The sequence below is a fragment of the Prosopis cineraria genome, unplaced genomic scaffold (assembly GCF_029017545.1).
Source record: "Prosopis cineraria cultivar Desert tree isolate PC_DT_omini unplaced genomic scaffold, ASM2901754v1 PC9, whole genome shotgun sequence".
Lineage (NCBI taxonomy): Eukaryota > Viridiplantae > Streptophyta > Magnoliopsida > Fabales > Fabaceae > Prosopis > Prosopis cineraria.
The window spans coordinates 28,200,678-28,486,815 of record NW_026555340.1 but is presented as its reverse complement, the minus strand read 5'-3'; the positions used below and the strand labels follow the sequence as shown (position 1 = coordinate 28,486,815).

The 286,138-nt window shown below is 33.7% G+C and overlaps 25 protein-coding genes, 5 long non-coding RNA genes, 1 other non-coding gene and 5 pseudogenes across 46 annotated transcripts; 21 read left to right on the top strand and 15 right to left on the bottom strand.

Moving 5' to 3' along the window:
- The first annotated feature begins 6,197 nt into the window (after positions 1 to 6,197).
- Positions 6,198 to 12,473, top strand: LOC129320145 (ATPase 11, plasma membrane-type-like). The gene is made up of 21 exons (XM_054965364.1): positions 6,198 to 6,483; positions 6,602 to 6,721; positions 6,829 to 6,927; positions 7,044 to 7,181; positions 7,341 to 7,475; positions 7,594 to 7,773; positions 7,869 to 8,075; positions 8,161 to 8,280; positions 8,350 to 8,469; positions 8,613 to 8,735; positions 8,831 to 8,935; positions 9,029 to 9,173; positions 9,616 to 9,780; positions 9,949 to 10,187; positions 10,398 to 10,430; positions 10,544 to 10,625; positions 10,714 to 10,874; positions 11,013 to 11,198; positions 11,274 to 11,456; positions 11,732 to 11,907; positions 12,073 to 12,473. The coding sequence occupies exons 1-21, from the start codon at positions 6,430 to 6,432 to the stop codon at positions 12,167 to 12,169; spliced, it is 2,868 nt and encodes a 955-aa protein (XP_054821339.1). The 5' UTR covers positions 6,198 to 6,429; the 3' UTR covers positions 12,170 to 12,473.
- Positions 12,474 to 15,475: 3,002 nt separating this feature from the next.
- LOC129319271 (protein NRT1/ PTR FAMILY 2.9-like) lies at positions 15,476 to 18,147 on the bottom strand. The gene is made up of 4 exons (XM_054964277.1): positions 17,957 to 18,147; positions 17,662 to 17,879; positions 16,999 to 17,558; positions 15,476 to 16,918 (listed from the first exon to the last, which is right to left on the bottom strand). The coding sequence occupies exons 1-4, from the start codon at positions 18,072 to 18,074 to the stop codon at positions 16,012 to 16,014; spliced, it is 1,803 nt and encodes a 600-aa protein (XP_054820252.1). The 5' UTR covers positions 18,075 to 18,147; the 3' UTR covers positions 15,476 to 16,011.
- Positions 18,148 to 32,072: 13,925 nt separating this feature from the next.
- On the top strand, positions 32,073 to 32,508 carry LOC129320071 (uncharacterized). The gene is made up of 2 exons (XR_008595616.1): positions 32,073 to 32,192; positions 32,320 to 32,508. It is a non-coding gene; the product is annotated as an uncharacterized LOC129320071 (long non-coding RNA).
- Positions 32,509 to 38,599: 6,091 nt separating this feature from the next.
- LOC129319946 (uncharacterized) lies at positions 38,600 to 39,159 on the top strand. The gene is made up of 3 exons (XR_008595565.1): positions 38,600 to 38,692; positions 38,790 to 38,910; positions 39,002 to 39,159. It is a non-coding gene; the product is annotated as an uncharacterized LOC129319946 (long non-coding RNA).
- Positions 39,160 to 43,641: 4,482 nt separating this feature from the next.
- Positions 43,642 to 47,591, top strand: LOC129320608 (LRR receptor-like serine/threonine-protein kinase FEI 1; annotated as a pseudogene).
- A 2,606-nt stretch (positions 47,592 to 50,197) lies between these two features.
- Positions 50,198 to 51,211, top strand: LOC129320788 ((+)-cis,trans-nepetalactol synthase NEPS1-like; annotated as a pseudogene).
- A 12,950-nt stretch (positions 51,212 to 64,161) lies between these two features.
- LOC129320740 ((+)-cis,trans-nepetalactol synthase NEPS2-like) lies at positions 64,162 to 65,275 on the top strand. Its single transcript, XM_054966318.1, has one exon. The coding sequence runs from the start codon at positions 64,280 to 64,282 to the stop codon at positions 65,078 to 65,080; it is 801 nt and encodes a 266-aa protein (XP_054822293.1). The 5' UTR covers positions 64,162 to 64,279; the 3' UTR covers positions 65,081 to 65,275.
- Positions 65,276 to 77,521: 12,246 nt separating this feature from the next.
- LOC129320749 ((+)-cis,trans-nepetalactol synthase NEPS2-like) lies at positions 77,522 to 78,658 on the top strand (annotated as a pseudogene).
- Positions 78,659 to 81,479: 2,821 nt separating this feature from the next.
- On the top strand, positions 81,480 to 82,670 carry LOC129321072 ((-)-isopiperitenol/(-)-carveol dehydrogenase, mitochondrial-like). Its single transcript, XM_054966800.1, has one exon. The coding sequence runs from the start codon at positions 81,617 to 81,619 to the stop codon at positions 82,430 to 82,432; it is 816 nt and encodes a 271-aa protein (XP_054822775.1). The 5' UTR covers positions 81,480 to 81,616; the 3' UTR covers positions 82,433 to 82,670.
- Positions 82,671 to 88,121: 5,451 nt separating this feature from the next.
- Positions 88,122 to 91,430, top strand: LOC129319964 (protein NRT1/ PTR FAMILY 4.6-like). Its single transcript, XM_054965077.1, has 5 exons — positions 88,122 to 88,265; positions 88,356 to 88,461; positions 88,660 to 88,877; positions 89,571 to 90,011; positions 90,136 to 91,430. The coding sequence occupies exons 1-5, from the start codon at positions 88,263 to 88,265 to the stop codon at positions 91,108 to 91,110; spliced, it is 1,743 nt and encodes a 580-aa protein (XP_054821052.1). The 5' UTR covers positions 88,122 to 88,262; the 3' UTR covers positions 91,111 to 91,430.
- Positions 91,431 to 95,635: 4,205 nt separating this feature from the next.
- On the top strand, positions 95,636 to 99,390 carry LOC129320344 (hypersensitive-induced reaction 1 protein). 4 transcript variants are annotated; one of them, XM_054965762.1, is made up of 6 exons: positions 95,636 to 95,795; positions 97,591 to 97,796; positions 98,026 to 98,146; positions 98,238 to 98,329; positions 98,409 to 98,505; positions 98,761 to 99,390. In XM_054965762.1, the coding sequence occupies exons 2-6, from the start codon at positions 97,608 to 97,610 to the stop codon at positions 99,114 to 99,116; spliced, it is 855 nt and encodes a 284-aa protein (XP_054821737.1). In that variant the 5' UTR covers positions 95,636 to 95,795; positions 97,591 to 97,607; the 3' UTR covers positions 99,117 to 99,390. The 4 variants fall into 4 exon arrangements, with proteins under 4 accessions (XP_054821737.1, XP_054821739.1, XP_054821738.1 ...); XM_054965764.1 differs by having other exon boundaries at positions 95,645 to 95,795; positions 97,597 to 97,796; XM_054965763.1 differs by lacking the exon at positions 95,636 to 95,795 and adding an exon at positions 96,713 to 96,993.
- A 116-nt stretch (positions 99,391 to 99,506) lies between these two features.
- On the bottom strand, positions 99,507 to 102,349 carry LOC129320346 (mitochondrial outer membrane protein porin of 36 kDa-like). The gene is made up of 5 exons (XM_054965765.1): positions 101,361 to 102,349; positions 101,148 to 101,234; positions 100,893 to 100,954; positions 100,150 to 100,376; positions 99,507 to 100,027 (listed from the first exon to the last, which is right to left on the bottom strand). The coding sequence occupies exons 1-5, from the start codon at positions 101,407 to 101,409 to the stop codon at positions 99,721 to 99,723; spliced, it is 732 nt and encodes a 243-aa protein (XP_054821740.1). The 5' UTR covers positions 101,410 to 102,349; the 3' UTR covers positions 99,507 to 99,720.
- Positions 102,350 to 103,341: 992 nt separating this feature from the next.
- Positions 103,342 to 107,527, bottom strand: LOC129320343 (protein QUIRKY-like). 5 transcript variants are annotated; one of them, XR_008595768.1, is made up of 3 exons: positions 104,303 to 107,527; positions 103,703 to 103,780; positions 103,342 to 103,630 (listed from the first exon to the last, which is right to left on the bottom strand). XR_008595768.1 is itself a non-coding variant. In XM_054965759.1 (2 exons), exon 1 carries the CDS (start codon positions 107,397 to 107,399, stop codon positions 104,319 to 104,321), a length of 3,081 nt encoding a protein of 1,026 aa, XP_054821734.1. In that variant the 5' UTR covers positions 107,400 to 107,527; the 3' UTR covers positions 103,342 to 103,630; positions 104,303 to 104,318. The 5 variants fall into 5 exon arrangements, 2 of the variants coding, with proteins under 2 accessions (XP_054821734.1, XP_054821735.1); XR_008595770.1 differs by having other exon boundaries at positions 103,342 to 103,625; XR_008595769.1 differs by having other exon boundaries at positions 103,703 to 103,777.
- A 3,075-nt stretch (positions 107,528 to 110,602) lies between these two features.
- Positions 110,603 to 113,877, top strand: LOC129320348 (uncharacterized). Of its 2 annotated transcripts, XR_008595772.1 has the most exons (4): positions 110,603 to 112,009; positions 112,093 to 112,220; positions 112,355 to 112,795; positions 113,022 to 113,877. It is a non-coding gene; the product is annotated as an uncharacterized LOC129320348 (long non-coding RNA). The 2 variants fall into 2 exon arrangements; XR_008595771.1 differs by having other exon boundaries at positions 110,603 to 112,220.
- On the bottom strand, positions 112,664 to 113,559 carry LOC129320347 (inactive protein RESTRICTED TEV MOVEMENT 2-like). Its single transcript, XM_054965766.1, has 2 exons — positions 113,424 to 113,559; positions 112,664 to 113,213 (listed from the first exon to the last, which is right to left on the bottom strand). The coding sequence occupies exons 1-2, from the start codon at positions 113,557 to 113,559 to the stop codon at positions 112,675 to 112,677; spliced, it is 675 nt and encodes a 224-aa protein (XP_054821741.1). The 3' UTR covers positions 112,664 to 112,674.
- Positions 113,878 to 123,990: 10,113 nt separating the features above from the next.
- LOC129319938 (WRKY transcription factor 72A-like) lies at positions 123,991 to 128,072 on the top strand. The gene is made up of 5 exons (XM_054965051.1): positions 123,991 to 124,321; positions 125,335 to 125,415; positions 125,550 to 126,143; positions 126,332 to 126,445; positions 126,542 to 128,072. Exons 1-5 carry the CDS (start codon positions 124,196 to 124,198, stop codon positions 127,538 to 127,540), a joined length of 1,914 nt encoding a protein of 637 aa, XP_054821026.1. The 5' UTR covers positions 123,991 to 124,195; the 3' UTR covers positions 127,541 to 128,072.
- Positions 128,073 to 129,866: 1,794 nt separating this feature from the next.
- Positions 129,867 to 132,832, bottom strand: LOC129320351 (bifunctional UDP-glucose 4-epimerase and UDP-xylose 4-epimerase 1). Its single transcript, XM_054965770.1, has 9 exons — positions 132,325 to 132,832; positions 132,174 to 132,223; positions 131,828 to 131,963; positions 131,373 to 131,474; positions 131,061 to 131,288; positions 130,803 to 130,884; positions 130,597 to 130,679; positions 130,414 to 130,505; positions 129,867 to 130,300 (listed from the first exon to the last, which is right to left on the bottom strand). The coding sequence occupies exons 1-9, from the start codon at positions 132,517 to 132,519 to the stop codon at positions 130,216 to 130,218; spliced, it is 1,053 nt and encodes a 350-aa protein (XP_054821745.1). The 5' UTR covers positions 132,520 to 132,832; the 3' UTR covers positions 129,867 to 130,215.
- Positions 132,833 to 135,389: 2,557 nt separating this feature from the next.
- Positions 135,390 to 138,334, top strand: LOC129320306 (ubiquitin-conjugating enzyme E2 2). The gene is made up of 6 exons (XM_054965693.1): positions 135,390 to 135,627; positions 136,254 to 136,387; positions 136,520 to 136,545; positions 137,041 to 137,130; positions 137,227 to 137,315; positions 137,927 to 138,334. Exons 2-6 carry the CDS (start codon positions 136,263 to 136,265, stop codon positions 138,053 to 138,055), a joined length of 459 nt encoding a protein of 152 aa, XP_054821668.1. The 5' UTR covers positions 135,390 to 135,627; positions 136,254 to 136,262; the 3' UTR covers positions 138,056 to 138,334.
- Positions 138,335 to 139,060: 726 nt separating this feature from the next.
- LOC129320304 (uncharacterized) lies at positions 139,061 to 141,897 on the bottom strand. Its single transcript, XM_054965692.1, has 6 exons — positions 141,507 to 141,897; positions 141,310 to 141,418; positions 140,367 to 140,733; positions 139,661 to 140,144; positions 139,513 to 139,568; positions 139,061 to 139,415 (listed from the first exon to the last, which is right to left on the bottom strand). Exons 1-6 carry the CDS (start codon positions 141,775 to 141,777, stop codon positions 139,386 to 139,388), a joined length of 1,317 nt encoding a protein of 438 aa, XP_054821667.1. The 5' UTR covers positions 141,778 to 141,897; the 3' UTR covers positions 139,061 to 139,385.
- Positions 141,898 to 143,068: 1,171 nt separating this feature from the next.
- Positions 143,069 to 148,826, top strand: LOC129320303 (protein IQ-DOMAIN 31-like). Its single transcript, XM_054965691.1, has 8 exons — positions 143,069 to 143,258; positions 143,395 to 143,434; positions 144,567 to 144,664; positions 145,092 to 145,349; positions 145,948 to 146,151; positions 146,310 to 146,384; positions 146,849 to 147,953; positions 148,436 to 148,826. The coding sequence occupies exons 3-8, from the start codon at positions 144,581 to 144,583 to the stop codon at positions 148,465 to 148,467; spliced, it is 1,758 nt and encodes a 585-aa protein (XP_054821666.1). The 5' UTR covers positions 143,069 to 143,258; positions 143,395 to 143,434; positions 144,567 to 144,580; the 3' UTR covers positions 148,468 to 148,826.
- Positions 148,827 to 148,958: 132 nt separating this feature from the next.
- On the bottom strand, positions 148,959 to 152,398 carry LOC129320302 (pentatricopeptide repeat-containing protein At4g38010-like). The gene is made up of 2 exons (XM_054965690.1): positions 150,600 to 152,398; positions 148,959 to 149,635 (listed from the first exon to the last, which is right to left on the bottom strand). The coding sequence occupies exons 1-2, from the start codon at positions 152,301 to 152,303 to the stop codon at positions 149,411 to 149,413; spliced, it is 1,929 nt and encodes a 642-aa protein (XP_054821665.1). The 5' UTR covers positions 152,304 to 152,398; the 3' UTR covers positions 148,959 to 149,410.
- A 1,683-nt stretch (positions 152,399 to 154,081) lies between these two features.
- LOC129319732 (probable serine/threonine-protein kinase PBL3) lies at positions 154,082 to 156,534 on the bottom strand (annotated as a pseudogene).
- An 18,760-nt stretch (positions 156,535 to 175,294) lies between these two features.
- Positions 175,295 to 177,948, top strand: LOC129319186 (F-box/kelch-repeat protein At1g74510-like). Of its 3 annotated transcripts, none has more exons than XM_054964179.1 (2): positions 175,295 to 175,451; positions 176,270 to 177,948. In XM_054964179.1, exon 2 carries the CDS (start codon positions 176,289 to 176,291, stop codon positions 177,612 to 177,614), a length of 1,326 nt encoding a protein of 441 aa, XP_054820154.1. In that variant the 5' UTR covers positions 175,295 to 175,451; positions 176,270 to 176,288; the 3' UTR covers positions 177,615 to 177,948. The 3 variants fall into 3 exon arrangements, with proteins under 3 accessions (XP_054820154.1, XP_054820153.1, XP_054820152.1); XM_054964178.1 differs by having other exon boundaries at positions 175,324 to 175,451; positions 176,239 to 177,948; XM_054964177.1 differs by having other exon boundaries at positions 175,326 to 175,451; positions 176,253 to 177,948.
- Positions 177,949 to 178,333: 385 nt separating this feature from the next.
- Positions 178,334 to 188,785, top strand: LOC129319985 (uncharacterized). Its single transcript, XR_008595574.1, has 3 exons — positions 178,334 to 178,351; positions 187,884 to 188,081; positions 188,416 to 188,785. It is a non-coding gene; the product is annotated as an uncharacterized LOC129319985 (long non-coding RNA).
- Positions 188,786 to 190,860: 2,075 nt separating this feature from the next.
- On the bottom strand, positions 190,861 to 192,113 carry LOC129319984 (pectinesterase 3-like). Its single transcript, XM_054965109.1, has 2 exons — positions 191,102 to 192,113; positions 190,861 to 190,985 (listed from the first exon to the last, which is right to left on the bottom strand). The coding sequence occupies exon 1, from the start codon at positions 191,872 to 191,874 to the stop codon at positions 191,137 to 191,139; it is 738 nt and encodes a 245-aa protein (XP_054821084.1). The 5' UTR covers positions 191,875 to 192,113; the 3' UTR covers positions 190,861 to 190,985; positions 191,102 to 191,136.
- A 4,014-nt stretch (positions 192,114 to 196,127) lies between these two features.
- On the bottom strand, positions 196,128 to 197,861 carry LOC129320514 (40S ribosomal protein S9-2-like). Its single transcript, XM_054966006.1, has 3 exons — positions 197,709 to 197,861; positions 197,106 to 197,487; positions 196,128 to 196,494 (listed from the first exon to the last, which is right to left on the bottom strand). The coding sequence occupies exons 1-3, from the start codon at positions 197,734 to 197,736 to the stop codon at positions 196,311 to 196,313; spliced, it is 594 nt and encodes a 197-aa protein (XP_054821981.1). The 5' UTR covers positions 197,737 to 197,861; the 3' UTR covers positions 196,128 to 196,310.
- Positions 197,862 to 200,269: 2,408 nt separating this feature from the next.
- On the top strand, positions 200,270 to 204,060 carry LOC129320911 (microtubule-associated protein RP/EB family member 1B-like). Its single transcript, XM_054966589.1, has 8 exons — positions 200,270 to 200,755; positions 201,165 to 201,233; positions 201,322 to 201,408; positions 201,928 to 202,034; positions 202,222 to 202,364; positions 202,483 to 202,559; positions 202,908 to 203,021; positions 203,678 to 204,060. Exons 1-8 carry the CDS (start codon positions 200,648 to 200,650, stop codon positions 203,831 to 203,833), a joined length of 861 nt encoding a protein of 286 aa, XP_054822564.1. The 5' UTR covers positions 200,270 to 200,647; the 3' UTR covers positions 203,834 to 204,060.
- LOC129320913 (uncharacterized) lies at positions 202,359 to 203,592 on the bottom strand. Its single transcript, XR_008595847.1, has 3 exons — positions 203,521 to 203,592; positions 202,862 to 202,937; positions 202,359 to 202,589 (listed from the first exon to the last, which is right to left on the bottom strand). It is a non-coding gene; the product is annotated as an uncharacterized LOC129320913 (long non-coding RNA).
- A 1,839-nt stretch (positions 204,061 to 205,899) lies between the features above and the next one.
- Positions 205,900 to 207,804, bottom strand: LOC129320912 (HVA22-like protein a). The gene is made up of 5 exons (XM_054966591.1): positions 207,553 to 207,804; positions 207,258 to 207,284; positions 207,030 to 207,152; positions 206,311 to 206,554; positions 205,900 to 206,228 (listed from the first exon to the last, which is right to left on the bottom strand). The coding sequence occupies exons 1-5, from the start codon at positions 207,612 to 207,614 to the stop codon at positions 206,178 to 206,180; spliced, it is 507 nt and encodes a 168-aa protein (XP_054822566.1). The 5' UTR covers positions 207,615 to 207,804; the 3' UTR covers positions 205,900 to 206,177.
- Positions 207,805 to 209,734: 1,930 nt separating this feature from the next.
- On the bottom strand, positions 209,735 to 214,428 carry LOC129319347 (uncharacterized). Of its 3 annotated transcripts, none has more exons than XM_054964389.1 (10): positions 214,272 to 214,428; positions 213,327 to 213,493; positions 213,167 to 213,231; positions 212,566 to 212,606; positions 212,352 to 212,440; positions 212,155 to 212,268; positions 211,633 to 211,710; positions 210,983 to 211,048; positions 210,350 to 210,427; positions 209,735 to 210,020 (listed from the first exon to the last, which is right to left on the bottom strand). In XM_054964389.1, exons 1-10 carry the CDS (start codon positions 214,384 to 214,386, stop codon positions 209,913 to 209,915), a joined length of 921 nt encoding a protein of 306 aa, XP_054820364.1. In that variant the 5' UTR covers positions 214,387 to 214,428; the 3' UTR covers positions 209,735 to 209,912. The 3 variants fall into 3 exon arrangements, with proteins under 3 accessions (XP_054820364.1, XP_054820365.1, XP_054820366.1); XM_054964390.1 differs by having other exon boundaries at positions 210,412 to 210,427; XM_054964391.1 differs by lacking the exon at positions 214,272 to 214,428 and adding an exon at positions 213,734 to 213,918.
- An 8,208-nt stretch (positions 214,429 to 222,636) lies between these two features.
- On the bottom strand, positions 222,637 to 224,326 carry LOC129319801 (transcription factor TCP14-like). The gene has a single exon (XM_054964871.1). It carries the CDS (start codon positions 224,066 to 224,068, stop codon positions 222,836 to 222,838), a length of 1,233 nt encoding a protein of 410 aa, XP_054820846.1. The 5' UTR covers positions 224,069 to 224,326; the 3' UTR covers positions 222,637 to 222,835.
- Positions 224,327 to 234,479: 10,153 nt separating this feature from the next.
- LOC129320933 (probable methyltransferase PMT2) lies at positions 234,480 to 237,411 on the bottom strand. 2 transcript variants are annotated; one of them, XM_054966615.1, is made up of 7 exons: positions 237,281 to 237,411; positions 236,484 to 237,193; positions 236,091 to 236,301; positions 235,704 to 235,986; positions 235,248 to 235,616; positions 235,065 to 235,142; positions 234,480 to 234,973 (listed from the first exon to the last, which is right to left on the bottom strand). In XM_054966615.1, exons 2-7 carry the CDS (start codon positions 237,138 to 237,140, stop codon positions 234,757 to 234,759), a joined length of 1,815 nt encoding a protein of 604 aa, XP_054822590.1. In that variant the 5' UTR covers positions 237,141 to 237,193; positions 237,281 to 237,411; the 3' UTR covers positions 234,480 to 234,756. The 2 variants fall into 2 exon arrangements, with proteins under 2 accessions (XP_054822590.1, XP_054822591.1); XM_054966616.1 differs by lacking the exon at positions 235,065 to 235,142.
- A 1,469-nt stretch (positions 237,412 to 238,880) lies between these two features.
- LOC129319731 (putative pentatricopeptide repeat-containing protein At1g74580) lies at positions 238,881 to 243,304 on the top strand (annotated as a pseudogene).
- A 1,698-nt stretch (positions 243,305 to 245,002) lies between these two features.
- TRNAL-CAG (transfer RNA leucine (anticodon CAG)) lies at positions 245,003 to 245,083 on the top strand. Its single transcript has one exon. It is a non-coding gene; the product is annotated as a tRNA-Leu (tRNA).
- A 20,014-nt stretch (positions 245,084 to 265,097) lies between these two features.
- On the top strand, positions 265,098 to 266,718 carry LOC129320576 (myb-related protein 306-like). Of its 2 annotated transcripts, none has more exons than XM_054966097.1 (3): positions 265,098 to 265,317; positions 265,443 to 265,572; positions 265,668 to 266,718. In XM_054966097.1, the coding sequence occupies exons 1-3, from the start codon at positions 265,206 to 265,208 to the stop codon at positions 266,356 to 266,358; spliced, it is 933 nt and encodes a 310-aa protein (XP_054822072.1). In that variant the 5' UTR covers positions 265,098 to 265,205; the 3' UTR covers positions 266,359 to 266,718. The 2 variants fall into 2 exon arrangements, with proteins under 2 accessions (XP_054822072.1, XP_054822071.1); XM_054966096.1 differs by having other exon boundaries at positions 265,099 to 265,347.
- Positions 266,719 to 276,266: 9,548 nt separating this feature from the next.
- Positions 276,267 to 279,795, top strand: LOC129319329 (mini zinc finger protein 3-like). Of its 2 annotated transcripts, none has more exons than XM_054964361.1 (2): positions 276,267 to 276,852; positions 277,314 to 279,795. In XM_054964361.1, exons 1-2 carry the CDS (start codon positions 276,612 to 276,614, stop codon positions 277,391 to 277,393), a joined length of 321 nt encoding a protein of 106 aa, XP_054820336.1. In that variant the 5' UTR covers positions 276,267 to 276,611; the 3' UTR covers positions 277,394 to 279,795. The 2 variants fall into 2 exon arrangements, with proteins under 2 accessions (XP_054820336.1, XP_054820337.1); XM_054964362.1 differs by having other exon boundaries at positions 276,279 to 276,852; positions 279,254 to 279,795.
- Positions 279,796 to 286,138: the final 6,343 nt, after the last annotated feature.

Sequence of the window (286,138 nt, the reverse complement as noted above, 5' to 3'; positions counted from 1 at the left end):
AAAATTTAGATATTTGGGAGCCATTATCCAAAATGATGGCGAAATCAGTGGAGATATTTCACATAGAATTCAAGCTGGGTGGTTTAATTGGAGAAAAGCTAAAGGAGTTATTTGTGACCGTAAGGTGCCTAATAAACTTAAAGGAAAGTTTTATCGTACTGCTATCAGACCGGCAATGTTATATAGTAGTGAATGCTGGGCTCTAACGGGACAGCAAGAGCATAAAGTTGGAGTAGCAGAGATGAGAATGTTACGATGGATGTGCGGACATACACGTAAAGATAAAATTCGAAATGAGCACATACGTGAAAAAGTGAGGGTGGCACCTATTGAGGAAAAAATGGTAGAAAATCGGTTGAGATGGTTTGGGCATGTACAAAGAAGACCAAGGGAGGCACCAGTGAGAAGAGTGGAACATATAACTTTGAGTCCGATTAAGAGAGGTAGAGGAAGGCCTAAGAGAACACTCTTGGAAGTTGTTGAACGTGATCTCTTAATTAATAATATTTCTAAAAGCTTAATAAATGATAGAGCACAATGGCGTCTTGCAATCCATGTAGCCGACCCCACCTAGTGGGATAAAGGCTTGTTGTTGTTGTTGTTGTTGTTGTAAAATATAACATATTTGTTAAGATGCCACGTAAATTCGTCAATTTAGTAAAACTTTACTAAGTGAATTAAACAATAATGATTTTGTTACTTATTAAAAAGTCAAAAGTTAAGTAAACTTATTTTCCTAGTTTAAAAACAAAAAGTGACTCTTTTCTAATAAAGTATTATTTGGTTGGTAAGAGGAGAGGGGAGAGAAAATTTCCTCCTCTCCCCCTCCCAACTAGAGCTGGCAAAAAAAGTCAGTCCAGCCCGGTAGGGTCGATCCTTAAAGGGCTCAGGCTTAAAAGAGTCAATCTTTTTAAGTTTAAATTTTTTTTAAGACCATGATATTCAAAACTCGGCCCCTGACATAGCGGGCTCAGGGTCAGTCCTACGAGCTTTAGGCCCTTTTAACTATTTTTATTTTTTTAAATTTTTTAATCAAATAAAAAATTACTTCATTCTAATATAATACCCAATCAAGAAAAGTACAAAAAAAAACTAACTAAATAACATCTAAATGAACTAAAAATACAAATAAAATAATAGCAATGCAATAAGTAATGGATCAGCTAAACTGACAAACACCCAATCAAAATTAGACAAGATTGAGCCTTGAAGGACTGAGATATGGGACTAGGAGATCGAGGAAAACAAGGAGCACGAGCACAATATGTGTATCGGATAGAACTTGGCTCATGAGTCACGAATGCACGAGCATAATAAGTGATAGGAGGAGTTGGAAGATTGATGATAAAGAGCGTCAACTAGTCAAGTATTGTTGAGTTTTGGTTCTTGGGAGGGAGCATTATCGAAGTGAGCAATAGGGACAACTAAAGAGTGAGCAAAAACAAGAGCAAGAATGACGTGTGAGTTATGATGACAGGGACGAGGACAGCAATGTGATGACTTGCTGAAGAGCAAGAACAACTTGTAGCAGCAAAAAGAAGAGAAGCATATTGAAGAAAGAAGAATAAATATTGAACTGAATGAATCATTATCATTGATCTAGATGAATTAAGGAATTTAAAGTTGTATTTTTTTTAGAAAATAGCAACCAAGAATTTTTGTATGAAATTTATATCAATTAAGAATTGGTTGTTGTCAAAACCTGAATGAAAAACAAGCTACAATGAACTATTATTAATTTAAAATGAGTTGTTATTAAAATCTAAATGAATACTTATTGATAAAGGCTAATCCAAATCTACAAGTATCCACTCAGATTTTAACAACAAGTGATCCTTGATTGATATAATTTTTTATCAATAATTTTTCATTGCTATTTTTCCTTTTTTTTGCCTTCTATCCTCAGTAGATATGGGCTGATATGTGATGTAAAATAAGATTTAGTTTATTTTTTTTTAAATCTAAAAAGAGTAAAAATTATAAGAATTAATTAAAAAAATATACATATGCAGGTTTAAATGGGTTGGCTCTCGGCCCTGCAGGGTCGACCAGTTTAAGCCCTAAATTAAACGAGCTTAACATGTTTAAGCCTGATTTATTATTTTAAAATCTTATTTATAAATCCAACCCTACCATTATACGGGCTTAAATGAGTTAGGTCCATTTTTTTGGCTCTACTCTCAACTTGGGAGGAGCTCCCTCCTCTTCCTTCCCTTTTCCTTTTCTTGAATTAAATAAAGTCTAAAATAAAAAAGTAAACTTCCTTCCTCGTGTACGTTCAAATTAGCCGACCTTGCAAGGCTTGTCAGAAGAATTATAAAATCGTGTACGGCACAGATTTGCACATACGATCAATTAATAGTAACGCTCACCAAATATTGTGTCCACAAAAAATCCGCCAAATACACTTTACGAGACTCGTTTGCCGTAAATTTAGTGATGCTTAATTGTTTCGTGTCTTCTAATATGAGAATTATATAGACAGATATAAATTAATGTTAAGATTATCTTTTTTAAGGGTTAAATAATAATTTCATTCTTAACTTAAGATTTAAAAGTATTTAAAATTCTAAACTTATTTTTATGCGATGCTCTTATTCAAATTTTAAAAACAGTACAATATTACTCAAGCCTTCAACAAATATTAACTCCCTAAGTTAGTTGATAAAAAAATTATAAAAAATAATATTAAAAATTATAAAAAAATACTTAAAAGTTATAGAAAGTGATCAATAGATTTCAATAATTTTTTGGTAAAGTAACAATCAAAATTAATGTTTAGGAAAAATGATAGTTAGGTTTCAAAATAATGAATTAATACCAATGAAGTTCTTGATAAAAATTTTTAAAAAATAAATTAAAAAATCAATCCAAATTATTATCAATTTAGAAATTTAAATTACATATATGTATTTAAATATTAAATGTAACTTTTAGATTATAATATAATTTTTTATTTATAACTGTTTAATTGATATTTATAATTTTTTTGTAAAAAAATTTGTTGAGAACTTAATTGGTATTAATTCACTGTTTTGGGACCTAAATGTCATTCTCCCTAATTTATTAATGTTAGAGATAATATTACACTATTTTTAAATATTAAAATAAAATATTATATCAAAAATAAATTTAAAAGTTCGGACATCTATGTAATCATAATTCAAGAATAAATTTTCCATTATTGATATATATATATATATATATTTTGGTTTTTACATCACAAGCTTCCCAGATGGACCAGGCGCATTAAAACCACACCTACGTGTTGAGATTTTTTTGCCTATATTTAGAAATAGGAAAAAGACTCATTTAATTCTATTTTTTGGAATGCATTACTGTTTGTCTCGATGAACGAACTTGTTGTTTTTCCCTAGGTTCAAATCAAATTAATTAGAGCTAATAGTCTTATAGCCTAATACTTACTTCGTTTTAAATTATATGATATTTTTAAATGAGTTTTTTTATCTTAAAATATAAGAGTATAGATAGATTAAACTTTCATTAAATACATCAATTTCAGTATTATTTTTTCTCTATAATTAATTTTTATTTTTTCTCTTTTTAATATATGAAATAATGGATATTTTTTGAAAATTTATATTTTTATTTTGAAAAGATAAAGTTTTTAAGTACATTTGATGAGATTTATTGATATGTGAAATTTTATTTAAAAGTATGTTATAATTTAAAATGGAAGGAGCAATATATAAGTTTTTTCAATAAGTGAGAAGCTGCAAGTTCGACCCCACTTGTAATCTTGGGCTCTCAGTACCTATTTCTATAATTAAAAAAATCAAATTAATTAGATCATGGTAAAAAAAATCAAATTAATTCTATTGATAACAATTTTAAAAATTAAAAAAACTTATTCCCTCTGTTAAAAAATATAAAATATATTTTGAGAGATTGAATATTAAAAAATTTAAGACATTTTTAATATTTTAAGATGTAATTATTATGTTTTTTTTAAAAGTGTCCATAATAAATAAATTAGTTTATATTTATTTTAAAGCAAAATATGTCATTAAATATGGATAAACATTAAAAGATAATGTTAGTTTAAAAATAAATAATTACTTTGTTAAAAAATAAAATTTAATTAAAAATATTTTATATTTATTATCAAAAGAGAGTAATTAAAATGCTTTGGGTAAGATAAAGATTCGAACTTGATACTTGCCGGTAGTAGACATCCAACATTTCACCTTACTTAATAAAACAAGCTTTGGTGTGTGTGATGTTACACTGTAGATATATAAATGTAATGTCACATCTATTTTAGTTGAATAGAATAATGAATATACACGTTTTTAATTTTGAGAAGATACGACAAAGCCCATATGAAGAGGCGGAGGTAAAGTCAAAAATAAAAGTTGCGCTTAAAAGTTATGTTTAAATAAGAATTTAAATTTTAAAAATTAAATTTTTTTATAATAACTAAATTTAAGAATCTGATTTTAATAAATTCTTTAAAAAAGAGCTTATATCTAGGTGGCTCTTCAAACCTTATATTATTATTATTATTATTATTATTATTATTATTATTATTGTGAAACATGCATTTAAAGCTAAAGAGTATTTGTTCATGTGAAGCCCTCATTTTACATTCATTATATTATTAATAATTTTATTTTATTTTAAAATTAATTTAATAAATATCAGTGTCCAATATAAAATTTTTGGTATTTTTTATTTTTTTATAATTATTATGTTTGTATATTTATAAAAAATGAATTATTTTTTTAATCAAGATTTGAATTTTCTTACTAAACTTCTAGATATGTGTTATTTAATTTTTATAAAATTATAAAAATTTTTATTTTTTTAATTTTAAAATATTTTAATTAATTTATAATATTTATTTTTTTTAATATTTGTAAAACGAGGCTTACCGGTCCAGTCTTACATCTTTTAAATAAAGATTGAGCCTCATGAATGAGCTCGCCCGGCTCCCCAGCTCCAGGAAGAGGCATCAAAGAAGGTGGATATGGTCGCAGGCTCTTAACGAAAAATTTTCTTTTATTTTCTCTCAATCGACAAAAACATTCCGGTAAATTAAAAACAAAACAAGTCGAGAAAATTTCTTTACGCTAACTAGAAAGATTTTTTTTTTAATCCATGCATTTGTTTAACTTTGCACCATTCCTTTGTTTTGTTGGCTTTTTAAAACTAAGAATACTTCCTAATATATGTTTATTTTTCATTTTAATATAAAATTCATTAAAAAAATATACACGTTATAGCTATGATAAACAGAACTTCCCTACCTTGACTTGTAAATTGTCTGAATTTCCCATATTTTTCCCTTCACTGGTCTGAGTTATAATTTTTTGGGACAATTATATTGAAGTTTTACATAAAAAAATTAACTACTGTAAGGTCCATTGATAATTAAATTAAGCTGTATTAACAACACAATCAGTTATCAATATAGTTTAGTTCAGTTTTTAATGAACTTTATAGTAATTAATTCTTTTATGTGGGACATAATTGTAATTCTGTCTAATTTTTTTTATAAAATTTAAACATAATGTTATTAGTTCTGTCCGTGGATGCTTTGTAGAATCTGTAGAAGAGCTGCAATTATCCTGTTCAAAAGAACAAGAGCAAGTGATAATGATAATATTTAAACAAAATTAAAATTAATTGCAATAATCTCTATTATCAGCAGAGTCTAATTTTTATGTTATAAAAAAATCACTTCACACAAATATATATTAGCTGAAAATTATTCTGTGAATTTATATAATTCAATATTCATTAATTAATTAAAATAAATCTCTTTAAGTGAGGATGCTCAATGACTTACAGTTTTTTTCTGTTAAAAAATTTCTTTATATTTTTATTTCAATATTACTGTAAAAAGTAAACATCATTCTGTCTTATAGCATATGATTTCTAATATACCACAGAACAAAAATGGTCAACAAATTTTGGCCAAAAAAAAAAATCTACAAGAGTCACAATTCCTGCAGTGAATGTTCTTAGGCATGGTATCATGTTATCCCAAGAAAGATTAGCCAGCAGATGTTGTTGAACATTTTCTTTGTCTAGGAATCAACCTGGAGTCTTGTGATGATTCACAGGGATTCAGCAATCAAATAATAATATATTACATAATATAATTATACAATATAAAATATACCTAAATAAGGGAAAACGAGAGAAGCAGAGCTGGGAGGTGGGACTCTTATATGGACTGCCGTTACTGATTACGATTGCAATTCACGGAACACAGTGCCCCTCCTCGGGTTGGTTGCATAGCACCGTAGTTTCTGTTCTGAGCTCTTCAAATTTCTCATTCTCCGTCCTTTTTATATTTTATCCACAGTTCTACCACCTCTCGCTGCTTGCTATTTCTTCTGAGCGCTTTCGTAGTCAGAGAAAGTTGGCTAGGCAGAGTGAGTGGTTCTGGGGGAAGAAGAGATGGACGACAAGTCCCAAGTATTGGATGCTGTGTTGAAGGAAGCTGTGGATTTGGTAACAGATCTGAATCACTTGGAGCTTTTACGGATTGCAATTTGTTTGTTCTCTTCACTGGTCTGTTTGATTCATTGATGGGTGTCTCGGGTTCTGTTCTGTGCGTTTCCGAATGCAGGAAAACATACCCATTGAGGAAGTTTTTGAGAATCTAAGATGTAGCAGAGAAGGTCTCACCTCTGTGGCTGCTGAGGAGAGACTCACCATTTTCGGGCATAACAAGCTTGAAGAGAAAAAGGTTCAGAACTCGTCCTATCCTGTATCTTTCCCTTCTCCCAGCGCTGTTTTTCAATCAAAGCCACGTAAAAGTTAAAAAATACTGTTTTTTCATAAATTGTCTTTCAGGAGAGCAAATTTTTGAAGTTCTTGGGTTTTATGTGGAATCCTCTGTCATGGGTTATGGAGGCTGCAGCTATAATGGCAATTGCGCTTGCCAATGGAGGGGTGAGTATGTTCAGCTTTTAAAGTTCTTGTTGCTAATCTTTCCAGAAAAACTTCTTCGAGCATCTGATGCTTTTGTTATTGAGGATTTTAGTTGTTCCTTGAACTTTTATATACAGGGGAAGCCCCCTGATTGGCAAGACTTTGTGGGTATCATCACTCTGCTTCTCATCAATTCAACAATTAGTTTCATTGAGGAAAACAATGCGGGTAATGCTGCAGCCGCTCTCATGGCTCGTCTTGCTCCAAAAGCAAAGGTGTCATATTTAGCATTTAATTCCTTTCATATTAATGGCTACCAACTCTAATTTAACTTAATTATCCGTGCAGTCTAGTTTTCCCTTTCTATTTTACTTTTCTTTGCCCCATGAAATCATTTTCCTCATAGTTTCATTTCCAATTTCTACGTTGTTAAGGTTCTTCGAGATGGTAGGTGGGATGAGCAAGATGCCTCGATTCTGGTTCCAGGTGATATCATCAGTATTAAACTTGGAGATATAATACCAGCAGATGCTCGTCTTCTTGAGGGGGATCCACTGAAAATCGATCAGGTGGGTTTTTTTGATTGTTTTGTTTTGTATATAATATTCACATCTATTTTACTTACCATGGGCCAAATGGTTCAATGACAACCTGCTTTCTGGCTCTCCTTTGCTTTGGGCTTGTTAGTCTGCACTCACAGGAGAGTCCCTGCCAGTGACGAAGGGTCCTGGTGATGGTGTGTATTCTGGTTCTACCTGCAAACAAGGAGAGATTGAGGCTGTGGTCATTGCCACTGGTGTGCATACCTTCTTTGGAAAAGCTGCTCACCTTGTGGATACCACCAATCAAGTGGGTCACTTCCAAAAGGTAACATTATAGCAATTAGGCATCCTTTTTATGGTCATCCTAATGCTGTTACCTTGATTCAGATTTCATTTGTTATTTCTTGTGCTATCATTTAGGTCTTGACTGCAATTGGGAACTTCTGCATATGTTCAATTGCTGTGGGGATGATTATTGAGATTATTGTAATGTATCCTATCCAAGACCGACAGTACCGTCCTGGAATTGATAACCTTCTTGTACTTCTCATTGGGGGAATTCCAATTGCCATGCCCACAGTTCTTTCAGTGACCATGGCTATTGGTTCTCACAGGTTATCTCAGCAGGTTAGGTTCCTTGGCAAGTCTCACTTAGGATATGTTTTGTGGATATTCATGTAAATAGTGGACTAACGGTTTGTAATGTTTGCAGGGAGCTATCACTAAGAGAATGACAGCCATTGAAGAGATGGCAGGCATGGATGTGCTTTGCAGTGATAAAACTGGGACCCTAACATTAAACAAGCTAACTGTTGACAAAAATCTTATTGAGGTTGGTTTTTGAATGTTGCTACTCATTTGCCATTTGCTTGATCTAATTATCTCTATTTTCACATGCTAGGTCTTTGCAAAAGGAGTGGATCCTGATACTGTTGTTTTGATGGCAGCTCGAGCCTCGAGACTTGAGAATCAAGATGCAATAGACTCTGCCATAGTTGGGATGCTGGCTGATCCAAAAGAGGTTAGTGAAACGGATCAAGTTATTATTTACTGTTATTCTTAATATGAGGTAGTAGCCCTGTAATATAATTTGCACGATCATATTTATTTTTTGTTTTCAAGTCTATGATAATATATATATTTTTGAACTTTCTGGTACAAAAGGCACGAGTGGGAATACGAGAAGTGCATTTTCTTCCTTTCAATCCTACTGATAAGAGGACAGCATTAACTTACATTGATGGTGAAGGTAAAATGCATAGAGTAAGCAAAGGTGCGCCAGAGCAGGTAATTTACACTTAATGTCATTGCTTACTTAATGTTACATCATTTTTGGTCTCATATTCTGAATTCAATATGTGTTTCTGTAACGTGACTGTTAGATTCTCAATCTTGCACACAACAAGTCAGATATTGATCGTAGAGTTCATGCAGTAATAGATAAGTTTGCAGAGCGTGGTCTACGATCTCTTGCTGTAGCATACCAGGTATATAATCTGTTGCATGCTTGCTTGACCACTTGTATTCCTTTAATGTTAGAATCAACAAGTGATTGCCATGTGGTTTTTATTTTTGTGCAGGAAGTTCCAGAAGGAAGGAAGGAGAGTGCTGGAGGTCCATGGCAGTTTATTGGTCTTATGCCTCTCTTTGACCCACCAAGGCATGACAGTGCAGAAACAATACGGAGGGCTCTAAATCTTGGAGTAAATGTCAAAATGATAACAGGTCTATTATATACACAAGCTAAAACCGTTTATTTGCATGTATAATTGTGCTGAAGTTACCGTTCTGTTCTCTATAGTTAATGAATTTCTTGGAAGCCTTGGAGCAAGCTTTTGCATCTAAGCTAGCCGCTAATGTAATCTGAATGTTGTGACATCCAAGTCCTATTCTTGCTAGCTATTCTAGTACTTGCATTCAGCAAATTTACGGGTCAAGTAAACTTGTAGACTATAGTGATCAAGTTATATGGAATTTGACTGAGTTAAAAGCAACCAGATTACCATAAACAATTAAACATCATGTGGTGGGAGAACTTATGTAATGAAATATGGTAACTGGTGCAATTGACTTATAGTGTTGACTTTGAGTACATCTGATTTCCAGCAGAACCATCATAATTCATTGTTCTGACTTGTCAATTTTTATTTATATATCTTCTTGTTAGGGGATCAATTGGCTATTGGGAAGGAAACAGGCCGTCGCTTGGGAATGGGGACCAACATGTATCCCTCATCTGCATTGCTTGGACAGGATAAAGATGAATCCATTTCTGCATTACCCATTGATGAATTGATAGAAAAAGCTGATGGATTTGCTGGTGTTTTCCCTGGTGCGCTCCTATTCTTTGGTGTTGAATATAGCAATTTTGCTATTGATTATTTTGCTTTGAAGTTTCATATGATTGCATGGAAAATTATCTGTCAGCTGTAATAGTTGAGTACTTTGTGCTTCCTCTGGTCATGTTAATTGGGTTATAACTGTACATATATTTGTACAGAGCACAAGTATGAGATCGTGAAACGCTTGCAAGCTAGGAAACATATATGTGGAATGACTGGTGATGGAGTGAATGATGCACCTGCTCTTAAAAAGGCAGACATTGGTATAGCTGTTGCTGATGCAACTGATGCTGCTCGAAGTGCGTCTGATATTGTCTTAACAGAACCTGGCCTTAGTGTTATCATAAGTGCTGTTTTGACAAGCCGGGCTATCTTCCAGAGAATGAAAAATTATACAGTGAGCAATTGAACTGTTGTTGATCATTGACTCAATCTTTTGTTATTACTCAATCATCATTACTTATGCCCTTTTAATACCCCACCATTCTTTGTATATTTTTAATGTTTCTGGGAAATCTTTGCTTTGTCCAGGCCATACGTGGAATTATTAGCAGAATGCTCATTATATCAGCGCCAACTAAACTAATTTGTTTCTTCTTTCATGCAGATTTATGCAGTCTCAATTACAATCCGTATTGTGGTATGTGATTTGTTTTGTGACTCCAATCTATATTCTACATGGAAATAGTATATTGTCGGTACAATTTTGGTGAGACTGTTATATTCTTGACCTATTCTTTGGTATGGTTCCAGCTTGGTTTCATGTTGCTGGCCCTCATATGGAAGTTTGACTTTCCTCCATTTATGGTGCTGATCATTGCCATCCTAAATGATGGTTTGTTATTTCATTTCTCTGTCATTGTTTCACCTTCTGATTGGCTCCAACAACATGCCTTCATAACTATGACATCTATGACATATAGGCACTATCATGACAATCTCAAAAGATAGAGTAAAACCCTCTCCTCTGCCTGATAGCTGGAAGCTTGCAGAGATTTTCACCACTGGCGTCGTACTTGGAAGTTACTTGGCAATGATGACAGTCATATTCTTTTGGGCAGCTTACAAAACAGATTTCTTCCCGGTACGTCTTCTATAGATGATTTTGAATCTTACAATATTATTAGTCCATTGTAACATCCATACCTGTTGCTTCACATGCTAGGCTTTAGATTGGTTAGCATGTGTCATTAATTTAACTTCTTGTCTGCTAACCTTCCAGCGAGTATTTGGGGTCTCAACTCTTGAAAAAACTGCTCATGATGATTTCCGAAAACTTGCCTCAGCAATATATCTTCAAGTGAGCACTATCAGCCAGGCCCTTATATTCGTGACCCGGTCTCGAGGCTGGTCATATGTTGAGCGTCCTGGTATACTGTTAGTGACTGCTTTTGTGGTTGCTCAGCTGGTAAACCAAATCCTCAATCCTGTGCTGATTCTTTTTTCATTTGCATGACTTTGACGCTGAATTTGTTGCGCGCAGATTGCCACTCTGATTGCAGTATATGCAAACTGGAGCTTTGCTGCAATTGAAGGAATAGGCTGGGGTTGGGCTGGAGTCATATGGTTATACAACATCATATTTTACATCCCACTCGATTTCATCAAGTTCTTCATTCGTTATGCATTGAGTGGGAGGGCTTGGGATCTTGTCATTGAGCAAAGGGTTAGTAGAGTTTCTTGACTTATTCTCTTAAATTAGATTTTGCACAGTCGTGCAATCAAACAATCGGAGAGTGCGACATAGGGACCAGGCTATCCACGGGGCTAGGTTTATTTCCCTTCTTTACAGTCCTTTCCTCTCTCTCTATATCTCTCATTGCATTGTGTATAGTCAATTTGGGATTTCTCTCTGCATCTCCAAATTCCTTACTTTTATCTACATACCACTTTATTTGTGGCTCTGTGCTCATGGATTTTAATTTTATTAATAATATGTAGATTGCATTCACAAGGCAAAAGGACTTTGGTAAGGAACAGCGAGAACTTCAATGGGCACATGCTCAGAGAACCTTACATGGATTACAAGTGCCTGACACCAAATTCTCTGACCGCACTCATTTCAATGAACTCAATCAAATGGCTGAAGAAGCTAAAAGGAGAGCTGAAATCGCAAGGTAGGCAGACACTTTAACCCAAAAACTTGTGCGATTAAGTAAAAACCTGTAATAGTTTTATCAAGTGAAGCGTTGTTATAGTCTTTAAATGCATGTATCATGTCTATGGTGCAAAACAACTAAGATATATAAATGGCTCTCATGAGTCACAATTATGGTGTGCAGGTTGAGAGAATTGCATACACTAAAAGGTCATGTAGAATCAGTTGTGAGATTGAAGGGGCTTGACATAGACACAATTCAGCAAGCGTACACAGTCTAGATAGATGCTTGCTTTGTTGGAGACTGATACTGTAAAGGGGCACACTTCAGAGCGCTGAGAGAAGTAGAATGTAACGATGAGTATTACACAGTAAGTTACCCTTAATATTATTTTACTGTGCTTTCTGTTTTGACTTTTGCACACTTCAATGAGTGCCTGTGTTTGTCTACCTGCCCCTGGTTATTTTCTTTCTTCCCTGTTGTTAGATGTGCCTTTCATTCTCCAAAATCTCAGTATGTCCAGAAGCGGATATATGTTAGCCTTTGAAATTTCCATGGGTTCAAGGTTAAATATTCAGTTTTTATTCTTTGTTTTCCATGCCACTAAAAGCTAAACGGCGAAAATTGTATGACTCACCAATAGATGACTGAAAGCTTGTTTGGTTAAAAGAATGAAAAGAATCAGACAAGGTGCGATCCTTTTAATAATGTGGAATGCATGACATTGAGAAGGGATTAAAGTGGTTTACCAAACAAAGTGGGACAACTAAAGTGTGAAAACTAGAAAGCATTATGAAAAAGATGTTTGGTGTATCAGCACCTGTTATTAATTAATTATTGAAAATATTATCGTTCATTAATCTTGAACGCTCTTTGCGGCTTTAGTGTGGTGACCTAGCATCAGTCATTGTCCTCTAAATAAAAATCTGGTAGACTTCGAATGCGTAATTTGTTCAAACCATTCAGATTGAGTGGCCTTAAATGATACTGCGTTTAAATTTATGTGGAGTGATCATCATGACACAAACCTTTCAAAGATATTTCAAATACTCTTCAATTGTTTAACAAAATAAGATAGTCGTTGGCATTGGAGTATAATTTTTTAACGAGTCCTTTACATTTTGAAAATATATTGTCCCAATACCATAATATAAAACATCTTTTAAAAGTTTTATTTAGTCTAAAATATAAAATATTGGGTAATTTTTATCTAGTTTTGTTTTTAGGTTTTGTAATTTTTTTAGTGTTGTTATTTTTTAAAGTTTCAAAAAGATTGGACGATCTTTTTTTTCAAATTCTTATAATTTTTATTTTTCAATGGTTTTACTCTTTATAGGGATTGAAAAAAAAAACATGAACTAAAAGTAAAATTCAATGAAATTATAAAAATTAAATATTATATTTTTTTCAAAAAAATAATGTATTTAGAATTTTGATTATGTTATTTAGGTATTTTTATAAGATATAATTGAAAATTTTTTTATGATATTAAAGTTTTAACTAACTTTTATTAAATATGTAAAGTAGTCACACAAATGCTATATAGTATGGCCCAGAGGGAGTACGATTTAATTTAAAAGGATAATCAAATTTTTTAAGCCTTTTAAATTGGATTATGGATAAAAAATGCTCTTGAAATTCACACAAAGGATCATAAATAATTTTACATTTAATTATGAATCATTTATATCCTTTAACTTCAAAAATTATTATTTCATTACCCTAACGTTAACTTACCTAATAGATTCGTTATGTGATTCTCATATATAAATTTTTTAATATTTTTTATTATAAAATATTGCCTATGGGCCTCGCATTATTTTTTTAAAATTTTTTTTTTCCTCTCTCCCCCCTAACTCAAACCATTCCAACTCAAATTTTTTAAGTTTTTTAAATTGAGTTAAGGGTAAAAAATATTCTTAAAGTATATATAAAGAGTCAAATGATGTTAAATTCAATTATAAATCATTTATATCTTTTAATTTTAAAAAATTGATATTTTATTACCCTAACGTTAACTTATCTAATAGCTCGATTCTCACATATAATTTTTTAAATTTCTCTTTCTCTCAACCCTCTCTCCTCTTTTTGCATCTCAAACCATTCCATTGTCCCCTCCCTCTCGGGCTTCTCATCTCTCTCTCTCCCCCTTCCTCTCTCTCCTTTATTCAATCTCTCTCTCCCCTCTCTCCCTCCTCTCTCTAGTCCTCATCCTCCTAATGCCATGATAGCTTCGGTGAATGCTATGGATGGGCTGGACACGATGAGCATGGATACCTTATTGGTCAAGTTGAACACATGCACGCTCGCTTGCACTGCCATTAGCCCCCTTGATCGGGTTGAACACACACGCATGCACTGTGTTTCTCACACTCTTTGTATCTTTCCCCTTTCTCTCCCTCTCTCCCCCTGGTGGCCTCATCTAAATCCCCCTCTACCCCACCACCTCCCTCACCTCCTCTGATGTCATGTTTGCCTTCCCAAACCTCCTGCACCTCGCCGCTAGCATCTCCATTGCCACCCTATGAGGCATTACGTTATTTACCCCGTGCATAGAGTGTGCGTGAACGAGCAGGAAGTGTGCACTATGAATAGGGAATGTGAACATGAACGTGGGAGAGAGAAAGAGAGAGAGAGAGCTGGTTCAATGAGGAGTGGAGGAGAGAGGAAGTGTGTGCCACCTCCCTCATCCTCGTTGGACCTGATGCAGGATCTTTGATGAGCCTTGATGAGCTACATGGTTTCTCCATTCCTTCTCTCTGCTTCATTTCCTCTCTCTCTTCCATTCGCATACATGCAATTTCCTTGCATAAATAGTAAATAGCTTATGGGTGCAAAAAACTTCCATCCGCGTGCAACATGTGGTGGGCATGGCGGCCATATTTTACACAGATTGACAACCTTCAGTCTTGAAGCAGAACCTTATCATGGTGGAAATGAGAGTGCGAGCAGAGATGACGACACATTTTGGACATGCATGACGATGAAGCTGGGCAGAAGTAAGTGAAGGAAGGAAGGGGAAAGAAATTAGAGAAGGAGAGGGAGGGAGGGAGGGAGGGAGAGGAAGGAGAGAAGAAAAGTGTTAAAAAATTCAATCGTGAGCCCACTAATAGAAAAAATAAACAGACAAAACTGCGAGGTAATTAGAAAAAAAAATGTTGAGGTTTAAATATATAAATAACTCATAGTTGAGTTTAAGATTATTTGTAACTCTTGTATATTTCAAAGACAATTTTGACCCTTAATTTTTTTAAAATTTATTTCAATTATCAATTTGAAATTTGAAGTTTAATCTTTTTCAATAAATTCTTTAAATTTTTATAATTATATACAATTAATCTCTAAGGTGTTGTTTTTCCTCAAACCATCAGAATTAATTATGTAGGATTACTAAAATTTAAAGATTTGATTGATAAAAATTCAAATTCAAAAGACTACATTGATAGTTGAAACAAATTTAAAAAAATTAAAAGGTTAATTATCACTGATTTAAAAAATTCACGTTTTTATTATTTTAAAAAACTATTCACTTAATGGATGTGGGTCCTGCGCATGAAAGAACGAAATTTTATCGAGGGACTTGGACTTTGAAGAACTGATATCAATCAATTTTTAATAAATTTGGGGAACCGACTCTGAACCAAAACATAAGTACTAAACATGTGGGAGAGAAATTAAACATGCTAAGTAACTCCTCAAATAAAACTGACGCAATAAGTCAACTGATAACTGCATGACAACTAAGGGAAGCGGTTCACCCCCACTGAATTCGTTGCCATTGTTGACTAACGATTGATATTTAGAAAGAATCCGAGGTAAACTGTGATCAACATGTCAATCTCAATCCTCCTTTCTTTCGCTTCTAGATAACATTTGATCTTAACATCTAACGTTTGACTCTACTCTTGTCTCTCCTCATTCAAGTCATCGATTGCCGAAAAAGTGCATCATTGCACAATAATTAACTAGCGAGCCAGGCTGATCAGGATACAGACATAAACAGGTGAAGTCTTCTATTCTTTTTCTTTTTCTTTTTTCTTTTCCTGGCTCAAAGGAACAGTACTTCAGATACTCTACGTTGACTGTGACATTATTCTCCTTGGAATTATCAGAATCATGAAATCAAACACCGTTGGTGGATGTTTGTGAGGGTTTTGGTATTTGATTGAGCTGAAGGCTGCTAGTGGTATCAGTTCCTTTGTACTTGTACCATTTTGAAGTCAACAAAAAGTAGCCCAAGTTTAAAACTTGTAGAACTGCGATCATGTAATAGAAGTAGTCCAATCTACCCTTGTTCAGATCCTCAGGCAACCAATTCCCAGTTGCAGATTCTTCAGTGACCTTATGAATAATTGAAATAAGTAACGTGCTCAAATAACTTGATCCTGCCATTCCACAGTAGTAGAGTGAGCCAGCAATACTTCTCATGTTCTCTGGAAATTGTTTGTAGTAGAACTCAACTTGTCCAACTGATGTAAATGTTTCTGCAAGTCCAGCTAGTGTTAGCTGAGGAACGAGCCATAGAGCTGACATTGATGATATTGCTCCTTTTCTGGGTTGTATTCCGATGGGTCTGGTTAGAGCCAGAGACCTCCGGTGCTGTTCCACGACGCCAGACACTAGCATGCTCAATATGGCGAGGAATATTCCGATTCCCATTCTCTGGAGGAGCGTGATGCCGCCCTCTTTTCCGGTGAGCCTCCGGAGAAAAGGGACGATGATTCTGTCATAGACAGGTAGCCACAAGGTCATGCTCAGCATCAGGAACACATAGTAGGTTGCTCCTGGAATCTTGAAGCCAGTATGTCCTAAACGCCTGTCGGATTGGAGGGCTTGGAACACCATGATTGTGTGCTGTTGTACAGTAACAACGTAGTACAAAATGGCTGATACCCATATTGGCATCACTCTTACCAGTAATTTCACCTCTTCCACTTGCTGCAAGCTGCACAGATTCCACGGATCACTCGGAGATCCATCCGGGTTTGTTTTATCTTCTGGGATCATAATCGCTGCTTTATCCAGACACCTGTTTGGTAGCATAATACTTCAGATTATATATGTGGTGCGGCAATATTTGTGTGTTTCCCGGTCTAAAAGGAAATTTACCTAAATTGATAGGTATGAGGAAGCTTGGAATTCAGAGACTTGGGAGGCACATAGTTAAAAAGAGAGAGCATAGAATAGTGAGATGGAAGTTTCAGTCTTCTTTTCCTCATGGCTACCACGATCACCTGAACAATGCTTGTCATAGGGCTTCCATTCGGCTTAACTTTGACATACATTTTAGATCCCATGAAGAAGACGATGCATGATACAAGCATTAAAGCTGCAGGAATGGCCAGACCGATAGCCCAGCTCACGTTGGACTGAACATAAACGATGAGGGTCAAGGACACCATCTGGGCAAAAGTGAAGGTGAAGAAGTACCAATTGACGAAGCTATTGATCCCCTTCTTCCCCGACTGTGTGTTGGGATTGAACTGATCAGCTCCGAAAGCTAAATTACAGGGTCGGATCCCGGCCGCTCCGACCAACAATGACCCGAACCCCACCAGAAGAAACGCCATTTGCCCCACCGTCGGTCCTTTGCATGTACTGCTTTCCTTTGCACAGTGAGGAGGGTGCAGATTCTTGAACGCCGCCGTTAGTTGTATCACCTGCAATCCCTGATGAGCCAAAAAATAAAAAATTACTGGGGTCAGAATCATCACTCAAAAATTCAGTTTTTATTTTTTATTTTTAATTTTGGGTGGTCTGATAAATTGATACCACATAGGATGCGAATGTGCAGAAAAATATGGTCTTGTAGCGACCGAAATATGTGTCGGAGCAAAAAGCTCCGAGCAAGGTAGCGAAGTTGGTGCTGCCATTGAAGATGTTAATGACGTTGGTGGCTGTGATGTTCTTGAGGTTGAAAACTGTGGTAAGATAGACCAAGAGGTTGGACAGCGTACCAATGGCTCCCAGCTTCTCGAACGTTTCATTTCCTTCAATTCGACCACAATAAATTTGTAAGATACTGCGAGACAGAGCAGAAAGAGACAGATAGTATTTGCCTTCCTACCTATGATGAATGGCATGACCTTCCAGCCTCTGTAATTGATCTTAGGATCATCCTCGTCCTCTTCCTCCTTCACAGGTTTCTCATTATTCTGCATATTCTCCCTTTTGCTTTTCTCCATTGTTGCTCTCTGGATTTGTGTCTCACGGGTGGGATATTGAGTATATGTGTATATATATATATAGAGAGAGAGAGAGAGAGAGAGAGAGGAGAGTAAGTGAATGTGAGTGAGTGGTGGCGTCAAAGGCAATAATTCAAGTAAAGAAATTTCAACTACATTTCACTGTAAAATTGCCCGCGGTTTATCATCATGTTCGCATGTGGTGTTTTTGGTCCTCCAGTTCTGGTATTTCCCTCTCTGGGCTGTTGAAGCTAGTGGGTTGTTGGACCCACCCATCGTCACTGATGACCAAAAGTCCATTAGCACACAAACGACAAGTCACAGCCTAAAAGTTTTGAGTGTGTGATTTAGACCTTCACGAAGCTTAATATTTTACCGGACGCCAATGGGTTCCATGATTAACTTGAACATTGCAGGATTCACACTCCTCGACCTCAATTTGAGGATAAGAATCAACGATACATGTGTAAGTCAGGGGTCCGTCCCAATATAGAACTATTCTATAAGGGGAATGCAAATATTAATATTCTGAGGTGAATGAGATCTGAATCTTTTGAAATAAATCAAACTAAAGTGAAACATTGTGGCTTCAGTCCCTTTCTAATGAATCTCCTTAAAAAAACAGAATATTGAGTAAATAAATGAGAAAACATTTTTTTGTAAGTGGCCGGTGGAGACAGTACAGCAAGGAAGGTTAATTTTGAGAGGCATGATGATTGAGAATACGAGTGGGTGTGAAGTCGTTGTAGGGGTTATGAATTGAAAGACACCAAAAGTGTCGTATGTCAATTGTCAAGTGTGATGAATGTGTTGGGGTTAGAGGTGCGAATTAACACCGGCCAATCCTATAAAACCGGCTCGGGCTAAAAATATTTTAGGGTCAAGTTCCCTAAAGACAATAGGATCGATCCGACAGTTCAGCGGTCCCTTTTTATTTTTTTAAAAAAGTAAGCGTTTAAGATATATTTAAAATTAAAAAACAAAATTAGTTCACAACCACACAAATAAGTAACAGCTCTTAATAATACAAATAATAAAATAAAAATTAAATATTTGTAGCGCACTAGCAGCACTATCATTAAGATCATCATAATCTGATCCTTCTCCTTTTGATTTCTCTTTAGCAGTAATGATATTAAGCTTTTCATGTTTTTCTTCATTACATCCTTCATTAGTAATATAATTTAATTAATTTGTATATTTTTTTTACAATTAAAATAAGAAATAATCAACTTTTAGTCCTCAAATTTGTTTTAGATATTAATTTGACATCTCAAGTTTAATTTTTAATCAACATACTCTTTTGAGTTTATTTTAATTATCGACTTGGTTCTTAATGTTGAAAAATAAGGTTAGATTATTAAAATTTGTTGACATGAAAAATATAATGGATGGAAGTCATGTAAATTAATGAAAATAAGTATAATCATTTAGATAGGGAAAAAATGGACTATGAAATTTAAAAAAAAATAAAAGAATAAAATATAATGAAAGAGATTATATTGAACTAATTTGAGGATTAATATCTTCTTATTTAGTTGCATATACATGTCAAGATATTAATAAACTTTACACATTAAATTATTTTGAGAGTCAATTTCTATTTTAGAATTTAAATGATTGACATGATAATTTAAGAATACACAATGAAGCAAATTAATAAAAGTTAAATTTGATGAATCAAATCGATAATCAAAGCAAATTTAATTAGGGGATTAAAAGTTGTATTATCTCTTACAAAAATAATAATATTGGGATCTAAAAGAGCCTGTCCTTAAAAAGAAAGAGCCAGCTATTTTATTTTCAAGCATATTAGAGAGGGCTTTTTAAGCTCAAATATCATTTTTAACTCCTAAATTAGGTGCCCAATCTTATCTAATTTTGGACTTAAACGGGCGAGCATAAGCCATTTTACTGGCTCTAATTGAATTGGGTCTTGTACTTCCTCCCTTTGCTCATCTTGAATTGAATTTTCATTTTCTCAATAAATATTATGGTATGTTAAATTTTAAGATACAATTATTACTTATTAGTTAATTCCAGTTAGACGGAGGACAATGAATGAATGTACTTAATTCTTAGATGGTACCACATAGATTTGATTTGATATTGTCATTTCTCATGAGAAAGAGATTCGCACCCTAAACAATCGTGCACTCGTTTCCACGTTAGGTTCCGGGATTCTTCTAAACGAGATGTCGATGCTCCTAGCACGGCTGGCATTAACATACGTGATTGATAATCTGAAAAGAGGTTGATTACCTGCGAACTAGGGAACCACATTACTTTGATGAATCTAATAAAATCGTAACAAGCGTCGGACTGAGTTCACACACAAGTCAGCGAGGACCTTCTCTGTTGTCTGCTTTCTTAGTTCCTTTTTCCTAGATGCTCCTAATTCAGACCTCAACCACAGCCACTTTTTCAAGCAGATTCAATCATTCAAGTCTCCTTTTCACATTTAAAAAAAAAAAAACGTTTAGTCTTTTATTGCCCTTCAGCAGATATCAACGACCTCAAATCACCGAATTTTGTGGTCAAATGAAGTAAATCCTTGTATATGAACGAAGTGAGAGCAGTTTCTTCCTCCTGCATATTCCATACGTCCACTTCATTTTTATTGCATGTCTGAAGTGTTCGGTCTATATAATGAATTATTTAGATTTGATTTATTTCAAAAAGAAAACAATCCAGACGTAAAGAAATAAAGAACAATCAATCTGATTTTTTCGTTTGGAAGACATGATAGTCCAAGCATGCAGTGAGGGTAGAGAAGAGATGAAATTAAAGTATAATGGAAAGAACATGGATGATGGGAATCGCATTGAACTTTGAATTTTCACCGAGCAACATGAAACTTTTGGAGAAGCTTTTCTTCAACCTTCTATAGTCCAGCCGCTTTTTGTAATTGATTTTTTTTTTTTTACTTCACAAATACAATTTTTAACATTACTGGATTATAATTAGCCACGTAACTATGAAGAACTTCGAGTTGGTTAACTCATAAAATTATCATGGGAGATAATTTTAACTAATTAATTTACATCCTCAATAAATTAGCTAATGACATTCAAAATCATACATTCTTTTTATGTCCACCCTTGTTTAATGTGTTGCCTCAATTAAAAAATTTAATATGTTGCTCATTACAACGGCAATTTTAGAAATATCATATTAATTCTATTTTAAAAAATTTAAAATACCTTATAATTTTTAATATAATATTTAGAAAAAATACATTATAATAATGATGAGGGGAGTAATATTGATAAAAATTAAACTTCAAGTCTAGTAATCATTTAAATGAACTATAGGACTTAATTTTTGGATTGAATGAATGAAAATAATCTCTGAGTTAAGAGATTTGAAATCCATTAATAACTATTTTAAAAGTTTGATAAGATTCAAATCATTTAATGCTATATTTGGATACACATGGATTTGGATTTGAGCCAAATTTATTGTTTGGATAATAAAAAAAATGTATGAATTTAGATTTGACCCAAATTCAAACCCAAGTTCTCCCTTAATCTCTTTATAATTTAAAATCATTTCTAAACCCCTATTATTTCAAATCTCAACTCAAACTCTTTTGTAATTTGACCCGAATGGATAAAGGCTTAATTGACCTGCCAACGGTAGTTACACCGAACCACCAAAGTTAACGGAAATAAGGTACCACCATTGATCGGGACAGGATAGCTGACTTTCATTAGGACCGGACCGATAGCGATGACGAGGATCGGATGGCCGACTTCTACTAGGACCGAACTGACGACGATGATAGAGACCACAAAGTTGAATTCCACCAACTGCGATGACAGGGACTTGATGGCCAACTTCCACCGAGATCGGAACGATGACAATAACCAGGACCGCACGGCTGACTTTCACTGAAACTGAACCAATTGTGACAACGAGGATTGGATGGCTGACTTTCACTAGAACCAGACTGATGACAACGGGGATCGAATGTTTGACTTCTACCAACATCGGACGGCAGACTTCTACCGGCATTAGACAAACAGTGATGAAGGGCACTTGACGGTTGACTTCCACTAAGATCGGACCGATGGCTACCACAAGCACCAGACAACCTTCTTCTACTAGGACCAGACCAACAGCTACAACGAGGATTGGATCGACAGTGATGACGGGGATCAGACGGTTGATTTCCACTGGGATTAGATCGACAGCAATGATGTCGACTGTACGACCGACTTTCAAGGCTCACCATCGCCGTCAGTTTGGCCTCGGTGAAAGTCAATCATCTAGTGCCCACTGTTGCTATCGGTCTGGCCCCGATGGAAATCAACTGTTCGGTGCCCGTTTGTTTGGTCCCAGTGAAAGTCTACCATCCAGTGCCGGTCGTTGCTGTCGATCCGGTCCCAGTGGAAGTCACTCATCTGGTCTCTATTGTTGCTGTCAATTTGATCCCGATATAAGTCTGTCTTTTGGTGCCTGGGGTCGCCGTCAGTCTGGTCTCGGTAAAGTTGGCCATCCAGTCCTTATCATCGCCAATAGTCCGATCTTGGTGGAAATCATAAGTCCCGACTCGATCATCATCGGTGCCACAATCCCAGTTAGTTTTATTTGTTTAATCTCGTTGAAAGTTGGCCATTCAAATCATTGAGTTTGACAAATCTTCCAAGTTTCTTTTGAATTCAAATATAAAATTTGAAATTTGAAATTTTACTTTAAATCCAAATAAAAAAAATTTAATATTATAATTTGAAATTTTTTATATCATCCAAACAAAGAATTTAGAATCTATGAATTTTACATGTGAGATTTCAAATATAAGATTTTAAATTTAAAATTTCAACTTAAATTCACCCATCCAAACACAACCTAAATGAACTATAGGACTTAATTGTCGAATTGAACCAACAAAAATAATCTCAGATCTGAAATTTATTGATAATAATTTAAGAAGTTTTTGGAAGTTAAAAATTAAGAAAAATTATAATATTAAAATAATAATTTGTTGTTCTCAACAATTGTGACTTGTAATATTGATTCTATACCGTCAGTAGTCAATCTATAAAATTGAGGACGAGATCAAACCTTGACAAAAAACAAGTGATATGAATCTATGATACTGCTGTGATCTCAAATGATAAAACATTAAATAATATATAAATATTAACATGAAGGTGGATATTAAACAAGTGATATGAATCTATGATACTGCCTGGCCATCTGATTGTTTGGACGGGTGTAGGTAGGGTAGGGTCCTCGCCTACTTCTAGGAACTTCTTGCTTCGCCTAAGAGCTAATAACCTATGATATTCCACCTATAATTGCACCTGTCTTTCAAGTTTATGATGATCCTTTAAGAATAAGTCTTGGATCAAAATAGTATGCCCAAATATATAGTTTGGCCTGTAGGAAGCTCTTTAGCAAGTTCTCTCCTTTGTTTCTCTTTCCTCTGATGCTTGGTTGCCATCAACAATAAAAATAGCAGCTTTTAGCTCAATTCCAAGACTTGAACCTGCTTTGAAAGTCCAAATAGCCTTGATCCACTATAGAAAAGTACCAGTTTTCCATAGTGATAAGGACTTCACCCGAAAGCATTGATTGGAGTCTCATAGCAACAAAGAAAAAGAAAGAGGAAGTGCTATTATTGGGCGAACCCTACAATAAAAAAAGATAGAACACAAGAAGCTCAGTAGTAAGGCTGTCTTATAGTCACCACTTGTCTATTGTTTCAAGCTTTAAAACATGCAGAAAAACAATATACCGTTGTTAGTTTAACAGCTCAAAGTTCATCTCAATAAAATATCAGGTCAGTCACATGACTTATGTTGTTAGTTGAGCATAGCTAACGCTACCATGACACTACACTGTGCTTGCACTAACGTGACTTACAAACAACGCTGATACTATATAGCCATATACGCAATGCTTAAGACTACCTCCCTTTACTTCACTTCAGAGTCTTAGGCGCAGCTCTTCTAGTCAAAGAAGAGTTTAGTTTCGAGCTTGTGCACTCCTAAATTATGAAAGCTTCTATCACGAATAGGAATTGTGTGATTCTTTCTATCCCCGTACTTTCTCATTCTTATGGAGTTGCATTTCCTAAGTTATGCAGTTATCTTCCTTGGCTTGACAGTAGTAAAGGAAAAATCACTTGACCTTTTTTGCCTTATTTTTTTAAAAAACACAATTCTTTCTGAGATGGCCAAACTTAACCATGATAGATCAACCTTTTGGGATGAGTATCGAGAGCCTCTACTGCATAACGTAATCCTTCACTATGATTGACTGACTGAATATAGTCTTTTAGTCTTAATTGAAAGGCTGCATGAATTACGGGATTAGCTTTATAAACCATCACTCATGCCTTTGTAGTAGCACCAGATAATGAACAAGCACCATCCTAGAGTTCTTAGGTTGTTCGGCAGTGAAGGAACTGGGAGGCAATCTCTATGCTCATGGTATTCTGAAGCCACCCAACAAGTAATTCATCAACAAAAGACCATTATTCGAAAGCTAGATTTGAATTAATCGATGCACCATCAACGATCATAGAAGGAAGTATTTGAGCAAAGCCATTAATATGAGCCTCCAATCGATTGCCCTCAATGAGAGGAAGAATAATTGATTCTCAAAGAAGGAAGTTCCCTCCATCCAACTTGATAGAAGATGAAGACTGAGAGGAAGAAAATAAGGGATTGACCTTAGAACCAGTGTTAACAATGATTGGAGGAGAAGATGAAGAAGACACAAGAGCTCCAGTAGAGGCAGCCATCAAAGACGAGGACAAAAAAGCCCTAAAGGCTTTGATACCAAGAAAGATAATAAGACAAAAGAAATGAATAAGGCCAAAGTAATATGTCCTGGCGTATTCTCTAATGATTTATATATAGTACCAGGTTTGACTAGGCTATTACAATAAAACAAATGAAATAATGCCACGTACAACAGAAGAATATTCTACACATAAATCTGCCTAATTACAAATCATATAATTATGTTCTAACAAAACCTAGGGGCCATTTTCTATAAGGAATTTGAGAAGAGAAGGGTGGTGGAAACCAATGGTTTAATGGACGGACTGATGCACATTAAAGATGATAAAGCAAACAAATTAAGTGATAAAGAAGTTGTGGGACAACATTTTGAGCTTAGTCATTGCTGGATATGCATCCACTTCACTTGTATCCATATGGGCTATTTATTATCTTGTTAAGTTCCCTAATGTTCTTAAAAGGCTTCGGGTATATACATACATACATACATATATATATATATATATTCAAACTTTTTTACATTGATTGAGATTATATATAGAGAGAACTGGAAATACTTGTGAGTATCTACCTAATAATAATATTTCCATTTATATATATTGATATTACAGGAAGAGAACATGGCTATCAGAAAGACCAACACAGGAGATTTCATTACAAGTGAACAAGTTTCAAAATTAGCATACACAAACAAGGTCTCTAATACAGAAACATCTCATGATCTTTGATATATAGGAACATCCCATGCATGTTTATTGGATATATATACCTTAATCAGGATTATTATTTTCATTTGACTTTTGACATATGTATACAGGTCGTGGAAGAAATGATAAGAATGACGAATGTTTCAACCTTTCTCTTGAGAAGAGTTATCAAAGATGCTTAGTATAAAGGCACATGTTTATGCAGCTCTGGTAAAATACATACAGTTTGATGACAAATACATAATCACTTGACCAAATCAAGGATAACATTTATATGCGATTGTCCCAACATCCTAAGAGTTATATGTATGTAAGTGAGTGTAATTAGTCTCAATTTTTGGTAGGATATAAAATTCCCAAAGGGTGGAACATAATTTACTGGATTTAGTACCAAAAAATTTTAAGGGCCCTGCCTTCTTTAACCCCAATAGATGGAACGTATTGTCAAACCCTTTAGCTGGGCATTATATTATCTATGTGCGCATATAAGTTTTGTCATATATGGTTTTATTAAATTAGTATGGATTGTGGATGATCACAGGAGGTAGTGAAGCCAGAGCGTCCCAAGTGTTTGGGGGCGGAGCAAGAATTTATGCAGGGAATATGCTTGCCAGAATCCAACTCGCCCTCTTGCTTCATCATCTCTCCACTGGATACAAATACATAAAGCATCACCCAATTCACGTACCATTATCTGTCTCAAGTGGCTTCTATATATGTGCTATAATATAGATACACCGTGTGTGCTAAATCTTTGTATGGCTTAAATTCTTAATATTTCAAGAGTGAACTATCTTTCTTATCCAATACTTGAAGATGTAGTGGAGTTCGTGTTCACCAAATTGTGGAAGAAAATTCATAGCATGCATGTTACTCTTCTTATTGACTCTGCTTAATTAATATTGGTGTTTGGAATTAGGTTGAAGTGTGGCTCTAAAGCCATGTACATTTTGGAAAAATTAATACTATCTGTTGTTTCTATATATATCAAAATCAAAACTACATTTTAACACCCCAAAATGTGATTCCAAACAACCTAAGCCGATCAAACTTAAGTTCTCCAACACTTGTGTTGTAGGGGATAAATTTCATTCCATTAATTTTATGCATTATAACCTTATATAGGTGGCTATTACTAACTTGGCCTCGGCAGATTTCCTATTTTTCCTTTTAACTTCTATGCAACGCTACAACAAATTCCCTCCTGATTGTATTAACTTGCTAGCATTTGTGGAAGGCACATATATATGAAAAGTTTTTGTTTTTCAGACGTAATGTAGATAAAATGAACCTATTTACTAAACATATAAAACTAAAAGACCTTATCTTTCATGCCAAATTGTTGAGTCCACACAACTATTTACAAATAATCAAAGTACACAAATACTTTATTGAGCATACCAGAAAATCATCACCGCTAAGAAAATTAAGCGACATGCCAGTTGCTTCAGATAGATTTTCGAAAACCACCACATAACTATTTACAAAATTACTGGTTGGATTGGGATGTGAATAACAAACCCAATAGGGGAATTTTCTCTTGATGGCTTTGGACCAAAGTTTTTAGAACATCATGCTAGTTGCTCTAGAAGATGAGGTGTAGACGAGTGTCCTTTGCCAGTAACTCCAAGAATAGATGTGGATGCTTCAACGGACACTCAATAAATGGAGTGTGTGGAGGTATTATCAGGTATTCAAATGGCACATGGATCGATGATAAATGATAATTTTATATATTTTTATCTTTTTAATTTAGACTTTTAAATATTTATTTGAGGCTAATTTAGTTTAATTAGATATTATTTAATTTATTAGCTAATATTTAGTTTTAAGATTTTAACTAACTAAATCTTTGATTTTAAAATATGAATAATATTTTTAATATTTTTGCACAGGTGCTATTTAATTTTATTTTATTTGTCCAGATTTTCTAGATTCAATTTGAAAGATATTGATAGAGAATATTTTGGATAAGAAGAATATGGGCATGTTTGGAGATCAAATTAAGAATTAAATTTTAGAATTTTTGTTTATATTTATCTTGGATATTTTAGTGTAGTTTTCATTTACAGTTATTTAGGATAGTTTTATTTTTTATTAAATTATTAAGTTTTAACTTGGAAGAGGCGTACAACACATACCACTTGACTTCCAATATAAAGGCAAAAGCAACAGATGAATTGGATATATCAGGATGGAGGCATCACATAAAAAAACAGCGTAACAGCGACCGCGGTTCACTTTTTCTTCAATTTTTCCAGCAATGGCTTGTCAATTTCTCATTTCATATTTTTTAATTTTTAGTTCTATGAATAACTAATTTTTTTGGTGTGATCAATCACAACTATGATCTTAAATTTTAATTAGAGTCTAATATTTAAAGAATATTTTATTTTAGCTTTATTTAAATTTACTCTTCTTCTCGCTACTTCTGAATTTTATGCTTTAACTACTATTGCTGATTAGAGTAGCTTTATTGCATAATTTTTGGATTATTAATTTTATCTGAAGTTTTGCTTGTTATAATTGATTGATATAATAACATAAGAGTAATTTGGCCTAACTTGGGTGATTATTCATGCTTTATTTCTGATGTGGCTAACTTAGAATAATTGTTAGGTTGTGGGTTGAGGAAAATTTTAATTAATCTATAACTTAATTTCTTGTTTAATTCTTGAATGATAATTTGAGAAATATATAATAAAATTAAAATAATAAAGTTAAATAAAATTAATTTAATTCATAGACGAGGAAGATTAAATTTAGGTAATTGAATTGTAATTAATTGCGCTGCTTGTTCTTGATAATTTCTTTAGTTGAATTTTCTTTATTTATCTATTTTTTTTAATTAATTTTATTATAAAACCCCCCACTTTTTAGCTTTTCATAATTATAATTTAAATAGTTATTTTATTGATTCTTAGGGGACAATTTAGATTGTGCTTTACTGTAAAATTTAATTTTTATTAATTTTAATATTATTCGATAGTAGTGTCATTCGATTCTGAGTTTCAAACAGAATTGGGCCTCACATTGGGCAATGAAACTGAACTCTTGATTAGCTATCAAGATATGGGCCTTCAAATATCTATCGGTAAAAAATTATATCACAAGGATTGACTTGTTCATGAATTCAGAATTTGCCTGAAGCTGTTAATTAAATTTTCGAAGATGGTACCCATGATCACCCGTCATGGGACAACATTATTTATGATATAATAAGATCCAAACTGACTGAGAATTGGAGCATCAAGTTGCACCATGCATCTAGGCAGTTGATGAAATTAAATGTGCTGATAAGCTATATAGTGAAGAAAGTTATATCACTACGGAGAATCAGTTCCGCTTGTTTACTTTTATTGATCCGGTTTGTGCAGATCAATATGAAGTTGGTTGTTTTGGTATTTAGTTTTTTTTTTTTTCAAGCTCTGCTTGCCATGTCTCCAAGAGAAAAAAAAAAAGAAATCTCATTGAGCTAAAATCTAGATGAATTTTTTTTTTAATGGTAGACGAGAGGAAATTGATCTGCGTTACAAAGAATTTAGATGGCCGATTTATGATAAATTAAAGAAATATCCATTATTTTTGGCCATGAATAAGTGTCCGATAATGGTCAACCAAAAAAAAAACTACATATCTCTTCTATTAATTAGCTATAGACATGTAGTACATCCCGTGAAGTGTACGGAGACATCTAACATTAAAAAAAAAAACATAAAAGTAGAACGGCACCGGATCCACATATCTCAATATAATTGAAATCTGTTACTAGTATGCAAGCTATAATCTCACTTGCAAGCACATAGTAGCCATCATTTTGTCCATTTATATACGCAGGGATGTACAATTAATATTCATATTTTTGGGCCCCATAATTACAACATAAGACTCCAATTTGATAAATTTTAGCAGATTTCGTATTGAGAACTATATGAACCAACCGCATCAATTATAATTATATTGAGATTTCACCACTGCAAATCCAAACCTTCAACAGGCCGAGGTATACCCACCAACCGTTGGAGAATAAAATGGTGAATATGCCTTGCTTCTTTCGTAATCAATAACTAGAAACAAAATAGCTTTTGTAAGTATGGGGATTAAATATTGATAGCTAGAATATTGCCCATATTGGTGGTTAGCAGACTGAAGCATACAGAGTACACAATTCTGATTCAGAAGCTAATAATCACAATGATCAGTTCTGCCCAAAAAGAAAAGGGGAGCTAATCATTATAACTAATTGTCTATTAGTGAAGTGTAATATGAAGAATCATCCATTCAGAAGCTAACTTGATCAGCGCTGTGGCTTTTACATTTATATATATATATACATATATGTATATATATATAACAAGGGAAGATTATGGGAAGTTGCAGTTTCAGGATTTAGAGACGAGAACCTCAAAAATGGAAGTGACGACAGAGTGGTTAGGTGTTATTCTGGGAGGTCTGCCAATGTTAGGGTTGGTGTTATGGTGGTGGAATGAACTTTGGCACCTTGTTATTCGTCACAGAGACACTAAGAGCTCGCCACCTAGACACTTGGGCCTCCCTTTCATCCGCGACACCATCACCTTCCTCTGGTTCCAAGTTCCTCCGACGGCCCGGCGACTACATCAAATCTACGCGACGCAAGTGCGTTCATTTCTGCTTCTTCTCTCACAAGTACTCTTCACACAACAAATACTTTTACTCATAAAAGCAAAAACATCTTGTGATTTGTCAAAGATATGGGAAAGGAGAAGGTCTGTTTAGAACTCGTCTGTTTGGGACACCCTCAATCATGGCATGCGCGACATCAGTGAGCAAATATGTATTCCAATCAGATGACAAGTTCATCTTAAAATGGCCCGCTGCCGCCCTCTTGGGCCCCACATCTCTGGTGGCGGTTCAAGGCGAGGAGTATGCCACTCCTTCGTCATCAACACGATCAATCGCCCCGACGCTCTCCGCCGCATCGCTCTTCTTGTCCAACCTCACATCATCCCCCCTCTCAAGTCCTGGGCTCACAGGGGTCGTATCAATGCCCATCTCGAAACAAGAAAGGTGAATTTACTAGTACTTGAAAAATTTGCCAAACCATGTTAAAGCAATCAGGTTAACAAAGCCCACTAGATTACCCTTACATAACCGGTCCACTAACATATTTGGGCCTCATAGTTATTCTTTATGTAAATTGCTTTGGTTTTCTATTCTTTGTATTCATTATGTACGTGGCAGTATTGTAAGTCTCCTAAGGTTGCGTATTATAGCTATATAAGGAAATACATCCATTTGGCTTATTAATCCACCATTATAATATTCTATTCCCTTTTTTATCAACTAATAAAATGAGGAAGTAATAAATGGTTGAATCATGCAGGTGACACTTGAGAATATAGGGAAGTTTTTTGGGAGCTTTGAGCCCGTGATCTGCTTGACACCAAAGATGGGCTGTTCAAGGGTTTGGTTTAAGGGTGTTCAGTTTGGACTAGTCCCAATTGATTTGGTATCCTCCCAATCATATCGAAACAGGTCTTATCTTGGCTCGAAAATAATTGAAACAAAACTTTATAGGATGGAACAAGAAAAGAGCTTGGGATGGGACAAAACATGAGATTACCATTAGGACGTCCTGTCCCGTCTCGAATATTATATATATTATTTTTTATTTTAAATATATTAATTATATTAATATAATTTATACTTATATTAATTATATCAATTAGAATTTTAATACTTACAATTCTTATTTAAAATTAAATTTTTTATATTGATAATTTTAATGACATGAAGTAAACATAATGATTTCTTTCTTTATAATATATTAATTATATTAATATAATTTATTCTTATATCTATCTATTTAATAACTTTTATTTATAATGTATTTCTTGCTTTATTTTTAGAAGAATAATTAGCTCAATACATCTCCACTAAAGTAGAAGAACAATGATTTGATGTTGTGCTTAACTTGCCTATTGTTGCTACTTTTATAACATAAAAATTACTTATATTTGCTATTATAATGTGTAGTTATGATTAATATAATTCAATAATTGATTTTAAATTATTGTGATTTATGTACTTGTATTGTTTTGATTTTAAACTTAATAAATTATATGATTTAAAATTTTAGTGAACGTTATTATTCAAAACTTTCTTCGATATTATCTCATTTATCGGAACGGCAGGACGTCCCAATTTTGTTCCAATTTCGTCTCGACTCTTAACAGGATAGGACGACTTTCAAGACAGGATGAGATATAAGACCAAAATTCAGTCCTGATTTTTTTCTCAATATGGGACACAGGATGGGAGTATCCTGGTCCCGTCTCGTACTGTAAACACCCCTAATTTGGTCAACGGGGTGAACCTGCTGGACCTTCCCGGAACTGCATATCGCCATGGATTGAAGTGCAGGAAGAAGCTTGAGGAGATGTTTAGGCTGGAATTGGAGGACGGGAAGAAGAGAAATGACGAGGAAACTGTTTGATCTAATGGACGGGCTGATGCAGATCAAGGATGATGAAGAGAACAGCCTAAGTGACACAGAAATTTTGGACAACATTATTGTGAGCTTAGTTGTTGCTGGATATACGTCCACTGCTTTGGTCTTCATGTGGGCTATTTACTTCCTTGCCAAGTTCCCCAGAGTCCTTCACAAGCTAAGGGTATGTATACTTACTGAATAACTAGTGTTCCCTGATTCATTATATATGCGCACACGAGCGTTCACATCAAACAGTTGAGAAATCTTCTGATAAATAATATGTACATGCTCTTTATTTGCAATTGCAGGAAGATAACATGGCTTTAACAACGACCAAAGCTGGGGATTTCATCACAACTGAAGAGATCTCAAAGTTGAAATACATGAACGTGGCATATTACATTTTATTAACACATATATTAATCAATTATGTTCATCGATCAACAATATGAAACATATAATGAAATTAGTGAATTTAGTTATTTACAAGGAGAATATGTGGAATGTGAAAGCGTTAGTGATTATGTCTTTGGAATATTCTGATATACTTTAACAGGTCATAGAAGAAACAGTAAGAGTGGGAAACGTTGCATTATTGGCTTTCAGAAGGATTATCAAGGAAGTTGAATACAAAGGCGCTTGCAATTTACAGGTTTTGACTTTTGAGGAATGCATTAAGTAATAAAGACGCCAAGAGCAATATTCGCGTCCATAGCTACACACACACACTCACACACAAGTGTGCGTGCTGTCACGGCCTTGGAACTCCCTTCCCTTGAACCGTGCCGACCTTAGCTTGATCCCTCTCTTGATCTTTGCTAAGTCAGCCGAATCCCATGAGTAGGCAAAGAGGCTAAGAGAACTAGATGCGCAAGTAGAGAGTAGAGAGCTTGAGTGAAGGAACTTTAAGAGCTTTTACACTAAGCTTGAGTGAGTTACAAATGAAGGATGAGGGGGTATTTATAGGCCTCCCCCTTTCTCCAGAAAATTCTCACCTCCTTAATGGACGGTTGGGATTGATTCGATCTAACGGTGTACATTCTATCTCTAGATAATTCTATAGAAATATCTACAAGAAATATCTTGATAATTACAAGGAGACTACTAGAATGTACAAGAGCAAGATATCTCTAGAATGGTCTGGATGCTTCAAGTGTTTTCTACACTACTCTAGAGATATCTAGGTCTTTCGAGGACATACCGGTGTATCCCAGAAGACTCCGGGGTGTTCTTGATTGTCCTGGATCGTTCCGGAAACTTCTAGAATATCTTAATCTCATGAAAATTCTATCTTCGTCACATTCTCCCCCACCTATTCGAGTGACGTCCTCGTCACGGCATCATCTCTATAAGATCGAAGTAGTTCTTCAAATTGCCAAAGATCTCTTTGAGATTCCCATGTTGCTTCACTCTCTGGCAATCCCTTCCACTTGATCAAGTATTGTGTGTCTGGTGGCACACCTCTTTTCCGCACAACTCGGTGGCTAAGTATTTCTTCAAGTCCTCGATCATATGCTTTAGTGATGGTCGGTGGGGCACGTGATGATGTTCCTCGCGTCGGGTCATCCTGATCTTCATGATAGGGTTTCAACATGCTAACATGAAAGACAGGATGAATCTTTAAATTAGTAGGGAGATCCAATTTATATGAGACTTTCCCTACCTTCTTGATTACCTTATAAGGACCTTTATATTTGCGGATGAGGCCCTTGTGTACTGATCTGAAGGCTTTGAATTGTTGTGGGAGAAGTTTTACCATTACCATGTCTCCCACTTGGAATTCTATTGCACGCCTCTGTTTGTCTGTAAATTTCTTCATCTTCTTGGCAGCCTTCTCGAGGAATGATCTTGTTTCATCTGCCCGTTCCTACCAAGACTTAGCCATGTTAAAAGCTCCAGGGCTCTTACCTTTATAGGAGATTGCGAGGGCATGTGGGGTGATCGGTTGTTGTCCCATCACAATCTCAAATGGACTCTTCCCTGTCGCCTCGCTTCTTTGTAAGTTGTAAGAGAACTGAGCCACATCAAGCAACTTAGCCCAGTCCTTTTGATTGGTGCTAACAAAGTGCCGCAAATAGCACTCAAGCAAAGCATTCACCCTCTCAGTTTGCCCATCTGTTTGAGGATGAAAGCTAGTTGAGAAGTGTAGCTCTGTCCCCAATAATTTGAATAGTTCTGTCCACAGCTTTCCTGTGAACCTTGGATCTCTGTCACTGATAATAGTTCTAGGAAGGCCCCAATACTTTACCACATTTTTGAAAAACATCCGAGCCGCTTCCTCAGCCGTGCAGTCTGTCGGGGTAGCTATGAAAGTTGCATATTTGGAGAATCGATCTACTACCACCATGATGGATCCAAATCCTTCTGACTTAGGTAATGCTGAGATGAAGTCTAAGGAAACACTTTCCCATGGTTGGCTCGGTGTAGGTAAGGGTTCGAGCAGTCCTCCAGGCAATTGGTTGTCTACCTTGTCTTGTTGGCATACAAGACAAGTCTTCACATAATGTTCCACATCCTCCCTCATGTGAGGCCAATAATAGGCTGCTTCTAACAAAGCCAAAGTTCGCCTCTGACCGGGGTGACCTGCCCATTTAGAGTCGTGACACTCTTTGATCAGCTCCTTCCTTAGGTTTGCCCATTTAGGGACATACATGCGCCTTCCCAGAGTGTAAAGGATGTCATCGTCCACCCAGAATCTCTTAGTCTTCCCCTCTTTTGCTAGTTCCATTAGCTGTAGGGCTATGGGATCCTGGGCCATTCCTTCCTTAACCTTTTCGACCAAGTCCCCATTGACTTGGGTTAAGGTTGCCAGTTCTACTTTTCTACTTAGAGCATCAGCAACAACATTAGCTGCTCCTGGCTTATACTCTAACACATAGTCAAACTCAGCCAAGAAGTCTTGCCATCTTGCTTGCTTTGGCGTCAACTTCTTCTGAGTCTGGAAGTAACTAGTAGCCACATTGTCCGTCTTGATGATAAACTTTGCCCCTAGCAAGTAATGCCTCCAAGTACGCAAGCAATGGACTATGGCCGTCATCTCCTTCTCTTGGACCGTGTATCGCTTCTCGGTATCATTTAGCTTGCGACTTTCAAAGGCAATAGGATGCCTCTCTTGCATTAGGACACCTCCTATAGCAAAGTTAGAGGCATCAGTATGTACCTCAAAGGTTTTGGAGAAGTCAGGAAGTGTCAACACCAGTTCTTCCATGACTGCCACCTTCAAGTCCTCAAAGGCTCGTTGGCACTCCTCCGTCCAAGTCCAATATTTGTTCTTCTTCAACAACTCTATGAGAGGGGCGGCTCTTGCCAAGTAGCCTTTGATAAATTGTCGATAATAGTTTACTAATCCCAGGAAGGACCGCAACTCAGCCACACATGTTGGAGGCTCCCATTCCTTTATAGCTTGTACTTTTTTCTCATCCATCTTGAGGCAGCCATGTGAGATGACATGTCCCAAGAAAGAGACTTCCTCCATAGCAAAAGAGCATTTTTCCTTCTTCACATAAAGCTCATTTTCACGAAGGGTCTTGAACACAATCTGGAGGTGTTCAGCATATTCCTCCAATATGTTGCTATAGACAACAATGTCATCTAAGTACACCACCACGAACCGATCGAGATAAGGATGAAAGATCTTATTCATCAAAGTGCAAAATGTGGCTGGTGCATTGGTTAGTCCAAAAGGCATAACTAACCACTCGAAGGACCCATATCGTGTCACACAGGTGGTCTTGGGTTCATCTCCTTCGGCAATTCGAACTTGATGGTACCCAGACCTTAGATCCAATTTGGAGAAGTACTTTGCCTTTCCCAAGCGATCAAACAAGTCAGCTATCAAAGGAATAGGATATTTATTTTTAATAGTTACCTTGTTGAGAGCCCGGTAGTCGATGCATAGGCACAAGGACCCATCCTGCTTCTTTTGGAATAAGACCGTTGCCCCAAAAGGTGCTTTTGATGGTCGGATGAAACCTACGTTGATCAACTCCTTTAGTTGCTTCCTCAATTCTTCCAACTCAGGTGGTGCCATACGATATGGCGCCATGGCTGGTGCCGAGTTCCTGGTTCCAACTCGATCTCATGATCCACTTCTCTACATGGTGGAAGCTTCTTGGGCAACTCAGCAGGCATAATGTCTTGGTTCTCTACTAGAACACGGGCAATTATGGGAGGGACTTCTTCCTTGACCTTGTCCCCAGGGTCAATCTCCTTCAGTGTTGCCAAGTACGTAGCCTCTCCCTTCTTTATTTCCTTTTTGACTTGTAAGGCCGAGAGTTGGTGTCCACCGCTCACCCTTCTTGCAGTCACAAAGCAAGGGTTTTCCTTCTCGAGTATATAAAGTAAATTATAATAGGGCATGGGGTAAGCGTTTACCTGTCTGAAGAACTTAAGTCCCAGCACGACCTTGAAGTCATCCATAGGAGCTATGGAGAATTCTATCTTACCACTCCAGCTCCCCAAACATAGTTCAACTCCTTGTGCTATGCCACATAGTTGCTTAGGAGGTGAGTTAACTGCCTTCAAACTTCCTCCCTCCTGCACCACCTTGAGGCCTATTCTCTTGGCCTCTTCTGGAGTGATAAAATTATGGGTAGCTCCAGTGTCACACATTATGGTGACAGGTGATCCATTCAACTTCACGTCTACGTACATCAGGCCCTCACCTTTAGGATTCTTTGGCAAGGGTTTGACCTTTAAAGCATTGAGGAGTCGTAGAGATCCCATCTCTGCTTCAGGCTCTTCTTCTTCAGCCTTCTCCATTATGGCTGCCAACGTACCTAGCTTCGGACATTCTCTCATTCGATGAGGGCCTTTGCACACAAAGCATCCCGTCTGTTCCTTGAAGGTCTTCTTCTGTCCTTCAGGTTGTTTCTTCTGTAAGAACCTGCTATCACCCCCTTTGGATATCCCCCTACCCTTGTCTCCCCCACCTTTTCCAAAATTAGGTTTGGAAGACTTGGGTTTAGAGGGCTCACCTTTTTCCTTATGGTACTCTGTGAGACTTTCGGCTACTGTAATTGCCTCATCAACGGTCTTCACGTCACGCCTCTGTAGCTCGTGCTTGGCCCAGTTTTGAAGACCATCGATGAAATAGAAGAGAGCTTCTTCACTACTCAGATTAGGAATCTGAAGTGTTAAAGAAGTGAAGTCTCGTACATAGTCAGAGATAGTGGTCTTATGTTTGAGATCCCTCAATTTCTTCCGTGCCTCGTAGACCACATTCTCTGGATAGAATTGCCTCTTCAGCTCTTTCTTAAAGTCCTCCCAAGTATTGATTGTGCAAAGCCCTTTGTCCATGTCTGCATGTTTCCTTCGCCACCATAGCATGGCATTGTTTGTAAGGAAATAGGCTGCGGTACGTACCTTGGTTTGATCATCAATCATCCCTAAGGTGTCAGCATAACGTTCCATTTGCCATAAGAAGTTCTCAACTTCCTTGGCATCTCGTACCCCCTTGAATTCCTTGGGTTTGGGAAGATCCAACTTGACTTCCCTTACTCCACTATTTCCATCCAATAGTGGGCTTCTTCCTCTTTCTTCTAAGGAAGTCTTTAGAGTGTCGAGCTGTTGTTGCATCATGGTGATGGCATCCTTCACCTTTATTTCTAAGGTCTTCACGGTATCCTCCCGTTGATCATCAGAGTTTTGCAAGGTATCCATACTACTCTTTACCTCATTAAGTTCTTTGAGAGTGTGGTTTTCCAACGTACGTATATCATCCTCAACTTTCGCTACTCTACCCACCATTTCCTCCATTGCTTTATCTAGAGCATCAATTTTTATAGAGAGTATAGTAAGGTCTTCTGAACGTACCTTACTAGAGCCTCGTGTCCTCTTGCCACCTTGGTGTGGAGGTTGGGATTCCCTTCCCCTCTCCTCGTCGTGAGCAAGAGTCTCCTCAGTCACACCAGACATTCTTGCCTACCAGTAGCACTATCGAAACCACGGCTCCCTCGAACCTGGCTCTGATACCACGTTGTCACGGCCTTGGAACTCCCTTCCCTTGAATCGTGCCGGCCTTAGCTTGATCCCTCTCTTGATCTTTGCTAAGTCAGCCGAATCCCACGAGTAGGCAAAGAGGCTAAGAGAACTAGATGCGCAAGTAGAAAGTAGAGAGCTTGAGTGAAGGAACTTTAAGAGCTTTTACACTAAGCTTGAGTGAGTTACAAATGAGGGATGAGGGGGTATTTATAGGCCTCCCCCTTTCTCCAGAAAATTCCCACCTCCTTAATGGACGGTTGGGATTGATTCGATCTAACGGTGTACATTCTATCTCTAGATAATTCTATAGAAATATCTACAAGAAATATCTTGATAATTACAAGGAGACTACTAGAATGTACAAGAGCAAGATATCTCTAAAATGGTCTGGATGCTTCAAGTGTTTTCTACACTACTCTAGAGATATCTAGGTCTTTCGAGGACATACCGATGTATTCCAGAAGACTCCGGGGTGTTCTTGATTGTCCTGGATCGTTCCGAAAACTTCTAGAATATCTTAACCTCATGAAAATTCTATCTTCGTCACAGTGCGCTTAATTGAGTTGGTCAACGACTCTTGTTTTATTTGCAGGTTACAAACTTCCCAAGGGTTGGAAAGTAATTCTCTGGCTTCGCTACCTACACACAGACCCACAAAATTTTGAGGATCCTATGTGCTTTAACCCTGACAGATGGAATGTAGGGTCGCATGCAAATCACAACCTTTCTATCGTAATCGTTATGCTTGATTTCATCGTAACTTTAATTAATTATCATTAATTTGTGGTGAATTTAGGAACCAGCGAAACCAGGAACGTACCAAGTATATTTGGTGGTGGAATGAGAATTTGTGCTGGGAACATGCTTGCAAGACTTCAACTAGCAATTATGCTTCATCATCTGTCTACAGGATACAAGTAAATATATAACCCTGACAATAATATAATTGATTAATAATGAATGGCGTGTTTATTATTAATATTGATGACTTGTGAATATTAATTTCAGGTGGGGACTAGTGAATCCAGAAGCGGCCATGGTTTATCTACCACATAAAAAACCTGTAGATGGGGTTGAGGTTTTCTTCAGTAAATTGTAGGAAAAAGCATTCCCAGTTTCAAGGATTCTCTAGTCTGTATTAATGTGAAGTTACCATCACTAGGGCGTTGATTTCTAGCTACTTCATCATTTTCATTCATGGAGATCCATTGTTGATAAAAAAAAAGAATTAAATCCAGCCAAGTACAGTCACTTTGATCATGATTCACGTGCTCTTCGGTGAGTTTTGGGAGCTCTAACTTATTATCTAGGGTGTATCTACATAAAATATAAATGTTGCGTTTGCATAACTTCGCAAGTGAAAACAAAAAAACTAATATTGATGCGTGCATGTGTTTGAATTTTGTTTGTAATTACCTAGCTAATTTAACCCTTGGCATTGATTCAAAAGTTCTTTGTAGATATATAAAAAAAATGAAATCAATCAGTGTCCGAACAAACCTTGTGAATTGAACTGTAAGATATATACGGACAAAATATTGTCTTAAAGAATTTTTTTGACTTCATTTTTTAAAGAAATTTCTACGATCTAATGTTAATCGCAATATTTTCTATATTTATTTCTAATTGAATAGCTAATTACTAATCAGGAAAACATTTTATTAAAAAATTATTTTTAATTCTCTTTCATATGGATCTATTTAAATCCTCTCGTTAATATTTGCTAAAAAAAATCCTCTCGTTAATAATATTAAATAAGGAAAATAACAATTAAGAGCCACTAGAGGAAGTTAATATTAGTCAAGAAATAGTTGTTGTGAAAACTCAAATGAAAAACAAACTTAAATAGATTATTGTTAATTTAAAATTCGTTTGATTTTCAGTTTAATTTACCAAAAAGATTTTTGAAATATATTTTGGATTCAGATGTTGTTTGGTTTTTAATTTTTTTTAAGAAATCCATTTAAAAAATTATTTTCAAATATAATTAAATGTGCTTTTGGCCAACTTAAAATGATAAAAATTTAAAAAATGAATTTAAAAAACGAAATGTTATTTGACCATAGTTTTTTAATTTAATTTTTTTATTCTTTTATTTAAAAATTAGTTAATTTATTAAAAATATAATTATTATTTAAATAATAATAATTACATATCAAGTTGTTAACATTATAAATTGAATAGATGATCATGATAGTTTTTAAAATTAATGTATAATAAAAATTATAAATCTTTATCATATTTTTTAAAATTACAAATTAAAAAATATAAATAATTAAAAATCAAGATTTCTAGTATTACAGATCAAATTTATGTTACTTAAAATATTTATCATTTTTTAAATATTTTAAATATATTATATTTGTGCAATAAAAATTACAAATCATTATAAATTAATATATTATTATTTTAAATATATTATCATTTTTTAATAATTATACATTTAAAAATATATTTTACTATCATAATTCAAATAATTTTTATTTTGTCAAACTGATTTTTAAAAAAATTTATGTAAACAAAAATTTTGTTAACTGATTTTTAAAAGAATGTATCTAAACATTATAAATTGAATAACTGACTTTTACTAAATTAACTTTTATTAAATGAACTTTAAGTAAATAGATTTTTGATAAATTGAAAATCAAAAACATATTTAGAATAGATTGTTATTAAAACTCAAATGGATACTTATTAATAGAAAACTAACCCAAATTAATAAGTATTTATTTGAGTTTTAACAACAGCAAATGATTTTTAATTAATATAAATTTTTAGCTATCCTTAATTGATATTTTTCTCAATTAAATACGATGAACTCAGTTTATTATTGTTAAAAAAAATTGCTTCGTGAATCTAAACTACCACTATCCGACTTGAATAATTTATTTAAACTTTCTTGATGACTATCCGCGGGTTACTGCCAAGCTGTAAAATGTGAGATAAGGCAAGCGTCGAGAATGTAAGGACATGGCAGACATAATTTGGAAGGAAAAAAAAAATTTAAAAAATAATAATAACACCCAGCCCAACGTGATCAACTAAGTTGTAAAAATATCAGAGATTATATTTAGTAAAAGGAATTAACTACAAATTAAATTTTGAATCGCTATTAAAAAGGTGCCAACATTTAATATTAAACTGTGGCTCAAATAAAAATATTTTTAATAAAAAAATAATATAAACAATAAAAAAATGAGTTGTAAATAATGCTAGTGGCAGACTTAATAGACAAAAATTCGCGGGATTCAAATTTAAGTGCAGATGTTGCAAATATGAACTTGATAAAGAAACAACACTATGGTGTAATAGACCAGGGCGGCCGTTGAAGTTATGCGATCAATATTATCAATTATGCCCCGTGTTTGATGTCCCATGTCTGCCTTCTGATTGGACGTACGATGCAGTATTATTGCACGTGTGCGTATTTTTTTGCCAACTATTCCGTGTGTTTTACCGGTGTTTTGGATCAAAAATTAAATGAGGTTTTTTTTTTTTTCCCAAAGAACAAGAAACTGATATCGTTGAACAAACAAGAGAATCCAAACACAATACAAACAAGTTCAAACAAACAAAATAAAAGAGTAAAAGACTCAGGTGTTGTCAAAAGAAAACATCCTATACTCTAGAAAGTCATTGTCCAGGAGATGAGCCGAAGGAGGTGGGGGTTGAGTAACTCAATCTGAAGAGCACACCTCAATACCAACTACATGTGAGATCCAATTAGTAGCACAATTTAAATTTCGTAGGATCCACTTGAAGTTATAAGAACTTAGTGATTGCCTATGATTCAGAATATTATTCACAGCGATCGAGCATTCCCATTCAGGATATAAAGCAGTATCTTTCACAGCTTTAACCAAAGGGAGACAATTAAATAAGAATAGCACCTTAAACAAACCAACAAGAACACACTGAAAAAGAGCTTCAACTTCACTGTAGAAAGCTGAGACAACAGGGAGAGATCTTGCAACTATATGAACATAGCGTCGAGAGGCCTCCCGTACAGTAAGGCTAAGGCTAGCTTTATTATAAGAAATAAAGGCACCATCACAAAAAGCAAAGAATAAGAAATCAAAGGCCACATTACTGGTAGAATTGGCATTAGCTGCTTCTTGAGCTTTATTATCCACATTAGAGGCCCTTAAATCAGTATTGCACTAGTTATTTGCCACCCAGAAAATATCCATATAGCTATTAGCAAGTTGAATAACTCCACTAGGATCAATAAGTTTTTTATCAAACACAAAACAACACCTATCCTTCCATAGTTGCCAAAGAGTAAAGGCAATCAAAGCTTTTGAAGCATTAGACATCTCCTTGCAAGTCAAAGGAGGGAGTAGCCAGTTATCAATCATAGTAATAGCACCTACTTGAATTATCAAACACAAAAGACTCCCAAACCAAACTAGCTTGGCACTATGATGAAGAAGAAGCATATGTTTTATTGTTTTCACTTATTCACAGCAGACTAAACAAAGTGGGTTAGATGCACATTTTCTTTTCCACAGACTCTCTTGAGTAGGGAGAGCCCCTTTGATAACTTCCATAAGAAATTTTTAATTTTAGTTAGGATTTTCATATGCCAAGCCTCCTTCCAAATTGCACAATCTGTATGCCACGAGTGAGAGGGTCCCTTATGAATGGTAGGTTTTTTATTCTTTTTAGCCCATTGATAGCCCTTCTTTACAGTATACAAACCATTTCTGCTTTTAGACCAAACCACTTTATCACTCCTAATAAAGTTAGGCAAAACAATCTTGAGGATCGCTTTTCTTTCTTCTTGAGTAACAGCAGTAATTATTTTACTCAAATCCTATTGTTTACTAGAAATCAAATCAACAACTAACCATTCCTTTGCCTCTGTATACGGTGCATCCCAATTAAGCCTAAAAGAAGGCATTCCTCGAATCCACAGATCTCTTCAAATCAGAGTTAAGAGCCCATCACCAATGTTAAAACACACCAACTTCTCAAGCAAATCCCTTCCAGTTAATAGGCTTGACTATGCCCAAGATGCTCTCGATCCCTTCTTAGTAGCCAAAAAGTTACACTTTGAAAAATAGATACCCTTCAAAATATGCATTCATAACTTATTAGGTTCTTTCAGCATTCTCCAACCTTGTTTAGCTAACAAGACAATATTAAATAAATGGAAATCATGAAAACCTAATTCACCTCCTCTTTTAAGGATTATCAAATCTTGCCATCGGATCTAATAATTCCTACCTTCTTCACCTTTCTGACCCCACCAAAAGGATGACACAATACCATCCAGCTCTTTACAACTAGTAAGTGGAATAAGAAACAAGACACAGGAAAAATGGGCACAGCACTAGCAATTGATAAAATGAAATGAGGTTGAATCAAGACCAATGAGACTTTTTTGCCTGCTGACATGGCAGTCAACATTTTGACCTATTGGTTCAGCACATAGCGAGTATCCTTCTCAGGCTACGCGAGAAAGTGGTAGAAGAAAAGGAAAAAGGTCCCTTTTTGAATTTCCCGCTCTACAACGGCTATTCGCCCTGGCCCCTGCTGCTTTTTTTCCCTGCCCGGCTTTCAATTATGCTCAGCTTTCGATATCTCTGTCTTTTCTCCCTCTCTCTTCAGATTCAAATTGAAACCGAAATAATAATTATTCTCATATTTTAATCACAATAAAAAAAAAGTTACCCTATTTTGCCTTAACAATTCCATCACAATACTCGTCGTCTCCCTGAGAACTACAGCATCAGTTCATCGCTGTCTCACACCCTGTGAGTTCATTTCGAAGACACAAATGAAAAGGGATACCGTTGCCTTGGTTTTCCTGGTGATTTCCGCCATCATTTTCGACCCTTCCTCTTCCGCTCTCACTCAAGATGGTAAGACCTGTAAAGTTTAGTCCTTTCGCGCATGGTTGCTCATCTAACAGCGTCAACTAAGATTCGAGCATGGCGTCTATTTTCCCCATTGTCTTTTATTTTTGTCGAATATTTGGAGTCTGGGTCAGCTACCCCCAATGTGAGTTTAAAGTTCTCAGCTTTAACTATTTCAATGGTTCCTTTTCTTCATCTGATAGGTCTGGCGTTGTTGGAAATCAAAAGCGCTTTGAATGATACTAGGAATTATCTCAGCAACTGGCAAGATTTTGATGAGTCTCCTTGTACATGGACTGGCATCACTTGTTATCCTGGCGAACAACGAGTTCGCTCAATGTATGTAAGCAGCACATTCTCTTCATTTTCTGACCGCCTTTCATACTTTGACACTTCTGTTTGTGTTTGGTTCTTCAGAAATCTGCCTTACATGCAGCTCGGAGGTATTATCTCTCCCAGCATTGGCAAACTCAGTAGACTGCAGAGATTGTAAGTACAACTTGTTTACCCTTGCCCTTCTCCCATTTTTCTTTCTTTCCTTCTGTTTTTTTTTTTAACTTAAATCTTTCACCTTATCCGTCTCATTCTATTCAATGACTGGCAACGATTCAGGGCACTTCATCAGAACAGCTTACATGGAAGTATTCCTCTTGAAATCACCAATTGTACTGAGCTAAGAGCATTGTAAGTTATAACCCCAGTATCTGTTGATTTATTTTCTCTTTTATTTTAGACTACTGGGTTAACTTCGATTAATTCTGATCGAAGGTACCTGAGGGCTAATTATTTACAAGGTGGCGTACCATCAAATATTGGAAATCTTTCCTATTTAACCATATTGTAAGACCCTCTCATCTTTCTATTTTCTTCCCCTTCGCTGTGTCACTTACACGCTTGAGAGCATTATACTTTGAATTGAATTGATTGGCAGCTGTGTTCAGGTTATCATTGAAAAAATGAACATCATTCTTCTTGCTTACCTTAATTTTAGTTCACATTTAGGAATTAGGGTCTAATACAGAATTTGAACGCAGAGATTTATCCAGCAATTCCTGAAGGGTGCCATACCTTCATCTATTGGCCGCCTCACACATTTGCGAGTTCTGTAAGTCCAGTTAGCGAATAGCTCTGTGGCATATTGATAACGTCAGTTTGGTTGATACATATTTTCTTGACATTAATGCTATATGCTGATCCTGCTTTTCATAGGAACTTGTCTACCAATTTTCTTTTCTGGTGAAATCCCAGACGTTGGAGTGCTAAGCACCTTTGGGAATAACTCGTAAGTAATTTCGTCTAATAGTGTATAGTCGATAGTCATGTCTAGGGTCATACATTGTAGCCTATGAGTTGATAAAGCAAGTTTTGGAATTATCCAAACTTCACATGTAGTAAATATTGCTATTGCGATTAAACTCAATCCAATGCATTGAATAGGTTTACAGGAAACTTAGATCTTTGTGGGCGGCAAGTTGATAGACCTTGTCGAACCTCACTTGGCTTCCCTGTGGTGCTTCCACATGCTGAAAGTGATGACGCCACAGGCAAGTCAGATTCTAGGTTTCTTTTTCCTTCCTAAATATTTCTTCGATTCTTTGATCGTTGCCATATTTTATATTTGGTTGTAACAATGACGAATTCTAAATATATATTTTTGCAGACCCTCCTAAGAGATCTTCACATTACATGAAGGTGCTGCTAATAGGTACCATGTCTGCGTTGGCCCTTGCACTTGTGATAATGGTTTCATTCCTCTGGACATGTATGCTGTCAAAGCAAGAAAGAGCTGCTCGGAGATACAAAAACATCAAGAAGCATTTCGATCCAGAATCAAGTAGGAAGTGTGGGGGGTTCAAATTGTTACAGCCTTCTATTTTTCTGTCTTCTGCTTATTTAACTAAAAACCTCGTTCCTAACAGGCACAAAAACTCATGACCTTCCTTGGTGATTTGCCTTACCCATCATCTACCCTCATTGAAAAGCTGGACTCTCTTGCCGAAAAGGATGAAGTAGGGTCCGAGGGTTGGGTACTGTTTACAGAATGGTCATGAGTGATTCTGCAACCTTTGCCGTCAAGAGGATGGACAGAAATCATGGTGGATCTGAGCAAGTTTTTGAAAGGAACTTGGAGATTTTGGGCAGCGTCGCGCACATAAATCTAGTGAATCTGCGTGGTTACTGCAAGCTTCCTTCTTCAAAGTTCCTTATCTACGATTATTTTACTTTGGGCAGCTTAGATTATCTGTTGCATGGTATGATTAATATAAGCTTGAACACTTCAAAGATGTCGAATTCTCGTGATAGTGTCAATGTCATGTATGCCTGTTGGTTATAAAAGGAGTGGTTAATTTAACTGTGGTAGAACAGAATGCAAGAACTCACATTTTATGCGATTCTCTAATCATTTAATTTTGGCTCTTCTTCAGAAAATGGTGAACAACAATTCTTGAATTGGAGTGCTCGTTTGAAAATAGCCCTTGGTGCTGCCAGGGGTTTGGCATACTTGCACTATGAATGCTCTCCAAAAATTGTGCATAGCAACATAAAATCCAGCAATATCCTGCTTGATGAAAACTTGGAGCCTCATGTCTCTGATTTGGCCTCTCAAAGCTCTTGGCTGAAAAAGATACCAATGTTACAACCGTAGTTGCTGGCACCTTCGGCTACTTGGCACCAGGTATTTAACATACACATATTACAATACAATAGTTGAACTTGTACATGAACACTGAAACCTTGTAATGTATATTGTCTGCATCGTTTTATGCGCTGCTGTGTGAAACAGAGTATCTTCAAAATGGTAGAGCTACCATGAAGTCAGATGTATATAGCTTTGGAGTATTATTACTAGAACTTGTGACTGGAAAGAGACCTACAGATTCTTACTTTGCAAAGCAGGGATTAAACGTTGTAGGATGGGTAAGATTTGCACGAACCTCACATTTTTTACCCATAAATACGATTTCAAGGGAATGTGTAGTGAACTTGAGAGGCAAAACATGCAGATGAACATGTTACTGAGAGAGAAGAGGATGGAACAATTGATAGACAGAAGATGCTGTAGGGATGCAGATGCAGCAACTGTGGAAACAATGATCGAGGTGGCAGCAAGATGCACAGATGGTAATCCGGACGAGCGTCCATCGATGAAGCAGGTGTTACAGTTGCTGGAACAAGAAATTGCCATGTCTCCTTCCTCAAGTGACTCCTATGAATCCCATTCTGATCATAGTTAAGGAGGCCTCAGAAGTGAAAAGGCTATCAGACTTGGATGTTGCTAATATATTTTGTGCTCAGCCCCTTTCTGTGGGGTTTGCGTCTTTTTTTTTTTTTTTTCTTTTTTCCGTGGAAAATGATGGATGTACCAACCAGAAAATTGCTTTTGCGTTCATAGATTTTGGCAAGAGCGATGCTTTCACATTGTAATGGATTGAACGTGAAATTGCTGATTTTGAGGCAGTATTATATGTTTGGAGTATTGAAAACCATGTTCGGCGGCAAAATTTGGTTTTCTTAATGTAACCCAAAGGTTTTGGGATGACCGATCATCAATCCAAACACAGGATAAGTTTTCTTCATTCGGACATAAATTTGAGTATGAACAAAATATTTAGGAAAAATTTTAATCTAAATCCCGTAACCAGATATAATGAAAAAGACAACTCTTAAAATTTCATTGTAGGCCAAAGATAGTGAAATGAAATTAGAACGCAAACTAAAATTTCTCCTTTTGGGTAAGAGCTGTGTGAAAATCTCTCCAGCTAAGGCCAGGATTCCTCCTTTTCAAGAACTGTGTTACTCTTGCCGCACCTTTTTTCCATCCATATGCATAATGGCAGCCGAAGCGTCCCTTCAAGAACCACAAACCGCGCGATTCTCAGTTGAGGCGGAGGAATCGAGGTGGAAACTCAACTTCCGCTTCGTCTTGAAATCTGAATTGGATTCTTCTAATTCTGATGTTGATCGTTCGCTTAAAGAATTAAGCATCCGTTAGGAGGTTGATGTCACGCGAGAATTGGACCCAGGGAACAAGGACGGATCGGAGTTGAAAATTAAATAAGAAATGACAGGGAAAATACTCATTTGGATGATTTGAACAAGGGGACAGTAATTTAGAGTAGACTGCATAAGCTAATGAGGGATGCAGGAGAGCCGGAATTGTCAAAGGAACAGCTGAGTATGAATGATCAATTGCAAGGGAACGAAGTGATCTGGAATGGGCATTTTGCATTTCATATTCTGCCTTGTCATTTTCATTCCAGTCAAGCATAGCGGAGGACTAAATTGTGGGATTGAGAATTGAGCTCCATTAAAAAAAAAATGATTGAAATTGCATTGGAAATTAGAATTTTGAATCTTTTGGTTTTCTGGACTTTTTGAAACATTGATTTAGATATAGAAATATCATGGCATTGATGTTGATTGTCTCATTTTCTTGCTGTCTCACCAGATGGCAATGAACGATTCGTTTAGAACTCGTTTGCAACTGTATTTAATGAGGAAAAAAAAATGCAAACTCCAAATATTAACAAATGAAGGTTGGGTTGTGAACAAATCGTATAGATAAATCAACAATTGTTGTAGAAAAATAAATAATTTTAAAATTAAAAATTTAAATCTCTTTTTGTTATAATAACACATTATAAATAAAAATAAGTAAAGTTATGTATAAAAATAATTTTTATGAGAAAATTAACTACTTTAATATGAAAAAATGAATAACTTGCAATTGTAATTGTTTTTATCATAATAACAACATTATAAACGAAAACAAATGAAGCTATCTGTATCAACAGCTCCTACAAAAAAATTTACCGCTAATATGGAAATTTCAACTCTTATTATTATGATAATATCATTGAGAATAAAATTAAATAAAATTATGTGTACAAATAACCCAAAAAGAATTTGGCCAAAAAAACTTAGGTAGAAAAATTGACTACTTCAACGTGAGAAATGATCGACTTCAACACCCTTGCATTTTAATAGGCTTAAATTATTAGAGACAATGAGGTAATTTTAATTTTATTTCACCACCCTTGCCCCTTGGTCTACGATAGGGTGGGAATAGGCCAGATCTTTAACAGAGACTTACAGTCTGGCCTACTTTAAGCCTAACCTAACTTATTTACTAAATAAGTTTAGGCTAGGCTCAGGCCTTTAATTAAGCCTATTTAATTAAATAGATCAGGCCTATTTTTTTTAAAGTCTAGCCTACGACCTCAACAGGGCCGTCCTATATATATATATGTATGTATTATGTACTATATCACAAACACATCAGTTTCATCATATATTTTTAATCAATTTATTCTTTACTACTTCTATTATATTTTAATCATATTTGACTTATATATTAATTTAATATTGTCACTTTATTGTTGTATATTATATTGTAGTTAGTAAATCCTTTCCAATTTTTATATATTGTAATTGATAAATTAGGTTATATATTGTATATTACAAGCTCTAAAATATATTTGAGACGTTTAAAAGTTAAAATGATACCCTATTTAAAAGGTTTTTATTGTTAAGTAGGTTTCTAAATAAGCTTGCAGTCTAGGCCAGGCTTTACGTAGCCTCAGGCTTGAGCCATAAAAAAAATTTTATACAAGTTTCAGGTTAGGCTCAGGTTGTTTAATTTACCATATAAGCTCAAACTCATTTGACCAAACTTAAGTCAGTCTAACTTATTTTCACCCACCAACCTACTATAAGATTTGAAACTTTAAGGAATTTTCTTTTTCATTATGACTAATCAAGGGTTGTTAAATGAAATTTTTCCCAAATATTTATTATAACAAGTTGACTTGTCATCTAAAATTTCTGCTTCTGTTTCATATATTAAGATTATCATTTAATCCCCTTATTTTTTTTTATAAATCACTTCTAAAAATCTTAGTCCTTCATATAAATCATCACTTTTCTTTATTTTTGTAGCTGTTAATATACAATTTCAAAAACTAACCTCTAATAAATTCAAACAAGAAGTGTTGATATTTTAATTTTTAAGAAAATTTTTCTCACACATTAAATGACACTTTTTTTGAAGTAAAATAAAATTAAAAAGTAATTGACTTTTAAAATAACTTTATTATTTTAATTACTTACCTTAATTTTCATAAGTTACTTAGAAATGACTTATGAAAAAAATGAGGGAGTTTTAAATGACTTGTGCGACAATAAAGACAGAAAAATCCAAACCCCCGGTTGTTTTATATAGATATATGTATATAATTAATTAATTAATTAATTTCTCAAAGGTAACAAAAAAAAAAAGAAAAAAGTTGAGAGTTCGGTGGAAGGAATACGGAGATGATAAAGAACCAGTGGGCTACAATTTCAAATACACGCGCCATATCTGACACTGCCTGTTTATGCTAATACCATCTCCTACGATTCCGTCCCAAAACATGGCCGTCTCAGAATCTACCTCAAATCACAGCCTCAATAACCATGGAAAGCTAGCTGGGAAAGTAGCCATCGTCACTGGCGGCGCAAGCGGTATCGGCGAGGCAACTGCGCGGCTCTTTGCCGATCAGGGTGCGCGTATGGTGGTGATCGGCGACATCCAGGACGAGCTGGGCAACGGGTGGCGGCGTCCATCGGAACCGACAGGTGCAGCTACGTCCACTGTGACGTGGCGGACGAAGATCAGGTCAAACACCTCGTGGAATCTACGGTCAGTATCTATGGGCACCTCGACGTCATGTTCAGCAACGCTGGTATACTGAGCCCCTCCGACCAGACCCATCCTTGACCTCAACTTCTCCGAAATGGACAGATTATTTGCGGTCAATGTCCGTGGGATGGCGGCGTGTGTGAAGCACGCGGCTCGGGCGATGGTGGAGAAGAGCGTGAGGGGCAGCATAGTGTGCACGTCCAGCGTGGCCGGCAGCGTCGGTGGTTTTGACGTCGACTGACTACTGCGTGTCGAAACACGGGGTGGTAGGTTTAATGCGGGCGGCGAGTGTGCAAGCTGGCAGCGCGTGGCGTAAGGGTGAACTGCGTGTCACCCAATGGGATGGTGACGCCATTGACGTGCAAGGCACGCGGGAAGAGCGAGGAGAAAATGAGAGAGTGTTATAGAAAATACGCGAGGTTGGAGGGCGTGGACCTCACGCCCAAAAACGTGGCGGATGCCGTGCTGTTTCTAGCTTCTAGCGATTCGGAATTTATCACCGGTCACGATCTCAGCATCGACGGAAGCTTTACCCATCCACGACCGTGAATCCAAGCCAAAGTGCTCTTTTTATATTATATTTTAGTCTCAATTAAAAAAAAAAAATGCATTTCCCTCCCTAACGCAACCTGAAACCTCTGTTTTCTAATAATAAAATAATAATTTTATGTTTAACTGATATCCCCGTAAGAGTAAGAGTTATCCTGTTTTTCGTGTAGTATTTTACTGTTTCCAAATTTCATTAAATGTGGTGAGCAAGAAAATAATGAAAGAGCAAAGTAATGGGGGAAAAAAAGAAATAAGGGTGGGATGAATTTGGAAATTTTACATCCACAGGACAAAACCTTGCAATGTTGGAAGTAATTTTAGTATCGTGAATTAAAATGATCTGAATTTTACTATGAAATTGAAATGAATGTGCTCTCCCTTTTTTGATAAAGTTTTGAAGATCATCGTTTTCTTTCTGCAAGTTAATTTAATTATTCATTTTACCACATATGCGACGTCGCATTAAATATGGTTGAATACTTGATTTGATTGAATCAATAATTAACCGAGTTTTATTTTTGGTGCAACTTCGATCTTCCCAGTTTAGGCCGTGAATTGACGATTTGGCCCAAAAATTGTGAATTGAGGAGATTATTTTATATTAGGATCGAAAGTCAAAACTCAAAGCTTCATATTCTATGGACTCGGTTTTTTGGTAAACATTCTGTGTGGACTTGTTTGCACTAAAGTTTGGGTGTCCCAACTCAGGTTTTGGAAGCCCCAAAAGCAAGTTGGATAAATTTTTTGTTTGGATCGTTTTTTTCCATACTTGTTGGGATTAGTTTTAAAGGGAAATGGCTTTTACTCCCTTAGATTTAAACATAAGTAATTTTTTCAGCTTATAAATTGAGTTGAATTATATCTTCTCATACATGCTTTTAACATTTTATCATCTAAACAAGTTTTAGTTTATCAAATTATTTTCTAAAGAAAGAGTACCGAATTTAAATCAACTTCGATTTGTAAAATTAATTTATAGAAACAGTAGTTTTGCAAACAATAGAAAGCAGAAGTTGGCAATCATTAATGAAGTAACTGTGGCATCTTGGGTTTGGATTTTCAAATAAAAAAGGGATAAAAAAAAGGATTATGGAAGAAGATAAAATGGGAGAAAACCTTTAAAATTACAAAGTAAACATATATATTATATTTTTTCAGTATTCTTTACAATAAAATATATGTTAGAATTCAAAAATAATTTAATTTAATTTTATAATTTATTCAAGTTTTGGTAATTTTGAAATTAGCTTGAATCTAATTAACCTACTTTTGGTTGTTGATGAGTCATAATTGAGTTTTTTTCCCCCTTTAGTATGAGTTAGGTCTTTAAGATCAAAAAGGTCGTGACAAATTTCATGACTCAAAAATACTTATAAAAATATTCATAAAATATTCACTAACAAAATTCTTTATTTTATTGATTAGTCAATTATAACAAGATTTAATTACATATTTTTTTTGAGATACAATCTGTAAACTAATTTCTTATCAACTCAGTGAACTTTTTTTAAGATATAATTGTTGATTCGCTCTAACAATTAAAGGAAAAAATTGATGACAATGAAATATTGAAGAGAATCCCTTGACTAACCTCCTTCGATTTTTTTTTATTTTTTTAAATGTAGGGGCCAATCTTCTTTTCCTACCTATTAAGTGGAAAGAAAATATGCAACTCAAGAGTCAAGTCCATTACTACTTGTATGCCAGACAAAGTCTACCCTGTTGGTGGGGTCGGTGCAGCACTGCTGATATCTTTCTCGGGTTTTTTTACCAATATGTTGCAAACAACAACAAAAATTATTGAAATGTTGTACCATAAAAAATATTTATCTAAATATTATATCAAAAAACATTTATACTAAGAATGAGTTTGTATGTATGAAGAAATTGTTCAAGAATAATTTTATAATTAAAAATTATTTTTTAATTAATGAAAAGTGAACTTGTTTACCTAATTTTTTATTGATGTGACATTTTATTCACTGTTAATTGTAAAAATATTTGCTTTTCCTTCTTACTTTTTTTTCCTGCTTTATCATTTAAACATGAGATACATGGTTACTTACTATTGTTAATGTTCTTCCGGCACTCGAAGAGTTTGATATAACATTTAAGCACATGTAATGATATTGAAGACATATCTAATAATAGATCTAACGTATTAGTAGTGATACTAGGTATGCAGTAAATTTTTCACCTTCTTCTTCTAGTAACATTAAGTAGGAGAGGGTGAGTTAAAAAGTGATGATGATGAGGGTGGTACATAATGAAGTTCAAATTGAATATAATTGATAAAGGTGAAAGAGGGTGATGATAATGATAGGCTAGCATATAATGAGATTGATTAAAATTTGAGGCTCTTGTTTTCCTACATTTTTATTTTCAATCGGTAGTTGGATAGATAAATAGCTACCACATTGCTTGCTTGGTCTATCTCGAAAAATTTATAGATGAGACAACTCAACTCTTGATAGAGCATGTTGAGGGTTCTTATTAAATTATTATTTTCTCATTATAAGATGTTGCATTGGTTGTGAGCAATCTTATCTCAATAATCAATGTAATGAGAGCATTTTGAATGAGAATTAATCATTGGCTAGTATAAATTCACTATCATGCCAGTTTAAAATAAACAATAAGATATTATTACATTATAACAATTTTTTATAAAGAAACAAGAAGGTACTAGTGGAATAAGGTGAAAAACTTATCACTTACCTAGTATTACTACTAATACATTGGATCAATTGTTGGATATATCTTTAATACCATTACATGTACTCAGATGTTTTATCAAACTCTTCGAGTGTCGGAGGAGTATTAATAATAGCAAGTGGCTATCTATCTTATACTTAAGTGAATCATGCAGGAAAAGTAAAACAAGAAGGAAAGCAGAGATTCTCATAGTTATCAGGTGAATAAAATGTCATATCAATAAAAAAGCTGATATTGTTCACCCAATGAACAATTTTACTTTTCATTGAATAAAGAAATAATTTTAAATTATAAAATTATTTTTGGTTTGAACGATTTCTTTATAGCAACAAGCTCATTCTCAATATGAATAATTTTCTATGCAATATTTGGATAAATATTTTTTTTAGTGCAGCATTTCGATAATTTTTTTTATTGTTTGCAGTATGTTAGTAAAAAAGCTTCTTTCTCGTGATCTTCTCTTATCTTTCTATTGGACAAGTAACTTGCACGCCTCTAAAGTCAATATAAAAATTGTTCCCTTTTTTTCGAGAAATATCTCTATAATGAATGTTAAATGTTGAATATATATACTTTTTTTAAAAATATTTTCAGGTATTTTTCAATTTTTAACCCATCAAACTAATGGGAGATAAATGATTTAGCCTATTTAACCCACAATCTACAAACGGATTGACCCCTTCAACTCGCTTGACCTGTTTTGACGGAGCCGGTATTTTATTTTCTGAAGTACCGGAGGTTGAAGCATAACATAGTCTTAGTGATTAGCGCAAATCAACAACCCATCACTGGATTGCACCTAGGAGGATTTTCAAGATCCATAACAATCCAAGTAATATTTATCTGCTCAGCCACAAATCTCAACCAATTACGAAAAAGTTGAGATAATAATTAATAATATCCCTTGTATAATACAAAAGTTTCTTGTGTTTTACTTTTGATATTATGTATTATAAAATTCCGACCAAAAAATGAGTTTCAATGAGTACTAAAGAGTATAAATAATTATTTGTGATTCTCATCACCGAATGAATTTCAATAAGGAAGTTGGGAATCCTTAAGATTACATCTTTTTCTTATATCTTCCTTATTGGTTTGATTTGAACCAACAATGAAATAAGCATGAGCGACATAAAGGAAAATTTATGTTGAATGGCCAGTCTCCTTTTCTTTTTTTTTTCCCGGTTAACCCCAGTAAATTCTAGAAGGACCAACCAAAACTTTTGGTTGGGTTGCAACTAGTACTTCTTCAAAATTCCACTAAACAGGTCCCTCTTGCCAGATACAATGCACATGGAATTATTCTTAAAATGAGATATGAACAAATAAGGAAATAAAACATAAACGAAAGTGAATAGTAGTAAATGGAAAATACAAAGAAGTCCAAGGTTGATTGAATGAGAAATGGGATTACATGAATATCTCTGTATGTTTATTGTCTATACCATCTCTTAATATAATAAAGATTCCCTCCCCCAACATGACTGTCTCAAAATCTACCTCAAATCACAACTGCAACAACCTTAGAAAGCTAGCCGGCAAAATAGCCATCGTCATCGGAGACACAAGCGGCATTGGTGAAGTGAGGGTTTGTCACCTTGCCGATCACAATGCCCATATGATATGGTGCTTATCGTTTGGCAACTAGGTGGCATTGTCCTGTGGAACCAAGAAGTACTCTTGCATCTACTGTGATGTGGTAGACGAGGATCAAGTCAAACACCTTGTGAAATTAATGATAAATGATAACTTTATATATTTTTATCTTTTTAATGTATACTTTTAATATTTATTTAAGGTTAATTGAGTTTAATTAAATATTATTTTATTATCTAATCTTCAACTTTTAAATTTTAACTATCTAAATATTTAATTTTAAAATATAAATAATATTTTTAATATTTTTATACAGTTACTATTTTATTTTATTTATACAGATCTTTTAGATTTAATTTAAAAGATATTGATAAAGATTGTTTTGAATAAAAAAAATAATGACATACTTAGAGATTAAATTAAGAATTAAATTTTATAAATTTTATTTATATTTATGTTGAGACTTTTAGTGTAGTTTTTAATTAAATTATTTAGGATAATTTTGTCAATATATTAAATTAGTTAGGTTTTTTTGGTTTGGCCGTACAAATCACGCATTCATAGCTTATATAAGGCAAACATAGGCAGCATACTAAAAAAAAAAAAGGAAACAAACACAGGCTACAGGAAATGCACGACTTTTATGAGAGGTTAAGATGCGGCACAATTGAAGAAGAGAATCAGAGGCGAGGCGTGCGATAGCTCCTTCATCTTTTCCTCCACTAATTTACTTAAATGATGGTTTCTCAGTTTCTTATGCAGTGCTGTTTCGTTTTTATTTTCATAAAAAGTTAATTTTTTTGGTGTGATCTATCACAAATCATGATTCTAAATTTTAAATAGAATTTTTGGTATTCAAAAAAAATTTATTTTAACTTTATTTTAATTTTCTCTTCTTCTTTCTATCTCTAAATTTTATAATTTTATTGTTATTACTAATTAGAATAGCTTTATTACATAATTTTTGAATTATAAATTTTATCTGAGATTTTACTTACTATAATCGATTGATATTATAATTTAAGAGTAATTTAACTTAGTTTGAATGATTACTCATGTTTTGTTTTTGGTGTAACTAATATAAAACAATTATTAGATTGAGAATTAAAGGAAATTTTAATTAATCTATAACTTAATTTCATATTTAATTCTTGAATGATAATTTGATAAATATATAATAAAACTAGAATAATAAAGTAAAAAAATTAATTTAATTTGTGGATGAGAAAGATTAAGTTTAGATAATTGGGTTATAATTGGTTGCACTGCTTGTTTTTGATAATTTTTTCAGTTAAATTTTCTTTATTTAATTCTAATTTAGTTTTCTAAATTAATTTCATCATAAAAAAATCCCTCAATTATTTACCTTTTCATAATTATAATTCAGATAGTTATCTATTGACTCTATCTACTATCAACATTTATAGATGCCTTGACATCATGTTTAGCAATGCCATGGCGAGCCCTCTAACCAAACTATTCTCAACTTCAAATTCTTAGAAATGGACAATTTATTCATGACCAACATCTATGGGTGGCGATATGTGTGAAGCATGCAACTCGTATGATGGTAGAGAAGCATGTGAAGGGGAGAATAGTGTCAATGTCAAGCAAGAAGGTTAGCCACAACAATCCAATATGGACACATTAATGCAAGTCAAAGCACATTGTGGTAGTGCTAATGCTACACAAGTGTGAAGCTTGCCATGCATGGGATAAGGGTCAACAGCATGTCACCCAATGGAATTATGACACTACTAATGTCAAAGGTGTGTGGGAGAATTTGAGAAAATGTTATAGAAAATATGCGAGGTTAGAAGGCATGGACTTCACTCCAAAACACATTATTAATGTAGTCTTGTTCTTTGTATCCTCAATTTTAAAAAGTATCATGTCTAATATATTGTATCATATCATATCCGATATAATGTGTATATTCATCGGAAGCTAAGAACAACATTGTGTCTGCTATAAGTATGGGAGTGAGGTATATACCCTCTAACCTAGTGTGTTTTCTATTACAATTTCTCAAAGTCTCTTTACTTATCTTACATGCCTTGGACATTAATGGCATTACCATCCCATTAGTTGAAATGCTATTCACCCTTATCCCAAGTGCTACTAGGTGTACATTGTTTGCAATGTATGCCTTGAAATTACTAAAACAACACTTTAGCATACTATTGTAATAATTAGGAATAATAAAAAATTTTAAATAAGGTTATCACAATATAAGGGTTAAAGAAAAATAATATAAAAGATCGAGATCTCAAGAAAACTCTTTTTGAAAAGATGTTTAAGCTTAAACTATAGTTTAAAACAAGTTATAAAAGATAACGAAAGCAATAAAGTCAAATAACCTCTCAAACAAGCACTAAAAGGGATATTTTAGGTTACCCTAAAAGTGCTCCATCTGTCGCGACGTATGTGCTGTCCACTACAGTAGATGGTATAGAGAATCCAAGGCCATTACTATGTAATGGGCCATGGCACATCACTGCTGTCATGACAACACTCTGAATCTAACTTTCATAATGCATTGTTTCGCCATCTAACATTTAATTTAAGCGGTTTAAATGTTCACACATAGCTCTTCAAGCCCTCTAACTATTGGCACTAGTCACACACTTAAATATTCAACCATTTAAAACTTGACACCCAAACTCAAATTGGTCCATTTTTAAATTAAAACATGCATAAGAGTGTCAAAACCTTTAACCTAGCGAATAGCTTTAGAATCACTTGGACCAACTTAAATAGACTATATACCACCTAGTACTGGGCAAACGGGTTGCTGGCCAACCTGCGGGCTAGCAGTTTTACAAGTTAGGGTTGGGCCAACCCGTCAGATAAAACGGGCTGAAAAATCCAACTCAACCCATTTTCTAGCGGGCTAGTCAACCCGTGGGCTGGCTCGCAAAAAATTATCAAATTTTTAATAATTTAAAATTTATACAATATAAATATATATTTATTTCATATTTTAAAGCAAGTTAATAATTAAAAAACGTGTAAATAAATAAAATAAACATAGAATTCAACCAAGCAAATTCATTTTGCTAGATTTTTACTATTAATTATCTTCTCACCTAGGTATACTATCTTTATCACTAAGAAAGAAAATTTGAATATAAACCTATATTATTTTTTTAGTGAATTCATATTTATAATTTTAATTAATAGATCTTATGAGATTAATAAATAATATATGTTCAAAATATTTTTATAAAAACTAATAAATTATCTTCATAAACTATAACAAAAATTTTATTTGCAAATTGTAAAAAGAATTTACACTATATTTTAAATGTGAAGAACATATTTGAAAGTCATAAATTATATATTTAAGAGATATTATCATTATTGTAGATTTATAAAAAGATATAATGTAATTAAAAAATAATTTTTTTAAAAAATATGCTAGCCCGCGAACCGTTTTAGCCCACTATTTTTGCGGGTTGGGTTAACCCAGGCCGTTTTAAAAAATGGGCCAATTTTTTCAACCCAACCTGTTAAATTGTGTGGGTTAAATGGGCTAGCCCGCAGGCTCAACCCGTTTTCCTAACTCTAATACAACTTGATAAACCAATTATATCACATCAACAGCAATCTATACACAATTTGGCCATCAAAACTCCAATTTCACAGTGATAACAAGGGGTAATAATATAATCCCAAATAACACACTTAGCCAACTACCCATGCAAAATATTATAAAATCATCACTTGCACTAATATCTCGATCTCTCACAATTATTTCATCACAGATACAACATTTTAGATCGAGATACACACATTACACAATTTTCCATGCAAGTGACCTAAAATATACATGAATTCTTAAGTTGGCACAAACTTATAAGCTATTCATTACAATACTAAAACATAAAGGGGAGAGCTATACAAACAAAACTCTTCATTCCTCGATAGTCCCTTCCTTTCCTTTATCCCTACTAGAATCCTCACCTATAAAATATAACCACGGATGAGATAAATATCTCAATAATAAAATAATTCACAACTATTAATTAACATGCACAACTATAAATAAGTAAAACTCATATAGGTAAAAAATACCAGTTTAGCATATCCAAACATAACATTCCCATAATCATATGTTATTTTTATTCTAGCATGATTATCCTACTATCCAAGCCTTCATATTACCTCGATTAAAACCAAAGGCTCTATTTGACTAAGCACACATACACAATGGTTCAAGCTTACCTTCAGTGGTTGGATCACTTGGCCAAAGTGTCTTACCTCACTTTTAACCATGGTTTCCCCCTATCATATAAGATTTGAGGTGTCATTACTCTACCATTACATCACACTGATATTAAGGAGCATAAATCTTCAACATCGTACCCTGCATAAGCACTAAAGAGATAATCTCCAACGCGTACCTCAATAGGAACTAAGAAGATAAATGCTATATAAACTTTGACTATCCTTCTTATGGGCAAACTCTCACCCCTTATCATGATCATGCATACTCTTTCATGAAATTTGCATATTTGTACGGAAACCATCAATTACACAAATAACAATACTGTTAAAAATTTATTATTTTTAAAATTATTTTTTATGCATAAAATTCTCATTTTGCAGTATACAACACTCTCAAACATGGGTATGTAAAATTATACATTTACTCACAAACAATTAAGCACTTAATCAAATAAAATAAATTATTTCGTTATCTCAACCCTTTGTCACAAAAAAGTTACCATAGTTTAAATATGTGCTCCACAAGGCCCACATGCATAGCAACAAATAATCTACACTATCTAACGATAATCATCAATTATCACTCTATTAAACCCCAAAATTACTAAATTTTGGATGCCCATTATACTCAAAGATCTCATTTTATCAATATCAACTCTTTTAATACACTCGATCAATCCCATTTATCACTAAACACTCAAACTATACCACTCCTTTATCCATATTACTCCCAAACACTCAAATTTCACTTAGAGTTCATCCAAACTGTAACCATAAACTCTAAATCACATCACAATCCATAAATTTAGGTCTAGAAGCTTGATTTAATACTCCAAGATCTTAATTAAGGTAATGGGTTCGATTACAACCAAAAGAGAGATGAAATCAAACCCTACATTGCTCTAAAGTCATAAAAATTTGAATAATGGGAGAGGGAGAGACACAAGAAACTTACCCAAGGATGAATCTTGCTCCAAATGTGTCTAAATAGATCCTAAGGTCAAGCCCTAACAGCCCCAAGTTGTCCCTCCTTCACTCCTCTCAATTTCTCTCTCTTTTTCCCTCTCCACAATCAGATGCATTTCACATTTGTTTTAAGCTAGAATTTGGCCGTGCGTCGTGACACATGATATGGCATGTGCCATATGCTATTTTGACTTCTCACTCGAGCCCAATTGATTCGTATATCATCTTAGCTCATTTTTAAAGCTGTCCAAAGGTTTAAGAAATTTATTATTATTCTAAAAAACACCATTAATTTATAAATTACATATTTTGACCAATTTACTATTCTTAAACACTCAAGTTTTAACTTAAAAATTTAGGATGTTACACTGTTTGCTCACATTAACCCCAGCACAACATGCTTCAACATGCATTAGTCTGTACTTATCAAAATGTCATGGCTGCTTGTCACGCTTGACATGCACACTATGCTCCCCCCTTATGTGCTTCTCCACAATTATATGAGCCATGTGCTTCACACACGCTACCATCTTGTCGACATTGGTCATGGATAAATTGTCCATTTTTGAGATGTTGAAGTTGAGAATGGTCTAGTTGGAGGGGCTTGCCACACTTGCATTACTAAGCATGATGTTGAGGTGTTTATAAATGTTGATGATCAAGGCTATAGGGTATTTGTCTTGATTTCTATTTCATAGTGGATTTAAGTGTACTTGTTGTTTTCGACGAACAATGCCACTTGGTTGCCAAGCTCATCTTGGATGTCGGCATTCATCACCATACGAGTACTGTGATTGGCAAAGTGACAGGTCATCACTACACCACTGCCTCTTGTGCCTCTAGTGACAATGATTACTTTTCAGCTAGCATGCAAAGGTTGTTGAAGTTGTGATTTAAGGTAGATTTTAAGACAGCCATGATGGGGGAGGGAATCTTAATTGAAAGATGATCAGACACTAAACAAACAAAGATAATTATATAATCCTAGTTCCGATTCCACAAACCTTGAACTTCTTTGTGCTTTCCATTTACTACTACTATTTACGGTCATCTATGTTTTGTTTCCTTAATTGTTACTAGTTACCTTCATTTATGTTTTCTTTCTTATTTTTTTGTCTTTCCTTTTAAAGATAATTCCATATACATTGTATCTCACAAGAGGGACCTTCTTTGTGGACATTTAAGCAGTACAAGTTGCAACCCAACAAAAAAGATTTAGGGTGTATTTGGATAAAAAAAAAATTCCAGACAAAAGTTAGAATCAATTGAGATTAGTAAACTAAGGTTATGACTAAAGGTTGTGACTGTAACATAATGTATATTTGAATATCTTTTTTTTTAAGTCAATTAAACAAATTAAAATTTATCTGAATGATTTGATTCAAAAGCTAGTTGAGATATATAATAACAAAAATATGTATAATTTGATTAAAATATATATATATATATATATTTTGGATATGATGATATTTTATGAAAAAATATTAAACTTGAAATTACAATTTTGATAAAGTAGATTAAAAATATAAATTACAATAATAAATTAAAAATATTAATTTGTAAAAAAGTAAAATTAAATACTTAAATTCAACACAGACCATTCCTATCACAAAGTGTTTTCTATATATAGTGAAGAGCAACATAGACCATTCCTACTAAAAAAGACAAGATATTACCAACAAGAATTGATCTAGTTAATAAAAATTGAGTCCATAACCCAAAAAAAAATTGTGAGATCAAATTTCACTCATGATGTGAGGACCTTATTAATGGGCAATCTATAAGTATTTTTATAAGTGTTTTTTGAGTTTAAAAATATGTCATGGTTTTAGTAAGCTCTCAAAATCTGACCCATTTAAACTTTACATTATTAAGGAAAGGCAGGATATTTATTAGAAGAACAAGAAGGGTCCTTTGAAAACACGCCATAGTGCCGAAAGTTCTTCACCACCGTCACAAACGATAAAAGTTGTGTGTATTAATTAACTTCAATTCTTAGTATCACAACGTCACGTCTCTCCACACTTGCGGAGAAGTGGTTTGTGAAACGATATCCAACGCAATCACCAAAACCAGTCACTGGTGGAGAAGGCCAAGTTCAGAGTGTGACCAACTTCAATTCTTATGCGGAGCATCCGTGCCTTCTGAAGACATAACAAGATATATATATATATATATATATATATAAATGGTTAAATATATGGCCTAGGAGCCAATAGCCTTGTTGCCCAGTGATGTGTAAGATCCCAAATATACCCCACTTATAACCTTAGGCCCTTGATACTTCCCATTTTAATTAAAAAGAATATATGCCGAAAACATGATTGAACCTGCATTCAAAAACTCTACTTTTTTAAAAAAAAAGAAACACAATAGGCAAAAGCCAAAAGAAAAGTCCAGCAAGGATCATATCAAACCCTATTATTAGTGGATTCATTGATAAGATCGTATATCCTAATAGATACAGTGTACAGGAAGTACTATTATAAGAATACATGTATGTTGCCATGATGATGAGAGAAATGCGGATTGCGTGTAAGAAAGTCAGTAGGGCCTGCTTTCTTTTTATCACTGCATATACAATGAAGATGATAAGGACGTGTCTTGGAATGGTCCATCGATGGAAATAGACGTATCTCCACATTCATTTTAATATTTCTCCCTGTGTGCAATTTGGAAAGTTAATTCGATCTAACAATTAAGGAAGGGGGATGACATTTGGTTCACAGAGCTTTGTTTAGCACAAGACTCTGTGTGTTGTAGAACACAACCATTGGGGTGATTAAGAGATGTAGATTATTCTTATTCAGTGGTCATTGTTTAGGAAATGTAGATTATTATTGGCTAATAACGTCACGATCAATAATATTATTTTCAACCGTATTCAATAATTGAATCCTCTAATTAATAGAAGAAGGACAAGTTGGAGAAAAAGGATGGAGCATAATAATTGCGTAAACGCCGGACAAATGCCAAGTTGAAGTTGGAGAAAGAAGGCATCATCATCTGCATCACATGGATGCTTCTGATCCACAATCCACTTGTATGACAACGTTTTTAACAATAAGGATACAGGGATCAGCAGTCGCGGAGCCAATATCCTATTTTACCCCACCCTAGTAAATTCTAGAAGCACAACTAAATACTTTTCTTTTTCTTTCTTTCTTTGTTTTTTTTTGGTTGTTGCAGCTGGCACTGCTTAAAAGTCCCCCAAGCAGCTCATCCCTCCTGAAATTCATTTATAAGGTAAAGAGGAGATTAATTTTGATTATATTTATAAATGAGTAAATATATGAAATTATCCTTAAAAAGGAAATGCAAACAAATAAGAAAACAAAACATTAATTAAAATATACTCCTCCAACCCTATGAGAGGGCACCTTCTAAGATAATTTTTTTAATTCTTAACATAAGATACCTCATAGGATATTAGTTATATTTTTTAAAATTACCCATATTCAAATTTTTTTAATATACTATTAAAAAATATAATGTAAATTTAAAACTCTTTTATTTAAATAAGAATTAAATTTTATTCTTCAGTATAGTTGCTGGACGTCACTTGTAATTGACAGCAGAGAGTATACAAAGAAGTTCACAGTTGGTGGAAGAATGAGAACTGAGATTGTATTGATATATCTCTGTTCAATGTCTCCACCATCTCCCAGTTAAGATTCCCTCCCCAACATGGCTGTCTCACAATCTACCTCGAATCACAACCTCAACAAGCTAGCGGGCAAGATAGCCATCGTCACCGGAGGCGCAAGTGGCATTGGTGAAGCGACGGCCCGTCACTTTGCCGATCACGGTGCCCGTATGGTGGTGATCGCTGACATCCAAGATGAGCTTGGCAACCAGGTGGCACTGTCCATCGGAACCGACAGGTGCACTTACATCCACTGTAACGTTGCAGACGAGGATCAAGTCAAACACCTCGTGGAATCTACCGTCAACATTTATGGACGCCTCGACATCATGTTCAGCAACGCCGGTGTAGCGAGCCCCTCCGACCAGACCATCCTCGACTTCAACTTCTCCGAAATGGACAATTTATTTGCAACCAACATCCGCGGGATGGTGGCGTGCGTGAAGCACGCGGCTCGTGCGATGGTGAAGAAGCGCGTGAGGGGGAGCATAGTGTGCACGTCAAGCGTGACGGGCAGCCACGGCGTTCCGATGGGGACAGACTACTGCATGTCGAAGCATGCTGTGGTGGGGCTAATGCGGGCAGCGAGTGTGCAGCTGGCGGCGAGTGGGATAAGGGTGAACAGCGTGTCACCCAATGGAATTGTGACACCATTGACGACCAGGGCACGTAAAATGAGCGACGAGAATTTGAGAAACTGTTACAGAAAATACGCGAGGTTAGAGGGTGTGGACCTCACTCCCAAACACGTGGCGGATGCGGTGCTGTTTCTAGCTTCCGGCGACTCGGAGTTCATCACCGGTCATGATCTCAGGGTAGATGGAAGTTTTATTGGTTCTTGAAATGCGAAGTGCTAGCTCTTTTTCTTGTTTGAATGCATTTTTTTCAGTTCAGAACTTTCTTATTTTAAGAGTCGTCGTGTGTGTTTTAAAAATTGCCTTTGTTTGCTTCATTATCTCCTGTTCGTGTATTTCATATAATGCGCCAAATTACTGTGTTTTGAGTTATAATAGCTAGGCCTAATCGTGTTCTGGTTTTGTCTGTGTTCTTTTCTTTCCTCTCGTAGTCTCGGCTCTGGAGTGTGTGTGTATATATATATATATTAAGTTTAATAAACCCAATTACTGATACCATACATGCATATAAATTAAAGAAAGAGAGAAAAAGAAATAAAAGAGCTGTGAAAAGGCAGCGACAAGACAAGGGACAGAGGCAAAGAGTTGAATCCCCTCACTGGGCGGCAAATTCGTGCGATGTTCTAGCTTTTCTTTTTTTTCTTTTTTTTTTTTCAAATTGTCTTTTGTCTCTTATCCTCACACCAACTTGAGAGATTTGGAACCTTTTTATCATCGTTATTTGTTCGAAATTTAAGACTAGGGAATGCGTATTAGCACCAATAAATTAAAGCCACTTAATTAAGAACTTTAATAACAAAAAACTAAATGATTCACAAAATGACCTATTTTAATAAGAAAATATATTCTTAATTTATTATCCACTGAATGCCCACCGTGATTGATACTTAATGATTAAATGACATCTGCTTCTTTAAGGAGAGGGTTTATTGGTACGTAATTGTTCTTATCTGCTTTGATCATAGAAATAAAACATTGTGCAATTAAATTAAAAATAAATAAGTGTAGTTGTATAAATTGTTACATATATAACATGTCTCCGACTGCAAATGGTAGACTTCTTTCAACTAAATTATTACATATATGAGTTTTTTTTAGTATTGTATTGTTTTTTTAGGTGTTAATATATTCTACTGTATCTTATTCAATAAAATATGTATATTCATGTAGATGTTAAATAGTGTAAGTACTATGTTTTCTTTTAGATTTTTTGAAAATAAAAAACGCATGTTTGACTCAAAGAATGCTTTAATTTTATCTTATATAATTTCTAATTTAATCTCACAATTAATTTAAGATTTGGGTATTTAGAATTTTGTTTGAATTTAATTATTTGGTTTTGGTAATTGGTGAATCATTGTTTGAGTTGACTATAATGTTGATCGGTTTAAGTTTTTTAAATAACAATATTGATTATTGATAGGTTTAAGTTCACTGACTCTTTTGTTGAGCCCGTAGTGGGCCTTTTGACCCAACTCACTTTGAAACTAAGTAATCGGCATCAACGGTTCAACCCTTCAACGGAACTTCCACGGCCTTAAAAACAACGTACGCATCCAGTTTAAAATATATGACTTTTGTTTTTTTTATCAATATGAGAATGTCTCTGGTAAAATGATGGTTCATACAGTGGGGATTTAAATTAGCTTATACTCATGAGTCATGATACCGAGCACTGGAGTAAAAAAAAAAAATGTGGGTCTAAAATGTAAAGCAACTCACAAAAAAATTGTATCATTTAATTCTTATTTTAACCTAGGCACTTGGATCAATTAGTTGTGGGTTACTCATTTTTTAATCAGAAGTTTTGAGTTTGAGCATTGGCTAATTTTAATTGGAAGATAATATTAACAAGTAGTAATTTTTTTTAATCATTTTGATGATACAAACTACTTCAAATTAATTTTATTAATCCCTTCCAAGTAGTTAAATGTGTAAGTTTTATTATCAATGAACACAATCAGACATTGGGAAGTCTCTTAATTTATGAAGATAGGGGGAAAAAAATATTAGAATGCCTGAAATTTGAGTCATGGATCCTTCGAACGAACAATGTAACAGATTTCAGGCCCAAAACCTTTGGGCCATCAATGACCGAGTCAGACTGCAAAAATGCTACACACGACATCCACATTTTAATTAGAACGCTTCAGTATATAGCACGCTGTCAAACTAGATTTTTATTGGGATTAAACTTCTTTGAAAAGTTCTTTTTATTCAAAATATTCAAACTTAAAACTTTTTTAATATAACTATTTAATACTCCGTTGGGGTGGCTCTCTTAACCAGACACGAAGGCATTTCATATATTTTATTCACTTCTACCTCTCTTGGTTTAACTTTTTAGCACCTGTTTTGATATAAATTGAAATAAATGTGTAATATTTGTGGTAAAAGGGTAAAGGAATAATTTTGAGAAATTTTTGAGATTTATTACATATTTTTTCAAATTTTATTAAATATTATTTTTAATTCTCTAAAATATATTTTCTATTGATTTTATTGTTTTATATGAAGGTGGCTACATAGAAAAAATAAGAGGATAAATTGAAAAATTTTCTTTCTCTTATTTTCAATTTATTATTATTTTATTCCATTTATTTTTAATATTTTCCTAAATCATTCTTGGTTTCCTTAAACTTTTATTCCATCCTCTCCTAATTATTAACCGATTCCAATTCCTACGCTGCCACCTTCTTCTATTTCCACTTGGTATTCCATTTTCCATTTCATCAATTTTGAAATTACCACCCTTTAACTGATTTCCTAGATCTAGAATTATAGTTTGAAAAATATAAAAAGGAATAGCTTGTGATCTCCATTTTAAAATATCGCTTTCTCTATTTTCATTTGATTTTTAAATTCCTTGATGAGAATCAAAGGATGAGTTAGAATTTAATATCTAATACCTTTGATTTGTTACAGGACATTAGAGGATCAATGATTAGATCCAAAGGTATAAAGATAAAAGAAATTCTATTTATTAATTAGAAATATTCTAAATGATCAAAAGGTTTTGAAGGTAAATGAAATTCTAAAATATTAAAGAAAGACTTTTAACATATTGGGCTTAATCTAAGACACATAGGCCCATAAGTCTAATTAGTTTATATTATTTTTATTTTAAATTTAAGTTTAAGAAAATTAGTTTATTTTGTTTTAATTTAAACAAGGATACAATGCATCTATTAAGGATATTATCAATCCATATGAAATCCTAAATTAACTAGGATTGCATCATTTAGGTTTTTAGAACTCTATTTGAATAGTTAAGTCATTTAAATTTTTCATATTTGATTTGAATTTATGAATTAAATTTTTTTAATTGTAAAGCTATTTCGATTAATATTGTTTTCCGTAAGATGAGACACTATAAAATTTCATATTATTGTGAGCCATCGTACAGTTGCTCAATATCATATACTACTCTCTTGGGTTTGGAATTATGCTTTCAAAAATTTAAAAAAGAGTAGCATATGATCTCCATTTCAAAATATCACTTAGCTTTCTCGGTTTTCATTTTTTTTTAAATCCCTAATCACTCCAACTTCGAGTCCAAATTTCATTCTTCTTTTCATCAATTCATTCATTACAATTCCATTGCCTTCTCTTCTCTCATGTCAAGTGCTCTCCACTTATTTGAGGATCATTTATTTACTCTTCCAAAATTTACTTCCACGATTGTGCTCTTCACTTCACATTTTCATCTTTTCACTTCTCTCCTTCTCTCTTTCTATTTCCATCTCCAATTCCTTGATTCTGCCTTATTCCTACCTTTCCAGATTGAAAAATCTATTAATTCACTCGCCGTCCACCCCGCACAAAAACTTGAAATAGCATTTGGTCAAAATTTCTCATCCAAGCACGATCGTGTTCTTCATTCTTCCATTGGTGACCGAGTGTCTTTGTGATCTTGGAGCTGATTTGAAGGGACAAATGATGCTTGGCTAAGAGCATCGCGATTCCTAAGGGATTGATGGAGTGAGGAATGAATTCAAACGCTATCAATGGCTGGGAATTTCTACTCTTTAGTAACTCTTAATTGTTCAACTTATAATTTCTCTTTTCATAATTGAAGTAGTGAAGTTGGAAAGTTGTACTCAAGATGTTTGATTAAATATCTTTGATATTTTGATTGGAGATTTGTTGTCAAGATAATTTATTACTAAAATTGTTACTTAATTTTTAAATCCAATAGTTTAATGCATATTTGTGTTGAATTATTGGAAGTTCATGGCATTAACAATTGCATAGTTTCATATAAGGCCTTGACAAGTTTTAATTAAGATTAATTTGAAATTAATTCTTAGTTAGACATTGTTTTAAGTACTATTCTAAATTAACTAATTAACCAATAATACATTGAGAGCTTAATAATGTTAATCTAGTCCACTACATGACTATCAATGGTCAGGGCTGCATATTTAGCTTTTTTAGTTATGTCTGGGATGATCTTGAACTATATCTGGTTATGAGAGTATTCCCTTAGCAATTTAACTATTGAATTAGGATTTCTACACCATTATGCTCCCAAGGATCGCTTCTATTTATTATTGCAAATACACTTTCATTTGTTTACTCATTTTTTCTTAAGACCAAAATTGCATAAACATTATCTTGAAGACTTGAAAAAATTTTCAATGTAAACAATCTATTTAATATTTACACTTTCTATTATTTATCTATATTATTTGAACTTGATCTTTTAAATTCAACTTAAATATGCATTCAAAAAATGTCTAACATTATCATCTTATCAATATCTTTCTTAATTTTTAAAAGGAAGGCTTCATTCATCATTAATATTAATCATATATTCATTAACAATAGATCATTTTATGAAGCATTTATTAGTATTTTTTTTGAAAAATATAAATATTTACATGCATTTCTTATTTAATTATGATACATAAATTTAAAATATATTAACTTAATATCAACTAATTCGACTAATGAATTGTGAGTCAGTGTCTAATCTGGTTCAATGATAAGTCTGATTTTAAAACCCTTATTATTCTTGGCATGTGATGTTTTGTAACCTCTTTTTTCCTTGTGTTCAAATTTTTTTGTCCTATTTATAAGTTACCTTCTTAGTTTTTTAACACAAATTTTTTCTTTTACCTTTCATTGAATGTTAAAGAGAGAAAATTTATTATATATTTAATAGAAATAAAGTTAATAATTTTATTGAATTTTAAGACAGAATTAATGAGTTTTATTTTTTTAAAAATTTTAATAAAATATATTATAAATTACTTATGAATGAAAATAAATTAGAGTAATATCAATATATATGTATTGACCTTTTTATCACCTGGACTCAACTTGCATCTGATGGAGACGGGGAGGGACAAGCAGAGGCCATGACCCCCCCTAATTTTTTAATTTTTTCTTAATAAAATATAAGGATTTTATATTTTGGCCTCCAAGTGGATAAATTATAGAAACTTTGAGATGTTAGATAAAATTCTTATTTCAATTTTATAGTAAATTTTAATTCATGTATAGTCTAATTGTTGTTGTAGCTTGAAGATATCGTTGTCATAAGTTCTATTGATTTTCAACAAGATAACGTTACAACATCTCTTAAAGCATTGATATGATTTAATTCTGATTTCATTTTATATTTGATGAAATAAATCATAAAAATTATTACTAACAAATTTTCTAAAGCACTGCAACTTTATATTAATTGAAAGAATTAAATAGTAAATTCAATAAACAAGCGATAGAGTTTTTTTAAAATTAAATAAAACTTTAAATCTCAAAGATAAATTTAAATTATTCAATTTTTATGAAAAATTTGAAACATTTTTTAATTTAATGATATTTTATATTGATAAGAAAATTTTTAAAAAATGTATTGTAAACATAATAGTTAATTATTCTTATACCATAAAAAACTAATAAGTAAAACTTAAAAAAATAAAGATATATATATTTATTTTTGTTTTATGTGTGTGTATAATATAAATATATAGGTTAAAATTTTTACATTATTTTAATAATATATAAATTTAACTTTTTTTATTATTATATATGATTTGTCTTCTTAATAAAATTTTTTGGCTTCCTTCCTGTGACGTGACCACGCCTAACATGCACATCTTGAATGGGACCCCGTGGCATCTGATTCAGTGAGAGTTGAGACCCATCCCTTGGATGCACCATGCACCTCGCCACCCAACACGCAAATCCAGAAGATATCCCTGACGATCCACCTGGCATTTCCATGTTATCCACGACCACATATTCACATTATCAAAGATATACATTGGAGGCGGGAAAATTCGTCGAAAGCACGCAATACGATGCACTTTAAAAAATTAAGTTGGGATGACAAATTATAAAAATGTCCTCTGATATTGATTTGACATAAAAAGATACCATGGACCATGGTCCCATTCCCACATTAACTAATAACATATGATTGCTGACATCACGATTACTTTTTAACAGGATCCACGCCTAGGCCTCTTCGCCAACATCCAAGACCAACTGGGCAGCCAGGTGGTGGCGCGCGTCCATCGGAACCAAAAGGAGCATCAACGTCCGGTGTGATGTGGCGGGCGAGGATCGAGTCAAACACCTCTCAACGGTCAATATCTATGGACACCTCGACATGTCATGTCCAGCAGCTCTTGTATTCCGAGTGCCTCCGAACAGACCATGCTTCAGCTTCTCTTAACTCAATAGTCTATTTGCGGTCAACGTCGTGGGATTTCTGCACACGTGAAGCTTGCGGCTCCTTCCATGGTGGAGGAGCGCGTGAAGGGGAGCATAGTGTGCCCGGCCAGCATGGCGAGCAGCAATGAAAGCGGCCAAGGAACCTTTCCACTTCTTTATTTCCATTTTCCTCCACTTCTCACATCTCATTAATTTTATAATTTTAAAAAATTCATTTAATAGAATAATATGTGTGATGGAGATGGAAGAAGTGAAAAAAAATAAAGAAAAAAAAGTAAATAAACCCTTGTAGAAGCACGTAGTGGCTGGGTTAGTACAGGCGGGCATGTGTGATAAGGATGAACAGAAGCGGCACCCAATGGGCTTGAGTGCAACAAGCGAGTTGGGTAATTTAAATACACTTACTCAATCAATAGAGTTTTAGAATTTTAACAATGCTCAAAAATTATTAAAACATACTCTCTTTATTAAAAAATAAAAAATATTTTTTAAAAAGTTGAATGTTAAAAAATATAAGGTATTTTTAATCTTTTCACATATAATTATTATCTTTCTTTAAGAGTAGCTCTGTTGATAATAATTTTTTATTTATTGTAGTGTGTTTAATAAGGATAAATATGAAGAGATACGGTTAATTTTAAAGTAAATAACTACTTTATTAAGGGATGAGATTAGGTAACAAATACTTTATATTTTTAAACAGAGAGGGTATATTTTTAAGAATTCAAATTAAAATTTACATTTAGAACACTTCCTACATACGCTTATCCATTGAAAAAAATTTAAAATTTTGTATTTTTAAATATTATATAACAAAATCTAACAATTGGTGAATTAAATTACATGATTATTATCATGTCAGGTAAAGAATTTGTAATTCGTGCTCATCACCTCGACGAGTGATCCTAACCTTTCATTTTATTTTTAAAATATCTCTGTCATTGATTTTGAATTAATTTTTAAATATTTTAAATAATACACTTGTAAAAATAAAAATTTTAATATTAAATCTGAATTGCTTCAAAGCTCATTAGATGCGGTAAATATCACTCTTGACGGGATGTGGGCAATTCAGTTTTAAGTTTTTATTTTTACTTTATATTTATCAAAATAAATATGTTTAAAAAAGATTTTTAATAAATCAGTTCCTCATCAGTCTTATTAGCACATATTTAATGTAGTTGGTTTAATTTAGTATAAAATTTTTATAAATTGTCTATCCACATATAGACGGAACAGATATAATATGGACAATTTAATTTGATATTAAATTTTTTTTATAATTTTTATAAATTGACTATTTAAATACATGATATTTTGAATTTAATATTAATTTTTCATAATTTTTATTTTTATGAATATAATATTTAAAATATTTAAAAATTAATTTAAAATAACGATCGAGATCATTCCTGGAGTGAAATGAAGAGTCACTGAGAATATGGAAAAGTTGAGTGATTGTAATTGAAAAAACACAAGCGAAGCTTGGAGGGCGTGGAGCTCACGCACGAGCAACTTGGCGTATGCCAAATTTTCATAATTTTAGCCTTGTTCGCGTATTTCATTCGTCCCAAATTTTATGGAAGAAGTAAACCGGCACATGAATTGAGAAAAATTTCATCCACCTCCCAAACCCCGCAAATTCTGACAGAATTTTTTAAACATCTTAAAGTGATCTCAATAATAAACAAAGGATTTGCACATGGCTGTCAAATGAATGCACTCTCAAGCCTCAACCACTATTTTAAAAAAAAAAAAAAAAGCCTATTGATGATTATCCGTGAGATTATCAAAATCTTTAAACTTCAATTTGACTAATTATTACTTCAAAAAAAATATAAGGTATCAGTAATGGCAAGACCTATTTATCATAAATTTTGTGCGTGTAAATTAACGTCAATTCTCAAGGCCTATTTGCTTGCTAGAAAAGAATAAAATGGAATTGGCTGCAAAGATATAAATATAATAATCAAAATGTGAGAAAGCAACAAGTCAATTATGTCCATGAGAAGCATGAGTGATTGTTATGAGTTTCACATTAGGAAATTTCACAAGTGATATATGATTTATAATATATACAGAAACCTGCACAAAATAAATTTTATTGAGATCATTATGTCGGGGCTTTCATTGAGAAGCCGATGTTATAAAAAAGGTTATATGTGGAGGGTTTCGACTGGCAAGAGAATGAGTGAGGTGTTATGGAATGGAGTCGCATGAGTCTCGTATTGATGAATTTCACAAGTAATGTAAGGTTTATAAGTGTGAAGAGCTTTTCCATATAACAAGTTAGTATTTTGGGATGAATTTTTTTTTTTAAATTTGTGCTCTAAACGACTAACATATTGGATGATAAAGGCTCTTACATTTATAAATCTTACATTACTGTAACACTTTTTTATACAGGACTCATGATAGAAATTTAATTTATAAGATTAGAAGTGATAGTTGGAGATTAAGTGATTTAACTTATTTTTATTTTTTTAAATCCATTTCACTCCAATAGTAAACCGTAACCATCATCGTATCAAAACGTGAACCTCTCCACACTAGCGGACAAGTGATTTGTGAAACAATATGCCAAACAAATACTAAAATTAGAATCAGTCATCGGTGGAGAAGGGCAAGTTCAGAGTGTGACGCGCGTACTCATGGAACATGAAGTGTCTTCCGACAACGTAACAGAAGATGTGTGTGGATTGGAAAAGTAAGACTATTAATTACAATTAATTAGAATTTTAAATTATTAAAATTTTAATAATAAATTATAATCCTTATTTGAATTAAAAATATATAAATTTAAAATATATAAAAGATCATATTTATGAGTTGGGACTATTATTAATTATCTTAGTCGAGGAAACTAAGAACCATATTTTAGAATGAATTATTTTTTAGTATGAAATTAAAATTTATTCGTGAAACTTAAAAAAAAAACTTGTGGATATACAATAATTGATTAAAATTTACTCAAGTCACTTTTGAATATGAAACTAATTACTTATAAATTTTTATATTTATTAATAAATAGGCAAGCCACTTAAAAAATAAAAAAAGATATTATCAAAATTACTATCATAAGTTAGGACTATTATTAATTTTAATAAAAATTATCAGAACCCCAATTGTTATGGGTCATAGTTTATGAAATTATTATTATCGGTTGAGACTATTGATATTAGTTTTTCCAACTGAGATTAATAATAATTTTAACCCATAATAGTAAATTCAGTTAGGACTATTATTAATTTTAATAAAAATTATTAGAACCCCAATTGTTATGGGTCATAGTTTCTGAAATTATTATTATCGGTTGAAACTATTGATATTAGTTTTTTCAATTGAGATTAATAATAATCTTAACCCATAATAGTAAATTTAGTAAATTTTTTAATTTTAAACTCATATTTTTAATTTTAAATAAAGACCATAGTTTGATGTTGAAATTTCAATGGTTTAGAATTTCCACTTGTCTTGAAGGGTTCTTAATTATCATTTTCTTTGGAAACATGATTGAAACTGCATTCAGCAAATTAAAACCTCTTCTTTTTTCAAATACAATAGGCAAAATCATAGAGAAAAATACAGCAAGGATCAAGTAATCAACCCATGTATAGCTGATAACAACGAATCTCATGAATAGACTTTTTAAATGAGGTATTATAACTAATGGCAGAGTCAAGATCCAAAGTCAAGGGTGCAAGATAATTTCATTTAAAAATCAATATTTTTTAAAATAAAATTCTAAATAAATATATTGTTCACAATTTTTCTTTTTAGAAAATTATATTGAACATCTTAATTAATATAATCTTCTATAAAAACATCTTTTGGATATCTCATATTGATCATTAAAATATTATATGTTTAATAAAATTTTGAACTCAAATATTTTTTATTTAGTTTATAGATGCAAAATATTACAAGTAGAGGGTCCAAAATTACAAAATGTACACACCATACTAATATTTCGTTTTTCCATAATGAGAGAGTGCGTTTGTCCACCCTCAGAATCAAGTGGTTCTGCCACTAATTGTAAGAATACATGTATGATAATAAGAGAAATGCACGTTGCTTGTAAGCCAACCAGCACGCTTCGCTTCCTTCTTTTTATTGCTAACATACATTTTTTTTTTTATTGGAGATAACTTTGTTCAAAATATGCCAGACGCTATACGTGTGTGGGTATCTCTTTCTTTGCTTCCTTTCATTGCTGCATGTATAATGAAGATGATCAGGATGTGTTTTGGAATCATCCATCGATGGAAATGTACGTATCTCCATATTCTTTTTCATATTTCTCTCTCTATGCAATTTTTTTTCTAAATAGACAAATGACAAGTTGGGGGAAAAGGTGTGAATAATTGGCTAAGCCCCAAGCATTTTTTTCCCCCCACAAAGTATTCAATTATTTGCATTCTCTAAGCAGACAAATGACAAGTTGGAGAAAAAAGCCAGATGCATCGCGTGGATACTTCTGATCCCCAATCCACAATCCACTTGTACGACCAAGCAGTTTAAACGAGGATGTGGGGATAAGCAGTCGCAGAGCCACGTTCATGTCATGCACGCCCTTACGCTGGAAAAATCACAACTGATGAATGTGGATTTTGTAATTTTGCAACCACTACTTTTGAGATATAATTTTGCACCCTATATTGGATGAGAGATATTTAAGCTCAAAAACGTTTTTTTATATATATATATATATAATAGGGAAATATAGCTGCAGGCACTCAAAATTATATTTTCCTTGTATTATAATATTTTAACTCAAAAATCCGTCTAAATTCAAACCCAAAATTTTAAATTCACTAGATCTAAACAGTGATAAAAAGAAAATTGGTCAAAATTTTGTGCATCTTATAACTACAAAACCTAACTCCAACAAAATTAATATCTGCACTGTCCAAATGCTAACTCTATCAATTATTTATTATTGAACAACATACCCTCTTTATTTTAAGGAAAATTTATTATTGATATTTTTCTTGAATAAACTAATAAGTGTTCTTATCTTCTTGAAAATGTGGACACACACACACACTTTATTTAATTTGTGCGAGTTTTTGATACATTTTCATTCATAAATAGTGATATAGTTTTTGAGTTGTATTCTTAGATATTTTTAGTTTAGCACTTGAAAATCCTTTAGATTCTGAAGATCTTGTAAAAGAAACTAAAAATCATCTTCCGATAAGCAACAATCTTTCATGAAAATCAAGCGTGTTAATTTAGCAACTCAAAAATTTAAAATTCTACCATATCATTATAGTAAAGGTTAATGATCATTTTTTTTTCATGAATTGTACATGAAAGTCATGAATGTTTTTAAACTCAATTATAAGTTAATTTTATCCCTCAACTCTAATAATGCCCTCCGACATCATTCTAATATTAAAAACACTTAATGTCTATTAGTCATTAATGAGTCTCACTATTTTTTTAATATTTTTTATTAATTTAAGGGTCATTTTTGCCCATTAAGTTCTATTTAAAATAGTCATTTTTATCCTTAAACTCAAATATTTTATGATAAAAAATATAATGTAAAATTCACTAACAGTTAATTAATAATAAAAAAATGGTAGAGTAATGACATAGTAAATCTTTAAAATTAAGGGATTAAACTAACTCATAATTAAATTTAAAAATATCTGTGATCTGTCGTGTACAGTTTAGTGACCCTTAACCCTTATAATTGATATAAGATACAGATATCATATTTTATAGAAAAGATCATGTCCATCTACTCAGCATAATTTCCTCCAAAGAAAAAGATGCGCTCTAGTCTATATATTTACAAGTTTCGTAGGGCTAATGTAATAAGTTTTAAATTGTTAATTTAAAATTAAATTATTTTGCAACCTGTGTGGCTCCGCCACTGGTTCAGATAAGGGATGAACAGCGTTGCTGGCGGGGATTATAAAAACCAAGTGGTGCCTTCAAAACATACACACATTATAAAATATCTTGACACAACTTTTTTGTGCTTACCACCTCACACGTTTTAATTTACTCCCAGGTCCCAAAACATGGCCTTCTCAGGTGCCTCAAACCACAGCATCAACAACAACAACGGCCAATGCAAGTTAGCTGGGAAAGTAGCCATCGTCACTGGCGGCGCAAGCGGTATTGGCGAGGCAACGGCGAGACTCTTTGCCGATCAGGGTGCTCGTATGGTGGTCATTGCCGACATCCAAGACGAGCTGGGCAACCAGGTGGCGGCGTCCATTGGAACAGACCGGTGCAGCTACGTCCCCTGTAACGTGGCAGATGAGGATCAAGTGAAGCATCTCGTGGAGTCAACGGTCAGTACCTATGGATGCCTCGACGTCATGTTCAGCAACGCTGGTATTCTGAGCCCTACGAACAGACCATCCTTGACCTCAACTTCTCCGAAATGGATAGATTATTTGCGGTCAACGTCCGCGGAGTGGCTGCGTGCGTGAAGCACGCTGCTCGGGCAATGGTGGAGAAGCGCGTGAGGGGGAGCATAGTGATCACTGCCAGCTTGGCTGGCAGCAGCGGTAGTACGAGCTGGACTGAGACTGATTACTGCATGTCGAAGCACGCGGTGGTGGGGCTGATGCGGGCTGCGAGCGTGCAACTGGCGGCGCGTGGGATAAGGGTGAACAGCGTGTCACCAAATGGACTGGTGACCCGATTGAAGAGCAAGGTAGGTCGGATGAGCGAGGAGGATTGGAGGGAGTGTTATAGAAAGTACAAGAGGTTGGATGGCGTGGACCTCATGCCCGGACACGTGGCGGATGCGGTGCTGTTTCTCGCTTCAAGCGATTCCGAGTTCATCACCGGTCACGATCTCAAAATTGACGGAAGCTTTACTGGTTAATGAAAATGCAAACTGCAAATAAAGTGCTCTTTTTCTTGGTGTCGTAAAAATGTATTTTCGTCAATTCTGCTCTGGTGGTCAATATAAGTCAGATCAGTTCCGAGTTTTATCCAGCGTGCATATGCTGGGTAGTCTGTAATGAGTGTCATCGTGTCTGTTTAAAATTTGCCTTTGTTTGTTTTCATGACTAATGTACTGTCCAAGTTCAAACTCTGAATTTTTATTGTGGTATAACTTCATGTCAAGCTCTCCAAACCTGTGTACAAGTCATTCGTGATACCATATCGCATATCCTGAGAGATCACCAGAATCAACCCTTAGTGAAGAAGGGCAGCTTTAGAGTGCGACCCTCGTATTTATGGAGCTTATTATGTATGCATTCTGAGACGTAACGGAATATTTTATTTGAAATACACCAAAAAAATCACTGAGCATTCTATTCTCATTCACTAAATTTCACCCAAGAAATGGCTCACTTTTCTTGGAATCGCCATCCAGGGGAGGACCCACGTTGGGCAATGTGAAGGCAGTACAGCTGCCCTCGCCAACGAAGGTGAAAATTGCATATATGGCTCCTGAATATTCAATTTGTAGCCTCCAATTTGTATAAAATTTAATATGTGCCCCCATACAAAGTTTCATTTCCTTCTGTTTAACTTTATATATATGTAACTCTTTCATCGGACAGCAAAATTTGGGATTTTACTCAAGAACAGAGTCACTGCCACCCATCACTGAGGTAAAGGCTATCATCATTGGCCTATATCACTGTCGGAGACTGGGCATGAGGAAAGTTAACGTGGTCTTTAACCGTGTCAATGTTGTCAATTTGATTATGAGGGACTCCCCAAGCCAAGAGAAAATTATACAAGTTGAACCTAAAAATATTTAGTTGCCCCTTTGAAAAATTTCAATTGCCTCCCTCATTCCATAAAAATTCACTTGATCCCTTAAAAATTTTTACTTGTTTCACTGAGAAATTTATGGCTAAAAATGTTTCTATGTACTACTCCATATCATAAGTAGCAATAGTGTTAGGACAAAGAGAAAAATAATTTAGAAAGAGTAATCTTTCTATACAAGAGGTAATGAGGTATATAGATTTTATTTAATAAAAAAAATATGATTCTGATATGGACATAAAATATTAATATTATTTTAAAATAAACTATACCCCATTGACTTATTTTTCTAGGTTCATCATTGAAATTAATTATAGGCAGAAATATGAGAAAACAGAGGTGGAAAGGGTTTTAGAAAGACTTTCTAAACCAGTTAAGATGAAAATCTGGTCTAGAAAGTAATTTTTTTAATTTAAAAATAATTATTATATTACTTTCTAAACTGGTTTAATTATGAAACTGGTCTAGAAAATAATTTTAAAAATTAATTTTTAGAAAATTTAAATATTTCTACATTGGATCTACATTTAACCGATTTAGAAAGTAAAAAAAATTTATTTTTTTAAGTAGTCACATATTTCAAATTGGTTATACTGTCAACCATTTTAAAATACTTCCTCTGATCCTATTTATAAGTTATTTCTATTAACATCATCAATAGCAATATAACAAAAGTATAAAGACTAAAATTTAGTAAAATTACAAACATAACCCTCAAAAAGTAAATAAATTATATAGTATTATTTTTTTATTTCTCTCTCTCTCTCTCTTACTTTTTAAAGGTAGTTTAGATATTTTATTAAAAATAAAATATTACTATTAATTCAATGACTTATAAAGTGGACCACTTTAGGTGACCAATGAAGTGGATCAGAGAGAGTATTATTTAAATTGGTTCTAATTTTACCTGGTTTAAAAATTCTTAAACCACGGCAATTAATTGCGATAATACCACCGCCTCTTCTTTTTTAAACTGCATATACTATAACTGGTTTAGACAGTGAGTTTTAGATCATTATTTTCCGTTAGTGTGTAAATTCTTATTAAGTGAATCAATCTTTGATGGTAATATTTTAAAATTCATTTTTTTAAATAAAACTACATTGTTGACGGCAGAGCCAAATCCAAAGGAATCAACATAAAGGTGTGAGCCTTCCTTTTGATAATGTGAGTTGGGCAGAAGTAGATCCCCCATTTTAATTGGAAAGCGAAGAGTATTTTAATTAAGAGATCTAAATTCAAAATTTTAATCACTTCCCATGAAATGTATCTAATATTGAGATAGTGCCATAATTAATTTACTATGTTTAATTTTAAGTGTCTTCACTGGAACATAAATCTGTTGAAATACCAAAAATTTTTTGGACCAAGCTAAACCTCTCAAGTCTCAAATATATATCATTGGTCAACCAGACCTATCTCTGGTTGTTTTTGTTGGATTGGGATTCATAATTTCATATTAATGTCACAAATTTAAGTTAAAGGGTCCATCTTATATACTCCCTCCCTCCGTTAAAAAATGAAAGGCCTTTTTTGAGAGATTAGGTGTTAAAAATATAAGACAATTTTAATATTTTAAAGTATAATCATTACTTTTTTTTAAAAGGCCTTATTGAAAAATCTTATATGTAGAGGTAAATATGAAAAGATAAAGTTAATTTAAAATAAATAACTACTTTATTGAGGGGTGAGATTTAGTTAAAAATATCTTATATTTTTTAATGAAAGGAGTACAATAATATAATTTCATAAGCAAATGCTCTCCAGCAGCTTTCTCTTAATCTGGGAATTAAAGGTGGGGCATTTATGAAAATATTAATATTAATAATCCCAATCTCCTACTCCTACACGATATATCGCAGGGGTAACGTTTATTTTATATAAGCTTTTTTAAATACCATGTCAGCTCTAAGCTTAATATAATTTTTTTTTAAACCATCGGATAAACTTTTAAGAACCTCCAACTCAATCGGTGTTGTTGGAATTGACAAAACTAAATGCAGCATATGATGTCATGGGCTACGAAGACATAAATGTTAGATATCTTAACTTAATTTCTTTAGGACCTTTTTTTTTTTTTTCCCCAGTGACTAACGAAATTTAGGTATTAATTGAAACAGTGCACCTGTTCAGCTGTTTCAATCTCAAAGTGGGAAAGAGTCTAAAACCATGGTTGTAATATTAAGGTCCGAGCATTGTAGAGACAAATGGTGCCTTATAAATTCTGATCCCCAGATTAGTTCTCTTAACATACTGCCTGTTTAGCGTTTATCATCTCTTACAACAATTCCCCCCAACAACATGGTGGCAGCTGCCTCCGATTCCACAGCAAATCTCGCCGTCAATGATCATCCCAAGTTAGCCGGGAAAGTAGCCATCATCACCGGTGGCGCAAGCGGTATCGGAGAAGCTACGGCGCGTCTGTTTGCCAACGAGGGTGCACTTATAATAGTAATCGCTGACATTCAAGACGAGCTGGGCAAGCAGGTGGCGGCGTCCATCGGAACCGACAAGTGCAGCTACGTCCACTGTGACGTGGCTGACGAGGATGAAGTCAAACACCTCGTGGAATCGACTGTCAATACTTATGGACGACTAGATATCATGTTCAGCAACGCCGGTGTGGCGAGCGCCTCCGAACAGACCATCCTTGACCTCAACTTCTCCGAAATGGACAGGTTATTTGCGGTCAATGTCCGCGGGATGGCGGCGTGTGTGAAGCACGCTGCTCGTGCGATGGTGGAGAAGCAAGTGAGAGGGAGCATAGTGTGCACGGCAAGCGTGGCGGGCAGCAACGGGTTCCCGATAGGGACAGACTACTGCATGTCGAAGCATGCAGTGGTTGGGCTGATACGGTCGGCGAGTGTGCAACTGGCAGCGCGTGGGATAAGGGTGAACAGCGTGTCACCCACGGCAATAGCGACGCCATTGTTGTGTAACGGGATAGGACTGAGCTCGGAAGAGGCCAGAGAGTTCTGTCGAAAATGCGCGAGGTTGGAGGGCGTGGAGCTCACACCCGAACTCCTAGCGAAGTCGGTGCTGTTTCTGGCTTCAAACGACTCGGACTTTATAACCGGTCATGATCTGAAGGTGGACGGAAGCCTTGCGAGTTTCTGAAGGCGGACGCGAGCCTCGGGGTTTCTAAAGTAAAAGTTATGTGAAGTCCCAGATACTGTGTGTTACTTGCTAATAGAATAAGAAATATACGTGATACGGAGAATGAATCTACCTTTTTTTTTTTTTTTCACACCAGAATGAATCCACTTTAATTTTACAAAGTTTGCCTTGTTTGGAGGTCAGAATATTCTATATTTTACAAAAATTATAATAAAATAAGAAAAATAGTTTTTCCCTTTGTTTTTGTGCAAATATTGTTCTAGATTTATTATATAGAGTCTTAGAGGCATTTGGATTTATATATAAACATTAGATTTAACCATTAGATTTGTATAGAGCCTTATAGTAGTTTTTTGTGCAAGTGTTGAACTTAAGAGACAAGTGTTTTATGTGACACAATAGTGACCACTAGATTTAATTGAACAATTGTTAGGAATTTTGTTAGATGATACTCCGAAAGTACTGAATCTCAAAATTTTAGACATATTTTGATAATTTTTAAATGTTAATAAAATTTAATAACTATAATTGAAACATTTATTGATTGAGTAGTGAATTTAAATCACTCACATGATCCAAATCTCTTTTGAATTGCTCAAAGATATTTTCTAATTGAAGAGAATCCTATTCTAGGCAAAAAGTTATTAAATTTGCAAGTTTAAGTAAACTCGTGATAAGAATATAAACTTGAATTGCAAAATCAAATCATAAACTCAAATGAGTTTACCTTCATTAATAAATAATCATTAAAAGTTTATTATTAAATAATTACTATAAAAAATATGAATGTAATTTGATTTAAATATATTTAGAATATAAATTATTAAAATTAAACACATATAAATTGATAAATTATCATACAAAACAGATAAATTTTAAAATATGAAAACTTCTTTTTGTGTTTTTTATTTTTTATTAATATTAATTTTTGCTTTTAAGTTTTTTTTTTCTTTGAATCAAGTCTATAACTTTTGCGATAATTTTTTATGGTAGATACTTAACTCATTAAATTAAAAATAAAAAATCAACGAACCTGCATTTGGTTTAAATTTACGAATTAGTTAACATAATTTTATAAGTTAAAAAAATAAAAATGATAAATTCAGAGATAAACTCGCGAATCCAATCGAGTTTGTATTTAATCTGAATTTATGATTAAATTGACATGATTTATAAATTAAAAATATAAAATTATTAAATTTATAAAGTTAATTCATGAATTTGATAATTATAGTGGATAAGGTCAGACATTAAATGTCATATTTTCTAACAAGAATTCTAATTGATTCACCATATTATAAGAGAAGATCACGTGTCGTTATACCCAATCCTAATTGGTGCACACCATGATCCAATTCTGTCTTGCAATGAAAAAGATGCAGAAAGTCCGACATCTGAAGTCATGGGTTGTATACGTGGACAACATCACTGTTTCTTAGGCCTGAAACATTTGGGCCGTACGCCATCGAGTCAGCCTGCAAAAAGAAACGACATACTTTTTCCCTCTCCTTTCTTTTTCTTTTTTTTTCCCTGAACGAGATTAATAACCGTTCCAGTGTTCCAGTAAGTATTGTCAAAAAAAAAAAAAATTGTAAAAAAAAAAAACATATTTTAAACAGGAAGACATTTTTCTATTGTAATTTTTTCAATCACAATTTAAACTCCAGACTTTGTTTAGCATCAAACTTCTCCCTTTGATCCAACCATATTTAGCATTTGCGATATGAATTTTTTTTTAGTGACATCACAACTTTTTACATTCTCTACGGACAAAAAATTTAAAATAGTAATAAATGATCTAATTATTTTTATTAAAATTTATAAAGTGTTTATCATGAAATTTTGTGATGAAAATAAAACACAGGAGGAACTTTTCAAATGACATTTAATTTAATTAGTTGTAAAAAATATCTATTTCCATTTTTTTATTAGAAAGCATAGCAAACGCTTAAAAATTGACCACACTCTAAAGTTTACTCCAAGGGAATAATCCTGGCCTAAACATAAACCATAAAATTTATCTCATAATTAATCTTTCAAATTCCTGTCATATCAATTAATCAAGTCCTTGTAAAAAAGAACTAATTATTTTAAAGGGATCAATTAATTTAAATTAAATTTTAATTAATTTAAAGAGTCAAATTTTAGAAATTTGCAAGTTTGGTTATCAATTTTTTAATTTAATTGTGATGAATTTATAACTTATTTTTTAAAATTTTAATATAGTTGAAGGATAAGTAAATTTTTTTATTAAAATTTTAAAAAAATTACAAATTAGCTTAAATAAAATTATAAAATTGAGAATTGAACTTATAAATTTTTAAAGTTTGATGCTTTAAAATTAGTTGAGATTTAATTTAAATTAATTATTTTCAAGTGTTATTCTCCATAGATTAGTCCTGATATTTTTTTTTAATATTTATCTCCACGTGGAATTTAGAACTTTTTTGGGATCTGGATTTTTTTTTACAAAAAGAACATTAATTTGATCTAACAATTAAGGAAATTAAAGAAAATAATATCACGTTCAGAGATTTTTTTTTAATAGAAATTCAAAACTCTATTAATGAAAACTAATTCCGTTAAACAAGCTACAAATAATCCGAGGAATCGTTCAGAGAACTCTAGAACTTCTTCTTGGTTTTTTTTTTTTTTTTTCCAAGTAAAAGTTTTATAGTCAATATACTTCAACCAAAGCTTCTTTTCATTTTTATCATATTTGGCATACCCATAAATTAAATATCCACAAAAATGCTTAAAATAGACATAAAATTGGGCCTCATGGATGGAAGATAAATGGTAATTCACAACATCACTAGTAATTAAATTCTTTGATTTTTTTACTAGCGCCTCTTGAAGTGACGCTTTCAATATGTACGGAAAATATAATTATTAAAAATAAATAAAATGAAATAAATTAAAAAATATATGAAATAAATTAAATTATTTTTTCTTTTCATAATAAATATGATAAAGTTTATTAATATATACTATAAATGTGAGAATCATTACATATTTTAAAAAAATTTATAAATTATGATTTTTAATCTTATAAATTAAATTACTCTCTTTTTTTTATAAATGTGATCTAGTATTTCTTTCACTTATCTCATTTTTATTTTTATTTTTTAATTCATTTTATTTTAACAAGCAAACGGAACATAAAAGAGATAACATGGAAGCCACTCAGATATATCGCCAATCTAAGTGGATGGAAGCGCATGATGCGATGAAGACGAAGTTTACAGAATGATCCACTACCCTTTTTTCTTCCTCAACTTTCCAGCTCAAGGCTACCAAACGCTGATCCAATGAAAACGCATTCCCTTACTGCCGAATCACCTTCCTCCACAACTCTACCTCTCTCTGAGTCTGATCCACCATGTTCCGTGCTTCATCCTTCGGCTAGAATATACCTGCACTGATGCATCCATGTACCAGTACCACTCTCGCCTTTCATATTCCATTATTCCTATCTGCAGAATCACTACCTAACCAGTCACCGCTATGCCTTCCGGAGACAAAAATAGCAATACATGCAAAGCGCAAGTCAAGTTCTTTGCTAGTTATATGCAAGACAGAATCCACTGGGCTCGTGTGTGGTCGGTGCAGCGCTATTAATTTTCGGTGATGATAGAGAAATTCTCCTTCATAAAGTTTAGGCTGAAGAAATTATATTGCTGAACCAGTGATGTAGATTAATACCCAGCCATCGTGGTCAATGTGACAGATCCTCTTTTCTCTCTTTTGTAATTCAGTGGGGCTATTTATTTCTTCATGAAATTCCATTCATCCCGCATAATCTAATATTACTGCCGTAAGTTCTTTGGAGGTTCCTTCTTCCATTCATCCAGCATAATCTAATATCACTGCCGTAAGGTCATGTTGATTACTGGCTTGGTATTTTTTTCAAGTGCAATTAATTTTTGGATTCTCAAGACGCAGAGATTTTGGGCCTCAAAAGGTCGAAATCATTGGCACAATACGTTCAAGAATCGCATTTAGTCCATATTCTAATGGAGATGAGTATATATTCCTGACCTGAGCGAGAGGGTTCTCTACAGTGGGGTACAACCCGCCATCCTGAGAGTGACAATTCCTACAAGAGCAACGATTGGTTCTTAATCATTTTCACAACGCAAAAGATCGGGTCTTGCACAATGCCACTCTGTGGAATTTACTCAGCTTAATTATATTAACAGATACATATTATCATCCTAAGAGGTGTATATAATTTTCTGGTAAAAATTCTGTGAGATCTCTCAAACCAGCTTATCCACATCACAAGTGGATACTGTGAAAGCTTAGTGAGACACTGAGATGGACTGGTAGCTATAGAAACACAACCAGTTCCAGGCTATTCATCCCTTACCGTGTTCTTATGTCTTCCACAAAGTCCTTGGGTAAAAATATATTAATGTTTGTCCCCGATGTAAATTGGCTTCCTGTTTTATTTAAAATTACAGAGGAGGAGGACGGATGGGTTACATATCCCAATGAATAGAGTAAATGGTGGAGCCCATTACTTGGATGCTTCAGGCCACCCAACTTGGGGATCTTGAAGATCCATAATAATCCAACCTAACTAGGATTTCTCTACTTATCCACAGCCACATGTTTTTATGATCAAGGATACAAGACTCAAAGCCCTGAAAAGATACTCTTGCTTGCAAGGAATAGAGAAGTTCATTTGGTATCATTCAATCTGACAGCTCTCTCTAATGAGAGCCTCAAAAGAGACAAAAATCACATGACTATTTGGACTCATAAATGGTCTGATGGCTACAAATCGTAATCTTCATAACCAATTTACGTACCCAAATTCAAACATATAAGAATTTTATGATTTTGTTTTAAAGATGTCAAAAAAAATTTAAATCTCTATAGGTTAGGAAAGATTGAAAGGAGGATGGTTAAGAGATAGCGTAGAGGACAAAGCATTGATCTGTCAATATTAGCATTAAGTCACAGTGGACATACCATTATATTGGTGGGACATACTTGAAAAGCTTCTTTAAAACTTTTCCTTCATGCTCAACATCATACTATTATGACTTCTTTCAATTTGCCCACTTGCTTCTTTAAATTTGTGTCTCATCTTCTGATATCAAATCCATTCCCCGATAATAAGTATGGTGACAAATATACACTGCATGGTTGTTCATGCAATAATCTAACGCCAGCTTTGATTCCCAACATGCAAATCATCTTGCTCCTCAACAATATCATCCGCAAAAACACCACTTTATACGTGGCTCATTTTAAACAAATTTGGTTAACTGTGTCATGATTAGCATTTCCACATATTGTAACCCTGTCCTATCAGAAACTAACAGAACAATACAAGGAGGAATTTAATTAATTGGAAGATACGAACATCTAAAGAGATGGGTGGGAGATTTGATCATATTGTAACCCTGTCCTATCAGAAACTAACAGAACAATACAAGGGGGAATTTAATTAATTGGAAAATATGAACATCTAAAGACATGGGTGGAAGATTTGGTTCCTGGATCTTCTCATCCACCCCTCCCCCTTGAAACGGGGAATAACCAACAAGGATAATGATAGCGGTAGAAACTGCCATCCTCATTGTAAGGTGTAAACTAAAGAGATTATTGAGAGTAAATGGTCGCTTTCGCGAAGTCTAGATCTTTCCTCTTCTGTGGGAAACCCCATTTCTCCAGCTTATAAGTACTATTATGCTTATCACTTCCACTATAACAGAAGAATTTCTCGATCTAGTAGCGTTATATACCACAAGCATCCCCATCACTGCTGCAACCAAATTCAGAATAAGATAATACAGTAGTCGAAAGAAGTTCAGAGATGGTAAAGCTTTAAACTTCATTATTTAAACTCCTCTTTTATCTTAGGTTCCAAGACTATTGCTTTGTTCTAAACACAATGAGAAACTTGTAGGATATTGAAGCTCGGTCGAACGTATGGGAAGGTTATGTAGATTGGAGAAACAGGCCTGCCTTGAGAGGACGCCCCGGTGGCATGCTGGCTGCCTCCTTTGTTTTAGGTTAGTGCAGTCTAAGTCCATATTTTATGTTTCTCTGATTTGTTGATAATAAAATATTTGGTCATTGGATATTGGAAACTGAGATATCTTTCAGCTACATGATTCTTTTTATCTGTTTGTTTCACAAAAGGTATTACATACATACACATATATTTAAATGTATATCTATATCTAATTTTTACGCATTGCAAATTACAGCTGTGGAGGTACTGGAAAACCTGGCATATCTTGCCAATGCAAGCAACCTTGTTTTGTATTTGACAAAGTTTATGCACTTTTCGCCGTCCAATTCTTCCAACATTGTCACTAACTTCATGGGAACATCCTTCCTCCTTGCTGTTCTCGGTGGTTTTTTGGCAGATTCCTATTTAACCACCTTTTCCATCTATCTGATAAGCGCTGCAATTGAATTCCTGGTAAGTCGCTAGATTAAAATATATATACAGTTTATTTCTTCATTTTTATTTTATTAACTTTGCCAGAAACATCGATATTCATGTATCTAATTTAGTCCAAAGTTGAGTTTGAATATTAGGCTCAATCAACTAGAAAGGAAAAGAAAAGCTAATTTCAAATTTGCTACAGCATGTTGCACTGTAATAGACTAATAGTTGCTGATAACCGCATGTAGACAGAACTAGAACAAGCCAGATAGCCCTTATAGGTGATGCTTCTAGGCTGTTCGTTCCTCTGGGAGTAAGGAATCGCTACAGGAACATTTATAGGATAATTCTAGAAGAGAGAACCCACAGAACGTAACGTCGTAGTAGGCACGTGAACACCACATGGTCAAGATATGAACAACTTAATTAGAGCATGGCACTAAGCTAGCCCCACCTGCTGATGGCCGTCTTCATCCCCAAAATGAATGAAGAAGATATGAAACCAAACGTTTATAACACTTACTATTCTATGTCGAAATAACCATCCTATGCTAACACCAAACTCTTGCTTTTAAGTTGAAATGTCTGTTAAAATCACTTCTTACTGTTATTTCAAGTCGAACTTAGTTTTCTTCAACAATTAAGTGCATTCTGCAATAACATGATGCATCGAAAAAGTTTCGTTGGTATATGAGATCGAATTTTTTCTTTTTTTACGTGAAATAGGGTTTGTTAGTACTTACAATACAAGCTCATATACCATCACTCAAACCGCCAAGGTGTTTTATGGGAAACACTGAAAGTCTATGCCAGAAAGTTCATGACGGGAAGGCAGCGATACTATTTACAGGCCTTTATTTGGTGGCACTGGGTGTGGGGGGGATAAAAGGTTCTCTTCCTCCTCATGGGGCTCAGCAGTTTGATGAATCTAATTCAGAGGGAAGGAAGCAGAGATCTGCGTTCTTTAATTACTTTGTGTTCAGCCTATCGTGTGGGGGATTAATTGCAGTAACTTTTGTGGTCTGGATTGAAGATAACAAAGGCTGGCAGTGGGGTTTAGGAATCGCAACTGCAGCAATACTGATCTCCATCCCAATTTTTCTCCTTGGAGCTGGGACTTATAGGACCAAAATTCCTACAGGAAGTCCCATCACCACTGTGTTCAAGGTACATCCCGCATAAGCTAAGTAAAACCATATATATTTGTGTTTGTGTTTGTGTACCCGAACGTGTGTGTGTGAAGTTGATTTTTGAAGGAAAGCTAAAGGAGATGCTTTATATTTGCTTACAGGTTGTTACTGCTGCAATTCTCAACAAATGCAAAGCTAGGAATTCAACTAATGCAATAACGAGCATGGCAACAAGTCCATCCCACGCAACTGAAATTAGTAAGGGAGAAGAGAGTAACAATAAAAACAAGGCACAAGACCAAAGCCAGACTTTGACAGAAAGTCTTAAATTCCTTAATGGAGCAGTGATGGAGCCAGTCCGTGCAAACCTTCGATGCACAGCAAGGGAAGTGGAAGAGGTCAAGATAGTAATAAAAGCTCTTCCCATATTTATGTCCACCATCATGCTAAATTGTTGCCTTGCCCAGCTTTCGACATTCTCCGTCCAACAATCTGCCACTATGGATACTAGGCTTGGCTCCTTCAAGGTCCCACCAGCTTCCCTACCTATTTTCCCGGTCATCTTCATCATGATCCTGGCCCCACTCTATAACCATGCCATTGTCCCATTTGCTCGAAAGTTAACGGACACTGAAATGGGGATTACCCATTTACAACGAATTGGGACAGGGCTATTCCTCTCTATTGTGGCAATGGCTGTGGCAGCTTTAGTGGAAATCAAGAGGAAGAAAGTTGCTTCCAGATTTGGCCTGTTAGATTCAGCAAAACCTCTGCCTATTACATTCCTTTGGGTGGCTTTACAGTATTCATTCCTTGGATCCGCAGATCTTTTCACTTTGGCAGGCATGATGGAATTCTTCTTCACAGAAGCACCATTAAGCATGAGGTCGGTGGCCACAGCTCTGTCATGGGCTTCACTAGCCATGGGATACTTCCTCAGCACAGTTCTTGTTTCCGTTGTGAATAGGGTGACTGGGACCTTTGGAGCCATGCCCTGGCTCTCTGGTATCAACTTGAATCACTATCACCTTGAAAGGTTTTACTGGCTCATGTGTGTGCTCAGTGGACTGAACTTTCTCCATTATCTTTTCTGGGTCAATTCCTACAAGTATAGATCAATAAGGCCAGTGCAGTAGAACAAAGACAGCCCTTGGTTTCATGTTTTAGAGAGTTATAAGGCATTGCTCTTTAATCATGGTTATGATACAACTTCCAAATAATGAGAAAGAAGGATAGCAATCTCTAGTTAGTTACCTATTCCATGGGGCCCGCAGTGTAGGTCCTAGTGTCAAAATTCATACTTTTCTGCTTCAATGGCAGTAGGGATCAATATTGGGGTTTGGTGGAGATTCCTTCTTCTATGTATAATTGAATAGCCATTTCTATTTATAATTGTTCAAAAGATCAGTCCGCTAAAAGGACCAGAAACACAAAAAAGTAAGACATTTACAATCAATGACTGACCAATTTGAAAGCTCTCTAATTCACAAACAAAATGAAACCGTTTCTAATGCCTGTTTTTCTTTCATTCTGATCAAATGAGGTCTTGAAAAAATAGAACTGCCGGTTTATATTAACCGAGGGAATTATCTTACAGGGTCCCAACGACGAGCCTAGCTTCTGTACCGTTCTTTATTTAAGTTTACGTTTGGTTTTTTGCGTTGATGGAGGAGTAGGGAAGACAATAAAGTATTGTATGGATATAGGAAACTCGCAATATAGGCCACAGGCTGGGCATGCTTGTTTTGTTGAGGACCGACCGATAAAGTTAAATCATAACGAATCCTAGTGGAAGGGAACAAGACAAAGTGAAGATATGGACGTAGATGGATGCAAAGTTTGACAGGGTCAACGTCAGTGAGACTTGTTAGATATTCTTAGTTGTTTGAAAAAGAGATTGATATTGATAACAGCCATATATATTACTGATAAAGATATAATTATTTAGATTAAAAAAACTCTAAAATTTTAAAAAATAAAACACAATGCAAGGGATTATATTGATAAAAATTAAACTAATTTAAAAATTAATTTATTTTAATTTAACTACATACACACACTAGATTATCCATATATCTTACACATTAAATTATTTTTGAGAGTCAATTTGTATTTTAAAATTTAAAATTTTAAAAAGGACCAAATTAATAAAAAATAAATTTAAAATACTAAATTGATAAAAAATAAATTTAAAGGACCAAATCAATAATTAACACAAACTTAAAGATTAAAAGTTTTATTATCCCATTTAAGAAGTTTTGAAAATACAAAAACTCAATATAATAGTGGAAAGTAAAAAAAATGAAAACTGTGATTATGGTTGGCAAAACTTATTATAACCTACTTGTGGATAGATGGATTTGGATAAAGTACTTAACGAGTGTTTTATGAAGCATGATAATAATAATTTAATTTATTTAATGACTATGAGATATTTTTTTAATATAATAATACTCAAAATATCAAGTTTCAAATTTTCAGAGACGATGAAAAATGTTTTGATCATGATGATTATTTTAAATTTTTTCAGAAAAATATATTTTTACATTTTTTTGCATTAATGAAATTCAACAACTATAATTAAGTTTAACTAAAAAGTGATTATAATTAAGATGTTCATTGAGTAAATGGATTGAAGTCACAAAATCCAAATTTCTAAAATCTAACAATTATAATTAAGAAATTCATTAAATGAATAGATTAAAATCAGTCACCAAATCCAAATTTCCTGTTGACAGTTCTTCATCTTCAGACACCAAAAACAAAGGCTATACCTCATTGAATATGTGGCAATATGCTGTTTTCATTTTTTGTAAAATGTTTTTGAATTGGATTGCAGCCATTTTTCCATTATCCAATCTTTTATGTTAGGCAGCATTTTGTACCGCATCTTTTCTAATAATCATTAATCAAGTTCATCACCCTTTACTTTTATGCTTCGGATGCTCCTTGCTTGACACCTTTCCTTTTTTCCTTTTACTTTTTTTTCACTCGTGACGGGATTTATTTATTTTTAATATTTAAACCCTCTAAAATGATGGGCCCCTAACTATTGGGTCGAGTTTGTGTCACAATTATGGGCCGCGTACTAAGAAAAGCAAGTCAAATATTTCAATTGTTCGTGCATTTAGGACTGCGTTCAAATCATGAAAAAAGAATCCAATTTTATTATACAAACACTGATTTATCTAAGATTTATTTTTTTCTGTTATCAATCAATGTATCGATATTTAATATAAATGGTTAGGAAAAAAAATTAAGATCACAATCAAGATAAAATAAAATAAAGTAAAATATGTATATCACTGTGAGATCGCCTCTTGCAAAATTCTTTCTTTCCTTTTTTTTTTCCTTTTTAACAGAATCAAGTTATACAAAAATCATTTATATCATTGAAAGGTTTATTTTTATTAAATTCAGTCTTATATAATATTTTTTTATGAGCCTAAACCATATGTAAGCTTAAATCCCCTGTGCCTTGACGAAATTTTCAAGAGTATCTTGGTGGTTGGCTCTTGGTTCAGATAACCATTAAGTTAAATAATTATATATATATATATATATATTTTGGATAGAGCCGGTAATTGGATTAAGCCCGACGGGCTAGCCCAAATTGGCCCGAAAAAATTTAAGGCTGGGCTTAAAAAAAGATTTTTTTTATGTTCGGGCCTATTCGGGCCAAGCTCGATCGAGTTCGGGCTTGACCCGAATACATGAATAAAAAAATTATATTTTTTAAAATATATAAAATATAATAAATATTAATTAATTCTTTAAATTTTAGATCATTTTATACTAAAATACCATATATTTGAGTCCTAGACATTGTTTAAGTATTAAAAAATATATTTTATATTTTTATAAAATAAAATAATTAATTTCAAAGTAAAAAAATAATTAAAAATAATTTTAAAAATTAAATTCGGATATTTGGGCAGCCCGAAGTTCAAAGAATTCAGGCCGGGCTTAATTATTGGGGCTTTTCAAAGACATGGGTCTATTCAGGCCGCGAAATAGGCCCGACCCGCCTGAATTTTTGACTTTAATTTTGGACCTAAATTGTCTGTGTGCATGAGGATTTGATTCATTAATAAAAACAAATGGGTCATTATAGATGATAATGATGATGATACGAATATATGATGATGCATCAATGTGTGTGTGCCGTGAGAAGGCCTCCCGCCTCCTGAGTCATCTTCTGAGAAGCCGAACTGAACTCTCTTGTTGCTACTGTGAGATATGCTTTCAGACTTATCGGGGCATACTTGATTTTTGTTTTGAAAAATTGTTTCATATTTTTAAAAATAAAAAATTTTAAAAATTATTTAAATAAGTGTTTTAGATTAAATTATTTTTAAAGCTCTTCTTTTTTTTATTTTTAAAAATAAACAAGGAAAATATCTTAAAGTTGTTTTTATTTTATTTTTTTATTTTCAAAACATAGTTTACTTAAAAAATTTCTATCATAAAACAATATCATTAATTGCTTGTAACTATCATTATCAGTATACTTTTAAATTATAAAATTGTTTTTAAATTAATGAAATATATTTTCAATTTTTTGTTTTGAAAAATAATTCTAAAAATTATATTGCAAAATAAGTTTTAAAAATAAAAAATGATGTCAGAAACCAAATAAGCTCTTAGTTTCCCTGGCTCCTGTATTATTTGTTACACGACTTGTGTCGTTCTTGTTTTATTATGAGCCATGATGCGGGTGCATGCATTATTTATTCTTTACACTAATTTTCGTTATGCTTATAGTAATAGTTAATTTTTAAATTCACTAAACAATCATAATAAGTCATCCACCACATGCAAATCATAAAAAAAAATCATGCATTAAATGAGTCCGACCTACCTATCTATTATGATAAAAATAGCAACTTATTAATAAAGATATTGCTTGATCAATTTATTTATTGGAATTATTAATTAACATGCCCAAATATTTATATTTCATTCTATTATTTTCATATTTTTAATTGATTTTAATATTGATTTATAAATTTTAAAACATTGAGTGTATCTTTTTTGAATCCGCGTACTAAAATAATCCTGCATCGTATTCGCAGGGTGCAATACACTTGCCTTTTATATCATAACTATAATTCTTTCCCCCTGAAAAAGTACATTAAAGTATTAAGGCCTAAACGATACAGTTCATGAAGTTCCGTTCTCTCTAAAATGATGTCAGAAACTCAATAAGCTCTAAAAGGAGGGAAGGATCCCTCATCATTCTTCAACTCCTAAAAGAGGGTAAGAGGGTAATCAAAGATACAATTTTTTTTTTTTATCAAAAGTGTAAGAAAATTTAGGTAAAAGATCAGCTAATACATTCTTTTCTCTCGAAAATGATGAGAGAACTCTTAACTCCCAATCTCTATGGATCAACATCCCTCTGTTATCAATAATATCAATGATGTCTTTGAAACAACGTTTTTCATTGCATCCTCCGGTAACCATCTGTATCATACACATTCATGCCAATGATTCATAACCAAATTTGACAATTGACAATAACGTGTAACTGGAAACCAGTAAATCATGAAACGTAAGCAATTTGCAAAGACAAAAAATAAAGATTGCAATTAATTCAAAGTTATTAAAATAAGGAATTTTCTTATTTGGATTCATCACGTGAAGTTTAAATAACACTATTCCTCCTCATACCGTCCACGTTGCGGCGCGCCCGTGGTTTCTTGGACGTTCTTTAAAACTGCTTTTTATAACGGTCACACTTTTGGAACCCAGGATACCGAAAATCCTTGACAGTAAACAACATAGTTCTCTGTTCCGATTGCAGCAAAACAACAATCAGGTATAAAGTTTGAATTTTTTGAGGCAGAAGTTCATTTTCTATTGTGAATTTGTGTGAAATCTTTCTGTTTTGGCTTCAGGGGTTTCTGGGAACCCGTTCTATACTCTGTTCGCAGTTCTTGCCTCACAGCTGCTTTTTTTTTTTTTTAAGCCTTTTATTCTCTCGGCTTGCCTTAATTCGAAGAGGTCACCAAAACTTGACTTATCAAATTATTTATATTGTATTTGTCAATTCTTGCGGGGGGGAATTACGTCGAACAATACGAGTAAACGGACCCGACAATTATATAGCTTTCTTCTTTATATTCTACTTAGCTAATTTGTTTCTAGGTTTTATCTGTCAGAACAAGATGTTAGCTGGAACCACCTTGACGAAATTTTCAAGAGTCATCTTGTTGGTTGGCTTTGGATTCAGACAAACTGTATCACAAGTATTGTAATGCATGCGCAAATAGGATTTTTCATTGAAAAGAACGGGTCATTATTGATGGCGATGCATATGAAGAATAGCATGATACAATAAAATCATATTAATGACAGAAAATATACCTGAAAAAAAGTGAGGGGTCCATGCTGTTGAAGAGAAGAGAAGTGGCAACTCACTTGGACCAAAAAAATCCTCAATAACTGTTTTTAAAGACATGAAAATAGAGGGTTTGGTTTGGGTGCTTATTTCTAGTTGACATTAAAATTGGATTAAATAGGATTATTGACTTCAAATTTGGTTGTGGGTTGAAACATCTTCGAAAATAACTTGAATTCTACATGATTTATTCAATTAGACCAAACTTATTTAATAAAGTGTAAAAATTACTATTTAATATCAATGATTGTGTTTGTGATTAAATTTGACTATTGATAAATGCTAATCCATACATAATAATAAAATTATTCTTACATAGCGTGTATGTGTATCTGTCATGCTGATTGGCTTTTGATTCAGACAAACAATATGATACTTCACTCTCTTGAAAGATAGGGAAGAACTATGTGCATGCGAATATTATTTTTTCAATGGTACAGATGGATCCTTATTAATCGTGATGTACAAGCAAATTGTGAAAAGGTCTCTCAAGTCATCTTTGCTGGGTCTGCATTTAAAGCCTAACCTTGTTCTGCCGGTTGCTCTGAATTCTGACAATAATCTTTCTTCTTGCCACCTCTATCCCCTCTCATATTTTTTTCCCTTTTAAAGACTCGTAAGTTTCCTCAGCTCCATGTGTGTGTGAGATGCCGGTGGAATTTTAATGCATGCTTTTCACATGCACACGGCGTGCCCTTAACACAAAAGATCAGAATATAAGAATGGCGTTCACAGAACTCAAGATCTGATTGTTTAGTACTCTTCTATGGCTGTAAAAGTTAATAACTTGGGAGGACTTTTGGGTATCTCCTTTGGTTAATTCTTTTTCTTAACACGATGATGTTTAAAATTTGCCTTCATTTTGTCTGCTCTCTTATCGATGAGAGAAAATAGACAATAGTTTTTTCCCCAGGTCCTTTCACCCCATTCTATATCTCTATATCCAATTGGTAACCGATATGATTCTAGATGTGAATATTAATTTCTTTTCTGTTTTGTCGAATGTAATTTATTTTTCTTTTCCTATTGGAATCAACTTTAGAATTTGCAATTAGCACGTATTTGTGAAGACTTGACCTTTTGTATATATGTATCTTGCGTATCAGTGGTTGGATGGAACATCCACCGCAAATTGCATTTTGTTCTACCACGCATTCTTCTCACTTTCAAACTTCTATCTTATTGGGTTGATGATATGCTCATAAAATTTTAGACGCAGGTGAAGTGCAAATGGGGAATCTTTTCTGTTGTGTACAAGTTGGACAATCCACAGTGGCTATAAAAGAACGATTTGGGAGGTTTGAAGATGTACTTGAGCCAGGTTGCCATTGCATGCCGTGGATTCTTGGAAGTCAAGTTTCTGGCCATCTCTCTCTTAGGCTACAGCAACTGGATATCCGATGTGAGACCAAGACAAAGGTTTGTTATTCTCTGACTTCCGTTATAATTAGATCATCCCATGCCTATAAACGACCAACATCACATCCTTTTATTTATTGAAGAAAATAAAACAAAAAAAAAAATTGGATGAAATCCTTGAGCTCAATCTTTGAATTTCACCTCCACTGTCAAATTAGTGCTTATTACGATGCATGAATTTTTTTTAGTGATATACAGTTGATTGGTGTTTGTGGTCATTTGCTTTCAGGATAATGTATTTGTTAATGTTGTTGCTTCTGTCCAATACCGCGCTCTGGCTGACAAGGCCTTTGATGCATATTACAAACTAAGCAATACAAGGTCCCAAATCCAGGCCTATGTTTTTGATGGTATAAACCAGAACATTCCTTGATGTTGCAAATGCTAACTAAGCCAATTTGCTATTTATCAGCTGAGATGAAACTGCCTTTCTCATTGCAGTAATCAGAGCAAGTGTTCCAAAGCTAGATTTGGATGATGCTTTTGAGCAGAAAAATGAAATTGCAAAAGCTGTGGAGGAAGAACTTGAAAAGGTAAATTTTTATGATACTCATTAATATTGTGAACTTTGAAGTTGTTTGACTTGATTCTGATTTTTTATTTTTTCAACAGGCTATGTCAGCTTATGGCTATGAAATTGTTCAAACACTAATTGTTGATATAGAGCCAGATGAGCATGTCAAGCGGGCTATGAATGAAATCAATGCTGGTATATTATATGTGCATTATGTCACTCTTACATGTTATTTTCATTCATTCTCCACGGCCTATCAGGTCTTTATTACACGCATGAATTAATGAAAACCTATTGAAGACTCTCTCTCCAGTGTTAGATCCTCAATCTGATATGTTGCTTGATATTGTTGGTGTCTTATTGCCTTGTTTTAGCTGGCAGAATTGGTGAAATTTTTATTTTTTATTTTTTTGCTTTTGATCATCTCCTAATAATTTCTTTTTATCTCAGCTGCGAGATTGAGGGTGGCAGCTAATGAGAAGGCAGAGGCAGAGAAGATTGTGCAAATTAAGCGAGCTGAGGGTGAGGCAGAGTCCAAGTATCTCTCTGGACTGGGTATTGCTAGGCAACGTCAAGCAATTGTGGATGGCTTAAGAGACAGTGTGCTTGGATTCTCAGTAAATGTACCTGGAACCACTGCTAAAGATGTGATGGACATGGTGCTTGTGACTCAGTATTTTGATACCATGAAAGAAATTGGTGCTGCCTCCAAGTCTTCTGCTGTGTTCATTCCCCATGGACCTGGTGCTGTTCGCGATGTTGCCACTCAAATTCGGGATGGACTTCTTCAGGCTTCTCATCAGTAGCTTCTGTGTCACCAAGCTCTTTTGTCTGGTTTGTACAGCAATATGGATGATATTGTATTGACCATTAGCGTGGTGGGTATCTGTGAACTATGCTTTCTGATCTTGTTATGTGGCAGCATTAAGTGTTACTGTAGATATGAGTTCTCTAGATTTGTAGACCATGCCCCTTTTAAATATTCTGCTTGGGATACTCAAACTATCAATTCCCCCTACAGATTACTTGTTTTCTATGGTGTAAAAGGCGCTTTCAAGGAAATTTCTTTTGTTTTGTTTACCTCTGGATGTTACATCATGCTAAATCATGTTACATGGCTCACAGTTGCCAGCATGGTAAATGATAGGATGAGAAATTGTTGCTGTTGTTTTCTGATGATTTCTGTTTGATGAAACTGATCTCAAAAATATTTGGTACTATCATTGTGTTTATTCATAAGAGTTGTCAAGAACTCTTTCCTAGGTCCTCAACCCTTCAGAGAAACACTCAGCATGGCATGTATGGCATCTCATACTGTTCTACAATATTGATTAAAATGGATAGTAATAAAAAATGATAACTTCCATCATGCGTGCAAGATAATATAATGGCTTTTCTCCTTGAGATTGACTAGGGTGCTAGAGCCAGGGAGAGTCCAATCTTAGGAAGTTTACTTGTGGCCCTAAAATCAATTTCTCCAGCCATGGATATACAAATTCTCTGCCAGAACTGTTGCTGAATTAGCGCACCCGCCTTGCCGTAAGTGTCAAGTCGAGCCTTCACCATTGTGCAAGGTAACAATGCGTGCTGAGCACCAATTGTCACACCAGTTTCATTCAGTGAGATCCTATGCTTCACCTCTGCTGCTATGGCTGTCTTAGTCAGAGGGTTCACTTCATGATAAAATGATGCTTTCACTGTGTCAAACCTGTCATGCCTGCATCAAACCAAACTTCAGAATCTCATGATAGTTTCACAAAGATCCAGCTAAAACTAATCATGCGCAGTTTAAGTGGACATTTTGAACTTGTGTGTGGGGCTATATGTTTTGAAGCTCACATGGTCATAGAAGCAACAAGGAACGCGGTGTTGAAGCTGAAACCAACATTCATTTTCCTGAATTCCCTTGTTGAGATGTCGTAAGCAAGTTTGGTCCCCAAAGATAGAATATCTGTTCCTATAAGACCAGAGAAGTTGACAACAGGGTCATATCCTCTTTCAAGGTTTCCTATTAATCCAATGCACCCAGTAATCCCAGTGTAGTTACTCAGGTATTGCAGTTCCACCTGTGATCATCAAAATTCAAATGAACTAAGAAATAAGGATGACCATGAAGATTGAGTCATCTTCAAAGATTATATCAACGAGTTTAAATTCTAAAGCAAATATGATATCTAGAACATAAGAAGAAAGCCTTTTAAGTTCAAAGGTAATTTTACATGAAAGTGCATAAATAATTTTTGACTAAAGTATACATTTAGTCTTTTAACTGTACTTTTAGTGTATTAATTTTATAAAGTGTCTTTTTAATTTTTTAACCCCAACACTGTTAGTTTTATCTCAATAAATTTTTACATTGAACTTTCAAATATTAACAAAACTTTTTCAGATATTGACATATTTAGTTTAATTTTTTAAAATAATAATAATTAATATAAAAAATAGTTATTTGAAGGTAATGATATTAGGGTTAAAGGATTAAAAAGATACTTAACAAAATTAAATTTTTATATAAAGTTAGAGGACTAAAATTATACTTTAACCATAATTTTATTATATCTTGCAAGTTAGAAAAATTTTACCTTTCCGGAATCAGGTAGCGTAAAATTGAAAAGACTTCTTAGTCCAGGAACAATTTCTTCTACTGTTATAGTTGCAACAAAAAAGACACTATGGTCAGCTGTTAAAATTCCACGGCTATTATTTCCATTTTCAGGTATAATATTTAGGACCAAGGCTGTTATTTCTCATAACTTTTTTTTTGCTAACAGATTTTTTTTCAAGCTATGAGGTAGGGAGCAAAAAAAAAAAAAAAAAGGAGCTGATATTTCAATTACCTTGACAGGAAAGATCTAGATTCCAGTCCATGAATTGGTAGTGAAAGTGAATTGGTGGCTGGTGAGCGTAGTCCTTGTGAAGAACATCTTGAAATTACACGTGTTAGAATGTTAAAGACAATGAAACTTCAAGATCACTAACTATATCAGGTTCAGTGGAAAAAAAAATCAACAAGGCAAAGAATCTGAAAGAAAAGAAGATCATCCTCAAACCTTTGGCCCTTTTCCCAATATCAAAATATAAGCCCGGACACTTGCTCATTTCGCTAAGAACACTGCATAGAAATCAATATTCTATTCTGAGATGCGCCTGGTTTGATTTGGTAGGCTCGAGAATTTATTGGAAAATGATGGAAGGAAATGACGAAATTTCCTCTCGTGCAAACAGACATTTAATTGAACAGTGTCCAATCTCCAAACGAAATTTCCAACGAACCCGTTGGGGGTACTGTTTATGTGAGTCAAGACGGTGGCGCATAGAGAAAGAGTAAGACTTAAGCTAGGCGGTCTCAGTGCTGAAGTTGGTATAGTTAGCTTAGAGTAATTTGGCCTGTAAATCTCGGTCCTATGCAAATTATTGTTGACAATCATCCTTGCTTTGCTCTTAAGCTGATTTCAGAATTATGGTACACATTTGGAAGCATTTAATCTCCTATTCTTATCACTGTTTAACAAGTCTTTACAAATCAAAATTAACAAAACTAAGATCAAACCCTACAAACACATACCGAACACCAAGTCTTTCAATCTGAAGATGCATTACACATATTAGAAGGTACATTTGCGAACTCCAGAATTTTGCTACAAATTTTGCATCTCATGCTTCTTCACAACAACTTCTTCGTGTTCATGTTCATCTATTTCTTCAGTCTCCATATAGATTGCCATGGATTTGGATTTTGTTCCCTCTGGAAAGCGTAGACCTAGATAATTTAAGGGAAGTATAATTGCTGTGACACAATTTTCTCCCTAACAAGGCGATTAACTGAAAACTGACAATGGCGGAAGGTATAAAATTCTCTTCTCAGAAACGGAGCTTTAAGGAAACTTGACAATCTGCCAAGAACAGCGTCACAAGAAGGTACTATTTTTGGCTACATTTTGGAGTACTGGAAATCTTCACTCCCACGCGTTCTAGTCAACATGGATAATATTCTTTACCAATTTCTTTTTTAAAGCTCAGATGATATTCTCACACAGTCAATTTACTCTCATTTAAGAGTAAGTTACAAATAACTTTGTAGTTTGTTAAAAAAAAAAAAAGATTTTTAAATTTCATTTAAGGTTACATATGCGTCTGTTATTGACTAAAATAGTTTTATTTAATTTAAATATATTTTTTTAATTAATATCAATAAATATAATATATGTTTATATTTTTAAGATAAATAAAGTATCATTTTGTATATATATGAAAAATTATGCTACGTTGTTACAGCCAAAAAGATCCATATAATATAATCTAATGATTACAATCGTGAAAGGAGCATACCCATAAGGCTATAATTTAAGCTGTATGCTATAAAAATAAAAAGTATACGGTTTCAAGTAAGGGAAGCAAATAAGTCGGTCGTCTGTACAATTGACTACGAAGAGTATTGCCCATCATATGGACAAGCCACTCCGTTTTGTGCCGCATTAGTTGAAAAGTCACAGCATATAATGAAACATACGAGCATCTTTTTTCCTGGAAGTGAGAATGGGTATAAATTTTTTTTATTCATATTTTTTTCCTGAAATTTGTAAGAATAAAATAGGAGGATTCTACTTTTTAATTACAAGATCATAATATTGTAGAGGAGAAATTAATAATTAAATTTCTGATCTGGTTTATGTATTTTTAGTCACAAAGTCATAATACGTACTATAGGCTTGCTGGTAGTTTTATAGAGAAGCCATTTTCTGGTTTGGATCCATGAATGGCCTCTGTACTGGTCTTGTATAGGTTGATTTATGTAATACAAATTAGGTTGACGACACAGAAAGAAAAAAGGGGGGGGGGGCTATGAAATTGTTTCATGGTTTTGAATTTCACCATAGACAATTTCTACTCTTGGCCACTGATCTGTGATTATCCTGCGTGTGATCATAAATTCATCAATGATTTGGCCATAATATGATCACTGAATGCCAATATGGGAGGAATGTATGAACGAAGATGAAGGGTCATTTCTGTTCATGGTGCACCAGAATATGGCTCTGCTAAACTGCGTCAATAATAAATTTAGTCAGATGTATGCCTAAAAGATGATGAGGCCTGAATATATGCTTGGCTTGAATTTGTGATGCAATTCAATGTAGTGGATTTACACCTTCATAGTCATCAATCCTAAATCATTAATTAATGGTCCTTAATCTTCTTTCTTTCTTTGCTTGCCCCTGTACATGTGCATGTGTGACCCGTTATCTAATTTGCATTCAAGAAAAAGAGTTCTCCATTTGAGCAAGCCAAACTTCCAAGTTGAGAGATGTCTTTCTCTACCCTGCCAGTGTGGGCAATATTGATATTACCAAAACAAAATCTAATTTAAGATGAAGCAAACATATTTACTGACCAGTCTAGCATCAACATGACCAATAGAGAAATGTGCTTTGCAATGCCTTGGATTTGTATATTTAACACGAGTGCGCTTCTATTTGGTCCATCCATGAGCATAGTACATGTAAAGGTCATAATAAAGAATTCAAGGTATTATTAAAATATTAGAACCGCAGTTCACCAATAGAACAAAACATCAAGATCACAAGCAGATTGAACTTAAAACAACCTATAAAAACAGTACAGAAGCTCCTAAAGCAAATTTTTTATGTCAAAAAGATATCCAAGAGGCATATACTTTCCCAAACATGATGACAAGAAATTCTCCACGCCATCAAAGAGCCAAGACCTTGTCTTTTATTTCAAGTCTTGAATGGTGATCGTCAAGCAATGTAGTTGATTACAGAAAAAAAAAGAACACGATGACAACTAGCTTACTTTCCTTCAAAGTTTCATCCCCTACTTCAGTGTCCATACAATGTTATTATTGCAAAATGCCAAATATTTGCTTTGTTGTCTCACCCTTGCTCCCACCATCTATCCCAATATTTAAATTCTGATGTCTGAAAAATTGTCCCAAAAAGCAAATAAAACAAGAAAAAGAAAAAAGACCTACAATAGTGTGAATCAATCTACATCAATTGATCAGACAAGCTTGGCAGTCTCCTGAAAAAGTTCAAGGAAGCGGAAGGCATTGGGTCCCTAAACATGGGATGTCGCAGGTAGTAGAATCCTAAAGCCACAGCCACCATTTTTGGCGGCACCGCATACATTATCACTGTAATGGCCATGCACACTACAATGAATTGCTTTGTGGCCCTTGGATCCCTCCAACTCACCAAGGCTTGCAGCCTCTCTCCTTGTGCTGCAAAATGGCCTAACACTGTTTGGACCCGAGCAGCCAGCATGCGTAACCTGTCATATCGGACTCGAATTATATCAGGTGGCCTTGAACTAGGCATTGTGTCAAATTCCTCATCTAACTCATCCGGGTCAACAGTTTCAGCTTGTGACAATCGGGTATCCATTCCAGCTGGTATCTTAGGTCTGAACCGATAATACCATATGCCAATCAAAACCACGTATAAGAACCCAGTAGGGACAATCAAATCCGGATACCAAACAAGTACCAAATACAAAACATGGACCAGAACAGTCGTCATTGGGTTCCTCCACCTTTTGATATCGTCCAACCATTTCGCCAACCCGATGGCCCATGCCAGAACCGCCACGATCCGACACCAATTGACCTTGCTCTTCCTCATGCTCCAAGTGTGTGAGTCTGTGTCCAACATATACTGAACCACCTCATGCCCCAATGGTGGCTCAGCCTTAGAGAGCCATTGAGCCACCATCTTTATGGCGGCTCCACGTAATGCTTCCTGTTGAGCCAAACCAAGTGGACGAAGATAATGCATTCTAGGAAATAATGGCTGCCCATAAAGTGCACAAGTATCAGGCAATAAAGAAGGGCAGGCAAAACGAACTGCTAGTTCAATCTCACCAATTTTCTTCAACCCATATCTAGATAACACCAACAAAGGATATGAATTTGTATACACCTTATTACTCTCCAGAGTAGATACTCGGATTCGCACTTTCCCAATACGACTATCAGGTTTATCTTCTGACGCATCCACAAACATTCGCCAATTGTCAAACACACCGATAGTCAAGACTGTACAAGGGTCATACACTTGCCATGTGTACTGCTCGTTCCAACGTGGATCAAAGCTGTCTATGATGGTTCGAGTGCGAACCCATTTCTTCCCATACTTGGCCACACAGTAAGCATCAGTGGACCCCTTTCCTCCTGGTCTGGGTTTCATGGGAATGAGATCGCGAGCCCCTAAGATGCCTAATTCAAGAATTCCAATGGCCGGCTTCCATAACTGCTTTGCCGTTGCTCGAAAGTCACTGCATATATGTGCCGCTTCATCCAACACGTGATAGCCACCTTCTAAGCATAGTCTCAGGTGGACACGTCCACTGTAGGGGCCAACCCCTGTGAAACCTTCTAGGGGAAACCATTTTGATGTTACGTGGCGCTCATCGATTCGTTGCTCAATGGAGGTCAGTGGGATTACGATGTGCCCCAGTGTTACGGCTTCTTTGGTCGTACGATCTTCTACAAGCAAAATCATGGGATCTTCTTCCAAAGGCTCACCGGCCACAAAAAGCAGGTCTTCATTCCAATGGATGGATAGGCTATGGTTATTCATGCATCCTCGCCTTGTTCGTTGGCTTTGAAATCCTAATTGTACTTTTATTCGAATCTCCGGCACCGTTAATGGGGGGAGATTTGGAGGGATGTTAAGGTCTTGAGCTTCAATGATGTTCACACGCAAGTACCAAAGCTTTGGTGACTGGTATACTTTAGAGCGTGTGTATGCCACGTCGGGAACGTCGGAGCTCCATGCCTCCGGGAATGCATCATCTGCTTGTGTACCAATCCAGACGGAAAGTTGAATATCACCAGAAACTTTACCTGAATTTTGTTCAATGGCACCACCTTCGAGGCGATACCATTGCGGGGCCAAGGGACTATCAGGAGGGTCTCGTACAGGCACGTCAGAGAGATCAAAGCAAACACCACCCAAAAATTGCTCGTTTGGAGAATCCCAAACCGAGATCTCTAGTGTCGCGCTTGGTGTGTCAGCCTTGTGTCCGAGGGCGAAAACTTGGTTCCACTCTGGGGAGTCATTGGGCTCATTTGGACGGTATCGTGCAGGTTTTGATCGGAGCAAGGGGCCCGAAGACCCTCGAATCTTCACGTAGGGACTCTCATTTGGTGCCAACCCACGAGCCTTAACTATTCGGACAAATAGGTATTGCATCGGTTCCACCAACTCATAGGGGTGAACCCTCTCAGAATCGACATTGGTGGACTTTTTGGATATCACTTTCGGAGAGTAATCCCCATAGGGCCTCTTCAAAATCGTAACTCTCTCCACTCCCGGTATTCCTCCTGATTGCATTCTTCGGGCCTCTAGAGGTGGTATTTCCGATATAGGTGGTGGCGGTCCTGCCATATCTGGCATTGGTTGGTCCGGCGGTACATGGACCACCGGCGGTGGTGATTCTTCAACAATCACAACGTGCGGTGAATGAGGGACTTCAGGCACGCAATGTTCCTGCGGGCCTGGAACCTCAAACACTCTTCCCTCCTCTACGACTGCTACGGCCGGAGATTTCGTCCTCTCATGCTCTGCAACTTGCTGCTGTGGCTCCTGCTCTTGCTGCTGAGGGGGACCTTCTTCCTCCATCATCTCATCAAAGTAATAAATCTTAAGGCCTATTTCGCCCCTAATCCAACTAAAGACGCTCTTCTTCTCCAACGTATAGTACACCAGACCTTCATCCCCTCTCCTGGAGAATTGAGTACCGTTGAGCTTAACCCTGCCCAGGAAATGATTTTTCCGGCCACTCCCATTTCCGAACTTCTTGTCGTTGTAGACCTCAATCTCTAGCTCTTCGGATTCCATGTTATCGGGGTCAGATACAATGAACTCAAGATCCTCGTTCCAAACCGGGTTAAGCTCCCTGTACCTGGAACTGGTCCTTTTCCTCTGTCCATCAAAGTCAGCGACAACGTAAGGGCTAGAGCTTCCCTGGCCATCCTTTGGAAGGAGATTGCGTGCATCCACTACTTCGACGATCAGCTTTCTGGCAATCCTCGGAACATGCGGTGGTGGCTGAATCGGCATCGTCATGTTCTCATTTTGTTATCGGCATCGGGTTCTGCTTCCGTTAAGCTTGAAAGTGCAGCCAATAACGGTGGCCGTCGAGAGAGCTAAGCAGAGAAAGAGAGAGAGTAAGAGTGAGAACCAGGTTGGTTTTGCGGATTGCTTTCTCTGTGTGCTTTATTATTTTATTTTTCTTTATTTTAATTTAATTTTGGATTCGTGCTATTTCTTTATTCTTCCCTTTCCAGTTCTTTCATATATCAGTGGGGCTCGAATTGAAGTTTGGTAAAGAGGGTGACAGTGGGGAGATCAGATTCCTTGCTCTCTCGAGAAGGTTTTGCTTTCCTCTTTTACTTGATTCGCTATTCACCTCAGCTTCTCTTCCCTTTTTTTTAAATAGTTTGTTTGCCTAGAGTTGAAACAACAGTCCAAGGAAAGGAACTGAGGTTAAACACACGACTGAGCCAACAAATATTACTGTCAAGAAAGAAGAGCGTAGAGTCGGTAACTCGGACAGGCTGAATTTATTCAAGCCGAGCTTAATTTAGGTCGGGCTTAAAGAATCCTACTCTTTTTAAAAACTCATATAGTCAAGCCCGGCCCTAACACCTTCGGGCTTATTCGTGCCGACTTGAATACCAGAAACTTTTTTAAAAATATTTTTTTATTTTTAATTAATTTTAATTTTTAAATAATTTTATTAAGCATAACATATTATTTTAACTTGAAATGAATAAAAAATAATAATTTATTAACTTTGTAGTTAAGTATTTAAGTCATGTTACTGTTTTGTTGTATTATGTGCAATTTATTCATGAATGTTTCCTTTACTTGTAAATTAATGTCATATTTATTTAAATATTACTCTTATTATAGTTATATAAAAATATTTATATATTTTAATTGAATCATATTATTTTAATTATGATCAAGTTAATCTCAATTCAACTACGGTTAAACCATTAATTTAAAATTATTGTCCTGATTAGTTTAAGTTTTTAATAACTATTGGATAAACTGTACTTTTTATTTTTAAGAATATGAAAAAAATAGTCGTCATTATATTATATAAAATAAAATTATTTAATTATGGGTAAAATACTATTTTTTTGAATTTTTTTAAATCTTTTATATTGTTTAAGTCCTATATACAAAAAATATTTACTTTAATTCATTCTTAATTTTTAACTGGCGTGGATAATAATCAAATAATTATTTAAAAATATTATTTTATTTATTATGTTTGTTTAGTAGTAGAGCCGAAAATTCATACATGTCCAAATTTTATTTTTAAAATTATTTTTAATTTAAAATTAATTATCTTATTTTATAAAAAATATAAAATATAATTTTTTGGACAAGAAAATGGTTTATATGACTCAATTTTTTAAAAAAATTGAGTCTTAAAATATAAAAATTAATATTAAAATATATTTTAATTATTATTTTGAGATATTTTATTTGATTAAAAATAATAAAAATGGAAAAATATAAATATTTTTATTTTTTTAAAAATAACTATAGTAATACACTCAAATATATGGTATTTTAAAATAAAATGATCTAAAACTTAAAAAATAATTAATATTTACTATATTATATATTTTTTTTATTTGGGTATTCGGGCCAAGCCTGAACCCAAATTTTCTCGGGCCTATTCGGGCGGCCCAAATAGGCCCGAATAATAAAAAATATTATTTTTTTAAGTTTGGGTTTAAATTTTTCGAGCGGGTTTGGGCTGGCCCGTCGGGCTTGGCCCAAATTACCGACTCTAGAAGAGCGTGCCCCCGCACGAGTCTAATATAACCCTTGAAATTAGAGGTGAAAATTAGGGCGAGTTTCTGACTTTTATAAGTTCAGTTTTTACAGGCTTAGGCTCTAAAATATAATTACTTAAAATTTAATCTAATTCTAAGACTTGACCTTTATTTATAGGGTTTAGAATCTGGCTCTTAAACCCTCTTTCTTGAAAAAATTTAACATTTTAATTTAAATAAAATATTTTTAAATTTAATATAAAATAAATTAAAGTCTCACATAAAATTTGATAAAAATTTAAAATTTAAAATTTAAGATGAAGATTAAAATCTTTATCAATATAAATCTAAACCTCCTCATCATCATCTAAAAATAAAATATTAAATTCCTTAAATGTAGGTCTACTTGTTGAAGATGGAGTTGTAGATTTAATATTCATTATTTCTACAACTTCTTCTTCATCACTTATAATAAATATTAATCAAATTATGTCATTATTTATCAAATATAGGTATGTGTGTGCGCATACATATATAATATAACCCGGCTTATGGAGGCTTGAAGAGCCGCTTGAGCCTAAGCTCTTTTTCACAGGATTTATTAGGGTCAAGCTCTCAAATTCAATTACTTTAAAAAAAATTAATTTCTAACACCTTAATCCTTATTTAAACAGGGCTTTCAAGCCCAACATTTTAAATTCGACCCTTATTTTTTATTCTACATAATTATTAATCAATTATTAATTATTTAATTATGATTATTTCGTTAAACTAAATTATAGTTTATATAATTCCACTCGTTTGGAACCCGTGAGAATGATTGATGAACTCTCTTGCATTGATCTTTACGACCAAAAAGTCCTGGTTTTTAATTTTCAATCAATTTTCCATGCCTTAATTAGCAAATACCCGTGCCTCTTCTCTTTCTTTATTTTATTTTATTTTATAATTATTCGATTTAAATAAATGATAAGTTGCAGTATTCCACTGGTCTGAACCTTCAAGAATGCTGATCATGCGCTATCTTGGACTAATCTTTAGGGGCACAGAAGGCCTGATATTTACTTCTTAATCAATTTTTCAGGCCATTATAAACATAATTGTTAAACTCTCGAGTTAAATTTTTAAGTTTTATGTTTTTACTTTTTTAATTTATAAAATCATGCCAACTCACATGTAAACCCAAATTAGATACAAACTCTGTTAAACTCATGAGTTTACTTTCAAGTTTATTATTTTTACATTTCTAACTTATAAAATCATATCAATTAATTTATAAACTCGAACTAGATACAGGCTTATTAAGCTTGTCAATTTTTTTTTGAATTAAGCAAATTAAGTATATATTGTAAAAAATTTAATTTATAAAAGTTATAGGACTTGGTTCAAAAAAAAACTTGAAATACAAAAATTAATGTCAGTAAAAAGGAAAACAAAAATATCAAGAATAAGTTTCTCTATTTTAAATTTGTTATGTCTTGTGTATGATAATTCATCAATGTAGATAGGTTGCATTTCAATAATTTATATTTTTAATATATTTAAATTAAATTAGGTTATATTTTAGTGGCTATTTGTTAATAAAGAAAAACTCTTATGATGTTACAATTTAAATTTGCGATATGAGTTTATATTCCTATCACGAGTTTAACAACCTTGATCATAAGATCATGAGTACATGTTCTTGTTCTCTTAATAAGGTTTAATTAATGAACCCCTCATCTTATAGATATACTCTCTCTGTTTCTATTTGTAGGAGAGAAAAATTATATCACACAATTTAAAAAATTGATTAACTATATTAATTATGTTTAAAAGTAAAAAAAATTTGACTACAACACCCTTTATTAATTGTGTTAATCAAACATTCAAATCTCATTAATTGTTTCCTATGATTATGAATGATGAAATTATGAAGAATGGTTTAAAAAATTTGTAATAAATATCTATTAAAAATTATAATTTTATTTATATAAAAAATAAATTAAAAATAGCAGTTTCTTTTATAAATAAAAATGGAGAGAGCACACACCAATGATGTACACATCCTGACAAGCAGCTTGAACAATGCACAGCGGCCTAGGACGCTGCACCATACCACCACTATTTGTTGGTTTGAAGGTGAAGACTCCTTTTTTGTTAGACTGTACAGGTGAAGACTCTTTCTTGTGCTCATAGTCACAGATCTCACGTAAGATAAAAGATTAAGACAGGGGAAGGCACATGATTCCACGTCCCAACCATGGAGGCATCCTTTTTGTCAAAAGCACCCAATTTTGAATAAAGTTGGACGACAAAGCATCGCCTTTATCTCTTCTTTGGCTCTCTGATTCTCCCCTAGCTGTCCATTGCTTGTCACCATCTATATCTCAAACTATAAACCTTCCCTTTTTCATTTCAAGCAACCATTGGTTACAAAAATTGTGTTTAACAAGCTCCTAGGGGCTCCATTCCACTCTATCCTAGCTGATCTTAGCAGGTTTGTCACCCTTGGGCACTTTGTATTTTGCTCAACATGTAGCATTTTGGTTGTTTGGGGAGTTTTTAAACCACTTGGGAGCTATATAATTAATAATTAATGTTATTGGAAAAGGCAGGAATACACGTAAGAGGTGTTCAAGTTCTGCAAGCAAGGTTTTTGTGTTGAGATTAAAAGGGGAATTTTATTTTGTTCAGCTGCTGTGACTCACATGAAAACATTAGTTACTACTTTTTGGTTCAGATGCCCAAGAGACTTCTTTTATTCCGTATCAGTGCTATGCGTTTTTGTTGGCTTTTTTAATTTGGTGGGCTGTTTGTGGAATCTGATCCTGCAAGATAAAAGCAAATTTTGATACGATGCCTCTGATTCAGCATATTTTGGATCAAGTTGAGGATGAGGTGAGTGAAGAATACAGTTGCTTAAAGAATCAAATGCAAAGGATGTGTTGAAAAACAAAAGGCAATTTAAGTTATTTTTTTAGGGTTTTCTCAAAGGGATTCCGAGTCGGCATAAAGTTGGATACGTAGACCTGAGCATTGAGAAACCAGGAACTTGAAATTTCTAAGAACATAACCCTCTTGTGATTGTTTTCCTCACATGCCTCTTGCTGTAAGTTTAATATCCATCTTTCTATTTTTCCCTTTATGACTTTTATTTTGGATTTGATTTGAAAAGTAAGAAATTGAATTTCTTATGTATTAATCATATTATTTTCTGAGAGGACAGTCAAACTTGTTGTGCAGAATATTGACGTGGGGGCAGGATCTTTCCCTATCTCACTCAGAATTATGACAAGGCAAAGGTTTTTGATAAACAAATCAAACCATGCTTGAATGTATTAAAGATCTGGGGAAAAAGGAAGGAATGATAAGGAATAGATATTATTGTTTGCAGAAATTATATGAAGCTTTATTCTATATGCCTACAATATCATGGGAAAAGCATAACCACGAGCAGATAGATTTAAATTTCTTATTTGTTCACACACACGCATAAATATATGTGAGGGATGTCATATAAAGGGAAGAAAATACATTTATGAATGCAGATCAAGTAAATCCACTTATGGTGCTGTTGAGGATTGAAACTTGCGAGAAACTAACAACCCCAAGGAAAAGGCTAAAACTGCAGTGATAACAATTCCCTTGTTCTGTCTTAAAACTTTCACCGCACTTGTTAATATGGTAGGTTCTTTTTCCCACTTCCTTATCAACTCTTCAGAAAAACTCCCCACGTGGGTGACTTCTTTTCTTCTTATTTCCTCCTCTCTATGGAGGTCGTGTTGTGTGTTGTGACCTCTTTGTTGATTATGATCAGCACCGTGGTCCTCACGTTTGTAATTTTCTTCTGGGCTCCTAACACTGCCATTTGCAGCCATAGCAGCCTCAGTTTCGGTGTTCTCTTGTGCAGTTCTCTTGGTGATTGTCACGTAGAGGATCTCACCATCAAATTTCCCAGCTATCTTATCAGTATCTGAATCCTTTGGCACTGGAAAAATCAGCTCAAAATGAACACGTTTCTCTTCGTTCACTTGCCTTTCTCCTCTTACTATAATATAGCCAGAGCCCTCGACCTGCAGCTTCACCTCTTCCTTCTTGAATCCTGAAAAAAATAGTTTTCACTGGCTTGTTAATGACCTTACTTCAGGCATAGAGAGATTGAAGAAGCAAGCCAAGAAGAAAAATGACTAGTCGACATTGGAAAGAAAACAGACAGAGGCGTCCTCTTTCAATATGCCAATGCTTGTATGTTGCAGAAGCATGTATATTCTAGTCTTGTACTATGAAATAAAGGTGTTTGAATGTGGAATACCGGGAAGATCAACTAAAAGATAATGCCCGGTGGAGTCCTCTGTCCATCCAGAATTGGGCACTATTTGTTCCACGATAGGAGCACGTGAGCTTGTTCTGACTCCAGCCCTTCTTCCACCTCTAACAGTACTAGCCATTGATAAGGATGATCCAATAGCTGATATGATTCTCTAGACAGAAAGTATTGATTGGATGTTGAAGGAGTATCAAAATTCACGCAATGAAACTTTGTCCTTTGGTTTTAACACTTGATCGTGATCGTATATAATTGCTGTTTCATGCTGTGATCTGCATATTTCGTTTGATGGCGGTGAAGAGTTGATTGATGGCTTGTTAACATTATTATTCCAAACTTATGCGGAAAGAGCGTATAAGAACTTAAGGTGGTGACCAACGTATGTACGTAGTTTTGTAACATTGTCCAAAAGCGAACTATTCTTTCCTTGTTTTGCTCATTTCCACGCCACCTCTTTCTGCTATGGAGGTTGTCCAGCAGAAGAAGATATGTAGCCACCTCTCGAGTAGGCAACATTAATTTTATTAACATTAATTTTATTAACAAGAGCAACTTGGTTAAACTGATCGAGAGAGTCGAGTTAATTTATCCTTAAATCCTGAGTTTGTCCTGAAATGCAATCATATTAAATTAAAATGCCAAATATAATCCTAAAATACCCATAAAGCTGCCTTTAGTAGTAATGGTCCCTCATAGGAAGAGTTCAAATTATTTGGTCAGGTGGTGTTCCTAATACCCTATGTCCCCCTATACTAGCGATGAAAGAGGCTATGTCACTATGGCCGCTTGAGTGAGATCTAAGGTTTAAGTTTGTGTGTTTGTATATGAAATAAATATCTTTGGGAGAGCTATCTTCAATAAATCTAACAACACTCAAATCTGATTTAATTAAATAATCATGTCAAAAAAATATTGATCCAACGGTTGGTTTGTGGTGCATCATTAAATTCTCTGACTGATATACGTAAGAAATATATATATATATATATATAATTTTTAATAATAAATTAGAATATGTATATTATTTTGGTATATAAAAAGAATTTGAACTTTCAACATTATTTATATCTTATTTTATATCTATTATTTCAGTTAGTTAAGGACGACCTATTATATAATTATTTTACATGTTTTATATATGTATCATAATTTTGTTATACACTTCAATGCCAAATATATAAAAATTATTTAACTATTCTTTTCCACAAAAAAATTATTTAACTATATTTACTTGTTTTCAGTGTCAACTTTTCATTGTCAAACTTACTATAACAGGGAAATCATCGGTTGCTATTTTTCGTTTTGTTCATTTATTTACTCAGAGGTCTCTTCCTATTGAACATAATATTATTTAAAGTATTGTTGGGTACAAAAGTTCCATTTAATTACTAAAAAAATTAATATAAAAATGAACTAAGTTACTCTTCCCCATCATTATAAATATTATAAAACTCGTAAATATGTACTAAAAATATGAAAATTATCATACCTTTCAAAAATCTCATGAATCATAATTTCTAACTTTATAAATTAAATTATCCCTCTCCCTTATAAATATTGTTCACCATCCCTTTTGATTATCTCATTTTTACCTTTATTTTTTTAATTCATTCCTTTTTAGTAACTAAACAATACCTAAATATAAGCACCTCTTTCAATAAAAATTTGACTATTAATTCATTATATTGTAAGTGACTAATTCTTTTCATTAAGTGTGTGTTTGATTTTCAGTTTGCTAAAAATTTATTTGGTAAAGGTTCATTTGGTAAAAATTAATTTAATGAAAGTCAGTTGTTATAACGAAATTTGTATTTGGATAAATTTTTTCAAATATCAGTTTGATACATTAAAAGTTATTTAAATTATAATGATAAAATATGCTTTTGAATGTAAAATTATCAAAAAGGATATCGATTTGTGATGATATATAATTTTTATTATACGAATGTAATATATTTAAAATATTTTAAAAATATGATAAAGATTTTAGATAATATAAAATTTTCTCTATAATGCTAAAAACTTGATCTATAGTTATTTATACTTTTTAAATTTGTAATTTTAAAAAATATGATAAAGATTTATAATTTTTATTATATAATAATATTATAAATTAACATGATTAATTATTCAATTCATAATGCTGAAAACTTCATACTTAATTATTATTATTGAAATGAAAATTATGTTTTTAATGAATTAAATATTTTTTAAATAAAAAATAAGAGATTCAATTTAGGGTAGTATGGTCAAATAATATTTCACTTTTTAAATTCAATTTTTAAAAGTTTTAAATAATTATATTTCTTAAATTCACTTTCAGTCACTATTTAAATATTTTTTAAAAAAATTATTTTTACCTAAATAACTTTTAATATTTTAAAAGTGAAAGTGAAATCTTATTTTTTAAATGTAAAATTGAGAATGCCTAAACGAATCCTAAATCCACACTTGTTGATACATGCTGCCATGCGAGTAGGTGATGTCCTTATCTCAAGGCTTTCAGATGATGTCAACGCAATCCAGGCCAGCTGGCCCAAACCGGCAAAAAGGTCCCGGGATTTAAATTTTTTTGGCCTGACCCGGGATTAAACTTTTGCAATTTTTTACCAAAAAAACAACTTTTGCAATTGGAAATAAAAAATAGCACCAAAAATCTTACCATTTTGTTTACAGTGTAATTCCATTGATGCCCTTCTCAGTTCTTGGCTCCCACAGACGCCTGGTGTGAATTTTTTTAGAATTTGATTGTTTTTAATTTCTGTTAATCATTGCTTTACTGTTTAATGGTAAAAGTGCTTTTTTCACCGTTCTTTCTACAGTAAATTTCCTTTGTTGCCCTTTGCACAGTGTTTTATCCATTCATTTGTTATTGTAATATTAATTCCTTTACTAACAAAAATATATTTGTATCTAAAACAATATTTATATTCACATTTATCATTGACAACTATCTTAGTACTAAAAATTATTGTAATATCCATTAGTTTATTCAACAAAATATTATATATTTATGAAAATTTGATTTAAAACGATGGCAAAAATCATTACAATTTCCTTGATGAGGTAATGTAAAAATCCATAATTTAACATCCATATAAAAAATGATCGGAGAATAAAAACAGAACTTCCAAAATTTGAATGTAGTTTCTAAGCAAGAGTATGACTTGCAAAGTTTTATTTATTAGGTCAGACATTCTCATAAAAATATATACCCACATAATATCAAAACAAAAATTAAAAAAGTGAATTTAAAATTGTATGTTAAAAAAAATTCCTATCATACTATTTTGTAGTAGTTGTTTTATTTTTGTAATTAAAAAATTATTACTTCTTCCGTTTAAAAATGTAAGGTATTTTTAACCAAATATTACTTCCAATAAAGTAATTACTTACTTTTCAACTAACTTTATCTTTTTATATTTATTCCTATTAAACACATTACAATAAATATAAAGTCATTATTAATAAGGACATTTTAAAAAAATAATGATTACACCTTAAAAAAATAAAATTATTTTATATTTTTAAATATTAAATTTTTTAAAAAATATTTTATATTTTTAAATAAAGAAAGTGAAATTTAAAAGAGGCCAAAAGTTTGCAAGAAGTTTTGACTTAAGGTGTTTGTGTGGGTTAAGACTTTAATTTTGACTATAACAATAATATCAACATATAATATTTAAGACCCACTCAAAAAAGTTATCACAATAAAAGTTCATTATATTTGCATTAAATATTATTTTATAAAACACATACATATATATTGTTTAAAATTGAATCTTAAATTATTAAATTTTTAAAAAAAACCTTAATAAAAAATATAAATTATATTTTAGCTTTACGTATTTTTATAAAATAATATCTTATATCAAATTGATAAACTTTTATGGTAATATTTTTTTTTTGAAATGATCTTGAATATTATTCTCCCAAGGTAGCTCGGTAGTGTATTCTGGCGGTCTATATTTGTACAAGTGGCTTGAAGTTGACTAAAATATCCTTAATAAAGTTTTCAATAGCGCCATGGTTGTTCCCCTCACGAGTTATTCTCATTGGAGACTACGTACAGTTCACATCATACGGATAAATTATTGAGCTTTTATTCGTACGAGGCCATCCCGTTAAATTTCAAGTTTGACTATTTATTAAATATATAAATATTATAATTGAAATAATTATCTAACTCCTTCAATTTGAAATGTTGACATCGCTAATGTTGGTGGCTACATTTTTTAAGATATAAAAAAAAACAGTATAATGTAAAAGAATGAATGTAAATAATTTTTCAATAAAAATTAATTTAAAACAAAAACAAAATTTTAACGAAATTTAAAAATAGAATAAAAGTCAGTTGAGTTATGTTAATTCAAAAATAATTTTAAAATTTAAAAATAAATTGATATTGATGATTGCATGTAATTAATGATGGTGATTAATAATGAAAATCGGTCAAGCTAACTTATATTTTTTAATAATCAAATGTAGTATATTTTAAAAATAAAAAATAAAATAAAAATAATTTTAAAATATTTTCATTTTTTGTTTTTAAAAATAAAAAATAAAAATTTTATCTAAAATATTTATCCAAATGAGTTTTTTTAAATTTTTTTGTTTTGCAAATAGAAAACAGTTTTTAAAAATGGAAATGGAAACCAACCAAGCCTTAGAACTCTCCTTTTCCATGGCCATGTATACTTCAAGGCCATTAAGGCCATGGCCGAGGATTGAAAGTGAAATGTTATTATTATTTGATTACAAAATTTAAATATTTGATTTTGCAGCTCAAAAAATTACAAAAGTAATAAAAAAATAGATAAATAACAATAAATTATGCTTTTTAAATAATTTTATCTTTGGCTTTAAAAAATTTCACACCGCCCTATCTTTCTCCTAACATATTTTATACATTCATGAAGTTTCACCTTAAGATATTACATTATTGGAAAAAAGGCTCCAAACATTATGGTTGGCGCTTGAGCTGTTTTATGGAATTACTTATATTTTTCCTCGCACAGTTTAAATTTTGAATTTCAACTTCAAAACTCTGGTAAGAAAAACTTAAAAAGAAGGTTCAACTTTAAATTTGAGAATTTCAACTCAGACTCTGATAAGAAAATAAAACAGATATTCAACTCATATCCTTCAATTCATAAAACATATATCAATACATAAACTATTATTCAACATCGATATAGTTAATTAAAACTGAGATTAACCCCAGGGGGGGAGGGAGTGAATATAAGACGCCCAAGGAAAAACAGTCATCGTGTTAAACGTTTCTTGCATGTAGATGAATGTATGAGGAAAAAAAAATATAAATATTATGATTCTGGAAAAAAAAAAATGAATGGTCAATTTAGATAAAAGAAATATTGTTGGTCTGCCGATGATGCGCGTTCGAGTGAAAGAATATATAATATATGAACTTTCACATTAATTAATTTCGCAACAGCAATAACGAAAGAAAAAGAATGTAGCCGTGTAGGTGTTAATTCACATTCAGGAGTCTGCTATATTTCTAATCTCCGTCCATATATATGGTTTTCATTTTTCAATCCTTTGAATTTGTAGCATTGAAATGAAAGAAAAAAAAATTCAAGTGGCTGCAAATCATGAATTTGACTTTTTCAGAGGATTAATCAATATCATTGAAAATTCCGTAGCATAGCTCATTCATATATATATATAATTTACTAATTATGCTTCCTGTATCATGCATTGACTTTACATTAATTTTTTTGGGCCAGAGTACCTCCATTAATTTTAATACAATCAATATTAAAGTTTTTTATCGAGTAAGTAAACCGTGCTTGGGCCAAAAAAAAAAAAAAAAGCCATGCGAATTTGCCTTGAATTTTATTGCAAATTATAAAGATATTTTTTGGATTTAAAAAAATAAATATAAATTTCTCTTGAACTTTGTTAAATCATATAAGTAATTTGTCGTCATATATTCTGCATATAGGTGGCAGGCCAATTATTTTGAAATAAACATTAGAATTTTTATGAGGAACCTAATTGATTATGATAAATAAAGAAACGCTAGTTGAAAGTATGATTAGAATAGCTGACTTCAATCAAAATATAACTATAAACCCGAGAATCTAGGAAAAAAATTAAATTGAAAAATATTTAAATATTGGTAAAGTCTCTCAATCCAACGATATATTATAAGCTGTAGGTATTGAATTGTTACATACTTCATCACACATCAACCTTCAAAGGTGCGCTAGCGAGGCACAGACTTAATATTTGCTGACTCAGTGGCATCATCTATGCATTTCTGATCCTAACTTAATGCAGCAAATAAATTAGTTTCGGTCAGTCTTCTTTTTTAATTAACTAATGACTATGTATATTGTTTTTTTATGTAAATTAATTTTGAACGTAACCGAATTATACTTGAGTTACAGAGCAATTTTTGTTATATATAAAAGCAGACTTTATATTTTTTAATACAATCTTTCACCAAAAAAAAATGATGATGAAATATTCTTCAATATGTCATTTCTTCACCACTCTTAAGTCTTATCAAAATAATGAAGGTAATTTTGGAAAAATGATAAAAAAGTCACTTAATTAATTCTAACCAAATTCATTAATTTATAAAAAATAATTAATAAATCTATATAATAAGGATTGGAAAGATTATAAGAGAAATGAGTTCTACTAATTGACAGAATAAAGTTTTAATATGCAAATCTAATCTAGCACCGGATCTAAAATCAAGGGGTAAGGGCGTAACTATTTAGGACTTAGTTATGGATGGAGCTAAAATTGAAAAACATAAACAATATACAAACACGAAATTTTTAAATAGACCGACTGTAATATTAAATAAAAATTAATTTTGACATTAATTATAGTAGAAAAAAATAAAAAATTAAATATAGATTCTATTATAAAAATAAAATTAATTAAAATAATATAATATTTTATTTTATTTAAATGACTCAAGACATTCTTTAAATATATTATAAATAATGAGTCACACACAGTTTACTTAAAAATTTCTTGACAAATACAACACCTACATAACATAAAAAATGAAAATTTGTGAGGGAAGACATGGCCCCGCCTGTCCCATCATACATGAAAAATATAAAAGGTCCATGCTCATAAAATGCAAGTGTTAATTTCAAAATTATAGAGAAAGAGAACAGAGGTCAGAATTTTATGTACACATTTATATATCTAATGTCAAATTTATAAGAAATTAAACTTCACTAATTATAAAGAAGCAAGCTCATGTTATACTATATTGTTATCATGAACATTAATGGTTGAAATATAGATAATAGAAGACAGAATAAAATAAGGCTAATAGGGAAAACAATAACGTGCATGGAAGAGACGAAGGCAAATTATTGGAGGTCAACGGAGTTGATCCCTAGGTTGTCTTATTTTACATTAATTGTTCTCAAACCTGTTGCATTTTGTTTATTTCTTTTCTGTTATCTTTATATTTCAATTTATGTATCAAATAAAATTAAATAAAATAATATGTGCATACTTAAAAAATTCATGACCGCTTGAGATGCTTCGATTTCTTCAAGTATAGACAGATGTACAGTTTATAGGACCCCATAATTTTGCAAAGAATTTAGAGATAATGGAAAAAATAAAAACTGTAGTGTGTTATAGTTATCGACTAATCGACTTATATATATCATATCAATAACTATTTTAATAAATAAATTAATTAATTATATTTCATTATCTCCGACTCAGTCAGTTAAAAGATAGAGAATAACAAACGACTATAAGGTTGTAGGTTGAACCTCTATCTATTGGGCTCATTTGTATGTATGGTCTAGGACTGCACAAAGGACTGGACGGCACTGGACTTCACCCTAACCCGAAGTCCGGTCTCTTTCATGAAAAAGACTGGGTTAGGCAACCCGTAGTCCAGTCTTGTCCAGTGATAACCCGAAGATTAACAGGACCGGACTTGGTCCATAGGACTGGGAGACTGGTCCTGTCAGTCCAGTACTCACTTAGCTTTTTTTCCCTCTTTTTATTCTATGAGAGGCAATAATCCATTCCAACATAATAAACTCAATTAAGATAGTAAAAATACTTATAATAATAATAAATCCATAATAATTTCTAACAATAAGAAAAAAAATATTTTTGTTATAGTCTAAATTATTTAAATTTATAAACTTTAATAAAAACAGTACTCAAAAAATTCAACAACACTATATTACAATAACAATTTAGAAACAAACTTAATAAATCTTTATGCAATCATCTCCTTAGCATCAATTACACTTCAAACATTTGTCAAAAATAAATTAATTATAATTATAATAAAAAAAATTAATAGGACTGGACTGGACCAAGTGGTCCGGATGCCTGGTCTCTTGTCCAGTCCAACCCGAAAAAATAGTCTGGTCTTTTTAGTCCTTTTGGTCCTGAAGGACCAGTGACTATACAGACCGAACAAGACTGAGACCATCTCGGGTTGGACTGGACCAGACAGGACTGGGAGACTTTTGCACAGCCCTAGTATGGTCCATCTATCACGATCCACATAAGATTATAAAGATCAATCTGTTTGAATTTATTAATTAATATAAATTTATAAATAAATATTCCAATATTTTCATTGTCTATTCTGCGTATGTTGATGTGCACCGTATCATATTCTATCAACGACTTGTCATTATATAAATATATGTAAGACATGTCTCATTTTCATATTCCCATAATGACAACCTTATTTTTCTCATTTCTAGTTTATTTAATTTTCGACGTCTCTTGCTGACATTATCTCATCCTTTTATGCCATTTTCAATTCTTTATTCTTTATTCTCTGGGTCTTTTGATTTCATTGAGAGAGCTTTGTTTTTCCTGTAGAAAATTTGAGGAGGCCTTTGATTTAGTGGAATATGACAAAGAAATCAGACACATATAGTTTAACTATATTCATATGCTAATTATAAACTACGTTTTTTTTTATCTGATTCATTAATTTCAGATTAAAAAGGGGGGCTTAACCTCATCTACCCTGCAACCTAATTACGAATAAAACTGTTGAAAAATTCATATATTGATTGGCATAAAATATCTTATAGATGTAAACATTTAGATTGTTGAATGTAGGACTGTACGAAATGACGACCTATAATTCGATAAGTTGGTCAAAAAAATACTGGCTTTGTAACGTCTAATTTTAAACCTCGTTCAACGTGGTTTTGTCAGCATCATACTTCAGAATACTAAACAAATTAACCAAATTTCAACTCTTTTATTTACTATAATATTTTGGCGCAAAAATCCAAATTGAATCGTGAAATTTTTACATGAAGTGATGGAAATCCATATATATTTATTAGTGTTGATATTTATTATAATGTTGAAATCATCCAGTTGCATCCCTCTTGTGATTTAGATAATCCATCCCGAATTAATCCTATAGATCAGAGGCGCCATAAATATATATAGATCTAATTCAACGTCAGAGATTAATTTTTTCTGTTTTTTTTTCCCCTGCACAAGAAGTCACTGAATTGATGGATCTAATTTACCAGGACAAATATATCAGATATATGTACGAGTAGTTTTAAACAGTAAATATTTAATTAATAATAATCTTTAAGGTTGCCAACTCTCCCGATATTTTAATTTGGCGGATAAAAGATAAATCCTCTTTTTCAGTTGGGATATGTAATTAGGAAAGTGACAAATAGAATTATTATTATACCCTTAATACTATTCATAACATTTGAATCTTCTTGTTTTGTAATTTGCACAATTAATCGAGTTCATTTTAGTAATTACAAAATAGTGTTCAAATCAATACACTGTATGTTGCTATTATAAACTTTTCAAAACTCTGGGAGACATATTGATATCCAGATTTGAATATGTTAATTTTCACACAGACAAATAAGCCCTAGCTATCCCCCTAAATATTTCGTATAGACTTGAGCCAGCGAGATGGATCCTCGTTCTCTCTGAACGGATTATATGCTAACAAAAAAACACACACACAGAGCAAGGAGACGATGATGTGGACAATAATATTATACATAAACGACTTTTTCGGATATATTTTTTCATTAAGACAGCTAAAATAATACAGAAACGTAGTTAGAGAGAGAGCTGAGTTTAACTAAGAACTAGTCTTTCATTTGTGTGTTTATTGTTAATAAATGATAGAGGAAAGCGTGCAAGGCAGCCGCACTAGGTTAAAATGCTTGACTCAGAGAGAAGCAAATGAGGAATGAAGAGAAGCTCCGGTCACCGGAGGCTGCAAAAAGTTTGACCCCGAAGGGTTTTAGTAAGGAAAGCATGTGACTTTTTTGGTAATATGTACGAACCTTCAACGATGGCACTTTAAATTGTGTCCGACCATTGCGGCTTCAACCTCTCTCTCTCTCTCTATGACATCTTGTCTCCGACGTTGAAGTTGAATTCTTCTACTTTTAATACATATTTTTTACGTGTTAAATAATAGATTTTTTATTACAACCCCCAACGTGTCTCTTAATTTCAAGTAATTACTTATTATTTTGAGTGCAATCAGATTGGGTGGCTCTGTGTTGTGTTGACATTTTTGTGGTGTGTGCCTGCCGTGTTTGAGCTAGCTAGCCAATCAGTTCCTTTGATTCTCTCTTACTCGATTATTTTTCTTCTTATGAGTCAAATACTTCATGCAAATCCTCCTTTAAATACAAGAGGCGATTTCGAGACCCAGAACTACAGATATTGAAAGAAAAGCGCAGAGAGATCGGCTAGCTGCAGCTATGGAGTTTGCTCTGTGCAGATCTGGCCAAGAAGGTGAATCAGTCAAGGAAGACAAGAGAAGTGAATCTACTGCTGCTGATAATCATGAAGCCGCTCATCATCAAGAAGATACTACTGTTCTCGAGGTGAAGATTTTATTATACTATACATATAAATCACTAACAATACTCGTTTTTTGAAAACGCAAATCTCTTCTTCTGTGTTTCAGTTAATTATTTTTTGTTTGAGTTAAAGATCCTTGTGGGGTTTCAGATTCGACATTCAGAAAGCTTTGTCTCTCATTTATTTTGTTCCGACGGATCTTTATGAAATATTTCAATTCAATTATTGTTTCTTCATTTTTATTTCCAAAATTATATCTTTAAAATAATTATTTCTCTTTAAATTTCTCAGCTCATGTGTATGCGTGTGTGTTCAGTGAGAAGAAATAATTAAACAGATAGCATGCACCCAATATTCATATGCATAAGAAATTGATCGATTGGTTCATCGAAAAAGAGAGAATTACGAAGGGAAAAGGAGATGTGTTGTATAGGAGCCGGGCTTTTAAATTTTGATCAGATTATTTATTTTATCCTATTCACTGCTTCAAGTTTACCAGTCTTTCTAATTACAGTAATTATAGCATATTTACAGCAACCTTAAGTAAGCACTCGTGGTCGTCGAACTAATTAACCATGGAACTTGTCATGACCTGCAGATGGAAATTTTAATCAGCATATGGATATATAAAGGATAAAAGGGTCTGGCCATAATTTTATTTTATGATGTGTGTGTAATTATAAATCCTAATTTTATTTAGCTTTTGTGTAAGAGTTGAGTCGTTGACCGTTGCATGTGTGTTTGGAGGATAAGCTAACGATATATCATATATAGCTAAATTGTGATAATCCCCACACTGCACATGGAAACCAGAAGATTGTCGGCTGTGCACACTCGATCGGTAGATTATCATTATTTTCGTATTTTTCTAACCAGAATTTAGAAGTCTGTTAAAACACTACCGAAATTTCCATGACCCTGAAGAGAAGTTGAGAAAACCCTAATTATATTGCACATAAGAGAGAGGAAAAGTTTTGATTATATATATATATACCATTCAGCTCTTGGATTTAAATTTGATGATCTTGATTTACAGGTACCACCCATGAAAAACACCACCAATAGATTCGTCGTGGAGGCTGGACCACCTCATGCATCCTCAGCCAAAAATGAAGAGGTTTGCTTAATCTTTGAAGGAATTGCATATTAGATACTTGCTATGTTGGAAGCTAAGTCACTTCTTTTTGCTAAAAAAATGGATAAAATTGGTTACTTACTTTAAATGTTGATGTGAATGGCTGATTGATATAGGTTGATGGTGAACTTGAATCTGCGAGAGTAGAAATGGGTGAGGTGAGAGAAGAAAACCAAAGGCTAAAGATGTGTTTGGACCGAATCATGAAGGAATATCAGGCCCTGCAAATGCAATTTCATGTTATGGCTCAACAAGAGGCAACGAAATCTTCTGATCCAAAAGCAAATGTTGATGACGAGCAAGAGCCAGCTGAGGAATCGGATCTGGTTTCCCTCAGTCTCGGAAGAGTTCCGGTTGCCACCATCAGTAAACCAAAATCTGACGAGCAAACTAAAGTCATCAGCAGCAGCTCCAAACCATCATTACATTTACGACGAGAGGAAGAAGAAGAGGGATTCAAACAAGACTTGGCTCTTGGACTGGACTGCAAATTTGAAACATCAAAATCTGGAAGCACCACTGAAGCTTTGCCAAATCCAAGCCCCACCAATAGTTCTGAATTGGTTCCCAAGGAAGAAGCTGGGGAGAGCTGGCCACCAAGTAAGGCACTTAAAACTGCCAGAGATTCCACAGATCAAGATGAAGTTTCCCAACAAAATCCAGCTAAGAAGACCAGAGTTTGCGTGAGAGCAAGATGTGACACCCCAACTGTAAGTATCTGATCATCCCATAAAGTACACGTTTCCCGTGAATATACATGCGTTCAAATTTATCGTCATTGTTTCTATTTAGACATGCCAAATTAAACATGTGTGTCTATTCATGCATAGCTTTAACATATACATGGAATTTAAAATTGAAAAGACTATTATATTCATACTCGAGCTTTTTCAAACAGTTGAATGATGGATGCCAATGGAGGAAATATGGGCAAAAGATATCCAAGGGAAATCCTTGTCCGAGAGCTTATTATCGTTGCACAGTTGCACCAAATTGCCCAGTAAGAAAGCAGGTGTGTATATATTCCTTTCCTTATTAGGAAATACAAAAAAAAAATTATTAAATTGAATGCACTAACGCTGTGTCTGTGTGTGTAACTAATCATCAGGTGCAAAGATGTGCAGAGGACATGTCAGTTCTGATCACTACTTATGAAGGAAACCACAACCACCCTCTTCCTCTCTCTGCTACCGCTATGGCTTCCACCACTTCTGCAGCTGCTTCCATGCTCTTGTCTGGTTCGTCTTCAACCTCTAATCTCCCTGGTTCAGTGCCGTCATCAACAACTGCCGCCATTGGCTCTGATCTCCACGGCATCAACTTCTACCTCTCTGATGGCTCCAAACCAAAGCAATTCTACCTCACCAATCCTGCACTGTCACCTTCACCCTCACACCCAACAATTACCCTCGACCTCACTTCCAACCCATCCTCTTCTAATTATTTCTCTTCACACTTCAATAGATTCAACTCAAGCTACAATAACCCCACTAGATTCCCTTCTTCAGCCAGCCTCAGCTTCAGTTCCTCAGAATCCAACTCAAAGTCCTGGAGTAACAATGTGGGGTTCTTTGGCTACAGCTACAACACTCAACCATATAATAATAACAGGAACATCCTTAGCAGCATCAACCTCGGAAGACAACTACTGATTCAAACTCCTCCCCCTCCCGCTCCCGCTCCCGCTCCCGCTCCCGCTCCCCCTCCTCAAGTACAAAATCCTTCGCTGCCAGACACCATAGCTGCAGCAACTAAAGTGATAACAGCTGATCCAGCTTTTCATTCAGCTTTGGCCGCTGCGCTTTCTTCCATCATCGGCACAGGAAATAATGGTAGTGTGAGTGAAAGTAGCACACAAGGTGTTGGAGAAATCAATCCCGGTCAGAAAATTAACCTATGGGGAGATATTTTTGCAGCTTCTGCAGCTGGATCAACCTCCAAAATTAGTGGATGTGCTTCTAGCTTCTTGAGTAAAACGACGCCGGCTGGTACACAATCAGGAAGTAGTGGTTTGATGTTTCTACCTCCATCCTTGCCATTTTCTAGCTCCAAGACCGCGTCTACGTTATCACCGACTGATAATAGAGACAGGTCCAACAATTCTTGACGGGAATTTTCTCTTCGTGTCATGATTTTTTCCCCCTTGTACGTAAGATAGAAGAAGAATCTTGAGCACGCGCACACATGAATAATGTTATGTATTTGTACATCGAGTCTTGATTTTGTTGATTTAATTAGGAAAGGCGTAGATGATGAAGATTTCTGTATGAATGGTAGTACTCACAGACCCATTATTATACAAACAGAGAAAGGGTACCTCCATTCATTCGGAAAATTTTCTATATATTTGTTTTCTAGAAAGACGTAGGGAGGGGGTCTCTCCTTTTCCTTCATTTCATTTTTCTCCACTTCTCAAATCTTTATCATTCATTATCATTTTATTAAATAATTTTTTGATTTATAGAATAAATGAAGAGTAAATATTGGAAAAGTGGAGAAAAAATAAGATAAAGAAAAGGAGAGACTCCTCTCCCAAGAACGCGTGGATTGTTTTTCCTTTTTTTTTTTAATTGATGAAAGTTATTGTACATAATGGACATCAAATAAATGTACAGAATGTGATGTGTACTTTTGTATAAGTGTCTGGGTGAAGTTGAGTAATTTTTCTGGTCAAAACTGACGTTGATAGCATTGAGAAGATGTGCCAGCACTCATCAATTCATATTGATCACGTTATTAATTATTAATATGGTAAATAATAATAGCACTTTTGCCATCAATGTATAGGGACATTTTGAGTAACATCATATCCTTTGATGAAAAGATGTTCTCTTTGGCTGCATTCTCATATATAAATTTTGTTATTTGTGAATTAGAATAAAGGACATGTCACCTTGGATCAAAAACAAAAAACAGGATAGATGTCACCAATGAAGATTAACGCGTGTTTGGATTAAATAGGTCCTTTGTTATTCCCACTGTAGTTTAATTTCTCAGGGTTCTACTCACAATTTATGATCAGCAGCTAAGCAGCTTATGCCCCGATCGATTGAACTGATAATGACATAACCGCGAACAAGAAGATATTAGATTTAGAAACATAGTGTGATCTTAAATAATTATAATAAATTACAGCCTCAATAATCTGCATAGGGACGTAGCTCAAATGATAGAGTGCCCACTTTGCATGCAGGAGGTAGGATCCCCTACATCTCCACTTTACTTTTTAAAATTTCATGCATTCGGCTATTATCTATCAGCGTCAATTGCATCTAGATGAGGGGTAATCATCAGTTAATTCAGTGCCAAAATATATAAAATTGACCGGCCTTACAACACTAAAAATATAAATCAAATCGAATTGAATAAGGATCAAAAATTCAGTTCAATTGATTAATTTGGTTTTAGACTTTTTTGCAAATATAATCCATATTAGATGATTAAATCAAACAAATAACCTAATATTTATTATATTTTACATTATGGTTAATTTATTATATTTGTAAATGGTATACTGTTGTATATTAATAATAAACCCTTTATAAATTTTCATATTTTCAATAATAAACTCATGTATATTAATGTAAACTGATCATATTTTTAAATTTTTAAAAATTTGGTCTATATTTTTTGAGTACAATTTTTTTTTTACTAGTGGGCCAATTTATCCTAAAATAAAATAAAGTAATTAACAAATTAAATATAATTTATAAATCAATAAATTATATGTATGTAATAATTCAGTTGGTTCGATTTATTTAATTTCAAACCTTACAAATTAAATTAAATCAATCAACTAAAATATTTTTTTAAAAAAATTGAATTGAACCAAAAAAATAGAATAGACTGAATTAAATGATAAAAAATTGATTTTTTTTTTTGTTTCAATTTGATTTTGCCCACCCCTACTCTCGACCTTGAGACCTGTGTAGGATATGTTTTCTTCGCGATTGATCTTTCTTCTTTTCATATTACACAGAAGCTAGTTGATGGATATCTTGTTAAGACAATTCGGAATTCGCCAATGACTAGTCACTTGAAGGGTTTGTCAGAATCTATCAATGCAATCAAAATTTTTCTTTTTACGTTTTATAACCTTTGCTTGTTGTTGATACAAAATAGTGACATTTTTAGGATAAATATGTTGTTTTATTCTTTATTTTTATATTTCTTATAATTATTCTTGCACTTTTGTGTATGTTTTATATTATTCTTTTATTATATGGGTATTCTTTAATGTCCATGATAATTAATAATAATGTATTTGTGTAATGAACCTATAATAATGGATAATTAGTTGTTTATTTTATATTTGATTTGCGATCTTAAATAAATCTTTACTGATTTAGATATCGCAGCAAACTATATTGAAGAGTTAACATAACAAATGGTCTAGCTAATTAACGCAGGCATAAAAGATAAATAAGAAACAATTTTACCAATTAAAACAAATATTTTCCTCTTAGATAGAAGGGTAATGATAATTTCACTATCACATTGAGGAGTGACTTGATAACCTCATCCAGAGCAAGCAATCGTTTTAATCATGTCTCAATCCAACTCCAAATCATTAGACAGTATGAATTAACATTAAGAACTTTAAACCACTAACCCCAAAAGAAAAACGAAAAAGAAAACACAAGTACATAATGAATGTAGGCTGTAAAAACAGGGCAGGGCTTCCAAGGAGTTTAGAGAACTTTTCTAAACTCCAAGAAATATTTGTCGTGAAAGTCCTTAAAATTGAGGACTATAATTTATTTCTAAAACTTATTAATTCAATCAAGCCTTTCCCTGGTAGCCCCATGGATTGTTTTTGGCCCAGTTCCATTGATCCCTGCACATCTCCTCTACACCATACTTGGCCCTGCAAATGAAGAATCACATGTTATCATAAGTAAGTTAAAAACACGAGTAATGCAAAAATAAACGATAGCATCAAGCACAATATGTGAAAGCATTGTATGCTCATATCCTTACTTCCAGCCAAGTTCTTTCTCAGCCTTCTCTGTGGATGCATAAACCGCAGTAGCGTCTCCAGGCCTCCTTGGACACAATTTCACTGGAATGTTCTATAGAACAAAGTGCCAAAGATAATATGAACTTTTAGGATTGATAATATATTTGACATATAAACATAGTCTGAGGAAGATTTATAAATACCTTGCCAGAAGCTTTTTCGAAAGCAGCAACCATTTCCAGTACTGACGTGCCTTGACCAGTTCCCAAGTTATAAGCAGTACAACCTAAGCAATGAGTTGGCTAATTAACTTGAAGTAAACAAAGATTTGACAGTTGGTAATCTTGTTGCGGTATGAGAAAACAATAAGCAATGTTACATATATATGATGAAAAAGAAGATATTTTACCAATGTCCTCAGTAATGAGAAGCTTTCGTAAAGCAGCAATGTGACCATCTGCCAAATCCATTACATGGATGTAATCTCGAACCTAATTTAAGTACCCAACAGAAATGACGGTTAAAATGCAGAGAGGGAAAACATGCATTTGTGTCCACGCGCACATTTTATTGTGATTTTTTGAACTTTATGATTCAACTAATGAATATCTCCAGTTGATTCAGTCTCATGCAAAAAAGAAATTTAGTGCATGTGGAGTTAACGAACCGCTGATCCATCCTTTGTGGGATAATCATGGCCATAAACATTAAGTTCAGGTAATCTCCCCACAGCTACTTGCTGAATGTAAGGCATGAGATTATTTGGTATGCCTCTAGGATCTTCACCAAGTTTACCACTTTCATGTGCCCCTACAGGATTGAAATATCTGAGCAAAATAATCCTCCATTCTGGTTCAGCCTTTTGAATATCTCGAGCAATTTCTTCAAGAAAAAGCTGTCATGTGTATTGTTAGAGAGGAAATAAAGCCAAACTTCTAGATATCAGAAATAGGCATTCCTATTGGAGAGTGTTGATTACCTTAGTCCGTCCATAAGGATTCATTGCTTGTAAACTGAAATCCTCAACACATGGTATATTTTCAGGTTGGCCATAAACCGTTGCAGATGATGAAAAGACCATCTATTGTAGCCATTGATTCAAAGTGTTAATTTCATAATTAAGCATGAATTTGTAAGAAGAAATGGATCCCATTCTACAAGCATGAAGACATTCAATTTTGTAAATTAAGAAGTAGATGCCCACAAGGGAGACCTCTTCAACTGAGTAGATGACAATAACCACAACATGTGATCGTATATGATAAAAGAGTGTGTTTGTTTTCATGTTGAAAACCACAAAATCACAGTGGAGGCGTGAAATTGGAATTTCGTTACAAGTATTTGAACTTGAAGCATATTGTCACTACATCACGGAGACTTGAGATTTCAAGAATAGACCATAAATTTTTTCAAGCAATGGAATCATGGGCTAACCTTTTTGCAGTTATATTTTGCCATAACTTCATAGAGATTGATGGTGCCAATTAAATTAAAATCAAAATACCGGCGGGGGTTAGCAACGCTTTCACCAACAGCTTTTAGACCCGCGAAGTGAATCACAGCGTCAAATCTGTTTCATCGTGATTCCCAATAAAAGAAAACATCTCTTAGCAACTACACTGCTTGCGTTAATTCAAAATTAAGAAAAAAACAGAGCTTTAGAAAACGGGAAGAGTATGACACAGTATGTTTCATAGAGTTGATGCATTAGCATAAAACTTCGAGTAAAAACGAATGAAAAAATAATAGAAGAGAGACTGGGATTAGTTCGTCCTCATACTTGGTTTTAGAGAACAGATTCTCCAAGTCGTCCTTCTTTCTGAGATCACCCTGAAACCAAGCCAGAGCAAGAGAATCAAATTACTGAAAGAACCGTTTCACTGTGAAACAAGTATTTGTAACTCGGAATCAAAGAATAAAACTGCTCATACCTTGGTAAATTCCAGTCTTTTAGAAAGTTGAGGCCCTACAACTTCCCGAACTCGATCCACGGCTTCTATGACGGAATTGTCCAAATTATCGATGATCGAAACCTTGAATCCACTTTTGAGGAGCTGAACGACGGTGTGAGTGCCGATAAAGCCAGCACCGCCGGTCACCAGAATGGTTTGATCGGAGCTCACCATTTTTTTTTCCTTCCGGATATCAAATCAAAGATGACGAGATAGCAAGAACAGAGGGGCAGCTTGAAAAGACAGAGAGAGCAGAGAGAATTTAAAGAGTAATTGGAGAAAATCAGGAGCGGTTAAACGAAAGATTTTCTGGATATGAAGTGGGATTTAATGTTTATCTAAATTTGATTGATTCTATTTAGTTCAAATCTTTGTTGATCTTCTATATTAGGGGCTCTGGTTTTGGAAAGATGGATATCACAGTTTGGCGCGCTGATTCTGAGGTGTGCGCGTGGCGGGATCCGGCAATCGGGTAGAAGATTGGTTTACCACGTCACATATTATTCAATCAGGGACTCTGTTAATCAGTTTTTTCTAGTGTTGGGAGCTGAGTTGTCCTAATTTTATCCACAACTTTTTGTTATCTATTTTGCTAAATAAAAATAAACGGTTGTACCTAAGATGATTAATTTCGCACGATTACTTAACATATGAGTATCATATTGCTTTGCCATAAAAATAATAGATTATGTATTTAACTCTATTACGCTTATCCCATTCTCTGTTTTTTCCGTTTGTTTTAATCCTGTTATCCTTTTCCCATATCTTTACTATCTGGGTTCCCATTTTGTTATTTTGGACTATTTGTTAGCATTTGTTAGTTTTTTTCCAATGGGATTCAAATTCCATCGATAGTCTGTAACTAACTAACAATTTTAACTATTTTTTTTTTAAACTTGAACTACACGAGACGTGCACGTGTATTAGATGGAGATTTTTTTATTTTTTGGGCAACGATGTACTAGGCAGAGTTTAAGAAATAATTTTCTCTTGAATTTTGGTTAAATTTAGATTTGTTTGATTGATAATAATTTATGCAATTTTTTTTATATTCTGTATAATTGCGTAATATATAACAACAAAAGATTGATACATATAATATAATTGCTCACACCGCATTTATAATTTCTTCAAGATATAAGCTTGGAGACCTTGAAATAATTGAAGTTATTCGTGGAAATGTTAGAAAGTGGAGGACCATGCCGTTAAGTTTGCTCAATAGACTAATTGTCACTTGCCTTCTATTCCTTTGCCCAGATTCTTTCGTCATTCTTTCTACATACTATTCACGGTCTAGCTTTCCACTATTCTTTCCGGAGCCCATGCTGAAAACTGACCATGGATCCTAAGTTTCTTATATTTTCCACTTTTGTATTTAACTTTTTAGTTTATACTTTGCCTTCTGGTTTTTTTCATTGCTTTATTTCTAAAGCTCATGAGCATTGTTGTTCAAGTCCTGAATTAGGCCAGATTTGATAGAGTAGAATCCTAAACCTGAAAAAAAGAATTGGTGTAAGAATTTTAATAAAGTGATGTTTGGTATATATTAATATGAATTCACAAAGAATATTAATTATGAAAAAAAAGAGACTGAAATGAATTATTTGAGTAGAGGCATGTGATCTTCACCAATTCCACACAATTGTGTTTTCCAAAACAATTTTGTCCTCGTAAAGGCAAATTTACCCTAAGTCAGGCAAGAGGTAAGATATTTTCACGAATATATATAATATTTATTTTATAAAATATTTCACTTCTGTATAATGTTTATCATCCATTTAATATTTTGTTTATATACCAAATAAGTGAGAAAATTAAAATACAATTAAGCTTTTAATACATTTTTATTTTAACTTTAATTTTTATGGGTGTTTTTGTCTTTTAAGTATAATTCTATTTTCATATTTCACATATCAAACAAAAATCATATAAGGATTTTATGAAAAAATACTTAGATAGACCAGCTATACAATATCATTTGTCGTTTGTCCAGTTAAAATGCTTCAAATAGTTTAAATAAAATTTTGTATGATATTTTTAATTAATTTTATTCTTATAATAGTATTCACATTAGATTTTTTCACCTTTTTATCTCTCCACTATTATTAATATCATAATCAATTTATATTTAATGATATCTAAATGTCATATTTTTATTAACCATAAATGATACAGTACACTCAATTTACCTAATAATTTGTTAGATTCCATATATTCATTCAAACATGCTAAATATATTTCTAAAATCAAATTATATCTTGATTTCAATTCCAATTTTAGTTTTGATTATGATTATTCTATCAAAAATTATTTAATCATATCCAATTCTAATGTTTACATATACGTGTTTCTTATACCTTTTACCCCCGGGTTCAACTTCTCAGCATATTTTCTCTTTCATTAATACAATATTCATGTATTAAACTATTCAATTATATGTATGTCATGCTATTATTATCAAAATCAATCTTTTTTTACTAAGAAGGGTCAGTTTCTGTCCGGCTTAATTAAGTATTCACATCATAATGAATTGAGATATTTCCGTGCTAGTAAAAACTCTAAAAAATGATATTTTTCAAAGATATATATATATATATATATATTTTACTCCTACTTTAAATTACGTGCTACAGCTGCATTTGAGAAATTATGACAACAGACGTCAAATACTCTCCTCTTTTTGTCCAGACGCTGCATTTCAAAGATATTTTTCTCGTTTTGAGAAATCTTCCAATGCCCACTAGCATGCCCGTATCACGGGATCGCGTCAGATAAATAGCCAATGATGACATGACATAGAGCAAAATTTATAAATAAAATACCTTTTTCATCCCCTGGCACCACTCAGATCAGCTTTAAAACTCGTATGCTCCAAGCTCCATGTCCCCAATCTATCTATGGATATTTTGATATAAAATTTATTTGGAAAAAATAGCACTATTCCCAAATCCTAATCAGTCGCACAATTCAGGTTATATTAAGTATTAACCGCTGTTTTTCTATGTAATTAATGGTGGTATGAAAGTAATGAAGAACTGAAGATACATATCTAACCACGTCACATCAAACTTTACCGGAGGTCCGAACCCTTGTTCCTGTGCAACGAATCAAACAAAACGAGTGATTACTTTCTCACAGTCCTCCCGTAATGCTTTCTATCTCGCAGGAGCCCCGATCTGGATGATCGTACTATTCATACCTGACAGAGTAAGCACGCCTGCAGTTATCAACTTCCGTCTGCGACCATAGCTTTTAAAATATTCGGACCTTCTTTTGGTGCGGGTGAGGCGACTTCTCCTTAAAATTTTGTTCGATGAATTAATCGCCTTTTTTTTCTTTCGTGTCCCTCTCTTCCTGTTCGAGTTTACATGGTTGCTTCCCTGGGAATTGTTTATGAAAGATTGACACCGATGATCAGGATCAAAGCCTCATTTTTATAATTTTTCATGGTCTTGTTGAATGAATGTTTTCCATGTTTCTGAAAGTTTAGGGTTTTTAGCTCGCTATAATATGAAGCTATAACATGGGGTTTTTGGGCGATTCATGTTGCAATCTCCGCGTAAAGTTGCAACCGGGTAAAAAAGAGGAATTTTTTAGGGATTGAATTTCCGAAATATTGCTTACAACAAACACCTTAGGTTGCTAAATATCATTGTTTTTTCTTCGGCCTGTCTTTACCTTGTGTGTAGTCTATGTAGCAGATGCGTGTCATTTTTCGATTTTCTACGTTTACATCTCGGCTGAATTTTGGTTCTTTGCCATTGCAAATTGTGAAGCTATCAAATCACAATTAAATGATATTGGTGTGCTCCATTTAATTACAGACACAGTAAAGTAACGGTGATGTTCAAGCCTGCTTTTTAATGTATCGAAGTGTTTATTGCCTTTTTGGCTGTTGGTCTTTTTAGGTTGTGACAATGTCGACCCCTGCTAGGAAGAGGCTGATGAGAGATTTTAAGAGGTTGCAGCAAGATCCACCTGCAGGAATCAGTGGCGCCCCTCAGGACAACAATATAATGCTCTGGAATGCTGTCATATTTGGGTGAGTTGTAGTGAAATTGGACCAAAGATCCATCATTGTTTTTACCTGTATTATATCACTTAGTTTTATTTCTCACCTTTCAAGTAATAATCAATAAGTAATTTCATCTTTCTTGTCGACTTTGGATTGCAGTCCCGATGATACTCCATGGGATGGAGGTGAGTTAATCTTTGCGTTTTATCTCGTCTCTGAAAATAGTTGAGGCTCAACAATGGGATTTGTAATTTGGGAACTTTGCGATCTACTTTAATTTATTGATTATTGATTAATGTTTCTTTTGGGTTTGTGGTGCTTAGCCTGCGTTTTACATGGAGTCAGTGTCCTGTTGCTATTAGTGCTGTAGCTCTAATGTTTTCGAAGAGATTTTGAGAATCTTGATGGGTTTCTGCAGTATCATCATGAAATTAAAGAATCTTTTTTTTTTCCCCCTAGAACAAGTATTTAGGTTCGGCAATGCAGCTTGACTAAATTTAGTGGATGTCTTTTTAAATTTTTGTCACGGTTTTAACTTCACTATACTGTGTTGTTTAGTTGATAGTTTGCTTGCATGTGCCTGTTGGAGGTTGTGGACACTTGATTTCATATTTATGATCTGTTGATATCTTTTATAATACTAATTATACTCATACAACTGCAAAACTTGAGTTATTCAGGAACGTTTAAGTTGACGCTCCAATTTACAGAAGATTATCCAAACAAACCACCAACTGTACGATTTGTCTCTCGAATGTTTCATCCAAATAGTAAGTTTTAACTTGAATTTTTTTTAACTATTCATAAATTCCCCTTGAAGTACTGATGCCTTTGTTTTTTTTAAAAAAAAAAATTGACCTTTTCAGTTTATGCGGATGGGAGTATTTGCTTGGATATATTACAAAATCAGTGGAGCCCTATATATGATGTAGCTGCTATACTCACATCTATCCAGGTGTCGTCTAGTAATCTGTACCTGCTTGTATGAAACATCTGTTTTTTTGGTTTATTTTGCGAAAGAAGTGGGAACATGTTTTGGGATACCTTCAAACTTGGGATTAGGTTAGATAACAGGAAGTTGGCCTTTTTGTTTGACGAATCACCGTTGATTAAATATATGAAGTTGATTTTATTTATTTTACATGTGGCCACGCCCCCTCTTACGTTTTTTTTGGTTGCGGGTGGGGGGGGGGGTTTCAGGCAAAGAGCCTAGAAACACTTGTGAAAGTGAACAGGAATTTATCCCTTTCAAAATTGATCATGTCACTCTTGCTAGGCTTTCTAATTCAAGAAGCTCCTCCTTCTGCACCTTTAATTCCCCCTCTCCTTGCTGTTTGAGGTTATGGGAGAAGGACGGAGAGGGCATTGACCCCTAGCTTGTATCAACTTTAGTTACTGTATTGGTCTTGTTTCCACTTAAATGCGGACACCTTTTCATTTGCCAAATTGAGTTTTCTGTTGGACTAGTATGTTTTAAATTGTAATTGTTTGTGCTATGCTGCTATAAGTAGTCAATACTCGCCATTTTATAATTATTTTCTGAAAGATGATCATCATTTTTGGCAGTCACTGCTTTGTGATCCCAACCCAAATTCTCCTGCAAACTCAGAAGCAGCTCGAATGTTCAGTGAGAACAAGCGTGAGTACAACCGAAGAGTGAGGGAAATTGTGGAGCAGAGCTGGACAGCTGACTGACAGACTAAGCCCCAATCCACGTACACTTGTGGGCATTCTTCCTGTCTGAAGCTATTGATGAATTATTAAGTTATGCTGCGACCGTTATGAATCATTGTGCAAACTTATCAACTTATTTGCTTTATTCATCACTGTTGTGCATCTTAGGATCATTTCATCTTTTAATTGATTGCAGTTTTTGCATTGTTCATGTCAGATTATGTAAAATAGATGTTCTGTGTATCAATTTGCATTGAATTGTTGTCAACGTGGCTGAATACAAAGTTTCAGTTTGATGAATTGGTTATGACGACGAAAGGTTAAATTTAGTATTAGCTTCGTTAAGATTCATAGCTTGTCGTTTCGCTAATGTGGTTATGTTTTAGGCATCCACTAATTTTTTTTCGGACAGCCGTATTAGCAGACTTGTTATTTACTTATTTTTGGTGATGTATAGTATGGCAGATTTATTTTCCCCAGTACTCACTGATATCTTGTTTTTGGCCAAACAATACTCCCTGATACAAAAACAGTTCCCTAACGTTTTCGTTGCTTATTTTATTCGTAACCTGTGTATATTATACTTTTTTTAATTTTTTTAATTTATCTTTGCGTTAAGGCGAATGTGCGTTGTCTGACGGGGTAATCATGGCACGAAACAGTTCAGATGAATCGTTTCACAACGTGGACCACAAAATCTTTCCTTTGTAAGTCATTGATAAATCTTCAGATAAGTTTGCATGTGTGAAAATTGTTCATCACGGGAACCCCCGAAAAAAAAAAAAAGGGTGTGTTTTGAGGTTTAAGGCTTAGCCAGAAGTCTTGCTTGGTAGTGTGATTTATATTTGTTTTCATTATCGTTTCTCTCTCTGTCTTGGCCAGGGTTACAAGTCAACAACTTGAGTACGTCCGCTAAAATAAACAGAGTTAACTAATTAGATCTTAAAATTTGCTATAATCCAGATCAGTGAGGGATTTGCTGGTTTCTTGACTCAGGTTGTATACATATATCAAGAGATTAAAGGATAAATTCAACGAAAGATGAGGATTTATTAAAAGGGGTGGTGGGAGACTGGACTTTAAAATATGCTGTGATTTTGTTTAACTGTGTAAAAAGTAAAAACAAATTAAACAACCCTTGAAATTCAGTACAGTTTAAATTTGATCTGCATGTGTATTGTAGACAACAAACACAGGCGAAGTCCAACGACCAAACATGATTGAAAAACTGTCTTCAGACGCCAGACCATGAGAAACAATCTTCACCAGGACTATACAACTAAAGCAAGCTCCACACGAGAACAAACTAGTTTCGAAACTGACACAATTGAAAGGTGCAAGCACGAGCTTATTAAACCCTCTCTTCAGTGAGAGAAGCATCCTATAAAAGAGAAGAAAAAAGATTAGCTTCGCATATATCTTTCTACAGCAATATCCAAAAAATCTGAAGTACTATGTGCCAAGCTTCTCAGCCTCACCATATTTTCTTTGTTTCCCATATTTGTCACTTCAGGAAGTGCATGGCTGACAGAGGCTGAGTTGAAAAAAAACAAAAACCATAGAAGCATGAGACTAGCTGAGCTAAAAATGGTTCATAAACTGTCTTAGAAGAGATTGCAAACTTACTCTGCTCAACTTCGCTTTTCTTTCCCTGCTTCATGTCCTCGCCTTTTTCTTTACTAGCTTCTTTCTTGCTCGGCTTCTCAGATTTTTTCAATGATCTGCGGCTACAGTTTTCTAAAGCGGGCATTGAATTTGAAGAATTCTTGCTGGCATCTACTCTCACCCTGGATCCGGCATTATTCTTCTGTACGGTCACCTTCTTGGTTGACTCTCTTGCAGGGGGAGAAACTTGAGTAGAATCAATGTTTAAACACTTGGGTTTGAGTTTCCCAGTACCCATGGTAGAAGAGGAGCTGTGTACATCATCATCAGAGGATCGAGTCCCCTCTTCTGGCACCTGCGAAATAGTTTCAGGTACCTGCGACTGCTCAGTATTATCTTCTGTGATATTATAGCTTTGGAACAGCTCTTTCACAGGGTCTCCAAGATCAGTAAGATTGTGTCGGCGCACATATGACTTCAGCTCATCTTGCATTTTCTTGAGAGGCTGTGATGGATGTATAAAATTACTTCAGGCAAAGATGGGTCAACTGATAGACGAACGTATCAGGACAGAATACGGAAATCAGTTGTAAGTGGAATTACTCATTTAAATGAAAGATGAGGCTTGAAATGTTCAGAAGGCGCGTGAATTGGATCAAAATAATAATAATAATAATGTATATGCTTCTATGTTTGTGTCTAATCATATTTAGACGCATGTCGTTACCTCGCATCCTGCCTCCGACGCTAGTTTGAAAAAGCCAAGTGAAATTGAGTGCTTGGCAGAAGATTCTGATACTTTGATGTGGGATAACCAATATGAAGATTTAGACAACATATTGAACTTCGTTCGACTCGAAGGTCTGGATATGTAAGAAATGGGTGTTTCGATTCTGCCTTGACCATTAGCAGACCTCCTGGTTCTGGTCTCTGAGATTGGTGTAATGTTGCCAGACAGCTTTGGTCCTGGAGTGGCAGCAGCTTTGGCAGGAATAGAGAACCTCCTTAGTGGTTTAGCAGCAGCAGACTTATCCTTGCCAGAGAGATCAAGAACTCCCACGCTTTTACTTACACTTGAAGCAGCAGGTCTCACCCTAGAAAAAAGAATGAGATGCATCAAAGGATGATAATCAAGGGGGGTGACTCTCTAGAAGGGTGTAACTTCACAACATAACATATCTTAGTATTCTTCAATTACGCCAACTTCCCATCTACAGCGACTCATATTCGTGCAATGAAGATTTCGTAATTAATAATGGGATTAAACCGACTTGGTCTTCCGTAAATTCCAAAGATCAGAGTACAATTAGACCATCATCGTCTTATATTAATGGCTAGATTTTTTTTTTTTTTTATCTCCATCCAAAACCGAAATGTAATTGCATAGTTCTTCTGTCCCGGCTGTTTTTTTTTTTTTTTTCCTGGCAAAGGAAAACACTTGGACCTAGTAATAATTATCTGAAATGAAATTGGAAACAGGGCCCATGGATGGGGTTCCAGTCAATAGTAATCATTTGAATAAAATATCAAGTTACTGTTGATATGGAAATTCGGAATTAGTTATGATTTTTCAGCATCAACTCCAAACATCTAAAAACAACGAACACATCCTTTCAAAACCATAGAAGAAAAGGCCAGAAAAGAAGGAAGATACAGGTGCATGGAAAAACCTCTTTGAAGCAGAAGAATTGGATAAATCGGAAGCATCAGGTTTCTGTTCCTTGACTTTAGACGCCGAACGCAGCGCGTACTTTTGAAGCCTGGGTCTTCCGGAGTTCCCTGAATCACGACCCAATTAGAGCCAGAATTAGAATATACCATACATGGAAACGCTAAAAAGTTAAAAAGACTTTGGCCAGAACTATACCAGTAACATCAGCGGCTTGCTGTTGCGCAACGGGTTCCTCCATTAACCTCACTCGCAGTGTAACACAGAGATTTGAGAATGAAGACTGAAGAGGCTCAATTCCGAAGATTTCCTTGTGTACTGAATTCAAAATTGTGATCTGCAGGTTTATAAAGTTGTTTTCTTTCGACCAAGGACCCTCATGAGCGGGAAAACAAGGTTGACGTGGACACTCTTTCTGCAATGCTGACAAATTTCCACAGCAAGACTTTTCCAACACGGTCAGTTTCATGTGAGATCGCTGATGTGGACACTCTGATTTACGTATTCGATTTTGAAGCGCGCCCCTACTACATGGGGGTCGAGAATCAAGGGCTGTGATTCGTGAACAGAATTTGGAGCCATAAGTAACGTGTGGCCGTTAAATTGGAAAGGAAGACAAAAAATAACTGATAGTGACAGACAAGCATCCAAAAAGAAGGAATAAACGGTCCAATAGGCTGATAATGCTTAGTTGGAAGTTGGTACAAGAGTGGGACCAATGTAGGCTCCCTAATTTTCGAATTTCAAATTTCAGCAAGTTGGAGCCCTGCTCGACGGTTGCAAACTTGCAAAAACATGAGTATGGACTGTGGGCTTCAATGGACCACACTCAGGCCCACATGGTCCATGAACCCAGTCCAAACCGAGATATTGGGTAAAGTTTTATCCTTTCATACGTTAAAGAAGTTCTTAATTCAATTTTTTTAATATGATATTAATTAATAATGCATTATAAATTCATATTCAGTAAATCTAAAAAATTACTCGCTCCGGTTCCATTTTAGAAGGTCCATTTGATTTCATTTATAAGTTATGGTGCATCTTTTTAGATAATATTTGAGAGGTAATTATCCTTCATGAGAGAGAAAAGGTAACAGGACATTACTTTTTAAATGTGTTATATAGGGACATGTTTAAAATTTTATTTACTTTTATTTTTTATACTTTTATTATATTAATATTAATGAGATCAATAGAAATGAGTTATAAAAGTTCAAAAATTTTGAAAGGATTCGCCGCCAATCTACCGTCGAAATATTAATGAGGGTGATTACAGTACCCACCCGGCCCTCGTGACAGTTACAGATGGACATGGGTTGGGCGGTTTACACTTTACACCCTCCACGTCTCGGTTTATCTCCAGTGAGGCTTCCCATTCCACCACTTTCGTAATGATTAATGTGCTCTCGATCTTCACATATAGAGACTCTGCCGCACTCATCAACGGGTCAGATCTAACACGAAGCAACATCGCGCGTGAGATGTATATCAACACGCGAGGGCGTAAAAGTAATTTCGATTTGCTTCGGAATAAAGAAGCTGGAACACTTGGTTCCGAAGCAACAATTGCACTGGGATTCCCGACACGATCCTTTTTTAGTCGCAACTACTTTTTGAAGTGTAACCCGGTGTAGCATAAGCTCTCGTTCTGATCGTTCGATCAACAATTCAATCTTTGATTTCCATCAAGTCAATACATCGGACGGATCAAAGGAGAAGGGTCGCCTTGTTTTTCAATGAGAATTAACTACACGGAAGTCCATTTCCAACAAATTATCCAGGCTTTTCTGGTTCGGGCGTTGGTTTTCACTCCTCCATGCTCACAGTTCACAGAGGAGCAACAAACGAGCAACGCAAGCACAAAATTGATGGAGCTTTAGATCGCTTTCTTCCCTTCTGCAGCTTTGCTTTTCTTTTTTTACTTGGTTTTCAAGCTCTCTCTGTTTCATGGTATGCCACTTCCACTGTCATTTTCTCTGTTGTCTATTTCAGTGTAGATAGATTTCTCTGCTTATTCTTTGGGGGGGGGGGGTAACGGCTTCAAAGTGCTCATTTTCTAATCTCGTGGTTTGATTCTGGTTTCCAGTGATGGTAGATTTGAGGTGAAGAGGTTCCGCATTTGCCAGGTAAATGTCAGATCTAGCTCCAAACGAGCACGTGTGCTCTAATTTCGGACATTGAGTGACTTAATAGGGCTAACCGTCTCCCAGTTCTTATATGTGGCAGATCCTGTGGCTTTTAGCAAATTGCTACTTTGGCTTGAGGACATGCTTTAATTTACTTTGTTTTTCGTCCCACCTGTCCATTGGAAGTCCTGAGCTATGCTGTAGCTGCTTATATTATCCTGATGTGAACGTTAGACGTTGTACAGTACTTTCGGAGTTATTACTTCTTTCACTGGAACAATGACCTATGAATCTCTGATGTTAATTAAGTACGCAATGGTGCTTGTGTCATCTTGAATAATTCCGAGCTAATTGTTAAGGTTCCCAATAAACAAAAAATCATAGTACGATTTTCAGGAGATTAAACTTGATTTACCGACTTTGTTTTCGTACGATATCGTTGTCGGTGATAGCATATTTTCTTCCCAAAATATCTTACAGGTAATTGTTGAAGGGCATGACATGCCAATAACTGATGCATACGGATTGAAAGGATATGCCCGTTTGGTTTTTAGTGTTTCATCGGAGAAAAGCTGCAACGATTAGTATATTATGTCCTCTATAAGTTCCTTTATAATTGATTGGTTATTATTTCCCTTGACGCAGCTTCAACTTTTAACGCCTTTAGTAGTATATTGACTTGCCTTTTTAACCGCTGAGAATTTAGCTAATGGGCGTTTGTAGCCCTTGTTGATAGTTAGTAAAACTACGTTATTTTCCCTTTTTTGTCGCATATTCATTTAGCAACGCTAATTATACCATAAGAAATACTCTCCTAGCAGCTAAAAGGTGTTCCTTCTGCCCCAAGGGAATTTTTGTTTTTTGGGTCAATACCAATGGGAAAAAGTTACTGGACCATTATTTTCAGAAAAATTTGATTTCACGATATGTTATCAGGGCATATACATTGTTAATTAGAGACGACCATATTCATAAATGAATGTTTTTATTGTTTGTCGTCTTGTTTGTTTAGCAAGCACTTTGCACGACTTCAGAATCAAGTTTATTTAATTGCCTAATTTACTATCTACAGTTGGGAAAAATTAGTTAACCAGATCTTTTCGGAATTTGAATTCACTGTTTTCTGTCGCAGTTCCAGATCTCACAATGGGCAAGTCACCAGGAAAATGGATCAAAACTGTCCTATTTGGAAAAAAGTCATCCAAATCAAATATTCCCAAAGGAAGAGAGGTAACGCTGAATGTTGAGTTCAGCAATCTTGTTTCTAATGAGTTAATATGACTAGATGGCTGTACTATTTTGAAATATGTTGTCAGATTTAAAGGTGAAGTATTATTACTATGAGATTGAAGGCATAAAAGGAGAGGAGTACCTTTTGTTCTGTTCTCACTTTGTATGTCCTGAAACATCTCCTTCCTGAAAAATCTCGTTATTACTTTGGTGCTGTTGCCGTTAGATGAGATTCTGCATGTTACTCAGTGCTGGCCTAGTTAAGCATAGGTGCAGTATTCACAAACCATCAAGTAAAGTCATACGAACTGTAGCTAGGTCTGAAAGCTGTTAGCTGCTGTTATGATTTTGAAACTTTAAAGCATAACTGTTATATTTATTTTCTGTAGTGAGATTCCTGGCTTACTTTTAAAGTAATTTCATGCAGAAACTTGTTAACCAGAAGGAAGCATTGGTTGCTTCCAAGGCATCAGAAACTGGGGTGGCTTTAGAACCACCCCCCTTTACTGTTGCCAGAAATGAGGAAGAGTTGGAATTGGAGAATGAAGAAGCAGAAAATCTTTCTCCTGTGAATCAGGAAACGGATTTTGTGTCCCATGTTCATCAAGATGCACCACCTGATCTAGAGAAAATCAGGCAGGACGAAGCTGCAACAAAGGCACAGGCTGCTTTTAGGGGTTATTTGGTAAGGGTCTGACTGTTTTACTTGGTAATTTATTGATTCAAACCAAGTGTCTTTCTGCTGAAAGGGAAAAAAGACAGAAATAACTCAAATATATTTCTGTAATTCATCATGTCTTTTAGTGGACCAGAAAAAAAAAGTTTGAGTTGATCTAATGCTTTTGGATTGCATTCTTGATGTTCAACGTGGTATTTAACAACTATTTTACTTTATAGACTTAAATAGCATGGAGTATTCTTGCAGATATTCCTCCACTGCGCCCTCAATCCTCCTGGTTTTTTGGCGATCTGATATTATACTCTGATGTGATAAGATGTTGAAAATGGAGTTGTTAAATTTGGCAACTGCCTTCATCTTATTTTCAATTGATTTTCTGGCAGAGATCCACCCTGCCTTGCTTCCCTGATATGATGCCTTCTTGGGGGAAAACCATACATCATGAACTTATTTTGATCTTTCATAATTGTTGCTGAAAATTCATAAATAATTATCTTATTCAGTTGCCAATATGAATATATTGAACTTATTCTTGTGTAGTTTGCATTATATGAGTTGTTGTAACATTTGATTGCCTCAAGTAATGGAAGCTTCTGTTGTGAAGGCTCGCAGGGCATTCAAGGCCTTAAAAGGGATAATAAGATTGCAAGCACTTATTCGTGGGCACTTGGTTCGTAGACAAGCTGTTGCTACATTATGGTCTATGTATGGGATAGTTAAATTTCAGGCACTTGTTCGTGGAGGGAAGGTTAGACAGTCCCATACTGGCTATGAAATCCATGAGAAGTATAATATTTTGAAGCTTCAGGTATTGTTTTGAAAGAACTGAGTTCTCAGTTCATTTTCTAAGATGTATATTTTGCCTAAAAATTTAGGTATTGTGTACTAGTGTCAAATTCCTTGTACCATCATTACGTGTTAATGTCAATGTTAATGATATTTCCATCTGAATGCACTGGGTTTCAGGGTGGAAAGCATGCCAATCCAGTTGATATAGCCAGAGAGTTTGCGAAGTTATCAACAAATACTTACACCCGCAAGGTAATTTGGGCTGTATCTTGCAATTTATGAGATTATCATGTGCGGCTACTCATTTTAAATTCTGAATATATTTCATCCGAGAATGAACAGTAATACAATGATCAGCACTCTGAGCATGACATGAGGAGCGCTACTTCTTCCTGAATTGATCAGACTGCAACAAAGTTTAAAAATGGTTAATTTTTATTTTACTAAATAGATAGATGCTTTTTGCTAGTTGATATTGAAGACACAGCATGCATGTTTTTGCATGAGTTATCTTGTATATGACACCAATATGGGGTTTATGTGCAATATTGACATTTCCCACACTTCAGTTTACCATGGTTTAGTTTGGAAGCATTTGAGATTTCACCTATTCTGCTGGATCAATGATCTGAAGAACATTTCTATTTATTTCAAATTTGTTTTTTGATCTATCATGTGAAAATATCCATGTGAAATCTTTCTTTTTCTTGTTTCAGCTTCTTGCATCATCTGCTACGATAATGGCCTTGCGCCTGCAATATGTTCCTGGTGATCCAAATTCAGTGTTAAGTTGGTTGGAGCGCTGGTCCGCATCTCACTTTTGGATACCGATTCCCCAACCCAAGAAAATTCCAAACTCTAGGTCTCAGAGAAAGCAAGGTAATACTTCAACTGGAGAAGTCCAAATGAGCAAGTCAAGACGCACTAACCGGAAGCTTCCAACTGTAAATTCTGACTCAGTCCCAGTACAAGCAAATCCTGAATTTGAGAAACCGAAAAGAAACCTGAGGAAAATATCAAACCCAGCTGCAGATCCAGTGCAGGAAAATCCACAAAGTGAGCTTGAAAAGGTTAAGCGGAGCCTGAGAAAGGTACATAACCCTGTTGTTGAGAATACTAGTCTGCCGGAAGTTGAATCTGAGACCCCTAAACAGCATTCGGAGAAGGCAAACATTACCCCAGGTCATATTGTTTCAGAGCAAGAGGTTGTTAGCTCTAATGAAATATCTAGTGAAGAAGTAACATTGGCCGAGCCTATGCCCAACGTTCCTCATGTGGAAATTGTGGAAATTACTCCTAGACCTTTGGTTAGCAAGGAGGTGTCTGAAATGTCAGGCAGCTATCAAGTGGAATTGGATCCAAAGCCCTTGGTAGAGAATACAAGTAAAGATAAAAATACTCCTGGTGACGGAGCTTTAAATGAGTCAAGAGATCTACCAAAGAGTGGATGTAAAGATGAAAATTCTCCCCTAACAAATGGAGATCTGAATCATAAGGAAGATCCAACAGGCAATGAAAACCAGAAACCCTCCCGGCGAGCCTCAGTTCAAGGGAAACAGGAATGTGCAGAGAATGGTATACAGAGTAGTCCAACATTGCCAAGCTACATGGCTGCAACTGAATCAGCCAAGGCCAAGTTGAGGGCTCAAGGATCGCCAAGGCTTGGACAAGACGGTGGCGAGAGAAACAACTCTGCTCGGCGACATTCTTTGCCATCCTCAACTAACAGCAAAATTAGTTCACATTCACCAAGAACACAGAGACCAGTTCAACCAGGCAGCAAAGGGGGGCATAAATCTGTTGCATCTAGAGATGGAAACGGTAGGATATATTTCTTTCCATGTAGTGGTTTAAATTCTGACACCTTGGCCAACAAAACAACCGCCACATATGATAATTTCATTAAGAACCAGCATTACCTCTACTTCTAAAAATATAAATATAAAACTTCCTATGTTTTATAGCTGTTTCAGGAAGAGGGTTGTGTTAGGTCCTCGAGGCCTTGACAGTCAACTTAAATGTCAGTCTTGGTTCACCTTTATATTTTTTATCAGCACAGATGCGTTCTTAATTCCTGATCAGGCCAAACATGCATGAGAAGGTTTATAACCTCTGTGGGTATTAATTTCATCCCAAAAGCAGTTCCACCCCTTTCCTTTTTGTTTTTTTTTTTTTTTGTTTTTTACTGAGACAACTTGGCAGAAGTAAATTGATTTCCAACAAGGAGTCAGTTATATGCCGATGCTGGTGTATGACATTTTCTGTTGATTTGATAATTTTAAACAAGCCTGTTCATCTTGCAGGAAGAGTAATTCAAGCCGAGTGGAGGAGGTGATTTGAGAACTGAGTTTCAGGAGTTTAACATCAGGGGGCTGAAACTCATGCAGAGTTGAACTTACGTGTAATAACTTTGTTGAACTACTTAGGACTATCGTAAGAAGGGTGTGTTTGACCGGTTTCTTTTCTCTTTTGCTGCATTTTGGGCGTTGAGGGTGATTTGTACATTATAGGTTTTATGTTTTGCATGCTGCAACTATACCTAAACTTGAATTCTTGCTCTTTGCATGATTTCTGGGCTGTCCATATTGTAATTTTCTTCCAAGCTTGTATGGTGATTAACTTTCTACCTTTGTTTATGCTACTAAAGACCAATTGTTTGTGCATGAAAATAAGTTTGCTGATGGTATTGTGATACGGATGTGCTCTTTTCTTTTCCATTGGGCTGCTAGTAACATGGATATTTTTAAGATTTCTTCAAAATTACGTGTTTTGACTCAATGAGCCCTTCCTCTGTGGGGTATTGCACCCTATTTGGCATGTTGGAATGAATTTTTCTTTCTTTCTTTTTCAAATTAAGGGGGGCAAACTAAGCTTGATCACAAGAGTCAACAGTTCAGGGAGACGAGGCTCCTACCCTGTGAATACAAATTAACACAATATGGAGTAACATCAAATAGGAAATGTAAGAGGGGCTGGGATGAGCACTTCTAGCGATATCTTATAGTGTAGCCAATGTGGAACGAATGGCATGAATAGTTGGTCAAAGTGGGTGGTAAGGGTGGACCACCTCTGAATATGATAACACTTCGTCTGTGGCATGCTTTGTGACCAGCATGAATGGCGAGGAGTTCTGCTTCTGTGCAAGAGACATTACCCAAAGCTCGGTGGAAGCAGAGTCTCCAATTAAACCACCACACGCATGGTGGTGTTCTCTGACTGATGCATCGACATCCATCCTGTAGGATCCAGCTGGAGGGGGTGTCCAACGAGTCTCATCTCTAAGTTGAAAGATGTGGTTCTAGAAAGTGTTGACTTGCTGCATTTCCAAGCTTGTGAAGGCAAAGGCTAAAGATAACGTGCGAGCGAATCGGTAAGCCTTCGAAGACTGCTTTGCATCTTGATGTCCAGAGGAGCCAGCATATGGTGCTAAAGACCATGATCCAGGGCCAGCGAGAGAAACAGTTAATGTTCTTTCTAGCGTAGAGATTATTCTTGATCCAAACCTGTAAACCACCACAGAAAAAAGAAATATTAATGTTCGTACGAAACAGGAACGAATTTCGATAGGTTGGAAATAGAAATGGGAAAAGAACAGTTGTGCAGGGTTTTAATAGTATGTTTGGCAGGGAGCAATATTTGAATGGAATGCTTTCATTAACTTTTTTTTCATAATTACCTTGGAAAAAAAATTATTCCGTAGCTATTTGCTCATGGATATCCTTGGTACAAACCAAAGTAAAGGTTTTTTTTTACATGTAGAAACAAAATAAATGGAGTGGGGATTTTCGTTCCATTTTTATTGAATTTGTCACGGATAACAAAAATAATAAATGTATATTTTTGCAAAAGTAAAAACGAAAACGAAAATTAAAATTAAGATAACAAACGTGTGTGTTTGAATCAACGAGTCAAATTAGTTGACAATTCTTTAAAAAGTAAAATAAAAGGAAGTTTATCTTGATAATTATTTAAATTTGAAAAAAAAATCCTAATTAAATCTCTAGATGGTATTTTAAAGTATCGGTGTAGATTTAGAATGTTCTTATTCTTTTGCCTTCAACTCAACTTTTTTTCATTTTCATTTAATAGATCTTTGAAATATGCATCGAAATGAGTAGTCATATGCCCAAAATGATCTAGTGACTAAAAATATCCGAAGTGCTACAATTTTAAATTTTTCCATCATATAATAAGAAACCGCTCTATTTAAAAGTAATGAATAATATGGCTAACCTTGAATTTACGTGCAAAGCATAAACTCAATCTAATTATGACCCTATTTTTTATTGGATCAAAAATAACTTGCCAAGATTTATATTAAACTGAGCTGAAACCAACCTAACCCAGTACATTCATAAATATGAAATGAAATCGGAATCAATTTAAGATCTTGACAACCAGCTTGTATACACTATACACAGGGAGTAAAAGCCACGTTTTTCAGAAAAATTAATAATCATGCCCTACCTCTATCAAACTATTACCCGAATCCTTCTTCCTCAACCCCATAATCTTCATTCCTTCCCTTAGTTCTTGTACATCACGCCATCCTTCCATAGCTGCGTGGGAATTAGACAGTAGCACATAATCTTCAACACTTTTAGGCCCAGCTTCGTGAAAAATCTTTGCAACACGATTTGCTAGCTCCATATTACTTTGCTTTTGACATGCTCCTACCAGCATTCTCCTCACCACAATATCTGGTTTTAATGGCATTGCCTTAGCAAAGTCCAATGCCTCTTTCACTAGCCCCGCCCTGCATAGAAGATCCACAATACTTCCACAGTGCTCCATCCATGGCTCTATATAATAATCATCAATCATTGATTCAAAACATTTCAATCCCTCATCCACTAAACCTGCATGGCTACAAGCAGTTAAGATGCTGAGGAAGATGACACCATCTGGTTTAAACCCTTCTCTCTGCATCTGGCAGAACCGGACTAATGCCGGTATGCCATGTCCATGCCTTGCTAACCCATTAATGATTGTAGTCCAAGAGACTAGAGTTTTCTGCACCATTCCATCAAAAATTTGGCAGGCCTTCCTCATATTACCACATTTGGCATGCATGTCCATTAGAGCATTTGCAATAGAGTGATTCTCTTTACTAATCATGTTCTTCTGTAGATAGTCTTCAATCTGTAGTCCAAGTTCAAAGCGTCCCAATTTGGAGCACATTGAAATTAACTGTAACACGGTAACCTCATCTGGTCTCATGTTTTCAGATACCATCTTGGTGAACAAATTCAATGCCTCACGTGGACAGTTGTTATCAACATAACCCTTGATCATTGATGTCCACGAAATCACATTTCTTGAAGACATCAATTGAAAGATGAGGAGGGCTTTTGAAAGATCTCCACAATTTGAATACATTCCAACCAACGCATTGCTGAGAAAAATATCAAAATGGCCGAGATTTCTGATCACATAACCATGGACTACTCTGCCCTCTTTCAATGCTTTCATCGAAGAGCAAGAAGAAAGAACACTTGCTGCAGTGACCTCATTGGGCAGAACATTGTTCATGACCATATCTTGCAAACCTTGAAGTGCTTTCAAAGGGAAACCCTTTCGAGCATATAAAGCAATAAGGGAGTTCCACATAACCAAATCTCTTTGGGGCATTTCATCGAACATTTGTTCCGCGTAAAAAATCCTATCGTGAGACGCATACATCTGCATAATGGCAGTTCGGATTATGAGCTCATGCAAGAATCCCAGTTTGTACACTTGAGCGTGCAACTGTTCCCCTTGAATTATGTTAATCTCGCACGATTTGATTGCAAATAGAAGGGTATAACCATCAACCACGAAAGCTCTTCTTCGTAAGAGGGAATAAACTGAAAAGGCTTCTTCCGGTCTATTTGCCTCCAAATAACCTCTGGAGATTGTGTTCCAAGTGTAAGTATCAAGACCATGAATACCATCAGCGATTACACGGGCCATAGAAGTAGTGCCCGGAAGGGAACTCAGGGCCAAAGAGGCAACAAGTTTGCTTGCTATAGAGCGCTTTTGGATGAGACCTGAAATGATCGAAAGAGCAAGAATTTGGTTGAGTTGACGCTTCCCTGTGTATCTTTGCAATAGGAAAAAAAAGCTTTCATATCTTGGTAGTTGAGTAATTCGAGTGGGAATGCTTGGACTAGAAATTGATTTTCCCAACATCTCCGTATATCTTAGAAGAATGTCTACCAGAGTCTCTTAGCATTTTGAGAGAACATGGAGTATAAGAGTACAAAGAAGGCGGGGAAAAATGAGAATGTCAAAGAGGTTGAATGTGTTGGACATTAGATTAGTGATCATTTCAATAGAATTAGTTAATTAATTGATTCTCTCATGAATTCTTTGCTCAAATAAGACGGCGGGAAATACAAGTAAAAAAATTGAAACAAATAATTTTAAACTCTTATTAAAAAAGATGGAGAAATTAAAGTAAACAATTACAAAAATTATTGTCCAAAATATTTTCATTAACAACATTTTTAAAAACTTAATAAATGATAAATTATAATAGTATCGCGTCATTTATATAGTCGATCTCATTTAATAAAATAAAATTTAATATTATTGTTGTTGTATAAATTTCTTGGATAAGTCAACTTGCCTCCCTTATTTCTATGCCTCATCCTTCCGCGCAAGGGCCATGCTAATCTTTTTAGTTGACTTTGTGATAATATAAAACTGGTTGGACTTGGCATTTTGCCCGACTGATCTTAAACATCATATTATACTTTCATAAAGCACATGAAACGTTTCGATATGATAAATATGATATTATTTTAATTTTTAATCTTTTGGCTTCCACTAGATAGTATCATCAATTCAACTCATAACGGTCTCTAACTCAATGAATTCCACATGTGATTCACAAATTCTTCTATAATTATTTTGACTAATTTATTGGGATATTCTCAGCACATGATATATGTTTGAATTAATATACTATTAAGCGCCAGAAGGTATTAGAAGGTGTTTCTTTCTTGTTTTTTTTTTGGCCAAAAAGGAATTTGAGGGTGTCGATGTCATGAGAATAGAAGAATCATTAAATATTGAATTGAGAAAAAATTATATAGTATGCATTTATTTAATTTATAAGAATATAAATTATCAAATCCATCAAATTTTTTGGGCCAACAAATCCACCAATTATAAGAAATTAAATATGCTAATCAATTAAAATAACATTACATAAAATTTTATCTAGATGACTTGAAGCATTTTAATTGGATAAATTATAGATAACGTAATGCACTCAATCTACTTAATAATTTCTTTATATATTTAAATACTGGAAAATTCAAAATTAATTACTAATGTATGTATCGAAGATCAATTAACATCATTTAGAAATGTTATAACCTTGTGTCAGCATATGCCATAAACTGAAATTAAATTTCTTGTCATTGAACAATTACGACGGGCTCTTATTCTAGCAATGCAGAAACTGAGACCTAATCCTAATTGGGATTGGCTTTTCTCCTTCACAGAGGAGCGCAGAAGAGAGAATTTTACAAATTCGGACATTGAATTTGGTAATTTAAATATGATAATTTTTAAAAATATAAATTTAATTTGGATGGTTAAAATTTGTAATAGATCAGTAATGCGAAGAAACCCTTTTCCTCCTAATTGATATGATACGCACCTTGGTACTCAGGATATCTCCAAGACCAAATTTGTGCATCTACAGGTGCACGTAAAACTCCTCAAAACTCCCATATAGGACTATCAGGCTATCCTACTAACACAACCCTACAAAAAGGGGATGTACTTTAATATCACCCCCCTTGGGATCTCAAAGACGGCAATGGAAATCTCACAGCGTTGTCACTTGGGAGACTAGATAGAAACTTGCTCTCTGTATGAACATTCGCCAAAGGTGAGCTCCCGGTGGCGAAAGGGACAGACCTCCGGCTCTGCTTGGCTAATCTGTAGATTGATAGCTATTCTAATATAGCCACAACCTCAGACATTCGGGTTATGATTTTAGCCTCACTAATGCACTGTAATGCAAGGATTGCAACAACATAAGCGGCCCTCTGTGGGTACTTCCCTTTTAACTTGGTGTCCATAATCCTGAAGAGCTTTCTCTTATCACCCAAAAAGGATGATTTTGCCCATTCTACCAAATTTTGTTCCACTCTAGATTTTATTTTGTCAATGACACAACACCCAGATAGTAGCTCCAAAAGCACAACCCTGAAGCTATAAACATCACACCTTGTAGTTAGCCGACCTGCTCAATGTTTATTTTGGCATCAGATGCAAGGAAAAACATAGCATTGATATGACATCTTAAAAAGGATGAAGTTTATGAACCGAAGTTCAAGGAGTGAAAGTGGATTTTGTTGGTGAAAATGGTAATATGCTAATGATTAACGGATTTAAAACTCCAAGTGATCATTGATAAGCGAAAAATGATACGGATGTCACTTAAGGGTTACGAATGGACAACAAGATTATTATATGGGAATAAAATTAGATGACACAAATAGATAGACTCGGACTAGAGACTAAAGAGATGGAATTATAGAAAGCGTTATCTTTGATAACTCTAGAAACTAGGTTCATTGCCTCAATGAATAAGAAAAGTGATTTTGGTAAGGTCAGATTCTATAATATATCACTCTGAATCCTCTGCAGAAATGCCATAGTTCAGTAAGATAGACTGTGATGCATAAAAGTAAAAATGTGTATAGCGCCCACTTCCTCTCTTCACACACATCCTTTTTAATCTTTTATTTTCTTCATTTATTTTTTACTTCACTACATGCAATAACTAAATCAAAGACCCAAGATTATTGGACCAGCTAAAAAAAGAAAACAAAGCTATAAGCCAATAAGCTCCACAACGACAAAAGAATCAGAGTTCACTACACCCAAAAGTAGTTTATACAAAGACAATTATATGTAAATGGAAACTGTCAAAGTTTAGGTGTTGATCTTTACGTCAGTTTATATGCCATCTCCCATCCAAACCTTAAATTTATCTTATTGTCTAGTTGAAACAGAAATTTGAGAGATATTCGCTAAAACATTGATTTAGAATTTCTGTTAGTAATCTTGGCAAAAGAACCTTAAAGGTTTGTGCCAAAAAGCTTGACAATACAAATCATGCAAAAATTATACCTATGACAATATACTCAGTAGCAGCATAGTTGTGAGTGCCCATGACTTGAGTTGAAACATGAGAACGATTACTAGTTAGTCCTGCTTTAGCCAACCCAAACTCTATGAGTTTTGCATTAAATCCCTGCATTTGTAGACAACCCATATTCAATGTATCGTACAGAGGATGTGACATTGAAGTTACTATTCTTCATTCTAAGTTATTTTCTTATCTTTTTTTTTAAACTAATATTATTGCCTTCCCTCATTGTTGGTAGAGGAGGGTTATGTATGCCAATCCCTTCATGTTTTACAAATATCCTTCACCAAATACCATAGTATGGAAAGCATGCACTGCTCAGCCAACTTACCGAATCTAATAATACATTTGAAGGCTTAAAATCACGGTAGATAACTTGTCGATTAGAATCATGTAGAAGGCAAGACCTCAAGCTGCATCAATGGCAACTTTGATCCTTGTTGCCCATGAAAGTGACTATGAGATCTCTGCAAGCAAAAGTTCTAAAGTTGGTGAACACACAATTTTGTGGAAACTTTGGTGCCAAATAAAAGATAATTTCTAACAAACTAGATAGCTTAAAATACAGTTATAACCAAAGTACAGCCAAGTAAAAAGTGTATTATTCTCTAAAAAATATTCTACAAGCATCCACATACTGCGAAATAGATAGTTCTCCAAGCTGCCTTTAGGCATATATTCATGTACTAGAAGTCGGTTTTTCCATCTAGGCAATATCTAATAGGTTTAACTAGATTTAGATGATGAAGTTGGCTAAGATAGTTGATTTCAAACTGTACATGAAGAAATTTATGATGTTTCATTATTTCAAGGAAAAGCAGCTGGATTAAGTGTTAAGAAAAGTAACTTACCAACCACTCCTTATGCCCTTGAAAACCTTCAGGTTTCAACTTCTTCACGGCCACAGCCATTCCAGATCTAGGCTTGGTAGTACCTAAGGATTGCTCGTCAATCCAACCCTTGTGGACATCACTAAAGCCCCCTTTATCTTATTAGACTGTGAGGACCAAAGTTTCTAGTAGCATTCTTAAGTTCATTAAACGTGAAGGCCTTTAAATTTGGTGAGGAAAGTATATCACCTTCAAATCTTGGAGCACAAAGAGTCTGAGATTTATCTTTGTTGTTGTATTCAAACCCCAGTTGGCTTAGATAGGAATGGGTGCTTCTACCAGGAACTTTTAAAGCATCTGTAAATGATTTTTTATTTGATTGAAAGAAGAAGTTTTGGTAAAAGAAAGAGAAGAGCATGATGTAAAATTCCTTACTATTAAACAGAATTAACCAAACAAACTCATGGTAATTAAAGGATTAACCCAATTAGGAGATTACCAAGTTTTATTTTCAAAATAAGGGATTCCAAGTTTTTAAAATCAAAATGAGTTTAAATCATTCACAATCTCTTATATCAGAGTAAAAATAAGTTACAGAAGTATAAGATATCTCAGAGGAGTGAAAAAGAATGCAAACAAGTAAAGAACTACTCATTTGTTGCATGACAAGGTAATGCATCGTGGCTTATGCACGTCGTGCCGTAATAGCTCAAGCAGCCATGCACCGCAACGTGTTGCACACATTTGACAGCAAATTACACTGTCATTTGACAGTAGAATTAGGGAACTTTCGATGCTTCTCGATTCTCCATCCTACGTCTGAATGACATGATTTAAATGTCTATGAAAAAAACTTTTTATAAACTAGATAATGGCATAAGTTTTACTTCCAAAACAAGTCACACTAGAAAGTTAGACACCCAAATATATTTTTATCACTTTTTACAACTTTCACATAAAAAAGGTGTTCAAAACCCACAACGAGTGTCAATAGCCATTTCTAATACCCAAACCGTACTCATTAGACCTAGGACTATCGACACAACATGTCACACATACTTAATTATCAATATAAGACAAAATCACTTCTCAACCCCTTTTCTACTAAAAACGAAAGGGGGAGGTAGTTTCCTTACATTTACTCATAAATCGAACATGACATGTTTAAAATATTATTTATACACTTGCACTAGTATTTTTACCTTATTGACATATATTTCTCATCATACACAATTATTAAGGGATCAAAATATATTTTAGATAATTGCTACAATAAAATAGTACAAGTGTGATAGTATGCAACCTAAAATTGGTAGAATATTCTATTACACAAAATCAAACATAATTTTAGAGGCATACAATAGGAATAAACTAATTCTTAGGCTCTTGAGTCTTCTCCCTCTCTACACCAAAGCTAGAGCTTGTAAAGTTAAATGGAATAGGGGAGTCTAGCCACTCAGTAATAAAGGTAAAACCTATCCTATGCAATTATATATCAATTGTAAATTAAACACATGCATAAGGAATCAAGTTTTTAAAACATGCTTTAGTACATATTAGCACATTTTCATCTCACATATGCTAGAAACATAATCACAAGACATTCAGACATATGACCATGACCCAATATATCATAGGACTTGCCACAACTCAAAACATGTAACATGTCATAAGTTTACATAAGCAATAATCAACTAACCTTATACCTTCTTTATTTCCTCTAACTGAAATCATGGACTATAATACTAAATAAGGCTCCGTCTGTGTAACTAGACTACCTAAGCTCACCAATTGTGAGGTATAACTCAGTCAAAGATCACATAACTCACTCTCGAACCACGGCTTACCCCACTCTCAAATCTCTAAGGTATCATATTCCTTAAGTTATTCTCCTTGATAAATTGGTGGAGAAAGTTAGATTCTAGTTCCTTAACAAACTATGGCACAATCTCTCAACAAACCATAGGACAAGACTATGCCCCATACATCGAAGAGCAGCTTAAATACTATATAAATTTTTTTCTACTCTCAATCCCTAGGCAAACTCCCACCTATTAATCATGCCATAGATAATACTTGCTCAATTTTTACAATCTCAATTATTCAATATTAAATTTAACAAATTGGGCTTATGATCGTGTAATACCCAAGTAAGCATCAATTATTATTTTCACTTACATCAAATAAAACCCATTATTTACAATCTCATTATCAATCACTCATCCAAACCACATTATAAAGATGCAAATCATTTTGCAATTATTTTTTACATGTTTAATACACATTAAAGCAATCATGTAAATACCAAGTTTCAATCCATGTTACACCATTCCCAAGGCACAATTCACAAACTAAACACATAAATTACATCATATAGCAATTAACATATAATTACTCAAAATAGGGTTTCCCCTGTTACCTCAAACCTTTAAGAGGTCAAAGATTTACTCTTCAATATAGACCATATATCATCTTTCAATATCAAACCCTAACTAAAAACTCATAAATGTGGAAGAGATAGAGAAGAATAGAGTCTAGGGCACTTATCTCAAGTATTTCTAACTTCAAAATACTCCCAATGCCGTTAAAAAATAAACCCTAGCAGAGCTTGGCATGCCTTCTTCATTTTCTCCTTTCTTTCCTCTCTATTTCTATCTTAGTTCGTGACTAATATGCTATAAAAAATAGAGGTACGCCACGGCTCATGGAACAAAGAGGCCCCCTTCTCACATCAGCTATGTCTATGCACTGCAGTGTGTGACACAACAATACTGACCTTTTATTTTCTTCTCCTTTTGATGCCCGGTTGACCTGACTTGATACCGGACCCACAATTAAGGCTGAAACATAATCGAATATGTTATTAGACCTCCTAAGTCACACACCACCTCAACTTACTTAATTATCCTAATTAAGCTTAATTAATCAAGGAATTAAAATTCAGGATGTTACACATGATATACAAAGGTGTGCAAAAGGAATCAAGACTAGTGAAAAGAATAGGAATATATAGTGTAAGGAGAATATTCATCAGTTCAGAAGAAGAGACGATCAAACAAGAGAGTTTTTCAGTATCTTGCTATTGCTCAAGTTGTCTTTTCCATACCAAATATCTTTATAGAGATAAGCACAAGCATTCAGTTCAACTGCTTGTTTGTTACTGTTCAGTGAATAAGGAGTGATTGGTAGAGATGGTATTGATTCCAAACCCCACAAAATTAGATCGTGTAAAGATGTATTCCAAATTTGACATAAAAAATGTTATCGTAGAAAACAATAATGAATGTTGTTGACCTTCGATTGAGAGAGTCATGTCCCAAATAACCATCTCACAAGATTACAGAGAACTAAGTCCCTATAAACCTATATCAGAATCTCATACTTTCCATTTTAGACTCAAGTATCATATATTGATCTATAAGGTACTATTTTTTCGATGGTCAGCCACAAAGAGAAAAAAAATGCAAGAACTAGGTCCTAAAAACAAAGAAAGAAAGAAACAAGAAGGAGGAGCACTTTAAATTAACATTGAGAAAATAAAAAAATTGAATATGTATATACATTACTCAAAACAAACTTGAAAAAAAGATAATGATAGAATAGGGAACTATTCCCATTTCCCATGCCAAAGGCAAAATTTAGCTTGCAAAGATGAAGGCATTGGAAGGCATCACCTTTATAATGCATGTAATGGTATAAACATGAGAAAAAGAAAATAGGCCTAAAAGAGGTTGTCAAAAAAGATGGACCATAAGTCTGGAGAAACTACAAGCGTAATCAACCCTAGGACGAGACCCCAAGCAATTTTCCATAAGAGGAAAGAACCCACTTGAAATCCACACAAGAAATATTCAATCCAACTTTAATATATTTGATATTGCTATAAGAAATTTAATTATTTTGGGTTACCATTCCCTGTATTCTGTCTTTCTCCCCCAATGGTCCAAGAGAAGAATAAAAAGGTAAAGATGACCAAAATATGATTTTGCAAATATATTTTTTGTTAGAGACATTTGAAATTTTAGATAAAGATGTGAAATGGCAAAGAGACAAGTTTTGATTGTCTCGTAGGCGATAAACCAGAGGCCAGTGTACAGACATCCTCGATAGTCGATGGAGGGGAGGGAGAATAAATGTGATTCTTTCTACAACGTAAATGCCATTCTACATTATCATACTTACAGGCGCTTTAGTTGTCTAGGACGGTTAATTTGGAGGCATGTGATATTAAACAGAATGATTTTCTTGTGGAGGATTGGAAGTAGAATTAAATTAAACAGAATACTTTTCTTGTTCGTTGCATAAGGTGCATGCATGTTTTCCAATGTAATTGAGATTCTGAAATCCTTGCTTCTCACCAATCTCCATGTAAATTCCTACCTTGTATTACAAAATAAAATTATTCCTTTTCTCAGTACTATTATATATATAAACAAATTTATTTTTATATTTATACGTACTCTTTCCTATTTTTATTATAAGGTACTCATATTTATCTCATCAAAATTAAGAAAAGATGTTTTAGTTATTACTTTTGTCTAAAAATAAAATAAACTTTTAATTTTATTCATATCTAAATAAAAGTTTAAATTTGTATTATAATATATCTCATCGTCAATAAATTTAAATAGGGATAATGTTAAAAAAATATAATATGTTATAAGTAAGCAACAAATTTATCAGCTCTACTTGCATCATGCATAACATATTGACAACTTAAGCTTTAACTATTAACAACATATCTTGTCATTTCATAATAGATTTGTCAGCTGTTTTTTTATAACAGATTTATCAACTCAATCTAAATCATATAGAATATATTGATAACTACTCATAGTATATTGACAACTCACACTTAAGCTATTAATAACACATTTTGCCATTTCATAATAGATTTATCAACTTAACCTACTTTTTATAACAGATTTATTAGCTCAACCTGAACCACACAGAACACATTGATAACTACTCACAGCATATTGACAACTTCATTAGCAACATATCTTGCCATTTGATAACAAATTTATCAACTCAACCAAGTAGCACTATAATTTTGAATATACCATTACAAATGCAAGGCTTGTGATGGCTTACCACATATATACCACACAAAGAGAGAGAAAGAGACCATTCAAACCAATATACTCATAAAGAGAGAAAGAAACAACCTACATGGCTTTATTCGACCAACAAACAATAAAAGATTGAATTAAATGATTAGCAAAGAACATGTGCAAATTGATCTTATCATTTACCTTACTCGATACAGTCACAGTAATAGTAAAATTGAAGGTCAAAGCTAGGCTTTTCTTCCTTGACGAACTCTTATAGTTGCAAACACCGAGCACACTTAGAAGATCAAAGATGAAGTAATGTGGGATCGAAGGATAACAGTGGGTTCACATTTTAGCTATAAAATGATGCTATTTGGCTCATTTTTTGAAGACAATCGCGAAAGCTCAGCTCATTACCTCTATTGTGCAAAAATGGCTTTTCTTTCTTCATTCTTTCCTTTTAATTCAGTTAGGGCAAATGAATAATTTTACTTACAAAACAAAGGATCAAGGGACTGTAGAATAATTTCTCTATTTTGTGGGACGTGGCTATATTTAAGTTTCCTCTGCAGGATCTAATTATAATTTTCTTTTTTTTAATTTCCGCCATGAAAATGTAATAAAATTACATATATAGAAAGGAGAATCACATCCAAGGACCTCTAAAAAAAATTATTCACAAACAATGACTAAGACGGAACGAATTATTATTAAAATGAGAATATGATTTATTTTTTCTTAAATGAAACTTATTGTTAGTCCTTACCTGTAAATAATTTTTTTAGGGGTCCTTAAATGTGACTCTCCTTATATAGAAAACACTGAACAAGGTTAAAATATCGATCGCTATTTAATGGCCATATCATGATTCAACCATTAAACAAATCATAAATAAGGTTTTCTGTTATAACATATTTCTAACCACCATATCAGAATAGAGAAAGGATGATTAAATTCTTAATTTTGTCCAAAAAATAAATTTATAATTTTTTTATTACTTATGGGTATCATTTTATTTAAGGTAAATATGCCTGAAGCACGGTTGGATATTCAATAAATCAATGTAAACTTCTAGTTTTACCTATATTTATATAAAAAAATTAAATTTGCATTACACTCTCACTCATAATTAGTAAGTTTAAAGATGGGTAATATTAAAAAATATAATCAATACCTCACCAAGTTATATTAAAAACCATCAATCTCTTTTAAAAAATATCTTGTAATAAGGACTAGAAGGAGTATAGTTAAGTAGGCAATATCTATCAATATTTTATAGTTTTTATTCATGATATAAGTATATATGTGTACTTATTTTAGCTCCTTTTATACTAAGAACTCACAGGGCTAAAAAAGAGATCATGACCACATTTTTCAAATGTGCGACCATTAAGATTGTGTTCCGCAAATTATGCATATGAACGTTTTGCATAGCTCGTGCTAACTAAAACTAAAATGAATCAAATTTTGTTTGGTTAATAATACCATGTCAATATGTCAATAGACAGGTGTGTATGAGATAAAAGTTATATAACACTATTTATGATTTATGAATGGCACAGTATATCATTATTCAGATTCTGCAGAACCCTGCAGGAAAAAAAAGAGACTAATTTATAGAAAAGCAAATAGTCATTCACCGAGAATTCAAATGCAACGGTACCCTAGATTTCCACTCTCTCTCTCTCTCTCTCTCTCTCTCTCTCTCTCTCTCTCTCTCTCTGCACCATTTTCGGTTAAAGGTGTTTTTTTTTTTTTTTTTTTTTCGGTAGTCGACAAGAGGAAGTCGGAAATTCAATATGGTGTGTGGTACCCAATATTAGGTACGTTGGGTCATATATGGGCCTTCATCGCCTGAATTGGCTTGTTGCTTTACCTGCTTGAAGAAAAAGAAATACAAGTCATGAAACTGATTCGTTTAAAAATTAAATCAAAGAAAACTTTATTATTAGGTAACCGATAAGTATTTTGATAAAGTATTCTTTAATGAAGCTTTGTCCATAGGATGAGTACTCCTATAACCTCTATCCACCCACATTCTGACTAAATCGCCCTTCCCCACTTGATTAGTCACAGTAATCATGCACGTTCTTTGATTCATTGTGATTTACAGGGTATTTTTAACTAATCTTTTAAAAAAAAAAAAAAAGCAAAGAGGGATTTTTTAACTAATTTTTAATTTCAATAAAGTAGTCAACATCATTAAAAAAAACTATATACTCCTTTTATGTCTGCCCTTATTTAATAAAATAATTTAATCACAAACAAATATGAAAATTTCATTAATTTTAAATATTTATTAAGGAATTTTTTTTAAAATCCCTTTAATTATTCCAAACAAAACACCAAAATGTATTATCTTTTTTAAACATAACATGTCTTAAAGAAAGTGCCTCACAATTTTAAACAATATAGAGAATGACCTTGACTATTTGGTACTCCCTCTGTTTCAAATATAAGGTGGGTTTTGTAAAATTTCATGTTTCAATAATAGAAAGGGCACTTCTTGAAGTTTTGCGAGCAATTAATAATTCTTAATGTAAAATGCTTCTGGAAGATTATCAAAGTTACTCACCCCTTATCTGACACGTTGATAATGCGTTAGTTAATAAGTTAATTCTTTATAAAAAGATAACGGTATCTGCAAAGACAGAAGGGAGGCCGGAAACAAACATGGATCGTTGGATTATTGGAATGGTTAGAATTATGCCACGTGGCATATGGCAATCATGTCAAAGGCGTGGGCAATATTTGAAGATGATTGTCTAGTCTAGCTGTAACACGCAACACTATCACGTTACAACGCAAAGCATGAGAGAGAAGATGTGAAGTGCGGGAGTGAGATAACGTGAACTTTGGCGGACAAAAGGGCAGAATACATTTATTCCCAGAGGCACTCAGGGATAATGATAGTCGGTATCACACCACACACCATTTTAATTTTAATTAATATTCTTCTCTGTTTTATTTTATTTTATTCCATAGTTTCTCTCCACCATCGCAAGTCGGAACTTGTTCTCGCTTTCTTATTCCCTCCGTGTTCGAATTTTTTTCCTTTCCCTTTCCCTTTTTGTTTTGTCTCTGTCTTTCTTTCTCTGTTTTTGGTTTTTTGGGTATTTTCCCGTCATTCTTAGCTAATTTTGAACCTGAATGTCTCCTGTATTTTTTCCTGTGTTATACCGCCGCTGCAATACATCCAAGGATGTAATGATTAGATATTTTTTGTGAATATTTTAATAACTCAAATATGTTTTTAATAACTCAAAAATTGGTGGAAATCTTATTGACTGCGAGGTGAATGGTGGTGTTATGAGAAGAGACTAGAGCAACAGTGGATTGGCGAATATTTCAAAAGTAATGTTGGGAAATATTTTATTTCATTGTGAAATATGGCAAGGGAATAAAGTGAAACAGTGGTAAACAAAAGCGGGGTATATTATTATGATAATTACTCTTTTTATCCTAAATTATAAGACACTTTTAAGTTAAATCTCACATATTAATAAAATTTATTAAATACATGTTACAACCTTATTTTGTAAGACAGAAATATAAATTTTTAAAAATATTATTTATTTAATACTTTATTGATGAAAGAATATTAAAAAGAGAGAATAAATGAGAAAGATAATATTAAAAAAATTTTGTTAGTAAAACTTTATTTTTATTAAAATATTTTATATTTTAAAATTTTAAATTGTTTTTAAAAATATTTTATAATTTAAAATAAAAGCAGAATAAAATAAGGGAAATGATAGGCTGGGGCGGGATGAAAGGTAGCCTTCATGGATGATTAATAAGTGCACGGAAACGTGTTGGGCATAGAGTTTAAAGCTGTAATAATCACGTCGACGTGACTGTACTGTACGCATCACGATCGATATTTATTGTTTTTTTTTTTTTTTGAGCAGAAGATATTTATTGTTATTAGAATAAAAAAAATTAATCTTTTAATTTTTTAATTTTTAAGTCATTTATAACTCAATTTTTTAACTATGACTCGTTGTCACTCAATCTCTTAATTATGACTCACTAATAACTCAATCCCTCAACTTTTAAATCACTTACAAATTAATCCCTTAATTTTTATTAATTTTTTTATGTTAGCTTATATCTCACATCAATGAACAAGATGAGGGTATTTTAAAATAATATATGAATATTTTTTATCCCTCTTATTTGATAAAAAAATTTTAAACAAAAATTAAAAAATAAGGACTGAGTTATTGGTGAATCAAAAGTTGAGGGATTGAGTCGCAATGAGTTATAGTTGAGAAACTAAGTCATTACGAGTCATATTTATTGTTATTAGAATAAATTAGACTCCCTCTCATTTAAAATATAAACATTTTCTTTTAATTAATTTTAATTTAAAATATAAATAATTTAATATTATTGATCTAAATATTTATGTAAGTGTATTTCTCACTCATCATAAAGTACTTTAATAGTTTAAACTAGGAATAAAAAAAAATATACTCCCCCTATTAAAAAATATAAGACATTTTTAATCAAATTTTATCTCTAATAAAGTTATCTACTTTTAAACTAATTATATCTTTTCACATTTATCCTTATTAAATACCTCATAATAAATATAAAGTCATTATTAATAAGGATACTTTTTTAAAAAAGGCAATGATGACACCTTAAAAGATCAAAAATACCTTATATTTTTAAATATTTAATTTTTTAAAAAATACCTTACATTTTTTAACAAAAGGAGTATAGTCTTATGGGAATAGAGACTTTATTGATATGTGAATTTTTTTTAAAAGCTGTTTATATTTTAAATTGAAAGGAGTATACTTTAGATCCTCGCTTTTAAACTTTTTTTAAATTTGAAAGCATCAATTTAAATAAAAAGAACTCTATAATTTTGACAAAAAAAAAACACAAAATTTGTTCACTTTACCATTTATTTGCACTCAAATTGTGAATTTGAAGATTCAAGTTCAAGTTAACTTAATTGGCTTTAAAATAATTCAAAAAAAATTTATGAAACCTTAAACATTAAGTCAAAACCATCCACACTCCACCCATGATGAATAATTATGATAGAGGAAGTAGTTTCTAAATTCAAGAAAACTGATGATCATGAGGCTTCGACACCAAGCCAGATCATTTGTGAATAGAAAAACCATCTCTCAACAATTTTTATCGGCATCAACAAACCATCAATCAAATTTTCAAACTCCACGTCTGTTACTTTATTTTATTTTTTCTTTTATTATGTAATTTTAGTTTTTATTTTTTATTGTATAGTCGGCATAGCCCTACCATCTTTTTCTTTAATTAATATATCTATACTCTTCTACATCTATATTAATTTTTTCACTTTACATTTTCGCATTCTATGATAAGAAAATTTAAATTTTATACATTTAATTAAAAGTTAAGTTCATTTATTTTTTTGAGATTCTTTATCTCTAACACGCCCAGTGATATTCTCTTTTTATTTTTGCCTAGCACCATCCACAAAATTTTTTTAATACAAAACAAAGGTCTGGCTTGAATTGTGACGATTCATTTTTTTTTTTTTAAATACTGCCACGTTCAAAATGCCAGGCCCATCATAAATATTCCACATCAAATCCCCCTTTCACTTCAACACTTGCCCGCAATGACTGGTGATGCTTTTTTGTTTTAGTAACTGACTAGCTGATCAATAAATAGTTATAATGTTTAATTTCTATTATTGGACACTTTTTTTAAAAATTAATCCTTAATATAAGATATATGTAAATTTATTTATGATCATTTTTTAATTATATCGTCATTATAAATTTAATTTTATAGGGCGAAGTTAAAAAAATATATTTTGCTTTTAGGGGTTGGGAGAGACTTACTGTGATGATGTGAAAAATAAAGGGGTGATATTGATTGGGCAAGAGAGCGGAGTTGGAAGCATAATACCAAAAAAGGAAAGCGCTTTAAAAGACAGGTAGTCAAGATGACAGATGGAATCCGCACTCCCAAATGCACAAAAAGAATGCCTTTTCATTGCCTCCCAAAGCCTTCCGCTCTTTCTTTATTTCGTGCTTCCCCTCTTCTCCGTAGCGTGCATTTACTCATCACTGCTATGCATCATGCCCAATTTGAAATAAAAAAAATAAAAAAATCCCATATGTGATAAACAAAACCACGTTTTTTAATAAATTTATTAGTTTTAGATTCCAAATCTTATGTACACTTAACTATGTTTAAAATTATTTATTTATATTTTATAAAAAATTTAAAATTAGAAGAGAGACGATTTGAGAGTGAGATTCCAAGCAACAATAGAATATATTCCTTAACCCATAAAGAATGAGATGAAATTAGCATAAGCACTAGCAACAAAACACAGATGAAATGAGAGGTTTAGAGTGACTAAATTTTTAAGTAATTAGTGTGGGTGGAATTTAAAATTATAAAAAAAGTTGTAATAAAAATATTTACAGTTTAATATTTAGAGGCCAAGATGTATGTGCTTATAACATATACTCCCTCCGTTAAAAAATATAAAGCATTTTTAATCAAATTTCACCCTCAATAAAAGTTACCTACTTTCAAACTAACCCTGTCTTTTTATATTTATTCTTATTAAATACCCTACAATAAATATAAAGTCATTATTAATAGGAATATTTTTTGTTTTTAAAAGACAATGATTACATCTCAAAAGACTAAAAATGCTTTACATCTTTTCACATATAATTTTTAAAAAAATATTTTATTTTTTTAAATGGTGGGAGGAAAGGGAAAAAAAAATTGAAAACATAGAAGTTGACAGTCTCCATTAGTCCCTCTTGCGTTGTCAATGTCTGCTGTGCTCCTGCTTTTTTAAACGTATATATTCTTTTCGAATGGGCTGGGGGTGATGGGGAGAAAGAGACACGAGATGCTTTTCTATCGTTAATTAATGTGAAATAGATCCTCGTTGTTATAATTATGGCCAATTGGGTTTTGAGGGTGATTTAATTAGTTGTGCATTATGGATTCAAAAATAAACGCCTGATACTGAAGCCTGCAGCCAGCTAATAGGTAGCTATGAGGTAGCAAGGTTTTGTGGCTGATAAAGCCAGGTCGTTATCAGCTTGTAATGCATACGGAACCACATTCAAATCGCGTGATATTAAATAATTTATTCCTTCTCGTCGAGATCATGGTGCATGGATGTGTGAAATCTTATTCCCAATGCTGCATTGCACACATTTTCCTTTTTCTCTGTCGTCCTGAGAACTCGCCTTCAACAAAGTCACCATCCTGATTAGTTACCACAATTCTTATTCCCGAAAAAGGCCCTGCACATTTCAACACTGCTTTCATCTCATTAAATTTCGCTTCCCCACTCCAGTGTTGCATTTCTTGGACTACACAAGTTAAATTTAATTTAATGGGATTTTGTTTTTTTGCTTTAAGGGAAAACTATTGGATTTATCGAGACTTTACCTTTTTGGGTATCAGGAATCGGCATTGTCAATAGCAGATATTACCTTTTTGATTAGATACTAAAAATAATGGATAAATCTCTTTCAATTACGCTAGTGTTAGTATACATATATGAGAGTTGAGATTCGAACTATTAATCACATATTTGTATTTTAGTGAATGTCTTATATACACTTATTTAATAAGTATTTTAATTATAGTTATAAAGTTTTTTCAACACTTGAAAATTATCAATATATAATTCCTTCAAAAAAAAATTCAAAACAATCAATTAGATTAAAACATTCATTACTTATGATGTCTCATCTAAAAGTTTAAAATTAAATTTTTAATATTATATGATAAAATTATTAACAACTGTTTGATTAATTATCATGTCATGTAAAACACTCATTGAGTGAGTGTGCTTGGACATTGACTGGATCTAAATTCGCTAATTGCTTGCTTAAATGACAGTATAATTTTTACCGCACAAAAAGAGACACATAAAGAAGCAAGAGTTGCTTTCCACTGCGTGGCTGGTTAATTTTCCATGATATGTGGATTTGTTCCACACTTGCACAAGCTTCTATTGTTGTAATTTGGCTAATCATGTCCCACGGCCATACCCAAAAGACACGAGGGTTAAAATCTAGTTGTCTTTTTACTATTTTCTTCTTCTTCTTCTTGTCCTTAGTCTCTCACAACAGACGTACTTTATCATCCCAGGAATTTCTTATTTTTTTTATATGCAGAAACACATTCTTCGTACATGTTATTTAAGAATCCGTTGGATTTACCAAAATATTGTAAAAGCAGTACTATCTTGGAAGTTACGGAAGTACATTTTAACTTGAACCAAGTTACCAGACTCACAGGCATGTGATTATTCATTCTTAGCTAGCTGCTGCTGCGTGTACTGCAAATAGTAGCGGCTTGATTGGAACTTGATATGGCCATGCCCTCATTTCGTTTGACTTACTATTGAATCCGCAACAGTAATTAGTACTACAAGTTTTAATTTTGACAGCGAGTTCTGTTTGTTGCTTTTTTTTTTTTTAAGGTATTATTGATCAAACTTCTGACATAACTCTTAGGCTTTTGTCGGTTAACTATATTACTAAAAACTATTCGACGAGATTATCACACCCAGGAGTTTAGTATGTTCTCTCTTTGTTAAACCGTATCATACATTTAAAAAAAATTAGTTAATTATATTAATTATATTTGAAAGTAAAAAAACTAGATTAAAATATCTTTTATTAATTGTGTTAATTAAATATTTATTAATTATTTTTTATGACTGTGAATGACAAAATTATAAGGAGTAATTTAAAAAATTTATAATGAATACTTATAAAAAAATATGATATTGCTTATATAAAAAATAAATTAAAAATAATAATTTTTTTTTAAATAAAAATAGATGAAATATCTTTTTGTAGCTCTTATCATCCCTCATCTCTTCATCAAGAGGCAGTAAATGATAAGAGAGATTTTGAAATTACTTTCCCTACTCCTTCTAAGGATGAGCATCACGTGCTCATTCTTAAAATGAGATATGGATCATTTAAATTTTTAATTTCAAAAGTCTAGATTTAAAGTATTATTATATTATTATATTTATTAAAATAAAAATTTATAAAAAATAAGGTAATTTTAATAATTTTGTTATTTTTAATTTGATCTAAGTTTAATTTAAAGTAACTAATTTAATATAAAATTTTTTATAATTAATGTCTATTGATTATCTAGATTTACTCTCCACAGTTTAGGATTGTGCAGAGTACATCTGGATAATCAATACACATTAATTTAAAAATTTTAATATTAAATTAGTCTCGTTAAGTTAAATTTAGATCAAATTAAAAATAAAAAAATTATTAAAATTATTTTTCAATTTTTATACATTTTTATTTTAATAAATATAATATATAATAATATATTAAATATGGACCATCTATATTAAATCTAAATGGTCCAGATCTCATTTCAAGAATGAGCAAGATGGGCATGAAAACCGAACCCAAAGATTTTTAAATCTCGGTGACAATTTGTAATTTAGTTGACTGGTGATATGCTTTCAGCATTTTATTTTATTTTGAAAAAATATGGCTAATTGTTCCAGGCAGGTAACATGCTTTCCCCTCTATGGTTTGTTTAATTTTTCACGTGCCTGCGTCGGTTTGTTTATTTGTTCCGTACTTATGGGTATATATACTCTTGTTTGATTGCTTGTTTTCAAAATCGTTTTCTGCCTTAAAAAATTAAAAAAAAATGTTTGAAAATGTATTTTCTATTATCTATTCTAAAAATAATAAAAAATATTTAAAAGTTAAAATTTAAGGACTAAATATAATTAAAAAATCACGAACTAAAAATATATTATCTCTTACATATTTTAATTACAACAGTTGAATAACGCGATATTTACTACTTTACATTATAATAGTTATAATAGTTAAGGTTGATGAGAGTACGAAGTATAAATTACAATTTTTTAAGTGAACATTGCGGGGTTCGATTTTCGACATTTGCTGATAGAGCTCATACCCTGACCTCATTATCTTGAGAATGATTGTCGTTTCATTACTAGTAAAATATACTGGTTGCCCTTGAAAATTGGAACTACTTGTTGATACATAACAAACAAGAAAACATATACAACATCTGAAATATAATTTGTTCGTCCAATCATAACCACCGTTTTTTTTTTTTTGGTCTTAATATGAAAAAATTATATATGAACTCAATACACAACTTTATTCATACTTCATCAAATAAAATCACGCAAATCCAATTAAATAGAATCTTATATGTTCTTCTTTGTAGTGACTTTAATTTTTGGAAATAGAATGCACCTCTTTAATTGATTATCTTTTTCTTTCTATCATTATCAATGATAAATTTAATTTATATTAACGGTCATTTGAATAATATATTTTTATTATATAGGATATGGATGACGTGGGTATCAAGTTCGTATAAGAATTTTTACTTAACATGAGAGGCATTGCCAAACAAAATATTTTCAAATTTTTAATAATGGCCGAAAGTTTCATGTAACATCCTGAATTGTAATATTTAGTTAAATAGCAAGATAATTAGGTTTTAATTTATTAATAGAGTAGTGGATAGTTAAGAAAGGCTAAAGATTAACGTGGTGTGTGGTTATAAAAAGCTAACATATGTTTTAAATTATGATTTCAACTTTAAAATTGAACTTGGAGTGAAGTCAGACCACTCGGACATCAAAAAGTGAGAAAAAAAATAGCTTTGCACCATATGCCATAATGAGTACAAGGTATGCCGCAATACATAAGCTATCAAAACACAAAAATTCACCTCTCTGTAATTTGATACGTGTAACACATTACGGAACGTGGCACAGAAAATGACAATTATGGTGCATTGCCTTGTTTTTTATTCTTAAATATTTTTCATTAATTTTAATTTTTTTCATTTTCAAAAGGCATCTCATACTTTTAAAATAATATTTTATTATGATTAAAAGTTTTGTTAAATTATTTTTGATTAATTTTAAATTATAAAAAATTTGGAATTTCATTTCTACAAGAATTCAAACTTGGTAATTTTAAACTAGAGTTTAACTCATGATTACCTTGATTGTGTAATTAATTGTGTTTATTGAGGGGGATATTTCATCTCACACGGACGTATCATCACCATCATTATCGTTCTATAAATCGTAATTTAATCATAGGTTTTCTTTGTTTGACTAGCAGTAATTTAATCATATGCTGACGTATAACCTGTGGGATAAAATCATTAGGTTTTGCGCTGTTAACTAATCAAGGGTAATCATTATTCAAGTTTAATTGTTCGTTGACGTGATTTTGACATTTTGTATTGACGATAATGTACTAGATTTGGTTCACGTCGATGAAGTTCTGCCAGAAAAAGGCCAGGAAAAAATTTAGAAAACCTTGCCCCCTAGTAATAAAATATTTAACATTTTTTTTTTGGAAACCAATATTTAACATAGCTATCCAAATCCAAGTGGATATATACCTGTGTGACGTGCATGCCAAACCTGTTCAGATAAAACTCTTGAGATTTTTACATGCGCGCATTGAATTGTTTTTCACTCTATTGCCACGAGGGTGAAGCTTTATTTAGGAATGCCGAGTTCTCACTGTTGAATTGAAGAATCACATCATGAATTGAGGATGCATTTTTTAGATCAATTTCATTATTTTATTTTCAAGTTCTTGAAGATATCTTTATTTAAATTTCATCATGCAATTATTTTTATAATTTTTAGTTTAATATCAAATTTTTAAAAAAATTCCTTTTACATCTGTATGATTTCAAAATTGTGCAACACAAGACATCCATGCATCCTGGATAATGTATTGACTTTTTTTTTTCAAATGTACTCATTTAGTTAATTTTATTATTAAAATCTGTCTAATATATGATAACATTTTAAATTAAATTGAAGAAATTTATTTCAAAGCTTTTCATATTTTAAGTTATAAATGAATAAAAATATGAAACTGTTACAATTACATTTATATATGCAAATGTTAAAAGACATACTAACAATATTTTTGACGAACGTTCATGTTGAGATCATCATTTTCATTATAATTCATTGTTCAATTGTATAAAAAGTCAACCAATTTTGTTAACGTGAACGTTATAAGTTAATTAATTTACAAAAAGTCAACCGATTTTGTTAATTTTTTTTTGAATAATACTTAAGTCATCGTTTTATCAATGCACAATGAAATGTTATTTCAGAGCAATTTTGTAACTCATTTATTTTCAAAAGATCATTTCAAATAAAATAGCCTTCTTCAATGAGTTTTTAAGATATTTATTTCATTAATTTTTTTAATTATGAATTCACGTAACGCACAGAATTTAATCTAGTTTGTACTATTAAAATTTGTTCCGACTGACTTAGAATTACTATATGCTGGTAAAAAAAAAAGATTTAGAATTATTATATATAATAGAGATGCAGTAAAGAAATTAAAGTTGTAATGTGAAGAAACCATATTGAATCTATGTGTTTTGATTTTTTTTTTGGCTTGCAACAATACATGCTACATTTATTTCATCCATAAAAAACTGCTTAAAACTCAAAAAAAAATTGATTCATTTTATAAATAGTTAGCTTATAACTTATAACACTTATAAAATCAAATGTCATTGTTGACGTGAGGTCATTGTTAGTGAATAATTTATAGTACTTTTATATGTATTATTTAAACTTAGAAGTATATCTTGATGTTGATGAATCTCAAAAAATTCAATTTATCTAAACTTTTAACTATATTAAAAAGTATTGTGCTTAAAAGATACTCCTTTTGTTTGAAAAAAAAAATATTTTTAATTAAATCTCACTTTCTTAATAAAATAGTTATCTATTTTTAAATTAATTTATATTTTTATTCTTATCTTTATTTAATGGAGTATTTCACTCTAAAATAAATATAAAATAATTTATTCAATAGAGTAAATTAAAAAAAGATAATAATTATATTTTAAAAAATAAAAAATGTTTAATATTTTTTAATACTTAACTTTTTAAAAAAATATTTTATATTTTCGAACGGAAGGAATATCAATTCTCCAATTCTCACTTGATCAAATCATGATTAATTGAACGTGGGCAGCTAAACTTGTAAAGTTTTGAAATGGATTCTTAAAAAATTATTGTAATTAAATCCACAGGATTCACACAATCAGAAGTAATAAAGTTTGGTCCATCATCGAATGAACGTACAGATTACATTGGGGATAATACATTTTTACATATTTATTTCGAAATAAAGAATTAATCACTCCAATAAGGATTATGACTTGACCTAATCTCCCACAGAAATCGTGCCCTGGGTATTGCTATAGATAAATTAAGATAAGATATCAGGTTTTGAAGGACCTTTGAAAGCAAGATCTGGGCGTGGGATTTTCGTAAGTTAAGACGCGCGAGAACAAAAGGAGAGCTGCCAAATTTAGCTGTCAGCGAGAGGGCGAGGCACGGATCTCGTGACACTCCTTTATTTCTTTTTTTTAAAAAAAAATCAATTTGTTCGTAGCGTATATATATTTTGGGTTAAAAGCCCTGCCTCTTAAAAAAAAATAAAATAATTACTCGTATTTAATTAATTGGTTTTGGACATTGGACAGCCAGGAGCAACTGAGTAAACAGGTAGGAAAAACATTAGATAAGTAAATTTGAATTCAAAGATTATATTTAATACAGATATTGAATGAATGTGGTTATGATTATAAATTTATTTTTATTTAAAATTAACAAATAAGTAAATTTTTCTTAATCATTAATATAAATTTAATGATTCAGATGGTATAGACATTCAATTCCATATTTATATTAAGTATAATTATTGAATCTAAATCTTAAATAAGTAAGATTAACATGCCAAGAAGAAATAAATAATTTTGCTAAGTGACAGGAGAGAGGGGAAAAAAAAAGGAGAGGGAAGGAACGGGGAAAACAGCTAGGCAAGAATAAGTTTGTAACACGTGCAGAGAGTAGCGTTAGCGGTTTCGGTAGCCATGGCCGCAATCGCAAACGGCGAGTGTAGGCCCCACCTTCTTCTTCTTTCCCTGAAAAAAATTCATTTATAAGTATTATACTATTCAGTGTTCACACATATGCATTACTCTCTCGCAGCCAATTGCGATTACAACTTGAAGGGAAGGGGGGGAGAGAGAGAGAGGGAGAGAGGGACAGGGAGGGAGGGAGGGAGAGAGAGAATCTAGACCCTTGTGAGGCACATCGCTCTCTAGTGTCTGCGCTGGGGCGTCGTTTGCAGACGGAGTCGAAACCTGCAGATAGTCCGCTCGCTCTTCCTGCCTCTTTGTGTAATTTGTAAGCTTGTCTTCTGACTCCCTTTTGTTTTTCGTTTTTTATGTGTGTTTAATTGATGGTCTTTTCATGCGCCGCCATGATTCGCTCCAATCTCTGGAAAGATAAAGTGGGGAAAGGCGTATGCGATTGTCGCCAATGCGAATTATAAGCGATCTCCTTTCTTTCTTTCTTTCTTTCTTTTTTTCTGGCTAATTTGTTGGAGGCTGAAAATTTGCGACTTTTGGATTTTGATTTGCATGTTGTCATTTTGATCGAGTTTTTGTTTTATTAGATTAATTTTTAAAATATTCCCACTTTTCTCCCGAGACTCCTATGTTGGCCCAGCTCCTGAGATCTCCTATGAGGAATTTTGCTGCTTAGGGCTATCTGTGTCGATTTTTCGTTTCAATTCGGATTATTGTATGCTTGGACTGGTACCACCAAGTCGACTCTCCTATTCGTTTTTGTAATCCTTATCGTTTTTCTGATGCTCTGCGTGCGGTTAATTTTGTGCCGAATCCTTGTTGAATCGAGGGTGCAAATATTTATATCGATTCTGTATGCCTTCTTTTATCCCGATCTAAATCTTCTATTGGCGAGGATTTCCCAAATGTTAGGTTTTCTTGATTTTCTAGCTGACATGAAATTTGAATGTGTTTTATGAAACGTATAAAACTGATACATATCTTTCGTGATTGCTTAAAACTGGTATGATTCTCTTGTATTCATTTCTGTATTGATACATCTGAGTAATATCACTGTCGTCCTGCTGACAAACTGATGTTTCCTTTTTATTGGATGGTGTAAGAACTAAGAGACAAGGCTTTTCTTATGAGCAGATTAATAATTTCCAACAGCATGTTGGAGGGTCCATCTTTTCTTGTTGCAAGGGAGTTACCAAGTTCATGTGAGGAAGAGAGCAGGTGGATTTACAACACTGTTCATATAATGGAGCTCTCAAGCAACAAGCGCAGACTAGATCAAGGAGAACAAATGGTGTTAGGAAAGTCTTGCAAACGTTCAGATGCTCCTGAGGAAGGAGAAACACGGTTGAGAGTGCGTGACCTTTCCCTTTCCAATAACCAAATAAATGACCAAAATCATGCAGCTGATCAGTCAGATTCAAGCTCACTGATTTACCAACTTGGGCGGGATATGTCAATTAACTGTCTACTTCGGTGCTCAAGGTCTGATTATGGTTCAATTGCCTCAGTGAATCAGAATTTTCGATCTCTCATTCGAAGTGGAGAACTGTATAAGCTCAGGCGGCAGTTTGGTATTATAGAACATTGGGTTTACTTCTCTTGCAATCTCCTTGAATGGGAGGCATTTGATCCGAACAATGGTCGATGGATGCGCTTGCCTAGAATGACTTGCAATGAATGCTTTATGTGTTCAGATAAGGAGTCACTTGCTGTTGGTACCGAACTTTTGGTGTTTGGAAAGGAAATCATGTCTCCTGTTATTTACAAATACAGCATCTTGACAAACTCATGGTCATCTGCTAAAGAAATGAATACACCTAGATGCTTGTTTGGTTCAGCAAGCCTCGGTGAAATAGCTATACTTGCTGGTGGTTGTGACCCACGAGGCAACATCTTAAGTTCAGCTGAGCTTTATAACTCAGAAACTGGAAATTGGGAGACTCTTCCAAACATGAACAGAGCAAGGAAAATGTGCTCTGGCGTATTTATGGATGGGAAATTTTATGTCATCGGGGGGATTGGAGTAGGCAACTCAAGACAGTTGACTTCTGGCGAGGAGTTTGATTTGCAGACAAGGAAATGGCGTGAAATACCCAATATGTTCCCTGGTCGATATGGAGGGGCTGGGATAGCTGAGGCACCAGCTGCTGCTGAGGCTCCTCCTTTAATTGCAGTTGTAAATAATGTATTGTATGCTGCAGATTATGCTCTACAGGAGGTAAGGAAGTATGATAAAGTCAGGAACTTATGGGTCACCATTGGAAGGCTACCTGAGCGGGCAGCTTCAATGAATGGGTGGGGGTTAGCTTTTCGTGCATGTGGAGATAGGCTAATCGTTATTGGTGGGCCTCGGGATTTAAATGTGAGGGCGATCGAAGTGAATGCTTGGGTCCCTGGGGAAGGCGAACCTCAGTGGAACCTGCTGGCCAGCAGACAATCAGGGAGCTTTGTGTATAATTGTGCTGTGATGGGATGCTAAGATTTTGGTGCTTTGTGAATCGCTTCTGATTGGAATTAACAATCTTAAATTTTCAAGGAGATGGATTCTGGCTCATGGGTAATCTCTGCCCTCCTTTTTGGGGAAATTTCATGTCGTACTTAGAGTCATAGATACAGGTTTAGAAGTTTCACAGGTTGGTCATTTTTTCCCTTCCTTTTTCTAGTTTCTTTGGGTCCTTTTCACTTAAATTAGCATGAGGGTTTGTCAAATGTTGGCATCATGTAGGCACAGGCAAATAATGTGAACTGGTACATGTTGTGTTGCAATGACCATTTTTACAAATTTAATTGAAGCATTGCGGAATTGTAATTGATATCTCTTCTCATCTTGGCTTTCTCCTTCCTTTTTTTAATATGCTAGATATTAACTCATCTTATGTTCACAACTCTGGTGGCTTTTACCCTCTTATTCTAAATATCCTCCAACTGCAGAATGTACAAAAATAAAAAGGAAAACACAATAATCGGTGTTTATAGTTTCATTGGTTTTTGTTTTTAATTCCTGTATTTTTTTCAAGTATTTTCAATCCCTGTAGTTGAGAAAGACTGGCCGATGTATGTTCTTTAGGTCCCTATAGGGACTAAAAACATCGAAAAAAAATTATAAAAACTAAAAGCAAAACCTGATGAAAATATAGGTATCAATATTTGTGTTTTCACAAAATAAAAAGAAAGAGAAAAGAACGTAGGAATAGGCTGGAATCTCGATAGCCTCATGTATGAAAATATCTTGCCTTCTTTTTTCTTATTATTTCCTTCTGAAGGGATTGAAAGTTGTGTGGTTTACTTCTTGTTGGAAATATAAACGTGCTTAGAAATCTGAGCATACATGTTAATGTAACAAGCATGAAGAAATTCAATCAGATTATACTGTCAATGACAGTTAAGTTTATTTAATCCAAACGAGACTGCAAGTCCCCTTGCTCCGCTAAAAGATCCTTTCACCATTGCTGGGTGAGGTTTGGTCGTTTGGACGTTGTTGAGCTGCTGGCATTTTGTTCTTGTTTTACGTTATCATATAGGAATTTTCTTACTGAGTGTTTGTAGAATAATGAACACTGGTTTATAGACAAACCATCGTTTTCTCTTTTTTAGTTATCTAGCTTGTGAAATTTGAAAAATGATCATTATGATAATTAGGACTCATCCCATAATTTCTGGAACCATTTGAGTCATCAATGACTTCCCGAAATTATATGCTTCATCAGCTCAGATCTGATGCAAGGGATGTCATTATTCTGTCAACAATCAAATCATTGAATAATCTTTGACATACAGCTAGGCCCATCTTGGGAAATTAACAGCGGGGTTGCTGCAATAAATCTGTTAGCATCAACCTGATACATCACGAATTGAGCTTTAGCACTCAACAGCATTCACAAAAACAATCTCCTGAGAAACTGCCATATTTTAGCCTGACATGAAGTTTTGACATACGGTCGGTTTGTTTTAGATGTATGTTGTTTTGTCGCTGACTCAAGCGGTTTCAAACGGCTGGCCATGTAAATTTCTCGGTCATGTATAATCCTGCTGTTGGGGCTTCAGCGCAGCAATCATATACAAACCAAGTTGGAATGCCCTCCTGTGAAAGAGAGGATGGGATCAGGGCATGCGAAAAGAAAATTCAAAGCTAAATCTAACCTTCTGTAGAAGTACACCAGAAGGATAATTCACCCATGTCGCTAATCCTTGCCGTCTCGTGTTTCTCGTCATGGAGGTGAAAGTTTGTTCAAGACCGTATGAATGGCAATAACCCATTCGTAGATACTCGTAACAATTGTGTGCAAATTTGAAAATTTATGTTCAGACAAGCATGTGCGGGAGGGGGCGGTGGTTTGGGGTCATCTTGGCAGAATATGTGGATTTTAACTGCTGAGGTGACATTAGCATTGCCAATGCCCAGTGGGCTAATGATGAAACAATGTTTATTGTTGGAGGATGAGAGAGATGGGAGGATACGAGTTGGAGACCACAAAAGCGAGGATGCATTGGGAAGTGGCGAGAGCATGAAGAGAAGAGAAGCAGTCAAGGGATGTAGGGTGAGGAGTTGTTGGTGCAGATGGGGCGGGTGAACAGTAGTTGGGTAATGAGGGGAGTAAGATCATAAAGAAATCTTTGCTGGAGACAAGAGGGCAAAGTACGAATTGTACCGCCGCGAAAAGGAACGGATCATAATATGTGGCCCACCTACATGTGCTCCCCCGCACTCCTCCAACCTCTGCTCCTGCTTCCACCGTACTTGCCTTTGCACTTTACTTCCCTCCACTCCTTTCACTGTTCTATTCATTCTTTAACCTCATCATTTAAAAAACAAGTTTTGAGGAGTAGGTCTCTCCACATGAATGCCACCGGATGAGAAGTGCTCCCTCCAATTGAAACAAGAATGTTAAAGGGATCAATTAGGCGCCATTTAGATTAGTCATATCTAACTTTTAAAAAGCACTTTTTCATTCTTAAGATGTAAAATGTTATTGAAGAAGTCCTTAAACGCAAATTCACTAAAAGCTATTGGAAAAGGCTTTTTAATTTGAAGATGGGATGTTGGGTATTTAATGGGAGAAATAAATAAGGGAAATCATAATGTTTGGTCTTTATAATTTTATAATATTTTACTTTTAGTCCCCACAGTTTGTTTTTGTTGTTATCAATTCCTATAGTTTTTGTCGTCTATAAGGTTAGTCCCTCCTATCACTAACGATGTTAATTTTGCTGAGGTGTAATTAACACTATTAAATATTATGCTAAAATGTTTAGTTTTGTCCAATTAGCACATGACTCAGCATTTGTTTTGAATAAAAAAAATAAAAAAAGAAAGACTAATTACATTTAGTCCTTCGTTTCTCTCATCTATCATCTAGGGCAAAGGAGAAGATGATTCATAACGGCAAGTCACAAGAGTAACTGAATAGACTAAACCTGAGTAATAAAGAACTTAAAAAAGATACATTGAATTGAGTAGGGCAATAAAGACCGCCAAAATTGAGTAGTTAAGTAGCCATTATTTAGAATGTCGAACTCATTTCAAATAGTCGTCTTCTTGAACCTGATTGTGTCGTCTTCTACCTTGTCTTCTATCCTTTAGCTATCATCTTTCACTAAGGTCGTCCCCTTCGGTTTAGTGACAAATCTCATTCTCCATATCTATATTGTACCTTGCAAGAAATTATGAAACCTTAATATTTAAACTTAAACCAGCAAGCTATTTCCAGAAATAGAGACAAAAAAAATTAGCAACCACAAAAATAGAGCAAGGGAGTAAATTTGACAATAACCAAGACAGTGATACACCAAATATTGAACTATAATGGAAATGAAATGAAGAAAAGCGACTTCATAAATGGAAAATGGGAGAATGAGAATGAGATTGTAAGAATGAAAGTTAGAAAGCACATAGAAAAAAACGTAGTCTACGTCCACGATTTGGAACATGTTATAAACAAAATATAAAGGTCATAACCTCTGTTTGATTTCGACTAGGGCAAAAAATGTGAGCAAAAATGGCTGAAATACGGAGCTCCGTCGAATAGTGGGATCCACTTTCACTGTTCCAGCGACTTGCTCGCTCTTTCTAATGACCTCTTTAGCAATTAGCTCAGCTTCGACTGTAAGGGTCTATTGGTTGAGTGCTCTAACTGTCTTCACGCAAATGAGGTCGATTACACTTGTTCTTATTTTTATTCCAACTCAATGTAATTAGTCTATTTTTTTTATTTTTTATTCAATACAAATGTTGAGTCATGTACCAACCGGACAAAATTAAACACCTCAGCATAATATTTAATGGTGTTAATTATACCTCAACAAAATTAACATCTTAAATGATAAGAGGGACTAAATTTATGGACGACAAAAACTAGAGGAACTAATAACAATGAAAACAAATTATACAAACTAAAAGCAAAACATTATAAAACTACAGGAACCAAACATTATGTTTTCCTAATAAATAAATATATACTTAATTTTATATTGCCCATTCTACCCTGTATAATTGGGACTGTGAATCTTTCCTCACAATCATTCATATGTCTATCAGAGAGCAGCTTCTCCTTCGTCCACATGGGGAAGAGTATTTTGTCTTGCCATCTAGATTTTATAATTTTATATTTGCTTACATATCTATTTATCTGTATCTATATTTATGGAGAATTTTAACTAAAGATAAGAGATGTGATTTAATTATTGGTGGATTCCAAAAAAATTTAGAACTTCAATTTAATTTAGAAGAATTGAAGATGAAATAATTTCAACGGTGAAAAAGCTAAAATATCTTTTACTTGTTAATTTTGTCTAATATACATAATTATTAGTTGTTAAATTTTTTACTTCATTTGTTAATTTATCAATATGAGTTATAAATTACATGAATTGACCTGTAAATAATCATATAAGATTTGAACATCAGTTGTTCAATCACAAGCATCAACATCAGTTGTAAATTATTGATAGATCTTGTAATTTATAAATAAAGTTAGTAAATTAATAATTGATATTACTATTTTTTGACAAACTGATATAATTTACAACTCCTATTGATAAATTAACAAGTAAAAAAGTTAACAACTAATGATTCTGTATTTCGAACAAAATTAATAAGTGAATAGCACTTTGATATTTTTACTATTGAAATTGTTTCACTGTACTAAAATTAAAATTTAAATTTTTCTAAAATTTACTAACAATTAAAAAACACCCCTGATTTTTAGTTAAAATTCTTCCCTTTATTTATATTCATCCCTTTTATATCAATGTATCTATAATTGTATAATTTGTTACCAATAAAAAATCTATACAAATTTTGTCAAAACAATCCTTTTGTGTATTTGACTTCTAAATAGATCTCTAACTTGTGCTATTCACTTGGAGATCAAATTGTACATCATAAAATAAATAAATAATTATATTAATTTTCAGTATTAATGTATTTTGAACAATTTAACATATCAAATTTTATATTTTTTATTCTTATATTTAACATATCAAATTTTATGTTATTTAATTTTTTATATTTATTAAATATTTTTAATATATTACATTTGCATAGCAAAACTTACAAATCATTACAAAATAATTTTTTTTAATAATTATCCATTTAAAAGTACATTCTACCATATATAATTCATACAATTTTCAGTTTATCAACTTAACTTTTTAAAAAATTATCTAAATATAAGTTTCATTATAACAATTAACTTTCATCAAATTAATTTTTAGCTAATAGAAAACCAAACAAGTACAACTGACGTAAAAATGATGGTTAGCATATGTCATGAGAAGAAAACAGTAAAGGAGATTAAAATCGAACAAAATGTTGCACTGGCTTTTGAATTTCTAGGAAATATTTCCCGTTGCTTTCCTGTGAAGAAATGACTTTATGCATGTATATATCAATATTCGATATTAATATACTTATATAGTAACATTTATAACATATTATATTCACATTCATAATTCATAAACAATATATTTTGTTTTTCATATTTCATTTACATAAAATGTAAAATTGACAACTACCTTGAACTGCTTGGAACTATTTAATATTTAATTTTGCAAGAGTTCATATGATAATGATCGTATTCATATCATTTCACATGTAGTAGACGCAACGGAATGATAGAAAATTAGCGTGGCGATTGAAATATTATTCTACTTCTTTAATTTTGTTATCAAAGAAATATTATTCTACTAAAGTACCTGGTGATTCGTAGGTTTATATAATATTACAGAAAAAACATTTATTAATTTCGTTTTTAAAGATCCGATAATATAATATAAAACTATATATAAAAAACTATACAATCATTCATGCGGAACAATAAAGTATCGTTTTTGGCAGGTAAAAGAAAAATAGTAAGAAAAGTATCATTCAAGGATCATAAGAATATTTAATATCACCAGAGGATTAAAAAATTTTAAAATATCATTACACCATTAAGGAATTGATTTGAAAGTAATTTTAGATAGGAAAAATGATAACATCCTTGACATTTTTTTGTAATTGACAAGTAATTATTCATTAATTAACAAATATTCATCTATTTATAACAAGAAGTTATTTGCTAATTGACAAGTTTAAGAATTAGAAAAAGCTTTGTTAAAAAAAATTTGAAAAAGCTTGATTGGGGGTGGGACAAATTGTAAATCATATTTTAGCAAGTAATTATTTGTTAATTAACAAAAATTAATTTGTATTTAATAATAAGTCATTTGTTAATTGATAAGTTTAAAAATATGAAAAGAGCTTCGTTGTGAGAATGAACAAGTGTATATCATGTTTTAACAAGTAATCGTTCGTTAATTAATAAGTACCCATTTATATTTAACAAAAAGTCATTCACTGATTGACAAGTTCAAGAATATGGAAGAATTAAAATGGACTATCTTTTTTGGCAAAAAAATAAAAGAATATGGAAGAATTTAATTGTGGAAAAGGACAAGTGTAAATCATATTTCAATAAGTAACCATTTGTTGATTAACAACAACCCATTTATATTTAACAAAAAGTCATTCACTAATTGATAAATTTAAGAATTTGAAAAGAGCTTGGTTGTAGCTTGTAGGGAAGGACAACCATAGATCATGTTTTAATAAGTAGTTATTTATTAATTAACAAGTACGCATTTGTATTTAATAAAAAGTTATTCGCTAATTGATAAGTTTAAGAATATGAAAAAATTTGATTGTGACCTTATGAGAAGGGACAAGCGTAAACTATATTTTAACAAGTAATCAATCATTAATAAACAAATAACCATTTATATTTTATAAAAAATCATTTGCTAGTTTATAAGTCTTTTTAAAAAAGAAAAATAAAGGTGTTACAATCTTTTTTTTTTTCATCTAAAATTATTTTGGAATCACTCATTTTACCTTGCAATGCTGCTTCAGAAATTTTTTTTATTCTTGTTTGATACTAAATTGTGTGAGTGGTCTTGAGTGATAACTTCTCACAGCAGTAATAAGTAACGGAACATGTTTTTACTGAGTCGCGTATAGTCTAAGACACCCTTGGTGCTCCGTTCAAATTTTCCATTTCTCAGTCACCTCAGACCCAGACTCTGGCTGCATGGAGTCGGTTGAAGCCTGCCCTCTTCTTAGCACTCTCTTACCTTGATGAATGATTCCACTTCATTCTGTCAACGAGTCGCCGATTTTAGTTTCGGAGTTGTTGACTAAATGCTTTCTTTAACCGTGTCAATGCTAAATTGAACTCTCATGCTGTATAAGTAATGTATCAGATTCCTTATCACAATAACGTCGCTGCAGGGAAGCAATTGAACTGTTATGTTCATCTTTTGTCATAGATACTGGAGGTAATTGATGCTGTCTGGATCAAATTCGTAGAAAAATATATTTATATTTGGCAAATCCCTCTTTGAATCTCATTTTGAAATGATCACATGTTCATAAGAAAGACAGCTAACCACTGATAGCGGTCAACAGCTCTACCTTCATGGATGAGGATTAGACACTCAAAGTGAAAACTGATGAAGGTGCTGGGAAAAATTTGACACAGAAATTGAAGGGGGTAGTTCTTTTTTCAAGTGCGTTATTTTGCCACTGGCTTGGATATTTGACAGCAGAAGCCTTCTTTCCAAGAGAAGGTGAAGTTTTAAATAGTTGAAGATGACAGTTAATAAAATGCTGAAATATTTAGCAGGCAGGAAGATATGGTTGAAATATGGGATTTGATGTTGATCGCGTTACTAATTATTGGGAACCTTTGAAAAGTCCTCCTTCTCAGAAAATGACAGTTAAACAAGGAAAAATGTCTTCCGATGATTGCTTTTGGAAGTGGAGAGTGGAGAACAATAAAACCGTTCGTTTTCCTTGAACAAAGCAGACTTCGAATTCATCACGGGTTGGTATCATCATGTTACTATCATCAAACATAAAGGACCACTTGATAGAAGAACAAGAAAAGCTAGCTCATTAATTATTTTGGTTATAAGCATCAAGCTAGAAGCTCCATTACATGTCACAGTCTTTTCTTAATCGAACCTTTGGTTACCAGAACAAGGTCCTATAGCTTTTGCATTATGTTTAGCTCCTATTATTTCGGAACTAAGAATTATCTCACCCTATAGCCAAAAAAAAAAATGAGAGAGAGAGAGAGAGACATGGAAAACACTCATGTGCAAGGCCTTCATGTTTAATGGTCACTCAAGCTATCTCTCTATGAAAGTTGCATTCACTATTGATTCTCATGCTCTACATTCTCTTACTGTTGCTAATATGGGGTACTGAAGACAGCAAGTCTTTTCCCAAGTTATTCATATCAGCAGATGTATGGGGATCTGATGGTGTTTCTAAAATGTTTCATGAATTTTTACCATTAAGTTCATGCCTAGAAGCAGCGTGCATGTTCCTATATTGGTTATAGGATTTGACAGTCGTTCCAACTTGTGTAGATGAGCAACGTGAAGATTAGAAGCAAGACTGGGCCTTGAATCTTCAAACAGTGTAGGACATGGATATATGAAAATTGTCCTATACAAACTGCTATAGCTTCTCTCTCTCTCTCTCGTCCCCTTTTGATAATTGATCACTAAAAGACGCGGCTCTAGCATCCGCGGCTGCTAGTGGAAATCAGAACCTTCGAGATCCACCTTGACTTTGTGCATGAAATATCAATATCTTGCTTGATATCTGCACTAGAAGTTACAGATTCACAATTAATAAAGGAGAGACATCCGTATCTTAGAGTATTTGCCGACACAAGCTCCTAGTATCTAATAGGGGGATTCAAATCTGTGCAGTATGATTGACTATGAAACCCTGAATTTTACTTTGCTCATTGAGTTAATTCATGTTCATGCTATGAGTTCTTAGTCAACTTAACATCACCGAAAAAGGATGGTAAAGAGAACTCAGGGGGCTGGGCTGTGTCTCAAAATACAAAGACATCGAGGGCCACTTAAATATTTCTGGAGAGTGTTCACATCGGAGGCTATGGGATGACATATCCATCCTGCTTGTCCAATCTTGAAACGCCACATGGAACCACTGTGGCTACATCTTCTGTATCAGACAATAGTTTACTTATTGCTACCGCAAAGTCAGGGGCAAACAATTATGAGGTTTGGTGAATAACGCCAAAGGCTCACTTATTTGGTCTTGTCCCTGCCATTTCCTTCGTCCCTCCGTGACCAGTAGCATATCTTCTTGCTGCTCGCCTTCATGCACATGTCTGTGTAGTTTAGTCATTCATGTTCTGGTGCATGGTTCGTCACATCAAGCTCTACTCTTTGGAAAATGATAAAAATGAATAAAAGAAAGTGAGCTGGAAATTGGAGCAGTCTGGTAGAATTAGCACAAACTACTTTAGCCTCATTTGGACTTTTGGATTTTAATTAGCAAAGACTTGCCAAAGCCACCAAAGTGGTGCTTGCGAACAATGCAGAATTTATTCAAATAAATGATTTAAAGAACGTCTTCTCAATGAGATTATTGTACTGTATATGCATGTTGTTTTCAGTGTTAATGATTTGTCTTGCTTGTTCTCTGTCTCGGTATCTGCTGACATGCTCTTCAATTTTTCGCCCCCTTTACCCACCAGTCCTAAAGTTTAAGATTGCCTTGAAAATAATTAGCTAGTCACTTAAAATTTGGAATTTTGGCCGAAATTAGTGAAAATATTTAAAGCTCAAGAAGGAAAAGGTTATTGAAGTTGCAATAGTTTACACTTCAAACGTGGGCCATTAATCATTTAATCGTTTGTCCATCAATGACATGAATTTTTTAATATCAGTTGTTGCCCTCTAGATTGGAACAGATTTTGATGGCTTAACCAATAATTGCTCCACATCCAAAAAGATAATATATAGCAGAACCAACGGACATGAATTCTCCAAAGGAACATTGAACAGCAAGCAATCAAATAGACAAGGCATGCGCCTTGCGTCCCCCAACCTTAATTTTCTCGCAAAACAAACAAGAGGGTGTCATTTGGTGTCCTGTTTGCGTCTGTAATTTAAGCTTCTTAGAGATTAATTCACATCCAAAATATTAAGGTTGTCCTTCCCTGATAAATGTATCAGAAATAAGTTAAGGTCATGGCTTTATATGGCTTTAAAATCCTACGTTGTTGTGGGGCCATGTAAAGGCAGAAATTTGTGACGATGGGGCCTAATCAAAACAATTAAAATTGTTAATGTTTGTAAGGAGTTGTCTTGTTCTAACTAATTTGTGTCTTCACGAAACTTGATACTGAAACAATCTCTCACCCCCTCTTGTCTATTTAAGCAGCTTTTATCAGTGAAAGTTGCTCCTACAACACAGTGGAAGCAAAAAGGCTGAAGCTTGAGAGCACCAGAACTAGAACTTTGAGCCATGTCAGGCCAAAAGAGCTGCGGAGCTTCAAACTTGAACGAGAATGAGATTGATGATCTTGTGTCAAGGTTACAAGCACTTCTGCCACGCCAGAACCGAAGGACTGACTCAAGGGTATGATATTTGCTAAGACGTATCAACATTTATTCTGCTGCAACCATAACTGTAGCTTTTTTTAATCAAAGAACACTGCAACTCAAGATCAATTCACTTTTTCTTGTGAAAGTTCCTCGTATTTCAGTTGTGAACAAAGCATGGGCCCGTTCACTCCTGATGATTTTAAGGATCATTTACTTATGAATAACGGGGTGACAAGAATGTTGCCCTCGATTTTTTTGGTTATAGGTAGAACTTCTAAACCATGTAAACGATCGCTCCTCTAGAAGTTTATTCTATAACAGGAAAATCCGCCATTAATAAAACAGGAGTTTGTGGGTATGTGGTGCAGGTATCAGTGTCGAAGATCTTGAAAGAAACTTGCAGTCACATCAAGAAGCTACAAAACGAGGTGGAAGAGCTCAGTGAAAGGCTAATAGAGCTGATGGATTCCGGTGACATAAGGGATATAGACGAGGAGACTCTTAGAAGATTGTTGCAACATTGACAAATAATGAAGCCTCTAGAGTCTAGGCCCTATCACCTACCTCTTAGCTTTTTCTCTTCTCTGTTGCGTACCCTATGTTGGTGGGCTTCGACCACTATATATTTACTGTATCAAACATATCTAGTATGTGATATCTTGTCGTTGAAATGCTACCGACCTGCCATATGCTTGGTTCAATGTGTGAAATGAACAACTCTGTGCCATTTATGGGGAATTAATCTCTTTTCTGCTTTAATGTATCCAGGGAAATTGAAATTATAACTTGAAAAAATGATAATAATTTTTTTTAAATATATAAATGATAATTTAGTTTTTCAAAATATCATAATTCTTCTAAAGTTTTTATAGACCTTTTTATCATTAATGAATTTATATAAATTATTAAATTATTCTTGTTGAAGATAAGTGATTCACAAATTTTATTTAAATATTCACAACTTTCACTTTTATATTCACAACAATACAACAGCAAATCACAATTTTGCATATTAATTTCTCATTTGCTATTGCATTGTTGTGAATATTTAAACAAAACTTATTAATCATTTATTCTCAACAAGGATAATTTGATAATTTATTAATAATAAAAAAATTTCTATAGATTTCAAGAAAATTATAACATTTTGAGGCACCAAATTATTATTTATACATTTTAGAAAAATTTTATTGTTATTTTCCCTTATAACTTCTACCTCCTCGGCTATGATCATATGATCTGAAAATTTTTCATCTAGTAAATTAATTAACATACTTACTCTGTTTAAAAATGTAAAGCATTTTTAGTCTTTTTAGATGTAATCATTGCATTTTTTAAAAGTGCCCTATTGATAATGACTTTATATTTATTATAGGGTGTTTATTAGGGGTAAATATGAAAAGATATGATTAATTTAAAAGTAAGTAACTATTTTATTTGGGAGTGAGATTCGATTAAAAATGTCATATATTTTTAAACGAAGGGAGTATCTAAAAGTTTGAGAAAATTTTATATTATTCTTTTGTTTAAAAATTGTACTTGGTTCTCATTTGAGTTATTTTTAACGAGTTAGTTTTTCGTATATAATATGAGTATTTATTTTGAAATGTAATTATTTTCTTGCCTTTTCAATGGAGCTCCTTCATGCCGAAGCGACTAGAAGTCACAGATTGCCCGAACAGGTATGGCTTATCATGGTAGTCTAGGTATACTTTTTCTTCTTGCAAATTAAAAAAAAAAAACTAAATTTCAAATCAATTTTCTTGGCCAACAAATTTCAGATCAATTGAAAAAAATAATTCGCGTATATGAAATATAATCCATATCCACATGTCTATAAAAGTTGAAATTGAAAAAAATCATTCGGCCTAATGTTACATGATTTATTTTAGGCTCCTTGCACAGCAGGCAGACATACTAGTTATTTTTATAACATCCATAAAAACGTTGTAGAAATCCAACATTACTTTTATACAGACAATGTCGCCATTGAAAAAGCCTTATACTGACAAGTTTGGCTCCAAATGATCAGAATTAATTAGGGCTAATGCAGCTCCTAAAAATTAGTTGATACATTTAAAAAAAAAGTTTTAAAACAAAAACTCATCCATGCAACTTTTTTTCCTACCAACATCCATGTAACTTAATCAAAATGCTGAGAAACTAATGTAATTTGTAATTTTTTTTTAAATCTGAAAAAGGTTTGAATCTTTAACTCTCACCCAAACCATCACAGACCACCCTAACCTTAGGTAATCGATAAACCCTAATTATTACCTTATTATTACTAACTAATATCGTAAAATCTATAACATTCATTCTTGGCCGAAAATCATGAAGTTAAATGGGATGCGCCTTCCTCCGAAGTCCCAAACATATAAAGAACAAATAAATAGGATGGTACTTATTTTGGTTTTTTGGCCGTCAAATGAATAGGGTGGTATTGAAGGAGTTGTTGACCACCAATTTGGGCACAAAAATGGCTTTATGTCTCGCCAAATTTTGAAGTGGCTTTACTCAGTCAGGCCACTTATCCCTAATCTTTTGTTGCTTGCGTGGCCTTTGACTGTCTTAAAAAAATGGGTTACTTGCAGGCTTGTATCTCCTTTTCCATTTCTATTTTTAAATTCGTCAATAATTTCGTCCAAATGGTGTTAGACATATTTGTATACGTAGGTAACGACAAGGTTAGATGTAAAACTAACAAACCCCCCCCCCCAACCAAAAAATAATAACCAAATTAATAAAACAGTGTCGCATGGGATCTTTTTTTTTTGGGGGGGGGGGAGTTTGTTTAAGGATCACATTCAGTATTAAATCATACATAAGAGTTACATGAATTCATATTCAACACAAAACATCCATTGACAATTTTCCCTGGGACATCATTAGATTGCGCACAAAATGGTTGAGGTGCCGCAAGAAAAGAAGAAATTTTCTGTACCAAAAAAAAGTTTTTGATATATATATATTCATATGACAATAATAGAGACCATTTAGAATGCAGAAGTAAAATAGAATCTACAATTCACATATAGAGCGCAATTACGTTACCATTATGTGTTGTTTAAGCTCTATCAACAGAATTTTCAATGGAGGCGCACATTGAAGCGTTGCAGCAAGATGCGAATATTTGCAGCGATGGCTAAGCTGTTGCTTGTGTACTCCCTCGACCTCTGCATCTTCCCCTTCACCTCCCCCAGCTCCGCCGACTCCGTCTCCTCCAATCCATCCAAACACGTTTCCTGATCCGTCAACGCCGCGCTGATCCACGTCTGTATGTCGTTGATCTTCGCATCCGTCAACGCCTTGTCGCCGGGAGCCACATCCATCGCCAACACCGAGTCGTTGAGTCGACTCAGCGCGTCATCGATCTGATCCTTACAATCAGAGAGAGCCAACGCGTTCGAGGTCGAAGCCAAGCTTCTGAGGGAGGACGACAGGTTAGAAAGCTCGTCGTGGGAAACACGGAGAGACAGCTTGAGAATGGATTCGGGGTCGTTAGGGTTTTGGAGGGAAGCGGTGAGGGAGGAAATACTGGAGCAGCAGGAGGCCGGGAAGTGCGTGACGTTGCAGACGGTTCTGATGGAGGAGGCGATGTCGGTGTTGACGGCGGAAGGGGCCGATCGGGATTCCGGTGGTCCGGAATCGGATGAGTGCATGAGAGCTCCGAGCGTGACTCCGATGGTGAGAGTGAGGAAGAGGATGGCCAAAACAGAAACGGCGGCGACAAGGGTATTGCGCTTGGGAGATGCAGGGACAGAAGACTGATCTTCGAGGTGATCACCTACTTTGCCATAGCCATGGAAGAATTTTAAGGAATCCATGGTTGGGTCTGGGAAGAAGGAAGAAGATGAAGCGTTTGCTGTAGGATGTTTGTTGTTTATTTATTTCATTATTTTTGAAGCCCGTAAGAGGAAAGTCGTGGATGGAGTGTTTGAAGGTTTCATTTCATTCCTACTTTCCCAAAGTGCCAACGGTGTTGGAAAATGGGAAGTGGGAACTTGGAAGTTGAAGCCGCGTTGCTTTCCTCCTCCTGTTTTTTTCCGGCAGTCATAATCCGTTTTCTGAGTCAAGCAGTCTTTCTCAGTTTTCTTTTTGGTCACCGACTCTTACTAATTTAATACTACAAAATTAGATAATAGTTTTAGTATTTGTTTGAATTTAAGTTTGTTATAATTAATTATAAAAATAATTAATTAATATAATTAATTTTAATTATAATTAATTATATTATAACGTAATCTGTTTAAATATTAAAATTAATTTTAATTATATAAAAGATAATAATTTTTAAAATTAAATTATTAATGAAGTTGTATTTAATGTTATTAAATTTATTAAACTTTAGTTAAGAAGTAAAATATATTATTTAACAGTAAAATTAAATTTATAAATAATTTTTATAATTTATTTTAAAACGTAACTGTGACTTAATAATTAATTATTAACATTGTTTACTCTTTGGCCATTTTTTTAAAAATTAATTATTTGAATCTCAAAATTGATTAATATGATATTCCAAATAGGTTGTTAGAAGTTTTAGATTTTGCCGTAGATTGGTTTCGTTTATTAAATTAGTGAGATTTTTCCATTCGAACAAAAAATAATTAGTGAGATTTTTTATAGCCTCTGGTATAAATAAACTACTATATTTTATTTTGTCGTTGGTGTCCTAAGTAGGGGCCACCCGTGCTGTCCGTTGTTGGGTCCGTTTGGATTTCAGTTGGGTATAATAGATTATGAAAATAATTGATTAAGTGATAGATTTTAATCATAATTAATTATGTTATAACGCAATATGTTTGGATACTTTTTTTTTAAATTAATTTTAACAGAATTAAAAATATTTGAATAATTTAATCAGAATCAATTTTAATTATATAAATTACTATATAATTTAATTCTTAAATATCAAACATTAATTTTTTGAGAATACAAAATTTAAATTTTATTAAGGAAAAAAAGGAGAGAAGGGAAGAGAGTTTAATTTTATTTTTATTAAATTATGTGCTTTATTTGTAATTTTTTTGTGGGTCTTCTTTTGTAATTTTCTCCAACATTTTTTGATTAACTTCTGGTAAAAGCTCATTCCATCAGCTTCCGAAAAAACGCGCGTAATACGTCAGAATCGATTTTTGTTCTTTTTCAGCCGTTTGGGTAATTTCATTTAAAAATCAATTTTAGGCACAAAAATCGATTTTGAAGCCTAACCAAACGGGCACGTTGTCATTGTCCTGAGCTGCGTTTGGTTTGACAAAAGGAGAGGAAGAAAGAAAAAGGAAAGGAAAAGAGTTTTATGTTACCTTATTTAATTTTTATTTAATTTAATTGAGAGAAACAGAAAAAAAGTGATACAAATATTTCTCTAATTTTATTTATAATTTATTTTTAATATATTTTATTAAAATAAAAAAATTAAATTTTATTAACTTTATTTTAAAATTTAACAAGTTTACATTATTACTTTTAATATATGTTCTTAAATTTTATTATTAATATTTTTATTTAAAGTATTTAATAAATAAAAAAATGTAAAGAGAAGTATTAAAAATTAACAAGTGTCTATAAATAGAATCATAAAAATATATTGTTATATTCTTATATATAATTTTTTATTTTTTTAAGTTCTCTCTTGTTTGAATAATATAATAATAACAATAATTTTTAACTCTTTTAAATATATAATAAAATAATAAAAAAATATAATTTTTAGTCCCTATAATTTTATTAAATTTTAATTTTAGTTTTTATAATTTTTTAAATATTTTCAGTGGATTAAAAATACTAAAAAAATTAAAGCTTTAGAGACTTAAAAAATTAATGTCACTCAATCTTTTTAAAATTATAAAAATTAAAAATATTTACAAAAAATTATAATGATTAAAAATAAAAGTCAATAAAAATACAGGATCGATGATGGGATTTTTTAAAATAATATTAGGAGACTTGTTTGAGTAATGTAACAATAACAATAAAATAATATCATCATTCTTGAAACGGACAGCACCAAGTCAACACTTCGAAATTTTAGCCTTTAGCAATCTTCTTCCCCAGGCTACGGTAGACAATAAAAGTTACTTAGCCGCGCCATTGATGGTTTTTTTCTTTTTTCTTTTTGTTTTGGGTAAAGGAGAGGCTAAGCCCATAAATTAATTCTGACAAGAGAGGGGGTATTGAGATCCCATACAGTCAATGCTGAACAAAGGCCCTAATGTGAGGAGAGGCACTATCTAAAAAAGAGGAAACGTTCTATTGCTAATCCATATGCCCCATTGTTTTGATTCCTCGAGATGTACTCTATTCTAACCTCCCATTAATGGTATTATTGTGAGGAAAGTTATTCCCTTTGATAACTGGTTTATGATGGTCTCCATTACGACGCAATATTCAGCAAAGACACTGCTTGACCCAAAAAAAAAAACCAATAAAATAAAATAAGAGGTTCAGCAGAGAGACAGGTATGGGAACAATAGGAAAATGCCCTACGAGACAAGTTCAGCAACAATGAAAAAGCAAAATGAAGCATGACTACCGTTGGCATTTATGAAATAACAGAGAAATATATCAAGACAAATTAATCACAAGATTCGGCTCCCCTTTAAAAAATCGGTCAAATTTTTCAATCAAATGAGAGGGAAGGGGGCATCCTCCCACAAAAAAAAAAAAAAAATTCCCCCAACTAAATACACCATTAATGCGAAACTGATGCCCACAGCATGGGGAAACAATCCAGTCCTATCATATGATAACACCGACAACAAATAAGCTCAATGTAGAAAATTTTTTCATCGGCTTCAACTGCAAATAAATTCATCCAATCGTTGTTGTTGTTGTTGTCTTATCTTGAGCGCTGAGAAATCTCTCACGTCCTTGATCTTTCATTTCTTTTTGTGCCCAGCCTGGCCATGTATAATCTTTTTATTAGTATATTGTGATATATTAATTTTTTGAAGTCCCTGGTAAATAATAAATCAGTTTCAGAGTCTAATATATGGGACATGTTGGTCCTTTTTATTCAATGAATACATATATTTTGTCATGATGCTCATGATTGTTGACGAATTGACCATAGTGTTTATAATATTTTATTATTAATATGTTGAAGATTTTGTCCCTATAAGTACCATGTTTTTTTTTATCAGTGCCCACTTTTAATTTTAAAATGTGAAAATAACATATTTTTTACTAAATTCTTTGATTTTAAAATATAACATAAAAATACATTTTTAAAAAATAATTTGATCTTAAATTAATTTGATTATGCTAATTTTAATATAATTTCAGCTTTCAATTTATATTGTAAATATAACTATATGAAACATGATATATTTTAATATAAAGACATTATAATTATTATGATATTTATTCATTTTCTTTTCCCCTAATTTTCTGCTGTCCATTCACATGGAAAGGGTGATGATATTTTTCCCTCCATTTTTCTTCTCTTTCCATCTTATTCCTTTTATTTTATTTTTTTCCCTTCAACTTTTTTTTTCCATCCAAATGGAGATAACGGTAGAAAAGTGGAGACACCCCGCGCCTTATAGCCTTATGATTCCAGAATGATTGCTAAAGCCAAAACTACAATTAACATTATTTATTTTAACTAATCAAAAAATTACTTTTAAGCTTCCTCCAATTGGACTCTCCCTGCCCCAACATAGTTCGCAGCCCAATATATCATTACTGGCAATGCAATTATATCTTCCCGGACCTTGTTAACAATGCTCGTGTTTTGTTCCCAAAAAAAACAAAAGCGAATGCTCGTGTTTAAAAAAGTGCTGCTCCAGAAGCAAATTTGGGGGATCAACAAGCTGAACAAATACTCGTGGATGGCTTTGACGAGAGAGCCCAAGTGTAGGGCACATACCCTCCTAAAATCAAGACTTGACCATGATCATTGGAATCTGGCCAACTTAAAAAAAAAACACAGAAAGAAAAACACTGATCATCGCATCGGAAGGAATAAATGAACAACAAAGGAAAGGAGGTTAGACTCCGGTTACTGGGTAAGAGATACTTCTGGTCTACTGATGGAAGGTGAGGGCAGTAAGATTAAAACATGGATGGCAACAAATTTCCAAGCAAAATTGATCTTTTCAAATAGATGTCGTTCCGCAATAATGTAAGCTCAGGCATTAGCTTGTCCCCAGGAAACAAGATGAACAAGGTATAAAACTGAACCATGGAAGCAAAACTATCTCAGCTACAGTCGCAAATAAAGGATGACAAAATATGAAAAAGCTAGAAGATCCATAATCTAATCCTCGTCCTCCTCATCGCCATCTCCACCAGCAGCCTTCTTAGCAGCAGCTCTTTGGTTCTTTCTCTTCACCCTTCCAGGACGCCCGCCACCAAACGGACTTGTTAGTGAAAAGTCAATATGCTTCTGTGAATCAACTCTTACCATGAACGATGGGATGTTCACCACCTGCCTTCCAACCCTGCCAGGTCGTAAAATACACCAACAAGCAGTTTCTTCAGGAATTAGTCCCTTGGGAGAGGGGGGGGGAACAAACTTCTCTAATACATTTACTCAAGTGTCGCGAGTGTACAGATGGTAGAAATTTGATAGAGACCACCATCTTGAACATGGTATTATTTGGTGAAAGCAACCGTTTTCCTAGCACTACATCCTTTTCTTTTCAGAAAAAGGGTTATCCTTTTGGAGCTCGTTCTTCAATTTTTTTTTCCCATTATCCTTAAATTGTCAAGCGTCAATGTACAATTCATAAGATGCATGCACCACCAAATTTCATGAACTGACTAATACAAAAGAATATCATAACTAATTTCTCCTGCCCCACGACAATGACACAGCTATCCAACTTCCAATTTATTTGAATAAAACCAATATCATGCTAGCCAAAATCCTCTAAAGTGGCCAGTAAAGCACATAGGGTAAAGGGTATTGTATAGTCTCAAAGATTAGGATCTCCAACTAAGAATTATATTAGCACCATAATCACAATCATGGATCGCTGATAATCATAAGGACTCAACTTCACTTTTGTTTTTTTTATTAGAACAAAGAATAAGAGGTGAAAAAGATAACCTGATATGCCTTTGCCTTATAAGCACCCTAGCATGGTGAATGGACTTTGCCATCCCAGATTTGAAGACAAGAGTTTGCAGGCGACGCTCAAGAAAGTTCTCCACGGTCAAGGCCAAAACATAATCAAGCTTGTTCTGGCTTTCGTCTAGAAGCCCATAACGAAACATCCTTCGAAGAAGAGCTTCGCCCTCAAAGATCCGACGTGGGTTCTTCTCATCGAGGGTCAAAAGCATTCTAGCATTATTACGGATACGGCTCAGAGCGTACTGAACCCTCCACAACTCTCTCTTGCAGCGGAGTCCATACTCTCCCACGAGCCTCAGCTCAGCATCCAACCGTTCCTTCTCGTATGGACGGCGAGGCTTCTTAAAAGTCTTCCCATCTATTTACAAAAAATCAGTGTTATGATTTAGACTATGAAGAGAGCCCAGACATCTTCTATAATGATATGAGATGAACAGGTGAATGCACGAAAAGATGGTCCAAGTGATTTCGACATTATCACAAAAAGCTCAGCAGCCAGAAATCAAATCACCGCAGGTTAACCCGATAGATCAGGACAGTAAATACAGAGAAAGAGAAAACAAATTGAGGCAGACTTACAATTGCGGTAAAATGAGACGTGCACCATGGCTCTTGAATGGCGGAGCCGTCACCTTCCCTTGCTCTCTGTTACAGAGAAATGAGGATCAAGAACTTTGCTTCGTTGCATTGTGGCTAATATAACTGACCTAAAACCCTAACTCGAATCAGGCCGAATTGAAAGCCCGTGTTGTAAATAACAAAAAGTGGAGAAATTAAAAAAAGCCCATGTGGTTGGGCTGTTCCAAATAAATGGCCATGCTGGCCCGAAAAAATGCGCATCTCCAAATCTCCATTGAATGAAAGCATAAGTGTTATTTTGCTGTACCAAAAAATGTGTGTGTGTGTGTGTGTGATTTTGGAAAAAAAAAAGGGGGAGGGGGTGAGGGGGAAGCAAAGAACTAAATGAAATCTATAATGCCACTCTCTCTCTCGTCTTAACTCACATACAGTCATCCACGCCACAAACCATCGTGGTCTCCCTCACGCGTGTTTATGTGCGTGACTTGTTAATAACCAATCATGTGACTTTTTTATGGGATGATACACCGCTATAAAAAATTTTACATTTTGTTTGTGAGATTTAAAAAAAAAAATGAAATGAAGCAGGTAACTAAAAGACATGAGTCATTATTTATAAATTTTTTTTAAGAATGATAGAATGGCAAAGAAGGGCTTCTAAAGCTCTCCTTTGCCATCTATAATTCAATATTTTTTGTCCTCCCAAATTGAAAGATTAAGTATAAAGTGATATAGTATAATTATTTTATTTATAAAATTACTCCCAACATCCTATCTTATTAAAAAAAAAAATTCATCTGTTATTTTTATTCTCCAGTCATCTCTTTTGCCTCCCATTAGAGTTGTATATGGGTAGGGTCGGGCCAAGCATCATCCTAGTCTGATGCCTTAGCCCAATGAGCACTTAGGCACCGGACTAACTTGATTGACCTAAAAATATTTGTACATGTATATAAAAAAATATAAAAAAGTTTTCCTCCTCAAAAAATATTATAATTTAAAATATATTCTTCACAAAACTAATAGTAGAATGAAAAGTAATTTTTAAAAAGTTTAAATGAATAATAATTGCCAAATATTTTTACATAATAATAAGTTTAAAATAAATTTTAACTTTAAAAAGAGATTTAAAAAATTACAATAATAAAAAATGTCTACAATATTATAAAAATAATATAATTCGTGATAACTTTAAAAAAGAAATAATGCCATTAGACAAATATTATTTACAAACAATTTAAAAAAATAAAAAAGCTTGCATATGTTCAGGCAATGTAAGGTTTGACAACAATCAATATCTAGCCCCATATGCCCAAATGTTTTGGGCAAGACCGAGTTGACTGGGCATTCAGATATAATACATAGCCATACTTCCTGTTATATCTCTTGCACTCTTATCATCCCTCTTTGTCGTGCCTTTTAACACTATAAATCTGTTGTGTTTTACTCTTATGCAATAAGAATGTTTGTATAAACAGTTCTGCTACTTGTTTTCTCTTTTTATTTTTAATTCTTAAATATCTTATTTAATCATTAATTTTAACTATTATTATTTTTTATTGCATAAATATTATAATTATTTAATGAGTATTATTATTATTTTGAATTTAATCATATGAGTAATATTGGAAGAAAAAAAATTAAACTGATATGTTCTATTCATTTTATAATAACTCTTAAATAATGGTCATATAAAATCATTCCTTCCCAATCATACAACTCTCAAATAATGAAAGTTTTTGTTTTATTTTACTCCACTCCGCTCCATTTCATTAATAATAGTTTCTCTTCATTCAATCATAAACTTTTAAATACACTCTTACAATCTTACTCCGAGAAAGATCGAGTAATCTAGCCAAAAAAAAAATATATCAAGTGCTCATGTCGCTAATTATGGATTTCACTCAATGCCTCTTAGGAATTAAACAAAAAGGGAATGTGTCAATCTCTGAATAAGATGTGCCCGAAACGTGTTCGAACAAAATTTCATCGAAGCAAATCAAGGTAGATTAAGGTCACACCTAGTCCTGCAGCGAACAACGTCATACATGACTCAGAAAACATTGCAAACTTCATTTATTTTCAAGTTTACACTACTCTTTTGCTGGCCAATTTTAAAGTAATCTTCTTTCCCTGTCTGGGTTCTATTCTACGCTATTGTCCAGGTTCATTGAAGGGTGTTTCCCATATACATGCATGATGCATCTCATCGTTTTTGTTTACAATTTATAATTTTGTTAAACAAAGGTTCTGACTTTTGATGCCACCTTATATATTCAAGTGAAGATCAAGATACCATGAATTATATTTGCTTTTGGGCCTGAAGATACCGTGGTTGAAATGGCAGTAAGAGGAAAGTATAATTTATACATAAGTCGAATGCTATAAAAAAAGTATAAAGTTCTCCATACTTGTTGGCCGAATATAATAATAGTATAATCCTTCCAATCTTCCATTTGGCACCTAAACTAGCTTCAACAAATCAAACCGACAAAGTGCAAACAAATGACGCCAAGAATTTGTTAATAAACAAATTAAACATGAAATCTGTTTCCCTCCCCTGGGAGCGAGTCATGTTAAATTCTCAATCTCGCTTTGTCATTTGACTTGTCAGCGCCGTCCCTTGCCCCCGTAGTCACTCAGGTGTTCCTTCTGATCGCGCGCGTGCTCCTTCGTTTCCTTTCCACTCGCAAAATCTCTTCCATTATCGTTCAATTTAATTCATTCGCTTCAGTCGTCAATTTTCCATTAAGACTTTGTTAAATTTTCTGAGATTTCGCCAACACCCCCCCCCCCAAAAACCAAAAAAAAAAAAAAAAAGAAAACAATCTCGATCCCGTGCCTTTAAAGGCCCACGCCACCATCATCATTTCCCTCTATTTACTTGTCTCATTTTCTGGGCCCTCCCGAAGGATTGGTTTTCTGGGGTTTTGGTGGAAATGGCGTCGAGCATTGGTATCATGGACAGTGCTTACTTTGTCGGTCGGAATGAGATTTTGACTTGGATCAACAGAAGACTTCAACTCAATCTCTCGCGCGTTGAGGAGGTACCGACCATTTCGTATCGAACTTAAAGCCGTATCTGGTTTTGGTAATTACGAAAGAAACAATAGAAACATTGGAACGATGGGCTCTTCTTTCTATATTTCTCTTGCTACATTGGGTGAAATTTGTTTTTTCTTCCCCTGTCGGTGCTCTCCTTTGTAATACATTTTCCCTCCCGAAGTTAAAGGGATTTCCAAGCTATTCATGCTTCCGCTCGTCTACGTTATTTTTGAACCAGGCGACGTACGTAGGAAGCTATTCTTCATTTTTGTGGTTCTATTTTGTTATCAAAGAACTCCAGCATATTAACCGAGAATTTGACCTGAACAAACTTCTATATTGTTCATCTTTGGCTCTTTCTTTGATAAAAACGAGGCTTTTGATTATGACCGGTTATATTTTCCTGGATAGGCTGCATCAGGTGCTGTACAATGTCAGATAATGGACATGACCTATCCTGGGGTTGTTCCAATGCACAAGGTGGCAACAAGATTTAACTTTTCATTAATGCTATTATATCATCATATTCGCCTATTGGGTAATTTTTACAATTCGAGGTTGATTCCAGGTGAATTTTGATGCGAAATCAGAATATGATATGATCCAGAATTACAAAATTCTTCAGGAAGTATTCAACAAGCTGAAGATTGAGAAGGTATTTCCTTTTAGACACCGGGGGGCAACCACGAGAAACGCATGACATCTATTACATCTCAATTCTCACCGCTGCCAGTTAGCATCACAAGTCACCACTTACCATTTTTTTTTTAATTTCTAATTCAGAAATAATACGAGGCTGAGAGGATTACTAGGAACAAGGCTATGCTATAATAAACATAAATTGAAATGGAAATAATATTGGAGTGGCTTGCAATAATTTGTACGTGTAGCATCTAATCAGTATATTTTCCCCCCTGGTATAAAATAATAATATAGTAATCACGTTTTTCTAATAAGAAAGAGCAAGGTTTGTTTACTGGATATGAATCTCTTCCCAGTTTTATTGGGTGCACGAGTTCCATGCCAGGGTGTGATTGTTCCTCATTCTGTGAATAATAACATGATTTAAAATCATTCCTTTACATGAGGTCAAAAGCTTGCTTAAGAACGAACTTTGTTGCAGTCATTCATGCATGTTGCCATTTACCTTGCTAACATTCCTACGCTGTGGCAGCATATTGAAGTTAGCAGGCTTGTTAAAGGCCGACCTTTGGACAATCTGGAATTTCTACAATGGCTAAAACGTTATTGTGACTCTGTGAATGGTGGCATTATGAATGAGTATGCTACTTGCTCTGATTATACCCTTTGGCCTCTAATTAGCTTTGATTATGAACATATCGTTCTTACTCATTGCAATACTTAATTATAGTATAAGTTATATTGAATGGCATATGGCTTTATGACATGCATACATCGTTTTCCTGATGCACTCTATGTTTCATTAATTCCTTAATTTCCCTTCTAGGAACTATAATCCTGTGGAGCGTAGGAGTAAGTGTGGAAAGGATAAAAATCTTAAGAGTTCTTCAAAGAGCTCAAAATCACTGCAAACAAATGTTGTTAATAATTCTGTTTCGGGCAACACACTCAGTCCTAATAGAACCTCTGGTTGGCTTCTTGACATCTTTGGTCTTAGAATGTTCTCCACTTTCGTTTGTTTGTTTTACCACGTTCTACTCTTTTTGTCATGACTTTCTGTATTATTTGATGCCTTTTTTGACAATAGGGCCCAAGCAACATAGGTCAAGTGGTGCAGCAGGCGTGGCTAATTCTTCAGCAGATATCCAAGCTTTGTCCCAGGAGGTATGAACTGTGAATATTGAGTCCTAATGCCTGTAATAATTATCACATTGCTGTAAAAGATTCTTCAAGTATTGTAGTTCAATATCCAACACAGTCTTTGGATTTGTAGACAAATGCATCAAATGCAGCCAGCATTTCATCATACGGCAATTGATACATATATTTGCGATCGTGCTTAGACACAGTCGCCCCCCTCTTTTGCACTAGCACTCTTAATTTCACTCAGCGAATGTTGTATTTGTTACATGGATTTTAACACTGGAATCTTGTTGCTTGAAAATTTACCAAAGTATATTAATTACCTTTATTTTAGCAAGCTCATTGCATATTTCTTCCGCTGTTTGACAGATAACTGATCTCAAGCTCTCTGTGGATGTCCTGGAAAAAGAAAGAGACTTTTACTACGCAAAACTAAGGGATATAGAAATTCTGTGTCAGACTCCACAACTGGAGAACGTACCTGTAAGAATTCTAATCAAAACTTGTGTTGAAGTTTCAGTAATTAATTTTAACTAAGACTTTCTGTTCCCCTTGCTTTTATTGTGTCATGACTTTTTCTGATTTTTAATATCCATATACTTTTATCGATGACCTCTAGTTGGGGTAATATAGTGAAATTTGCTAAAAGAATTGCATTGACGTGTACCTTACAAAATTGTCTTCATAACCTAGTGGGATAAGACTTGTTATTGTTGTTGTATAGTTCATGGTTGGATGGAGAAAGGTCAACCTGAAGTTCTAATCTTCAATGACTCTTTAGTCAAAATCATAAACAAATGAGTAAGAGTGCAAGTTCTGGAGTCCAGAATAACTTTTGTTTTCTACCCATCTATGCCTGCAGCAACCTCTTTTTTAGCCCTTTTAACGTAACATAAGCATTATAACCCCTCCCCACCTCTCTCCCAAATGGTATAAAGATGTTGCAAACTTTTTGCAGTCTATATATGCTAACAGCTTATACCTGCACTCAAGGTTGTTGACCTGAAAAAGCTAAAATAGCTCATCGAGGAGTATATGGGCATCAGCTCCTCTTTAAAAAAAAAAAAAAGAAAAAAACGAAAAACTTATAAACCATGACTTAAATGCATTTAAGTAGTGATTGCTTGGGTTTTGTACAGATGACCATAGCAATCAAGAAGATTTTGTATGCTGCTGATGCAAAGGAGTCAGCGTTAGATGAAGCTCAGGATTGCCTTAATCAAATTTTGGAAGCTGCTCAATCTGAAGAAGGAGGAGGAGGACGATCAGAAGTGGAAGCAGAAAATGAAGCTTGATTTCTTGCAAAAATGACACCTGACTGGTATGCGCAAGATATTTGCCAGGCTTCGTGTTGAACAAATCGGAACAGGGGATTGTAGCTTTATGGTGCCTCTTGCTTCTCCTTGTATGTGCTGGATTGATATTCTCTGAGGAAACTGTGACTGGTATTTCCAGTATAGTTTTTTCATTGTACGCCTCTGCTATTGAATATGAATATCTCCAATGATTGCTGCTTGAGAAATGGAGCTGGTTAGCACATCCATAATTATGGCTTGTTAATAATTTAATCGTACCTCGGCAGTCTATGAAATTAGCTGCCAAGCTTTGTGTGTACATAGTGATGCTTGAAATAATAGAGAATTGCCTGTCAAAATGAGTGATGCACTTTTATTGTGAAGTTGGCATTGATACTGACTAAAAAAGATAAGGGCAACCGGATCCATCTAACAGTGTATTATCGTGCCAACTAAGCAAACCCTATCAAATTATTAATGCGTTTTGCTAGTCCTATAGTCGGCCCGCTTTGATATGAAATCAATTTCTGTTTTATTGATAACAGAGACATGACAATCCTGTCGATATTATCCCCATATGGACATCTATCTCTATCCTCTTCTACTTCCTTAGATCGTGACTGATCAGAATTCCTTCATGTATCTTGTTCTTGTGGCAAGCCATACAGTTCATCAATATATATATATATATATATATTGGCGATAGCAAAGCCCAATTACACACTACATAACAGTCCAAGTGGAATTCCTGGCCCTCTTAAATCCTCTGCTAAAATATCTAGGACACTGTCTCCAATGGCGGATGCTAAAACATGCACGAATTCAACCTGTCAATCTCGCTGTAGAAGTTTGTGTTCTTGCAGAAATCATATAGCATGCCTCCATTGTTGACTTGCTTTTAAGAGCACTGATAATCTTGCGGGTATCCCCTTCAACCTCAATCTTTCTAAATCCCACTTCCCAGCATCTTTGCAGTCCATCCAAAACGCCGCAAGCTGTCACCTTCCAATCTTGTGTGTTAAGTCTGCACCAACCTGCTCTAGGGACTTTCCAGTTGACAAGGCTGATATCTACTTCACGATTCTGTTATAACACTGTAATTGTCGCATAATCACTTCCACCGCATTCCAGGGTCTCGACAATGAGGTTCATGTTTGAAAACTGTGCCCCCATCGCCATATAAACAATGCTGCTAGTGCTAACCAAAACGCCTCTTGCCAACCAACCGTATTTCCCTTCCACCATCTTTCCTTGCACATTGCTCTGCATCCATTCATTTCCATCTTCTCCAAAGAAGTCTATATTAATGTTGATTGATAATATGCCATGTGCTGTTCCATCGTGCGAGGTTCACAAGAGGCAGGAATTGAATTGACTTGCTTAGACTGAGCGGGGGCCCTGCTACTACGATATTCAAGAATTTAAATGGTCGAAGTGGTTTTAATTGTGGTTTTGCTAGTTTTGTGACTTTCATATTAACGCAAGTATTTTATAAACTCAATGACAATTAATTTAATTTAAACGGCAGGTATTACAATGAAACGTTTGATTTTTTTTTTCCAGTGATATATTGTTAATTTCAGTCATCTTCCAAAATGCCTATGGCCGTATATTTGAATTTTAAAAATGATCAATTATCTTAAAGATTACGCAATCCCAAATCTTCTAAATAGTTTTTGTTTCCAGACTCCAGCTTATCATGATGAGTACATAAAGCTTTAATATAATGTCACAACAGAGTTTGAGCAGAACAATTTGGGGACATCAGCGTGGTCATTGTATACCTGCATGTCATGGTAGAGACTGGATTAAGTACATTCAAATGTCTTTTTTATCCCAGCGTTAGCACAATGCTAATACAACATCAGCTTAAACTGTACTGAAAAACTAAACGGAAAGTGCAACTTCACACTCATAATTCTCGTAATGTTGGGGGTGGGGGTAGGGCCACAGTTACTCCTGGACGAAGTCGCAAGTTCGGTCTCATAAATGTTGTATGCGCGTGTTTAATATAACAACGTATAATTAATGAAAATAGTGTTGGGGTGGGGTACGGGCATAAATCGAGAAAAATATTAACCAGCTGGTTTTGAATTTTTATTATCATTATCTACCGCCGTTGTCATGGCCACCGGACATAACATGCATTACTAAGCCTGACATAATTACACGCTAAAAATTCTAGACAATGCGAGACACCAAAAAATCCCAATTAGTATCACTTATCACTCAAGTAAAGACGAGAAAATGTGAGTATCATACTGACATGAGACTGAACCCCCTTTCCCACAAAAGACAGGCTAAAAGTTTGCATTCAGTAGCAGTCAAGGAAAAAAACTCAGCATCAATAGCTCTTATCATACGTCCTATATCCGCCACTCCTAGATTTATCGGCCTGCATGGAGGTTTAATTGTGTTAGCACAAACAAGTTAGAAAAGATCGAAAGCATAATTCCGCAAAGGAACAAAGAACAAACCCTGTTGATGAGATTCTCAAATTCTTGTGTTCCATTTTCTTGGATATACTTCTCTGCAGCAGTTAGAATGTCATCTGGTTTACTCGGGTGTTCCTTTTTCCCTGGGACGTACCAGATGTTGATAGTCTGACCATTGACAAAGAAAGGCCTCACATAATGCTCATAAACATAGGCGGCACCACTGAAGTAAGGAAGCACCAACCAGCAGGTCAGGATCAACTTTGCATACGGCCAGATAGGGATCCTGTCACATACTTGAAGATAGTTTAGGTAAAAGTCCAGCTACTTTCCCTCACTCAAGATGAAATTTTGCAGGTATCGTTAAAGAGGAATTCAATGCGGGTCTTTACATTTTAAAATATATTTGCATTAGGTTTCTATAATGCCTTTCACATTATCACCTACAGCCTTTACTTTTTATCCCCCCTTCAAGATTGTAAATGTATAACATCATACTGAGAAACTAAGAAACTACCAATCACAGTGGAAAATTTAGGCATTAATTCTGCATCTTAATTAATCAGAAAACCTAAACAAAGTTGAACTCACAGGCTAAGAAACTACCAATGACGGTGCACAAGAAATTGCACTGCACTGTTTAGGTACTGGCTATTCTGATCCCTAAATCTCAAGATTGTGACAACTAATGATACTAGGCTTCCTACACAATAAAGAAAACATCAAGAAAACACAAATTGGCATAAAATTAAGTAGCTTACCATTCAAGGACTTTGGCAAAAGTAAGTTCAAACAGGGTGATCATGGAGTACATAATCCAGTAAGTAAGCCATTGCTGGTCATCAACAGGATTCTTGGTCTCAATTGCCTGAATTGAGGCATATCTGAGATTGAACAATAGCAAACAGAACTGATTGAGTATTTCCAAGAAATTCTGTAGTATGTATATTTATGTGGGAAAATAAATGTAGGCTTGAAATTGCACTTACAGAGGATAAACAAGACTGACCACAGGCCTGCAAGAGAAGCGCATAAGTATGAGTTAGGAGAGAAGCAACAAAAGCACATTGATTTGAAGAATGAGTCTCCGAAGAGGAGGGGCAGCCACGATAAACAAATGCGACTGCTTGTGCTATTCTGGTAAAGTTTCAAGTGCTTAACCACCTCTAATAGTTATATCAACCCGCCTCCCATAATTCCAATGACGTTAAAGCAAGAAATAATGCCGTAGAATCTTTGACTCGCAAAAAAGAATGAAGTTAAGGGAATGAGGGAAGAGCTTACCCAGCAAGAACATCAAAGTTTTTTAGAATAACCTTGAGGAAATTTCCAGCCCCAGATCCCATCTCCGATCTGTCAAAGTGAAGATTATTTGCAACCCTCTCTATGAGATTGAGGGTGAAAAATAGGGTTTCGTCAAGCCCGATTTCCCTCTGTATGAAGATGGTAAAATTTTGGAGCGAGGACAGAACAGAGAGAGGGAGAGTGTGTTGCTTTTGGGTGATGCCGCCTTGTTTTGTTTCCCAGTGTAAAGAGGACTCCACAAAAAGCGGTGTTAGATGAAGAGAAGAAATAAATAAAAAGAAAGAATTCAGAGGAGATTCTGTTGCGTGCTTAATTTTCTTGCCTTGAATTTTAATTTTGTTAAAAATTATTCTTCAGATCAAAATTTTCAATATATAATTATTTATAAAAAAAATATCATTAATCATTATTTATAAACCAAAAATAATATGATATTTCATTTTTGTGGGCATAATATATTTTTTATATTTAATGCAATTCAAATTCTCTAAAATTCAAAGTACTGTACTTCTACTAGTTAATATATTTTTTACATTTTTGTTTGGCTTTATTCTTATTGTATTTTTCTTTCCGCTGTATCCATTTGTATGTATGTATATATATATATTGCCTTTGACTCAAAAAAAAAAAAAAAGCTAGATATCAGTTTTATCATTTAGACATTAAAAACAGATGAATGCACTGTATCTATTTCTTATCTTAAAGAGTTCTTTTTTTTTTTTTGGGGGGGGGGGGGAACCAAAGTTCTTTCTCTCTCTTTAAATGGTAACAAATATTTTTTCCAAATTATTTTGTATCTCGGGAGGTTAAAACTACAATATTTTTAACTAAATAATACTTTTTGGCCTGAACTAAACAACAATAAAAATTACAATCTATGCAGGTTATATATTAAATATATGTGAGTATTTGTGTACATAGAGCAGGGGAATCATTTTTACCGCAATTCCACAGGCATTTTGAAATTTGTGTTGACAACAAAATTTTGAATTATTTGTCATCTACATGCATGGGAAACTCGAGTTATTTTTAAAATTCAAAATTATTCGCAATTTATAAAAAATACTAAGATTTTAATAATACCTTAACGTTGCGATATTTTTAAGATTTAGTTGTGGTTTTTTTAATCTATATTAGCTTACCTATTTCAATTTATTTTTTCTTTTTTTTAAGTGGTGGAAGATTGGACAGAAATGCAGGAGCACCATATCTTTTTTTCGGTTTAGTGGGTTTGGTCACCGAATAATATTTAAATCTGTGATAAATGAAAGGAACCTTGGTTTTTATCAGAATTACGAGAGTACCAATTACCGACTACCCGAAGCAGAGTAGCTGAAGGTTAAGCTGTCACCATCAGGCCTCAGCTCACAGCTAAAACCTCAACAAAACAGTTGATAATGTGAACAGGAATATGTTTATAATTTTTTAGCCTGTAAATAGTTCCTTCTTTCAGATGAATTTTTGTCTTAATAAATTTATCAATTTATTTATAAATTTCATATTAAATGAAGATCTCGATTTTAATTATTTGCGTGAATAAATCCTATTAACTTCAAATCACGCGTATATAATTTCTGTCACACGTCATAGTTTAATTGATAAAATAACACATTCATCCACGACAAATATTGCTCATGTGTAATCTTTCATTCAAAAGCTTGTTTTAATATTTTGAAAATTAATTACCAGCCATCTTTGCAAAATTTAGTTATTATACAAGCGCACAAATCTTTTGAAATGAAAATCCATCAAGTCATGTAAAGTTTTCTTGATTTGTTGATTTTTTTTTTCCAGTCATTCTAAACTTGATCTCATTCCATTATTTTCAAATCTTGGCAAAAAATAATCTTCACTTCAGAATATTAGCCCCATAAAGCTTTGGCATATTAGTATAATTTGAAATTCTGTTCCAAGAAATTAGAAATGCTGCTAATCCCATCTGATTTTTTTTTTTTTTGGAGTGCAAATAACTCATTTTGAAGGAATCATCCAAACTCAGAATTAAGAATTCAATCCACCAACAAAAAACAGAAAAAGAAAAACAATAAAAAAAAAATCTATTCTATCCCATTCCAAGGTTAGATTAGTGAATGATCATCAATTTTAACTTTGATGTTTGAGTGTAAGGAATTGTTATTCCTTGGTGTCGTTTAATCAGGACTAGAACTCGGAAAAGGATGAGAGAGATATATTACATAAACAAATGCAAGCACTATAACAACATATATTATTCACCTGTTATTGCACATTATGTCAGAGGTACTGTGGTATTAATTATACTCATCTGTGAACTTATTATACTTCGTATATTCAGAAATTAGTCTGCACCTGTCATAACTTCATGCTCCTGAGCAGCAGAGTTTGAACTTGCGAATAGCCATTCTTCCATTCAGTGCAAGTGCAAGCACATCATATTCCTCCACGTACCAGAGATCCGATACCACTGCCTGCGTATAAAAGTGTTCAAGAGATAGCACAAGAATGGAGAGCCTAAACAGTAACCGATTAGTTTAGAGGCTGCAATTTGGAAGAAAGAAGAAGGAAGATCCATGGTTGCTTCAAAGTGTTTTGTACCATAAGCAAGTCCACAAACTCTATTTCCCAAAGTTAAACTAATAACCATCATCTACGACTATGAATCTTGCCCTTGGTAGAAAGAAGGAACTTTAGGCGAAGTAATTTTCATTACTTATACTACTTCCTGCAAGATGATCAATTTTGACTTTTTAAAGGCCTTTCCAATTGTTATTGCCATAGAGACGATATATACACAGACCTTGAATCCACGGATCTGATTGTCTAGTTGATTAACTAGCTCATGGAAGATTTGGAGCTCACCCGAGGTTTTGTGCTCCTGTGTACCACAAGAATTGAGAGGTCAATAACATAATGGAGAGTGAGGGAACTGATAAAATAACACTGCAAAAGTATCTTGGATTAAGTTCTCATCAGGAGCATCATAAACGCAACCAATTCATGAATGCATCCTATTTCAAGTTATTATGCTATTCCATGTACCATTTGTCCTCGGGGTTCTCTTTTCATTTCTATTGTAATTGAATACAATTATAGAGAGGACCAGAATAGACACCAACTTTCCACAAATACATCAACAAAGATAACAAAGAAAATCTTCCGAAGTTATGTCACAAACTAATTATAAACTTACTAGCTCAATTCAAGCACGCTGGCATGTGGAGTTAGGTAAACAGATATTAACAAGAGTATCAGACTCTTTGTTTTTTACAGGCTTGTCTAAAAGATATAACAACTTTAGGTAACCAACAAATATACTGGTCTCAAAATTAGTTGCAGATGCAACTTTAAAACAGGAGATGGGAAGATGATGTCAAACAGCTTATTGATTAACAGGTAAAAAAATTCAAGGAAAACTGAATATACATATTACCGTAGGCAATGCATTAGGTGGACCCAAAAGCCTTGCAAACGACGTGTAAAGAATTGGAGGATCATACTGCAGAAGAAAGAAAATGGCAGATCAACAAGTATCACGAAGGTAATCAGCGTTTCCGAGGCATACTAGACTTTAAATCAAATCTAAGTTTGGAAAAGATAGGCCACTTAAATTGAGAATGAAATTCTATAAATCAATAAACTGTTAATTTAGAACTCAACCAGTATGACATGATACGAAGAAGAGACTAAAGTCCAACATCTTTAATTACTGTTCCCTACTCTTAATCTTAAGAGGCAAGATAAAGGAAATGATGAAGTAGATTTTTCCTTCAGGGAAGTTGAACTGAACTGCATCACTGCAACGCAGATTGCCTAGAAAAACTGACAGAAAAATTACTTAGGGGTCTGTATAACTTATAACTGGCAGGATTTTAAACAATAATCTTATAATAATGGAGTCGTAGAGAACACATGGAATTCAAGATTCATGTAGGGCCATGGCCACAATTTCATTTCCAATGTACTTCTGAAATTTAAGCATGGAAAAAGGAAGATCTAGTTACATATTAAAATCTTACAAGACGTTCATCTTGATTTTACGGTGAAAAAATTAATAAAAGGGAGCAATCAAGTGGTGCTTACAAGTTGCTTCTCTGGTGCATGTGGAAGCGCATCCCGCAACTTAGCACGAATGATAACAGGATCTGTACCAGAGGTCACCTACAGCAAATGCATACAAATATAATCATCAACCTAGGTTTGTCTGCATTGTATGAAATCCTAAAAGAGATATGTTTCAACATAATGACTCAAATAGATATGGTTTGAAATTCTTAACTATATCAATAGCATAAAAAGATCAATACTTCCTGTAACTGGTCAAAACTCACTGCTTATATATTATAAGGTGCCAACCAAATATTGTTCAAATCATCATCGAGTTATAAAATTGGAAGGCTTTACAAATTAATCAACAGAAGGCAAGACTTGAAAGCAAGAGTGAAAAATAAATCATGATGAAAGTAATAATACCAAAACATTAGCCAGCATCAGTAAACATAACAAGGCGGTGAATCGAATAATTAAAATGCAAACAGATGTTGAAGATTATGTGTATGAGGGGAGGGAAGGAGAAAAAAGTGGGTTTCAATGATAGAAAGTAACCTGCCAGCAACCGAGAAGAACTCCAGCTGAAGTCAAAACCACCCTGTCCAAAACAATATTCAAAGGGCAGAATGTCCCAGCAACAGCTTGCACAGCAGATGCTTCAGCTTCTATCTGAAAATAAATGATGCTCATGAGTCATGGGCGAGGTAATGCAGAGTCAAGAAGAAACAGTGAAATGTGAAGTGAAAATTTACCGCTTCTTCAGTGGCAGGCACAGGTGTAAGACGGTGGGAAGCATGAAACATGCTAAAATGGTACACACTAGAGTTCTGAAACCAGATTGCTAATTGACCCATGAAAGGATGATAATAAAATGAACAAGATAAGAAAAAAGGGTGAAGAAGCTACAAAAGGTATGTAAAAACATATAAACCAATTTGTCCATGGGTTGATCCGACTACAGCTTACCTTTATCGAAGTATGGATTAAAAATGCTTTTAACAGCTTCCCTGTGTCATATAAACCTGGCATGTGTCAGTTACATGTACTTTTGAGTTTTGCCAGAACTTCAGGCAATAATTTTGTTAAGACCTATTTTAAATTTCCATCTCTCTTGATGTTTTCCACTCCAGAAATCTCTCACAACACCAATATTGAACGTAAGAAATAAAACCTGATCTTTTCTTCATTTTCTCAAAGATGAACAAGATGATATTATATTATATACTTAAAAATGCAATTTAAATTTGCAGAAAGCAATAGCTCAAGTTTCCGTGACTAGCAATGCTGATATCCTGAGCATCCCAATTTAGTGGTCTGCGTTTTCAAGTTCCGATATATCAGGGGGGAAAAATTCCTAAGCATCCCAACATTTTTTTTTTTTTTTGGACGGCGCAAGTTTTCTTGTATATAGGAAATAGCAAGTTTTAAATGATTATGGCATCAAAATATGATCATCCAATTCAAAATCACTTCCAAATCAGATAGTTACGGGTATGGCAGCTTAACATGAGCAAATGCGAAGGCATATAAACGTCATCTTTGTTCTTTAGAACACTAAGAGACTCACGCAATCGGTACAGAGAATTCAGTGCTCAAATGCAATACAATAGCCCGCACAGGAGGATTTGCTGGCTGCACACAGGAAACTTCAATCACAGATCAAGAAATTCAACAACAACAACAGCAATAACAATTCAGCTATGGCAGATTGAATTATTATATGTTACCTGCAGTATAGGTGTTACAGATCCATCCTTTAGGGTAAAGATATCTGAAAGTGACAATGACTGAGAGGTTTCACCATGTTTCAGAAAAGCTGCCCCATGTTCATCCAGATCTCTTGCCATCTTCTCATATAACTTTGATCTTTGCTCCGAGTATGTATTTTCAGAATCTGATTCAGGCACCTCTCGACTAAGTATCAATTACTTCCTCGCTTAGACACACACAGGGATACACTCAGATAAACCCCCCCTCCCAAAAAAAAAGAACAATTTGAATGAAAACGTCACTAAAAGTCTAAAAGAAATCGCAAAAGGATGATCCCTCTATAGGACTACTACGTTAAGCAAAAATGTATTGTTATGAAGTGTTCTTAAGAGGGCCAAATAATTAGCAATTTAAGAAATTTAACCTCAATTCAAGAAAACACTCGCCTCGCCTCAACATGAATGCCACGGGTATGAGAGTTGAGAAACTCCTATTTGCATTCAATAAAATCCATTACGTCCAAGAATTTAAGGCTTCTCAGAAGACTATGGTTATTGGTCAATCACACATAACTATTCCAGTTTTATTCTTTATAAGTTCGTCTTACCATTATAATATAAAAACAACTCATTACTTAAACACGGAGTGAGAAGTTTATAATTTATGTAAAGGACTGATGCCCGGTTGACCCAAGCTCAGGATTCAGCAGAAAAACAACCACTGCTTTAAACAACAGGGCAAAAAAAAAGAAAGAAAGAAAGAAAAGAAATTTTTACTCAAAAAAAGAAAGAAAGAAAAGAAAAGAAAAACTACGGGTCCTCAGTAAGACGTCAAAATAATGATTGTTTATTAGATGGACTTGTGTGTGAGCAACCTTTTTTCGTTGTTGTCTTCCACCCAAAAGCAGGAGCAGAAAATGAAATCGAAGGATATTTAGTCCGAATATGGTAGAAGATAATTACCTGAAGAGTTCCGGAAAGCCATTTGGAAGAAGCAGAAGAAGAGGAAGGTAGAGACGATCCAGATTAAAGCTACCGTTTTGGGATGACTCCAATAATTCCCAATCCTGCGCGTCATAAGTACTCCACAGTGACTTGACTTCCATTTCCATCGAATTTGCACTCTCCCTGCACGGTAAAAACTGCGCTGTTCATTATTTCCCTCCACGTGTTGTTAATTGTTAATATATATATATATATATATATATAAAATAAAAAAATTAACTCAATGGTCTTAAAAAATACAATTCTCATAAATTATACATAAGATTTTTAAATATTTTGATATATAGCCCATTCATAAAATCAATTAGATGTTTTCTTCTTTTTTATCCTCAGAATATATTTATTATTAAAATATAATATATTTGATTTAATTAATCCTTAACCGATTGAATCTTTTATTTTTATTATCAAAAATTATATTGTACGTGCTCCCTCACTAATTTATCATATCTAAATATTTTTTTCATCATATTTTTAGATTTGATTTTCTTGAATCATTATATTTATCTCTCGTATAGTGCTTTTCTTCATCAAAATTTTTGATCTAATTTGTCTGGATCACCATCTTTATCACAGAATTTTTCCTCTCTCTCCCTCTCTGTTTTTCCTAGATATTGCCAAGAGAATATTAAACATTGAAAATAAAACTCCATTACTGATCTGCGATACTATATCATTGATATATGACTATATATTAATGATAAATAAATTGATAAGTTTTTACTGATAAGACTTAATATCAGTGATATATAATAATATATCACTGATATACTATCATAGATCAACATAATCAAACAATCAGACATAAACTTATTTAGAATTGATATACAGTCGTATATCAATGATGTAGTATCGCAGATCAGTAACACAAAAAATACATAATTATTTTTTCAAAATAGATCAAACAAAATCTCAGGAAACTCTGGCTTGAACTCTGGCTTTTGTAACAAAGTCTGACCGAACTTTCTCACCCTGAATTTGCAGCCTTAGTGTGGTTTTGTATAGAAGCTGCAATTTCAAACTTCCTTACCTCACATTCATGATTTTTCAACCTAAATCTGTAGCTTCTAATTTGCCTTCCCTCACATTCTTGTGATCTCTTGGTTGAATTTCTAACTCCGTTTAATCATCAATGTGAGCTATTTCATTGTCTACTATTAGTTTCTTCGCCGTCATGACTGAGAGTGCAGTGTCGTCTCCATGTCTTCAGGTGGGTGAAAGCAAAACCTATATAAAAAAGGAGAATCAGGGTATTGTGATGTTTAAGGATAATTTTGTTTTTTGTATCAAAGGTAAATTAGAAAACAGTAATTATCTTAATTTAAAAAAAGGTGGGTTATTAGTTTTATTTAACCATATAATATTAGCTAAATTTGGTAAAGCCCCTATAAAATAAACTAAACATTTTAAGCCATATTTTTCATAGTATTCTAAAATAGCACTGCTTAATTCACATTTCATCTAAAATATGAAACCCACGTTGTGAATTTATGTAACAGCCCTCCTCGGGATCTCACCGTCACCCTAGGCGCTGGACACTCTCCCCTCAGGGCCCATAACAGGGCAACCCCACCCCTTACGGTGAGCATCAGGAGACAAAGGCTTCTCCGCAGTAGTGTGCAGGATTATTCCTCTTGCGGAGAGCCTCCTCAAGTTCGATCCTCCAACCTCTCATACATAACAAAGTTAAGACTGAATCTGGTACCATTGAGTCACTTGACATTTTCGCCATACTGGTTATGAGATTCTAGCACAGTTAAGTTTGAGGCTTCATATATCGCTATTTTGAAAGAACTGGAATCATATTTCACTGCTGACAGTATAATCTCTATTATAGTTAATATTCATTTTATTTCTTTTTGTATTTCGTTGCCTTGCAGAGCTAAGATCAGTTAGGTCCATGGCTCAACCACTTTCTCGGACATTTTTCTTATCAATAAGCGCATACCTGAGCCTGTGCCTAAAATCTAAATATTTACGGAAAGCCTGCATGTCTTACTTATCCGTCGGCAATAGGATTCATGGGTCAAATTTTTTACCAATTCGGGCAATTATGGCAAAGAAATTTTTCCTCTTATTATATAATCAAAATTGTCCTCGTCGTGTTCGTTGAATTTTTTTTTCTTTGCCAAAACATGATTATCTTTGCATTTAAATCAATTGAATTTTTTAACAACATAAATCAATCTGCTTAGATGATTCCAAGTTTCAAACTGAACTATTTAAATTAAAATGTATCAAGTTATAATAATTTAAAAATCACTGTACAAGTAATCTTAGTCCAAAATCTCTCCTACGGAGGCAGCAACACTAGAAAAATATAAGCCACCCCAAGAACATGAACTGTGTAGTGTTTTTTTTTTTAAGAAAAAGTTCCATTATTGCTTTTCGTTGATGAATTAATGGGCCTTTTTAGGCCCAAGATAAAGCTCTTGTTTTTGGGCTAATAAAGTGATGACGGCAAACTTAAAACTAAGTAAATAAACAAAATGAGCCAACACTTCAGTCAATGGAAATACCACCATTGAATATGATTGTTTTGTTAGGAATTAAAACATTGGAGTTGATCAGTAGGTACTTGTCTTAATGGTTAGAAATTTGGATAGCTTAACCTAAAGTCTTGAGTTTGAGTTTTAGGATATATAACAACGCAGTTGAACATGCAAAGCATGTCTCGTTAGTGATATCTACGAAACCCTTTCAAAGAGGGTCTCACCTAAGGAAAGATTTAGGTTAATTTGGAGTTTATTAGAACAGTGATGAATTCAATACACCCAGACACTTCAGGATACCGGGTGTAAAAGTAAAAAAAAAATAGAGTTTTAATTTCAGCCACAAATAAGAAAAAGCCATTGGAGTCTTAGCTCCCTCATTGATTGAATGATAAAAATGGCCTTGCATTTCAATTATGCGGTATCCTAATTAACTACCAATGAATAACTTCTTAGAGCTTAAGATATTCCTTTATAAATCCTTCTTGAATATGAATGTTTTATTAGAAACTAAAGATAGTTTTTTGTCGATAATTTAAAAACAAAGATTTGAGAAAAATAAGAATGAAAGCTTTGACTTCAAATTGCCTTTCTAACATCTTCTAGATGGACTCTTCGTTTTTCTTACAATAATATTTTATTTTCAACTATTAAGACCGAGTTACAAATTTAATAAATAAGTTTTAAAACGTAATTTGACCTTTGGACACTCATCATGAAAACATGACCAAAGGAAAGGGGAAGAGACAAGAGTAATGTTATTTGAACGAAAATTTATTTGATATGCATGCTAGCCTATTTTCTTCCAGATACATCATATACAATTAAACAATCCATCATTTTATCAATGGAATGTTACTGTGCTTCTTGGAAACTTCGGTCAAGTTCCAATGCCATCTAAGCCTTCACACATTCTCCATTTATTTCTTATTTATATTCTACCAAATTTCATGCCATATAAAATATTATTTTCCTGTTCAAACGCACATCAAACATCATTTTCCCACGCTCATTAATTTCAGTGACATTTTCATCGCCATTTCACTAGAAATCCTTCCCAAATTAATATTTGACTATGCAAAATACTTTTCCGCAAGCCTCCAATTGGCAGCTGTATGTTAAGAATTACTATCTCACGGTGAACACATATCTTCTCGCCCTCGAGAAAAGATTCAAGAAGGAGTATGTATGAAAAAGTATTCTGTAATCATGATAAGGCCTTTAATTTCTCGATGTGTATAGCCCTTTCTTCAAGCGTATCTATACATATCTTTGTGTGTGTGTGGATGCCAGAAAAATTGAATTAGATTGTGAGTAATTGCTCTGGGGACGCAGGGCACGTACATATTAATCGTTGTTATTATACGTACCTATATAAACCTGTTGTTTTTTTGCCAAATACTATGTAACAAGCAAGGTGAAAACTGTTCATGGATCAACCTACGAAGACAAATAAATTGTCCCTACTATAAACTCCTCACCTGTCAAGCAGTTACGGGCTATTCCACATGCTAGCTGAACCCAAATAGGTCAATGCCTAACCCATCCGATCCATCCGCACAACACACACACCCCCTCGCTCACTGTATGGTTACGTTTGATGCGCCCATAACCATAGATCAAAATGCATCTCTGGTCTTTGTTGCCTTTTTTTCTGACAGAAAAGAAAAGTAGAGGAGATGATGACAAGGAATGAAAAAAACAGGAGAAGAAATACTGTTGTTCGTGAATCAGATTGACCAGAATTTCAAGTTCTTGCAATAATATATATATATATATATATATATCCAGTGTACAGTCATTTTCTCTTTAATAATATATGATCAATCTGTTGAGGACAGAATAACACTGTGTCTGGTAATTTCATGTGATCGGGTAGACCCCAAATACCACTTTACATAATGTTTGGCCATGGGATTCTTGCTTAAAGCTGGCCTACTCTCAGTCCGTTATAAGATAATCTAAAATATATAAAGCCCTCAATAACTGTCAGATTTCAAAATGATGTGAATTTGGAATAATGTTGATGAAGCTGTGTGCTTTCTTCAAGCAGCTTCATCATAATTGTTTCTGAGTGTATACTTTTAAAAGCAGTAAATTCTAATTGGGCCATTTTATACATATCACTTCGGATCTTCCAACATGTCCATGCAAAGTGCAAACAAACATTTGCATAGCACACACTTACGAAACACAAATATTATTAGAGCAGCATGTGTTGGTGGGTCTCCATCTAATATTGCTTTATGTCGTAACCACCAACCTGGAGGCTAAACGCCAGTAAGTAGCCACATGGTGATGCATCTATCTATACCTATCATATAATTTCATTCTCTCGTAAACCCACATAATAGCCACAGAAATAAGAGAGATTTTATGGGCCCAAATCAGGAATTAAGGCATAATATGGGCCAAATTAATAGAATCTGTTGCCTCTTAATTATTATGCATTTATATTGCGTGACAAATGCAAGCTTGCCTTTGTTCAACTTCCACAGAAATTTTTGGTGGCCTGGCTAGCTTGACGAGAGATCTGATTAATCATGCTATTCTAGGATGTACAAGATTCCTTTTTTATGGGGACCATTCCTGTGGGTGCTGTAACTTACTAGATTTCGATCCACGTGAACCATTTTCTGGCTACAACCTACACAATCATGGTAAGGATACATTTCACACACACACATTCAATGGTGTTGATAATAAATGCGAAAACATGTGGATATCTCGCAGAAAAATTATTATCACAAAGAAAGACATGTCTACTTTTTACCCTCTGGTTTTGATCTCGTGCAAATTAAGTCAAACTCCAAAAGATCCGAGTATTTTTCTTTTTTTTCGTAATGTAGTTAAGATTGCGTTTTCTACATCACTAAAAAAGCATACTTTTTAATTATATTGTTGCTGTTATTCTCTAATTGTTATTATATATGTGGCGTTCAGTTTTGATGCTCATCAATCTGGACCATCTAGATTTATCAATTTTATTTTTATATTTATTATATATTCATTAAAATATAAAATATTAATAAATCTACTTTATTATTTAAAATTTTATAAATTAACTATCCAGATGTATTATAAATCCAATCTGTCTAAAGTACATATGGATAATTAAGTTATAAAAATTTTAAAAAAAATTGAATTGGACCATTCAAATTAAATCTGTATTGTTTAGGTTGATGACAAAGTAAATATGTTTAAATTTTATAATTTTTTTAAATGAAAATAAAAAAAATTAAAAAAATAAATTTTATAAAATCTAAATGGTCCAAATGCTTATCAAGTGATGAACACCACATTTGTGATTTGTTTATTGGCCGAGTTATTACATATATCTTTGATATTCGCCGCATGTGTTTGAGACTTGGTACCTATTTTGCCAATAAAAAATTGGTGTGTTTTATGGTGCAAAAAATGAACTTCTGTATGATGATATTTATCTTATAAGAAATGTTGATAGATATTCGCTGCTCACTTACATCTGTTGTGTGCGCGCGCGCGCGCGCGCGTTCATCTCCCATGACCAGATATATATTGAGTTGCGCAGATTCTTTTTATTGATGAAGTTCCAAGATACCAAAAAAAAAAAAAAAAACCTACCATGAATTCTGAATATAACAACCTTTTAAAGAATAATAAACTAAGCACATACGTTGGTTTTTCAAAGAAGGTACCAAACTATCTATATATAGTCGTTCCGTCCACATTAGCAGATGTCTCAACAAAAATAATTTCTTCTGCAGTGTTGTTCTTTGAATCGGACATTGAACGAGTTGATGATGTGCCTTAATGGGAAAAGATAAGAGAAATAGTCAAAAACAATCAGCTGACTTTTAAAAATGCTTTAATAGATTGGTTTTACCTCGTATTAAAGATGGAGCAAATAAACTTCTCTCTGATGACCCTGATGTATGGCTTCAACCAGGTTGTTTATTAGTTTTATAAATTTTATAAATCTCGCCTCGTCTAGGTACATTACTAAATAATTTTTGCATATATTAATTACCTTCTCTCTCTTCTGTATGAATGAGACTTCATCGAGCATGCGGAATTGCAATGCCTCTGATCTTTCTCTCGTAAACCCAAAGATTGGTGAAACGTAATATCGTACAAGGTTAATTATTCATATGCTTTCAGAAAAAGAAAAGAAAATACTTGAAAACCCAATATGTTCGAGAACAACTGCAAACTCCGAAGCGTGATTTGTTTAATTAGAACTTAATGTAACCAGATATATAGTTGAAGCACCAAGTGCTTGAGGGGTAAATTAACTAACAACAACGTTCTACCTGTTTCTAAATATTTCAAACTCATCATGCATGCACAGCATAGTAGCTAGCCTGTAATTTGGGAATCGCTTCTGTGTGGATATGCATGTCAGGAATTTTGTATTGATTCATTAATCTTATCAGATCACTACTGATATAAATCAACTTCAGAGAAGAACATATAGTCTTGTTGCGATCTATACTATATTTTTTTGTAGAATCTTATGTCAGTGAAAGGGCTATTTCTTAGGTAGGGCTAGATAGGTGGGAGCAAGGGTCATAATCAGCTCCCCGTTAAGTGCCCATAATTGGAACCTCACAGAGGTACCTTATTCAATTGACCATATTCTCATCAAGTAACAGATTAGATAGGCTTGATGATGATTTAAGAAGCACATTTTCATGGTTGCTTTCCACTCATATTATTGATGGCATCCATCTCTCCATAGAGATAAAGCTATCTTTGAATCAAATTGTGCAGACACTAATCATAGTGGAACCGAATATCCTAACCTGCTTTTCCCTAGCTCCTAATTTTCAATTCATTGCATCGATCCTCAGTGTTCCTTTATTTATACACATCTATATATATTATTCAAGAGGGTATATTATTAGATTCCAAAGCATGATAATCTAAGAAAGAAAAAACCGTATATCATCTGGCAAAGGGAATTAAGCCTCATTTGCCAGCTGGGTAGCAAGTTGGATAATCGCGAGTCTTTAGAAACGTGCTCCAAGGGGGGGGTTAAGAAAGGAAGACCATGAAACTCGAGTCTAAGCTGAGACCCAATCATTCAGTGAGATGGCCCACCGGATGAACGGTTGTGATTGATGGAAAAGGTGGGCCATAGGCCAGTAGGGTCATTAAGACTCTCCGTGGATCTTTCTGTGATGCCAGCAACTGGTTCATCAAAGAAAAAAAGAGAAAGGAGGCCCCAAAAAAAAAAAAAAAACCCAATTTTCTTTTTTTAAAGAAAGAGAGAATGATCCACCTGTTTGTCAGTGACAATTGTACATTGGTTTGGGCAATAACCAGCAGCCAGACCCCACCACCTGAGCCGATACCTGGAACCGATAAGGTCACGACCCCACCGTCCTATTAATTCCTTCATCCTTTCTCTAAAACCTAATCATTGATGCAGTAAACCTCCAGATTCATGCCAAAAATTATTAATCGCACTTATCCTAAGCTAATTAAACTAAACTAACCCCACTCTCTGATTTTAATCCTACTTTGTTTTTCTTCATTTTTCAGTCTTGCGTTAACCTTGCTTATCAGCTAGCTTAGCTTGCTGTTTCACTTCATTTGTGGCCGAGAAACTTATAGAACTCGAAAGAAGAAAGCTGAATGTGAAAAACCCAATGCCTCTCGGTTAGGAAACTTTCCAGCAGGATATCGTTTTCTTCTTCACCTCAACGTATATATGAGAAAGCATAGAATTACAGAGTAAAAGGAAGAAAAGAGGATTGCACAAACAATGATGATGAGATATCGTGTAGTGAAATAAATCACCAAACCAAAAAAAAAAATGAAGAAAGAAATGGCAGCCAAATACCCAATTGTTAAAGAGTGTCATTCATTCATCGTCCAAACCCTAAAAACCCTCTCTTCTCGTCTTCATTCTCTTCCAAAATAATAATCACACCAAAAAATTAATTTTGGAATAAATAAAACTCAATTTTGAAGAGCAAATCAAACCTCACGTGTGTTAACACACATCAAACTCTACTACCCCCAGCAAATTGATCCCATAATCCTCTAGGAGCGGTGACTGGCGGTATCGTGTCGATCATCGCCGCCGCCGCCTCCACCACCACCATGATGGGATTGAGACCCACTCGCCTGAGACTCCGAAACACCACTCATCTGCCGGTACGGGTTGATCCCGGCAAGCATGTTCAAATGTCCTTCGTTTAAATTCCCAGCTCCGCCGCCACCAATCCCGGACGACCCTAACTGTTGACCGGGCAACAAGGCCATGGGAGTGGGGAAGTTCATAAAATGCAAGCCGCTGGACATGCTAGCGCCTCTATACAAAGCACTATTATTCACCGAAGGGAATGTCCATATGGGATCCCCGCTCATGACTTGATTATTCGAATTCGTCACCATCCATATATTTGCCGGAATCTGCGCGTGGCTCGTCGAAATCGCACCAGCGCTCGATTGCAACAAATAACTTCCCATTTGATATTGCTGCGCCGACGTAGACGGCGACAACTCTTGCTCCGTCGGTCGCCTTTTCCTTGCCATGCCTTCTTCCGCTTCCGTCAAATCCAAGGTTGTTGTCGAGGAGGAAGGAACACCTCCCTCGCCTCCGCGCAATTCCTGCTTTGCTTGCAACATGCTGCCGCCGGAGAAACTATTAGACTGAAAATTCAGAAGCGTTGAAGTGTTATTACCATCGGAAGACAAGCCGATTCCGGGGAAGAAGCTCCTCCGCTGCTGAACGGAGAAGTTGGGATTGAAGTAAGACGATCTGAGCTGAGAAGGGACCGACATGGTGGAGCCGGAGCTTCTCAGAGAGATATTAAGGGAAGTGAAATTAGCCGGGATCGTTCCAGTGCCCGTAGCCGCGATGACCGCGGGCTCGGCCTGTTGGAGCAGCCACTCGATGGTCTCCCCGTCGGACTTATGGCCGAGCTCGCGGGTGAGCTGGAAAACGCGAGCGGCACACAGGGCCGGCATTCGGATACGGCGGCCGCGACCGTCGACCTTGGTGTGGCGGTCCTTGGTGGAAGTTCTCTTAGGCGGGGGCTTCTTATTGGAGGGTTCGGAGGAGGAAGAGGTGGGAGGGACGACGTTGAGGACCTGGTTGGATCGGTTGGAATTGGAGGCGGCGGGTTCGGCGGCGATGGCTAGAGAAGGGTAAGAGGAAGAGGTAGAACAAGAAGCAGCCTCCTGGTAATCTTCCTTCTTCTCGAGGAGCTGAAATGGGAAGTTGGGACGGTGGTGGTGGTGGTGGTGGTGGAGATCATCACCACCTTCCATGATCGCATAAGAGGAATAAGATTAAAGTTGAATTTGTATGGAAGTGTATGGTGGGTCTGTTGTCATGAGCAGTGGGTATAGGAAGTAGGAGGTTGTGATTTGGTTTCTCTCTTGTGTAGAAGGCAGAGGGATTTAATTTGCTTCAAAATTGATGAGGGGAAGGAGCTTTAAGCAACAAGGATAATGAGTGGGAATTATACGGGTGAGGTTTAAAAAGCATTCATATATTTATTATTTAGAAGGAAAGAGGAAAATGCTCTGGCGTTGGGGGTGAAGTGTGGATGGCTTTTTGATATTTTTGGAGTGAAAAAAGAAAAATGGGTGATTTTTGGGAGTTGGCTTTTTTGATGGTGGATGGACAGGCGTCTTTGGTTCAGAGTCCACGTGAGGTGCTCTTTATATCATTCAATCCATAAAGACAATGGGGTGGGGCCCAGTCCCAAGTCAAAAAAAAAATTTAGAGAGCAGCTGTGGGTCCCATCTCATTCAAGCAATCATTTCCTTTTGCCTTTGCTGGGGGATCCAGCTCTTGGGCTTTCATGGGGCTACCTACTCTTGGACTACCTCTCCTCCTCCTCCTCCTCTGAAGTTTTAAGCTCACATTATGTAACCGACATGCATGTGGATTCAAATTAAAAGTAGTCGTGTTGTTAATGAGCCTGGCGGGGAGGATTAATAGATGAAGATCGATGTTGCAGCAAGGCAGTTTTTAATCTCTCTGACGGAGAGACTGGCAAGGATTTGAAGGGCTTCCAGGAAAAGAAGGGACAGAAAGATGTGAATATATAAGAATATGGGGAATTTCGCACTCACTCGTATTACCGTGGGTTATGTGAAGGGATTAGGACCACCACCAAACTGATTGAAATAGTTCGTAAAATTCCACAGTGAGGCTAATTATTATTATTACTATTATTATGATCATCTTTGTTATATCATCATAATCTGAGAGCACTTTGATTTGGTTTATAATTACGACTGTACTCTATTATTCTTTGACGGTCATGCGAGCCAGAGTCCAGGAGGAGTCGTTTTCTCTGGCATTTATGAAGAGCTAAGTTTAATTAGCGACACGGGCTTAAATTTGTGCCGTATCACCACCCTAATCGAAATTCATGGATGGAAGAGTGAAAACGTCGGGGTCGTACTTTTTGGTTCGTGTTAAATGGCGGAGTAGTAGGTTTTGGTCCCGTTGTTATCACATGCAGAGACGCAGAAGTAACCAATGAATGAGGACAAAAATCAAATAGAAAATATATGTAAGTTCAGCAACTATTTTGGATCCATTGGTGGCTCATAATCCGTCAATTACCTGTAGGCAAAGTAAACAACGCCATCATCATTATTCAACGCAAAATCCAATTAACCCCATGCAATGTATAGATTCTACCTTTCTTCTTTTAACTGTAATTTGTCGTCACGTAATTCCCCTTTGTTTGACCCGGACCCAGAGTACCGATTAAAATATTCCCCCCAATTAAAACGCCTTTCTACGTGCACCTCATCACCCATTTGATTTATTTCATTCATGCCCATTAATCTTTTTTAAATCTCGTGCCTGTTCAATCATGAGAACGAACAAGTAAAAACAGTTCCCTGGTGAATTAAACAGACGAGGCCGGGTCGATGGAACCTGATTGAATCAAATTTAATCAGACTCGCTTCGTTATTAGCAAATAAGGGAAGTAATTAGTGAAGATGAGTTAGAGTATAGATAAGCACGCAGGCAGAAGAGAGCAAGACGATAAAAGGAAATGGGAAGAGTTAGAGAGAGAGAGAGTGTTTCCCGTGGAGTATAGGGCAAAGTGGACCAGACAGAGATATTAAGCGTTGCTGCCTTTTCTTAAGACCACATGCTCTTGCTACTTTTATGCATGTCATATTGAACAAGACAGCTTACCCTCCCCTTCTACATATCAGTAATTTTCTGCAATTTCCTCCGTTTCCTTCATATTCGACAATTCATGTTCGGTCCCACGCATTCAAGTTCATTTAAGTTCTCTTCTTTACAGAGATCCATCATATGTAGTTTCAGAATGCTTGCTACGTCATCTTGTTTTTACGGGTTCCGTTGTTATGACCAGATTGAAGAGAGGGTATGAGTCTGAACTTGCCCCCCTTGATAATGTATCAAGATATTTACAAAAGTTTGGAGAGAGAGAGGATAGTGATAATAAGGATTTGTGGGGAGAGATGAAAGACAGTGACAGTAGGAAAAGAAAAATTGGCATTTGTGTTTGGTGTTTCCTGTCATACACTCTGAGGACTCTGATTCCCCACCATTTACTCGCTTTTCTCCCTCCCCAAAAGTATAAATATAAATATCAAAGTACTACTCCATGTAACAGTATTAACTAATGACATATTCATGGCAATTAAAATTGGTTTAGTTGACTAGAATTTGACCTATAGATTGTGATTTTACAACTTGCTGCTAAAGTGAGAATTTTGCTATGTATGATCTAAAAATATCTATATAAAACACTCTATGAATCCAAAGACATGTCCCAATCTTGATGACAGGATCAAATTCGCTTATATATATGTGTGTGTGTATTTCTTTTTTTTTTTTATGTAGGTGGGTAGCTATGCGGCACTTGAATTTATATCCTCCAAATCTGTCATTTTAGTGCGTTCTCGTTAAATGGAATTCTTTATGACTAAAACGAACCTTGTCCTGGGGCCTAACGTGTAATATTCATCATAGATCATTAATAAGCAACAGGGAGAAATTTTATTGTAAATAGAATATGCTAGAAAATTAAATTAAAGTGTTATTCCATAAGATGCTGGGGCTGAAATTTTGATCTAACTTTTTGGGAAAGTAAGCCAAGTCACAAGAAAACAGAGATTAGAAGGTCGAAACAAGAAGTAAATTCATTCAAGAAGAGGAAGTTATTCGAAGTGGAATTTTTTTGACGAGCAGAAAATTAACACACACACACACACACAAAGGGGAGGGGGGTTACATCACTTTCTTTGAAAGCTTTTTGCCTGCCGCTACTACTCCGGACTTTCATGAAAAGTAGAGCCCAGTGAATCCAACAAGGGTATATCTGTAAAAATACTTTCTGCCTCCTCATTTTCCCACTTCCCCTGTTGCCGCGTGACTTCACTCTCCTTCCCTTTCTCTTCTTTCCACTATCCTCACCTTTTGAACCTTCCCACTGTCAATTAAAATTTGGCACTCTATAGTGTCAAGTTTTTTTTAAGTGTTTGTTTTCTTTTTTTAAATGCTCGTACTGAAGGCTAAGAGCTGCGATTTCTAATTGTATAAGGTTTTTCAGTTTTTGTATGTATTTGTAATATAATATGAGATATAAAATATATAATGATACAAGATCGAGTTTCTGGCTGTGGGGAGTTTCAGAATTATTGAATGCGGTGTCGAATAAGTTAAAAGGGTCCACGTATGTATATATCCTATCCAATGGAGCATAGAGAAGCCCAATCAATAAGCAACACACCAGCATCGCAAATTCTTCTATCTTCTCTCCTCTTAAGTCAACTTTAATGCTCTTCCGTTTTAAATTATAAAATATTTTTAAATAAAATTTTATATATCAATAAAATTTATTAAATATATTTTATAATTTTTTTAAATAAAAATATAAAATTTTAAAAATATCCTTCATTTAATACTCTATCAATAAAAAATATTAGAGAGAAAAAATGTATAGAAAGAGTAATATTAAAAAATATCATTAATAAAATTTTAATTTTATTAAAGTATCTTATATTTTAAGATATTGAATTTTTTTAAAAAAATATTTTATAATTTAGGGCGAAGAAGTTTTTTTTTTTTCCCGCAAGGCTTCAACTCCTGCAAAAAATTTCTCCCTTGACTGAATTGTACAATTTTGTTTTATTTATTGATTAATCAGTTGCCAAAATTTTTGTTTGTTGGTTTGTTTAATCAATCAGCTTTAAGTCAAATCGATCTCTCAAATTGCTATTGAAATAATCTTCTCTCTATCAATTTAATGCAAGTTGCTACAAAATTTTATTAATTTTTTCACAACTTTTCTCTATATATTATCAAGCTAATTTATTATATCTCGGTTCAGTATTTTAAATATTAAACCCGAGAGTTATCATTTATCAACCATGTGCGACATATCTTAATAAGATTTGAATCTGACTTGACAAATTAGATGATTTATAGAATCCATGAAACGGATCAAAATATCACGTAGGAAACCATTTAAAACGCATTTTAAAATTTAAATTAAAAGAAGATTCAAGATTTCAAACAAAAATCAAGAATGTTAACCTTCGCTTTGAAATTAAAGAGACATATGCGATGATCCAAACTAGATTATTAATCATAAAAGCGAGAAAAGCAACCCATTTTGGCTCTTTCGATCTCCTACAAATAATTATTTAAGGATCTCTCTTTCGGAAATTAATTTTAAATTCGTTGAGAATAATAATTACAATAGGTGGTGTGACTACACCAATCGTATGTGATTTGCAAGTGATTGTTATAATGAATACCAGCAATGATAGTGTTAGTGATTTCCATAGTGGCTATGATAGCAAGATATTATAATTAATGATGGCATTAATTAATTAATCACTTAACTAAAATACAAAATATAAAGTTGATGGCGGCAACATAGTCATCGTTTTCACCTTTACTTTAATTTCTCTAATCCTGCTTTTCCATTCATATAATACACACACACACCGTATAAAATAACTGTAAATATATCTCAGAGTGTTTGAGTTTAAACATGTGAGGTAACACTACCTAGAGGGGAGAAATAATGGAATCGAGACATGCACATTAAAACGAAAGAGGAAAAGTTGATGGAAAGCATCATATCGAAGCGAGCATATAGGGAATATCTCAGGGAGAAAAGGGGCATAAAGATGAAACACTGTGCAAGATATTGGATCCGATGCATCGATCATGGAATCAAGTAAAGGGGATTAATGTGTAGATATGTAGAATGGCAAGCATAACACACTGTATATATATGGGAAAAATAAAATGGTTGAAATACACACACACACACATATTTGTGGCTCGTACGTGCCATTTTTATAGTGCTCTTAGATAGGATCTGATTTTTTTTCCATGCATTTGCTATCACTTTATTCTTTACACGGATGATTTTTCGAAGTGGCCCTTCTGTTTCTTTATTTATTTTTGCTGTTTTGAGGGGTCAAACGTGTTAGGGTCAGTGGGGGGTAAAATTCAGGAGAGGGAAAACCAAAAAGGCGGTGAATGGGGAGTGGTCAACAGAAGAATTGACAGACGAGGCACGTGTTTACTGTCTTACACATGATGACGAAGATCGATGCCTACGAGTTACGACGACCCAAAGTACATTACACTGAATAATGAATACGCCATCCTCTCTCTCTCTCTCTCTCTCTCCTTGTGTGTGTGGAAAAAGCTGCTGGACGAGGAAGCTCACTAGCTAATAGCTCCATTTTCACAGGGACGATGGGATTCTTGGGCTTCTTTTTCAGAGGCCATTTGTAATTTGTAAAGAAAATTGTCTCTCCCCCCAAAGCACCCAGTGCTCTGTTTGTTTCTGTATATTCATTGGAAAACTAACTCCATGAGGAGCCTTTTATTTATTATTATTTTTATTGGTCTCCCATGAAGTAGGAAAACTTACTTAATTAGGAAACGTTAAATTAGCAGAAACATTGAGATTTGAAACACGGAGGAAGCAGATACCTTGGCTAGCTTCGTGTCCTTTTATGTATGTGCACTGATGTTGACTCGGAACATGTTATACATATATATATTCATCCCACACATGCAAACTACATAATATATATTGATCTTCCTCAAAATGCCGGAGATACTGCTGTGTTGAAAACTCCATTTGATTTGATCGCATATACTGCAATTCCTCCCGAGCTGTGGTCCTTTGTTTATATCCCCTTCTACGGCACGTGGGTCATTTATGTTCCCTCACTTTGCCCCGTCATCTCTGTGCTATAGAAATTGCAACGAAACTGTGCTTGTATTTTATCTCACAGTTTGAAACTCTGAATCTGAAGTGGTAGTCAAGTAAAGCAATCAGATTATTATTGTTTTTTTTTTTTTTGAACAAAATGGAATGATGATGTGTGGCACTAGGAGAGGTTGAACATGGTCCCCAAAAGAAGGGTTGAAAATGGAAGCAACTGTGACGGGGTTGACTGGCGAGGAAGAGTCATATCTGAGGAGAACATATTCAAGAAAACATGGAAGTATAGAAGCGATGCATAATATCATCAAACATTCTCCTAAACCACCGACCAACCAAAAAAGGTTGTAAAAATCTTTGGTTATTTTACACTTAACAACTGAGCTGGCGACCTCAAATCAAGGACAGCTAGCTTGCAAAGGACTAGATCTTATACATATCTTCTAGTAAGAATCCAATCAACGGAAAGCAATCGCCTGTCTAATGTGGATGGATTGGAGTCCTCGACATTTGACGCACAACTGTATTTAATAAGAAATAGAAAGAATAGAAAGAAATTTTCCACGCTTTCATTCTTTTATAGCTTACCTCTCGTGATCGTATAATATGGTAAAAGGGATCTGAATTCACTCGACACTGACAGTGATAGCACCAAATTCACGAAAGGTGTCGTATTATTGGATCCTTGCCACACTTGGAGCAGACCACGATGTTGATTCTGAAAAAAGCCCTTTGGTTGGGAACTGGGAATGGAACGAAGCCCATATACCACTGTGTTAGCCCATACAAGATATTTTGGACCCGCCTTACATGAACTAAGAAAACTTAGCAAGAACCCAGATTAATGTGGACAAAGCGTTGATGGATCCTTTGAAACGATGGGGAGTTCCTCTTAAATTAAAAGAATCCCTTGCCATTTGACCTAGGCGAGGGGTAGTTACAGTACAAGAATTCCTTCTGTCTGTCGTCTGGCTCCAAATCTTGGTTGAAAATCGGTTCGGTTTGGCTCTCACAGGGAAAAATGGCCTCGCTTCGCGGTTATTTATAAAATTATCATTATAACATCAAATAGATAGATAAATTTAAATTGTTAAAATTTAAGTTCAACAGTTTAGGTATAAATTTTGGCCTAAAAAATTTAGAATTATACTGAAAAATTACAACAACATATAATATTTGTTTTTATTTTATTGATTGTGACAAATGTCCATCTATCAGGGATAATTTTGTTTGAAATATAGTTGATAACTAGATATAGACACATTTCTTAACAAGTCAAACATTGATTCATTACATTATAATAAACTAATTCATTCTGTTAAACTCAACTCTCATTTTAAATTGTACAAGTCATTTTTTTTAATTTTTTCAATATATTTTTAAACTGTTGAGGTTAAATTTTATATCCGGACTATTTATGTCAAATTTTAATAGTTTAAATTTATTTATTTATTTAATATGATAATAATAATAATTTTATAATATTTATTTATTATTATAATGACAACTTGTTGTTTCGGAAAAAACGAACGTGGCCGTTTTTTCCTGCTGAGCACGGTAGTCCGAAACCGTTGGAAATGGGTTCTACAATCATGGGCCGAAATAAACAAATAAATATATAAATAAAAGATTTTTAGGCAGCATTTGTATTGATAGATTTAGATCTGAATTTTAGAATTAAAATCTTATATTTAAAATTTATAAATTTAAAATTTTTTGTTTTGGTAGCTTGAAAGTTTTCAAATAAAGAAGAAAGATAAATTAAATTCATAATTAAAATAGAAAATTAAAAATGAGTAAATGAAAATTTTATTTTTATTTTTTAATTGATAAGAGATAAGAAAAGATGTGAAAGCTATAAAGGTGTTAATAGTAAAAATGTAAAAAAAATAAAATACTTAAAATAATTAAAATTTTGAGTGATTAGAGTGTAGAAGGAATTTTAAATTATAAAGAGGTTATAATTTAAAATAAATTTAGATTTTACCAAAATTTAAATTCAAATTTATAAATATTTGTGTATCTAAAAAAAAATTAATTTAAATAAAAATTTAAATTTAAATCTTCATTAATCCAAACACACAGTTAATTAATTTACATTCTTGAAAAATTAGTTAGCATTATTTAAAAATACACATTTTTATATTTATTTCATTTTACGCATTGTCTCGACTCTCAGTTAAAATTTTTTATTGACTATATTCCTTAATTAAAGACATTTTTGAAAAAAATTATTATTTATATTCCTTAATTTTGAAAAAAATTATTAATCATAGTTTAGAATGTGAAAAACGTCATGATACTTTAAAAAACACATTATAAGCATGGACGTAGGAGTATTCATTTATAACAACAATCACCAGTTTTTACCCAAAAAAAAAAAAGGGTAACGTTTCTCAGTGTATTGAAGGATAGTATCAGAAATTTCATCCCGAAAATAATGTATGATGAGAAGATGGAATCTGATTGACATCTGTTAGACTCAGAAGCGTGTTGCAAACTTCAAGAGTACCTCTACGGGTGCACTAGTCCTTAAAAATCAAATAAAAACAAACTATAAACAAAAATATACTTGTAATTCAACGCCTTCATACAAAATTTTTAATTTGATTATTTATTTTTATAAAGTATTTCTAATATTCCAATCCTAATACTATTAGTCTCGTTAAAAAAAATAACAATACTGTAATTTTATTTGCTTACAAGGGATTCCCAAATATGGACACATTAAATTTAGCGTTAAAAATGATTAAATTAAAATAATTATTTATAATATCTTAGGTCAAATCATAGCTATAGTCAACCACATTGCTAGATCCCCCCTTTTGTTTTTACCACTCTGATGTAATTCCATGTCTTTGTTTTTAATACTTCCATGTACTCCTTTAATTTTTATATGTATAAAAAAATTATATCACACATTTTAAAAAAATAATTAATTATAATAGTTATGTTTTAAAATAAAAAAATTCAATGAAAATATCCTGTATTAATTAAAATAAATATGTATTAATTATTTATTGTTAATATAAATTATGATGGGTGATTTAAAAAATATGTAATAAATGCTTGTTGAAATAGATAATTTTTTTTTATAAAAAATACAAATAAAAAGTGATAATTTATCTAATAATAAAAAAATGGAGGAATAATTCCTTGGCTGGCCATTGCTTTGCTTACTGTACAGTTTATCTTAGTAATAGTTTGAACTATCATTTCCACTAATAATAAAAAAATACAATATTAGCAGTTTCTGTTGATGCAATTAACAAGGTTACAATTCATAAACTGAAAAAACTCTTTATAAGATTAAGATGTCAGATTGAAATAGAGAATCAAAATTGCATTTTTAGTATTTTACTTATATGCAAATACACGGGAATGTATCTTATGAAACTGAGAACATGTGAATTTTATAAATTTTATTTTTTAAAATAGAAAGTGAAGATTTTAAATTTTACAAACAATAATAAATTAAGAAAAATATTAATAAGATAAAACTTTGCATGGAAAGATTTTTTTTTTTTTGGTGAGTCACATGTATCCAACTATTGATTTGATTATCAATAAAAAAATCTTCTGAATGAAAATCATATTTAAAGCACCATTAAATATTAAATGTAAATATATTTTTTAATAAGAATTCAAACTATAATCCATTATATTATTAGAAAGACTCGTTTCATATACACAGTACGAGTGGCGGGGGAGTATCTCGTCCAATGTCGGATTCTATTTCGCCCAAAATAAGAGGTTCAGTCAATTCTAATCCTTTTTTAAATTTGAAGCATTTGGGCTCGACCCAAGCTAAGTTAGCAGGGCAAGCTCAACAAATTTGTTACACCCAGTCAAGCACCGATCAATTATCCAAGCCCTCGAACCATTCATGCCATACTGCGTGAGCTAAAAAATGCTAATGAAGACACATGTACAATATAAATCATAAATTAATTTTTCGATTACTAATTTAGTACTGTTTTTATTATCATTTTTACAAATTTATCCTTTTTATCCAATAACATGATATATTTTTAGGGTATCTAATGATTTTTCATACTTCAACTGGCCGATTTAAATCCAACAGCATTTAATAAATCTTACTTTTTTTTTTTGGGCTACGAAATGCAATTTGAAAATATTGTGAGGAATAAATCCTGGAAAAGAAGTAATTTCTTCTTTATTTTTCCTTCTCGGTATGATATATTACCTGCTTTTGTTGGTCCAAATCATATCCATTTTATCAATGATCACAAATAATATTCACATGTTTTACAGCTAATTGATATATTGTACCGCAAACCTTGTTCGAGCCATCTCAAATCATTGCTTTCAAGATTCCTTTTGTGCGAGAATTTTGAGTGTCAATAACCTCGAAAATTCGTGTAAAGCTTTAGCTAGTTGCACTGATGGGCATTTGGAAGCTAATGGTCAAACCTTATTCATGCACAAAAAAATGCTATTCCTTTTTCGACAAAAAAAAAATGGTATTCATTTCATATCTATTGGAATTAAATGCAAAAGTTACTTGATATCTAAGACATTATTATAACAAGCATAATGAAACCAAACCCAGCTCCATTCTGATCTAAGAATAAAAAACTGTAACCCTTAGGAGATCTTCAAACAAACCTAGTCATGACTAATATCTCTGTCCTTGCTCTTCTTAATCGTGATGGACAAGCAGAAGCATTCTGTGAGGTCATATTGTGGAACTGTGCATTCCTCCGATTGAACCATCACCGTGTGGTGGAGGGTTTATTTATCCGTTGCAACCCAGTACTGCTTCACAGCAAACAACACCTTCTCTGAAACATGAGGGCCATCCTCATGATCCACCATTTGAGTATTCCATCTCATCCCTTTCACCAGTCTTCCCACCTGTATCAGCACATTCACATTATCTCTGAATATCACTGCTCCTTCTGGCCTTAATATACGGTCCATCTCTAGCAGGATCTCTTCTGCATTGCACCTGTATTCACTATCTCAGTCAGAAAAAAAACCCCATTTTATTCATTGATCATGAAAAATATCAATTCCTCGTCGGTTTTAAAAGTTCATACTTATCCTTGTACAAGCTGAAAATGCCATTTGCATGGATAAGGTCGTATGTCCTAGGATATGTAGAGAAGGCTTCACACCTAGCAGAACATACCAGATGAGAAGTCTGTATGATACCCATGATTTGATCTGTCTGACATTTCATTGATGATTGAAACAGTATATAGCCCATTTCATAAACTCACCAGTCATGATAAATGCCAATCAATCCACGCTCAAATATAACACCGAGGGTATCTTTCTCAGCAATGGTAGGGATAACGTTCATGACCCACAATTTGGAAGATTCAAGGGCAGCAGCAAAACTGCCGAGGCCAGCGTTCATGTCCATGATGTTTCTGTACCTACCCGAGTCAATGATTTTATTGATTTGTTTGTAAGCCTGAACATGTTTGGTCCATATTTTGTCGTCTTCATTGTACATTTCCACGGATACACCGTCAACGGACCCGCTAGATAATCTGGCAGGAACAGCATTGAGCCTCTCTGGGAATGGCTTCCATGAATCACTGCCTTTAGGTGAAGGAGTCACACAGTTCTCCATCTTCTTGTACCTGGACACAATGACAGAAAGTTCAGACAAAAATATTTTGAATTACTGGATTTCTGAAATGCTTAAGCATCTCAAGAGAGAAACATACCAGACGTCCGGTGAAGATTCACAAATTGTTGGTTGAGAACTTTGTCCACGACATTCATCAGAATTTAATCTTTTTCTCCATACAGCAATTTCACCCATTTCGTGTTTCTTTTCCCAGCAGAGAAGTTTAGCCATTTCTTCAATCTTCCTCTGCTCCTCTTCAAGTTCTTCTGCAGGACGCGCCCATGCTTGATGGTTATTCTTCCAATTTATTGGAGGACCAGAAAGCACCCAGTAACCACCAGGCCTAAGAATTCGATCCACTTCCATCATGTATAATCCGTCTGTGCATTTTTTCAATCCAACAATCAATGGAATATAATTTTCAAAACATAAATATGACAAATTATAGCAAAAGAAAAATCAAAATTATATATATTGATCTCACCATTTCCTCCCCATGGAATCAAACACCTGGAACAATGAGCCATGTCATATGATCCAGCAGGGAAAGGTAGCTTTATGGTTCCTAGAACTCCAATGATTGCTGGAACACCTCTTTCCAAAGCAAATTGAACTTGCGCTTCATGAGAGTCCCTTGGCGCAATTGACATTGTAATCACATTCTTCTTAAACAAGTATGCACCCAAACTAGCAACCTACGGCACCACGACCATCATTCATTGAAAAACTAGGCTGTAATAAACAAACAGAATGCTCGGTGTGTACAATTTTCACCATGAGATCTCATATCGGAGAATATATATATGAGGTAACAGTAAATATAGAACATGCATAAGATTTGGTGAAAATGAGGATGCTTGTGAATATTGTTGCTTACCCCACAACCAGTATCTAAAGCAGTTCTAACCATGCCATCAGATATAGGTATGACAGAAGCAAGTTGATCGATGTAAGCATCGGCTCCTTCAGGAAACTGTGTTCCTCCACCAGGAAACCTGAACACATTACCTTCATACTGAATCCAATTCTGCACAGCCTTCTCAATTGTGAGACTCTTATAAGGCGCATTGGCATATGGCACATAATCACGACTCTTAGGCCATGGAAACGGCGTCGCATATCCTTTGGGCGCAGGGATGAGGCAATGAAGCTTTTGTTCTGGAGGATAGCAATGTCTTTCTCTGTAATTCATGTTCTCTCGCGGGAATTTCATGGCTCGAGTTTGATCATGACAGGGCGTGAAATCACTGTAACGATCCTCACAAGGCTCAAAGTTTTTTATCGGAGCATCAGAATCATCATCAGGCGTGGTGGTCGATGCAGCAGTGTCACGATGAGTCTCGTAATTTAAATCAGAGAGAATGGTGCAATCTGTGTGTTTGGTAATCTCAGCGGCTATGCGGTCTCCTTTACCAGAACCACCCCGTCGCCAAGCACCAAATAAAAAGAAGCAACCACATAGGCCGGCGATGATCAGGATTTGCATAGTATTCCCTTGGTTTCTGTTGTCTTTCGTGTTCTCTTTTGTCGCCATGATCAATAATAGCTTTCTCTTTAATCTTTCAATCCAAATTGGAGTTCAGATCGCTACATATAACATGTGAATGCATATATAAAAATAATCATGAAATGGTATAAAACCAATCAAAGCGAAGAGGGAGGGAGGAGACTTACTGATCTGAGATTGAGAAATATCATCAGAAGAGAGGGAAGATGCTGATGTTGGGAGGGAATGAATCCATGAAAGATGAAGGATCAGGTTACTTGGGGTTCATGGGAAATGGTGAAGGAACGGGAAGGTGGGGGGAGCAAAGTGTTTGTGTTGTTTGACCCGAGTTTTATGTAGTTAGTGGAAACCGAGGTGATATTGCGACATGTACGAAGACGCACGAACTTGTGAAATGTGGGTCCCTTTGTTGTTCCTCTCTCTTACCTTTATTGGTATGAAAGTTCCTTCGAGTAGTTTTTGTTTTTTTGACCAGCTCTTCTGGCAGTTACATGATATTTTCCCTCTTCAATCACAAACATCCATTTCACACATGTTGGAAACCAACTGCAAAATAATAATAATAATAATAATAATAAATAAATAATAGAAAACAGAATAAAAGAGAAAGATAAAAAGAAACCAACCTAAGTTTAACAGCTTAGGTAATTTAAAAAAAAATAGAGATCTACTATCATTAATTTATTCTTTTTAAACTTAATTCTCTCTTTGTTTATCTCAATTATGGCTGAATTTAATTTCAATTACAAAGAAGGTTTTGATCAAAAATTTCTTACTTTAGAACTTTATGTGCAATTTGTCACTTTACAAATCTTGGGACTAAAAAAATTAATATAACCATGTGAAAAAAATTTTAATGACTTTGAGTCTGAATGAAAAATTCAAACTTCCAACTACGTTACTCGGCTTGTTTAAAAAAAACAAAATATTAAAAATTGAAAACGTTGTGGATTGGATACACCAACTCGGCTATCTCCACGTTGACAAACAAAAAGGTAACATTTTTAGTAATGATTAAAATAAGACGCATGATATTCCATCACCTGTCTTGATTTGAGGTGGCTTTATTCTTCTGAATAACCTAACATTCTTTACCTTTGAAATTTCCCATCTCCTACACGTTGAGCTCATTGCTTCTGGCCTTCTATTAACTCTGTTGACCCATGCATGGGGCTTTCACTCATATATGAAGTTATCCATGTCACATCCTTCAACTCTACACCAAATCTTCACTTTTATAGGACGAGCCTTTGAGGATCTTCACCCTCTTCTTTGACCAAAGCTTCTAACAACGTCTCAGTTATTTGTCAAGGAAAATCTATTCACTGTCATGTTTGTTTCCCCCCTTTTATAGCAGATATTCATTGTCATGTTGCTGGGCTTGGTTTAGACAGGAATGTGAACATATCTAGTTCTATTAGTATTTGTTTCCTGTGAGCTCCTTTACTATCACGAGACATTCACGTGTCATGCACGATGAAATTCCCAAGAAAATGAAGGGTACAGTTAATTCATAGTTGTTTGATATCTGGACTCGTAAATGATGCAATATTTTTATTCAGCATTACGCTTTTGAATCACATTATAGATTTTTTTTATATGATGTGGGCTTCAGCCCAATCATGTAATTATGGTCATTCCATTGGTTGGACGAGCAAACTTTGGTTTTGGATCCTCACCCAAAGCTTACTGCTACAGAATGGGTCATCTTTTGACTTCTGAGAGCCAGTTTTCACTACTCTCATTTGATTTCTATGCAAATCTATACGTATAAATGAAATGGCAGAGTTTAACATATGCCTAATAGGGATTTAATTTCACGGAATGCTATGAGGGCGAAGTTTATGGAAAAAAACTGAACCTTTGTATCACAGGCGAGAGATTTTCTCTCCAGAACAGGATAAGGATGAAACGGCTGGAGAGAAAAAGATGTGTAGCCGTTGGGATAAACACCATAGTGCCTTCTCCGGTTCTCCCTGCCGCTGCAACGTCCGTCTAGTCCCCACCTCCCAGTCGGCGTCGACCGGCAACATCAGACATTCAGACAGCCAGCTTTTGCAAGCATCGATCTCATTCCCAGTAAATTAAGGTATGTTTCTGCCTGTCTCCTGCGAGGTTTTCATCCTACTCAAGATCCTTTGGGGGTGGGATTGAGAATTTAACGCAAAAATAAACAGTTTTGGGAATTCAAAAAAAAAGGAAAAGGAAAAGAAGGCGATTTTTTAGGTTCTATTAGTGCAGTCTTTCTTGAGCAAAACTTTATGTTTTCGTTAATTTCTCTTCACAAAAGTTCAGCTTCTCTCTTCATTCCTGGTCTGCTTTTTGTCAATTCCATTGCTGGCATTTTACTTTTATCCCTTGATGGTAAGACTGCAATTAACTTCATAGAGAGTGAAATGCATTTGGAGAAGTCTAGTTATTGCTTACTTTCTTTCAATTTGTTGATTTAATTTTAGACGTTTTTTCGGGTTTTGCATTGGTTGATATTTAGGGGGAAAGCTTGTTTGCCATAGCATAAAGAAGCAAGCAAGCAGGCTTATGTCCTGCTACCGAATGATTTTCTTTTTTTATGTACATACAAATGCAAGGAACCGCTTATGTTTGGTTGATGGATTTTATTTGATTATTAGTCATATAATTATTCGTAATGTGTGTGCCATCTTGGAATGAGTCTTACTTTACTTCATAAAGACGTTGCTGCTGTTGTAAGATCTCAAAAGGACCGCCTTAAAAGCACTTGAAATCTTCAACTCAGTGAAAGATGAAGATGGATTCAAGCACACATTATTCACTTATAAATGCATGGTTGAAAAACTTGGTTTCCGTAGGGAATTTAAGGCAATGGACAACTTCTTTAGGAGATGAGATTGAATATTGATAACAGCTTATTGGAGGGGGTGTTTATTGAAGCTATGAAGAACGTAACTATGGGAAGAAGGGGAAGCTTCAGTAAGCCGTAGATGGACTTCTACAATTGTGAGCCATTTGTTCAATCACTTAATATGATCATGAATATACTGGTTGAGCAAGGGTATATTTTCAATCAAGCCCACAAGGTATACTTGAGCATGAGAGATAAAGGGATTGCTCCTGATGTAGTACAAGCAAGCCTCATGCTGCTTTGAGGCTTCTCAATAAACATGCCTTCCCAGGGGTCTGATTGCAATGCAGTAGCATATTGCACAGCTATTGCCAGATTTTATGAATGCAATCATCCAGTTAAAGGATATGAATTGTTTCATGAAATGCTCATCCAATGTTTATGTTCTGATATAGCTACATTCAATATAAGCTTATTTACTTTGTAAGAAGGGTGATGTCCTAGAAAGTGAAAAACTTCTTGACAAGGTTTTAAAGAGGGGGTTTCTCCTAATTCATCCACTTTCGACATTTTTGTTTCAAGGACTTTGTACGAAAGGTGCTCTTACCAAGCCTGTCAAATTATCTAATAGTGTGTCTAGGCAAGGCCTAACTAGTTCCCGATGTTGTAACCTATAATACATTAATTTGTGGATTGTGTAAAAATTTAAAGGTTGTGGGTGCTGAGAGGTATTTGCACAAAATGGTTAATGATGGATTTCAGCCTGATGGCTTCACCCATAATAGTATTATTGATGGATACTGCAAAATGCAAGGAATGTGTTGAAGGATGCGATCTTCAAGGGATTCATACCTGATGAGCTTTCCTATTGTTCCTTAATTAATAAATTATGCCAAGATGGTGAGATAGATCATGCCATGGCTGTTCTTAAAGACGCACCGGGAAAAAGTATGAGGCCTAGCATTATTATTTACAATACCTTTCAAAGGTATGGGTGAAAATAGGCAGGGTAGAGCATGATTTAATCTAATAGGTCTGAGCTTATATGATATATCAGAAGCTTGAATTTGGCCTTAAACCTATATAAGGTTTTTACGCATAACTTAAGCTTGAGCCTATTTAAAGTTTGACTTGACTTAAAAACTTATTTAAAAATTTACTTAAATGTATGTGGGCTTTTTGAATAGGCTTACATTATAAGCCTTAAAGATCTTATATAAATTTTAGGACTATTAAACCTTTATATATACAAGCTAATTTACCACTAAAATACATAATAAGTAAGGGGACTTATTAACTACAATACAATATAATAATGACATTAAATTCAATACGTGCATATGTCAAATATAGCTGAAAAACATAAACAAGAAAATAGAAATGAAAAGGAACATATTGATAAAAAAAATTAGGTGATGAAACTGATATATTATAAATTCATCATGCAAAAAATAATAAAAAAAAAACATAGGCAAGAAAGAACTACCTAATGCTTTTGAGTTTTGATCTAAAAGAAGAATGAGAAGATGATGAAGAAAGAAGGTGGAAGTGATTATATTCAAAATTTAAAATTAAATATTATATATATGTAATGTATTATATAATAATATACATGTAAATAAGCTAACCTATAAAGTTTGTAGGTTAAATCCTATAAAAATAGGCATGGCCTACTTATTTAAATAGGCTTAATGATAAAATATGGATGAGATTTAATTACTTTTATTTAGAAATACTTTATTAGTATTGTTTTAATAAGGATATTGAATATCCATTAAATTATTTAGGGTTTATTAGATTTGATTTAATATTCAAGGTTTAGTATTATTTTATTTAGTATCTATAATTTATTTTTTATTTAAGTATTATCTCAAATAAAATAGGATATCTGAATTAGTTAGATACCTTTTTTTTATCTTTTAAATTATGATTTGATTTAAATTTAGATTTATTATTATTTTATTATTTCTAAAGCTCTATAAATAGTATTAGAATTTTTCATTTGTATTCAACTTTAAGTATTATTGAATAGGAGTTTTCGAGAATTTTAACCTTTTCCTTCCTTCTTTTTCTTTCCCTCCTCCTTCTTCTCTCTGTTCCTCCCTTCCCTTATCATTTTACATCACTTAATCAAAGGCTTAAATCTATCTTGGCTTGTGTAGTATATAGGTTTGGCATAGCTTAAGGTAGGCTAGCCTGCAGGCTTTTGATAAGAGTTTGAACTACTTTCATCCCTAGATTCAAAGGGCTATCTCAATTGGGTCTTGTTTTGTCAACTTTGTAACTAATTAATGAGATGTTAGAAAATGGTCGCTTTTCTAATATATGAACATACAATTTTATTTAGTTATAAATGGCTTGTGCAAGATGGGTTGTATATCTAATGCCAGTAAACTCATGAATGATGCTATATGTTGATGGGTGTCTTCCAGACATATTTACATTCAGTACTTTGATCGACGACTATTGTAAATAATTGAAGTTAGATGATGCCATTGATATGGTGGATAGAGTGTGGAGTCAAGGTGTGACTCCTGATGTTATCACGTATAACACTAAATGGGCTTTGTAAGGCTGCAAAATATGAAGACGTAATAGAGACTTTCAAAACGATGTTGGAGAAGGAGCATGTTCCTAACATAATTACATACAACATATTACATAATGATAGAAAGCCTTTGCAAAGAAACTAAATAATGAAGTTTTGGATTTTCTTTGGAAAATGAAAAGCTCGGGTTTGACTCCTTTGCAAAATTTGGCATCATTGATTAATGGGCTCGGTGAGATTGGTGATCTTGAAGGAGCTTATCAGCTTTTCAGGACAGAAAACCAACACAAGATTTTTCAAACCGCAAAAATATATAATATAATGATTAATGCATACTCTGAAAAGCTTGATATGAATACAACAGAAAATTTGTTTGCTGATATGAATGAAAAAGGATGTAATCCAGATAGCTGTACTTATTGGGTCATGATTGATGGTTTCTGCAAGACTGGAAATGTTACTTCTGGATACAATTTTCTGTTGGAGAAGATTAAAAAGGGGTTTATTCCATCACTGACAACATTTGGACGGGTTCTAAATTGTCTTTGTATGAAGCACTAGATCGGTGAGGCTACTGGCATCATCCACCTTATGGTAGCCAAGGGCATTGCCCCAGATACTGTTAATACAATTTTTGAAGCTGATAAAAAGGAGGTAGTAGCACCTAAGATTGTTGTGGAAGACTTGCTGAAGAAGAGCCGTATAACTTATCATGCCTATGAGCTATTATATGACGAGGTTAGAGATAAGAAGACACTGGAGAAAAATCCTCCAACCATGAATTCACGTAAATCAAGGACCAGGTTACCAGTTGTTGATTAAACTATGTGTAAGACTTCCTGATCTACAACTTGGTTCATAGGATAAGAGAACTTACAGTAGATGCACAAAAAAATGAACTTCCTAGAATCTGAAAATGAACTTAAGGTAAATTCTATTTATAGCTTTCTTTACCACAAATTTATCCACAAACAAAAATAAAACACTAGGAATTTTTTGTTTTGGAATTTTCAGGGGTTAGCACAAAGTGATTTCAAATTTGAACTCAAGATTGCAAGTTACTTTAGTGAAGGCATTTCTTATATCAAAGTCTCTGCAACTTGGGAAATAGTTGAATTTAATACTCACTTAGCAGATTGGAATGTTGCTGAATGTTCTATTGTCCCAAATGCAAAATAACCATTATTTACATTTTTCTAAGGAAGCGATGATGAAGCATCTACAAATGTGCTAGGTTGCCCTGGGGACGATTGTAAATAGATTGAAGTTTAAGAATCCTCCATGATACGTATGTTATATCCTAACCCATGTCTTGGGAATTAATTCCGCTTTATGTCTTAACTCATAAATAGTATCTAGTTTCTTTTGGGATAATATAACAGTGGGCCAAAGCCCAAAAAACAAAAACACATTACACCAAGTACCGGCGATCCTTAAAAGTTCTTTACCCACAAGGCCACCAACAAAATTGGCCAGTTCCCTTGATACCGGCATCTCTTTCTGGACAAGGTTTTGTCATAATATTATCTTGAACTTGTAACACGGTGAACTAGCGCTAGTGATTGTGTGAATCCTTCAATATCATTTACAATTCATCATTATGAGATACAAGGCTTCTGTTTTAAGCAAATAGCTTTAGCTTCATTGTGACATTTGCTTTGTTGACTATGGTTGCAAGTTGCAAAATGCGTGGGAGATTTTTAATGCATTTTTTGACGAAATATTACAAGAGTTATCTTTCCATTCAGAGTCTTGCTAATTTACATTCTCGCCTCATTGTTTGAATTAAACGTGATGGGAATCAAACAAGGTGGCTCACTGTTGTCAAGTTAGTGAAGCATTTGTGATTTGTCAAATGAATTAGGTGGAAGACAGTGCAGAGTATCAAAAACAAACCAAGCACAAAAAGTGGTTAAAAGCCATGCCCAAAATCCTCATGAATGTGAATTATGAGGCACGCCGTGTCAAGAGAAAGGCGTGGACACTCAATCAAGAACAAGGCAAGTATTGATGATCTCCAACTACACACAACTGTAAGATAATGATCATGCCCCTTAGAATTAGTTTTATATAGACTACAAAAACCGTGGAGTCTTTAGATTTTGCACTTTCTAAAATAGTGTTATTATGTTGATAATGGAAGCGGGATTCTCTTTTCATAATTATGAAGAATCATTTTTCTTAATTTAGCTAAGCTTGATTGTTTTATTATCATTCAAACATCCCTTTAAGTAATGGCAGTTCCGATGTACAATTTCAACAAACTTACTTTTAGGGCATGTTAGTTTGGGAAATGGAGGATTTAATTTTTGTTTCTCTATGCATGATGTTAAATTTTTTGTTTTCAAAATTCTTTTTTCATTTCATCACTTTGTTTTATATCTACTAAAAAATCCCTTAAAATTTATAATTAAATATTTTCATTCCGTTAGAGGAGCCTGCAAGGTGGCTTTAATGTATGAGAATTTGTAATTTTTTGATAGTTGTCTAATATATTCTCAATGAAAGAACTCATTAACTGTCAAGATGGCCGAGTTGGTCTAAGGCGCCAGTTTCAGGTACTGGTCCGAAAGGGCATGGGTTCGAATCCCATTCTTGACAACATTGCTGTTTTTCTTCCTCCTCCGTAGTGCAGCGAGTCTTTCCTTCTATCCCCTTCCCACGGCTTTGCAAATGCGCATTAATCAGTTAATCTTTTCTCTCTCGTCATTCAAATACCACTCGGACGCAATTGTGCCTAGCTCTAGAAGTTGGCATGATTGTTGAAGAATCAAAATGGGATTGTCCTAGAAGCTGTTGATCTTATGGAGAATAAAAATGCTTAATTATAGAACTAAAGAAGTATTGCAGGAGTTGGATTAAGGTTTACTTACCGCTGTCCACCTGTGTGACCAATGATTAATCAATACCGACTTGGTATGTGTTGGAATAAGGCGCGTCAGGAAAAAGTTTATGCTGTCGTATACACAGTGCTTAAGTAAGATATAAATCTGAATGAAATTATAAATTAATGTCATTTTCATAGTGACTTCAATTTTTCACCTTCTTATCGGGTTTTCATCGGTTGGTTTACACATACGAAGCTTAAGGCCAAGAGCTTCAGGACTATTTGAGTCATTCCACTGCAAAGAAATGAATGCATGGTTGGGAAGGGTTAATTTCATTATATATCCCTAGTGGAACATCCCTGATAGGACATATCAAAACGTGAAAACTTCATGTAATTTTGTCTTTTGCGTACGGCACCATTTTGTTTGAAAATTGCACTGACAAATTAAACTTCCAGAGTCATTGATGATTTAATCACGAGTATTTTACTCCAAATACTTGGCAATTAAATAAACAAGATATCATGCTATACGGGTTTGTGAATAAATAAGTTCAATACTTATCATATCCTAGTCAAAAAAATCGACATTGATCTGAAACAACCACTGAATCTAACAAAGGACACAGTTCGGATTTAAGAAACTTAAACCTTTTTTATTGTATACTTTTTGATTATGTTGTCCGGTTTTTTTTTTTTATAAATTTTTGCACAATGAATTAGCAAAAGTATTACTTGTAAGTTGTAACCTAAGTATCATATCCTTTTTTTTTTAATGGAAAAAAAAGGCGGTCCTTGTAGAAAAATGTAGGGGCCGAAAATAAGGGGTAGGTCATTAATTAGAAGAATTAATTAGGAGGTGCATGCGTTGCTGAAGACAGTTTGGGAGCACGTAAGGCCCAAAATCGTACTCCCTGGACCTCCTTTTTCTATATTCATGCCAACCACAATTAACGCCTTCCCCAATCATCTTCCCTTTACTGCATATTCCACTCCATTGATATTTCAAACAATTATATCCAAAATCACAGTTTAATTTTGATTTAAACCTATTTTCTTGTGAGATTTGAGTCCTTATTTCTAGTGCAGTTTATTAATTTTTGAAAAAATACTTAAATAGACTGAGTGTATTACATTATTTATGATTTGTCCAATTAAAATGTTTCAAGTAATTTAAATAAAATTTTGTGTGATATTTTTTAAATTAATTTTATTTTTATAATAGAATATACGTTTGATTTCTTAAATTTTTTTTCTTTACTATCATTAATGTTAAAATTAATTTATATTTAATGTTATTTAAATTATTTTTATTAAATAGAGTATAAATGTTGTGGTGTGTTCCAAGTTCCAACTACCTAAATATTTCTTCTAATTTTGTTCGCCACATGTTTGAATTTCGAACGTTGGGAAAAAAAAAAGGGGAAAGAAAGAAAGGAACTTTGAACGAATGTCTTAAACTGTCCCAACAGCGCTTCGTGGCGCGCTGACCAGAGATCTGAACCGAAAGGATGATAACATTGGCTGATTGGCCTGTGGTTTCGCACTGCTTATACCAAAAAAGAAATTTTTACTTCAAATTACTATGAGGAAACGATTCAGTGAGTTCGGGAAGCGGCATCGTCGGACAAGGGGGAAGGTCAACACCGTTATCTTGGGCGACAAAAACGCCCCACCAGAGAGTTACGTGTCAACTTGTTCACGTGGCATGGGTTAGGTCGTCTCCGAGCCACATATGATTCAAACCTGGCACCCTACCTCTGGGATGCGGGCAAATCATCTCCCCGCTTTAATTAAGCTCGCCTCATCACCGTGCACGTGGCAGCCTCCAGAGGCCTCTGCTTCCTCCAGCTGTTCCGATCGCTATACGTCCACCTTCTTCCCCTAATCTGCTCCCGGGCCCCAAGGCTGTGACCTTCTTCCTGTTCACGTCCGCGTGTGCGGTTACTACTCGTCCATGTGTTCTTCATAGCTGAAAAATATATTCATACATGCAATGCAAATTGTCCTATGCCAACATGCAATTCAATGGAGAAGTCTACGCATTAAATAAAGCGCTTTAATTAATTTTCTCCATTCTCATTTTCTCTATGATGAGTTGTGCTAGTAGCAATATCATTTCCCCACATGCATGAGGTCTAGGTGCAAATCATGTATTACCATGTAGGCGCGTGAGTTGTAAATATAAATTGATCGATCAGAAAATATTGAATTAATTATTTTGCGGTAATGACAAGCCCACGTAGGATGTAACTTTCAACTTAGTGGGTTGAACTAGTTGGTATGTTTTTTGGGGATCTGATCAGAAGTCAGTCAGAAGTGATCGTGGATCGCTGTAAGGGATGGGTGAGTTAGTGAGCACGAGTGTTTGCCTTACTCATTCGGCATGCTGTGTCTGTATATAAAATATTTTTAATTAAATTTTTCATCCAACATAAAAATTTATTATTTAATTGAAATCAGATTAAAGCGCAGTAATTTTTTAATTTTGTCCCCATTAACACTAATTAATATCATGATAGTGATGGATAAAACACTCAATTAATATTTTTTTATTGTTTCAATACAAAGGCAAAATTATTTAATTATTAAAAAAATATTATAATACATTTTATATTTAAAAAAAATAAACTCCTATGAAATATTTATATAAATATATATATAAAGACGGAGGGAGTATACGAAGAATGCCACATTGCCACCTCTAATTTCTGGCCCCTAATTATTTAAATTGGAGTTCTAAGTATTAATTATATGATTATGACTCACTATTGCGCATTTGCGCTGATCTAAGGACTTAAACGCGCGTGCGCGCATATCAATTCCGAGTATGCAAGTGCGCAAAAAGTCTTGGCCGACATAGACACTAATGACTTGCCAAAGGGACCGATCGAGCAGAGAGATGTACAGAACACAGGTTTGCCTCGTCCCATGCCTCCATCACCTACCAGCGCTCTTTCCCAATATACATAAAAAATTATTTTATAAATGCTCTCAGCGTAATTAATCAGGTTTTCCACTCCCATGCACTTGTAGATGCAGTATACTCACTCATGTTTTCACAAATACACACACTTCTTCTTTCATATGCGTGGGTCGTCGATGGGTTCAATATTTCACACGAAAAGGGTCTCTCAATGAAGCTGATTATATATATAATGAATACTGTCGAGTTGAAGTATTCTAGTTTGGAATAGAAAAGCAGGAACATAAGGGCCAAGTTTGTTTTCTATAGCGCCATTAACGTTCATTAGATTCGACGATCTCACCTTCCATGTCCTTCTCCGCCCAATTAATGCTGCCCTTCAATTCCTTGCACTCTCATGATTCTTTTGCCCACTCACCATCCTTTCTCGTTTCCTTCGTATCTATCTATTTCACGTCTTTTACTTCCACGGCTGACTTCCGTAGAAAATTCACGTACGAGTTCATACCTGGTCACCACGTACAGTAGGCCTCTCTAACCTACCTTTCTTGTTTTCAAACATATCTCCCGCATCCTTTTCATATTACAATTTCCTTCTACTTCATGTCTATTGATTTTTCAAACTCATCTATGTCCCCTTGTATCTAGCTCTTCTTTCCCAACCCTTCTTTTAATATTTTAACCTGCATAGTACTAAAGAATAAGGGGCCGACTGGTCACAACGTGACACGTAACGAAAGCACGGGTTTTTATTGCAGTTTTTCACGTTTACATGTAATTAATAGTAGTAATCTAATTTTAATACTACAAGTCTGTCATATAAATCATCTCTAAAAGAGTTTCACTGTTCATAAATTGTTTCCTTTATTCCATCTTTCCCTCCATACCATATCAACAAGTCAAAGTTCATCCAATAAATTCGGGCCCTGCTTGAACATCCTCTTTTTAGTTTCACCGCCTCAAGCTTCACCTCTATTCCTGATCTAATTTCATACAATGAATGAGTTAATTTTTTCCATTGTTTATCATTCTCTCTTTTGTTTTCTCTTTGTATTTTTGTCTTTCTGAATCATTTTCATATTGAATTTTGGTCTTGGCACGTCAATTAACCAAGTGGCAAAACTGCCCCCAAAATATGGGAAGGTCGCAAGGTTGATCCCACTTAACAGATTCAGACCCCTTTGTGGTAAAAAAAGAAAGTACTTCTCATATTTTCCTCTATCTAATTCCGAATTTCTCATCTTCTATATATGTTTGTCTTGTGAATTCCATATCCCTTTTATTGGGTAAAAAAAGATCTTAAAATAACGTAACAGGATCAAGTGTTGAAATTTTCGTCTTTAGTCTATTATATAATAAATGATGTTTTATGAAAGTCTGATCCTCCTTAAACAACTGATCCCCATGACATATTGAGAGTGGAGATTTTGATGTGTGCAAACGCTGGGATTATTCAACTCAGGCATTAAAGTTGATACAGAATTAAAGAAAAGGAAAGACAGGAGCATGCGTCCTAAGGAGAAAGTGACAAATGAGACTTTTTCTGACGGTAATGAATGAGATTATATGACAATGAACTAATAAATGCACACATCGTAGCGATCGTTTTGATACTTTCATTTTTGTGGGTCTAACTATGCTGCAGACTCTACGAGCCTTAGATAAGATAGGAATTAGGATAACCAGTTAACCACTGCAAGAGAATTTATTGATCATCACTATATATGTATATATATATATATATATATCACCTTCCATCATGTAATCTTTTTTAATTGGAGGGTAATTAAAGCAAATGTAATTAATGGATTATATATATGTCCATGCAATATAATGAGGCTATTATACATAATGGTATGAATAGGTACAAGTTCATATTATTATTATTTTTATATTGATCATGAATATTCTTATATTGAAAGTAATCATGTATGAGGTACAGTTGTACATTAAATAGAGACATATCTTTTAATAAAAATTTTAATTTTAATTTGTCGCGTTGTGAGAGATTAACCTATTTCATTAGATCCAATCCTTGTTGGTGTTCAAGTTCATAATATTATAGTCAACATTAAAGGAGAATTATATAAGAGAGAGACACTATTATAAAAATAACTTTTTACAATGGTTAAAAATGACTTTTTACATCCGTTAAATAGGCGAAGTTGTTAGAGGAAATGTAGAAAGTTATACTTTCTACATCGGTTATATGACCGCTGCAAAAAATATATATTCTACATCGTCTAACCATAACTAATGTAGAAAATGGATCAACGATTAAAAAATTAAAAACTGGAGCACTTTCTACAGCAGTTCAAACACAACCGCTATAGAAAGTTTGCTATTTTACATCGATTTTTACATTAACCGATGTAGAATAGTAATTTCTACACCGGTTATGATAATAACCGTTGTAAAAAGTATATTTTATTTTTAAAATAAACATCTGTATTTTTAAATTTACCTTATTCTGTACACAAAAATTACCACAGCCAAATCAGACAGCTCAATTTATTTACAATTTTTAATATAAAGTTAAATTAACAATTATCCAAAATTTAAAGTTATCTATAAAATATTTAAAAACTATATATTAAGCTATCCAAAACATTGTGTCAACAAATATTTTTAAAAGTTATCTATAACTAACAAACTTCTTAAATTGTATGAAACTTTCTACAAAACTCACAAATTCTCCCCAAAATAAGTTGCCCAACGTATGCGAATGTCTTTAATTACCCAAAATAACTCCACTATTTTGCACTATACTCTTTTCATCCAAGGACTTTGTATAGAAAGCAAGGTACGTAAAAATGAATCGGTTATTAAACTGGTCATGACATTGGGTCACGGGTTAGTGGTTCAATCGGGGTTGAACCGGTGGCAAATCGATCATGATTAAAATAATATAATTTAAATAAAAAGATATTAATTATAAAAACATTCAACCAAATCCAACCACTCAAAAGTCTAACAATAATAAAATACTATATTTTTTAGACTTAGCATGCTCTGCCTCTAATTTTTCATTTTTTGACTTCAAATTTACTTTTTTTTATTATCTTATTTCCAAACTTAGAGCTTTAAAAAATTAAAAAAAAATCAAAATGACGTCATTTTGGGGGAAAAAGTCTGAAAAAAAATAACTCGATTAACCCAGTCAACCCACCAGGTTATTCGGGTTATACCGGGTTGAACTCTGGTTGACCGGGTTACACCGGTTCACTCCCTCACTGGGTTAAGAGTAAACCCAGACCAGACAATGGACCGGGTCACCAATTTTCGGGTTGATCCGACCGATTCGGTCTGGTTTTCAATACCATGGTAGAAAGAATGCCCATTAATATCATACGCACTCCAACATATAGCATCAAAGTTAGGACCTCTTGCCAACCATTTAACTGTATCAAAAATGCCACTTTCATTCAAAACTTTCTACTTGAACCAATCTACAAAAGTCTTATTAGGCTCTTTCAACAACCTTTATTTAATCATTCTCATTCGATAATTTTCTGTCTTTAGAAGTTTTTTGTGAGAAGAAATGTATTCTTTAACTTCATCAATATTATTCAAAATATAGAAATGTACTTCTTTTAATTCATCATGACTCATGCTCTTTATTGATACTCCACGTGTGCCTTGATCTAATTGCCTCTTCTCACGATGAGATTTAAGAAGTTCAATTGATTTTATACTTGACAAGTAATTAGAACAAAATTCCATGGCTTCTTCGGCAACGTATTTTTCAACTATCGATGCTTTAAGTTGATATGAATTCTTAACATGCCCTTTTAGTATTTTCATATATCTCTCAACTGGGTATATCTATTGTAAATAAATAGAGCCACACAATTTTACCTCCCTTACTAGATGCACTATTAGGTGAACCATAATGTCAAAAAAAGTAGGAAGAAAGTGCATCTCAAGTTGGCACAAAATCATACAAGCTTCTTGTTCTAACTCTTTTAGTTTACAGGGATCACTAACTTTACTACATAAAGCATTGAAAAAGAAACAGAGTCTAGTTATTATAAGTCTTAAATCTTCTTTCAATATACCTCGAATAGCCAAAGGTAATGGTTGTTACATCAAGACATGGCAATCATGAGACTTTAAGCCTACCAGTTTCAACTCTTTCACAGACACAAGCTTCCCAATATTTGAAGAATACCCTGAAGGAACTTTAATTTCATGTAAGCACTCACAAAAATTTATTTGTTCATACTTGCATAATGTATGAGAGGCTGAGAGACAATAAGTTCGCTTACCTTCTGGTCGCGGGTGTAAATCCTCTCGTATTCTCATTTCTTTCAAATCCAATCTTGCGTTCACATCATCCTTGGTCTTTCCTGGTATGTTTAGAAGCGTTCCAATAATACTATCACACATGTTTTCCTCTACGTGCATAACATCAATATAGTGTCTCACTTCAAGATTGTGCCAATATGAAAGGTCAAAAAGGATAGACCTTTTTTTTCATATGTTTTTTGCACCAATATTCTTTTTAGTCTTATCAAAGATAATATTGACATCTTTCACCCGTTCAAACACTTGATCCCCAGTCAAAGCATCCAGAGCATGATTGTGCTCTTGGTGACCATGAAAAGCTTTCTTCAATTTACGATAAGGGTGTTCTCGTCTAAGAAACCTCTGATGGCCAAGATAGACTATCTTCCTTCCATGTTGAAGTTGATGATAGTTTGTGCTTTCTTCACAAATTGGACAAGCTTTATGACCTTTCACACTATAGCCAGACAAATTCCTATATGCAAAAAAATTATTTATAGTACAAAAGATTATAGCATGTAACTTAAAATTTTCCTTCTGATTTGCATCAAATACTTTCACACCTGCCTCCCACAACATTTTTAAATCTTTAATTAGAGGTCTTAGGTAAATATCAATATCATTTCTAGGTTGTTTTGGCCCTGAAATCAACATGGATAGCATCATGTACTTCTGTTTCATGCACAGCCAAGGTGATAGATTGTAAATCACCAAAAGAACAGGCCATGAACTATGTATACTACTGAAACTATCATAAGGATTCATTTCATCAGTAAAAAGTTCGAGCCTCAAGTTTCTTGGCTCATTACCAAATTCAGGAAACAATTGATTAATTTTCTTCCACTGAGGAGAATCGGCTGGATGTCAAAGTTTTCCATCAGATATCCTCTCATTTGCATGCCATATCAAGTTATTCGCATCATTAGTATTTGCAAACAAGCGCTTGAACTTTGGTATAATTGGAAGATACCATAAGACCTTTACAGGAGCCCCCTTCTCTTTATACTGTGGTGTCTCACATTTTGGACACTTCTCCTCCCCTTCAAGCTCTTTTCTGTACAACACATAATCATTAGGGTATGCATGTATTTTTTTGTACTTCATACCCATTGGACATAATATTTTCTTGGCATCATAATAATGATTTGGTAGTACATTGCCTTTCGGCAACATCATTTGAAGTAACTCTAGCAACCAAGTGAAACTTTAGTCATTCCACCCAACTCTTGCCCTTAAGGTAACCAGTTTTAACACCCCAGATAACAAACTAAAATCAGTGTACCCCAGGTATAGAGGCTTCTCTGCGTCAGTGCACAAGTTATCATACACATATGCTCATTTAAAAGCTTCTTCCCCAACATTACGTATCATGTCCTCTAACCGATCTTCATTCATATCTATTTCATCATCCAGATTATCAATTTCCACGTATTGAGACGTGTTATTATAATCTTTCAATCATTCACCATGCCAAATCTATACTGTATAATTCTTGCAAATCCCATCACAAATCAAGTGATCTCTTATTTCGACAGCACCTAATCTCCTCTCATTCAAGCAATTAACACAAGGACAATAGGACCTTGCACTATTGTCAACAGTATTTTTCTTAGCAAATTCTAAAACTTCCTTCACCCCATTATCATACTCATCACTCGTTCGTCTAGCATTCATCGAACTACGATCCATATGTCAACTCCTAAAGAATATAACTAATGTTAAAAATTAAAACTTCTTAAAAATGACCACATGCAAACAACTTGATGAGACTTTCTTAAAAACTAAATTTAAGCAATTCAAGGGAAAAGAATGAATTTTAAAATATTTTGACAGAGTCTCCTCTAAAAATTGGACCTCCCAAGACCTTTAAAAAATTTTAATAGAGAAAATTGATAATTTTAAACCAAATTAATGATCACATGCAACAACTTAAGGCTTTATGAATCCACTAACAGCACTTCCAACAATAATTAATATCATTATCATCATACACACACACACATATCAGCCTAATAAATTAAATAAATTAACAAAAAAATACAATCAAATAAAAAATTATCTTTACAAAAATTAAGAGCCATACCTAATCAATCAAGAGTGGCGACAGCAATAAAAGGAGGAGCAAGCGGTAGGAGGAGGAGGAGGAGGAGGCGGTAGAGGCAGGGGGATGGAAATGTGAAGAGAATGGCAGCAAAGGGGGGAAGGGTGCAGCCGCAGGGGGAGGGGGTGCAGGTCGGGGGTAGGGGCTGATCGAATGGCGGGGCAGGGGAGGGGGCATTGGTCAAGGGAGAGGAGGAAGGAGAGTTTTAAAAGTGCAAAGAAGAGGAAATAAGAGAGGAGATGCGCAGAGTTGAAAAGGAAAAAAAAATTAAACCACTTTCTACAGTGGGTTACTATTCACCCGCTGTAGAAAGTGATTTTCTACAACGAGTGACTCTAGCCTGCTATAGAAAATGGAGTTTCTACAGCGGGTGACTCTAACTCGCTATAGAAAATGAGATTTCTACAGCAGGTGGACAACACCCGCTGTATAAATGTTGATTTTCTATAGTGGGTGGCAACCACCTGCTGTAGAGAAACCATTTTCTACAGCGGGTGGTTACTATGCACCCGCGACAACACCCACTGTAGAAACTCTATTTTCTATAACGAGTGTCTATGCACTTGCTGTAAAAAGTATTTTCAACAACGATTACCTTTTCACTCAGTGTAAAAATTATAATACACGTTGTCAAAATTACAAAAATGCCACCATCTTAACTTTCTGCACCGTTTGTCTTTCAACTGATGTAGAAAGTACCCTTTAAATTTCATATTTTGTACTAGTGAGAATTTCACCCAAGGATCATGTAGCTACTTACTTACCAATCAAGCTCAGGAAATTCTAGAAGTTGACTACAGGATTTGGAGACTAAACTTGAAATTAAGTTGTGCAACTAAATGACCCAAGTGCCCTTGATCTTTAAAGGGAAGAAAGAGCTCAACATCACTTGCACAAACAATTTGCAAGTTATATTAGGTATTTTACTTGTAAAGTTAATAATTTAACACCCCATGTTTGAATTTACAAATGTTAAATATTGCATATGTAAAACTTTTCTAATATTACCCATAAATTTCCTTATGTTGTTTGGCAAGGTTGTAAGTGATATTACTCGCATGACTTGTTAACTTATAATACTATATGACATGTTGAGTGACTAATACAACTTGTAATTTTTTTTTTATGTTACTTGTTAAGTCCATAATTAATATGAACTTGTGTAATATGTAACATGTGTAAATTTAAATATGACTTATTAAAATACTAACTTTACAAGTATAATGTTCAGTGACTTGTAAATTTCTTTATGTTACTCATATTAAGTCTATAATATTGACTTGTGCAATATGTGATATGTGTGAATTCAAACATGACTTGTGAAATTATTAATTCATATAACTTGTAAATTACCTTACGCTATTTGTTGAGACCAGATTGTTAGTTATGTAATATCCATTCAATGTAAATTCATCCACAACTTAATAAATTATTTTTTAAAACTTTTGTCCGAAAATAATCAGATTGAGATAATATTGATGTCACGAGAATCTAGTATAGCCTTACGCTATTTGTTGAGACCAGAATGCTAGTTATGTAATATCCATTCAATGTAAATTCATCCACAACTTAATAAATTACTTTTTAAAATTTTTGTCCAAAAATAATCAGATTGAGATAATATTGATGTCACGAGAATCTAGTATAGCCTACATGATACTAGCGTTGACTCTTCCCCCACCACTCCTTCTCCTGCCAAAATCCTAACTTCTGTTCCGTCCCTGTCCAGCCTCCACTATTGGTGTCACTTTGCTCCCAATCTCTTTCTTTAAACATATGCGTAATTGGGTCATTTTGCAGCACAATTTAGTTTCACTTACATCTAGAGCCAGTAAATTAAGTCACCCCGAATTGGACAGAAAAAAAATCAGAGTTGAGTTTGATTATATAAATTTAATTTAAAAAAATAAAATATTTTAAATTTATTTCAAATAAGCTCGATCAATTTAAATTACCAGCTCTACTTACTTCTCAAAATCCTGCAATGAATTTTCAGAATTTCATGGGGTTCATTGCTACATAAATAGCTACCATGATTATTAATTGAAATTCTCCCCATACAAAATTAATTATTAATCATCTTAACATATCCAGATCCAAAGTAAGAAAATTCCCCTTCTATATATATATATATAGTCCTCGCGACATTGTACCTGAAATAATTTTCAATTATAGTATTAATAACGCCTTCAACTAATTAAGTATTCTTGGTCCAGAAAATAACTAAATAACCATTCTTGTTCCGCTTGATCAGGATTACTGCTTTGACTGACACCTCCGAGTTACTGTATGGGATATTTTCTACAAGAGGATTTTTGGAGGTTCTTGTAGTCTTAATCATAAAAAAAAAAACAACGCCCTGTTTAGAACATTTATTAAAAAAATTCATTTTTATTCTCATTAAAACTCATCCTCCGATCCAAATATTAATAAATAAATGTGTTTTTAAAAATAAATTTATATTTATAACATAATTATTGGTTCTAACAACTTCCTCCATTTCATAGTAAGTGTCACAAAAAATAACGTCTTTTTGAATTTCACAGAAAATATCATTTTTACATTTGAAGAAAGTATTAAACACTCTGTTTTATGTTTTGCCCCTTATTAATACACTCATTATTGGTCAAATAGTATTTATTTAAAGATCACTCCAGACATTTTAAGAAAGTATTAGATTGATTTTACAAAAAATTAGATCGACGCAGGATCTCCTCAGTTTACATGAAGAATTAACGTTCGTGTGACATTTTCTTAATGAAATGAAGGGAGTAATTTTAATTGCATTTCTTGATACTGGTAAATTAGTTATTCGTCTTTTATAAAAAGAATCAGATAGATTATTGATTAATTACCATAATAACATCTCTTTTCCCTTAATCATTCCACGTAATAAAATGTTGGAAAAATATACTTACAATTCCTTACAATTCCACTTAATTTTGAATTAGATCCCTGTAGTTTATTTTATTTTAATCAAACTCTTATAGTTTCATCTATTATATATATTGATCCTTGAAAGTTAAAATTAATAATGAATTATTAAATTTTACAAAATAAAAATCCTCTTGGAGTTTGTAGAAAAATTAATTTAATACTTTTATTCAAAATTGAAAAAAATTGATTTAATCTACTATTCATATTTTTATTATAATTTTTTATGAAAATTCTAAATGTATAAAAGATATTTAAAAGACAACCCATCTAATTATATAAAAAATTATGTAATTAATTCTAAAGTCATATAATCATTTAATAAAAATATAATTTTGTTTTTTTAAATAAGGATTTTAACTTTCATAAATTAAGAAATTTAATTGATTAAATTATAAGGATTCAATTAAAATAAAATAAATTATAAAAAATTAATTTAAAATTAAATAAAATTATAAGGACGTGCTGGTAAGCTTCCCCGAAAAGGTTTGTGGTTTTGACGTTGTTTTAATTGTATATTGTCTCCATCTTCCAATTAGAAGAGCGCGCGCACGTGTGTGGGTATTATATATATACAGAACTGCCGTCAAAATTGACAATTTGGATACAATTCAATCTGATATTGAATTATCTATTATGGTTTATTCGTATTTAATGTCATATACCACATACAAACTTAATTAGACTGCTAAAAATGGCACTAATTGTCATGAGCTAAACTGATTCATTATCCGATTGAGGTACAAAACAGCAAGTGGCTTACGCACAACAGAGAATATGGATGCATGGCTACCGGAAAACAAAACAGTAATTAAATTGTGACTGTGTATAATTAGGTTAACTTCCACCAGAATATTTATGTGTAATGCCAAAAGCAAATCTACGAAGCTCCCAATCACTTATAGGATGAATTCTTTGTCAAAGGTCCCGCATGGAAATGAAATTGAAGAGTCCTGAACCTATGGTTTAGTCCCACCTTAACATGTGCTTCCATTTCGATTCGAACAAGGATGCAGAATCACGCTCACACACAAATATATTGGATATCAATAACTACTTCATGTTTCTTAAAAAAGTTAGATAAAATTTTAATCTCTTAAAAAAAGGTACATCTTTCTTATCATATCCTCATTAAATATTTTATTTAAATATTTTAAATAATTAAAATTTCAAGAGATCATTTTTTTGTAAAAACAGTAACAAATAGAGTGTAGATATAGTTTAAAAAAAAAGCTAACCAGTGTTTTATATTTTGAAATAAATATTTTTTCTAAAATTAGATATATGTTATATTATGCGGAGGGAGTGAAGGTGGTGAGGATTCAAATTCCTTTGACTTAAAAAAAAAAAATTGTGTGGCTGATGTTTCATAACGCCAGTTCCATGCCTCCATTCGGATCCCTTGAGCGTACTTTTTTTACTTTATTTATAAATCACTTTTAACATATTTTATTAAAATAAAAAATATTAAAATTTATTAATTTTATTTTAAAATTTAATAAATTTTTAACTTTATTCTTATTAAATATACACAATTCGATAACATATTTTCTTTCTCCAACATTTAATTAAAGGTAAAAAAATTATAATAAAAATTTTATGATGTGACTTTTAAATAGTATTAAAAAAATTTTCTTTCTTTACCTTATAAATAGAATTACAAGGAATATTGGTGGTTGCATGCTTCGTTTTTTTAACAGTAAATTACGGTATTGGTTACTTCTTGTCGTGTAGTAGGAGGTAATATGATGGGAGAATAAACAAATTCTCAAAACTGAAAATTTATGCCAGCTTATTTTAAAAAATGTTACTAATCAAACAATTACAAATAAAAATTTTAATTATAAAATGAGATTTATACTTAAAACTTAAATGTTTTATTTATAGTTACAACATGAAACTTAACTGTCATAAATGTATTACTTTGAGATTTCAATGTCATTCTCCGTAATATAATCCAAAGGTATTTCCAATGGCTAGGATTGCCTTGGTATAAGAGACGACACGGAAAGAAATGCACGTGTCATGATAAATGTAATAAATATAGTGTACGTCGACAGAGCTGTCCCCAACATTATTGCGAGCTTGCGAAAGCCGACTCAACATAGAGCGGGGAAAAAGTAGAAGAGGTCGGTCTCTATATTCCAGCATATGAATTATACTTCCTCTATTTTTATTTTAAAAAAATAAATTATCACTTTTATTTTTTTATATAAATAAAATAATATTTTTTAATAAGTATTTATTGTAAATTTTTTATATTATTCTTCATAATTTTATCATTCATAATTATCAAAGATAATTATTGAAAGCTCGATTAACATAATTAATGAAGAGTATTGTCATCAAATTCTTTTATTTACAGACATGATTAATATAATTAATTAATTTTTTAAGCTGTATAATACAGTTTTTTTTTTATAAATAGAAACCGATGAAGTGGATGTTAGCAATCAAGTTTGAACACAGCGGCTAATTAAATATAGGAAGATGAAGCGTTGTGAAATAAATTTGTGGGAGACAGAAGCTAGCCCAGGAAGAGAGGAGAAATGAGCCACGTTGGTGAAGAGGGTGAGAATAGTGAGGAAAAATGAAAGGGACAAGATATTATATAAAAATACATGTAGAGATCGAAATAATGAATCATGTTATAGGGCGAGTGTCATGTAAATGATGACGTATGCATTGGTAAGCAAGAAATGAAGGGAAATATTATTAACCACAGGTATCACCGGTGATGTTGAGAGCCCATGTCCCCTAAGCACTTCACATCTTACTTACCCATCCATGCCATGCACATCCTCTCAAATCCATGCATGCATCATGCATCTACTGACCTTGCACCGATACGCACCTCTTCATGTACCAACTTCATCCTCCTTTCACAATCCCATATTTTCAAACCCATACAATTTATAATTATTTACTTGTTTATTTTCCCAAATGCCTTCAATCACAAGATTTGGCAAATGCAGCACTTTATCAATTTATATACAGAGAGCGATGGGTGCATGTAAATACACACACACATATATAATAAAGAGTTTTGATTTTGTGGGCTGAAGAGAGGACATGTGGACATGGGGACAGACAAGATACTTCCTCTGTTTTTATTTATAAAAAAAAAACTATCATATTTAACTTATTTTTTTATAAATAAAATTATATTTTTCAATAAATATTTATTATAAGCTTTTTAAATTATTCCTCATAATTTTATTATTCATAATCATAAAAAATAATTAATAAAAACTTGACTAACACAATTAACAAAGGATGTCATAGTTTAATTTTTTTATTTTTAAATATAATTAATATAATTAATTAATTTTTTAAAATTAATTATATAATTTTTTTATAAATAAAAAACGGAGGGAATAGGTAAGAACGGTGGTGATGTGAGTGTCTGGCAGCGTCATTGGGAGAGGAGAATGGTCCCCTGGCCTCAGAAAACCAAGCATTTCACTTTCTTCTCCCGGTGCCTCCCACTACCTTTCAGATTTAATCATCTTTTCTTTTCTTCACCCTCCCAAATTAACCATGTCTATTGATTTCTTTTATTTTTTATTTCCCTACTTTTATATTGTTGCACTTTTTTTTTTTACATTTTTATATAAACGTGACTTTAAATCAAAATGACTCAACATGTATATAAAGAAAGGGAACAAAATACAAAGTTATAAATTTATTTCTCTCAAAGCAGTGAGCACTGTCCGCATGTCAAGATTTCAGGGCGGAGTCTTACAAAATTCGCGCAATATACTCCCTCTGTTTTCATTTATATTCATTTATTAAAAAAAAACTATGACTTTTATTTTATTTTTTATATAAGTAAAATTATATTTTTTAATAAATATTTATTACAAACTTTCTAAACCACCCCTCATAATTAAATCATTTATAGTTATAGGAAACAATTAATGAAAGGTATTATAGTCTAATTTTTTTATTTTTAAATATAATTAATTTAATGTATCAATTTTTTTAATTATATGATACAGTTTTTTTCTCCTGTAAATAAAAAGGGAGGGATTATTTTGTTATATTGATCGAACCACTTCATGGTCAAGAAAATTCATAATTAAATATCATATATTAGAAGTAGTGAAAGTTGTGGTTCGATGTAGATGTCAAGTTAATCCGACCCTGTCATGCTTGGGTTGTTGTCAACTAAGAAAAGACAAAGTCAGTCTTGTAAAATTGAAGATATAGGTTATTGTTGTTATTATTATTATTTGATGGCTGGCGTAAAACTATGTCTGAATTGAATACCAGAGAGAGAGAAATATAATGTAAGATCCATAACTTCACAGTTCATATCACATAAATAGATGATCCGCTTTATTAATCAATGACTTTAATTTGTAAACTTTTTTGACTATAACTCCGTCAGTTGCGTCTAAACTGGGCAAAGCTCCTTGTGTTTTTTCCTTTTTTATCGGCCAGCAGCAAAGCTCCTTATACTAAACGCATGTGTTTGCATATTAAAAAAAGAGAGAGAGAGAGGGATAACTTAGGGGTTCATCTTGGGCGCTCAGCATCCAAAATAAATCTGGGTCATCCAGAGACTAAATCTGGATGGCCCATATTTTATTAATTTAAATTTAATTTTTTTATTTTTTATTTTATATTTTATAACAAATAAAATTTTAAATTTTTTTAATAAATATACCCATCATTAATTTGGACAGTACTAATTTAATTTGAATAGTTCAACTCAATAATAAAATTTTTATAAATTGAATATCTGGATAATTTTGGATAATACAGATTCAATATTAGAATTTATAATAATTTTTTATTTTAATGAATATAAAATAAAAATAAAAACTTTAAATCTAGAACTTGCGCATGAAAATTTAATATTGAACCTAAATTATCCAGAATATATTTAGATAATCAATTTATAAAATTTATAACATGAAATTCAACCATCAAGATTAAATCAGTATTGTCTATATTGAAGATAAATACTCCCTCCATCCCTATATATAAGAAGTCTGCTAGAACTTTTTTTCATATCTAAATATAAGAGGTTGTTGGCATATTTTTAATGAATAGACTATTATGTACTTATTAAATTGAAAAGAAAAAAAAATAACTACTTTCATTGATTTACTTTAAAAAAAATTTATTTTTTATTTATAATAATTAGAAATAAAATTAAAATATTACTGTACTTTTAATTAAATAATTAATTTTTATTAGTTTGTGTAATTCGATTAAAAATATTTAATATAAAAGCACGGAGGGAGTATACTTATACAAAAAATTTATAAATTTGTATTTTTATAAAATATAAAATCAAAATTAAAATAAAAAAATTGAAATTAAAAAAAATCTGAATGATCCAGATTTTTTTTCCCCTGAATGATGAACAGTTGAACACCTCACTGAGCACCGAAGATGGGTCCGAGAACTTAGAGAGTAAAATTTATGGACCGACATGAGGAGGTCAGAAAGGGAAACAGAAGGCCCGTGGGGTGTGAAGTGGAAAAGGCAAACAACGTTGAAAACACTGCCTCACACAGATCACCCAACAAGCATCATGAGGTCTGGGGTTTAATCACGCACCTCCATACGTATGATAATATATATTATATATTTCGAATGTTTCAAAATATGAGTATCAATATCTTGAATTTTAAATAAGTACTAAAAAAGATATCTATAATAATTAACCAAAACATATTTTTTTAAAACAATTGAAGTCGTGAAAATATTTTGACAAACAATTGTAATACAAACAGTAGAATGCGTGACACGTATCATGGGATACACGATATATATACGGACACAACACGTTTAATCTTTATTTTCTGAAGTATCTCTGCACACCCCACATGTTCACCACTTGGACCATTCACCATTCCTTATTTTCTCATCCTACCTCTACCCTACAACCTTGCCCGCGTCAAATCACGTATGCCAAATTACCGATTCACGTTTCCCTGCTTCTCAACTTAGATTTCCCATATCTTTTTCCTTTTTAATTAATTTTGAAACCACCGATCATTTACATTAATTCTTCTTTTGATTGTAACATATAACATTTTTTATAAACTTTACTTGATTCAAAATATAAAATATTAAATGATTTTTATAATTTTTTTAATTATATCTCTTTTTATTTATTATATTTTTTAAATAATATATTGAAATTTTAATTATCCACCCATAAAATAGGATGAAATAAAAAATATTTTTTTAAAAAATTAAAATTATGACTAATATTTTTAAAAACCATAAATTAATTACCATTATTCTATACCAAATTGCCGATTCACGTTTCCTTTTTTCTCAACTTAGGTTTCCCACATCTTTTTCCTTTTTAATTAATTTTGAAAACTTTGATAATTCACATCTATACTTCTTCGGATCATAATATAAAGTATTTTTTATCAACTTTACTTGATTTAAAATATAAAATATTAGGTAATTTTTATTTTTTTTAAATTATATTCCTACTTCATTTATTATTATTTTTAAAAAAAATAATGGATTAAAATTTTAATTATCATCATTAAAGCATTCATAGGATATTTAATGAGGAAAAAATTTAAACGATATATTTTTTAAAAAAATTAAAATTTTTAAAAATTATGAATTAATTACCACTATTCAATATTTTTGCAGGAAGGGGGTATCTATTAACTCTGGCCATGAATACTATTCTTGGGGAAAATGACAAATAGGTTCAAAGAAAATTAATTAATTTAAGTCCTACCAAACTTAAAAAATTTTTAAGTTTGACTCTTAATTTTATAATTTTATTGAGATAAATTTATAATTTATATTATATTTCAAACTTTAATAAGGAAACCAAATTTATTTATTCTTCAACTATATGAAAATTTTAGAAATAAATTATAAATTCATTACAAATGAATTTATAAAATTGAGAACTAAACTTAAAAATTTATTAAATTTGATATTTTGAAGCTTAGTTTGAATTAATTAATTTTTTAAGGACCTCTTTATCATTTCACCCTATTCTTAAACAACAAGCAATAATAAAGGACCTGATTTTAATTCCATCTGCTAAAAAATGAAGGTTAATTATTTTATTTATAGTATATTTTTTTGATTTAAAAATGTAAAATATTTTTTGAGAAGTTAGATATTAAAATATATAAGACATTTTTAGTCTTTTAAAATATAATTATTACTTTTTTAAAATTTTTTTTATTGATAATAATTTTATATTTATTATAAGGTACTTAATAAAGATAAATATAAAAAAATAAAATTAATTTAAAAATAAATAATTATTTTATTAAAAAATAAAATTTTATTAAAAATATGTTATATTTTTAAATGAAAAGAGTATATGAAATTGGAGGCGCGCACACAGCTGACTTTTGGCAGTCCGTGAGTAAATGCCGTTTTCTGTCCCTTTAGAGTTTTGAGTTTGACCCATTCGGCCAAAAAATAAAAAATAAAAAGCAACTCTTTTACCCTCGGGTCAGCGATCCACGGTTCGTTTGAACTGCTATCACCCCCCCTTCATTTCTCTATTTATACACCTTTTCATATCTTCACTAGACAACGCCATTTCTGGACGCTTGTGCCCTGCGTTTCTCGGAGAAGAAGGAAACCTCATAAACTCTGCTTCACGGATACAACAACGGAAGCTGGATCGAGTTAAATGTACGTCATGGGAAGGCCACCTTGCTGCGACAAAATTGGGATCAAGAAGGGCCCTTGGACTCCCGAAGAAGACATCATCCTCGTCTCTTACATTCAAGAGCACGGACCTGGTAATTGGAGATCTGTTCCCACTAAAACAGGTCATTTTTCCCCCCTTACCTGGCCTTCTTTTCCTCTGTTCACTTGCTGCTATAGTCAAGACTGTCCGTCTTATCGATTTCGGCGTGAATTCCAGGTTTGATGAGATGCAGCAAGAGTTGCAGACTCCGATGGACCAACTATCTTCGTCCCGGTATTAAAAGAGGCAACTTCACTGATCACGAGGAAAAAATGATCATCCATCTCCAAGCTCTGCTCGGCAACAGGTACTAAATATATAATGCTTATTTGTGTGAATTTGGTGACGCGGGTATTTATAGAGGAATTGGGATTTCATTTCTGGGATGAACGATGCGCGCAGATGGGCTGCTATAGCTTCGTATCTTCCACAGAGGACGGACAATGACATCAAGAATTATTGGAACACCCATTTGAAGAAGAAGCTGAAAAGGCTCCACACTGGGACTGAGGGTGACGACCAAGAAGACGACTCGTTCTCGCAGCCCAAGGGCCAGTGGGAGAGAAGGCTTCAAACAGATATCCACATGGCCAAACAGGCTCTTTGCGAGGCTCTGTCTCTGGACAAGCCGATGACCGAAACCGATACCAAGCCCTCCGATTCCACGATCCAAACATCCCCTTATGCCTCAAGCACCGAAAACATAGCCCGATTGCTCCAGAACTGGATGAACCAATCCCCGAAGGACCCGACTCAACAAACAAGTTCACCGCCAGGAGCTCGCTTCATCAACACCGCCACGGCGGGTTCCAGTTCGTCCAGCGAAGCTGCGACGTATAATAGCAACAATAACAACCACGTTCTGGATTCTCTATGGAGCTTCAGCTCTAATGCTTCCCAACAATCCGTGTCTGCGGATGACAACACCACGAACAATAGCTTGTTCCAGGACGAAAGCAAGCTTAGCTCGGAGTCGCAGCTTCCTCTGACTCTGATCGAGAAGTGGCTTTTCGATGATGCGGTGGCTCAGAACCAGGAAGACCTAATCAATGAGTCGCTTCTGGAAGAAACTACTCCGCAGTTGTACTTCTAGAAGAAAACTTAAGCTTGAGCGAGGAATTATGCGTAGTGTCAGTCAAAATCACATCATTAAACCAGAGAACGAATATCCGATATCCTAAGAAAACCATTCCATGTAAGAGTGGCTCAAGCGGTGGCTTCTAGCTAGAGGTAGCCCCTTCGTTTTTCTTTCCCTTTGTCTTAGGTCACTCAACTTAGACTTTCGCTGGCCGGAGTAAGAAGAATGGAAGATGATATTTTCTTACTCTTCAAACAAACCAACCAACCAACCGAAGTGTACATTACAAGTTCCTGCTATATCATATCCTCAAATTTATGTACCAAAAAATCAGTTTTTACATATATACGTTCTCGTCTTCTTACAGCTGTATTGTATGGGGACATCAGTGAGTTCTTATCATATGTCTGTCAGTGTTTTTTGGTTTTTATTAATTTCCACAAGATATACGTATAGTATGTTTCGATGGAACTAAAGATCATCGCATAAGAAATCATAAATATCCGACGGTTATCACTTACCAGTGCCTCGCCATATAATCTTCATAGAGTTCAAAGCTTTCTGTTAAAAGGAGTTGCGCGGGTTAAGATTCAGTCTTTAGAGACTAAATTTGCTTCATAGAATAATAGATAAGACTAATAAAACAATAGTTTTCGAATGTAATAATAGCAATAAATGACACCTAACCAGAAAATGGACATGTGTATTGCGAGAGCACCTTCTTTAAATTTTGTAAATATATTGATATTAATATTGATAAAAGTTATTGCACAATAGATATAGCATATATCCCCACTATTAGTATTTTCAAGAGGTTAAATATTAAAAAATATAAAATATTTTAAGATGTAATTATTTTTTTAAAAAAATATTACTAGTAAATAAATAATTATATATTTATTTTAAAGTAAAATACTTAATTAAATATAAATAAATATAAAAGAATAATATTAATTCTAATATAAATAACTATTAGTGCGGACTTCTGTTAAAAATGGCTTATGAGGTACACGGCTAGGTGGTGAAAGAACAAGAAGTAGGATGACGTGAGGTATTGCTATAATGTCGGCCAGCAGTTATTTTGCTAAAGCTCGGAGTGTTTCTTTTTAAGAAAAAGTGTAATTCAAATCAAATACAAAATATTTTCAATTTCAAACAAATTAAAATAAGTAAATTTAAAAATTTAAAAAAATTTAAAATTATTGGTAACAAAATTTAGTTACAGGATAAGTAGTGGATAAAAAACTCATTTGGTTATATTTAATTTAAAAATATTCTACTTTAATAAGAGGACAGGTGGAATTTTTGCTGGGGATCTGTGGCAAACCAACAGAGTAAGAAGGTTTTGCCATGGCCTAAACCACAAAGTAGCGTATTTTTTCTCTTTTTGTTGATTCCCGGATCAACAAAGTAGAGTGGTACGAAGCACAATAAAAACTTAAAAAGTGAGACCACGTTGAAGGCTAAACCAACGCAAACGCGTGGCCATCGATGGTTGGATTAGACTTAGTAAGAGTGGAGGGCCCATGGGAGGACCTTTCGTCAAGGGCATTAATGGCAAAAACAGCTACTTGCAATGGATTGCTTCGTTGTATTTGGTTAAAAAAGGACTCCATTTAAATCATATATGAAAGTGAAGGTAAAAGTCCAGCATGATTTTATTTTGAGGGGAATCAAAATCCCAAGTTCACCATGGTTGTGTTCGGTCTTGGAGTGGTTATATCCTGATGATCATCATATCATGCCCATGAACGCATAACAAAGATTATATTATTGTTAATGAATGTCGTGGGTGAAGTGAAGCCACTGAGTTTGTGATCCAATTCAGACATGAAATGGGGAGGAAGGGAAAAAAGAAGCAGAGATTGGAGGGGCAGAGGTTGGGGAAGCAATGAAGGAATGATGAGAAGCAGAATTGGGGGAGATATGACTTACTATGAGGCTCAAAAAAGGACAAGAAGGAACATTGGGAATGTGAAAAGAAGAGAGAAGCACGTGATGGGGTTTGACTTTCGGAGGAGAGAATAGGAAATCCAGTGAAATGAGTTACCCAGGAGTGAGGAAGCTGCACGTTCACCAATGGCAGAAACTGGTCCAATTACACTTCCATTCTTCATTTTTGTCAAACCCGCCTCCCTCCGTATTCATTCAATCCATGCTCATTCAATTTTTCTTTCCTTTTCTCTTCCTGGAGATGCCAGATTATTTGTAATCTTTCATAAAATATATTTATTCAAATTTATTTATAAATCCCTTTTAATATGTTTAATTAAAATTAAGATAAATTTTAAAATTATCATAACTCTGTAAGTTTTAAACTTTTTGCCTTTGTTAAATATATATTACATCTATTAAAATTTATAAGATATTTTTAAACACAATCACACATGCCAATAAAAATCATTATCAAATATATCCTTTACAATTTTTTCTTTTTTAAAAAAATTTAAATTTTAAAAAAATCCTTCATTTAATACTTAATTTGTGAAAAAATATGAGAGGGAGAGAATATATAAGAAAGATAATATAGAAAAAATATTATTAATAAAAATTTATTTATGTCACAATATTTTATATTTTAAAATGTTAAAGTGTGTCTTGTAAATTAGGATGGATGAAGCATACTTTAATAATGTAATTTATATCACCAACATTTAAAGAGATGAAAGAAAAAAAATTATAATTAAAAGTCAATTACTTATCTTATAAATAGGATAAAAAATTGCTGTTCTTTACAATGTAAATAGGACATGGAAAAAGTAAAGGACTAAAAATACATTCTTCGAATGACAATCACTTATTCAAAGGATGAGGGTATTACTTTTTTTTAATATCACCCTGATCATGCTTATTTTATTATTTGAGTATAATTATCTTTTTTTAATGAGTATAATTATCTTTATTTTCACTACCTTCCATTTATAATTTATTTTCTTCTTGTTTGTGATCTCATTTTCTTTTTGAGTCAAGTGTGAATAATTCAAGAAAGCTTACATTAAACGTGACTAACATGAAAGTGAAGTATAAAACATTGCATATATTATATACAAATTTTTACTCTGCATCAGTCTCTACAATTCAAAATCATTGCATATCTGAAATTTTGATTTTATTTGAAAAGAAGCATTAACTAGTTTTGTAACATTTTATCCTTCTTTGATGAAAATAATAATAATACTAGCTAGGTGAAATGCTCAAATGATTATCCAGGGAGAACTTATAGTTGGTAAGCATAAAGGAGTGGGCAAATACAATCACACTTTGCTATATATAACTTAAGTTGTTCAGTAAGTTTCTTAACCTCTGCACACAACATGAAATAATAGTTATTTGGAAACGGAATTTGTAACACTTGATACATTTTTAAAACATAGAAAGGATGCTCACACATTTGGGTAGGTAACATATATGGAAGGATACTGTATGTGAATTGAAAAAGTAAGAAGATGGAACGCGAAGCAGTAATTAATGAAGGTGATTGAGATGAACTGAGGAAGAAAATGGGACGCATGAGAGAGACGGAGGAATGGGCATTGAAGCGCGTAGGATCAATGGTTCGTAGGGAATAACAATAATAATAAAGGGGGTTATAAATGGAGGGAAGCACAAGTGTGCAAGAGGAAGCAAGGGCTCGCTATCTAAGCCGGCGTGTATTGAATGAAGAGATGATAAAAGAGAATAAGCAGAACAAGTGGGCAAAGGAAGAGGAAGCTACAAGCCTCTCGTCCCATAGCAGACAAGACCGTGACCTCAAATCCCTCCAGCTTATACTCTTTAAATGATCTAACTTACAACCCTACCTACTACTCTTCTTCTTCTTCCCTTCCCACCACAATATCTATCAACTCTCTCCTTCCTTTATGTTATTGTATATTCCCAGATTCTTCTACGTCTCCATGCAGGGGCTTTACTTTATTCATTCATTCATTCATTCATATTTATGGCGACTTGGACCCTATGAATAGATCTCCCACTCATTTCTCTTCACAAAATCAAGCCAACTATGTATCTCCCTTCCTCCTCCTTTCTCTCCGTTTAATAATTTATTGGCTGATTAGTTAGCATTCTTTTTTTTTTAAAAAAAGAGCAGGGATAAGTAGATATCTGCGGATAGATAAGGTATGGTATAAGCAGGATAGGAAATGACTTTGCCTATCATTCTTGATAAGGTCTTTGGTGTCGTTATGGAACCTCAACCTTTCACAATTTACTCCTTCACCTTAGATTGTTGGGGAACCCGACCGCTGTATGCATTATGCACATTCATTCATGTTTACATTATTCGACTCGTCCTTGCATGTATCTCCAAATTTGATTCAAAGACAGTGGTGTAGCTTTTGATTAAGGGGCTTGAAATAGTTCTTTCAAGCCCGTGAAGATCTTAAGGGCCCAGTAAAATGAGCCCAAGTCATGAAAGCAAGATCCAGGCTGGTGGCCGCCAGAATAGAGAGCCCATTACGGTGGGTATACTTGCTTCGTAGCCCAGAATTCTTTCAGAGTAAGCGGCCAATGAAAGAGGCTATCTTGAATTGACAAAAAAAAAAAAAAGGAAGGCTGCTCTTGAAAATAAATGATTACATTGCATGTAATCTTTTTAGTGCTCATAGATATTTTTCTATTGAAGTTAATTATATTTAAGATACAATCAAACATTAAATGTAGATATATCTTTCAACAATAAGTCAAATCTTAATTCTTTACATTTTGAATAACTAATCCCTTCTATTAGACCTATTCCTTATTAGTGATTAGATTGTATGTAATTTTTTTTGTTTATGCAAATTAGAAACTTTTCTTTTGAGTTATATAGAAAATTTTTGAGTTATTAAATGGCATGTAATAAATTATATTTAATCAATGATGAGTCCTCAAACCTAACTCACAAAATTTTTTATTATATAAAATGATTTTTTTATGCCCATAATAACTATACAGAAGATGATATTACACTAACTAATTGATTATGAATTATCTTGTTATAAATTTTATATTTTATATTGATGCTTTATAAGAAACTATTAAAATGATAGGTTACAGATTGGCTATATTTTTAACATTTTATAATGATTAGACAATTATGTTTGAACAAATTTGTTTATCTTTAATTATTTTTTAGGTTATTTATAAAATATACAGTAACGAAGATTTTATTATGTACATGACTTAAAACTATTATTTTCAAAAAAATTAAATTTGAATAGTTCATTAACAAATGAAATTTAAAAAAAAAAAGAGATTTGAGACTGGAACATATTACTTGAAGTTTAAACAAATTTTACCTTGTGACCAAAATAACCGAGTCACTATATTGAACTTGTAAACTGATTTTTTCAAAATACTCAGAGAAAATTTAAGAAATGAGTCTCTACTATTTAAGTTAATAATTTATAACAAAATTTTTATATATCTACTCAATAAAAAATCTAGGTCAACTTCGTAATATCCCTTAAAAGGCGTATGCATTTGTATATAATTATCAAAGTATATATATATATATATATATTATTCACGTGTGGGTGTGTGTGTGTAACTTTCTCCGTAGTACATTGACAAGTCACCCTACTTATAGGGGGCAAAAAATATTCGATCATCGCTGATCATCAGCATTAGCAAATCTTCCCAATGGATAATTCTTGGTTCATAAAACGTTGCCTCACAACCTAATAATTAATTCTTGATGCTTCACATGTATAGTGTGCGGGGACAGAAATTGAAACAACTCTATGTGAGAATATTTAATTAAAAAAAATCGTAGCATGGGGTAATTGCCCTCCACAAATTCGTCCCTTATATTTTGATCAATTAGAAAATAAATAAGAACAAAGACATATTCTTTCCATTCAAAAAAGTTAAAAAAATTGAGAGCCTTCATATTAAAAAAATATAAGACATTTTTAATATTTTAATATATAATTATTGTGCTTTTTGAAAAAAAAACTTATAATAAATAAATTAATTTATACTTATTTTAAAGTAAAATATTTTATTAAATAAGAATAAATATAAAAAATAGTATTGTTTTAAAAATGATTAATTACTTTATTAAAAAATAAAATTTAATTAAAAATACTTTATATTTTTTAACGAAGGGATAATATAAGTTTAAGCTGAGAATATTTGAATCAAGAACTACAGGGACCCGCACTTTACCATACTCTGATGCACAATAAATATGTTTTCTTTCATACTCTTAGCGAGCTCGCTTCCATTCTAGCCTGAAACTAAAACGACGCGCACACTCATATTTACAAAGTATGCACATGACAAAAAATAATGCATGGTGGTGAGCTAATTATCACCGCCCTTCCAGTTAATATATATCTTGCAAAAGTATACACACCCACACAATAATTTTGTTCAATCAATAGTCGCTTCAAAGTTTGATAAAAGAAAGTAAAGTTGCATTTTGATTCGAACAGTTCGTAAAGCAGAGAATTAAAGTTGACGCTAAGATAATCAAGCACTAGCTAGCTAAAGGATGGATGTGACTAGTCAATGATTAAATCTTCGATATTTGCAAATCATCCAGTCAACCACTATCTGTTTTTCCCCCAGACTTGAATTAGAGTAAACAATTGAGGACTTGACACAACTCAATAGCAAGGTCTTTTAGCTTAATACGTGGATTATTGTTAAGCAATAATCCAGAAGAATTAATTAAATTAATAATGGGCAAACACCGAAAACCTTTCGGTCTTATGAAACATGATGGGTAAGATAGCATGTAAGTGGTGATTAATCATGGGGCTTTGACGCACATGCTGCTCTAGCCAGGGGAAAGAGACACTGTAACATGGAGAAAAGAGACGCATCGATCTCCAATCAAAGATATTTTTAGCAATTTCTCGGTCATACTAATAGAAATCCTCTCTGTATGGTGCCGTTCTGTCTACTACTAACTGAACTTTAGGGTCAGACATAGCTTTCCGCTTTGGATTTTTTCTCTTACAGATCCAATCAGCATTAACCTTATAAAGAGGATCCCTCGAGAAAAGATATTAAATAAAAAAATAATATATATATATATATATATGAAGAAAACAAAGAACTAAAGGGAGCATAAATTTATTACCAGATAGACCTCGCAAATTGGGTACGGTTGGTGAGAAGCAATGGGTCTCATCACATTTTCTTCCCAAATGACAATCATTGGTGCTTTGCAAAGACGAAATCAGTTCCATTCTTTGCCCAAAAAGTGGTTATTAGGTCGCTTACATTACAGCTATATATATTCATTGTTACCATCCACACACACAAATTTTTGAGGTTTAGTTAATACAATTTTTTTTTTTTCCAACGTAACATGCGCTTCATTTTTTCACGTGACAAATGTCTATTCCTTTGGCAGTCACCGACAAACCAACAAACTGATCAGAAAAATTGATGAGAAACCATAACTTCTTTCGCGTCTTTTAACTCCATAACTATAGGTCTGTGCTATTCGACTTCACCTAATAAACGGATTGTGACCTAGACGTACGCATGCACATGTGGCAGCCTTGGTTGGCGTTTACAATTATCACAAAGAATTTCTGTCTAAAATCAGCATATTGAAATTATAATGACAAGATCTTCTAGTAACTTCTTATAATAATAACAATAATAATAATAATAATAATAATAATACATAAGGTTTAATCAGGAGGGGACCGTCAATATGTAGTCTCAGTTGTACGATTGAAATGGGGCTATAGGCTCGCACGTAAGTGAAGATGATGTTTCAATATGTATTTACATTCGAGTGTGTGTATCTGTGTGTTGTGTGTGCATGTCGGAATGGGGGTACATAAAATGAGATGGAGAAAAATATGGGATGAGTGACCCCTACAATGAAAGAAGATAAACCACCACACATTTCCATGAGTACTTGCTCTTAGCCAAAAAGGAAGAATTGGTATACAGCCAAGCATCACAGCACATAGTTTCAACACCTTTATAAATTCTGCTGTTAGAAAACTGTACATAGTTCACATCTCAACGCTGGCACAACTTATGTATGCCATTGTGTCTTTCACCCCCCCCCCCAATTAATATACATCTATATAGCTGGCAAATTACTTTACACACGCAAGCGCGCGAGATTTTGCAGTTCCAGCTGCTTGACTATTAACTAAAGTCTGACCTACTTAATTAATTTTCAATATTCACTCTTTGTTTTTGAGTCCTATACGCTTGTAAATCTTAGTAGTTAATAGAATCAGATTCCCCATACAAGCTAGAAGGAATCATGCTCAGATCCAGGGTAATTTTTACTTTTCAAATGGAATTGTCTTGTTGAATTAAATAATATCAAAAGTGACGTGTGCGTTTATGATTGACAAGGACATGTGTCCTTGTCCTTAGTCACTTTCTCAAAGTGCACATGTTACTGCCCCCATTGTGTGCTTGTCCCTTTCTAGTTCCTTACTCTGATATAGTGATGGTGGAGGCTCCTTATGCCCGCTAGCTTGTGCATATATCAATCATGGCTTAATTGAAGAATCCATACCTTTCAACATCAACCTATAGTCTCAATCCTTTTTTATTCTTCCTCTGCTAATTCTTCTGAAAAATCTTAAAGCAGGCTGGCTCTGATGTGTAAAACACACATTTCTTTAACTCTCTTTTCTGTCTGTCTTGTAGTAGTTCCTCCCACGTTTTTGAAGGCCTGTGGTGAATGTGTCAGGTTCTATGCAGGTAAGGACATGCGTGTACCTTTCAGCAACTTCCCCGTATAGGAAATTATAGGGTTCTCGCCCTTCGTTTCTTTTCTAATAATAATGACTTAAAAAAGAAATGGCATCATGAAACATCTCAATATATATATGTGTCTCACAACATATCATGATTTTTATATAGTTAATTTGATGGGGGCATATGTATGTATGTATAAAAAAAGAGCATGAGAATGATGTTGAAATTTGGGAAGGTTGTGATTGTGCTTGATTTGATCCAAGGAAAGCTATAAGGGAAGATGGTGGTGATCGATATAAGAGTTGTGGGGAATGGTCGTATATTATTATTAGAATCTTAGGTAATTAGACAAGAGTTGTTGTCACAGTTGCAAGGGCCATAGCAAACCGCCTTTTCAGTGTCAGTTTGGACCCACTCCACTACCAGAATAATTAGCTTCCGCCATCGGTTGGTAACTCTCTACTTAAATAGTTTAATCGATGAGTTTGACGAGAAAAAGCAATACATGTCATCACCGTTCAATCGCTCCTCACTCTCGTTTATGCCTAATCTGCAGTACATATAATCTGATAGTTAATTACCACTTTGAAATGGTTTTCTATTTTTTATAATTACTGAAACTTTTGAGAAAGGTGAGCTATCAAATCGCAAAGACAATTCTTCGGTTGCTTAATTATAATGGTCAAGTGAGTAAAGACGTGCTATTTCCTTCGGTTTTCATTTCAAAAGTTTTGTCCGGTTTCCTCCTTCCCCCCAAAAAAAGGGGGGGGGGGGCTTTGCCTGGTTAAGGTATGGACCATGGAGACGTCTTTTATGCGCGCGCGCGCGCGCGCGTTCGGACGGGTTTTTTATAGTTTTCTTGGATTTTTGTTTATTCATCATTTAACATTCGTTTGGGCCCCTTTAGGTAGTGTTTACCAGACGATCTTTGATTTTTTTTTTTTTAGAAAACAATTTTATTCTTTAACTAAACAGAATAATTTATGGGCTCATTAATTATCGCAACATAAATACAATATCTTGAAAAGGTAGTTCCTATATCCTACCCCAACAGGAGTAAAAAGTTAGGCAAACCTGAGTAACCTTCTAAACTCTGCAATGATTTTCAGACTTGTTCCTTTCTGTGATTAGCATGAAAACAAAATAAAAGCACCACCACCCCTTGCGAGGAGGGGTGATGTGTTGTGCCATCATTGGCTGATTAAACAATACACACTTTTGGGGCAGTAAGTGATTTTTTGTCTCTGTGCCTGTCCTTTAGGTTGAACCATTGGAAACCAATTAAAAAGTTGGTAAAATAAGGCTGCTCAACAGCGCTGATGATCGTCATTCATCGGTTCCAAAAATCCTATTTAATTTCCATCCCCTTAGACCTAAAGCTTGAGCCTACAGGTATAGCTTCACCCCCCCAACCCTATATAAAGTTCCATGCTAGGGTTAGGGTTAGTCACCAAGCACTGACTTGGCTTTAAGCGTTTCTGGGGTCGTGGATGATTCCAGTGATCATCATTGGATTTAATCCAATCATCCATCACTGTTCATCTATTCTATCCGTACACAGGGGTTAAAGAACGATTATATTGTTGGGAATCGAGATGAAGAAGAGACAGGTGGTCGTGAAGAGGGATGTGGCCAAGACGTCGTCGTCGGTGATGAGGAACGTCAGATATTTGGAGTGTCAGAAGAATCACGCGGCCAACATAGGAGGCTACGCCGTGGATGGTTGCAGAGAGTTCATGGCCAGTGGTGATGACGTCACTGCCGGAGCTCTTACCTGTGCTGCTTGTGGCTGTCACAGGAATTTCCACAGAAGAGAAGTTCAGACCGAGGTTGTCTGTGAGTACTCTCCTCCTAATTCCGCTCGCTAAGCTTTAACCCCCTCCAAAACTGTACACCACAAATTAAACTATACATTATATTGTTGCCAAGGGTTTTGATTGGATTTGGGTCTCCAATTAACTGATTGATGAACCTTTTTCACTGGGTTCTTTGTAAGAGTGGATTGATTTAATTACCAACAGATCAGAGACATTGATTCTTGTACAACAGAAGATTTAAACTCTCAGGGTTTGTGTTTCTTTGAACATTAATTATTATTTGAGTGCTATCTCTCTTGTTCCTTTTCGCTGTTCTTCTCCGTCTTCCTCATACAGTCAGGCAGGAGAGGAATCAAGTCAGGTTATCAGATAAAAGAGAGAGAGTAATTAATTATTGCGATGGTCGAAAACTGATCAATTAAAAAAATCTTTTATATATACTTAGAACCTGGCTATCTGAATTTTTTATTCATTTCGCAGTTTATATTTGTGAAAGAAATCAAGGGTTGGGGCACAGAAACTATCCCGTGTTGGTTAATGTATTGTTGATCTCCATTTAAATTAATATGTGAGGTGTCTGATTCTGCCCGGGACGATGCTCATTAATGCTCTCTGATTGATGAATTGTGTGCGTGTGTGGCATTATGCAATCGAGCTTGTTCAGGTTATCTAATATATATATATATATATATATAAGTTATGTCGTTAATGCTCGTGAAAAGCCTTATGTATGAGCAATGTTTGTTAATCTCTGTAGGTTTTAGACTTGGTCAATTGTGGTCTTGATTATTCCAAAGTCCTTTTTTATGATTCTCTCCTACCTATGTTTTCATCTCATATTCCCAAGTGATCAACGGCTAAAGGCATTTAGGAATTTGAGGTCAATTGTATATGGAGAGAATAAAAAACAATGTCACAGAAGATTTGTTAATTATCTCGACCCTCTTCAATAACATTGTGTGGAAAGCCAAGTGGGGTTAAATATTCTTCCCTTGTTTTTGAACCGGATTTCTTCCCCCTCTTCAGTGGCAAGAAAACAAGTTGGGGCCTATATAGATGTGATGAAGATAATTATCCTTGTGCCAATCATTTAGCATTTGAAATATTATAACTCCTGGAAGGCCCACCTGTATCCAATCATGGAACGATATGTTATTTAAATATTACCGTATATTTTATATATATATATATATATATTAACTAAGTAAAGTTGACTGAGGACTTTGCAACGGAGTTAATATAGTGGGGAAGTGAAGTGACCAAACTTTCTTCTCTTTTTGGTGGTGTGGCCGGTGGCATTACTAAAATAATTATGAAAAGAAAAACTTAGTCATTAACTTAACAAAGAAGGAAAGAAAATAATCCATATGTTGCAAAGTGGCGTGCTGCCCTTCCATCTTGGCCTTGTTAGGGACATGGGCTCTTTTATTTTATAATTTGTTTGGTTACTTGTGCTAAATAAATTAATACACACACAAACTTTTATATATTGATTGTGAGGGTAAACCCAGTCTGACCTTAAAGTACTCTAAAATACAGATTTTGCGCCATTAAGAAGTCTGTAGGGAAAAATATATACAGAGCAAAAGAAGATAATTTAAATATTCAAGTAGTATATTGTAGATTGCAGAGAAATTCATGTATTTGTTTACAACTCCAAGAGGTCATGCAGGTTTAAGTATGAGAGAAATATTATATATAAAGCATCTTTTTATATATGCATATATATAAACTTTGTAGTTCAGTTTAATATATTGAAAGCGAAAAGACAAGAAAAAAGCTGCATCAGGTTCTGGCTTCTAAATGTGCACTTGTTGTCATTATGGAAGCTGGCTATATAAGGTCAGCTGATAGATTCGATATATGCACATACAACCCCTCTGTGTGCGTGCGTGTGAAATGCAATGTGGTGTTTAGAAAATGAACCTACTTATGGCCAAGCAAATATATTTGGATTTTCCATAGACATTTAGCAGGTATTAAGGCGTGCATTTAAAGAAAATAAAAAGAAAATTAAAAATTCTGTATGCTTTTTCATTCTCTTATACATTCTCAATGCAAGACATATTGCTACAAAAAGATCATATATAATTTGAGATCAAGGACCGCATGCATTGTATATGCTGTTTTTTTTTTTTTTTATACATTCCAGCAATTTGAGAGGGTGGTTTATAGAATTGCTTTCTCTCTGTGAGTATATAGCTCCAGGAAGACATGTGGCAATCACTAATTAGTTTGTGACAGAAAGCTTCATGAGGGTATTGTAATGGTAGATAGGGGGACCCTCTAGCGTGCAAAAGAAACTGATGATGAATGCACGTGAGGCCTTTACATGTCTGTGCTGCGTCGTCTGGGGAAGAGGAATGTGATTGCTTCTCTAAATTTCAGGCTAACTTGTTTCTATGTCACTGACTTCACAGGGCAAGCCTATCTATTACATGAAGGAAGCAATGATGACTACCAAATAAGCAGAACTTGATGATCCAGTATTCAAGGAGATTCGAGGTTTAATTTAGATGTTAGACTTTTTTGTTTCAGGTAGAAAACCTTAACGAAGTCCTCTATATTAACAAGAAGCAGCCAAACACACCTGCTAAATTTGTTCTCCCTCCCTCCCTCCCTCTGTGTACAAGGAAATTTTGGGGACTTAGAAGAAAAAGGAATCTGAAGGTATGATGTCTGTTTAGCATAATGAGAATGGGGACCTACTTTTGAAGAGTGTCTCTCTCAGAATTTGGATTGATCCCACCCAATTTTGTTTGATTCTCTCATCGGCTGCTGCTGCACGGAGATCCCATTATCATTACTATTAGTTAGTAGTGCTATGCTTACACACACACACACACACAGCACTCTGCAGGAGCAAGCAAGAAACAGGAAAATGTTACGTTAGGCTTTCATTTTTAAGATGCAATTTATGAATTAGACCACAAATATATACGGACCTTTTGGACCTGAGTTACGAACCTTTTTCCCGTGTTCTTTGCGTCCTTACTTCATGTTGTACATCACGGTCCTATATATATATATATATAGTTATAGCTATATGTGCATATGCATGCTCAAACTTCAAATCAGTGGTTTGATGGCAAAAGATTAATGTTAATGATATTAAGAAGAGAAAGCAGAAGTAGATATGAATGCTTGGCAAGTAGGTTGAGGGTTCCCTTCTCACTAGGGCACCAAGGCACATGACCTTGACCTCTAATTCACATGGACCTGCTCACAAAGTCTCCAAACCGAAATGTCCTCTCCAAATAGGGCCACCTCATTTGCACATCACCTTCTGTTGGATGCCAGCAAGCCACACACACATATTTGTATCTCCAACAATCCATCGTTACAATTCCCTCGCTAGCTAGTTTCCAACTACAAGCACTCTATATTCTTATTTCTTATATGTTTATAGGGGTTAAAAAGATATTAACATGGTCTGAGTCGCATGTGATCATTAACATCCATATCTTAATATTAAACCTGTAGGAAGTTATCTATAAGCTTGGAACAACACAGGCCACGTTCTTAGGTAATTTAACTATTTATTTATTAGTTTCACTTTTTGATTTTGGTCCGTGAAATTTTAGGAGTACTCTCTGAATATCGTTTCTAGCTAGACACATCTAATTCGGTTATAAATTAGCAATCTATTATATAAGATGCATACAAAATTATGTCGTTAGAAATAATTGTAGAGTTCCATGTATATATCTTTTTATACATTAGAGAAGCCGGTTTACTTGTATCTTAATCGGCCCGTTAACTGCCCAGTTTATTGATCAATAACAAACAGTGGTTCAACAAGAGCGAATCATAGTTCATAGGCTAACTTTAAAATCGTCAAAGTCTAAAGTGAGTTTATAGAATCGACAATTAATTCATTAATATTACTTTATATGCATTATTTAAATGCATTCAATGTCCCACACGTAACCTTAATGTGCTATCTTTTTCCCCGTGATATTTATTATTGCATGCACTCTCATGTAAGTAGATCAGAGTATTTTACAGGTTCAAACTCTATTATTCATTACTACACTCTTCCGGCCACATTTATAGGCTGGAGAGGATATTAAGCATTTTATTATTTTCTATATTTATATTTATTTTTTACTTTTATTAAATACTAAAAAAATTGTCTTTATTAAGGAGAAGAGGTGAAAGTGAAACCTATTAAGTTTTAAAATAGAGTTAATAAAATCTAAGATTTTTTATAGTTTCAGTGAAATATAATAAAAATGGATTATAAATAAAACTATATGAGTAATGCTATTATAAATATAGGTAGACTTTTTTTATGTATCATGTGAAATGTTAAAATGAATTATAGAACTTACAATTTGCGAATTACTTTTTTATTTTGAATTATAAGACATTTTTAATAAAAATTTAAAATTTTAAAATATAAGTATTTTGATAGAAATAAGGTTGATTAATTATGATTCTTCAATATTATCATTTTCATGTATATTCTCTCTTTTTAGTGTGCTTTCATAAATAATAAAGGAAATTTTTTGAAAATTTATATTTTTATTTTAACAAATAAAATTATAATGTATATTTAATGAGACTTATTGATAAGTGATATGTTATCCAAAACTGTCATATAATTTAAAAAGGATGGAGTACTAATTTATAAATATGGCCATAAAAATTCTTTAAAAAATAACTCATAATTATGATCAGGGAGGTATATGCTTACTATATTCTATCGATCTTATTATAAAATTTTTATTTAATTTATTGATTATTGATCATAAATGACATCACAAAGTGTTTGACAATTTCTTTCCATTCATTTCACTTTTCAATCAGTTGAGACAATACCAGCATAACTAATTAACTGTGAAAGAAAAGTGATTTATCTTGATGATGTAATAATTGTGTCCGTATGAAATCACAACGCGAAAGTTCCGGTCGAATGTCGCCTAAATGATGGTCCAACATGATAAATGATGCCGTTTTAATCACCCGAGAACAACAAGCTCAGATTTGGTGGGACTTTCGGATTTTTTTTTAAAATAAATGTCTCACATTATAAAATAATTTAAAATAAAATGATACATATCAATAAAATACAATAATAATACTTTATGAACTTATTTTTTCAAAACAAAATTATAAATTTTTAAAAATATTCCTGCACATTTAATCATTGTGTAATAATATCATTTTAATTATATCTCAATTTGGAGTGGAACACTAAAAAATATGATTAATAAATATTAGTTTTTTAGTTTTTTTATATTTTGGGACAATCAGATTTTTTTTAAAATTTTTTTATAATTTAGGATGGAAAGAGTAATAATTTTTGAGCCCATCCAACATATATTGAAGAGTAAGAAATTAATTAAACAATATGTAAACAGAAAAAATGTTTAGTTTTTTTAATAGATTGTTTACATTTCATCCCTGTGCTTTGTCCCTGTAAGAACCATTTCACTATTCCACGAGTACAGAAAAATAGTTAAAGTTTGATGCTTCTAAATTTGTCCAACTTTTTAACAAGTTTCCAGCCTTAAATGTCAAGTTTGTTAAATTACTGCTTTTGCAACTTATTTTCTTTTCACTTCACGCGTGTGTGGGGAAAAAAGTGTAAAGGCGGGAGGAAGTCAAAACAGAGGGCATAAGAGGAAAAATGATAAATGCTAGGAACAGATGAGAGAGGTTTTTATAATAAGGGAAAAGATAAATTTAAATCCTCACATTTTATTTAAATTTTACTATAAATTTTTATATTTTTTTAATACTTTAGGTATTTGTACTCTTATTTTTTAATATTTTAGGTTTTTTACCATTCATGAAGTAATGACTTGGAGTAATGTTTTCGACAAAATTTGAACCATAACAATTTTACTCAGATGGTTGAGCATCGCGAAATGTGAAGGGCAACAAATAACAGCCTTGACTATAAGATGGACTGAACACTGGCATTAATCGTTGATTAGTGTTAACACCAAACGATCACATCCACTGATCAATCAATTAATGTTATTAAATATAAATGAATAAGAAAAATAAAACTTGCATGAAATATAATGAATAAAGGAATTTATTGATCAAACTTCCTATAAGGCACGTGGTCATCCGGGCCTATCTCTTTAAACTTCAAAAAAGTAATTTCAATTTAAGCGAAGCATGAAAATATTATTGAAAGAACTGTAAGACAAACACGAGGAGTATGTCCGGAAAAAATATTTTTCAACTTATTTTATAATCTTCTGTGTTTTTGGACTAGTGACAACCACATGGAGTGCGCGCAACGCGCCCATGATATGAGTAGGGAATCACAATTCATTAATTGCAATTGGCTTTCCAATACTGGGCCGTGGTTCACAATACCAAGAGCTGGGATGATGAGACATAAACGCGCCCATCTGAAAAAGCCCATGGAAGGCCCACGTGAGGTGAAGCCCAGGAGGGTGGGAACAGAAGCTGTGGATCATTTCCCTATCCTTTCTCAACGCGCCACGTCGATCCTTGTATCTATGTCTCCATATGGGCTCGGGACCCGCTTATGATGTCAGGCCCACTTAGTTCCACCCTTGGGCCCCACTTTTCACTGTTCCCTCCCCCCACATGTGCCAGTGCTACTTTTCTGAGTTTCTCCGCCAATTTACTACCCTAGTTCCGTCTCCTCCCTCCTATTATTTTCACCTATTGCTAAGGGAAGCGCCAGTGCAATGTGTGTGTCTAGGTACTGCCTTGCCTTTTTATAGAGCTAAAAATTTAGACCAAATTCAATAGGTTAGTATGAACTTGTCTTAAAAAAATTTAGAATCAGATTTAATTATATAAATTTTTTTAAAAAGTATGATATTTTAAACTTGATTCGATTAAGTTCAACTCAAATTAAACTTGGTACAAATAAACTTGATTGTCAAAATTATCGATTCTATATATATATAGAGTATGTAATTTAGGGCAAACTTGAACCTGTCAAAAAAAAAAAGTCTAACTTAATTATATAAGCTTTTTAAAAAAGATATGATATTTTAAGTTTGATTTGAATAAGCTTAATTAGCCTGAATAACAAGATCTATTTTTTCATATAAAAAAATCTTATTCCTATTTACGTACATATATATAACCACTAAAATTAATTAAAATATATTTAAAACTAGTTTTTTCAAATATATTAATTGCATTTTTTAATCTATGTGCTAAATTCTGAAATAGTTTTTCCTAAAGTAACATAGAATTGGCAGCCTGTGAGTGAGTTTGATATTTCATAAACATTAAATAAAATCGATTCATATTGTTAAATCTTGTAAAGGCAGTCTCACTCAGTCCTAATGAAAGCAAACCATGCATCTCCAATTATAGAAGTCGATGTCTTCAAAATTTTAGGTGAGAAGATTAAAGAATTTAACCTTGCTTACTAGGAGTCTGTTATTGCGCATAGATGACAGCAAGCCGTCTCTTGGATCAAAGAAACAAATCATCTCTCTTCTCTCACCTAAACAATGAACATGCCCAACAATACGTTACCTTGCACATTGTTTTTCCCCTTTTCAAATGTTTGACATGTCGGTGACTTTCATATTTCAATAGACTAATTTGTCTTTTGAAGGCTACGGTGCTGGGGGCAAATTTGGAAAAATATAGCAACGTGGATGCCAACAAACTACACTTCATCATGCATATGATAAATATAATAATGACGAATGATGAATCCACTCACAGAATCCAAAACTCCAACCATCCAATCAACTTGCTCTCTCTCTATTTAAACCCCAAACGACCTTCGCATTTGAATCAAACCAAAGGAACGATCAAACTCTTCAACAAGAAGAGCCATATAACAAGTCGTGGCTATGCTTGTCCGTGCTTTGGTTTTAGCACTCCTTGCCATTTCCATGATCTCGTCTCGCGCCAGCAGCATGTTTTCACTCACATTTCATTTCTTTCGTGGGGTTTCTTTGGCTGCTAGTGTCTACTCATGCACGGTGGGCGCCTCTTTCTGCATCAGCATTCTCAAAGATCAAATTTGCGCTCTCTCTCTTTTCTTTCTCTTTTAAATTGCCATCAGTTCCTAACCATTCATGGTTGATTACCTGAGAACTATAATCACTTGTACAGAATATATGTAATGCCAATACGGTTGACTTGAGTGATACCGTCGTTTACAGATTATTTCCTATTTGTTCCCTTGCACACGCAAATACACATGAAGTATTCGCGCCTACCACGTATTATCCATACAATATACGAAATTTATAATAAGCCACGTTATTTATAAATTATGATTAATATAATTATTTAGACTTTATGTGATGTATAAAAATGTATAGAATTTTTTTGGGCTAATAAATATCGATTAAATGATCGGTCTCTTATTTTTCTCTCCCTATTATTCTCTATTTTTCCTATATATGAACATTCCTATATGCTGGCATATGCCCACGTATAGTACAAAAATTCTAATAAATTATACTATTCTTCTTCTTCTTGCTTTTTTCCTTTTTTTTTTTTAAAGGAAACAGAGTAATGGTGAACACTATACAAGGGCAAGGAATTCATCCTAGAGGCATTGAACTCCATACAACACATAATGTCTAAATTATAAGACACTTTTAAAAAAGATTTAACGTCTCAAAATATAAAAAATTTTAATAAAAATAAGGTTTAATTAATGATATTTTTTTAATATTATCCTTTCTATATATTCTCTCTCTTCAATATTCTTTTATCAATGGAGTGTTAAATAAAGGATATTTTTAAAATTTTATATTTTTTCCTTGAAAAAGTAAGGTTGTAAAGTGTATTTAATAAATTTTATTGACATATAAGATTTTATCTAAAAGTGTTTTATAATTTAAAATAGTAAGAGTAATACATTTCCTCCCTATGGTGATCTAATCAACTAGCATATCAATTTGTCTCTCTGAAAATTATAAGCAATGGACCAGCCACAATTGATTGAATTAATGCTAAAAAAGATGATGGTTTAAATGCTATGTAAATATAAGATTTGGTGCTTTTCACGAGGTCAATACTAATGATCTAGGATTTCCAGTTCAACTAATGATATTGAACCATATGAATTTATTCAAGCTGACCCGAACAATCATGTTTTACTTATTTTTTTAATATGTTATTATGTTAGAAGTGAAGTAACGCGCTGCATGGCTCGAGTACAGTGATAAGTGAGTTAGAGCCGCTGCATCGGCGCCCGAATGTACTGTTAAATGAGCAAGGGCTACCGCGTCATTCTGGACGCACGCGGCTAAAGAAGTTAGTCCATAAGAGCAAAATTAGATTTGGTACTTGGAATGTTGGGACATTAAATTGTAAATCTGTAGAGG

Excerpts from the sequence above, each read along its gene's own strand:
- LOC129320145 (XM_054965364.1), top strand. The coding sequence starts at position 6,430 with ATGGACGACAAGTCCCAAGTATTGGATGCTGTGTTGAAGGAAGCTGTG. Across the intron at positions 6,928-7,043 it reads TTGCGCTTGCCAATGGAGGG|GGGAAGCCCCCTGATTGGCA; the intron begins GTGAGTATGTTC and ends TTTTATATACAG. Across the intron at positions 8,736-8,830 it reads GCAAAGGTGCGCCAGAGCAG|ATTCTCAATCTTGCACACAA; the intron begins GTAATTTACACT and ends CGTGACTGTTAG.
- LOC129319271 (XM_054964277.1), bottom strand. The coding sequence starts at position 18,074 with ATGGAGAAAAGCAAAAGGGAGAATATGCAGAATAATGAGAAACCTGTG. Across the intron at positions 17,559-17,661 it reads GCACATTCGCATCCTATGTG|GGATTGCAGGTGATACAACT; the intron begins GTATCAATTTAT and ends TTGGCTCATCAG. Across the intron at positions 16,919-16,998 it reads CCTCATACCTATCAATTTAG|GTGTCTGGATAAAGCAGCGA; the intron begins GTAAATTTCCTT and ends GCTACCAAACAG.
- LOC129320740 (XM_054966318.1), top strand. The coding sequence starts at position 64,280 with ATGGCTGTCTCACAATCTACCTCGAATCACAACCTCAACAAGCTAGCG.
- LOC129321072 (XM_054966800.1), top strand. The coding sequence starts at position 81,617 with ATGGTGGCAGCTGCCTCCGATTCCACAGCAAATCTCGCCGTCAATGAT.
- LOC129319964 (XM_054965077.1), top strand. Across the intron at positions 88,462-88,659 it reads GGCTGCCTCCTTTGTTTTAG|CTGTGGAGGTACTGGAAAAC; the intron begins GTTAGTGCAGTC and ends TGCAAATTACAG. Across the intron at positions 88,878-89,570 it reads GCGCTGCAATTGAATTCCTG|GGTTTGTTAGTACTTACAAT; the intron begins GTAAGTCGCTAG and ends TACGTGAAATAG.
- LOC129320344 (XM_054965761.1), top strand. The coding sequence starts at position 97,144 with ATGGCTGTAAAAGTTAATAACTTGGGAGGACTTTTGG. Across the intron at positions 97,797-98,025 it reads GATGTGAGACCAAGACAAAG|GATAATGTATTTGTTAATGT; the intron begins GTTTGTTATTCT and ends ATTTGCTTTCAG. Across the intron at positions 98,506-98,760 it reads TATGAATGAAATCAATGCTG|CTGCGAGATTGAGGGTGGCA; the intron begins GTATATTATATG and ends TTTTTATCTCAG.
- LOC129320346 (XM_054965765.1), bottom strand. The coding sequence starts at position 101,409 with ATGAGCAAGTGTCCGGGCTTATATTTTGATATTGGGAAAAGGGCCAAA. Across the intron at positions 100,955-101,147 it reads TCTAGATCTTTCCTGTCAAG|TAGAAGAAATTGTTCCTGGA; the intron begins GTAATTGAAATA and ends CAACTATAACAG. Across the intron at positions 100,377-100,892 it reads CGCTACCTGATTCCGGAAAG|GTGGAACTGCAATACCTGAG; the intron begins GTAAAATTTTTC and ends TGATGATCACAG.
- LOC129320343 (XM_054965759.1), bottom strand. The coding sequence starts at position 107,399 with ATGACGATGCCGATTCAGCCACCACCGCATGTTCCGAGGATTGCCAGA.
- LOC129320347 (XM_054965766.1), bottom strand. The coding sequence starts at position 113,559 with ATGGCTAGTACTGTTAGAGGTGGAAGAAGGGCTGGAGTCAGAACAAGC. Across the intron at positions 113,214-113,423 it reads TCTTTTAGTTGATCTTCCCG|GATTCAAGAAGGAAGAGGTG; the intron begins GTATTCCACATT and ends TATTTTTTTCAG.
- LOC129319938 (XM_054965051.1), top strand. The coding sequence starts at position 124,196 with ATGGAGTTTGCTCTGTGCAGATCTGGCCAAGAAGGTGAATCAGTCAAG. Across the intron at positions 124,322-125,334 it reads AAGATACTACTGTTCTCGAG|GTACCACCCATGAAAAACAC; the intron begins GTGAAGATTTTA and ends CTTGATTTACAG. Across the intron at positions 126,144-126,331 it reads CAAGATGTGACACCCCAACT|TTGAATGATGGATGCCAATG; the intron begins GTAAGTATCTGA and ends TTTTTCAAACAG.
- LOC129320351 (XM_054965770.1), bottom strand. The coding sequence starts at position 132,519 with ATGGTGAGCTCCGATCAAACCATTCTGGTGACCGGCGGTGCTGGCTTT. Across the intron at positions 130,680-130,802 it reads TCTCATTACTGAGGACATTG|GTTGTACTGCTTATAACTTG; the intron begins GTAAAATATCTT and ends CTCATTGCTTAG. Across the intron at positions 130,301-130,413 it reads GAGAAAGAACTTGGCTGGAA|GGCCAAGTATGGTGTAGAGG; the intron begins GTAAGGATATGA and ends CTTCATTTGCAG.
- LOC129320306 (XM_054965693.1), top strand. The coding sequence starts at position 136,263 with ATGTCGACCCCTGCTAGGAAGAGGCTGATGAGAGATTTTAAGAGGTTG. Across the intron at positions 136,546-137,040 it reads TGATACTCCATGGGATGGAG|GAACGTTTAAGTTGACGCTC; the intron begins GTGAGTTAATCT and ends TGAGTTATTCAG. Across the intron at positions 137,131-137,226 it reads TCGAATGTTTCATCCAAATA|TTTATGCGGATGGGAGTATT; the intron begins GTAAGTTTTAAC and ends TGACCTTTTCAG.
- LOC129320304 (XM_054965692.1), bottom strand. The coding sequence starts at position 141,777 with ATGAAACTGACCGTGTTGGAAAAGTCTTGCTGTGGAAATTTGTCAGCA. Across the intron at positions 140,734-141,309 it reads AATTCTTCTGCTTCAAAGAG|GGTGAGACCTGCTGCTTCAA; the intron begins GTTTTTCCATGC and ends TCTTTTTTCTAG. Across the intron at positions 139,569-139,660 it reads GAAAAGCGAAGTTGAGCAGA|CCTCTGTCAGCCATGCACTT; the intron begins GTAAGTTTGCAA and ends TTTTCAACTCAG.
- LOC129320303 (XM_054965691.1), top strand. The coding sequence starts at position 144,581 with ATGGGCAAGTCACCAGGAAAATGGATCAAAACTGTCCTATTTGGAAAA. Across the intron at positions 144,665-145,091 it reads ATATTCCCAAAGGAAGAGAG|AAACTTGTTAACCAGAAGGA; the intron begins GTAACGCTGAAT and ends AATTTCATGCAG. Across the intron at positions 146,152-146,309 it reads ATAATATTTTGAAGCTTCAG|GGTGGAAAGCATGCCAATCC; the intron begins GTATTGTTTTGA and ends ACTGGGTTTCAG.
- LOC129320302 (XM_054965690.1), bottom strand. The coding sequence starts at position 152,303 with ATGTTGGGAAAATCAATTTCTAGTCCAAGCATTCCCACTCGAATTACT. Across the intron at positions 149,636-150,599 it reads CGGGTAATAGTTTGATAGAG|GTTTGGATCAAGAATAATCT; the intron begins GTAGGGCATGAT and ends GGTGGTTTACAG.
- LOC129319186 (XM_054964178.1), top strand. The coding sequence starts at position 176,262 with ATGAGCAGATTAATAATTTCCAACAGCATGTTGGAGGGTCCATCTTTT.
- LOC129319984 (XM_054965109.1), bottom strand. The coding sequence starts at position 191,874 with ATGGATTCCTTAAAATTCTTCCATGGCTATGGCAAAGTAGGTGATCAC.
- LOC129320514 (XM_054966006.1), bottom strand. The coding sequence starts at position 197,736 with ATGGTGCACGTCTCATTTTACCGCAATT. Across the intron at positions 197,488-197,708 it reads CGTCTCATTTTACCGCAATT|ATGGGAAGACTTTTAAGAAG; the intron begins GTAAGTCTGCCT and ends TTTTGTAAATAG. Across the intron at positions 196,495-197,105 it reads ATAAGGCAAAGGCATATCAG|GGTTGGAAGGCAGGTGGTGA; the intron begins GTTATCTTTTTC and ends ACGACCTGGCAG.
- LOC129320911 (XM_054966589.1), top strand. The coding sequence starts at position 200,648 with ATGGCGTCGAGCATTGGTATCATGGACAGTGCTTACTTTGTCGGTCGG. Across the intron at positions 200,756-201,164 it reads ATCTCTCGCGCGTTGAGGAG|GCTGCATCAGGTGCTGTACA; the intron begins GTACCGACCATT and ends TTTCCTGGATAG. Across the intron at positions 202,560-202,907 it reads TCCAAGCTTTGTCCCAGGAG|ATAACTGATCTCAAGCTCTC; the intron begins GTATGAACTGTG and ends GCTGTTTGACAG.
- LOC129320912 (XM_054966591.1), bottom strand. The coding sequence starts at position 207,614 with ATGGGATCTGGGGCTGGAAATTTCCTCAAGGTTATTCTAAAAAACTTT. Across the intron at positions 206,555-207,029 it reads TTTGCCAAAGTCCTTGAATG|GATCCCTATCTGGCCGTATG; the intron begins GTAAGCTACTTA and ends AGTATGTGACAG. Across the intron at positions 206,229-206,310 it reads TTGAGAATCTCATCAACAGG|GCCGATAAATCTAGGAGTGG; the intron begins GTTTGTTCTTTG and ends ACCTCCATGCAG.
- LOC129319347 (XM_054964389.1), bottom strand. The coding sequence starts at position 214,386 with ATGACGCGCAGGATTGGGAATTATTGGAGTCATCCCAAAACGGTAGCT. Across the intron at positions 212,441-212,565 it reads TAATCCATACTTCGATAAAG|CAATCTGGTTTCAGAACTCT; the intron begins GTAAGCTGTAGT and ends TGGGTCAATTAG. Across the intron at positions 210,021-210,349 it reads ATCAGATCCGTGGATTCAAG|GCAGTGGTATCGGATCTCTG; the intron begins GTCTGTGTATAT and ends TTTTATACGCAG.
- LOC129319801 (XM_054964871.1), bottom strand. The coding sequence starts at position 224,068 with ATGGAAGGTGGTGATGATCTCCACCACCACCACCACCACCACCGTCCC.
- LOC129320933 (XM_054966615.1), bottom strand. The coding sequence starts at position 237,140 with ATGGCGACAAAAGAGAACACGAAAGACAACAGAAACCAAGGGAATACT. Across the intron at positions 236,302-236,483 it reads CTTTAGATACTGGTTGTGGG|GTTGCTAGTTTGGGTGCATA; the intron begins GTAAGCAACAAT and ends GTGGTGCCGTAG. Across the intron at positions 235,143-235,247 it reads ATTGGCATTTATCATGACTG|GTGTGAAGCCTTCTCTACAT; the intron begins GTGAGTTTATGA and ends ATGTTCTGCTAG.
- LOC129320576 (XM_054966096.1), top strand. The coding sequence starts at position 265,206 with ATGTACGTCATGGGAAGGCCACCTTGCTGCGACAAAATTGGGATCAAG. Across the intron at positions 265,348-265,442 it reads ATCTGTTCCCACTAAAACAG|GTTTGATGAGATGCAGCAAG; the intron begins GTCATTTTTCCC and ends CGTGAATTCCAG. Across the intron at positions 265,573-265,667 it reads CAAGCTCTGCTCGGCAACAG|ATGGGCTGCTATAGCTTCGT; the intron begins GTACTAAATATA and ends CGATGCGCGCAG.
- LOC129319329 (XM_054964361.1), top strand. The coding sequence starts at position 276,612 with ATGAAGAAGAGACAGGTGGTCGTGAAGAGGGATGTGGCCAAGACGTCG. Across the intron at positions 276,853-277,313 it reads AGTTCAGACCGAGGTTGTCT|TTTATATTTGTGAAAGAAAT; the intron begins GTGAGTACTCTC and ends TTCATTTCGCAG.